General features: G+C 45.1%; 5 protein-coding genes, 2 long non-coding RNA genes and 1 pseudogene across 24 annotated transcripts in view; 5 read left to right on the top strand and 3 right to left on the bottom strand.

Moving 5' to 3' along the window:
• LOC129470212 (uncharacterized) overlaps positions 1-20,514 on the bottom strand; it is a 21,326-nt gene extending 812 nt beyond the window's left edge. Inside the window, exons 1-2 of the long non-coding RNA XR_008653179.2 lie at positions 20,431-20,514; positions 4,737-4,865 (exon numbers count right to left, since the gene is read on the bottom strand). This is a non-coding gene — a long non-coding RNA (uncharacterized lncRNA). The remainder of the gene's footprint in view (positions 1-4,736; positions 4,866-20,430) is intronic.
• Positions 3,138-21,295, top strand: GPR179 (G protein-coupled receptor 179). Its single transcript, XM_055257778.2, has 11 exons — positions 3,138-4,222; positions 6,360-6,468; positions 8,168-8,255; positions 8,675-8,910; positions 9,743-9,811; positions 10,191-10,300; positions 10,620-10,858; positions 11,049-11,187; positions 11,849-11,954; positions 12,490-12,636; positions 14,361-21,295. Exons 1-11 carry the CDS (start codon positions 3,450-3,452, stop codon positions 19,407-19,409), a joined length of 7,065 nt encoding a protein of 2,354 aa, XP_055113753.1. The 5' UTR covers positions 3,138-3,449; the 3' UTR covers positions 19,410-21,295.
• A 2,224-nt stretch (positions 21,296-23,519) lies between these two features.
• MRPL45 (mitochondrial ribosomal protein L45) lies at positions 23,520-50,236 on the bottom strand. 2 transcript variants are annotated; one of them, XM_055257353.2, is made up of 8 exons: positions 49,899-50,236; positions 48,226-48,403; positions 47,375-47,492; positions 39,916-40,014; positions 27,714-27,762; positions 25,725-25,874; positions 24,197-24,370; positions 23,520-23,989 (listed from the first exon to the last, which is right to left on the bottom strand). In XM_055257353.2, the coding sequence occupies exons 1-8, from the start codon at positions 50,031-50,033 to the stop codon at positions 23,903-23,905; spliced, it is 990 nt and encodes a 329-aa protein (XP_055113328.2). In that variant the 5' UTR covers positions 50,034-50,236; the 3' UTR covers positions 23,520-23,902. The 2 variants fall into 2 exon arrangements, with proteins under 2 accessions (XP_055113328.2, XP_055113329.2); XM_055257354.2 differs by lacking the exon at positions 25,725-25,874 and having other exon boundaries at positions 49,899-50,109.
• A 32,449-nt stretch (positions 50,237-82,685) lies between these two features.
• LOC129470003 (puromycin-sensitive aminopeptidase) lies at positions 82,686-197,627 on the top strand. 8 transcript variants are annotated; one of them, XM_055257289.2, is made up of 24 exons: positions 82,686-82,777; positions 92,345-92,516; positions 107,066-107,150; positions 136,699-136,776; positions 147,014-147,135; positions 150,384-150,491; positions 153,159-153,359; positions 153,806-153,902; positions 154,023-154,056; positions 154,904-155,018; positions 157,572-157,736; positions 158,811-158,915; positions 159,341-159,401; positions 162,846-162,955; positions 165,488-165,551; positions 175,576-175,715; positions 177,872-178,006; positions 179,599-179,818; positions 186,745-186,887; positions 188,272-188,328; positions 192,672-192,779; positions 193,329-193,484; positions 194,062-194,109; positions 196,100-197,627. In XM_055257289.2, the coding sequence occupies exons 1-24, from the start codon at positions 82,701-82,703 to the stop codon at positions 196,250-196,252; spliced, it is 2,754 nt and encodes a 917-aa protein (XP_055113264.1). In that variant the 5' UTR covers positions 82,686-82,700; the 3' UTR covers positions 196,253-197,627. The 8 variants fall into 8 exon arrangements, with proteins under 8 accessions (XP_055113264.1, XP_055113267.1, XP_055113263.1 ...); XM_055257287.2 differs by lacking the exon at positions 82,686-82,777 and adding an exon at positions 193,598-193,692 and having other exon boundaries at positions 92,011-92,516; XM_055257292.2 differs by lacking the exon at positions 92,345-92,516 and having other exon boundaries at positions 82,758-82,777.
• On the bottom strand, positions 195,585-221,848 carry LOC129470040 (uncharacterized). 4 transcript variants are annotated; one of them, XR_010118162.1, is made up of 8 exons: positions 221,116-221,848; positions 216,541-216,662; positions 213,226-213,340; positions 209,072-209,161; positions 206,653-206,727; positions 198,915-199,229; positions 198,097-198,227; positions 195,585-196,419 (listed from the first exon to the last, which is right to left on the bottom strand). It is a non-coding gene; the product is annotated as an uncharacterized lncRNA (long non-coding RNA). The 4 variants fall into 4 exon arrangements; XR_010118164.1 differs by lacking the exons at positions 198,915-199,229; positions 206,653-206,727; XR_010118161.1 differs by lacking the exons at positions 206,653-206,727; positions 213,226-213,340.
• A 952-nt stretch (positions 221,849-222,800) lies between these two features.
• LOC129470014 (importin subunit beta-1-like) lies at positions 222,801-243,909 on the top strand. The gene is made up of 12 exons (XM_063628945.1): positions 222,801-222,926; positions 223,028-223,086; positions 225,341-225,523; positions 229,557-229,757; positions 231,207-231,359; positions 233,832-233,891; positions 235,539-235,649; positions 236,430-236,531; positions 238,997-239,221; positions 240,785-240,976; positions 241,695-241,825; positions 243,844-243,909. Exons 1-12 carry the CDS (start codon positions 222,887-222,889, stop codon positions 243,848-243,850), a joined length of 1,464 nt encoding a protein of 487 aa, XP_063485015.1. The 5' UTR covers positions 222,801-222,886; the 3' UTR covers positions 243,851-243,909.
• An 8,653-nt stretch (positions 243,910-252,562) lies between these two features.
• LOC129470002 (leucine-rich repeat-containing protein 37B-like) lies at positions 252,563-285,795 on the top strand. Of its 7 annotated transcripts, none has more exons than XM_063628898.1 (12): positions 252,571-255,610; positions 257,491-257,562; positions 260,334-260,405; positions 263,471-263,542; positions 264,187-264,267; positions 267,736-267,807; positions 268,395-268,469; positions 278,055-278,173; positions 280,097-280,264; positions 281,451-281,734; positions 282,342-282,446; positions 285,586-285,795. In XM_063628898.1, exons 1-12 carry the CDS (start codon positions 252,768-252,770, stop codon positions 285,637-285,639), a joined length of 4,017 nt encoding a protein of 1,338 aa, XP_063484968.1. In that variant the 5' UTR covers positions 252,571-252,767; the 3' UTR covers positions 285,640-285,795. The 7 variants fall into 7 exon arrangements, 6 of the variants coding, with proteins under 6 accessions (XP_063484971.1, XP_063484974.1, XP_063484968.1 ...); XM_063628899.1 differs by having other exon boundaries at positions 252,572-255,610; positions 280,097-280,237; XR_010118110.1 differs by lacking the exons at positions 282,342-282,446; positions 285,586-285,795 and adding an exon at positions 281,133-281,276 and having other exon boundaries at positions 252,566-255,610; positions 281,451-281,590.
• LOC134735232 (endophilin-A2-like) lies at positions 272,466-278,037 on the top strand (annotated as a pseudogene).
• Positions 285,796-286,036: the final 241 nt, after the last annotated feature.

Below are 286,036 nucleotides of genomic sequence, written 5' to 3'. Positions count from 1 at the left end.
GTGAGCCACTGCGCCTGGCCAGCCAGGCTGATCTTGAACTCCTGACCTCGTGATCCACCCACCTCGGCCTCCCAAGTGCTGGGATTATAGGCGTGGGCCACCATGCTCAGCTTTTTTTTTTTTTTTTTTTAATTAGCCAGGTGTGGTGGCACATGCCTGTAGTCCCAGCTACTCAGGAGGCTGAGGTGGGAGGCTCACTTGAGCCTGGGAGGCCGAGGCTGTAGGAAGCCATGATCTCACCACTGCACTCCAGCCTGGCAATAGAGCGAGACCTTGCCTCAAAACAAAAAAATGATAAAGAATCTAAAGAAGTTCTGAGATTCATTTGGTCATTCAACAATGGGCTAGGTTTGGGGATGCAGTGATAAATGAGACAGACATAATCCTTGCCCCTCTGGACTTTGTGGTTGATCTAGTTAGTCTTAATCATGCCACTTTCTGAATATATGAGCAAACGCAAATAATTAAACATCTCCGAACCTGTGTTTCATTTGTAGAAATGGGTCAGTAATAATCCCCCCTTGACATGGCTATTGTGGGGAATTAAATGAAAACTTACACGTAAAGGTACTTAATAAATTCTACAGTGCTATACAAATGTTAGTTAATACATTTTTTCCCAAGAGGTTTTTCATGATAATAAGTTACTATTGTCTTCACCCAGTGTGTTTTGTTGACCTTCAACTAACAGTAACCAGTAATAAATAACAAGAAATTGAATAAGTCACTCAGAAAGGCCAAGGAAAGAGCCATGGATGTGCAATACAGGTTTCTGCTCCCAGCAGTACCACTAACTGGCTGGGTGACCTCGTGAATGTCACTTTCCTTACAGTGTTTTAGTTTCCTAATTTGTTAAAAAAAAAAAAAAAAAAAGTCTGGGTTATGGGCCCTGCTAGTTTTGCCATCATAGAGATTCCCCTGGGGGCTTGTCCTCTAGCCCCCCTATCCCCACAGCCTGGGCACTCCCACTTAGGTTGCACGGCACAATTGTTCTTTGCAAGGCCGGGCACAGTGGCTCACGCCTGTAATCCCCACACTTTGGGAGGTCAAGGCAGGCAGATCACCTGAGGTCAAGGTTTCAAGATCAGCCTGGCCAACGTGGTGAAACACCATCTCTACCAAAAATACAAAAAGTAGCCAGGCATGGTGGCACATGCCTGTACTCCCAGCTACTTGGGAGGCTGAGGCAGGAGAATCACTTGAACCTGGGAGGCAGAGGTTTCAGTGAGCCGAGATTGTGCCACTGCACTCCAGCCTGGGCAACAAGACTCTGTCTAAAAAAAAAGAATTGTTGTTTGCAGAGGTCAACTGGAAAGCAAGGGACATGTTTAGCAACCACCACCCATCCTTTCCGACATACACTCAATGATCTTGGACATCAAATGTTCCAGACATTGGGGGTTTGGAGGGGGGTTGAAGGGAAGAAGCCAAGAGACAGCCTGCGCTTGCAGGGCCAGATTGCCTGGTGAAGCAGGAAGCCCATCATCGAGGGAAAAGTGATGGGTGGGCAGGCAGGAGCTTTGTTCTGTGGCTTCCCCAAGAATCCATGCCCTTCCAGATCCAAGGAGGCCGGCTCAGACAGCACTGACTCAGGGCCCCCCAGTTACTGTGCCTAGCAGCAGGAAGGAGGTGAGGGGTAAGAAAACGGGGAAAAGCAAGAGAGAGTAGCCACAGTTTTCATGAAGAAAAGGAGAAGGGGCCAGGTGCGGTGGCTCACACCTGTAATCCCAGCACTTTGGGAGGCTGAGGCAGGTAGACCACTTGTCAGGAGTTCGAGACCAGCCTGGCCAACATGGTGAAACCCCCGTCTCTACTAAAAAATACAAAAAAAAAAAAAAAAAAAAAAAATGTGCTGAGCATGGTGGCACACGCCTGTAGTCCCAGCTACTCAGGAAGCTGAAGCAGGAGAATCGCTTGAACCCAGAAGGCAGAGGTTGCAGTGAGCCGAGATCACACCGCTGCACTCCAGCTGGGTGGACAAAGAAAGAATCTATCTCAAAAAAAAAAAAAAAAAAAAAAAAAAAAGAAGGTATAGAACTTAGGATGACAAAGGCCGGGCGCGGTGGCTCAAGCCTGTAATCCCAGCACTTTGGGAGGCCGAGGCGGGTGGATCACGAGGTCAGGAGATCGAGACCATCCTGGCTAACACGGTGAAACCCCGTCTCTACTAAAAAATACAAAAAAATTAGCCGGGCGTGCTGGCGGGCGCCTGTGGTCCCAGCTACTCGGGAGGCTGAGGCAGGAGAATGGCGTGAACCCAGGAGGTGGAGGTTGCGGTGAGCCGAGATCGCGCCACTGCACTCCAGCCTGGGGGACAGAGAAAGACTCCGTCTCAAAAAAAAAAAAAAAAAAAGAACTTAGGATGACAAAATGAAGGTGTAAGAAGTGGAGGCAAAACTGTGTTCACTGTCTTCTCCTTGCCCACCTCTCTCCCGCCAGCATTGCCGCTGTGCTTGTCGACTTTGTGGTTCAGAAGGAGGCCTGGATGGTGGGGACGGACACCTGTCACAAACAACACTGTGGTTCTAGGGAAGTCCCTTGACCCCTCTGCGAGGAGGCTTTGTTATAGACCCTGAGGCTGAGTAACGGTGATGGCTCTGGATGTAAATCTCGGAGTGAGCTGCTTTGTGACCTTGGGTGAGTCTCAGTGTCTGCATCTGTGAAATGGGGATAAGAACATTCACTATACATGGCTGTGGGGAAGATTCATTCAGATAAGGCACACGAAAAGCACTTTATAATCTGCCTCAGTCTGTACAAAGACCGATTACGGTACTATTAGGCTGGCTTTCCTACCCTCGACATCCCCATTCTCAAATCCCAGCTCAGCAGCACGGGGTCAGGGGGGTGCAGGCAGCCAGAGTAGACTGCCAGGAGATGCAGCTTGGCCCCTTAGTGTGCCTGCTGCAATTGCTGCCAGGAGCCTGAGTGGAGCAGAGGGGTGGAGAGAGGGGCATAAGCTCATCTGTGGTTGCTATGGTGCCCCATCCTGGATTTGCCCATCTCTCCTAATGGAGCAAAGGGCAGGCAGAGGGAGGGAGGGAGAAAGAGCACAACTGGTGCCTTCGTCTCCCCTTCCCTCCCATCTCTCTCTCTCGGGAGCAGATGTGGGTGGGGGATGGAGGGAGCCTGGATACTGGATAGGAGGGGAGGAAAGAGTGGGGTGCCGGGATTAAGAGGTTTGAGATAGGGGGCTGCACTGAGAGAGGAGGGGGCAGGGCCCTCATACCTACATCCAGAAGCCAGCTGGTGACGTTAGAGAAAAGAAAAAAGCAGGCAAGCCGGCACCAGCATGAGAGGGAGAGGGAAAGAGGAAGAAGGAACGCCAGCATAGGAGGCGTGGAGACAGACAGCCCGCAGATTGCAGCCAGTCTCTGCCTGGGCTCTCCTGAGCCTGGACCCCAGGGTCCTGAGAGCTGCCCCCAAGGGTGGGCACCAGGGGAGCGGTCATGCCCCCTCCTATGTGGGGGCTGCTGGGCTGCTGTTTTGTCTGTGGCTGGGCTCTGGGGGGTCCGCGGCCCATCCGCTCTCTGCCCCCTCTGTCTTCCCAAGTCAAGCCAGGATCTGTGTCCATGCAGGTGCTCCCAGAGGGGGCCGAGGCTGCCCTTGCTTATCTCTACTCTGGAGATGCCCAGCAGCTATTGCAGGTGAATTGCAGTGAGCGCTATGAAGTGCGTGGGGCAGGAGCCATGCCAGGGCTCCCCTCAAGCCTACAGGGGGCAGCGGGCACCCTTGCCCAAGCTGCCAATTTTCTCAACATGCTGCTGCAAGCCAACGACATCCGTGAGTCCAGTGTGGAGGAGGATGTGGAATGGTACCAGGCACTGGTCCGCAGTGTGGCCGAGGGGGACCCAAGAGTGTACAGGGCTTTGCTGACCTTTAACCCTCCACCAGGGGCCAGCCACCTGCAGCTGGCCCTGCAGGCCACACGGATTGGGGAGGAAACCATCCTTCAGGACTTGTCTGGGAACTGGGTGCAGGAGGAGAACCCACCTGGGGACCTGGACACCCCTGCCCTGAAGAAGCGGGTGTTGACCAATGACCTAGGGAGCCTCGGCAGCCCCAAGTGGCCACAGGCAGATGGATATGTGGGGGACACGCAGCAGGTGAGGCTGTCTCCTCCTTTCCTGGAATGCCAGGAGGGACGGCTCCGACCTGGATGGCTGATCACACTCTCTGCCACCTTCTATGGACTCAAGCCAGACCTCAGCCCAGAAGTCAGGTAAGTGGGTTTGTGCAGAATTTGATGCATTTGTGGGGATGTAGGGGAAGGAAGTACAGGTCCCCTCAGCTGTGCCTGGGCCATTTGGCATGAACATGTGCATGCCTGGGGGGCACACAGATGTGGGTATTTGTACTCAGCTGTGTGTACTCACAGTCGGCTCTGGGAATCTGTAACTATCTGTTAACACATAACAGGTGTGAGTGTACATGTGTATAAATCAATCCATATTTATCTGGGTTTATGTGCTTGAGCACATGCAGGAATGTCTGTGAGCCTGTGCATATACAAATAGGTATACATACGTAGCATACATCTATATGCAGGTGTACACATGTGTGTAGAGATATGTCAGTATAGCCGGGTGCGGTGGCTCACGCCTGTAATCCCAACACTTTGGGAGGCCGAGGCAGGTGGATCACCTGAGGTCAGGAGTTCGAGACCAGACTGACCAACATGGAGAAACCCCATCTCTACCAAAAATAGAAAATTAGCCGGATGTGGTGGCACGTACCTGTAAACCCAGCTACTCAGGAGGCTGAGGCAGGAGAATCGCTTGAACCTGAACCCTGGAGGCAGACGTTGTGGTGACCTGAGATCATGCCATTGCACTCCAGCCTGGGCAACAAGAGCAAAGCTCTGTCTGGAAAAAAAAAAAAAAAAAAAAAAAAAAAAAAAAGATGTGTCAGTATAGACAGGCAGAGATCTTGGCCCCCAGGCCTGAGGAGGGAGTACAAGAGGCAGGAGAGGTCTTGGTGTGGATGACAGTGACAATCTATGCACCAGGCTTGTCAGTGGAGAGCTGAGTGGGCACTCCAGGGGTTCAGCCTGCTGCTCTCTAGCAATTGAGAGCTGTAAAATGAGGCTTCCCAGGAGAAGGAAAACTTTTTTTTTTTTTTGAGACAGAGTCTCGCTGTGTCACCCAGGCTACAGTACAGTGGTGCAACCTCGGCTCACAGCAGCCGCAGCCTCCCAGGTTCAGATGATTCTCCTGCCTCAGCCTCCTGAGTAGCTGGGATTACAGGTGCGCACCATCACACCTGGCTACTTTTTGTATTTTTAGTAGAGACAGGGTTTCACCATGTTGGCCAGGCTGGTCTCGAACTCCTGACCTCAAGTGATCTGCCCGCCTCGGCCTCCCAAAGTGCTGGGATTACAGGCGTGAGCCACTGCACGCCGCCTATTTAGCCAAAGTTTTACATGACACAGGAGCCTTCGGAAATGAAGACCCAGTGGCAGAGGCTCAGTGGCTTACACATATAATCCCAGCACTTTAGGAGGCCCAGGTGGGAGGATGGCTTGAGTCCAGGAGTTCAAGACCAGCCTGAACAATATAACCAAAGCTCGTCTCCACTAAAAATAATTTTTAAAAACTAGCCAGGCATGGTGGCATATGTTTGTAGTCCCAGCTACTTGGGAGACTGAGATGGGAGAATCACTTGAGCCAAGGAGGTGGAGGTGGCAGTGAGCTATGATCATGCCACTGCACTCCAGCCTGGGCAACAGAGCAAGACCGTGTGTCTAAGAAAAAAAAAGAAAAAATAGACTCAGGGAAAACTGTTCATTGTTATGCTTAGATTCTATGAAGCATGGTCAGCCCTGTAGAACTGTGATTGGACAAAAAACGCTATGATCTAATGGTAGTAGACCAAGTAGGGAAACTCAGCCAGGCCTCTGTTCAGCTTCCTCTTTGCCTGTCTATGTAGCATCCTTCCTCCCAGGTACAGGGCAGGATCCCTCTGGAATGAGGATCATGTGACCTACTTACTATCAGTCAAGGCAGGTCAGAGAATTTCTTTATGACCAGCTCCTACACAGACAGGCAGGGGAAGATGAGAGTAATAGTTCTTGGTTTTATATCTTGCTCTGGGGGAGGGGAATTCTAGTTTCTATGACCTGCTTTGGGGAAGGGGAATTCTGGTTTCTAGAACTCACTTCAGCGTGGGGGAAGAGGGGCGGGAGACAAGAGAGAAGGAGAAGGTCGGAGAGACCTCTTAATCTCCTTTAGTTCAAAGTCCTCAGCATGCCAAAGTGCCATAATTCGGAGCATCATTTTCTGGGCCCCAAGAACGCCCAGGGACACACGTCCACTTTGGCATCCATCACTGTGCCCCTAATTGCCAATTCACTGCCGCAGGGGGCAGGTGCAGATGGACGTAGATCTCCAGAGTGTGGACATCAATCAGTGTGCAAGTGGCCCAGGCTGGTACTCTAATACACACCTGTGTGATCTCAACAGTACCCAGGTAAGGATGAGGAGGATGGGGGGCTCTACTAGAGTCCTGCCTCCCTCCCCTTTTCCCATCACTGCCACCACGCACCTCCCAGGAGCAGCAGACAAAGCTACCCCAGCATCTCAGGGCTTCAGGGGAGTTCCTAGTGATTGGCAGAGGTAAGATACCAGGCTTTTAAAAAGTCAGGTCACCTACAGCCTGCCCTCCCACCCCCTATTCCCCCTACTCCTGCCCTCATTCTTTTGAAAGTTTAGTGTTCTTCCTGTCTGCTCTCCTTTCTGGTACTCAGTGCTCCAGGACCCCTCCCCAGGGCGACTTCCTGAGCCTCAGTTACTTATCTCCTTTCCTTCCCCCGGGAACACATTCTTCATGTAACACAGCTCTGGGCTCCTCTTGGCCTACAAAGGATGTTCCATTGGTCTATCTACAAAAGGATATTCCATATTGCTGAAATAAATGGAATTGCTGGTTGGGGTATGGGAGGAATCTAACCAACCAAGGAGCTCGAAGAGGCCTGGGACCAGTGAATGTGATGGAACCTGGGCCAGATGCAGGTAGATTCAAAGCTACGGGTGCAGGTGACTCACAATGATGGAGAGCACTGGCTGGTAATCATGCAAACCCAGTACTGGGAAACTGGGAGGCCAGTGAATTCACCTGCTCCATGGTTACAATCACTGCGTGCTTGTTCCCGAGCTGAGCCAAAGCCAGGGAGAGCCCTGTGGCCTGTTGGGGCTGGTGGGCATATTGTTCTGTGTGCACAGGTGGTCCTACTGCTCTTCAGGGCACATGTGTCTGCAGCTAGAGGTGGAGGGATGGAAAAGGGCTCCCACCACCCAGGTCACTGTTTAACCCAGACACATTCACTTCTCTGGGTGCGTGTTTGTCTAATTGTGCAGACTGTGGCAGGAACAGAGTGTAGTCCAGTGGTCCAAGCAAGAGGGGAACTTGGGCCACAGCTTCACAAGCACCACACACTAACCTTACTAGGTGAGGACAGGGGCTCGATATAGAATCTTCCAAGGTTAACCCCTTCATTTGCATCACTGATGTCTGTTCCCAGCCACTCCCCACAATAGATCTGACCTCATTTGCTCATATTCCCTGCCTGGCTCTGAGGTCTGCTCTGTCCCCTGCCGGGCAAACATCAATAGGAGGAGGTGGAATAAAGGCTGGCCTTGGCATCCCACCAGCCTGGCATTAGCCTGGCATTAAGGCTGGGAAAAACAGTCCTGTGCCAAAGCCAGATGGTCCCTGATGAAGGAAGCTGCTCCTCCCTGGGGGGCCTTTCCAGTCCATTTGTGTGCCAAAGACGGAAGCTGATGGGGACCCTTTGAAGTAGGATGTAGGCACACAAGGTATGGCTGGGCTCAGAACTTTCCCTACTTCCATCTCCCCCAGTACCTTGCCCTAGCAAGAGCTGGCCACTAGGAAATGGGTCCTATGAGGCTCCTGTCACTGCCAGTCTGAACTAAAGGGTGATTTCTTTGCTTAGGGTCTCTTTGGGAAGAGAGACAACAGCAGGGGTCAGGTAGGGTTTCCACAGAGGGAAGGCTTCCCAAGGACTAGAGAGGGCTTCTGGAGGGATTCCCTAATGTGGACCCAAGTCACATGGATAGGGAGGTAGATGGACCCTCCGTCTCTCCCAGGAGGGAAAGTTCTTCCAGAGAAAGCTCCACATAAACATATACTGTGTTTGTCGTCCCCATAGTGTGTCCCCCTGGAGAGTCAGGGCTTTGTTCTTGGCCGCTACCTCTGCCGCTGCCGACCTGGATTCTACGGGGCAAGCCCCTCTGGGGGTATGTAAGTGTGGTGGGGGCCAGGCATGCGTTTTACAGGAGAGGCTGGTTGGGAGGGTACATCTGGGGAAGAAAGCCAGATTGGGGTGAGACACTGGGAGGGAACTTGTGGGGCAAGGGCAAAAGGTTGAGAGAGGCAGGAGAGGCAAGCAGGTTGCAGTGTGGGGGTGTCTACACCTTCTGAGTATGAGCCTATAACATGCAAATATGATGCAAGTTGGCCTCTCAAGGAGCCCTAGCCTGGTGTCACCTCTTCCTGGTACTCTGCCCTCCTGAGGAAGTACCCATTCCCACTTGTCCCTGGAGCCCCAGATCACAGGAGAACAGGGAGAGGGCTGTGGTGACTATCAGGGAAAAGCCTGGGATGTCAGGATGCTCTAGCTGGGCCCCTCTCCATGCACCCATCTTGTTCTTTATAGGGTTAGAGGAGAGTGACTTCCAGACTACCGGGCAATTTGGGTCCCCAGAAGGCAGATCTGGGAGACTGCTGCAGTGCCTGCCATGTCCTGAGGGCTGCACCAGCTGCATGGATGCCACACCGTGCCTGGTGGAAGAGGCCGTGGCGCTGCGGACCGCTGTGCTGGCCTGCCAGGCCTGCTGCATGCTGGCCATCTTCCTGAGCATGCTGGTCTCCTACCGCTGCCGCCGGAACAAGGCAAGGAAGGCCCCACATCTCCTACACACATGTCCGACCCATCTCAGCTGGAGGCCTGAGACTACCTAAGACCAGAATTTAGGAGAAATTGGTTCTAATCTTGATTCTAAATCTAACTCACTATGTAGCATGATGCAAGTGATTTCTCCGCCTTGGACCTGCTTCCTCATCTGTAAAATAAGGGCATTGAACTTGATTCAATAAATGCTAGTTGAGTATCTACTCTAAGCAAAACACTGCGTAGGCTTGAGTGGAAGTGATCTGGCCTGCATGGAGCTCCCAGTTTAATGGAGGAAGCAGACATGTAAATAAAATGACAGCACGGTGAGATGGCGGCAAGGATGGAGGTGTCTGTCAGGTGCTGTGGGAGCTTATAGAAAGTCATCCTGCCTGAGATGGCATGGGAAAGATTTTCTGGATGTGACATGAGCCAGGCTTGAAGGTTAACTGGATACTTACTGGGCCAAGAAGGGGTACCCTATTCTAGACAAGGGAGCAGCCTGACCCAACGCTTGAGGAATGCATGAGATCCCTTCCAGCTCCAGCAGCCTCTGATTTGAGCCTCGGTCTGCAGCAAGGCCCTGAGTGAGACTGGGAGGAACACAGGGATGTGTGTGTGGGAATGATGTGAAGCCTTGGCCTAAGCCATGTTTAGTGCCAGTTGAATTAAGCCTGGGGTAACAGGGGGCATGGCTGTGGGCAGCGAGGGCAGAGCCAGTGTTACAGGGTGAAGCCTTAGCTCAGGGTCACTGAGTGACCCTTCACATAGGCCTGAGAGCCTCTAGAACCATCGTCCAGACTCTGCTCACATGCCTCTCTCCTTGCTTCACAGAGGATCTGGGCATCTGGGGTGGTCCTGCTGGAAACTGTCCTTTTTGGATTCCTGCTGCTTTACTTTCCTGTGAGTCTGTGGCCAGAGGCCGGCCCCACCTTCCAGCATCCCCCACAGCCAAAACCTGGCACCCTCCAAGCCCCAGAACCTTTCTTCTTCTCTGCCCTCTGGAGGGGATTCAGAGACCACAGATTTCCCCTACTCTTACCCACAAATGGCAAGCTGGTCTGTGAGCTCTGGAGCCCCAGGCTTAAAGGAGCTCTGTGACTTGCAGTGTAATTTAGGGCAAGTTACCTAACCTCTTTGACACTTCAGCTGCTCCTCTGCAGAATGAAGGTGGTGATGGCTCTGTTGCAGGGCTGTGGGAGGATCCACAGTGTGCTTAGCATAGGCCTGGCCCACAGCAGAAGCACAGTGGAAAGCAGAGATTTTTGCCTCTTTCCACCAGGTCTTCATCCTATACTTCAAGCCCAGTGTATTCCGCTGCATCGCTCTTCGTTGGGTGCGGCTGCTGGGTTTTGCCATCGTCTATGGCACCATCATACTCAAGCTTTACAGGTACGGCCTGGGGCAGACTTTGCTCTCATGCTGCTCATCCCAGACCACCCTAGCTCACTCATGGAATGGTGTTTCTCAAAGCCAGACCCTTGCCAGCCCCACTCCCCTGTACCCCCAAGGCCAACCCCCATCACCATAGCCTTGTCCTCCATGTTACTTTGTGGGGGGGTAGCAAGAGGCAGCAAATCACAAAAAGGATGGAAGCACAAGTACCTGTGTGGAGGAGAGGGCAGCAATGGACAGAGACCAGGGCGCTGGCACCCTCTTTGTGATCCACCCAGGTCCCTGCCACCCACCCTGTGTATTCTAACCGTCGCAGAGTGCTGCAGCTGTTTCTGTCTCGAACGACCCAGCGGAGCGCCCTTCTGAGCAGCAGGCGGTTGCTGCGGCACCTGGGGCTGCTCCTGCTACCTGTGCTGGGCTTCCTGGCTGTGTGGACCGTGGGCGCCCTGGAGCGAGGCATCCAGCATGCACCTCTGGTGATCCGAGGCCACACTCCCAGTGGCCACCATTTCTACCTCTGTCACCACGACCGCTGGGACTACATCATGGTTGTGGGTGAGCTGCTTCTGCTGAGCCCAGCCTTATGCTGGTCCCTGACTCTGTGCCTCCAGGGGTCCTCTTGTTCTGGTTCTCCTGTCTTGTCCCCAGACCCCTAGCCCAGGCTCTCCCCAGCACATCCTTCAGAGAAAGGGGTGGGACGGCTGCTGAGGTGGTGCCGGCTCTCTCCCTCCCCGCCTCCCCGCAGCTGAGCTGCTGCTGCTGTGCTGGGGCAGCTTCCTCTGCTACGCCACGCGGGCTGTGCTCTCGGCCTTCCACGAGCCACGCTACATGGGCATCGCCCTGCACAATGAGCTGCTGCTTTCCACTGCCTTCCACACGGCCAGGTGAGGACGGACTCACCTACCCATACCCCCTTCCACTCTAACACCACTCCTCACCTCTCCCAGGTGAGGTGCCCCCATCCCATGCCATCCTGGCAACACTGCTATGCCTCAGCACATTGGGAAGGCCCCCACTTCTGGCTCTCTCCCTACCCCCCAGATGCCCCTTCTGTACTCCATGCCTGGCCCAGGTGAGGAGGCCCCCAACACACAAGAGGAAGAGGACCTTCCTCCTAACTCCTCACCCCTCCCAAAGCACCTCTCCAGCACCCCAACATACCCCTTTCCACACATGCTCAGTCCTCCCTGCCTTCTCCCCTCACTCCTCAGCCATAAAAGCAGCAGGCTGCTGTTTGTCCATAAGGACCAGGCCCTGTGGTGGAGGCAGAGTTAACCCACAGAGTGGGCCTAAGAGTCTGGAGCACAGGTCTGTGCTATACACAGCCAAAGAAAGTGAGCTGGAGTACTCTGGGAGGGCTTCTTGGAGGTCCGGATTAACAGGATTGCAGTGGTACCTAAATCCTGGAGAGGGCAGGAGAGGGCAGAATGCCCCCTCGTCCTAAGGGTATCAGGGCTGGGGCTGCGGTGAAACGCTAGTGAGAAGGCAAAGCAGAAGAGGCAACTCCTGCCTGCAGTAATGACCTGTGCCCCCATCCCACCCCAGGTTTGTGCTGGTTCCCTCCCTGCACCCGGACTGGACCCTGCTCCTCTTCTTCTTCCACACCCACAGCACAGTCACCGCCACGCTGGCTCTGATCTTCATCCCTAAGGTGAGGCCCTCCCCTCCTGCCTGTGAGGTGGACCCCAGCCCCTCTGTCAGGGGCACTGTGGAGCTGTTGTCCCGCAGCGCCCTCTGCAGGCCAGGGTGAGGACGACAGAAGGTGCTGGGTGAGTGAGCACAGTGCCAGGGGCCCTAAGCTAGGAGCTGACTTGAGTGGGGACACTCTCTGCTTCCAGTTCCTGGGCAAGGGAAAGAAAAGCCAGGGCTGGAGGGGCTCCCTCCTGCAGCTGGAAGGTTGGCACACTCTGAAAATCTACTCAGAAGCAGGTATACAGGGAGAGCTGGGAGAGCTGAAGGACTCGGCTAGGAATTGCAGGGTCAGGGGCTTGGAACCACCCTGCTCTCTGAGCTAGAGAAGGTCAGGGAGGATGAGGGGAGTAAAACTCTAAAGATCCCCAGAATTCCAAATCAGAGAAGGGGGTGAAGTGTCACAAAGTAAGGACGCATTCCACAGGGCAGGTGAGTGCAGGAGTGGACAGGGAGCCAGGGCGAGTCTTTTTCCCACTCATATGTGCCCCTGCCAGTTCTGGAAGCTGGGGGCTCCTCCCCGGGAGGAGATGGTGGATGAGGTGTGTGAGGATGAGCTGGACCTGCAGCACTCAGGCTCCTACCTTGGCAGCAGCATCGCCTCAGCCTGGAGTGAGCACAGCCTGGACCCTGGAGACATTCGGGTATGTGCCACCCTCCCTGCCTCCTTTCAATGCTAGCTTTTAGGAACTGGGCAGAAGGAGGATTGGGCCCTGCCACCTGGGCTATGTGCCACTGCAAGTCCTCTTCCCTCCAAGACCTGACCTCTCCCTTCTCCACTGGCCTAAACTGATTCCCCTGACTCTGTTCAAAGGAGGCCACACACACCCAAGTGGGAAGACCCCGAAGCCCCAGAACCAGATCCTGGAGGCTCAGGCCATGTGGCAAGCTAGAGGCAGGGCCAAGAGTGGAGCCCTACTCTTTTGCATCCTCCACTCTCACTCAGCAGGGGCATCAGGTCGGGGGCAGACTAAGAAACGCCTCAGCTGGCCGGGCACAGTGATTCATGCCTGTAATCCCAGCATTTGGGGAGGCTGAGGCAGGCGGATTACTTGAGGCCAGGAGTTTGACCAGCCTTGCCAAATGGTGAAATCTCGTCTCTACTAGAAATACAAAAATTAGCCAGGCATGGTGGTATATGTCTGTGGTCCCAGCTACTCAGGAGGCTGAGGTGGGAGGAGGATCACTGGAGCCTGGTAAGTTGAGGTTGCAGTGAGCTGAGATCGCACCACTGCACTCCAGCCTGGGTGAAAGAGTAAGATTCTGTCACACACACACAAAATAAACCTCAGCCCCCAGCAAAGCAGGATGGTTGGTGCCTAGGGCACCTAGGGCCAGCCTAGGGCCAGCTGTGGGGTTGGGTAGTTCAGGCGGTGAGTAGCCACTAGGATCCCCTTTCCCTGGACCTGGCAGGTCTTAGAGAGAGGCAGTTCTTCCTGGGTCTATACTGGAAGAGCATGCTTATTCTCATTTCTGTGCTCAAGGGTATCATTATAGTCACCAGAACCCTAACAAGAGGCTCAGTGGGTAAGATACAAGGAGAGCTGATAATCTAAGCCCATTGTTTTATACAATCCAGAGTCTAGGAACCATCGTGGGAAGCCATTCTGTCCACCCCCTCCACCTCTACTGGGGCCCTCTTCACACCTGACTTGTTTACAGTCTCACAAAGCAGAGTCCTCCGCATCTCCCGAGTCCTTCCTTGTCCCAACTGCCTCTGCCTGTTTCTCCCTTGTGTCCTCACCCTCTGAGCTCTGCCTGCCCTGCCTCCTGAGACCCTAATCCAGCTGAAGGGCCAGGGAGTATGGAGGGGCAGCTCCACCCCGACCCTCCACTTTCTGGAACACAAGCCAATCTGCGGCCCCTATGCTGGGTCTGGGGAGAAACCCAGAACAGAAGACTTTTAAAGCCCCGTTCGATCATTTACACCTGAACACTGCACATTTCATATCCACTAGTCTCATCAATCTCATATAATGCTCTTAAGAAAGTTAACACTGGTCACCCAGGTAACATTGCTTTACAGAAGATCCAGAGGCTCAGAGGGAGGGGTCATGAAAACAGCCCCCAGGGACACAGCACATTGAGTGTCCCCAAGCTACTAACTTCCCACTAGACCACAATGCCCCAGAGAAGGGGGTACACCTGAGTCCTCCAAGCTGACTGGATCTGGCTGGGACTCAGGTTGGCAACTGGTCTCACAGGAACAAAGAGGTGAATTCTGAGAGTTTTAGAAGTAGGGAAGAGATACAGCTTGATGGAAAGAGATCCCTAAGGGAAAAAGGTCTAAGCAAGGATGGAGGAACAGACGGCCAGGGGATGGAGAGAGCTCACCTGCAGCCCTGCTTTCCTTCCTGCTGCCCCACAGGACGAGCTGAAGAAGCTCTATGCCCAGCTAGAGGTCCACAAAACCAAGGAAATGGCTGCGAACAACCCCCACCTGCCCAAGAAGCGAGGCAGCTCACGCCAGGGGCTGGGCCGCTCCTTCATGAGGTACCTGGCAGAATTCCCCGAGGCCCTGGCCAGGCAGCACTCCCGGGACTCAGGCTCCCTGGGCCACGGCAGCCTGCCCGGCTCCTCCCGCCGCCGGCTCCTCAGCTCCAGCCTCCAGGAACCCGAGGGGACACCGGCTCTACGCAAGTCCCGCAGCACCTATGACCAGCGCAGGGAGCAGGACCCGCCTCTTCTTGACTCACTGCTGAGGAGGAAGCTGGCCAAGAAGGCCTCTCGAACAGAGAGCCGGGAGTCGGTGGAGGGGCCCCCTGCCCTGGGCTTCAGGTCAGCCAGCGCCCACAACCTGACGGTGGGAGAGAGGCTACCCAGAGCCCGGCCCACCTCTCTGCAGAAGTCGCTCAGTGTGGCCGGCTCCAGGGAAAAGGCCTTGCTCATGGCCAGCCAGGCCTACCTGGAGGAGACCTACCGGCAAGCAAAGGAGCGGGAGGAGCGGAAGAAGGCTGAGGCGGCCATGGCCAGCCTGGTGCGGAGGCCATCAGCCAGGAGGCTGGAGCGGCCTCGAGGGCCCCCCCTGTCAGCTCCACCTTCCCCTGCCAAGAGCAGCAGCATGGACAGCTCTCACACCTCTGGGAGGCTTCATGAGGAGGCTGGGAGAAGGCTGCCTCATCCACCCATCCGGCACCAGGTCTCTACCCCCATCTTGGCCCTGTCTGGGGGCCTGGGAGAGCCAAGGATGCTATCTCCCACCTCCACCTTGGCTCCAGCTCTGCTGCCAGCTCTAGCTCCAACCCCAGCCCCTGCCATGGCACCAGTCCCAGTATCCCCCCAAAGCCCCAACTTACTCACCTACATCTGTCCCTGGGAGAACGCAGAACTGCCAGTCAAGCAAGAAAATGTGCCCCAGGAAGGCCCCTCAGGGCCAGAGCAAGGCCACCACTCCCCTGCCCCAGCTCGAGCCAGGCTCTGGAGGGCCCTCTCTGTTGCAGCAGAGAAAAGCAGGGCTGGGGAGAATGAGATGGACGCAGAGGATGCACATCACCAGAGGGAAGCTAACGATGTGGACGAAGACAGGCCCAAGATCTTCCCTAAATCCCACAGCCTCAAGACCCCTGTTCAGCAGGGTTCCATGCGCAGCCTGGGGCTGGCGATTAAAGCTCTGACTCGTTCTCGGAGCACCTACAGAGAGAAGGAGAGTGTGGAGGAGAGTCCTGAGGGGCAGAACAGCAGGACCGCGGGAGACAGTGTGGGGGCACCCTCCCGATCGCCCAGGCTAGGCCGGCCCAAGGCGGTGAGTAAGCAGGCCGCTCTTGTCCCCTCCGATGACGAGGAGTCCCTCCAGAACCAACAGAATGCTCACACCAGCAGGATGCTCCAAGTCTGTCAACGGGAGGGCAGCAGGGAACAAGAAGACAGAGGCAGGAGGACGACCCAGGGTCTAGGGGAGCGGAAAGCTGAGAGAGCAGGTAAAACAGGGCTTGCCACGCTGAGGCAAGCTTCCAGGGACAAAAATATTGAGCAATCAAAAGAAGCCCCTGTCGGGTGGCAGGAACTGCCCAAAGCTGGCCTCCAGTCCCTGGGCAGCGCTGACCACAGGGTGGCAGAGGTATGCCCCTGGGAGTTCACTGAATCAGAAACGCGTCAGCCAGACAGTGGCAACAAGGCCGAAATCTGCCCCTGGGAGACGAGTGAAGGAGCCCCTGAGTCGAGGGCACTAAGACAAGACCCAGGTGACTCCCAAGAAAAGAGGGGGGAGGCCCGGGGAAAATCGGAGCCCACAGATGTGGTTCCCATGATGTGGAAAAAGCCAGTGAGGGAGCAGGAAGCAGTGTGTCCCTGGGAGAGTGCCGATCGAGGAGGTCTGTCCCCTGGGTCAGCTCCTCAGGACCCTGGCAGAATCAGAGACAAATCTGAGGCAGGGGGCAGTGTGGAGGCCAGGAAGGTGGAGAAGCCTCGGTGGGAAGCTGCTGGCCCAGAAGCTCACACCCCTGACATCAGCAAGGCAGAGCTGTGTCCCTGGGAGGCAAGTGAAGGAGGCAAAGATGGGAAACCAGCCCAAGAGGTAGTGAAGGATCTCCCTCAGGAAAAGCAGAAAACCAGGAAAGCAACCTTTTGGAAAGAACAGAAACCGGGAGGAGACTTGGAGTCTCTTTGTCCATGGGAGAGTACAGATTTCCGGGGCCCCTCAGCAGTCTCAATTCAGGCCCCAGGAAGCTCAGAGTGTTCAGGGAGTTTGGGCAGTGGCATTGCTGAAGTGTGTCCGTGGGAGGCAGGAGGTGCTCCTGCTATCCAGAAAGCAGAGATCTGTCCCTGGGAGCTGGATGATAACATGATGGGGCAGGAAATGGTGAGTCTGCGGACAGGTGGAGAATCTCTTCAAGAAAAGGAAAAAGCCTCCAGAAAAGGAAGCTTTGGAGAGATGGGGGAACAAACTGTGAAAGCAGTGCAGAAATTAAGTCAACAGCAGGGGTCAGTTAGTCCCAGGGACAGCACGGTCCCTGGGCACTCCAGCCCATGTCTAGATAATTCCTCATCCAAAGGTGGTGGCCAATTCCTATGCAATGGAGGAAGCAGAGCAATGCAGGTGTGTCCACAGGAAGATCTCAGGCCGGAGGCACAGGAAGCAACACCTGCCAAAACAGAAATCTGTCCCTGGGAGGTAAATAAAAGAACAAGAGAGGAATGGACATCCGCACAGGCGCCAAGAGGAGGAGAATCTCAAAAGAACAAGGAGAAAATGCCTGGAAAATCAGAAATCAAAGATGTCACAGCTTGGGAAAAGTGTGAGGCGCAGATCCAAAAGCAAGAAGTGGTCGGCCCCTGGGAGAGTGTGGACCCTGGCAGCTTCTCCCCACAACCACGTCCTCAAGACACAGAGAGACCCCAAACCCTTCTCCAGATGTCAGGCAGTGTGGGAAGCAAAGCTGCCGACATTTGCCCTTTGGATGTGGAGGAAACTCTGACAGCTGGGAAGGCAGAAATCTGTCCCTGGGAGGTGGGTGCTGGAGCAGGGGAGGAAAGGGCTTTGGGAGCTGAGGCCATTAGGAAATCTCCAAATGATACAGGAAAGGCTTCTGCAGATCTTAGACCCAGGGAGACAGCTGTTACTGCTCCAGAGAAGCCAACCCCAGAGTGGGAGGTGGCTTGTCACTGGGGGAGTGTGGGTCCAGGGGCCTGTTCTCAGCGTTCAGGTACTCTAGATGCTGATGGACCAAAAGCTGGGTTCCAGGAACTGGATCATATGGGGTGCAGGCCAGGTGAAGTGTGTCCCTGGGAAGCACAGGAAGCTGCTACCAGAGGAAAAGCCAAGATCTGTCCCTGGGAGGTAAATGAAGGAACTACTGGGAAGGGATTGGACCAAGAGACAGGGAGTCAATCAGCAGAGCAGAGGGAGAAAGCTCTAGAAAAGGGGAGACTCACTTCCCTGGGAGAAGATGTATCAAAAGGGATGACAAAACTGTGTCAAGAACAGGAAGCTATTTGTATTTGGAAGAACAAGGACTTGAGGGAATCCCCTGCTCAGGCCCTCAAGATCTCAGACTTGCCCAGCAGCATGAGTAGTGAAGTGGCAGAGGGACATTCCTTGGAAGCAACAGAGAAGGGGGACCTGAGACAAGACCCAAAGACAGGTTCCTTCCCAGAACACATAACCCAAGAAAAAGCTCCAGCTGCAGACACAGAAGAATTTACTACTGAAGATGGGGAAAAAACAAACCATGAGCTACAATCCGTCTGTCCATGGGAGACCACTGCCCCAGCAGGTTCCTTCTCTCACCTAGACAGACAGCGCCCTGACCAACCTAAAGCCAGCTCCCAGAGACTGGTCAGCACTGGGGGCAGGGCCACTGACATGTGCCCCTGGGATGTTCCTGATGCAGGTGTGTATAAACCTGACAGCAGTGCCAAGGCCAAGACCTGTCCTTGGGAAGTGACTGAAAGAATCCCTGTCAAAGGGGTGTCAAGGCAGGATGGAAAAGGGGACTCTCAAGAGGAGAAAGGCAGAGCCCCAGAAAAATCAGAGCCCGAAGGTATGCCAGTTCAGAAAAAGCCAGAGATGGCAGACTTCAGGCAGCAGGAGGCTGTGTGTCCCTGGGAGAGTCAAGATGGGAAGGGTCTGTCCCCACAGCCAGCCCCAGATGCTTCTGACAGAAGCAGAGGCAGTTCTGAGGCAGCAGGCAGTGTGGAGACCAGGGTAGCGGAAGTGTGTCCGTGGGAAGTGGTAGAGGCTCCCTCTGCCAAGAAAGCAGAGATCTGCTCTTGGGAGGCGGGTGGAGGAGCAGCAGAGGAAGGGGAACTGGAACGAGAATCACAACAGCAAGGAGAGATGTTCCTTCAGAAGGCAGGACCTGGAGGGATGGAAGAACACTTCTCAAAAGCAGCAGCAAAGCCCAGAGAGCAGGAGGCAGTCTGCCCTGGGGAAGGCACAGGCTCAGGAGGGCTCTTGCCCCAGTCAGGTGCCCTGGACCCAGAACTCAAAGTCAGCCCCGAGGAAGCAGGCAGCATGGGGAGCAGGATGGCAGAGCTGTGCCAATGGGAAATCACAGATCCAGAAGGAAATAAAATAAAGGGTACCATGGCAGACATCTGTCCTGGAGAGGAAACTGGAGTCCCATCTGAGGAATCTGGCCTCCTGGCTTTAACAGCAACTCGGAGAGAATTTTTCCCCACAGCTCCTGAAAAACCACTATGCCTTTTAGTCCATGGGCCTCTGGATCACTTCTTGCCAGAAAGCAAAATGCCCTGCCCCAAGGTAAGCAGGCCAGCCAGTACTTTCACTCTAGAAGGTGTCAGAGAACTACAAGGACCTTCAGGGCTTGAGCCAAGGACCAGCTTAGCCCCAGAGCCAAGTCTCCAGGAAGCTGAGGCTCAGTCTTCGTCCTTAACTGAAGACTCAGGCCAAGTGGCTTTTGAAGCTCAGTATGAAGAATTCACCCCTCCAACTGTCTATCCTTGGGATTGGGAGTAATAGCCTTATTAGGTGAGGTCAAACACAGACCTAGCTTTCAGGAGCCAAGGCCCTTTCCAAGTCCAAGTGTTCCCAAAGAGCTGGATCAAAGACAGCTTGGCCACTTCCCCTCCTTGAGAAGACCAGAAGTCAACTCATCCCAAAGACAAATTGTATGAAAAGGGTACAGCTTGGGCCCCAGTGGGAAGGCCCACCCTCTCTTTACTTCTAACTTTCCTTCCTGTTCGAGGAAACAAAGACTGGACATTCTGCTTCTAAGGACTCCTCCCATCCACCTACAGTATTCACAACACAAACCACCCAAGTCTGGACACTCACCCACAAAGCCAGTGTTAGCGATGAAAAAAGTCAGTTGTGCCCAGCCTACCTTCTCTCACAGGGAGACCCAATTCTCTGAAGTCTACGATGGCGCATTTTTTGAGAAGAAACTAAACCATACGAAGTGTTGGCAACAGAGGGATGGTGGACCATAGAAGGCTATAAAGGCCACCATAGGAAGCTGAAGAGCCATTTAATTGAAGCTGAAAGATAAATTGGGGGAAAAGCTAAAATGACTCAAAATAGGGGCCTGAAAATGCTTTAAGGACCTTGTCATTTTGACTTTGAATCTCCTGTTTCTGCTTTATTGCTTCTCATACCTGCCCTGCTTGACTGCTGAAGCAGAAACAATCAGGCACACTGACACCCTTATTAGCATCTGGCATCCAAAGCAACATGAGAGAGAGAGAACACAGAAGAAAAGCAATTTCCCCAGGTCCTCCCCACAGTCAAGGGAGCTATTCCTTCCAGACATCCTTGTGTGCCTCTTGCTAGTTTTTTAGGGGGTCTCCCCCTCTTCCTGCCCTAGCTCTCACCAGTCTCCAGAGCTCGTCTCACTGGCTCATTTCCTTCCCCCTAGCTTTTCAACGCTGCCATCAACAGGACCTCTCTCTTTTGTCAATGCAACTGGAGTCAAGGGGAATCTCTGGTTCTGATGCAAGACCCACCCACCGTCCCCCACCCCTCCCTGCCCGCGAATCACTTGCTCAGTAACAAGAGGCCACATCAATCTCCTTCCAGAGCTCAAGAAAGGCGGTCCTGTACACAGCCAGCACTCTACTTCTTCTGCCCTCTGAAAGAGGAGTGCTACGGGGCAGGTTAGAAGCCTGAGGGCCGGGAAAAGGGCACTGTGTGAAGACAAAGCCTTCTTTCTTAGGGAGCTCTCTCTTTCTTGGCTCGACTCCCTTCTCTCATCAGTTCAGGCTACACTTGCTTAAGCAGTACTAGATTACAAATTGCTGGGATTAGATGATAATACCAGAGGGAAAGGAAGAAGGAGAAAAACATACAAAGAAGTCCCATGATTGGCAAAGGGAGGTGGGAGGGGGGGGAAGGGGCAGCTAGAGAAGGCAGAGCTGGACAGGGGCACTAAAGATGGCAGTAAGTCACACCCTCTAACAGTACAACAGTACAGACATTGACGTCATTCATGGGGAGAAAAAGATGAAACAGGGAGACCAAATACCCAAAGGGAAAAAGAGCCGTTAACATCTAGTCTGCATGTAAATATGCTGGGCGGTTATGGGACTTCACAGAGAAGTAACAAAGTACTCCATTTCCATAAGGGAACAATGGAATGGAGTAATCCACTCTCCTTTGGGGACCAGATGTCCTCATTCTCTTACCTAGGGCCCTTATTCTGGGCTTTTGGAGCAGTAATTGAAGTGTGTTGTTGTTCTGGGCTCTGGCTAGTTAGCCTTACAGCTTCTGAGCTAAAGTGGATTTCGCTGTGCACCCCAAAACAATCCCATTGGGTCTGGTCTAGCTGGAAACAGCAAAGCTGCCACCAAACACACTCTTGTGAAATAAACCATGGGGGGACGGAAATAAAGAATGCTTTTTCTTGACACTGCATTTGGCTCTAGCTTATTCATAATGATGATTATCTTTTTTAGCATTTTTAAACAGTAACAGTAGATAAGGAAAGAACAACGCCTGCTCCAAAGCTCACAGTGCACTGCAGTCTTGGGAATTTGGGTTATCTGGCTAATGCTCTGCTAGTGCCCAGGTCAGTGCTGACACTGCAGATGGTCTCTGCCTGGTCCTTCTAGCCAGCCCCTCACATCTGGAGGCCATTTGCTCAGCTGGATTTAAATCCCAAAGGGAAATGGAAATTGCACTCATCCTGTGGCTCTCTGGTGGCAGCTACTGCTTAGCTCCTATTTAGGATTATCTAGAGAAACCCGACATATCCAGGGGAGTGGGATGAAACAGCTTATTTGAAGCACTATTTTTACATATTCAAAGGAATCAATGTATCATTTGCCCACTAAGTGTTTTTTTTTTTTTTTTTTCATTTCTTTGCTTCCTTACCCTGCAAGGATTATTTCCCCTTCCTCCATACTCCCTGGCAGCGGGTCCTGCTCAAAGCACGTCCCTTCTCATTTTGCCTTAATCCATGGCTCAGGCAAATAGGATGTGACCAAACCTCGCTTGGGCAGTAATTAAAGTGATGTACACTTTAAGCCAAAAAGGTTGGGACTAAGTAGCATGATGAGAGTGGTTGATGAGAGACACCAGGGCTGTCTCTTCCCTAAGCATATATATCTTTGTTTCCATAGTTAACACTTAACAGGCCGGGCATGGTGACTCACACCTGTAATCCCAGCACTTTGGGAGGCCGAGGCAGGTGGATCACCTGAGGTCAGGAGTTCGTGACTACCCTGGCCAACAAGGTGAAACCCCATCTCTACTAAAAATACAAAATTAGCTGGGTGTGATGGCGCTGCCTGTAATCCCAGCTACTTGGGAGGCTGAGGCAGGAGAAGTGCTTGAACCTGGGAGGCAGAGGCTGCAGTGAGCTGAGATCGCACCATTGCACTCCAGCCTGGGCAACAAGAGCAAAACTCTGTCTCAAAAAAAAAAAAAAAAAAAAAAAAACCACTTAACAGCTGCTGTAAAAACATCAGTCTTCCCTAGTGAAGCCTGGTTTGCTGCTTTGCTGAGGTAGTAGCTTTATAGAGACTGGAGAGTTAGGTTATTTATCCTTGACCAGATTCCAGTTCCTTTGGACTCTACTCTCAGGACAAGGTCAGTATAGATTAATCTTTACTTTAAGTGACAGATTTCTTCAAAGAAAATTTTAAGCTTGAGAAAGAGAAGTATGAGAATTTAGGTCCTATTTTTCAAGAGGAGCCCACACTGGACTGATAGAAGCAACAGTACTATAAGCTAAGTTTATTGCTGGTACAAAGTAATTTATCTGGTCGGGCGGTATAGTGGCTCATGCCTGTAATCCCAGCACTTTGGGAGGATGAGGCAGACAGATCACCTGAGGTCAGGAGTTCAATACCAGACTGGCCAACACATAGTGAAACCTCATCTCTACTAAAAAAAAAAATTAAAAAATTAGCCAGGCATGGTGGCGCATGCCTGTAGTCCCAGCTACGTGGGAAGCTGAGGCAGGAGAATAGCTTGAATCCGGGAGGTGGAGCTTGCAGTGAGCCGAGATCATGCCACTGCATTCCAGCCTGGGCGACAGAGCAAGACTCCATCTCTAAAAAACAAAATAAAACAAAAACAAAGTGATTTCTCTTGTCACACTCAGATGAACTAGGATACATGGGCATGTGAGGTCCCACAACCTTTTAACAGCCCATCTGGAGCTAAGGAACAAGGAGGGGCTAGCCTATTTTCCTCTGCACAGGTTCATACTTTTGTATACTCACCTTCAATACTGGGCTGGAAAGAACAATCCCCATCTCCAAGTGGTGCTAGAAATCAGGGAACCAAGTACTGCAGATGAATTTTCCAAGTGTAACAACCTCTCCATGGCCCCTGCCTCCCTAACAGTTCCTGATACAGCTAATAATTAAGAACACAATCAAAGGATAAGGGATAAATTATTTCTTTGGATTTATATTTTTCCATAAAATGCAAATACTAATTCATCAGTGCGTCAGTGTATGAAAAAGGGTCCCTTAAATATCTTATAAACACTAATTATTCTTTCCCAGTCTGGATTTCCTTAAAGTCACATCACTCACAAGTAGGCTCATCTTCCACTTCTGCCATCTGAAGGCTGGTCTATGCCCAGCCTGAACCAGGGGAAATGTACAGAACTCACCAAAATTTTTCCAACACAATGACAGCATTTTATTTCAAACTCTGATCCCTGCCTTGTGATTACAAAGAGGATGCTGCTGGTTGTCTCTCACAGTCCCTGCTGTGGGAAAAACTGATATCCAATGTTCTCTGAAACATACTGTCTTTCATCTAGACTCAGAAGCTAGACACAAAATTTAAAAAAGAAGAGTGTCCATGGCCATGTTATACCTACCACCTGCTAGGGCCCAGTCATCAGTCGTGGTTGCTGAGGATGAGACTGCTGAAAAGACCTGAGCAGGATGGGAGAGAACAAAAGTGGTTCTTTCTATAGCATGATGGGAATGGGAGACTTCAAAGTTTCCAGCAGCCTCATCACCCAGGCTTCACCCTAGAAGTCATTTTTGTCATTAGGCTAGCTGAGGCTTCTGGGCCTCTCCTTGTGCCTCTTCATATTCTTCTTCTGGTTTCAGCTGAGGGCCAGGAATCATTACCGTCTGAAAGAGTAGGATGCCAAGTTACCCACCAACCAAGGCCATGGCTAACCCAGAAGAGCTTCACGCCTTGCTCCCACCCACCCAACCCACCCAGCCTTCCCTTCCCGGGTGGTGCATCACCCCCTCTCGCCACTAGGTGGAGCCCGACAGAGTGGCTTAGGAGACCACGAGTGCCTCAGCTCCCTTAAATCATGCAAGCCACCTTACCTTAAGGATGGGCTGCTTAGGGGGTGCCCATGGGGGAACGATCTTGGTATGCATTCTCCAGCTTCCATAGGGGTTTGTCAACTGCTTTTCGAATACAACATACTCCAGGACATCCTTGGGTACATCTTCCTGTCCATACATCAACCGGCCAAACCGGTCATAGATGGCCAGAGTCTGCAAGGATAAAAGCCAATCTGGCCTCTTAGATTTTTTGGTGTGTGAGCGTGAGTTGTTTGTTTTATTGCCACACAACCTTCTTTTTTTGAGACAGAGTCTCACTCTGTTGCCCTGGCTGGAGTGCAGTGGCATGATCTCAGCTCACTGCAACCTCCACCTCCTGGGTTCAAGCAATTCTCCTGCCTCAGCCTCCCAAGTAGCTGGGATTATAGGCACGTACCACCACTCCTGGATGATTTTTTTTTGTACTTTTTAGTAGAGACGAGGTGTCACCATGTTGACCAGGTTGGTTTCCAACTCCTGACCTCAGGTGATCCGCCTGCTTCGGCCTCTCAAAGTGCTGGGATTACAGGCATAAGCCACCACGCCCAGCCTGCCACACAACCATTTTTGAAACCACCATAAGAAAAATCTTTTTTTTTTAATTTTTTTTTTTTGGAGACAGAGTCTTGCTCTGTTGCCCAGGCTGGAGTGCAGTATCGTCTCACTGCAACCTCTGCCTCCCAGGTTCAAGTGATTCTCCTGCCTCAGCCTCCTGAGTGGGTGGGACTACAGGCACACACCATCATGCCCGGCCAATTTTTCTATTTTTAGTATACACAGTGTTTTGCCATGTTGGCCAGGTTGGTCTTAAACTCCTGACCTTGTGATCTGCCCGCCATGGCTTCCCAAAGTGCTGGGATTACAGGCATGAGTTATTGTGCCCAGCCAGAAAAAATCTTAATGGGTAGAAAAAAAATTATCTCAGAATTCTGAATCTCGGACTATCTGATCAACTACTGACACTTTATTCTTACAAGTTCTTTGACAGGGGGCAGAGAGAGGGGGAAGTCAAGACCAAGGAGTGGGGCACAATGGCTCATGCCTATAGTCCCAGCACTTTGGGAGGCTGAGGTGGGCAGATCACTTGAGCCCAGGAGTCTGAGACCAGCTTGGGCAAAATGACAAGACCGGTCTCTACAAAAAATACTAAAATTAGCCAGGCATGGTTGCGTGCCCCTGTAGTCCCAGCTACGTGGAGGCTGAGGTGGGAGGATTGCTTGAGCCCAGGTGGTTGAGGCTGCAGTGAGCCATAATCACATCACTGCACTCCAGCCTGGGTGACAGAATGAAACCCTTTCTTGGGGGGAAAAAAAAATCAGGAAGAGTGGGAGAGAATATCCTCACACATGTCTTAGTAGAGCCTACATGTAACAGTGGGAAGGGGACAGCGGCACAGCAAGGAAGACAGATCACAGTGTACCTTTTGTTACTGTCTACAGTCCTGGGCAACCATACCCAGCACTCCAGAGGGAGGTGCCCAAGCTCAGAGTGAAAAAAAGCTGGGAGGAAGGCAGACTAGTGCCTCTACCTGCCGGGTGTGCATGCGTACGGTGACCTGGCCATACATGTTGCCCTGGTTCATCATACTTGAACAGCGAACTTGAACAACATGGGAGGGCTCTAAAGATTCCACGAAGCTCCAGCGGACGGTCTTATATTTGATGTCCCAGGTCATGTCCTAAGGGCAGAGGAGAACAAGTTCAACTGCATTTTTCCCTCCCTTTAAGGAAGCTGGTGCTGCCACACTGCTCTCACTTCCTGCAAGACTACAGCCAACAGGCAGCACGTTTCCCACCACATGCTCTCTTGTGCCTATTTTCTCTCGCATCTTCCCAAGTTTCGATTAAGCTATTGGTCAAGCTCACCTGACAACTCTCTCTTCATCTAAATCACAACTTCAGACCCACCTTCCTCTTTGAGGACCCTTCTCCAAATCAATGAGAACCACATTCCAAACTGCCAGCATGCCCAATACACCATCATCCCTCCCATACACTTTCATAATGTGGCAATTATTGCATGTACTTGTATTGACGCATATATATATTTTTCCCACTCACCTATTAACAATGAAAAGTGGGAATTTTACAGGGCTATAAGGGCTAAACTGCTAGGACTTGGGAAGACTGATAGAAACTGAAGTTCTACTGATAGAAACCCAAGTTCTTTTTTTATTTATTTTTATTTTTGAGATGGGAATCTTGCTCTGTTGCCCAGGCTAGAGCACAGTGGCGCAGTCTCGGCTCACTGCAAGCTCCGCCTCCCGGGTTCACGCCATTCTCTTGCCTCAGCCTCCCGAGTAGCTGGGACTACAGGCGCCCGCCACGACGCCCGGCTAATTTTTCTGGATTTTCAGTAGAGACGGGGTTTCACCATGTTAGCCAGGATGGTCTTGATCTCCTGACCTCGTGATCTGCCCGCCTCGGCCTCCCAAAGTGCTGGGATTACAGGCGTGAGCCACCGCACCCAGCTCTAAGTTCTTATTCTTGGATCTCTAACTGAACCACAAAGTTCTTATCCTTGGGGGTCCCTCCAAGTGCCTCACACTCCTGTAACCACTCAATATAAGCCTCATGAACTCTTGTTAAATCCCTCATGATAGTGCAGGCATATGGAGGATGTGGCCTAGTATGGCCCATATCCAAGCCTCAGGACCTATGCTCCTGCCGTGTCATTACTGTTTGTTGAAGGACTTCTTTCATTTGCCAGGGCCCTTACCAGAGTCCGTGTGAAGACATTATCATTCAGCTACAAGCAATGAACCTTCAGCCTGTGCCTTAAACTTCCTACACTCTTAAAACTGATCCTTCTTAAGAAAAAACCAGGCAGGGTGCGGTGGGGCTCATGCCTGTAATCCCAGCACTCTGGGAGGCCGAGGCAGGTGGATCACCTGATGTCGGGAGTCTGAGACCAGCCTGACCAACGGTTGAGAAACCCTGTCTCTACTAAAAATACAAAATTAGGCCGGGTGCGGTAGCTCACACCTGTAATCCCAGCACTTTGGGAGGCCAAGGTGGGCGGATCACGAGGTCAGAAGATCGAGACCATCCTGGCTAACACTGTGAAACCCGGTCTCTACTAAAAATACAAAAAATTAGCCGGTGTGCTGGCGGGTGCCTGTAGTCCCAGCTACTCAAGAGGCTAAGGCAGGAGAATGGCGTGAACCCGGGAGGCGGAGCTTGCAGTGAGCCGAGATAGCGCCACTGGACTCCATCTCACAATAAATAAATACATACATAAATAAAAAATTAGCCGGGCATGGTGGTGCATGCCTGTAATCCCAGCTACTTGGGAGGCTCAGGCAGGAGAATTGCTTGAACCTGAGAGGTGGAGGTTGCGGTGAGCCAAGATCACACCATTGCACTCCAGCCTGGGCAACAAGAGTGAAACTCTGTCTCAAAAAAAAAAAAAAAAAAAAGAAAGAAAGAAAGAAAAGAAAAGAAAAGAAAAACCAGAGATGACATCTAGAATCTGCCCACTCAGTCACCCCACAGTTCTAAGGAGGATGAGAACTTACTGGAAAACAGTGTTCAGTTACCAAGGTATGAAGTCGGTCATGGTCTGAGCTAGAAAAGAAAGCAGTAAATATCATTTGACTACTGCTCTTATAATACTCTGTATGAAGATTGAAAATGGCCCTGAAAATGGAAAACAATTCATTTTTACAAATGTTTTCGGCACATCTAGTATAAGCCAGGTATAAAATATGCTAAATTCTAGGGGCACAAAGACGAACAATAATGTGATTTACCAGAAAACCCTGAGATCTAGTAGCAGAATAAAATTATATTACAAATAAAAAATAAATTTTAAAAAAATTATGTTTAAGCCGGGCGTGGTGGCTCATGCCTGTAATCCCAGCACTTTGGGAGGCTGAGGCGGGCGGATCACGAGGTCAGGAGATCGAGACCATCATGGCTAACAAGGTGAAACCCCATCGCTACTAAAAATACAAAAAAAATTAGCTGAGAATAGTGGCGGGCGCCTGTAGTCCCAGCTACTCGGGAGGCTGAGGCAGGAGAATGGCATGAACCTGGGAGGCAGAGGTTGCGGTGAGCTGAGATCACGCCACTGCACTCTAGCCTGGGTGACAGAGCGAGACTCCGTCTCAAAAACAAAACAAAACAAAACACAAAACAGACAACAAACCCTAGCTCCTATAGATACAAGATTTTAGGAGGGTTCCTAGCTGATGAGTCTCAAACCTAAGGCCATAGATTAGCTTCTTTCAGATACACAAGTGACTTTTCCAGTTTACTATGAGCAGTTTAACTCTTTGTCCCCTTTGAAAAATCTTGCTCTCTAAGCCCAGAATGGGTAAGGGATTAGTTCTAACATGTCTATCTGCTTCCCTTTCATCTCTATTCCTAATAGGAAAGATTCCAAGTCATTTTCTCTACTGTAGGAACAGACCAGACTAGACTGAGCTGTGGTGACAACTACCATGATGACCACCACTGGCACCTCTGAGTGAACTCTTCCTCCTCACTATCCTGGCATAGAAGTCTTCAGTGGAAATAAACTCCATTTTCCATGAGTTCACTTACTATTTTGCAAGAGAATTTACTCCGAAAAGGTAGACATCTGCTTCTGCAACATAACAGATTGAGTTAATGTAAAACTACTTCTACTATAAACATTTAGAAATGTTGGATAAAATGGGCCTGGTGCGGTGGCTCATGCCTGTAATCCCAGCACTTTGGGAGGCTGAGGCGGGCGGATCATGAGGTCAGGAGATCAAGACCATCCTGGCCAACATGGTGAAACCCTGTCGCTACTAAAAATACAAAAATTAGCCGGGTACAGTGGCACGCGCCTGTAGTCTCAGCTATTCAGGAGGCTGAGGCAGGAGAATCGCTTGAACCCGGGAGGTGGAGGTTGCAGTGGGCCAAGATCACGCCACTGCACTCCAGCCTGGCAACAGAGGGAGATCCCACCTCAAAAAAAAAAAGGAAACGTTGGATAAAATGTAAAACAGACAAATACACTTTTTTTTTGGACTGCACCACTGCCCTCCAGCCTGGGCTACAGAGTGAGACTCTGGGACTACAGGTGTGTGCCACCATACCCAGCTTATTTTTGTATTTTTAGTAGAGTTGGAGTTTCACCATGTTGGCCAGGCTGGTCTCGAACTCCTGGACTCAACTGATCTGCCCGCCTCGGCCTCCCAAAGTACTGGAATTATAGGCATGAGCCACCACACCTGACCAAAAAATAATTTGACAGAAACCACCCCTAAGGAAACCCAGACATTGTAATTATTAGTAAAGACACAAATCAATTGTCCTAAATATGCCCAATGAGCAAAGGAAACCATGGACAAAGAAGTAATGAAATCAGAAAAACAATGTGTGAACACATTGAGAATATCGCTAAAGAGACAGAAATTAAACAAGGGAACCAAACAGAAATTCTGGAGCTAAAAAGTACAATAAATTTTAAAATTCACTAGGGGGGTTCCACAGCAGATTTGAGCAGGCAAAGGATCAGTGAACTTGAGGATAAGGTAATTAAAATTACATAGTCTAAAATGCAAAGAGAAAAAATAATGAAGAAAAATGAACAGAACCTTGAGGGACCTGTGGGATATCATCAGGTATACCAAATACACATCATAGGAGTCCCAGAAAAAGAAGAAAGAAATGGATAGAAAAAAAATTTGAAGAAATAATGCGGCCAGGCACAGTGGCTCATACCTGTAATCCCAGCACTTTGGGAGGCCAAGGTGGGTGAATCACCTGAGGTCAGGAGTTCGAGACCAGCCTGGCCAACAGGGTAAAACCCTATCTCTACTAAAAAATATAAAAATTAGCCAGGTGTGGTGGCAAGCGCCTGTAATCTCAGCTACTTGGGAGACTGAGGCAGGAGAATCACTTGAACCTGGGAGGCGGAGGCTGCAATGAGCCGAGATTGGGCCACTGCACTCCAGCCTGGGCAATAAGAGTAAAGCTCCATCTCAAAAAATAAAATAAAATAAAAATAGCATGCAAAAAAAAAGAGAAAAAGAAATAATGGCTGCAGACATCCCAAATCTGATGAAAGACATTAATATGTACATTCAGGAAGCTCAAAAACCTCCTAGCAAGAGTAATATAAACTGAAAGAAATCCATATCAAGAAACATTAAAACCAAAGTGTCGCTGGGCGCAGTGGCTCACGCTTGTAATCCCAGCACTTTGGGAGGCTGAGGCGGGCAGATCACGAGGTCAGGAGATCGAGACCACGGTGAAACCCCATCTCTACTAAAAATACAAAAAATTAGCCGGGCGTGGTGGCAGGCACCTGTAGTCCCAGCTACTCAGAGAGGCTGAGGCAGGAGAATGGCGTGAACCCGGGAGGCGGAGCTTGCAGTGAGCTGAGATCGCGCCACTGCACTCCAGCCTGGGTGACAGAGCGAGACTCCATCTCAAAAAAAAAAAAAAACAAAAAAAAAAAAACAAAAAACCAAAGTGTCAAAACCCAAAGAATGAATCTTGAAAGTGGCAACAGGCTGGGCACAGCAGCTCATGCCTATAATCCCAACACATTGGGAGGCAGAGGCAAGAGGATCACTTGAGGCCAGGAGTTCGAGACCAGCCTGGGCAACAAAACGAGACCCCTGTCTCTACAAAAAATTAGAAAAAAAAAAAAATTAGCCAGGTGCACTGTGGCACACACCCGTAGTCCCAGCTACTCAGGGGCTGAGGTGGGAAGATCACTTGGGCCCAGCAGGTTGAGGCTGCAGTGCAGCTATCATTGCACCACTGTGCTCACTCCAGCCTGGCTGAAAAAGTGAGACCCTGACTCTTAAAAAAAAAAAAAAAAAAAAAAAGAAAGAAAGAAATAAGGAAAGAAAGAAACAAAGGCTAAAGGGGATCCTTCAGGCTAAAATGAAAGGACACCAGAAAGTAACTCAAAACCACAAGAACAAAACAAAAAACCCTAGTAAAAGTAACTACATAGGTAAATATAAAAGCCTGTATTACTGTACTTTTGGTTTATAATTCCTCATTTTTCATCCTATATGATTTAAAAGGCAAATGCATAAAACAATAATTATGAATTAATGTAATGGGCACCCAAAGTATAAAACTGTAATCTGTGACAATGAAGCAGGAGAGACATAATAAAGTGGGAGAGAGAGACATATAGGAGCAGAGTGTTTGTATATTATTGAAACTAAGTTGATATTATTCAAACTAGGTTGAACTAGCCACCGCGCCTGGCTGTGTTTCTCTATTTCTGCAAAAACCACTGTTGAGGATGGGCGGTGGCTCATGCCTGTAATCCCAACACTTTGGGAGGTCGAGGCGGGTGGATCATCTGAGGTCTGGAGTTTGAGACCAGCCTGGCCACTTAATGGGAAAGGACAATCTCTTCAATAAATGGTGCTAGAAAAATGAATATTCTCATGCAAAAAAAAGCAAAAACATCACATATTTTTCACTATATACAAAAACTAACTCAAAATGGAGCAAAGACCTAAATGTGAGAGCTAAAACTATAAAAATCTTAGAGAAAAAGGAAGGGGAAATACTTCATGACACTGGATTTGGCAACGATTTCTTGAATATGACACCAAAAGAAAAAACCCGATGTGGTAACAAAAGAAAAAAACTTGAAAAACTGGATTTCATCAAAATTTAAAACTTTTTTGCATCAAAGGATACTATCAAGAGTGAAAAGACAGCGGGCACAGTGGCTCACGCCTGTAATCCCAGCACTTTGGGAGGCCAAGGCAGGTGGATCACCCAAGGTCAGGAGTTCAAGACCAGCCTGGCCAACATGGTGAAACTCTGTCTCTACTAAAAATACAAAATTAGCCAGGCATGGTGGCGCATGCCTGTAATCCCAGCTACTCAGGAGGCTGAGGCAGGAGAATGGCTTGAACTCAGGAGGCAGAGGTTGCAGTGAGCCAAGGTCACGCCATTGCACTCCAGCCTGGGCTTCAAGAGCAAAACTCCATCTCAAAAAATAATAATAATAAAAGAGTGAAAAGACAAACCATAAAATGGGGGGAAATATTAGCACAGCATATATCTGATAAGGGATTAATATCCAAAATATATAAAGAACTCCTATAACTCAACAACAAAATAACAGCCTAATTTAAAAATAGACCTTTCTGGGCTGGGTGCAGTGGCTCATGCCTGTAATCCCAGCACTCTGGAAGGCTGAGGCAGGTGGATCATCTGAGGTCAGGAGTTCGAGACCAGCCTGGCCAACATGGTGAAACCCCGTCTCTACTAAAAATACAAAAATTAGCTGGGCATGGTGGTGCATGCCTGTAATCCCAGCTACTCGGGAGGCTGAGGCAGGAGAATCACTTGAACCCAGGAGGCAGAGGTTGCTATGAGCTGAGATCGTGCCACTGCAGTCCTGCCTGGGCGACAGAGCAAGACTTCATCTCAAAAAAAAAAAAAAAAAGACCTTTCTTCAAAGAAGACGTACAAAAGGCCAATAGCACATGAAAAGATGCTCAATGTCACTAGCTATTAGGGAAATACAAAGCAAAACCATAAGATACCACACTTCACACCCATGAGGATGCCTATTATGAAAAGAAAAAGGTTGGGCGTGGTGGCTCACACCTGTAGTCCTAGCATTTTGGGAGGCCAAGGCAAGAGGATTGCTTAAGCCCAGGAGTTTGAGACCAGCTTGGGCAATACAGTGAGACCCCATCTCATATATATATATATATATATATATATATATATATATTTTTTTTTTTTTTTTTTTTTTTTTTTTTTTTTTTTAAATAAAAAGGAAAGTGGCCGGGCACGATGGCTCACGCCTGTAATCCGAGCACTTTGGGAGGCCAAGGCAGGTGGATCACGAGGTCAGGAGATTGAGACCATTCTGGCTAACATATGAAACCCCATCTCTACTAAAAATACAAAAAATTAGCCAGACGTGGTGGCAGGTGCCTGTAGTTCCAGCTACCCGGGAGGCTGAGGCAGGAGAATGGCTTGAACCCGGCAGGCAGAGCTTGCAGTGAGCCAAGATCGTGCCACTGCACTCCAGCCTGGGCAATAGAGCAAGACTCCATCTCAAAAAAAAAAAAAAAAAAATATATATATATATATATATAAAGGAAAGCAATAGGTATCAGTGAGGATGTAGAGAAACTGCAATCCCTGTGCATTGGTCGTAGGAATGTAAAACAGTGTAGCTGCTAAGGAAAACCATATGGTGGTTCCTCAAAAAGTTTGAGTTTTTTTTTGAGACAGAGTCTCACTCTGTCACTGAGGCTGGAGTGTAATGACACAATCATAGCTCACCACAGCCTCAAAAATCCCTGAGCTCAAGCAATCCTTCTGCCTTAGCACCTTGAACAGCTGGGACTACAGGCATGCACCACCATGCCTGGATGATTTTTTAAATTTTTTATAGAGATGAGGCCTCACTCTGTTGCCCAGAACAATCCTCCCACTTCGGCCTCCAAAAGTGCTGGATTACAGGTATAAGCCACCACCCAGCCCCTCAAAAAGTTAAACACAGTGTTATCATGTGATCCAACAACTTCAGTTCTGAGTATATACCCAAATGAATTGAAAGCATGAACTCAAACAGATACACGTACACCAACAATCACAGGAGCATTATGCCACAATAAAAGGTGGAAACAACCTGAATGTCCGTCACTAGATGAATGGATAAACAAAATGTGGTGTATATACATAAATGAAGTATTATTCAGCCTTAATAAGGAGACATATGTGGCCGGGCACGGTGGCTCACACCTGTAATCCCTGCACTTATGGAGGCTGAGGCAGGCAGATCACCTGAGGTCAGGAGTTCGAGACCAGCCTGGCCAACATGGTGAACCCCGTCTCTACTAAAAATACAAAAATTAACCAGGTGTGATGGTGGGCGTTTGTAATCCCAGCTACTTGGGAGGCTGAGGCTGGAGAATCGCTTGAACCCAGGAGGCAGAGGTTGCAGTGACTGGAGATCAAGCCATCACACTCCAGCCTGGGTGACAAGAGCGAAACTCCATCTCAAAAAAAAAAAAAAATTAAAAAAATTAAAATAAAAATAAGAAGACACATGCTACAATATATATGAACATTGAAGACATCATGCTAAGTGAACTAAGCCAATCACAAAAGATCAAAAACTGTAAGATTCCACTTATGTGAGGTACCTAGATGCCTTCATCTGTTCAGGATGCTATAACGAAAATACCATAAACCAGGTGGCTTATAAACAACATTTATTTCTCACAGTTCTAGAGGCTGGGAAGTCCAAGATCAAGACACTGGCAAATTTGGTGTCTGGTGAGAGCCCGTTCCTCATAGATGTTGACTTCTTGCTGTGTCCTCAATGGGCGGAAGGGGTGCACAAGCTCCCTCAGGTCTCTTTTTTTTTTTTTTTTTTTGAGACGGAGTCTCACTCTGTCGCCAGGCTGGAGTGCAGTGGCGCGATCTCAGCTCACTGCAACCTCCACCTCCTGGGTTCAAGCAACTCTCTTGCCTCAGCCTCCCAAGTAACCGGGACTACAAGTGCATGCCACCACGCCCAGCTAATTTTTGTATTTTTAGTAGAGACGGGGTTTCACCATGTTGGCCAGGATGGTCTTGATCTCTCGACCTCGTGATCCACCTGCCTCAGCCTCCCAAAGTGCTGGGATTATAGGCATGAACCACCACACCTGGACCCCCGGGTCTCTTTTATAAGGGCACTATTCCCATTCATGAGGGCTCCACTCTCATGACCTCATCACCTCCCAGAGGTCCCCCCACAGCCTATACCATCACCTTGGGGGTTAGGATTTCGACAAATGAATTTTCAGGAGACACTAACATTCAGACCATAGTATCAGGATGGGTAAATTCACAGAGAAATAAAGTAGAATGGAGGTTACCAGGTGATAAGGGAAGAGGGCAATGGGGAATTACTGCTTAATGGGTATAAAATTTCTGTCTGGGATGAACAAAATCTGGAAATGGATAGTGGTAAGAATTGTACAACATTGTGAATGTACTTAATGCCACTGAATTATATACTTCAAAATGATTAAAATGGTAAATTGTATATTATGTGTATTTTACCATAAATATATAAAAGCTATTATTAATCTTATAATTTTTAAGATAAATGATTGTCTTAGATTTTTCTAAAATATCTATTTGTTAAAAAAAAATGCAGGAATACAAAATGACAAGAAAACTGTACCAACACTTTGGGAGGCCGAGGTGAGAGGACTGCTTGAGGCCAGAGTTCGAGACCAGCCTGGGCAACACAGCAAGACCCTGTCTCTACAAAAAATTTAAAAATTAGCCAGGTGTGGTGGCATGTACTAAGTCCCAGCTACTTGGGAGGCTGAAGTGGGAGGATCACTTGAGCCTGGGAGGTCAGGGCAGCAGTGAGCCGTGATCGAGCCACTGTACTCTAGCCTGAGTGACAGCACAAGAGCCTGTCTCAAAAACCAAAAACAAGGCCAGGTGCAGTGGCTCATGCCTGTAATCCCAGCACTTTGGGAGGCTGAGGCAGGTGAATCACCTGAAGTCAGGAGTTCAAGACCAGCCTGACCAATATGGTGAAATGCCGTCTCTACTAAAAATACAAAAATTAGCTGGACATCATGGCATGCACCTGTAGTCTCAGCTACTCCGGGGGCTGAGAAGGGAGAATTCCTTGAACCCGGGAGGCGGAAGATGCAGTGAGCGGAGATCGCACCACTGCACTCCAGCCAAGACGACAGAGCAAGACTCCATCTCAAAAAAAAAAACACAAAAACAAAAACAAAAATGACAAGAACTAACCAAAACCCAAAAGAAACAAATAAGACAAGAGAAAATGGACCTATTGAAGACATAGATTTTGAAGTTATCAGACACAGGTTTTAAAATAATTGTGATTAGTATGTTCAAGAAATTAGATGACAGAATGGAGAATTTTACCAGAGATCTGGACACACTAAAAAAAAAAAAAAGAAAATTCTAAAAGTGAAAAACAGAAAATAAATAAAATAAATATAAAATTAAGACCTCGATAGGTAGGTTAACAGCAGATTAGCTACAACTGAAAAGAGGACAGGAAGATAGATCAGAGAATATCCATACTAAAGCTGGAGGGGGAAAAAAAGGTTGGAAAAATATAGAAAAGAGCTGAAGACACATTTGGCACACAGTGAAAGATCTAACATATGTGTATTCAGAACTACACAAGGAGACGAGAAAGTGGAGCAGAAGCAACATCTGAAGAGATGAGTTCTGACTGAGAATTTTCTAACACTGACAAAAAAAGCACCTAAAGATTTAAGAAGCAATATGAACCCAGAGCAGGATAAAAGACACACACATGGCCCAGTGTGGTGGCACATGCCTATAATCCCAGCACTTTGGGAGTTTGAGGTGGAAGGATCGCTTGAAGCCAGGGATTCAAGACCAGCCTGAGCAACAAGGCCAGACCCTGTCTCTACAAAAAAACTAAAAGGGCCGGGCACGGTGGCTCATGCCTGTAATCCCAGCACTTTGGGAGGCCGAGGCGGGCAGATTATGAGGTCAGGAGATCGAGACCATCCTGGCTAACATGGTGAAACGCTGTCTCTACTAAAAATACAAAAAATTAGCCGGGCATGGTGGCAGGCGCCTGTAGTCCCAGCTACTCAGGAGGCTGAGGCAGGAGAATGGCATGAACCCGGGAGGCAGAGCTTGCAGTGAGCCGAAATTGTGCCACTGCACTCCAGCCTGGGTGACAGAGCGAGACTCCGTCTCAAAAATAAATAAATAAATAAATAAAAATTTAAGAAGACAGAGATACCCATAGATAAATCACAGTAAATTACTGAATACTAAAGAGAAAGAAAAAAAATCTTTTTTTTTTTTTTTTTCTGAGACGGAGTTTTGCTCTGTTGCTGAGGATGGAGTGCAGCGGCACGATCTCGGCTCAAAGCAACCTCTGACTCCCGGGTTCAAACGAGTCTCCTGCTTCAGCCCCTCCCAAGTAGCTGAGATTACATGCATGTGCCACCACACCTGGCTAATTTTTTTTTTTTGTATTTTTAGTAGAGACAGGGTTTCACCATATTGGCCAGGCTGGTTTCGAACTCCTGACCTTGTGATCCGCCAGTCTCGGCCTCTCAAAGCGCTGGGATTACAGGCGAGAGCCACCACGCCCAGCCCAAGAGAAAATCTTCAAAGCACACAAAGTCAGCTGGGCATGGTGGCTCACACCTGTAATCCCAGCACTTTGGGAGGCCAAGGTGGGCAGATCACAAGGTCAGGAGTTCGAGACCAGCCTGGCCAACATGGCGAAACCCTGTCTCTACTAAAAGTACAGAAATTAGCTGGGCGTGGTGGCAGGCACCTGTAGTTCCAGCTACTCAAGAGGCTGAGGCAGAAGAATCGTTTCAAACTGGGAGGTGGAGGTTGCAGTGAGTCAAGATTGCGCTACTGCAGTCCAGCCTGGGCGACAGAGTGAGACTCTGTCTCAAAAAAAAAAGATAAATAAAAGCACACAAAGTAAAAATAAATTTTAACAAAATGAAAAAAAAAAGTTAATTTCTCAACAGAAACAACAGTAACGCTGAGGAGGGCGGATCACCTGAGGTCAGCAGTTTGAGACCAGCCTAGCCAACATGGCAAAACCCCGTCTCTACTAAAAATACAAAAATTAGGTGGCTCACGCCTGTAATCCCAGCACTTCGGGAGGCCAAGGTGGGCGGATCACTTGAGGTCAGGAGTTCAAGACCAGCCTGGCCAACATGGTGAAATCCGTCTCTATTAAAAATACAGAAAATAGTCAGGTGTGGTGGTGCGTGCCTGTAATCCCAGTTACTTGGGAGGTTAAGGCAGGAGAATTGCTTGAATCTGGGAGGCAGAGGTTGCAGTGAGCCAAGATCACGTCACTGCACTCCAGCCTGGGCAACAGAGCAAGAGTCCATCTCAAAAAAAACAAACAACAAAAAAAAACCAATGTTTTGAGAAATAAAACAAGGCTGGGCATAGTGGCTCACATCTGTAATCCCAGCACTTTGGGAGGCTGAGGCAGGCAGATCAGATCACCTGAGGTCAGGAGTTTCAGACCACCTGGCCAACATGGTAAAACCCCATCTGTACTAAACATACAAAAATTAGCTGGGTGTGGTGTCATGTGCCTGAAATCCCAGTTACTTGGGAGGCTAAGGCAGGAGAATTGCTTGAACCCAGGAGGCAGAGGCTGCAGTGAGCCAAGATTGCACCACTGCACTCCAGCCTGGGTGACAGAGCTAGACTCCGTCTCAAAAAGGGAGAAAAAAAAAATGACCGGCTTACGTAGCCTGGGCAACATGGTGAAATCCCATCTCTACAAAAATATGAAAACTAGCAGGGTGTGGTGGTACACCCCTAGAGTTCCAGCTACTCAAGGGGCTGAGATGGGAGGATCGCTTGAGCCCCGAAGCTGAGGCTGCAATGAGCTGTGATTGCACCACTGCACTCCAGCCTGGGCAACAGAACGAGACCGTCTCAAAACAAAAAACAAAAACAAGAACAGCCTGGGCAACATCGCGACATCCCATCTCTATTCAAAATAAATAAATTTTTTTTAAAGAAATAAAAGTAAAATTAAATAATTAATGGATTTTAGACTACAGGTTTTTGGTCCCACCTGAAGCCTAGCCATAGCAGCCACAGATCAAAGAATGCCAGCAACAGTCCACGGCTAGTACTTAAGATATTCTAGCCTCCTAATGTTGATTCTTCATCTTCCTAGCAGCCCTAACTTGGATGAATCAAGAAAAAGCTGGGTGGCCAGGTATGGTGGCTCATGCCTATAATTTCTTCACTTTGGGAGGCCAAGGCAGGAGGATTGCTTGAGCCCAGGAATTTGAGACCAGTCTAGGCAACATAGCAAAACCTTGTCTCTACAAAAAAAAGTTTATTTTAATTAGCTCGGTGTGGTGGCAGATGCTGGTGGCCCCAGCTCTACTTGAAGGACTAAGTAGAGTCCTTGAGAGAGCCACTTGAGTCCAGGAGGTCAAGGCTGCAGTGAGCCATGATCATGCCACTGCATTCCAGACTGTGCAACAGTGAGACTCCATCTCAAAAAACAAATGGGGCCGGGCGTGGTGGCTCACGCCTGTAATCCTAGCACTTTGGGAGGCCGAGGCAGGTGGATTGCCTGAGGTCAGGAGTTCGGGACCAGTCTGGCCAACATGATGAAACCCCGTCTCTACTAAAAATACAAAAAAATTAGCTGGATGTGGTGGCGTGTGCCTGTAATCCCAGCTACTTGGGAGGCTGAGGCAGGGGAGTTGCTTGAACCAGGGAGGTGGAGGTTGCAGAGAGCCAAGATTGTGCCATTGCACTCCAGCCTGGGCGACAGAGTGAGACTCCATCTCAAAATAAAAAATAAAAAAATAAAATAAAAGTGGAGGGAGAGCTGGAAATTTTCACAAGAAATATATTCAAAATAACCAAGGAAAGGGAAATGAAGATACGCAAGACAAACACACAAAAAAGATCAGGACGAATTCAGGGGTGAAAAAGGCAGCTATTCGCACAAGGTCCCAACACTTGCAGGTGGAACTGAGACAGACCAAATGGTAGAAATTCCCAGAAGCAGAGAGGGGAGTGAAAGACAGCTTCAGTCACTAATTACTTCCAATATAGGAAGTTCTCTCACTCTAGATCTCTTACCTGAAGGCAGAAAACAAATTCATGCAAAGCAAAAACAAACAAACAAAAAAACTATGCCTAAAATAATAGCTAACTGCTGAGAACAGAATGGGTAAAGATAGTGAGTTCACTTACTTGTTTAGACAAAGGTGAGCTTCAATAAAGATATCCTTAGCTTTTTCAGGGAAGTCCTTTATTTTAAAGTTGGCATCATAGTCTTTTATCCTCCGGATTCTGTAAAATTAAGCCTGAGTATTACTTCTAAAGGTCTTACAATTCAATAATTCACAGCCTACACTGACCTCCATTCATGTCCATCCACTTAATAATTGTTTTGCTTTTTTTTTTTTTTCTTTTTTTGAGTCTCGCTCTGTCACCCAGGCTGGAGTGCAGTGGCATGATCTCGGCTCACTGCAAGCTCCGCCTCCTCGGTTCACGCCATTCTGCCTCAGCCTCCTGAGTAGCCGGGACTACAGGCGCCAGCGACCACACGCGGCTAAATTTTTGTATTTTTAGTAGAGACGGGGTTTCACCGTGTTAGCCAGGATGGTCTCGATCTCCTGACCTCAGGATCCACCCACCTCAGGCTCCCAAAGTCCTGGGATTACAGGCATGAGCTACCATGCCCAGCCAATAATTGATTTTTTAATGTGTCAAGTCCTGGAAATTCAACCTTCTCCCTCTTAAATTAAGCACTCTAAAGAAAGACTAAGACTTCTCATAGTGAAATTTCAGAATTCTAGAATCAAAGATAACATATGCACTAAAAACAGAAAAAACGGGTTTCATACAAGTGCTCGAGTCAAAATAGGCCAGGCGCAGTGGCTCATGCCTGTAATCCCAGCACTTTGGGAGGCCGAGGCAGGTAGATGACTTGAGGTCAGGAGTTTGAGACCAGCCTAGCCAACACGGTGAAACACCATCTCTACCAAAAATCCAAAAATAAGCTGGGCGTGGTGGTGCGCACCTGTAATCCCAGCTACTTTGGAGGCTGAGGCACAAGAATCACTTGAATCCAGGAGGCAGAGGTTGCAGTGAGCAGAGATCGCACCACTGCATTCCAGCCTGGGTCACAGAGCGAGACTCCATCTCAAAAAAAAAAAAAAAAATTAGCTGGGCATGGTGGTGCTGTCTGTAATCCCAGCTACTCAGGAGGCTGAGGCAGGAGAATACTTGAACTTAGGAGGCAGAGGTTGTAGTGATCACACCACTGCACTCCAGCCTGGGCAACAGAGAGAGACTCCATCTCAAAAAAAAAAGAGTCAGAATAACACTGGGCTTCTTTTTTTTTTTTTTTTTGAGACAGTCTCGCACTCCATCGCACAGGCTAGAGTACAGTGGCACAATCTCGGCTCACTGCAACCTCCGCCTCCTGGGTTCAAGTGATTCTCCTGCCTCATCCTCCCCGAGTAGCTGGGACCACAGGCACACATCACCCCGCCCCACTAATTTTTGTATTTTTAGTAGAGATGGGGTTTCACCATGCTGACCAGGCTGGTCTCGAATTCCTGACCTTGTGATCCACCTGCCTCAGCCTCCCAAAGTGCTGGGATTATAGGCCTGAGCCATGGCACCTGGCAACACTGGGCTTCCTAACAGCAACATTAGAAGTTACAAAGACAGGCTGGGTGCGGTGGCTCACGCCTGTAATCCCAGCACTTTGGGAGGCCGAAGCAGGCAAATCATGAGGTCAGGAGATCGAGACCATCCTGGCCAACATGGTGAAACCCCGTCTCCACTAAAATACAAAAAATTAGCCAGGCGTGATGGCATGCACCTGTAGTTCCAGCTACTTGGGAGACTGAGGCAGAAGAATCGCTTGAACCCAGGAGGCAGAGGTTGCAGTGAGCTGAGATCCTGCCACTGCACTCCAGCCTGGGTGACAGAGCGAGACTTCGTCTCAAAAAAAAAAAAGAAGTTATGGCTGGGCACGGTGACTCAGGTCGGTAATCCCAGCACTTTGGGAGGCCGAGGTGGGCGGATCACAAGGTCAGGAGTTCGAGACCGGCCTGGCCAATATGGTGAAACCCTGTCTCTACTAAAAACACAAAAATTAGCCAGGCATGGTGGCGAGCACCTGTAGTCCCAGCTACTCAGGAGACTGAGGCAGGAGAATTGCTTGAACCCAAGAGGCAGAGGTTGTAGTGAGTCAAGATCGCGCCACTGCACTCCAGCCTGGGCGAAAGAGTGAGATTCCGTCTCAAAAAAAAAAAATAAATAAAAAGAAATTACAAAGACAACAGAGCAGTGCTTTTATTATTCATTCACTCATTCATTCATTCATTCATTCACTGAGACAGGGTCTCACTCTGTCACCCAGGCTAGAGTACAGTGATGCCATCAGGGCTCACTGCAGCCTTGACCTCCAGGACTCAAGCAATCCTCCCACTTCAGACTCCCAAATAACTGGAACTACAGGTGTGCACTACCACGCTTGGCTAATTTTCACTTTTTTTTAGTTTTTGTAGAGACAAGGTCTCACTGTGTTGCCCAGCTGGTATTCAACTCCTGCTCAAGTGATCCTCCTGCCTCAGCCTCCCAAAGTGTTGAGATTACAGGCATGACCCACCACGCCCAGACTTCAAGCAGTACTTTTAATTGAGGAAAAAATTATTTCTATCGCAGAATTAAATACCTGGGCAAATTATAAACGAAGTGGGAGAAAAAAAGAAAGACTTCTTTTTAGACTTGCAAGATCTTATTTATCCACCATGCAGCCTTTCTCAGGAAGCTGCTAGAAAATGTGCTCCACCAAAGTAACGAAATAAACTATGAAACCATAAAGACATAGGATCCAAGCAACAGGGAATACAATGTAAGAGGGAGGCAATCAGTCTGACCAACATGGTGAGACCCCGTTTCTACTAAAAATACAAAAATGAGCTGGGTGTGGTGGCGTGCGCCTATAATCCCAGCTACTCAGGAGGCTGAGGCAGGAGAATCGCTTGAACCCGGGAGGCAGGGGTTGCAGTGAGCTGAGATCGTGCCACTGCACTCCAGCCTGGGCAACAGAGTGAGACTCAGTCTCGAAAAGAAAAAGAAAAGAAAAAAGAGGGAGGTAAGAGGAATATTAGATCCTAAGATGTACAGTTGGCCTTAAGAAACTAGTCCAGATTAAAACAGGTAAGAAGACTCCAGGAGGGATTTCTTGAAAAAAATGAAATAAAATATTTAATGTTGCAGGGCGTGGTGGCTCACGCCTGTAATCCCAGCACTTTGGGAGGCTGAGGCGGGTAGATAATGAGGTCAGGAGTTCGAGACCAGCCTGGCCAATATGGTGAAACCCCGTCTGTACTAAAAATACAAAACAATTAGCCAGGTGTGGTGGCGCACACCTGTAGTCCCACCTACTGGGGAGGCTAACGCAGAAGAATTGCTTGAATCTGGGAGGCAGAGGTTGCAGTGAGCCAAGATCACACCATCGCACTCCAGCCTGGGCAACAGAGTGAGACTCCCTCTCAAAAAAAAAAAAAAAAATTGGCTGGGCGCGGTGGCTCACGCTTGTAATCCTAGCACTTTGGGAGGCCGAGGCGGGCAGATCACGAGGTCAGGAGATCGAGACCACGGTGAAACCCTGTCTCTACTAAAACAATACAAAAAATTAGCTGGGCGTGGTGGCGGGCGCCTGTAGTCCCAGCTACTTGGAGAGGCTGAGGCAGGAGAATGGTGTGAACCCGGGAGGCGGAGCTTGCAGTGAGCCAAGATTGCGCCACTGCACTCCAGCCTGGGCAACAGAGCGAGACTCCAGTCTCAAAAAAAAAAAAAAAAAATTAATGTTTTGAATGCACAGAGAGGAAATTACATAACCCATAGTTCCATAAGCAAATGAGCAAATTAAGACACTTCACTTCAGAAAAAAAAAAATATATTATGCAGGAAAGAAAAAGTATTCATAATGTACTATATAACTCAGCTGTCAACAGCATTTTCCAAGTTATAACAATATAAATAGAGAATTTGATTTAATCAAAGTGTTAATTTAAGTGTGTTAAAGGAATTTATCCCAGGGATGTGAGGTTGGTTTAATATTTGAAAATCAATTAATAAGGCTGGGCACAGTGCCTCACGCCTGTAATGCCAGCACTTTGGGAGGTCAGGGAGGTGGATGACCTGAGGTCAGGAGTCCAGGCTGCCTAACATGGTGAAACCCTGTCTCTACTAAAAATACAAAAATCAGTGGGGCATGGTGGCGCGCACCTGTAGTCTCAGCTACTCAGGAGGCTGAGGCAGGACAATCACTTGCAGAGGCTGCAGTGGGCTGAGATGGAGCCACTGACTCCAGCCTGGGCAACAGAGCAAGACTCCATCTCAAAAAAAAAAAAAAAAAGAAAGAAAAAAAAGAAAATCAACTAATATGTCATCATATCAACAGAATAAAGAACAAATATCACATGATCATCTCAATAGACACAAAAAAGCATTTGACAAAATCTGACACCCCTTTATACTCTTTTAACCTCAAAGCCTTGCTTGTACTGTTCTGTTTCCCTAGAATGCTATTCCTCACCACACTTCTCAACCTGGCTAACTCTAAAAAAACACCAACTTTTTTTTTTTTTTTTTTTGAGATAGAGTCTCACTCTGTTGCCCAGGCTGGAGTGCAGTGGTGCAATCTGGGCTCACTGCAACCTCCACCTCCTGGGTTCAAGCGATTCTCCTGCCTCAGCCTTCCGAGTAGCTGAGATTACAGGTATGTGCCACCATGCTTGGCTAAATTTTGTATCTTTAGTAGAGATGGGATCTCACCATGTTGGCCAGGCTGGTCTCGAACTCCCGACCTCAGGTGATCTGCCAGCCTTGGCTTCTCAAAGTGCTAGGATTACAGTTGTGAGCCACTGCATCCAGCCACAATCCCAACTTTAAATATCATTTCCTCAGGCAAGTCTTCTCTGATCTCCCAGACCAAGTTATCTTTTTTTTTTTTTTTGAGACAGAGTCTTGCTCTGTCACCCAGGCTGGAGTGCAGTGGCGCAATCTCGGCTCACTGCAAGCTCTGCCTCCTGAGTTCACGCCATTCTCCTGCCTCAGCCTCCTGAGTAGCTGGGACTACAGGCGCCTGCCACCGCGCCTGGCTAATTTTTTGTATTTTTAGTAGAAACGGGGTTTCCCTGTTAGCCACGATGGTCTCTATCTCCTGACCCCATGATCCACCTGCCTCGGCATCCCAAAGTGCTGGGATTACAGGCATGAGCCACCGTGCCCGGCCATTATCTTTCCCTGTCATATGCTCCACGGCACTCCTACTTCACTACACCTATAATTATTTAATTGTGTGCTATCAGTATTTAATGACTGTTTTCCTCCCCTAGAAGAGAACTGCATGGTAAAACCGTATGTGCTTTGTTCATCATCACCATGGACCCTGCTCACAGTCCAGGAGAGAAATACGTAAGAGGAAACATTGCAGTACAGAGTTATCAGGAGAAATAAATACAAGTGTGCAATTATGATCACAGCAAAGGCAGCACCAAAAATAGTCATGGAGGCCTTAGAAACAAACGTGATAGCCAGGCGTGGTGGCTCACGCCTGTAATCCCAGCACTTTGGGAGGCCTGAGGCTGGTGGATCACCTGATGTCGGGTGTTCAAGACCAGCCTGACCAACATGGAGAAACCCCGTCTCTATTAAAAATACAAAATTAGCCGGACGTGGTGGCACATGCTTGTAATCCCAGCTACTCGGGAGCTGAGGCAGGAGAATTGCTTGAACCCAGAAGGCAGAGGTTGGGGTGAGCCGAGATCCACCACTGCACTCCAGCCTCGCAACAAGAGTGAAACTCCATCTCAAAAAAAGAAGAAAAAAAAAAGTAGGAGGGGAAAAAGACATTTCAGGCAAAGGAAAGGATGTGCAAAGACAAAGAGGAATGGTACAGTACTGGCAAGGAACTGGCAATTAGTTTGGAAATGCTAAAATTTAGGATGAGAAAAATGGAATAAGGACAAAGAATGATGGTGGAGAAAAAGGCAAGGACCAGATTATAAAAGCTTTGTATACCACTGAAGATATCTGGATTTTATTCTTTGGTTAACAGGAAGCCATAAAAGAGTTCTAAGCAGGGAGGTGATATGATAAAATCTTTTTTACTATTATTTTTTTTTGAGACAGAGTTTCGCCCTTGTTGCCCAGGCTGGAGTGCAATGGCACGCTCTCAGCTCACCGCAACCTCCGCCTCCCGGGTTCAAGCGATTCTCCTGCCTCAGCCTCCTGAGTAGCTGGGATTACAGGCATGTGCCACGACGCCCGGCTAATTTTGCATTTTTAGTAGAGACGAGGTTTCTCCATGTTGGTCAGGCTGGTTTTCAATTCCCGACCTCAGGTGATCTGCCCACCTCAGCCTCCCAAAGTGCTGAGATTACAGGCGAGAGCCACCGTACCCAGCCAATAAAATCTATATGTAGAGAAATAAGTCATGGCCATGTGAAGAATTCATACTGACTCAACATACTTATGCACATAAACCTATACATGATTTAGATATAGTCAGAACAGCTACTCTGGGCACACTGTCCTATGGGGTGGCCCTGCTCTGCAATGAACAGTACAAATTTTAAAAAAAGAATAAATACAGTCAGAGCTAGACTGGCCGGGTGTGATGGATCACACCTGTAATCCCAGAATTTTGGGAGGCTGAGGTGGCAGGACTGCTTGAGCCCAGGAGTTCGAGACCAGCCTGGGCAACATAGTGAGACCCCTGTCTCTACAAAAAAAATTTCTTTTAAAAATTAGCCAGGTCGGCTGGGTGCAGTGGCTCACGCCTGTAATCCCAGCACTTTGGGAGGCCGAAGTGGGTGGATCACGAGGTCAAGAGATCGAGACCATCTTGGCCAACATGGCAAAACCCCGTCTCTACTAAAAATACAAAAATTAGCTGGGCGTGGTGGCATGCGTCTGCAGTCCAGCTACTCGGGAGGCTGAGGCAGGAGAATCGCTTGAACCCAGGAGGCAGAGGTTGTGGTGAGCTAAGATATCACGCCACTGCTCTCCAACCTGGGCAACAAGAGTGAAACTCTGTCTCAAAAAAAAAAGGGGCCAGGCGTGGTGGCTTTTGCCTGTGATCCCAGCACTTTGGGAGGCCGAGGCGAGCCTCCTGAGGTCAGGAGTTCAAGACCAGCCTGACCAACATGGAGAAACCGTGTCTCTACTAAAAATACAAACTTAGCCAGGCGTGGTGGCATATGCCTGTAATCCTAGCTACTCAGGAGGCTGAGGCAGGAGAATCACTTGAACCTGGGAGGCGGAGGTTGCGGTGAGCCAAGATCACGCCATTGCACTCTAGTCTGGGCAACAAGAGCGAAACTCCATCTCAAAAAAAAAAAAAGAAATTAAATATATGATTAAAAAAGGATCCTATACACTCCAAAGTCAACTACCTAACTGATGTGACAAAAATTACCAATAAAGGCAGGGATGCTGAGAATCAGAAAGCTCACATTATTTTGCATTAAATACAAACTCTAGTACAAAGGAGAAAATACCATCATGTTATTAAGAGAATGATATCCAACCCAATTAACCCAAAAAGGTCTCTTTGGGATAAGGTAGCAACAAGAAATTGTTATTCTAATACCAACATCGAATTGTCTCAGACACCTACGACACTTGTGATGCCATAGTCTTCTTCATTCGTTCAGTTCTCTCTATCAGTCCCTCCTTTGAAAGAGATGATATGCGTGCATCACCCTCAGGAGGAACATAGGCATCAAATATACCAGCTGCAATAAGGGAAGAAAAAAATTAAGAAAGTGTTGAAAAACTGAGAAAAACTCATAAAATTGAAGTAATGTAAAATTGGGAAGGATTGTGGATATGAAGTAGACTAATGAAACAGACTTCCATGTAGAGAGAACTATGTTACACTAGAAAAAAACAGAACAAGGCCGGGCACGGTGGCTCATGCCTGTAATCCCAGCACTTTGGGAGGCCGAGGCGGGCGGATCACAAGGTCAGGAATTCAAGACCAGCCTGCCCAAGATGGTGAAACCCCATCTCTACTAAAAATACAAAAATTAGCTGGACACAGTGGCAGGTGCCTGTAATCCCAGCTACTTGGAATGCTGAAGTAGGAGAATCGCTTGAACGCAGGGGGGCAGAGGTTGCAGTGAACCGAGATCGTGCCACTGGGTGACAGAACGAGACTCTGTCTCAAAAAAAAAAACAAAAAACAAAAAACAAAACCAAAAAAGCCAGAAAGATTTAAGTCTTCTCTCAGAGCCTCAGTTTCTACTTCCACAAAATGGAGAAATTTCACTCTTGCCTTCTAGGGACAGTGTGAAAGTAAGTTCAAAGAACAGCTTCATGACATACAGTGTGTATAAGGTTAATCATTATTGAGGTTGAACTGACTTCGTGCTTAATTACATATTATCAATCATAGTCTAAGTCATCCCAAGTTCCAAAAGATCTCTGACAGAAGGATCCCAGGTCGGGGTCCCAGAAATACCTCACCTGTACAGGCCAGATGTATGGAACGGTCCGATTTTTCTGGAGGAATAACCAATCCTGCTTTCCGGGCATGTTGCATAAACTCCTTTTCTGTTTTAAATTTAGGTTGATAAATAGGAGGTGTGAAACGTTTTTTAGTTCTTACTGGAACTATAGCTGCGGACTGAGTCACCAGAACTGGCTGGAAGGTAGAGGAAAGGTTAGGAACCTAGAAAAAAGATCTACTACCTTTTACAAACTCTAAGCAAAGCACTATAGAGAGGGAATATCCAAAGAATGCTTCAGGAACAATTATAAAACAATATCACAGGGAAAAATGCATTAGGACCTTAATACTTACGGGTGTCTCTAAATACAAGACAGTTAGCAACCTTTATTAACATCACATTTACTAAAGGCTTTCCTTTAGAACTTTCCACAGTACAGGACTATGCTAACTCCTACGGATACTGAGTTGATTAAAGCAAGTTTCAAAAACTGATGGTGATGGGGAAACGCCAACTCAACACTGAAATGGGCAGAATACTATTCTTTATTATTTTTTGAGGCAGATCGCTAGCCTGGAGTGCGGTGGCACGATCACGGCTCACTGCAGCCTTGACCTCCTGGGCTCTAGCTATCCTCCCACCGCAGCCTCCCAAGTAGCTGGGACTAAGGAGTGCGCCATCACACCCGGCTAATTTTAAATTTTTTTTGTAAAGACCAGGTCTTGGCCGGGCGCGGTGGCTCAAGCCTGTAATCCTAGCACTTTGGGAGGCCGAGGTGGGTGGATCACGAGGTCAGGAGTTCGAGACCATTCTGGCCAAAATAGTGAAACCCTGTCTCTACTAAAAATACAAAAAAAATTAGCAGGGCGTGGTGGCAGGCGCCTGTAGTCCAGGCAGGAGAATGGCGTGAACCCGGGAGGCGGAGCTTGCAGTGAGCCGAAATGGTGCCACTACACTCCAGCCTGGGGGACAGAGCCAGACTCTGTCTCCAAAAAAAAAAAAAAAAAAGACCAGGTCTTACATGTTGCCCAGGCTCATTTCGAACTGCTGGGCTCAAGCCATCCTTCCGCCTCGGACTTCCAGAGTGCTGGGATTACAAGTGTGAACCACCACATCTGGCCCTGAATGCTATTCTTAAAGCATAAGCAAAGTCCTCTTGTAGGCATCTGCTCCATATTTACTCGTGACATTTTGCTCATTCTATCCGGAGTCTCGCTGTAAACTTTATTCTGTCGTTTTAGCACCCAACTGACCAATAAACCCTCGAAAGACCAGGAGACCTTTTCTCTCTGATCATGAGGTTTGCTCAGACAAGGGCAGTGACAGTATGGGACGCCCTCATTTTCGGCTACTCTTCAACGTAGTTCATTTACAAGAATCGAAGATTTGGGAGTCCACCTTCCAACCCATTACTTGTCTCCCCTTTAATATCTCCTCGCCAGACAGACCCAAACCAATTCGGAAAAACGTAATCGCCGTTAATTCACTCGCTCTCACGGCCCTGTCTAGCCTATCCCCATTCGACCACTGAGCTCAGTAGCTAGGTCCTGTCCACCTAAGCCTCTTCCCCGGCCTAGGTATGACTCGTATTGTCCCAGCTCACCAAGGACAATTGCACAGAGAGTATTTCCCTCGACTCTGTCCTCCTCCTCTAGGCCCTAGGGTCCTATCGGCCCCGTCTCTACCCACCTGCCGAGACCACCAGCCCAAAACCCTCGATAAAAGAGACAACACTTGAGGCATGGGGGCTGCCATCTTGTTCCCGCAAAGGCCGCCGGGAAGGGAGCTGAGAGTGAAGAGTGTCGGGTTGGAGAAAAGCCGCATAGGGTGGAGCTAGCACAGGAGTGGAATTTTCCAGGGAGCGCGCCCTCCGCCGAAATGTGAGCAGCGAGGACGCGCACGTGCTCGCGGGACTGGGGGAGGGTGGAGTAGGGAGGGCGGCGTACGGCCGCGCGTGCGCAGGGAGACAACGTTTGGCGTAGGGTGGAACGCACTGTTGTCACGCGCCTGCGAGAGCGCCTGAACGCGAGCTGCGCCTGCGCGCGAGGCTTTCTGAAGGCCGGGGAATGGGCTTTGCTGTATGCTTGGCACGTTGACGTTTATTCCATTAGTTAAAAAAGGAGAAGTAGGCCGTACGCGGTGGCTCACGCCTGTAATCCCAGCACTTTGGGAGGCCGAGACCGGTGGATCACCTGAAGTCAGGAGTTCGAGACTAGCCTCGCCAACATGACGAAACCCCGTCTCTACTAAAAATACAAAAATTAGCCGGGCGTGGTGGCACGCGCCTGTAGTCGCAGCTGCCTGTAGTCGCAGCTGCTGAGGCAGGAGAATCGCTTGAACCCAGGAGGTAGAGGTTGCAGTGAGCCGAGATCGCGCCACTGACTCCAGCCAGAGCTAGACTCCGTCTAAAAAAAAAAAAAAAATTGGGCGTAGAGTGGAACGCACGGTTGTCATGCGCCAGCAAGAGAGCGCCGGGCTTGGTGGCAGGCGGCTGTAGTCTGAGCTACTTGGGAGGCTAAGGCAGGAGAATCCTTCGAACACAGGAGGCAGAGGCTGCAGTGATCTGAGATCCCGCCACTGCACTCCAGCCTGGGTCTCAGAGAAAGACTTTGTCTCAAAAAAAAAAGAGATTGACTACTATGTTCTACTATGTTTACTAAAGCAGAAGATACGTGAATTGACAAAAATATTTGTGATTTGTCATTTCGGAAAAGAGTCACAGAGCAATTACGTAATTTACTTAAGGTTAGATAGATAATAACTGGTAGAACCGAGATTCGAATCTAAGCAGCCTAATTCCAGAACTCATGCAGGTAACTGCTACGTGCTGCTTCACGTTAAGTTGTTAAAGGATTCGTGATGTTGGGATCACCCTGGTAAATTCAGTAGTGTAAACGTTGCTGAAAGGCAGACACTTTCCACACTTAGCCGTTGGTTATTATTCGGCCAATTACAGCTTACAGAGCTCTTATCTACAATATTTTGCAATAAGTTAGGAGCTACAGGCTGTACATACAAGAAATTTCAGGCTGAAGTAGAATTGCTACAAAGGTCGAAGCAAAGTGCTGGGGACTATCAGAGGAAATGAAAGATTACTTTTGAGTTTGGAGGTCACGTGTTGTTGTTGTTGTTTTTGGAGACGGAGTCTCGCTCTGTCACCCAGGCTGGAGTGCAGTGGCACAATCTCGGCTCACTGCAACCTCCGCCTCCCAGGTTCAAGCGATTCTCCTGCCTCAGCCTCCAGAGTAACTGGGATTACAGGTGCACGCTGCCATGCCCGGCTAATTTTTTCTATTTTAGTAGAGACGAGGTTTCACCTGTTGCCCAGGCTGGTCTCCAACTCCTGAGCTCAGGCAATCCGCCCACCTCGGCCTCCCAAAGTGCAGGGATTACAGGCGTTTTTTAAAGCTTGACTTCTCAGCTATGTTGTACATTCTTCCATGGTAAGAATTTCCCTACAAGTTCTAGCCACAGTATTGAACCTATAGCACAGCACATTAATAGTGACATGAAATTAGGTGCTGTATGTATGTGTTGAAGAGTATGTGGGGCCGTGTGGGGTGGCTCACACTTGTAATCCCAGCACTTTGAGAGGCGGAAGTGGGTTAGATCCCTTGAGCCCAGGAGTTCGAGACCAGCCTGCCCAACATGGCAAAACCCCATCTCTACAAAAAATAAAAAAATTAGGCCGGGTGCGGTGGCTCACACCTGTAATCCCAGTACTTTGGGAGGCCGAGGCGGGCTAATCACGAGGTCAGGAGATTGAGACCATCCTGGCTAACACGGTGAAACCCCGTCTGTACTAAAAATACAAAAAAAAATTAGCCGGGCGTGGTGGCAGGCGCCTGTAGTCCCAGCTACTCGGGAGGCTGAGACAGGAGAATGGAGTGAACCCTGGAGGCAGAGCTTGCAGTGAGCCGAGATCGTGCCACTCAACTCCAGCCTGAGCGACAGAGCAAGACTCCGTCTAAAAAAAAAAACCAAAAAAATAGCTGGGCATGGTGGCCCCAGCTACTGGGGAGGCTGAGGTGGTAGGATGGCTTAAGTCTAGGAGGCAGAGGTTGCAGTAAGCCAAGATCCCACCACTGCACTCCAGCCTGGGCAACAGAGCTATTCAGTGCCTATAGAAGCATAGGGAAACAAGAAAAAAGAAAAAAATAGAATATATATTATTAAGCATTTAAATAAGCTATGTCTGATTATTTAACAGACTCCTGTCCATCTACTCTAATCCCTAGAAAATAAAACATGAATTTTTTTTTTCTTTTGAGACACAGTTTCACTCGTTGCCCAAGATGGAGTGCAGTAGCACAATCTTGGCTTGCTGCAACCTCCACCTCTCGGCTTCAAGCAATTCTCCTGCCTCAGCCTCCCAAGTAACTGGGATTACAGGTGCCCGCCACCATGCCTGGCTAATTTTTTGTATTTTTAGTAGAGATGGGGTTTCACCATGTTGGCCGGGATGGTCTCAAACTCCTGACCTCAGGTGATCCGCCTGCCTCGGCCTCTCAAATTGCTGGGATTACAGGGGTGAGCCACCGTGCCCGGCCAAAACATGAATAATTTTTACTGGTATTCCCAACCAAAGTGAGGAAACCTTACTCCATGGATGAGAGGTTTTTTTTTGTTTTGTTTTTTCTTTTTTTTTTAGATGGAGTTTCACTCTTGTCATCCAGGCTGGAGTGCAATAGCTTGATCTCGGCTCACTGCGACCTCTGCCCCCTGGGTTCAAGCGATTCTCCTGCCTCAGTCTCCCGAGTAGCTGGGATTACAGGTACCTGCCACTATGCCTGGCTAATTTTTGTATTTTTAGTAGAGATGGGGTTTCACCACATCGCCAGGCTGATCTCTAATTCCTGACCTCAGGTGATCCATCTGCTTCGGCCTCCCAGAGTTCTGGGATTACAGGCGTGAGCCACCGTGCCTGGCCGAGATTATTGATTAATGCAGAACATTAATATAATTTATCTTAGATTACTTCCTCCACCATTGAGTTTTATGTTAGCCTCACACGGTAGCCAGCACATCCCAGATCATCTCTGCCCACCCTCTGATCAGTTTCTCAGTTAATACAAACTTGTTCCATATCAGTCTGGATGAAATAATGATAGGGGAGTCAATATCATTTAATTGCTTAGAGATGAGCTATAAGTGAGTTTTGTTGTTGTTTGATGAGCTACTGTTTTGGAAAATTCATATCTTCCTACCTCATCAGCTTCATGGAAAATTGAGAGCTGGCCAGGCGCAGTGGCTCACGCCTGTAACCCCAGCACTTTGAGAGGCTGAGGCAGGCAGATCACCTGAGGTGAGGAGCTCACGACCAACCTGACCAACATGGAGAAACCCCGTCTCTACTAAAAATACAAGAAATTAGCCGGGCGTGGTGGTGGATGCCTGTAGTCCCAGCTCCTCGGGAGGCTGAGGCAGGAGAATTGCTTGAACCCAGGAGGTGGAGGTTGCGGTGAGCCGAGATCATGCCATTGCACTCTAGCCTGGGCAACAAGAGCAAAACTCTGTCTCAAAAAAAAAAAAAAAAAAGCAAGAAAGAGAAGAAAATTGGGAGCTGTCTGCTAGAGAAGTAACACCAAAAGGATATTTCTTTTTTCTTTTCTTTTTTTTTTTTTTTTTTTTTTTGAGACGGAGTCTCACTCTGTCGCCCAGGCTGGAGTGCAGTGGCGCAATCTCGGCTCACTGCAAGCTCCACCTCCCGGGTTCACGCCATTCTCCTGCCTCAGCCTCTCCGAGTAGCTGGGACTACAGGCGCCTGCCACCACGCCCGGCTAATTTTTTGTATTTTTAGTAGAGACGGGGTTTCACCGTGGTCTCGATCTCCTGACCTCGTGATCCGCCCACCTCGGCCTCCCAAAGTGCTGGGATTACAAGCGTGAGCCACCGCGCCCGGCGCTTTTTTTTTTTTTTTGAGATGAAGTTTCATTTTGTTGCCCAGGCTGGCGTACAGTGGGACGATCTCGGCTCACTGCCACGTCGGCCTCCAGGTTCAAGTGATTCTCCTACCTCAGCCTCCAAAGTAGCTGGGATTACAGGTGCCCACCACCAAGCCTGGCTAATTTTTTCTATTTTTAGTAAAGATGGGGTTTCACCATGTTGGTCAGGCTGGTCTTGAACTCCTGACCTCAGGTGATCCACCTGCCTCGTCTTCCTAAAGTGCTGGGATTACAGGCGTGAGCCACCGTGCCCAGCCAAAAAGGGTATTTCTTAATCCTACAATCTTAGTAGTTCACATTTCAGAAAAAGCAAGATAAAAAGATCTTGTCATGATGATGGGAGCAAGAGAAGAGAACTCATTGTACAAGTAGAGGAAGGAATCAATTGTTAGGGGCTCAGTCTTGCAAAGAACAGTCTTGCACATAGTAGACACTCCAATATTTATTTATACAATAAGTATATGTGAAGAATCCCAGTTGAAATATGATGAGGCAGGCTGGGCGCGGTGGCTCACGCCTGTAATCCCAGCACTTTGGAAGGCCAAGGTGGGTGGATCACAAGGTCAGGAGATCGAGACCATCCTGGCTAACACAGTGAAACCCCATCTCTACTGAAAATACAAAAAATTAGCCGGGCGCGGTGGCGGGCACCTGTAGTCCCAGCTACTCGGGAGGCTGAGGCAGGAGAATGTCATGAACCCAGGAGGCGGAGCTTGCAGTGAGCGGAGATCCGGCCACTGCACTCCAGCCTGGGCGACAAAGCGAGACTCCATCTCAAAAAACAAAACAAAACAAAACAAAACAAAACAGAAATGTGATGAGGCAGAAGGAAAAGTTGATTTTCTCTTTTTCCTAGTAAAGTGGGTTACTGTTGTCCTATTGAAATTTCTAAATGGAGTCCAAAGAGGGCTGGGTGTGGTGGCTCACGTCTCTAATCCCAGCACTTTTGGAGGCTGAGGCAGGTGGATTGTTTGAGGCCAGGAGTTCGAGACCAGCTTAGCCAACATGGTGAAACCCCATCTCTAGTAAAATTACAAAAATTAGCCAGGCATGGTGGCATGAGCCTGTAGTCCCAGCTTCTTGGGAGGCGGAGACATGAGAATCATTTGAACCTGGGAGGCAGAGGCTGCAGTGAGCCAAGATTGTGCCACTGCATTCCAGCCTGGGTGACAGAGTGAGACTCTGTCTCAAAAAATAAATAAATAAAATAGATGGAGCCCAAAGAGAATGAGACTCTTCCTATGTAAGCAGTGGAGCACACACTTATGTTTTTTCCCCTCCCAGTGGCAGATGACATCAGAGATGGAAACTTCTGAAATTCTGCATAGTGACCTACTTTCTAGGAGAAGCACAGCTGATTTGAACCAGGAAAATTCTTCTGGAGAACTGGGAAGAATCCAATTCTAAACAATATGATACTAGAATTGAAGCAAGTACTAGGCTTGCCATGCATTTATATTGTACTTCCCTTCCCTAAAGTGAGACTATGGAGAGCAAAATAAGTGAATTGTCCAAAATAAGATGCCGTAGAAGAAACAAGGATCCTGACTTTCTAAGAAATATTCTCAACTGAGCTTTAGTTAATTAGTTAGTTAGAGATGGGGTCTCGCTTTGTCACCCAGGCTGGAGTGCAGTGGGATGCAGTGGTACCATCATAGCTCACTGCTGCCTCAAATTCCTGGGCTCAAGGGATCCTCTTGCTTCAGTCTCCCTAGTAGCTGGGACTACAAGAGCATGCCACCATATCCAGCTTTTTTTTTTTTTTTTGTAGAGACAAGGTCTTGCCATTTTGCCCAGGCTGGTCTTAAACTCCTGGGCTCAAGCAATCCTCACCTCTCAGTATCCCAAAGTGTTGGGATTACAGGCGTGAGCCACCACACTCGGCTTCACCTGATCTTTAGCTAGCAATATTAGTAGAGCTTGTTTGTCACTCGAGTTGACTGTATATGGCTTTCACATAGTGAAAGTGGTTAAGAATGCTATAGTGCCTGAGTTTACTTACATCTTAGCTTCACCTTTTTTCCTCACCTATAGAAAGGGGGTTATTGCCCGGGCGCGGTGGCTCACGCCTGTAATCCCAGCACTTTGGGAGTCCAAGGTGGGCAGATCACGAGGTCAAGAGATTGAGACTATCCTGGACAACATGGTGAAACCCTGTCTCTACTAAAATTAGCTGGGCGTGGTGGTGCATGCCTGTAGCCCCAGCTACTCAGGAGGCTGAGGCAGGAGAATCGCTTGAACCTGGGAGTTGGAGGTTGCAGTGAGCTGAGATTGCGCCACTGCACTCCAGCCTGGGCGACAGAGCAAGACTCCGTCTCAAAAAAAAGGTGGGGGTGCTGGGCGCGGTGGCTCACACCTGTAATCCCAGCATTTTGGGAGGCTGAGGCGGGCGGGTCACAAGGTCAAGAGTTCAAGAACAGCCTGGCCCACATGGTGAAACCCCATCTCTACTAAGAATACAAAAATTAGCCAGGTGTGGTGGCGCGTGTCTGTAGTCCCAGCTACTCGGGAGGTTGAGGCAGGAGAATCCCTTGAACCCAGGAGGCAGAGGTTGCAGTGAGCCGAGATTGCACCATTGCGCTCTAGTCTGGGCAACCGAGCAAGAGTCTGTATCAAAGAAAAAAAAGGTAAGAAAGGAAGGACGTTATTAAGTAGAATTTAAGTAGAATCATTATTAACTCATAAAGTGAATTCATATATGGTCCCACTCTGGTTAGTTATAATTACTGCTTCCGAGCCCCATCATAGCCCTGAAAGGGATATAAGGAGCCTAGCAGAAACCTGGTAAGTGTAACTGCCCTTTGTGCTGGACACAGATAACATCCCTGCCCCCAGAGTCCACCCCAGTGCAGTGTGCCTAAAGCAAGAGAGTTCCTGTTGGATGGATGAACAAGAAGTCCACAGGAAGCCCTGAGCGTTAGCTCTCTTCCCCTAGAGAGTAGTTCTCACCTTTGTTGAAGCTAAGACCACTGAAATGCAGGTAGCTTCCAAGCCCAAAAGTCATTCCTTATTCCTGTGCTGAAGGTCTTTCTTCTCTTAGCTGCTGTTCTTTCCCATCTATCCTTCCACTCACCCCTGCTGCTGGGGACAAATCCTTTTCCTTTACCTCTTTCTGCTTGCTTGCCCTAGATTCCTTATTCTAAAGACAGGTTTCAGAAGAGATGTTGCTTACTCACCTTGGCTGAGCCAGAAAAGAAGCCCATGCATCCCATTGCTCAAGCTAGGTCTAGAATTAATCCCTCACCTCTTCTTGCTCCACTTTCACCCCAGATGGCTAAATCAAGCAATAATCCTAAAAGGGAATTTCAGGCTATTTTCAACTCCCCACATCCACCACCTCCCACACCATGTTTAGGGAGGAGAGAGCAAAGCCCCTGGATCAGAGTAATCTGTTTCTAACCCACTTCCATTCCCAGGGATTACCTCTCCAGGGGGAGGGAGACAGAAATAAACCTAACAATTTAGTGCTAGAAACTTGGGAAAGAAGCTCCAGGAGTGCCTTAGAGGGCTGTAGGCATGGGGTTCCAGTAGCCTGGGAACTTCTTCTCATATGCTGGAGTACCCTGTAACAGGGTCCACAAACTTGAAAAGCAATGCCTAGTGTGGCAAGAATAGGCACTCTATAAATGTGCCTATTGGATGAAAGAATGAAAAATGTATGGATTGTGGGCAGAGGAAGGCAGAAATAATTTCCTGGTTATACCTACAACCTTTATGTCCTTGTATGCACACGAATTTATGGCTAAAATCAATCAACCAACAAATAAGGAAGGGTGATAGAGTGGAAAGACCTCTGGATTGGGAGACAGGAGACATGGATTCTAGTACCACGATTGCGGACACTGATTTGCCCTTTGGCCTTTGGCAAATTGTTTTGCCCAAAGTCACTTTGTTCTCTGATCACTAATTTTCTCCATTAAAAAAAAAAAAAAGTCTTAGCCGGGCACAGTGGCTCACGCCTGTAATCCCAGCACTTTGGGAGGCCAAGGCGGGCGGATCACGAGGTCAGGAGTTTGAGACCAGCCTGGCAAAGATGGTGAAACCCCGTCTCTACTAAAAATACAGCTGGGCGTGGTGGCGTGTGCCTGTAGTCCCAGCTACTCAGGAGGCTGAGGCAGGAGAATCACTTGAACCCGGGAGGTGGAGGTTTCAGTGAGCCGAGATCACGCCACTGCACTCCAACCTGGGCGACAGAGTGATACTCCGTCTCAAAAAAAGTCTCCCTCTAGAGCCCTAAAGGCCTACAGCCCTGTGTTATGTATATTGAGCCCCTATTAATAATGTACAAAGGCCTAAGCTCATTTATATACTGACAGTGACTCATTTTGGGGGTCCCTTGTGAACCAAGTGCTTGGCACACATTTTCTCTAGTCTGTATTCCTTCCTCTACCCTGCATGACCCTGCTATACAAAAATCTACGTTCCGGGTGGGCGCAGTGGCTCACGCCTGTAATCCCAGCACTTTGGGAGGCCGAGGCAGGTGGATTGCCTGAGCTCAGGAGTTCAAGACCAGCCTGGGCAACATGGTGAAACCGTATCTCTACTAAAATACAAAAAATTAGCCAGGCATGGCGGCGTGCGTCTGTAGTCCCAGCTATTTGGAAGGTTGAGGCAGGAGAATTGCTTGAACCCGGGAGGCAGAGGTTGCAGTGAGCCAAGATCGTGCCACTGCACAGCCTGGGCAACAGAGCAAGACTCCATCTCAAAAAAAAAAAAAAAGTCTATCTTCCAGCTGACCATTCTTTTGGGATGCTATCCTGTGGCTGGGTGAAGGCTTCCTTCTTAGCTCTTTGGGATTGGAAACAGGGAAGCTGTGCAAATGCAGGAAACTTCCACTAGAGGGTACCAAGGCTGCACCGGATCTCAGACTGCAGGGAGGCCTGTGTAAACCCAACAATTCCTGGATGTTTAAATACCTATGTTGAGAGATTCAGGGATATCCATTAATTCCTCACTACCGGTGGGAGGTAGGCAAGAGATAAAAACTATATATTGGGTACAGTGTACACTACTTGAGTGACTGGTGTATTAAAATCGCAGACTTTATCACTGTACAAATCATCCATGTAACCAAAACCACTTGTACCCCAAAAGCTATTGAAATAAAAAAAATTAATTTAAAAAAATTGCTCAGCCAGGTGCGGTGGCTCACGCCTGTAATACCAGCACTTTGGGAGGCCAAGGCGGGCGGATCACGAGGTCAGGAGATAGAGACCATCCTGGCTAATATGGTGAATCCCCGTCTCTACTAAAAATACAAAAACAAAAAATTAGCCGGGCATGGAGGTGGGCGCCTGTAGTCCCAGCTACTTGGGAAGCTGAGGCGAGAGAATGGCGTGAACCTGGGAGGCGGAGCTTGCAGTGAGCCGAGATCGCGCCACTGCACTCCAGCCTGGGCGACAGAGCGAGACATCTTCTCAAAAAAGGCTATTTTTTTTTTTTTTTTTTTAAGATGGAGTTTCGCTCTTGTTGCCCAGGCTGGAGTGCAATGGCTCGATCTCGGCTCACTGCAACCTCTGCCTCCCAGGCTCAAGCAATTCTCCTGCCTCAGCCTCCTGAGTAGCTGAGATTACAGGCATGCACCACTACGCCCGGCTAATTTTGTATTTTTAGTAGAGACGGGGTTTCCCCATGTTGAGGCTGGTCTCGAACTCCTGAACTCAGGTGATACGCCCGCCTCAGCCTCCCTAAGTGCTGGGATTACAGGCGTGAGCCACCTCACCCAGCCCCTTGAAAAGCTTTTAAGAAGTCTCTACTATTTGGACATCATTTTGCTTTCTTCATTTTGATTACTTCAAATCAAAGAAAGCTCGACATAATGAAATTCGTGGGGGCTCTGGCAACTGATGTAGATCTTGCTCCACTATTTCCAAACTTTATTAGCCAACTACTTAAGTCACCTGCATTTCAGTGCAAACCCATCTGTGGAATGGAGATAATTTCACAGATGGCTACACTGAAATGCAGAGAACTTACCGCATAGAGGGGTTGTGAACGTAAGTGAAATCACATATGGAAACATGTAACTCGGTAGATTGTAGGTGCCTAAAACCGTTTTTGCACTGGCCTATTATAAACTGGGAATTGAGATGTTGAGGAGAGAAAGATGGATTTGCAGGCACTGAGTACCTCCAAACAAGAGACGTGACCTTTTGTCATTTTGCTCTTAAGGCTTGAAGGTTTCCAGGCTAGCGCTGCAGGGCACGCCCCAGCCTTATCCTTCAGCTGTGTTCTATCATCTGCAGCAGCCCAGCCATGTTGTTCTGCCCTTTTCCCATCCTGATTTCTCTGGAGGTGAGTTTAGTTTCTACTTCCTACTCGCCTCCTGGATGAAAGTCTTATGTATGGTGTTTTGCCCTGTGCTTTCTGAAGTGTCACATCTCCACCTAGCTCTGCTCTGCCCTTTTCCTCTCATCTCTCCAACAGTCACTTCTGGGGTGGAATGTGCCATCTGTTTCTGAAACTGAGCAGAAGTTTGGGAAAGGGGGAGGGACAGCCGTGTCCAGGGCTTGCGTGTCAGCAGACATGTTACGGCTGCTGCAGGGCAAACCAGGGTGAAACCACAAGCCAGAGGACCCAGGGCAGGCAGCGTGAGGCCCGCCCCTCGGCTTCTCTCTCATCTGTCTCACCCAGAGGTTTCCTGGCAGGAGTGGGAGAGGTTGGTATCGAGTCCTTGAGCCCTGACTCATTCCCTGACCTAGTTGGGTGTTACCCAGTTATCTCCTAAATCTCTCTCCACGGCCCTCTGTTAGCAACACGACAGTATCATCCTAGACAGAAGACACAGGAGGAAAGCGGACTACCTATTTATCTCATTCCCTTCTGAGGGTCCCAACAACAACCAGGAGGTTTACAGATTACATTGCTTATAAAATGACCAAAATCATCTCATAGAGCTACACTAAGAGACTGGCTACTTTCCAGATTTCTCTATAGAAACAATCATGCTTAACTTTCTCAAAAAAAAAAAAAAAAAAATCATTATTTTATTTTACTTGGGCAGGGGAAGGGACTGAAACACTGAGCAGGGAAGTGACTAGTGATTATCACACAGTGAATCAGGGGCCTATCTAGGGACATAACTCAGGTTTCCTAACCCCACCCCAAATTCCATTCTTTCCCTTAGTTTAGTTACTTATGGACTACAGTAATGTCCTGGGCTTTCTGGACTTTACCAAAGTTCTTGTAATTGTCAAATTCCTGAGGGTTGGATAGGAAACCGATTCTGTGATGCTTCTGGGCTTCACATGTATCTCTTTCACAGTTTGTCCTGTAGAAAACGTGAGATATATATTTGTTGCCTCCTAGACAGGTCGCCAAAAACACTTTAGATGTTATTCTTAGATTCAAAGAAGACCAATGTAGTATGTGATCCTAAGGTTAGATCTCAGAGACAGAATATTCCATTTTTAAATCATTTGTTGCTGTTCAAGATCCTCATATCTTTATGAGTCACTGTACCAGTAGATGCTGAAAATTATTTTCTTACCCTCCCTTTATTCGGAGGTCCCCATCTGGGCTGGGTGTAGTGGCTCGCACCTGTAATCCCAGGGCTTTGGGAGGCCAAGGCAGGTGGATTGCTTGAGGCCAGGAGTTCGAGACTGGCCTGGCCAACATGGTGAAACCCTGTCTTTACTAAAAATACAAAAATTAGCCAGGCATGATGTCAAACGCCTGTAATTCCAGCTACTCAGGAAGCTGAAGCATGAGAATCACTTGAATTTGGGAGTTGGAGGTTGCAGTAAACCGAGATCATGCCACTGCACTCTGTGTAATAGAGACTCTGTCTCAAAACAAAGGTCCCAGTCTCAGCTGGGCACGGTGGCTCACGCCTATGATCTCAGCACTTTGGGAGTCTGAGGCGGGCAGATCACCTAAAGTCGGGAGTTCGAAACCAGCCTGACCAACATGGTGAAACCCCGTCTCTACTAAAAGTACAAAAATTAGCCGTGTGTGGTGGCCGGCACCTGTAGTCCCAGCTACACGGGAGGCTGAGGCAGGAGAATTGCTTGAACATGGGAGGCGGAGGTTGCAGTGAGCCGAGATCGCGCCACTACACTCCAGCCTGGGCGACAGAGCGAGACTCCATCTCAAAAAAAAAAAAAAAAAAGGTCCCAGTCTCTCCTTAACTAGGGTCATGCTTCCTAAAGACATTAGCTGGTTTCCAAGAAAGCAGATTTTAGCTTTATCCCTTGGCAGAGAAAACAGAGTCATTGCACACAGGCCAGAACATTCTTTCTGCCAGAGCTCCCCATCTGGAAGAAAAGAGAAAGAGTTTCAGAGTTTCCATAAGGGCTGCCTAAAGGGGAGGAAGAGAGAGGGAGCCATAGGGAGGGAAGAAGAAAGTTACAGGGCTGCAATCCCAAGCCTAATAGTCTGAAAAGAAAATCAGATACAGCAGGCCTGAAAACCTGGGTCAGCATTGCCACACCTCTGTCCTCTACATAACCCTTAGTCGGGATTTCTTTTGTTCTTCACTCTTCAATTTTTCACATGTACTTATCTATCCTACCTGTCTCACCTCAAAATTTTCTTTCCATTCTTTGTTCTTTATGTAGCTCCCCTCCAAATTTGTGCTCTCCATATAGATGATTAATAGAGGTTTGAGGTTCCAAGACTAGGTCTTTTTTGGGGTTTTTTTGAGATGGACTTTCTCTCTGTCGCCCAGGCTGGAGTGCAGTGGAGTGATCTTGGCTCACTGCAACCTCCACCTCCTGGGTTCATGCAATTCTCCTGCTTCAGCCTCCCCAGTAGCTGGGATTACAGACATGTTACCACGCCCAGCTAATTTTTGTATTTTTAACAGCGGTAATTGTATATTTTTAGTAGAGGTGGGGTTTCAGCATGTTGGTCAGGCTGCTCTCAAACTCCTGACCTCAAGTGATCCACCCACCTTGGCCTCCCAAAGTGCAGGGATTACAGGTGTGAACTGCCGCACCCAGCCCCAAGACTACTTCTTAATACTTTTTGTTTTGTTTTGTTTTAGAGACAAAGTCTTGCTATATTGCCTAGGCTGGTCTCATATTCCTGGGGTTCAAAAGATCTTCCTACCTCAGCCTCCCGAGTAGCTGGAACTACGGGTACTCACCACCATGCCCACCTCCCAGCTACCTAATTTTTTTTTTGTTTGTTTTTTTTTTTTGAGACAGGATCTTGCTCTGTTTCCCAAGCTGAAGTGCAGTGGCACAATCATAGCACACTGTCTCACTGCAGCCTTGACCTCGAGCTCAAGCAATTCTCCTGCCTCATCCTCCCAAGTAGCTGGAACCCCAGGCACATGCCACCACGCCTGGCTAATCTTTTATTTTTTGTAGAGGCAGGGTCTCACTAGGTTGTCCAGGCAGGCCCAACTACTTTTTAATACTTCTCAGAAAAACAGGATCATAGAGTTAGAAGGAACTTTCTCATAACCTGTGATTCTCAGAAGGAGTTTGGTGGGTCCAAGGAGCCCCTGAAATTGAATGTCAATTTTAGTACACATATGCATCTTTCTGGCAAGAAGGCCCATAGCTTCCATTGGGTTCTCAAAGCGTTCCATGATCATACCTTCCATTCAAATCCCTGCTGTGGGCCGGGCGCGGTGGCTCACGCTTGTAATCCCAGCACTTTGGGAGGCCGAGGCGGGCGGATCACGAGGTCAGGAGATCGAGACCACGGTGAAACCCCGTCTCTACTAAAAATACAAAAAATTAGCCGGGCGTGGTGGCGGGCGCCTGTAGTCCCAGCTACTCGGAGAGGCTGAGGCAGGAGAATGGCGTGAACCCAGGAGGCGGAGCTTGCAGTGAGCCGAGATTGAGCCACTGCACTCCAGCCTGGGTGAAAAAGCGAGACTCCGTCTCAAAAAAAAAAAAAAAAAAAAACAAATCCCTGCTGTGGACCATACAGTTCAGTGTTTTTCAGAATAAGGCTGGGAACCCAAGTTAATTTTGGAATCTAGGTCATGACTTACATTTTAAAAAAATGAATAATGTAGAATAGAAAATATCATTGTGCATCACACATAGTAAAGACATTTTTTATTAACTAATATTTGATTCAAAATTCATATTTATAACTTTTTGATTTTACATATATATAAAATCAAAATATCGAACCTCATTCATTTAATGAATTTTTAATTGAGTATTTGCCATGCAGCAGATATTGCTGAAATCACTGGGGAATATAAGAATGAAAGAAATGTTTCTGGTCCACAAGCAGCTTATATTTGGTAGGAAAGAGAAAAATACACCAAAAATAACAAAAGAACCATAACAGCCACTACAGAAGTAAGCACAAGGTACAAGGTGGTGCAGAGGAGAGCATGAAAGACCGCTTTGAGAATTCAGGTGGGGCCACACTGGAGTTGAGTCACACTTGAAATGAGCAGGAATTTGCAGGGAGACATAAAATTCTAGCCAAGGGGCTGAGCATGGTGGCTTGCGCCTGTAATCCCAGCACTTTGGGAGGCTGAGGCAGGTGGGTCACTTGAGTCCAGGAGTTCAAGACCAACTTGGGCAGCATGGCAAAATCCCATCTCTACAAAAAATACAAAAATTAGCCAGGCATGGTGGCACATGCCTGTAGTCTCAGCTACTCTGGAGGCTGAGGGGAAAGAATGGCTTGAGCTTGAGAGGTAGAGGTTGCAATGAGCCAAGATCATGCCACTGCACTCCAGTCTGGGTGACAGAGCTAGACCCTGTCTCAAAAAATAAAGATAAAAATTTGGCTGGGCACGGTGGCTCACACCTGTAATCCCAGCACTTTGGGAGGCCGAGGTGGGTGGATCACGAGGTCAAGAGATCGAGACCACCCTGGCCAACATGTGAAACCCCATCTCTACTAAAAATAGAAAAATTAGCAGGGCATGGTGGCACGTGCCTGTAATCCCAGCTACTTGGGAGGCTGAGGCAGGAGAATCGCTTGAACCCAAGAGGCGGAGGTTGCAGTGAGCAGAGATCGCACCATTGCACTCCAGCCTGGGCAACAGGGCGAGACTGTGTCTCAAAAATAAATAAATAAATAAATAAAATAAATAAAAATAAAAATTTGGCCAGGTGCAGTAGCTCACTCCTGTAATCCCAGCACTTTGGGAGGCCAAGGCAGGCGGATCACAAGGTCAAGAGATCGAGACCATCCTGGCCAACATGGTGAAACCTCGTCTCTACTAAAAATACAAAAATTAGTGGGGTGTGGTGGCATGCACCTGTAGTCCCAGCTACTCACGAGGCTAAGGCAGGAGAATCTCTTGAACCCAGGAGGCAGAGGTTGCAGGGAGCCAAGATCGTGCCACTGCACTCCAGCCTAGCGACAGAGCGAGATTCCGTCTCAAAAAATATATATATATATATAAAAATAAATATTCTAGGCAAAGGGATTGACATGCATGAAGACACAGCAGTGTAAAACAACTTGGGAACTTGGGATGGCCAGGGTGCCCTAAGTGGTCTGGTATGTTGTCCCTGTACTGTGGGGTCCAGTTGGCCAGGGTGCAAATGCAGGCTGGATCATGGAGAGTCTCCCACTGAATGCAGAATATTTTAAATATCCCCAACACATTGTCACCCAGCTCTGCCTGGGCTATCTCAGACAAAGAACCTAGATCTTTGTAAAGTACTTAATTCTGTTCCTGAGCATCCGATTGTGACAAATTCCTTCCTATATTGATGTAACATTTGCTTCCCTCTTTCACCAGATGATTCTGGTTTGCCCTCTGCAGCATTAAAAGTCTACATCCTCTTCTATTAGGTTGAACCGCATGAAATTGCTATTTTTATAGATCAAAACAGTTGAACATTGACAGTTTTATATTGTCAGCCTTATACCTGTTTGAAGACATTAGTCTTCTCTTCCCCATCAATAATATCTCCAAACTCCATCAAATTCTTTCTCACCTGGTAAAGTTATGAGGTCTTTTTCAAATATGATTTCTCATTAGGCATATTCTAGTTTCTCAATATTTTTCTTTCTTTTTTTTTTATGTTTGATTTTTGTTTGTTTGTTTGTTTTGAGATGGGGAGTCTCACTCTGTCACCCAGGCTGGAGTGCACTGGTGTAATCTCGGCTCACTGCAACCTCTGCCTCCTGGGTTCAAGTGATTCTCCTGCCTCAGCCTCTCGCATAGCTGGGATTACAGGCACCCACCACCAGACCCAGCTAATTTTTGTACTTTTAGTAGAGATGGGGTTTCAGCACGCTGGTCAGGCTGGTCTCGAACTCCTGACCCCAAGCGATCCACCCGCCTTAATCTCCCAAAGTGCTGGGATTACAGATGTGAGCCACCACACCTGGCCTGTTTTTTTTTAGATGGTGCCTCATTATGTCACAAAGGCTGGAATGGCGCAATCTCGGCTCACTGCAATCTCTGCTTTTTGGGTTCGAGTGATTCTTGTGCCTCAGCCTCTCGAGTAGCTTGGATTACAGGTGTATGCCACCACGCCCGGCTAAATTTTGTAGTTTTAGTAGAGATGGGGTTTCGCCATGTTGGCTAGGCTGGTCTCCAACTCCTGACCTCAGGTGATCCACCCACCTCAACCTCTCAAAGTGCTAGGATTATAGGCTGCACCCAGCCCTCAATATCTTTCTTAATATGGGACAGTCAGAACCAGTCAGTTTAAAATGCAGGGAGACTGTTGTCTCTCTGGATCTGACAGTGTGTCTTTTCATGAAACTCTGACTGCATTGGGTTTTGTGAGACCTGAACCTTTTTCACACAAGATATTGTCAAACCAGTCCTACGCCTACCTGTGCAATTAATTTTTTTTTTTTTTTTTTTTTAGTAGAGATGGGGTCTCTCCATGTTGGTCAGGCTGGTCTGGAACTCCTGACCTCAAGTGTGCCCACCTCGGCCTCCCAAAGTGCTGGGATTACAGGGGTGAGCCACCATGCCCAGCCCATTTAGTTTTTTTTTTTTTAATCAACTGCGCCGGGCACAGTGACTCACACCTGTAATCCCAGCACTTTGGGAGGCCGAGGTGGGCAGATCACCTGAGGTTGGGAGTTTGAGACCCGCCTGACTAACATGGTGAAACCTGGTCTCTACTAAAAATACAAAAAGCAGCTGGGTGTGGTGGCGCCCGCCTGTAATCCCAGCTACTTAGGAGGCTGAGGCAGGAGAATCAGTTGAACCCAGGAGGTGGAGGTTGCAGTGAGCTGAGATTGTGCCACTGCATTCCAGCCTGGGCGACAGAGCAAGACTCCATCTCAAAGAAAAAGAAAAGAAAAGAAAAAGAAATACAAACCTCAGCCAGGTACAGTGGTTTACGTCTGTAATCCCACTACTTTGAGAGGCCGAGGCAGGTGCATCACCTGAGGTCAGGAGTTCAAGACCAGCCTGGCCAACATGGGGAAACCCCACCTCTACTAAAAACACAAAAATTAGGCCGGGTGTGGTGGTTCATGCTTGTAATCCCACCACTTTGGGAGGCCGAGGTGGGCAGATCACCTGAGGTCAGGAGTTCAAGACCAGCCTTGAACCAGCAAAACCCTGTCTCCACTGAAAAAATACAAAAATTAGCTAGGCGTGGTGGCAGGCGCCTGTAATCCCAGCTACTCGGGAAGGCTGAGGCAGGAGAATCGCTTCAACCCCAGAGGTGGAGGTTGCAGTGAGCCAAGATCACACCACTGCACTTCAGCCTGGGCGACAGAGCAGGAGTCCATCTCAGAAAAAAAAAAAAAAAAAAGAGCCGGGCACGGTGGCTCAGGTCTGTAATTTCAGCACTTTGGGACACCGAGGCGGGCGGATCCCAAGGTCAATAGATAGAGACCATCCTGGCCAACATGCTGAAACCCCATCTCTACTAAAAATACAAAAAAAGTAGCTGGGCTTGGTGGTGTGCGCCTGTAATCCCAGCTACTCAGAAGGCAGAGGCAGGAGAATTGCTTGAACCTGAGGGGCGGAGGTTGCAGTGAGCCAAGATCACGCCACTGCACTCCAGCCTGGGTGATAGAGCAAGACTGCATCTCAAAAAATAAAATAAGGGGCTGGGCGCGGTGGCTCATGCCTGTAATCCCAGCACTTTGGGAGGCCAAGGTGGGTGGATCACCTTAGGTCAGGAGTTCGAGACCAGCCCGGCCAACATGGTGAAACCCCATCTCTACTAAAAATACAAAAATTAGCAGGGCATGGTGGGGGGAGGAGCCTGTAATCCCAGCTACTTGGGAGGCTGAGGCAGGAGAATTGCTTGAACCCAGGAGGCGGAGGTTGCAGTGAGCCGAGATCGTGCCACTGCACTCCAGCCTGGCAACAGAGCAAGACTCCATCTCAAAATAATAATAATGATAATAATAAAAAAATTAAAAGAGCCAGGCACGGTGGCTCATGTCTGTAATTTCAGCACTTTGGGACACTAAGGTGGGTGGATCACAAGGTTAAGAGATAGAGACCATCCTGGTCAACATGGTGAAACCCCATCTCTACTAAAAATACAAACAAATTAGCTGGGTGTGGTGGCGTGCGCCTGTAATCCCAGCTACTTGGAGGCTGACGCAGGAGAATCAGTTGAATCTGGGAGGCGGAGTCTGCAGTGAGCCGAGATCCCGCCACTGCACTCCAGCCTAGGCGACAGAGCGAGACTCTGTCTCAAAAAAAAAAAAAAGAAATACAAACTTCAACATAGTAAACTTGCTCTTGCAATTCAACAGCCATTCTCCTCAGTAATAATATTGGGCATTAACATGGTTTTATCCTTATTTTTAAATTAAATTATTTTTAGTGTATTTTATTTTATTTTTGAGACAAAGTCTTTTGTTGTTGTTGTTGTTGTTGTTGTTGTTGAGATGCAGTCTCACTCCGTCGCCCAGGATGGAGTGCAGTGGCGCCATCTCAGCTCACTGCAAGCTCTGCCTCCCGGGTTCACGCCATTCTCCTGCCTCAGCCTCCTAAGCATCTGGGACTACAAGCTCCCGCCACCACGCCCGGCTAATTTTTTGTATTTTTAGTAGAGACAGGGTTCCACCATGTTAGCCAGGATGGTCGCGATCTCCTGACCTCGTGATCTGCCCTCCTTGGCCTCCCAAAGTACTGGCATTACAGGTGTGAGCCACTGCACCTGGCCGACAAAGTCTTACTTTGTCACCCAGGCTGGAGTGCAGTGGTGCAATCATGGCTCACTGCAGCCTTGACCACCTGGGCCCAAGCAATCCTCCCACTTCAACCCCCTGAGTAGCTGGGACTACAGACCCATGCCACCATGACTAGTTAATTTTGTAAAAATTTTTTGTGGATACAGAGTCTCACCATGTTGCCCAGACTGGTCTGGAACTCCCGGACTCAAGGAAACCTTCTCCCTCAGCATCCCAAATCGCTGGGATTGTAGGCGTGAGCCACAATACCCAGCCCTAGCACTAACATGTTTTAACTCATTTAATCCTTTGGACAACCTTGTGATACAGGTACTGTTATTATCCCTATTTCTTTTTCTTCTTTTTTGAGATGGAGTTTCACTCCTGTTGCCCAGGCTGGAGTGTAATGGTGTGATCTTGGCTCATTGTAACCTCCGCCTCCCAGGGTCATGCTATTGCCTCAGCCTCTCAAGTAGCTGGGATTACAGATGCCCCACGACCCTGACCATGCCCAGCTAATTTTTGTATTTTTAGTAGAGATGGGGTTTCACCATGTTGGCCAGGCTGGTCTCGAACTCCTGACCTCAGGCGATCCACCCACCTTGGCCTCCCAAAGTGTTGGGATTACAGGTGTGAGCCACCACGTCCAGCCTATTATCCCTATTTAATGAGTGAAGAAACTGAGGTATAGGGCAGTTAAGTAACTTGTGTAAGGTCAAATGGTTAAAAAGTTGCACCAACACTATTTGAACCTAGACATTAGGTCTCTAGAACTCACACTCTCAATCCCTACAGACACCTCTCAGATTAGTCTACTTAGGTTCATATCAAATTCTAATCTAACGCCAGGCACAGTAGCTTATGCCTGTAATCCCAACACTTTGGGAGGCTGAGGTGGGCAGATCACCTGAAGTCAGGAGTTCAAGACCAGCCTGGTCAACATGGTGAAACCCCGCCTCTACTAAAAATACAAAAATTAGCCAGGTGTGGTGGCACACACCTGTAGTCTCAGCTACTTGGGAGGCTGAGGCAGGAGAATCACTTGAACCTGGGAGGTGGAGGTTGCAGTGAGCCGAGATCGTGCCACTGCACTCCAGCCTGGGGACAGAGCGAGATTCCATCTCAAAAAAAAAACAAAACAAAACAGAAGCACAAACTAATCTAACTTTCTTAGTGATCCCTACGATAAAATTCAGGCTCTGATCTCTACCCTGAACCCTATCTAATACACAGCCTGTTCTATTAGCAGCTCTGCCACGTAAAATGGCCTGGATCAGTCTGGGGGGTTGGGGTGGGGGGAGGCGTTCCAGGACTGCCTTAGCCTGAGACAGAGGAGAAAGAATGGGGTGGGATCACAGGCGGAGGAGGGACATCAGTCAAACCCTCTCCGTCTGCAGAGGTGCAGCTTCCCCTTTCTGCTCTGTGGGTGGGTCCTCCCAGACAGGAAGGGAGCAGTTGGCTTAGTTGGTCTAGTTTTCCCTGGAGCTCAGCATACTGTGAAATTTAGGAGGTGCTTGAGGCCAATTTAGGCAAGTTCTATTCAACAAACATTTGTTGAGTCCCAACAATGGTGCAGACACTGTGCTGTGCTGGGCTGGAATAGAAGATAAACATGTCACATGTTGTAAAAGTAAAGATAAGCTCTTCAATGGCCAGTTACCTCCTAAGTGTGATAAGAGCCTGGATCGCTACAGACCTGAGTGTATTGTTTGGAATGAGGGATGGCAAGAGGAGAAAGGAAAAAGGGGAAGTAGGGATAAGGTGCCTATTACTGGGGTTTTTGGTTTCAAGGAAACAATCCAGATTAGGGAAGGAAAGAGTAACTGAGTAAGGATTGCTGGCAGAAGGGAGGCGCCTTCAAGAGTACTGAGTTATTCAGCTGCAGGTGAGTCAAGTACCTTACCTGTTTATCTGGAATGCTTGAGGGAAGGAAGATATGAGGGCAAAGAGCAGTCAGGAAACGTTCCATTCCAAGATCCACAGTGTGTGTGTGTGTGTGTGTGTGTGTGTTTAGGGTTGTGTGAAATGCGAATTCCTGCTTTTTCGTGGCAGCTTTTCTGGAAATTGTGATGACAGCTGGTGGTGGGAAAAATCACTGAAATACTGAAATTACTAGTGACCACAGCTTTTTCTCTGCTCCAGGTGACTGGCTATCACCTGAGCCATTCCAGATGGCGCCTACTGTGGATTTTTTTTTTTTTTTTTGAAACAGGGTCTCGCTCTGTTGCCCAGGCTGGAGTGCAGTGGTGCAGTCTCGGCTCACTGCAGCCTCCGCCTCCCAGATTCAAGTGATTTTCCTGCCTCAGCCTCCCGAATAGCTGGGATTACAGGTGTGTGCCACCACGCTCAGCTAATTTTTGCATTTTTAGTAGAGACAGAGTTTCACCAGTTGGCCAGGCTTGTCTTGAACCCCTGACCTCAAGTGATCTGCCTGCCTCAGCCTCCAAAGTACTGGGATTACAGGCATGAGCCACCGCACCTGGCCGGATTCATTTTTTTTTCCTCTTGCTCATTTAGTAAAATGAGGGTATTGTTTTTCTGTGTTTTTGTGTGTGTGTTTTTTTGAAGTAGGAAGGGAGGAAGAGACAGGTTCATTTTCCAAGAGCAATTAATGAGCATTCCACATTCTCTACATTAACCAGAAAGCTTATTGTGGATAAAAATCCTGGACAGGGCCAGGCGCGGTGGCTCACGCCTGTAATCCCAGCACTTTGGGAGGCCGAGGTGGGCGGATCATGAGGTCAGGAGATCGAGACCATCCTGGCTAACACGGTGAAACCCCGTCTCTACTAAAAATACAAAAAATTAGCCCGGCATGGTGGCGGGCGCCTGTTGTCCCAGCTACTCGGGAGGCTGAGGCAGGAGAATGGCGAGAACCCAGGAGGCGGAGCTTGCAGTGAGCCGAGATGGCGCCACTGCACTCCAGCCTGGGCGACAGAGCGAGACTACGTCTCAAAAAAAAAAAAAAGCCTGGACAAGAGACCCAGTCAGCAGAGAGATCCACTTTCTCATTTTAGATCTACTCCCACTTACTGTGAGTTTTAGAAGTGCATGACCTAGGCGGGGCGTGGTGGCTCACTCCTGTAATCCCAGCACTTTCGGAGGCCGAGGTGGGCGGATCACGAGGTCAGGAGTTTGAGACCAGCCTGGCCAACTTGTGAAACCCCGTCTCTACTAAAAATACAAAAAATTAGCCGGGTGTGGTGGCATGCACCTGTAGTCCCAGCTACTCAGGAGACTGAGGCAGGAGAGTCGCTTGAACCCAGGAGGCGGAGGATGCAGTGAGCGGACATCCGCGCCATTGTACTGCTACCTAGGTGACAGAGCAAGACTCCATTTCAAAAAAAAAAAGTGCACGACCTATCTGTATGTCCGGTTTCTCATTTTTGGAGGATGAATAATACATTCTTGTCTGTCAATGACATTGTGAGAAAGGAAAACATTCAAAGTAATTAGGAAAGAGTACTCTGTAGAGATGTTATTGTTATTAATAATTTCCCAGGCTGTGTTGGAAAAGTAAAAAGGCCGTGGATGATATGCCATTTTTACCTTTTTATTAGAAACAGGGTCTTGCCACGTTGCCCAGGCTGGTCTCGAACTTGAGGGCAAAAGTAATCTGCATGCCTTGGCCTCTGGAAGTACTGGGATTACAAGCATGAGCCACCACACCAGGCCGGGAATTTCCTAAACCTTTCAAACTGTGGAGTGCAGCCCTCATTAGACAAAGCTGATGGATCTGAGCATAATAATTTTTTTCCACAGAAAATTAGTAGAATAAAATAATTTAAGAGCTAGAAAGAACTTTGAAGATGATCTAATCCATTACCTAATTTTACAGATGAAGAAACTGAAACACCAAGGGGTTCTAAACAGATAAAGGATTTGGGTGGCACTGTTGGAAAGCCAGAAGATTCTGATAACCATCAAGGGAAAATAATGTCTTTTAATAGTTCTTAATATTTAAACAAAACAGGTGATGGAAACTCATCTGCTCTTGAATGGGCTAAGTTATGTACCACCTGTTAATGAAGAGCTAAATGGAAACTCAAGCTTTATTTCTCTTTGTCTTGTTCCAGTTTATTCTTTGGAATATATTACATCAGCCCTGGGGGTTCCAGAAAGAGATCATGGGAAGACCAACTATTAGGAAAGAGTGCCTGTTCTGAGTCAAGGTAACCTGCCTTCTGCCACTGGCTCCGCCACTTACAAGCCACTGAGTGGCACACACTAGGTACTCAATAATTGCTTGATAAACAAGTGAAGGCTGGGCATCATGGCACATCCCTGTAGTCCCAACTACTCAGGAGGCTGAGGTAGGAGGATCACTTGAGCCCAGGAGTTTGAGGCCAGCCTGGCCAACATCATGAGACCACGTCTAAAACAAGAAAAATCACATGAAGAGGAAATGATTTTTCTAAAGAACCAAATTATTAATGATTATGGAAAAGATTTCCCTCCTGTGGGTTATGGTAAAACGTGAAACTCTGTTGGGATACTTTTTTTTTTTTAGACAGAGTCTTGATCTGTCACCCAGGCTGGAGTGTAGTGCAATGGTGCAATCTCAGGCCGGGCGCGGTGGCTCACGCTTGTAATCCCAGCACTTTGGGAGGCCGAGGCGGGTGGATCACGAGGTCAGGAGATCCAGACCACGGTGAAACCCCGTCTCTACTAAAAATACAAAAAAAAATAGCCGGGCGTGGTGGCGGGCGCCTGTAGTCCCAGCTACTCGGAGAGGCTGAGGCAGAAGAATGGCGTGAACCCGGGAGGCGGAGCTTGCAGTGAGCCGAGATTGCGCCACTGCACTCCAGCCTGGGCAACAGAGCGAGACTCCGTCTCAAAAAAAAAAAAAAAAAAAAAATGGTGCAATCTCGGCTCAGTGCAATCTCGGCTCACTGCAACCTCTGCCTAGCAGTTTCAAGCCATTCTCCTGCCTCAGCCTCAGCTTCCTGAATAGCTGGGATTATAGGCATGCGCCACCACGCCCGGCTAATTTTTGTATTTTTAGTAGAGACGGGGTTTCACCATGTTGGTCAGGCTGGTCTTGAACTCCTGACCTCGTGATCCTCCTGCCTTGGCCTCCCAAAGTGCTGATTACAAACGCGAGCCACTGCACCTGGCCGGGATACTTTTTTTTTTTTTGAGACAGAGTTTCACTCTGTCACCCAGGATAGAGTGCTGTGGCGCAATCTTGGCTCACTGCAACCTCCACCTCCTGGGTTCAAGCGATTCTCCTGCCTCAGCTTCCCCAGTAGCTGAGATTATAGGTGCCTGCCACCACGTCCAGCTAATTTTTTTTTTTTTGAGATGGTGTCTTGCTCTGTTGCCCAGGCTGGAGTGCAGTGGCGCGATCTCAGCTCACTGCAAGCTCCACCTTCCAGGTTTGCCATTCTCTTGCCTCAGCCTCCCAAGTAGCTGGGATTACAGGCGCCCGCCACCACGCCCGGCTAATTTTTGTATTTTTAGTAGAGGCGGGATTTCACCATGTTAGCCAGAATGGTCTCTATCTCCTGACCTCGTGATCTGCCCGCCTCGGCCTCCCAAAGTGCTGGGATTACAGGCATGAGCCACTGTGTCCAGCCAACGCCCAGCTAATTTTTATATTTTTAGTAGAGGCGGGGGTTTCACCATGTTGGCCAGGCTGGTCTCAAACTCCTGACCTCAGGTGAACTGCCCGCCTCGGCCTCCCAAAGTGCTGGGATTACAGGCATGAGCCACTGCGCCTGTTGGGATACTTCTAGATTAAAATCCTATGAATATTTATTCTTCACTGTGTTTTTTTCCTCCCCATTAAAATGTTTAAGCTTTGATATTTGCAGGAGTGGCAGAATCAGGTTTATAATATCTGCCTGCATCATTTTCAGGTGAATGGAAATACTAAAGTATATTAATATAGTAACAGTGGCAAAAGAAAGAAAGAAAAATAATCATTGGTTTGACAGTGTGGTATATCAGCCCTTGGCTGCTACTTGACATAATCTTGCCAACATCACTCTCAAAGTAATTTCTCTTATTAAATATAGCATAATCACCACCATATTCTGAACATGGATATTTAATATTTGAAAAAGTATTTAAAGTATTTGATATATTTAAAGGGACAAGTTGATTTTTATGGAGCCAGTTGATGTTAACCTATGCTGTTTTCCACTAAAGTGAATACCCTAGGGAATAAGAAAAGGAGAAGAGAGTTAGATAACCCTTTTAGCAGTCTCATAGCCTAAAAAATTAAACATGACAGAATGTCATTCAACTCTCCAGATAAAGATATTTGCCAGCACACAAAGCTATTTTAAAATCCCTATTTACCCCGGTTATGACGGCTCATGCCTGTAATCCCAGCACTTTGGGAGGCCAAGGCAGGTGGATCACCTGAGGTTAGGAGTTCGAGACCAGCCTGGACAACATGGTGAAACCCCATCTCTACTAAAAATACAAAAACTAGCCAGGTATGGGCCTGGTGCAGTGGCTCATGCCTGTAATCCCCGCACTTTGGGAGGCCAAGCTGGGCGGATCAGGTCAGGAGATCGAGACCATCCTGGCTAACATAGTGAAACCCCATCTCTAGTAAAAATAAAAAAAATAAAAAAACCCCACAAAATTAGCCACAAGTGGTGGCCGGTACCTGTAGTCCCAACTACTGGGGAGGCTGAGGCAGGAGAATGGCGTGAACCCAGGAGGCGGAGCTTGCAGTGAGCCAAGATTGCACCACTGCACTCCAGAGCCTGGGCGACAGAGTGAGACTCCATCTCAAAAAAAAAAAAAAAACTAGCCAGGTATGGTGGCACGTGCCTGTAATCCCAGCTACTCAGGAGGCTGAGGCAGGAGAATGGCGTGAACCTGGGAGGCGGAGCTTGCAGTGAGCCGAGATCGTGCCACTGTACTCCAGCCTGGGTGACAGAGCAAGACTCTGTCTCAAAAAAAAAAAAAACCCCGAAAGCAGGCCAGGCGAAGGTGGCTCACGCCTGTAATCTCAGCACTTTGGGAGGCTGAGGTGGGTGGATCACCTGAGGTCAGGAGTTCACGACCAGTCTGGCCAACATGGTGAAACCCCGTCTCTACGAAAAATACAAAAAATATATATATATAGCTGGGCGTGGTAGCGGGCGCCTGTACTCTCAGCTACTCAGGAGGCTGAGGCAGGAGAGTCACTTGAACCCAGGAGGTGGAGGTTGCAGTGAGCCGAGATCATGCCATTGCAATCTAGCCTGGGAAATGAGCAAAACTCCATCTCAAAAAAAAAAAAAAATATCTGAAAGCAGAGTACTGGTAGGGTTACTATATTTAGCAAATAAAAATACAGCATGCCCAATTGCATTTGAATTTCGGGCCAGGCTCAGTGGCTTACACTTGTAATTCCAGCACTTTGAGAGGCTGAGGTAGGCAGATCATTTGAGCCCAGAGTTTGAGACGAGTCTGGCCAACATGGCAAAGTCCCGTCTCTAAAAAAAAGAAAATACAAAAATTAGCTGAAAGGCTGGGCGTGGTGGCTCACAGCTGTAATCCTAGCATTTTGGGAGGCTGAGGCAGGTGGATCACCTGAGGTCAGGAGTTCAAGACCAGGCTGGCCAACATGATGAAACCCTGTCTCTAATAAAAATACAAAAATTAGCTGGGCATGATGATGGGTGCCTCTATTCCCAGCTACTCGGGAGGCTGAGACGGGAGAATCGCTTGAATTTGGGAGAGGGTGGTTGCAGTGAGCCAAGATTGTGCCATTGCACTCCAGCCTGGGCAGCTGAGCGAGACTCTGTCTCAAAAAAAAAAAAAAAAAAAAAAAAAATTAGCCAAATGTTGTAGTGCATCCCTGTAGCACCAGCTATTTGGGAGGCTGAGGTGGAAGGATCACCTGAGTCCAGGAGGTCAAGGCTTCAGTAAGCTGTAATCATCTGTAATCATGCCACTGCACTCCAGTCTGGACCACAGAGTGAGGCCTTATCTCAATAAAAAAAAAAGAAGAAGAAAGAAAAAAAGAAAACTTGTAATCCCAGCACTTTGGGAAGCCAAGGCGGGCGGATCACGAGGTCAGGATCGAGACCATCCTGGCTAACATGGTGAAACCCCATCTCCACTAAAAAATACAAAACAAAACAAAACAAAACAAAAAACAAACCAAAAAAACCCCCCAGCACTTGGCCGGGCGCGGTGGCTCACGCTTGTAATCCCAGCACTTTGGGAGGCCGAGGCGGGCGGATCACGAGGTCAGGAGATCGAGACCATGTTGAAACCCTGTCTCTACTAAAAATACAAAAAATTAGCCGGGCGTGGTGGCGGGCGCCTGTAGTCCCAGCTACTCGGAGAGGCTGAGGCAGGAGAATGGCGTGAACCCAGGAGGCGGAGCTTGCAGTGAGCCGAGATCGCGCCACTGCACACCAGCCTGGGTGACAGAGCGAGACTCCGTCTCAAAAAAAAAAAAAAAAACCCAGCACTTTAGGAGGCCGAGGTGGGTGGATCACTGGAGGTTGGGAGTTCGAGACCAGCTTGACCAACATGGAGAAACCCTGTCTCTACTAAAAATACAAAATTAGCCGGGCGTGATGGCACATGCCTGTAATCCCAGCTACTCGGGAGGCTGAGGCAGAAGAATCGCTTGAACCCGGGAGGCGGAGGCAGAGGTTGCGGTGAGCTGAGATCACGCCATTGCACTCCAGCCTGGGCAATAAGAGTGAAACTCTGTCTCAAAAAAAATAATAATAATTGAATTTCAGATAAACAATGAATAGTTTTTAGTATTTAGTAGCCTAACTTGTAACTATTGCTTTTTTTTTTTTTTTTTTTTGAGATGGAGTCTTGCTCTGTTGCCCAGGCTGGAGTGCAATGGCGCAATCTCGGCTCACTGCAAGCTCCGCCTCCCGGGTTCACGCCATTCTCCTGCCTCAGCCTCCCGAGTTGCTGGAACTACAGGCGCCGGCCACCTTGCCCGGCTAATTTTTAGTATTTTTAGTAGAGACGGGGTTTCACCGTGTTAGCCAGGATGGCCTCCATCTCCTTGAACTTGTGATCCGCCCGCCTCGGCCTCCCAGAGTGTTGGGATTACAGGCGTGAGCCACCGCGCCCGGCAAACTATTGCATATTTTTAGTCTAAGCATGTGTCTAAGCATGTCCCGTGAAATATTTGAGACTATTTACACTAAAAAACTATTCATTTTATCTGAAATTCTAATTTAACTAGGTGTCCTGTTTTTTTTATCTGGCCACCCTATTACTGGGGAAAGGTACTTGGTCTAACCCCTTCACTATTCTGTAGAACAAGGGGCTGCAACCTGGCTGATGAGAACGTGCCCTTAGGGTTTACTACATGGAATTATAAAGTTATCATGATCATGGTAAAAGGAGAACTGAGCCTTTCTTCTGCTGCATGGATTTCCATTCTGTCTCTCACACTATGAAAAGCATTTAAATATATTTCCAATTATTCAGAGTGGTAATGGATTAATTGTACTAAATAAAGAGAATATTTCATTTAGATCTCTAGGGTTAGGATTTGTTTTGAGTAGGGGCTAAGAGCCTAGGATTAACCATATAGATTTATAAACCTAGAGAACTTGTTTCTCTTGCTAGGTCTGCTCTTCCTAGAGAGGAATGAACAGACTTGATTTTGTAAAGCAGTTTGAGGACTTGAAAAATGCTGAATGAACATATTTTTTCCTGATGAAGTTATCACCCACAATGAAGTAACCTACAAAGGATGACCTCATTGTTTGGCTTTGTAGGACTTGTCATACTATGTCAGATCTCCAGGGTGGAAGCCTGACTAGTGGAGGCTGGAGTACTAGTACTCCAGAGGTGGGTTGAAAACAGCAACTTTTCTCTGAGTTTGCTTTAAGCACTCATGGAAAGAGCATTTTTTTTTTAGCATCAGCTGATGCTCTGCTGCACAAGATTCTATTACCCTCATTTGAGCTGCCTGGTTATTCTAGCAATCAGATCTTTCTGTCTCCTTCCTGTTACCTGGCCTTGACAACAACTATCATGTGCCCTTTTTGCCTTGACTCCCAGGCATGCAGTTCTTCTTTCATTTTCTTTAACCCAAAATGCTAGAATATTGGAATTTCTAGGACATTTATTTACATGGCTTCTGATGACAGTGGAGAATATTTGCCATCAGGACTGTCCTGGAAAATCTAGGGTATGTGTGGTCCCCCTTGTCAACACTTGTCAACACATATCAACACTTGTCCTCTGACAGTTTTCTAGGACTGCTAGGATATTCAGAAAGAAGAGAGGCCTGGGAGTCAGAAATTCTTCTCATCATGGCTTTCAGTCATTGCTTTGCAGTTAACTCTGGGCAAATGATGCATCTACCTTTGCCCTATGTCAGTTTTTGACCCCTTGCATTTGAAGCCCCCTAAAACATTATAAAGAACAAAACAATAGGAAGTAACTTTCAACTTACTTTGGCTATCCTTAAAATGTAAGTTATGAATCCTAGCGTTAGTAACATAACATGCTGGACTTCTTTACCATGAAGGGGAGGAAAAATTAGGGAAAACAAGGGCCTTAAAGATTTTACCATTTTAGGGCAGACACAGTGGCTCACATCTATAATCCCAGTACTCTGGGGAGGCGGGAGGATCCCTTGAGCCCAGGAGTTTGAGACCAGCCTGGGCAATATGGTGAAATCCCATCTCTACCAAAAAACTCCATACAAACTAGATGGACCTAGTGGTGCATGCCTGTAGTCCCAGCTACATGGGAGGCTGAGGTAAAGGATCATTAAGCCTGGGAGGCAGATGTTGCAGCGAGCTGAGGTCACATCACCACACTCCAGCCTGGGTGACAGAATGGGACCCTGGTATTAGCTCTAAGAACTGCAACTTGTACATTTCAAGTCTGAACCAAACCTGGATAGAACTAGTGTTCTAATTTCTGGAAAAAATAAAAGGAAGTAGGGCTTATAAACTAAAGAAAACGATTTACCTTGTCAGACACCAATAATGGAACTTTTTCTGTAAAATAGTGGCGCCTTTTTCTCTTCTTCCACCTCCTCCACTCCTTTGATTCTGTCACCCTCTCCTGCATCTACTGATATCCTCTTACATTGAGATAAGACAGTAATGAATCACTTTAGCAAAAGTGTATAGAGCTAAACAAAGATGACATCGTTTGGCATCTCTTGGCACTGAGACACATCAGGATAGGGCACAACAAGAGTTCAGGGTTTCCTGATGTAGAGTTGCTAAAACTGTGGCCTCCACAACAGCTAATGTAGGTTTGGGGCAACAGGAATATAAATCTCTCTCGAATGGTTTAAATTGTGCCTTTTTGCCTAAAGAGTTTTGTCTTGGCCGGGCACAGTGGCTCATGCCTGTAATCTCAGCACTTTGGGAGGCCGAGGGGGCGCGGATCACCTGAGGATGGGAGTTCGAGACCAGTCTGACCAACATGGAGAAACCTCGTCTCTACTAAAAGTACAAAATTAGCCAGGCGTGGTGGTGCATGCCTGTAATCTCAGCTACTTGGGAGGCTGAGGCAGGAGAATCGCTTGAACCCATGAGGCAGAGGTTGCAGTGAGCCGAGATTGTGCCATTGCACTCCAGCCTGGGCAACAAGAGTGAAGCTCTGAGTTTTGTCTTTTTCTTTTGTGACCTGCCCTAATTCCTGATGTCAGGTCCCTAGGGTATTTGTGCTATGCCTCATTCTTAGTGACTTTATATTTTATAAAGTGTGATTGCACTTTGAACTAAAATAGACCATATCCAGAAACCTGCCGGTGCAGGCTTCCCAGGGCTAAAGAGTATGAGCAGTTTGAATTGCTTTTTGTCTCTCTACCTTGTTCTTGAATCAATTTACCAAAATAGAGATGTTACCATCAGATTTTTTTTTAAAAGGCACTAGATCCCAAAGGCTAGTCTCCATGCCAAGACAATTTTTCTAAAACATGTATATCTGAAAATGAAAGGGTCTTAGATGCTTACCTTATGGTTTCTCTTTAGCTCTAGCATTATTTGTTTACTGGGAACACTATGACTTTTGGTTCAGTCCTATGAATAAGCAGGTCACAAGCCAATTTTTAGCTTCCCTTACACTTTTTAAGTATTTATTAATCTTGACTCCTATGCAAACTGTAGGGAGCCTGGCAGCAGAAGATTCTTATCCTTAGTTATTTATGTGGCTAAGACTCCAAGGCAAATTGCTCTCATAAAATCACACCCCATGAGTTGTGATTCTGCCAGATTAGCAGGCCTTAATGTCTTGGGTCTCTTCTCTTCACCCCACCCTTAACCTGGGTTAAGCTTATTCTCTTTGCTAGGCCTTGGATAGCACATTGGGTGAGGACTATTCTGATGTCAGTTCTTCTTGTCAAGGATTTAAGAAGCAAACAGAAATAGAGCCAAGGGTAGAGAAACTGAGGCCCCCTGACTTGCCAAGCTGCGACTTCTAATCCTCTTGGCTACCCCACTGGTCTGGTTCAACCTGAGCTCACACTGATTTTTTTGGATTTGACATCAAGGCAAACATCATTGCAAACTCAATTCCAGCATGCCAGCTCCAGAGCACTGTAACCTTTAAAAACTTGGGATTTCGCCGGGCGCGGTGGCTCACGCTTGTAATCCCAGCACTTCGGGAGGCCAAGGCGGGTGGATCACCTGAGGTCAGGAGTTTGAGATCAGCCTGGACAACATGGTGAAACCCCGTCTCTACTAATAATAAAAAAAAGCCGGGCGTGGTGGCATGCGCCTGTAGTCCCAGCAACTCAGGAGGCTGTGGCAGGAGAATTGCTGGAACCCGGAAGGTGGAGGTTGCAGTGAGCTAAGATCGCACCACTGCGACAGAGAGAGACTCTGTCTCAAAAAAAGAAAAAAAAAAAGACTTGGGATTTCAGGAGAAATGTTATAGTAGCATTCCAGAGGCCTACGCATTAGACATAGACATATGCACTCTTTGCAGCAGAGGGTATTGGCTTCACCCTATCATATAAGTTGGCTCCCTAACTTATATTCTGCAAAGCCCTGGTGGCTAACCCTTTACAATAAGACACAGCCAAACAGGTCATCTCAGTTTGAAGATCATCAACAAAGGGGTTAGGTTTGCTCTTGTAGTTGTCACTCCCTTGGGATTGGTAAACAGACCTGCAGAAGTAGTTGTGAAAAAGGAAGCAGAAGTACTGAAAAAAAAAAAAAAAGAGGAGGGCTAGAAAGGAAGTGAGAAAGGTGGAAATGTATGACTTTTTCAACTTCCTGATGGAAAGATACCAAGAGAAATAAAACTCTGACCAGATGGGACCTTCCTTTGGCCACATTTTTATGTGCATAATGTTATATTGCTATCCCCAAATAAATAAAACTATGTATCTATCCATCAATCTGTCTAATCTATAGCTCACATATTATTATGACAAATTAAGTTATCCATCAGTATAGCAAACATTTTAAAGCATGTGAAATTAATCTACTTTCCTTTCATGAAGAACACAGGATGGGTAGGCAGCATTCCATCTACTCACATTTCCAACTGTCATTTCAACAGCCATTTTAAGTTACGGAAGAGTCAAGGCTGGGACCTCATGGCATCACTTTCCATGGATTGCTCTCCGAGTTTTTGTGTTCCTGGCCTTTGGAACCCCTTCATCATATTCCGCAGGTAAGCCACATATTAGTGGAATTCGAGTTATAATTTGTATGCTTGAAATTGACATTGAAGGCCATAATTTGTAAGTCAGAGAGGTTAAATAGTAACTGTAATGCTTTGTTTTGATCTAACTTGGTGGTTTTGTAATGGTTCTCTCAAATGCTCCACATCTTTCTCTTTCTGTGTTCCACAGCTGGGGTTTCTCTCCTTCCTGCCTGAATATTTTGCCTCCCTAATCCAATTCCTTTACATTATCTTTGCTCTGAAATACTTCTTTCGATGACTTACATTTGCTGTCTATAATTTTACTTCAACTTTTTACTAGTCCTGCTACAAAGACCATTCTCACATTAAGAAAATAATAGGTTTTTTTTTTTTTTTTTTTTTTGAGACGGGGTCTCGTTTTGTCACCCAGGCTGGAGTACAATGGCGTGACCTTGACTCATTGCAAACTCCACCTCCTGGGTTCAAGCAATTCTCCTGCCTCAGCCTCCCGAGTAGCTGCGATTACAGGCGCCCACCACCACGCCCGGCTAATTTTTTTGCATTTCTAGTAGAAACAGGGTTTCACCATGTTCGCCAGGCTAGTCTTGAACTCCTGACCTCAAGTGATCTGCCCACCTCGGCCTCCCAAAGTGCTGGGATTACAAGGGTGAACCACCATGCCCAGCCCAATGATAGGCTTTTTAAGAAATTCTCAAACCACTGGAGAAATCATACTTTTCTTTGAGATAAGCATGCATTATGCCCATATCTGCTTTACAGATGGGGAAACTGAGGCACAGAATTGATAGGACTTGTTTTAGATCATAAAGTCAGTGATGATATTGAAACTATTTCTTGGCCGGGCACGGTGGCTCAAGCCTGTAATCCCAGCACTTTGGGAGGCCGAGGCGGGTGGATCATGAGGTCAGGAGATCGAGACCATCCTGGCTAACACGGTGAAACCCCGCCTCTACTAAAAAAATACAAAAAAATTAGCCGGGCATGTTGGCGGGCGCCTGTGGTCCCAGCTACTCGGGAGGCTGAGGCAGGAGAATGGCGTGAACCCGGGAGGTGGAGGTTGCGGTGAGCCGAGATTGCGCCACCGCACTCCAGCCTGGGGGACAGAGAAAGACTCCGTCTCAAAAAAAAAAACTATTTCTTTTTGTGTCCTCATATTCGTCAGGCTAGTACTTGAAAACTGAAAACAATAGTGGCTCTGGCTAGAATGACTGATTTTTTTTTTCTTTTCTTTTCTTTCTTTTTTTTTTTTTTTTTTTTTTTTGAGACGGAGTCTTTCTCTGTCGCCCAGGCTGGAGTGCGGTGGCGCGATCTCGGTTCACTGCAAGCTCCGCCTCCCGGGTTCACGCCATTCTCCTGCCTCAGCCTCCCGAGTAGCTGGGACTACAGGCGCCCGCCAACACGCCCGGCTAATTTTTTGTATTTTTTAGTAGAGACGGGGTTTCACCGTGTTAGCCAGGATGGTCTCGATCTCCTGACCTCGTGATCCGCCCGCCTCGGCCTCCCAAAGTGCTGGGATTACAGGCTTGAGCCACCGCGCCCGGCCTTCTTTTCTTTATTAAGCTTTTTTTTTTTTTTTTTTAAGAGACAGGATTTCGGCCGGGCACACTGGCTCACGCCTGTAATCCCTGCACTTTGGGAGGCCGAGGCGGGTGGATCACCTGAGGTCAGGAGTTTGAGACCAGCCTGGCCAACATGGTGAAACCCCCTCTCTACTGAAAATACAAAAAATTAGCTGGGCGTGGTGGCAGTCATCTGTAATCCCAGCTACTTGGGAGGCTGAGGCAGGAAAATTGCTTGAACCCCCGGGAGGCGGAGGTTGCAGTGAGCCGAGATTGTGCCACTGCACTCCAGCCTGGGCAACAAGAGCAAAACTTTGTCTCAAAAAAAACCAAACCAAACCAAAACAAATAGAGACAGGATTTCACTCTGTTGCCCAGGCTGGACTGCAGTGATGCAGTCATAGCTTACTGCAGCCTCAAACTCCTGGGTTCAAGGAATCCTCCCACTTTAGCCTCCCAAGTAGCTAGGACTACAGGCATAGGCCACCACAACCAGCTAATTAAAAACATTTTTTTTTTTTTTTTTTTTTAGAGACGGAGTCTCGCTCTGTTGTGCAGGCTGGAGTGCAGTGGTGCCATCTTGGCTCACTGCAAGCTCCGCCTCCCGGGTTCACACCATTCTCCTGCCTCAGCCTCCCGAGTAGCTGGCACCCGCCACCACGCCCGGCGAATTTTTTTTTTTTTTTGTATTTTTAGTAGAGACGGGGTCTCACCGTGTTGGCCAGGATAGTCTTGATCTCCTGACCTCGTGATCCACCTGCCTCGGCCTCCCAAAGTGCTGGGATTACAGGTGTGAGCCACTCCGCCTGGCCAATTTTTTTTTTTTTTTGTAGAGATGGGAGTATCACTATGATGCCCAGAGTGGTCTTGAACTCCTGGCCTCAAGTCATCCTCCTGCCTCAGTCTCCCAAATCTTTGTTAACTTTTTATTGATATATATGGACTTCCATAGGTTTTTCATTTGCAGATTTTTAAATGTGTGGTAAACAGAGAAGCCTAGAAGCCTGTTAAAAGTAGGGCTAAGGATCTTGGGACATTACTGACTTTCCCATTCCTTCTGAAGCACCATGGATAGAAATGAATTTCCAAGGGCCCTTGTGTTCTAATTTCTGTTATTTCAGAGAAGCCTGTATGGAGCATATGTTAGGTGGTCATCCAGTCATATTTAAGGGAACTGTGTGTTATCTTCCATTCCTCTAGCCCAAGTTCTAAGTGTGGTTTATTCTTGACTTGCTGCATTGGAATCTCTTGGATCATGGGACCAAGTATGGGGCCAAGTAAGGTTCTCTTCTTTCTCCTCAGGAGGATCAAAAATTACTGCTGCCATGAAGTCTGTGGCCCTAGTGTTTTGTTTTTGTTTTTGTTTTTGTTTGAGATGGACTTTCACTCTTGTTGCCCAGGCTGAAATGCAATGGCATGATCTTGGCTCACTGCAACGTCCGCCTCCTGGGTTCAAGCAATTCTCCTGCCTCAGCCTCCCGAGTAGCTGGGATTACAGGCATGCAACACCACGACCGGCTAATTTTGTATTTTTAGTAAAGATGGGGTTTCTCCATGTTGGTCAGGCTGGTCTTGAACTCCCAACCTCAGGTGATCCGCCCACCTTGGCCTCCCATAGTGCTGGGATTACAGGCGTGAGGCACGGTGCCTAGCCTAGTGTTTTGTTTTTTTTTTGTTTTTTGTTTTTTGTTTTTTTTTTTTGAGGCGGAGTCTCGCTCTGTCGCCCAGGCTGGAGTGCAGTGGCGCAATGTCGGCTCACTGCAAGCTCCGCCTCCCGGGTTCACGCCATTCTCCTGCCTCAGCCTCTCCGAGTAGCTGGGACTACAGGCGCCCGCCACCACGCCCGGCTAATTTTTTGTATTTTTAGTAGAGACGGGGTTTCACCATGTTAGCCAGGATGGTCTCGATCTCCTGACCTCGTGATCCGCCCACCTCGGGCTCCCAAAGTGCTGGGATTACAAGCGTGAGCCACCACGCCCGGCCTTAGTGTTTTGTTTTTAATCTTTTCTGTGATTTTATAAAAGAAAGTTGCCTCTAGTCTTAGGTTCACGTAGTTTCTCTATGGGGCACACATCTTGTACATACAGGAAAGGCTACAGACTGGGTAAAATATTCTCTCTTGGTTAATTGGCTAGTCAGCTCAATAATAATTGAGATGTACTTTGTGCAGGGTCTGGTACTGACAGTAATAAAGGAATTAGAAAACAAGCTCTTACTAGTAGTACATCTTGCAAAGATACACATATAAAATAAATTTAAACACAATTATAGGCCGGGCGCGGTGGCTCACGCCTGTAATCCTAGCACTTTGGGAGGCCGAGGCGGGCAGATCACCTGAGGTCGGGAGTTCGAGATCAGCCTGACAAACATGGAGAAACCCCGTCTCTACTAAAAATACAAAAAATTAGCCGGATGTGGTGGCACATGCCTGTAATTCCAGCTACTCATGAGGCTGAGGCAGGAGAATCATTTGGACCCGGGAGGCGGAGGTTGCGGTGAGCCGAGATTGTGCCATTGCACTCCAGCCTGGGCAATAAAAGCAAAACTCCGTCTCAAAAAAAAACCAGAATAAAACAAAAACAACAACACAATTACAGAGTGACAGAACAAGTACAAATAAATCAGCAAAAGCCAGTACTTGTGAACTGATGGGAAAAGAGAGTTGGGTGGAGTTAGTCAATGAGGACTTCCTGGAAAAGGTGAGTTTTGAAGAAAGGGAGGGGCCCCATTTGTCGAAAAAGATGAGGAGGTCATTCCAGCAATAACGCATGAGCAATGGTAGAGAAGAGAAGAATGAGCAAGCTGTAAGGGCCAATCATTAAACTGGTTAGCTTGTTAAGACTGGAGAATATATGTTAAAGGATAAGAAAAAACAAGTCTGGGAAAATGATAACGACAGTTCATGGAGAGCCTTAAATGGTTATGAATGAAATTTGCTTTAACAGACATAATGAAAATAACATTTTGAGAAGCTGAGAAACAGATGAACTATAATAAAATAAAACTGGTTAGGGCTGGGCGCGGTGGCTCACGCCTGTAATCCCAGCACTCTGGGAGGCCAAGGCAGGCAGATCACGAGGTCAGGAGATCGAGACCATCCTGGCTAACACAGTGAAACCCTGTCTCTACTAAAAATACAAAAAATTAGCTGGGCCTGGTGGCAGGTGCCTGTAGTCCCAGCTACTTGCGAGGCTGAGGAAGGAGAATGGCTTGAACCTGGGAGGCGGAGCTTGCAGTGAGCTGAGATCGCGCCACTGCACTCCAGCCTGGGTGGCAGAGCGAGACTCTGTCTCAAAAACAAAACAAAACAAAATAAAACAAAACAAAACAAAACTGGAGAGTTAGAACAACTGGGAATCTGCTGCAAGATTCTCAGGAGAGAAAAAAAATGCCTAGGTCCTAATTGTGGCTCTGCCAATTATTAGTGTATGACCTTAGGCAAGTCCTTGAATTTCTGTGTGCCTGTTTCCTCAAATGTGAAATGGGGATAATGGTGTCTGCCTCACAGAGTTGTTGAGAATAATTAAATGAATTAATATATGAAAAGTGTTGGCCAGGCATGGTGGCTCACACTTGTAATCCCAGCACTTTGGGAGGCCGAGGTGGGCGGATCACTTGAGGACAGGAATTCGAGACCAGCCTGGCCAACATGGTGAAATCCCGTCTCTACTGAAAATACAAAAAAATTAACCAGGTGTGGTGGTGGGCAGCTGTAATCCCAGCTACTTGGGTGGCTGAGGCAGGAGAATTGCTTGAACCCAGGAGGTGGAGGTTGCAGTGAGCTGAGCTCACACCATTGCAATCCAGCCTGGGCAACAAGAGTGAAACTCCATCTCAAAAAAAACCCAAAACAAAAGAAAAAAAAAAACAAAGTGTTTAGTAAGCACTTGATAAACATTCAGTTACAGTTAATTAAATTATTATTATATGGGCTGGGCTCGGTGGTTCATGCCTGTAATCCCAGCCCTTAGGGAGGCCTAGGCAGGTGGATCACCTGAGGTCAGGAGTTTGAGACCAGCCTGGCCAACATGGTGAAACCCAGCCTCTACTAAAAATAAAAAAATTAAAAAATGAAAAAGAAATAAAAAGAAAAAAGAAAAAATAAACAAGAAAAACAAAACAAAACAAACAAATAAAACTAAAAATACGAAAATTAGCCGGGCATGGTGGTGGGCACCTGTAATCCCAGCTACTTAGGAGGCTGGGGCAGAAGAGTTGCTTGAACCTAGGGGGCAGAGGTTGCATGAGCCAAGATCATTCCATTGCAATCCAGCCTAGGCAACAAGAGCGAAACTCCATCTCAAAAAAAAAAAAGTGTTTAGTAAGCACTCGATAAACATTCAATTAAAACAGTTAATTAAATTATTATTATATGGGCTGGGCACGGTGGTTCATGTCTGTAATCCCAGCCCTTTGGGAGGTCTAGGTGGGCAGATCACCTGAGGTCAGGAGTTTGAAACCAGCCTGGCTAATACGGTGAAACCCCATCTTTACTAAAAATACAAAAATTAGTCAGGTATGGTGGTGGGCGCCTGTAATCCCAGCTACTGAGGAGGCTGGGGCAGGAGAATTGCTTGAACCCATGAGGTGGAGGTTGCAGTGAGCTGAGATCATGCCACTGCACTCCAGCCTGGGTGACAGAGGAGTCTCCAGCTCAAAAAAAAAAATTATTATATGTTATTTAAATTATTATTTCTCTGACCAGTAAGTGGTCATAGAACTACGTATATATAACAAAAGGCCCCATCTCACACCTTAGTTTGAAAGGATTGCAGGTTTTCAATCTGCCTTTCTGAAAAGTATGTAGGATTCAGAGGCTAAGAAGCCAGGCCCAGAGTCCAAAACTGTGCTGCCCAGTACGAGAGCCACTAACCACACGTGACTACTGATCATGTGAAATGTGGATAGTCAGAATTTAGATGTGCTATAAATATAAAATAAGTTGGTGTGAACAAAATAAGTAAAATATCTCATTAATTTTTTTTTTTTTTTTTTTGAGATGGAGTTTTGCTCTTTTTGCCCAGGCTGGAGTGCAGTGCTGTGATCTCCTCTGCCTTCTGGGTTCAAGTGATTCTTCTGCCTCAGCCTCCAGAGTAGCTGGCTAGGATTACAGACATGCTCCACCATGCCTGGCTAATTTTTATATTTTTAGTAGAGACGGGATTTCACCATGTTGGTCAGGCTGGTCTTGAACTCCTGACCTCAGGTGATTCACCTGTCTTGGCCTCCCAAAGTGCTGGGATTACAGGCGTGAGCCACAGTGCCCGGCCTCATTAATATTTTTTATATTGATTACGTGTTGAAATGATAATATTCTGGATATGTTGGGTTAAATAAGGTGTATTTTCATTTGTTTCCTTTTTACTTTTTTCTGATGTGGCTACTGTAAGATTTAATACTACCTAGTGGTTCACACTATGTTTCTGCTGGACAGTACTGGTCCATTACAACATACTACATTCAGTTTTGGAAATTACAGGGTTCTATCTGAGAAATTTCTATAAAGAAATATGAAGATTATGGATAAATCTCATTGCCTTTGACACTTTAAAGAATATTTTTAAAATTGTTATTTCATTTTTATTTTTTTAGAGACAGGGCCTCACTCTGTCACCTGGAGTGCAGTGGCACCATTACAGCTCACTGCAGCCTCCACCTCCTGGGCTCAAGTGATCCTCCCGTCTCAGCCTCCCGAGTAGCTGGGATCATAGGCACATGTCACCACAACTGGGCCCACCTTTTTTTTTTTTTTTTTTTGAGATGGAGTCTCGCTGTTGCCCAGGCTGGAGTGTAGTGGCGTGATCTCAGCTCACTGCAACCTCCGCCTCCTGGGTTCAAGCGATTCTCCTGCCTCAGCCTCCCTAGTAGCTGGGACTACAGGTGCATGACACTATGCCAGGCTAATTTTTGTATTTTTGTTTTTTTTTTGAGACGGAGTCTCGCTCTGTCACCCAGGCTGGCGTGCAGTGGCGTGATCTCGGCTCACTGCAAGCTCCGCCTCCTGGGTTCATGCCATTCTCCTGCCTCAGCCTCTCCGAGTAGCTGGGACTACAGGCGCCCGCCACCACGCCCGGCTAATTTTTTGTATTTTTAGTAGAGACGGGGTTTCACTGTGGTCTCGATCTCCTGACCTCGTGATCCGCCCGCCTCGGCCTCCCAAAGTGCTGGGATTACAAGCGTGAGCCACCGCGCCCGGCCTAATTTTTGTATTTTTAGTAGAGATAGGGTTTCACCATATTGGCCAGGCTGGTCTCGAACTCCTGACCTCGTGATCCACCTGCCTCAGCCTCCCAAAGTGCTGGGATTACAGGTGTGAGCCACCGTGCCTGGCCCTGGCCCCCCTTTTAAAGATAACTTCAGTGACTATATATATATATATATATATTCTCAATTTGCAAGGTATCTACAGAACTGAGAGAGCCACAGATAGTTCACCATTAAAGAGGCCATGATTGCTGAAGGATCTTTTAGTTTAAAAAGAAACAAAGATGAAAATGGGGAAAAGGTGAAACATCCCATTTTATTTTATTTTTTATTTATTTTTTTGAGACAGAGTCTCACTCTGTAGCCCAGGCTGGAACGCAGTGGCGCAATCTCGGCTCACTGCAACCTCCACCTCCCGAGTTCAAGCGATTCTCCTACCTCAGCCTCCTGAATAGCTGGGACAACAGGCGCCACCAAGCCTGGCTATTTTTTTTTTGTATTGTTAGTAGAGATGGGGTTTCACCATATTGGCCAGGCTGGTCTTGAACTCCTAACCTTGTGATCCGCCTGCCTTGGCCTCCCAACGTGCTGGGATTACAGGCGTGAGCCATCGCGACCGGCCGAAACATCCAATTTTAAACATTAAATCAGGGAAACAAAAATATAGTTTTTGAAATCACTCCCTCGAAAGTCCAAATCTCATTGGTTGAAGTAACCTAGATTATTAAGAATTTTTTTTTTTTTTTTTTTTTTGAGACGGAGTCTTGCTCTGTCGCCCAGACTGGAGTGCAGTGGCGCGATCTCGGCTCACTGCAAGCTCTGCCTCTCGGGTTCACGCCATTCTCCTGCTTCAGCCTCCCGAGTAGCTGGGACTACAGGCGCCCGCCACCGCGCCCGGCTAATTTTTTGTACTTTTAGTAGAGACGGGGTTTCACCATGTTAGCCAGGATGGTCTCGATCTCCTGACCTCGTGATCCGCCCTCCTCGGCCTCCCGAAGTGCTAGGATTACAGGCGTGAGCCACCGCGCCCGGCTATTAAAGGTTTTATAACAAAACATTTTCAAATCATCGTTTGAATTTGCTGGTTAACAGGAATTGAGGCCAAAGAGCCTCAAGTCAGGGCTTTTCGCTGACCTGGAGGCAGAATCCAGTTTGGGGTTTTGCTTGTAACTGGTATTTTATGCATGCGACCCTGGCTGAACTGACCAACTGCGTAGGCTCCAACTTCCCGAGGGCCCCTTATGCCTTTCCTTCCTCTGATCAAGCCCTTCCCGGCTCTTTCCAGTTGGAAGGCCGCCCCCACTCCTGAGCGGCGCCGACAGGTGCAGCGCCCGCCTCCTGCCCTGCGCTAGCGCCGGCAACCCGGCGCCCTCCCGCTCCGCCGGCCGCGCCCTCGCCCTCGCCCTCGCCGCTCCGCCGGCCGCGCCCTAGCCCTCGCCCTCGCCGCTCCGCCCTCTGCCCTGGCGTGCGCGCGCACTCCACGGGGGCGCGTCCGGCCGGTGGGGCCGCGCACGCAGCCGCCGCCACCGCCTCCCCTTCTCCCTCCCTCCTTGCAGGCCCTCCTCCCCTTCCCTCCCCTCCGCCCCCTTCCCCGTAGGCAGCCCGCCCGCCAGTCCGCCCGCACCGCCTCCTTCCCAGCCCCTAGTGCTCCGGCTGGGTCTCTCCCCCGCCCCCCAGGCTCCCCCGGTAGCTCTCCTCCGGCGGTCGCCCGCGCTCGGTGGATGTGGCTGGCAGCTGCCGCCCCCTCCCTCGCTCGCCGCCTACTCTTCCTCGGCCCTCCGCCTCCTCCCCTCCTCCTTCTCCTCTTCAGCCGCTCCTTTCGCCGCCGCCGCCGCCTCCACAGCCTGGGCCTCGCCGCGATGCCGGAGAAGAGGCCCTTCGAGCGGCTGCCTGCCGATGTCTCCCCCATCAACTACAGCCTTTGCCTCAAGCCCGACTTGCTGGACTTCACCTTCGAGGGCAAGCTGGAGGCCGTCGCCCAGGTACAGCGACCCTCGGGCGCCGGGGCAAGCTGCGGGGCGAGCAGTTAGGCCGCGCCCGCGAGCTGGACTCGGGGCCCGGCCGGGAGGGCGGGCAGGCCTCGGGTCGGTGCTGGGCGGCCGCAGGGCGCCGGGGTCGGCGTGCTCTGCGTTGCTCAGTTGGGGCTGAGGCTGGGGCTGGGGCCGGGGCAGGGACCGGGGCCGGAGCTGAGGCTGGGGCTTGGGCTGGGGCCGCGCTGCGGGAGCTCTGTGGAGCCGGCGGCCCGGCCATTGCGCCCCTCCCCGGCGAGCACACCTGTGTGGGGCTTTCCCCCCCGCCCCGGACCCTTCTGGGCTTGATAGTGTTCCGGGGGAGGCTGGAGGGTGTTGGGGGAGGACGGAGAGGTCATGGGAGTCCCGGCTCTGCCTCAACCGCCTGACTCAGTTCTTTCTTTGGTTTCTCTCTACACCTCTCGGGTGATAGATTGGAGGGGGTGGTCGTTTGGGACTCTGGCCGCAGCGTTGGAGCGAGGAGGGGAGCTTCTAGAAGGGAGGGAGAGGGTGAGAACGAGAATGTTAATCCCAGGCAGCCTCGCTGACTTCTCCCCGCCTGCTCCAGGCCAGGGGCTGGGTTTCCAAGATGATCCGCCCCCTCCCCCTTTCCCTCAAGTGACAGTGCAGCAGTGACTTTGTTCTCTCCTAACCTCTAGAGAAGCTGCGGGAGGACCCCATCTCTGCTTTTCCTCCTATCTTCCTAGCTTTGCGGCCTTCGAAGCTGGTGGATTTATTGCTACCGTGATGGTTGCTTAGCAGTACCTTTCTCTAAGAAGCTGGCTGGGCGCGGTGGCTCATGCCTGTAATCCCAGCACTTTGGGAGGCTGAGGCGGGCGCACTTGAGGTCAGGAGTTCGAGACCAGCCTGACCAACATGGTGAAACCCCTGTCTCTACTAAAAATACAAAAACCAGCGGGGCGTGGTGGCGGGCCCCTGTAATCTCAGCTACTCGGGAGGCTAAGGCAGGAGAATCCCTTGAACCCGGGGGCAGAGGTTGCAGAGTCGAGATTGCCCTGCTGCACTCCAGCCTGGGCGACAGAGTGAGACTCCGTCAAAAAAAAAAAGGAAAGAAAGAAAGAAGCTATTAGTTATAACATACCACTGGTGAAAATATTCCATTACTCTTCACTGCAGTTTTTGGTGAATCATACTCCCCTCCCTCCTCTTGCAGCATTATCTGAAGTATTGTTTGATTTTGGAGACCATCAGTATAGATGCCCGACAAACATCCTGCACAATAGGCATTTATGATACTATGTAATGGGAAGCCTGTAATAAAAATGGGAACTGTTTGATAGTTATCTGTAAATAGAATGTTAGTAAATATATTTTGTTTCATTTCTCTTCCTACTGCAGTCTGGGATGGGGGGAAATCAGTAGGCTCCAACCTTAAAGAACATGGTGTATATAGCAATGAAATGAAATGAAGACTGGTACTCGAATGAATTGAATGTTGGTAGTTGTCTTTGAAAACCAAGAGGGTACGGTACTCAGATTAAAAATATGCCTAAAAGTACAGAATTTAAAAGTGTAGTTATCTATACTTTATACTTATCTCTGATAGATAACTATAGCTGTTACATTTGGGGCACTGGTGTGAAAGCAAGAGGGCTCTAGGATTTGGCAGCATCAAAAGGCAGAACTTAGTGAAAATCAGGTGATTTAAAATTTTTCCATTAAGAATATGAATCAGAACGAATGCATCTTGGGTCTAAATTAGAATTTGAGAAGGTTATTTGGGAAAGTGTGGTTTAAGCCAAGTGACTAGAGTGTTTGATATATATTGGCAAGGGGCAGATGGGAGGGATTGTAAACAGTAGTGTGTCTTGTGACTTGGCAAACCTTTGGGAAAGAGAACCTAGTGATGAATGAGTTCGCATTATGTGAAAAGACTAACATTAAAAAAAAATTTGTTTCTTTACCCTATTAGTTGTCAAAATGGGTTCATAATTTTTGGAGGCAAACATATTTTGGGAAAAGTCTAGAAAAAAGTACAGATTTTTAAATGATTACTTATTAAAGAAGTGAGTTTGATTTAAGTATTGGGATAGAACAACAAGCAGTGACATGTTTCTCTTTACCTCTTTTCTACTTTTGTGGAAGACTGGTTTGTGCCATTGAGGGAGCATATGGTAATATACTAGATATTAGCAGGGACTTGTTAATTTCATGCAAGGAAATAAATAAAAAATAAATAAATTTTTTAAGTAACATGAACTTCTCAAAAACACTTTTTTTCCAGAAATTCTTTTCAGGCTAGATGGCAACACAAAGATGACACAATAGTGAATTCCAACAGGTTTTATTAAAGGATGATTGGACTTTCAAATTGTACTAATTGACATGTTTGGAAGGGTAAAAGAGGAATTAACATTGGTAAGAAGTAAAAAGCATATATTAATGTTTTTGAAATCCATGAATTAGAGCAATACGTTTAAATTATGGGATTAGGTGGTATCTTGTGGGAATTTTAAAATATTGACAAAATTCTTTTTTTTTTTTTTTTTTGAGATGCAGTCTCGCTCTGTCGCCCAGGCTGGAGTGCAGTGGCATGATCTTGCCTCACTGCAAGCTCTGCCTCCTGGGTTCACGCCATTCTCCTGCCTCAGCCTCCCAAGTAGCTGGGACTATAGGTGCCCGCCACTGCACCCAGCTAATTTTTTGTATTTTTAGTAGAGACAGGGTTTCACTGTGGTCTCCATCTCCTGACCTCGTGATCCGCCCGCCTCAGCCTCCCAAAGAGCTGGGATTACAGGCGTGAGCCACTGTGCCCGGCAACAAAATTCTTATCTGTAGAAACTTATATTTATAACTGATATTGGGTCAGTTTCCTAACAGTTGGAATCACATAACACAAAACATGCAAGTTGCTTAGTTGCTTTAGTTACAAAATTTTATGATAAGCCCAGAGTATTTGTACAGGTTACATATGAGAAACTTAGTGGATTTATTTTATTTTTTATTTTTATTTTTTTTGAGACGGAGTTTCGCTCTTTCACCCAGGCTGGAGTGAAGTGGTGTGATCTCAACTCACTGCAACCTCCACCCTGCCCCTCCGCCAGGTTCTAGCGAGTCTCCCTGCCTCAGCCTCCCGGGTAGCTGGGACTACAGGTGTGTGCCACCACGCCCAGCTAATTTTTGTATTTTTAGTAGAGATGGGGTTTTGCCATGTTGGCCAGGCTGGTCTCGAACTCCTGACCTCAGGTGATCCCCTTCCCTTGGCCTCCCAAAGGGCTGGGATTATAGGCATGAGCCACCATGCCCGGCCAACTTAGTGGATTTTTAACCTGGCCTGGGGTGTGGACTGCTGGAGAAGGTGAAGAAATAGTCCATGTTCAGTGATTCAAAAATTAGTTGTCTTGGCCAGGCGCGGTGGCTCATGCCTGTAATCCCAGCACTCTGGGAGACCGAGGCGGGCGGATCACGAGGTCAGGAGATCGAGACCATCCTGGCTAACACAGTGAAACCCCATCTCTACTAAAATATAAAAAATTAGCCGGGCGTGGTGGTGGGCGCCTATAGTCCCAGCTACTCAGGAGCCTGAGGCAGGAGAATGGCGTGAACCTGGGAGGCGGAGTTTGCAGTGAGCTGAGATCGCACCACTGCACTCCAGCCTGGGCGACAGAGCGAGACTCTGTCTCAAAAAAAAAAAAAAAAATTAGTTGTCTTTCACATTAGTGTGGTCTAGCTGGTTTTGAAAATTTGTTATTATACAGAAGTTTCTCTACGCCCAAAATTTATTTCATTCACTGTCCCCTCCCTTTACACTGGATACTTGAGAGCAGTGGACTTTTGTAGATATTTCATATTTTGATCCTCTCCGTTTGTGGATAATTAATTAAAATGAATTATAAGTTTATGTATGTGACTACTATTTATGATTATGAGTGTGTAGTGGTTGGTACAATAATTGGATATTCTCCTTTTTTTTTTTTGAGATGGAGTCTTGCTGTCACCCAGGCTGGAATGCAGTGGCGCGATCTTGGCTCACTGCAGCCTCTGCCTCCCGGGTTCAAGCAATTCTCCTGCCTCAGCCTCCTGAGTAGCTGGGACTACAGGCACACGCCGCCATGCCTGGCTGATTTTTTTGTATTTTTAGTAGAGATGGGGTTTCACCATATTGGCCAGGATGGCCTTGATCTCCTGACCTCGTTCCATCTTCCTTGGCCTCCCAAAGTGTTGGGATTACAGGCGTGAGCCACCGTGCCCAGCTGGGCTTTCTCTTATGGAAATATTTTACCTGTGCCAGAGAAACTAAGTATCATTCAAGGCCAGAAATCAGGATATCCTAGCTAACCCCTGGCCTCTACTAACAAAATATTCATGTTGGAGATAACTAAATTGGCACTAAGAGTTGCCAATATAGTAGTTTGGCAGATTAAAAATTTGGCACCTAAATGGTTATTGTCAATTCTATGTTAGAAATTTTTTGCCCAAATTCTGCATATTTTCTCTTTTTTTTTTTGAGACGGAGTTTAGCCCTTGTTGTCCAGGCTGGAGTGCAGTGGCGCGATCTCGGCTCACGGCAACCTCCGCCTCCCAGGTTCAAGCAATTCTCCTCCCTCAGACTCCCAAATAGCTGGGATTACAGGCATGCGCCACCACACCCAGCTAATTTTTTTTATTTTTAGTGGAGATGGGGTTTCTCCTTGTTGGTCATGCTGGTCTCAAACTCCTGACCTCAGGTGATCCACCTGCCTCAGCCTCCCAAAGTGCTGGGATTATGGGTGTAAGCCACTGAGCCACCGTGCCCGGCTTCTTTGTTGAGACGGAGTTTTGCTCTTGTTGCCCAGGCTGGAGGGCAATGGCGCGATCTCGGCTCACTGCAACCTCTGCCTGCCAGTCTCAAGCGTTTCTCCTGCCTCAGCCTCCAGAGTAGCTGGGATTACAGGCGGGCACCACCAAGCCCAGCTAATTTTTTGTATTTTTAGTAGAGAGGGGGTTTCATCATGTTGTCTAGGCTGGTCTCAAACTCCTGACCTCAGGTGATCCACCCGCCTTGGCCTCCCAAAATGCCGGGATCATAGGCATGAGCCACTGTGCCTGGCCATTTTCTGTGTAATCATTTTGGCCGACACTGTGGCTACTGCTGTAATCTTAGCACTTTGGGAGGTGGAGGTGGGAGAATTACTTGAGCACAGGAGTCAACATAGCAAGACCCTGTCTCCAGGAAAAAAAAAAAAAAAGGAAGAAATTGTCTTACAAAAAATTCATATATATAAAATTAAATTCAAAATATTGGTGATAAGGAATTGAATTTGTTCAGATTTTCTGTTTTTTGAAATGTATCTATGAGGAAAGAAGTATAACAAACAGTTTTGTATGCTAAGCTTTGTCTAATTCATCTGGCAATGAATTCTGCAGTGAATTTTCCAGATAACTGAAGTTTACCCTTTGAGGCCCTTAGACATTTTAAAAAAAGTTTACTAGGCTGGGTGTGGTGGCTCACGCCTGTAATCCCAGCACTTTGGGAGGCTGAGGTGGGTGGATCATGAGGTCAGAAGTTTGAGACCAGCCTGGACAACGTGGTGAAACCCCGTCTCTACAAAAAAATACAAAAATTAGCCGGGCGTGGTGGCACATGCCTGTAATCTCAGCTATTCGGGAGGCTGAGACAGAAGAATTGCTTGAACTCGGGACGCGGAGAAGCGGAGGTTGCGGTGAGCTGAGATCATGCCGTTGTACACCAGCCTGGGTGACAACAGTGGGACCCTGTCTCAAAAAAAAAAAGTTTACTAATCTGAATGGAGATACTTCTAAAATACATTATCTTTTTATGCTTTGCGATTCCTCATAGTGTAGGTTTGTTTCATTGTTTTTTTTTTGTAAATATTGAACTTTATTCTGAACATCTCTCATTGACCCCAAACTTTGTACTATAATTTATCAGTTTCATATCTGTTTTTTGTTTTTTTTTTTTTTCTTTTTGAGACGGAATTTTCGCTCTGTTGCCCAGGCTGGAGTGCAGTGGCACAATCTCGGCTCACTGCAACCTCCACCTCCCGGGTTCAGGCAATTCTCCTGCCTCAGCCTCTCTAGTAGCTGGGATTACAGGCATTCACCACCACGCCTGGCTAATTTTGTATTTTTAGTAGAGACAGGGTTTCACCATGTTGGCCAGGCTGGTCTTGAACTCCTGACCTCAGGTGATCTGCCTGCCTCCACCTGCCAAAGTGCTGGGATTAACAAGTATGAGCCACTGTGCCCAGCCATATCTATTCTTTTTTTTTTTTTTTTTTTTTTTGAGACAGAGTCTCACTCTGTTGCCTAGGCCAGGCTGGAGTGTGCAGTGGTGCGATCCCGGCTCGCTGCAACCTCCACTTCCCGGTTCAAGGGATTCTCCTGCCTCAGCCTCCCGAGTAGCTGGGATTACAGGTGCATGCCACCACGCCTGGCTAATTTTTGTTTTTTTGTAGAGACCAGGTTTCACCATGTTAGCTAGGCTGGTCTCAAACACCCGACCTCAGGTGATCCGCCCGCCTCTGCCTCCCAAAGTGCTGGGATTACAGGCGTGAACCACGGCGCCTAGTCCATATCTGTTCTTTTTCTTTTTTTTTTTTTTTTGTTTTTTTTTTGTTTTTGCGACAGGGTCTTGCTCTGTCGCCTAGGCTGGAGTGCAGTGGCGTAATCTCAGTTCACTGCAACCTCTGCCTCCTGGGTTCAAGTGATTCTCCTGCTTCATCCTCCCAAGTAGCTGGGACTACAGGCACCTGCCATCATGCCAGGCTAATTTTTGAATTTTTAGTAGAGAAGGGGTTTCACCATATTGGCCAGGCTGGTCTCGAACTCCTGACCTTGTGATCCACCTGTCTCGGCCTCCCAAAGTGCTTGGATTACAGGCCTAAGCCACCGCACCCGGCCAGCCTGTATCTGTTCTTTAAAGTTGTTTTGTTTTCCTTACTCTCATATTCTTCTTGCTGCTTATTGTGCCTTGTTGCTGCCTGTTGTGCAATTTCTTCCCTCTTGTATTTTACTGAACATATCTGAAGAAGCCCTAGTAGCTAGACAAACAAGCTTGTTTGGGCTAAAAAATCAATTTCCGTGTGAGAGTTTGTTGGATTCTCTTCTGAGTAAAGGGTATGCGTTTTATTGTACGGACTTTGTATCACCTATTTTGGCTTTTCATCCAGGCCTTTTTTTTTTTTAGCTTCCTGGTTCTGGATATAACTGATACTCTGATACAACCTGGGTAAATGTGGTCTTGAGTAGTAAATTATCTGTGAAGCTTCTCTGAACTTTGCCACATAAATGAGCCTGCTCTTATTGTAAAGTAAATCTTACTCTAATCTGTATGCGAGTCAGTGGGAAATAACTGAGCCTTCTAATGGCTTTTGTTGTTAACTGAGATTAGTTCTCTAGATTTTAGTGATTTCGTTTTGAACACCATGCAAGTATGTGGTTCTTGGTTTATTTGGTCACTTGTAATCTCTTTAAAATTTTATTTTAAATTAGGAAATATTTTAGAAATACAAGAAAGTCACACACTTTGAGATAAAAGAGATGTTAATGTTTTGCCCCATTTTCATCAGACTGTGCATGCTTTTTTTGGGGGGGAATAAAATGTCACAGATACCACTAAAGCCCATTTCCATCTCGTCCCACACCGCCCCTAGAAGTAACTTCTTTCTTCAGGTTGGTGCGTATTATTCCTTTTTATTCCTATGTATAGTTTAAAACTTTAATTGCATATTAGTAGCCACAAACATCACATACCAATATTCTGTGCCTTTTGCATTTTTACATTAATGGTAATTATTTTTGACGTTCTGCAAGTGGCTCTTTTCAGTGTCTCTTGTTAGAAAACTTGGCTCAACTTGAGTTTACTAATTATTTGCTTCTTCTTGTCTTTAGCTGTTATAGAATTGTTCCACCAAGGCAACAATTATTGCTATTTTAATGGTGAAATCAGTTTTATTAGGCAAATTGACTAAGCTTCAGACTGATTGGCATTTGGAATTGTCACACTGGAGATTTTCTTTTACTGAAATCTCAGGACATTGACAATCAGAAAAAAACCCTCTTGAGTCTTACTATAGTACATGTAAGGTATGTTCCTGAGTGACTGTAGTAAAGACTCATTCAGGAAAAAGTTATCTCCGATTTCTGCCTCCCTAGCTCATAGGAAACTTCCATTGTAAAGTTGTTACCAGGCGTCAAGCTGCCTCTTTGGTATAGCCCTTACTTAGTATTTGGCTAAGTTGAAGTGCAGTCTATATAGGAGGCCAAGAAGACTTAATCCTGGGTTTGAAACAAAGCAAGGATACATTAACATTCTATCCTTTAATAACATCAAGTAGAAAAATTGAAAATGAGCTTGTTATCAGTGCACTTTTATATGCCAACCTTGTTTCACTTGTGTTTTAAACTTGGAAACTGAAGATTTTAATGCTGAAATTTCTTTGAATTATTACCTGTTTTTTCAATAGTGGAACACACAGCTAATATTTACTAACATGAAGGTGTCAAAGGTGAGAAATCATGTGCTACACCATCAGGTCAGCACTACTGTTGGGAAGAGCAGCATCACAAAGAGCAGTGTTACACTGTGTTGTAGTCAGCACATACACTTATGTCCAAACAGATATTTTAAATTACCTTCTTGGGGTAGTACATATATGCTGATATCCAAAGTGCCATGTAATATAATACATAGTTTTTAAACTTCATATCATTCTGATCAGAAGCTTTATAAACTGTTAGGTGAATGCTGTTAGATGATATGAGAGCACAATTTAACCTGTGTGTGTGTATGTGTATGTCTTAACATCTATTAAGTGATGACTACATATGAGGCACTAAGTGCTAAAACAGACACTTTCCATAGATTATCCCATTATTGGTCAACTTTTTAAATCAGTGCATCACTAATATGAGACAGGATACTGACCAATTTTTAAAATTTGAATGGATTTCTATTTTTAAGATAAGTACCTTTGTTCCTTTGGTTCCTCCCTCCCACCCTTCCAGAAATGGTAGTATCCTGGAAAAAAAAAAATTAGTAGCAATTCAAGAAACAGCTTAATTCATTAGTATAAATAGATGAGTTTCCCTTAAACACAGGAGGAGTTGGAAGTTACTTGTAATTGGATGTTGTGCATGGTGCCTTTCCAAAATGCACAAATACTTTCTCTCAAATGGTTGCAGTAGTAATGTGCTGTGTGATTTGGCATGTATAATATTGTACAGGTATCTTGACATTGGTGGATTAACTGCTTGGCTACTGCGAAATTCACTGTAGATGTTGATGGATGAAAATGTGGTTGCCTAGATAATGATTAAGACCAGTAACTAAACCACGGTTATTATTTGGCTGGCATAAACTTCAAATTCAGAAAGGTTTTTATTCATTTTACCCATTGGAGCATACCCCAGTAAGTGCTTCATTTCTTTGTGTTTCTGATTGTTTGTTTGTTTGTTTAAGATGGAGTCTTGCTTTTGTCGCCCAGGTTGGAGTGCAATGACGTGATTTCGGCTCACTGCAACCTCCGCCTCCTGGGTTCAAGTGATTCTCCTGCCTCAGCCTCCCGAGTAGCTGGGATTACAGGCACCTGCCTATTACAGGCCCAGCTAATCTTTGTATTTTTAGTAGAGATGGGGTTTCACCATGTTAGTCAGGCTGGTCTCGAACCCCTGACCTCGTGATCCACCCACCTTGGCCTCCCAAAGTGCTGGGATCATAGGCATGAGCCGCCGTGCCCAGCTATGTTTCTGAATTTTTAAGTCAGCTTCTGAATAGGCAAAGAATTCTTTTTGTTTTTTGTTCAACTTTAGTGCTATAAATCGCCAGTTGGACACAAAGGTTTTAGTGCTGTTTAGGTATGTTTTGGTGAAATAAACAGTGTGAAGGAATATTGCCGCTTAAAAGATAAGCCATTCATTAAATGACATCTTTGTTTTGAAACATGAAGATTTATGAGAAGCATTTTTTTTGTGAGCCAAAGTAGTTTCACTTTATGTGTTAGAGATTTTGAATAGCTCGTTATAGACTTTGTAACTTACTGTCTCTCATTTAGATCAGGTAATTTTAGTTGCCAGCTAATCATGTTTAAATATGTATTGGTTATTAATAAATGATTACCCATATACCGGTTTTTCATGCAGATATCATATTACTCTGATGTTCTTACCTAGTTTTGTGGTATGTTCAGTTGTCTAAGAGCATTGTTGATCTGCACACAGATTTTGTTTGGTCTATACAGTGTTTCTGAAAACTTGAATTAGTTACCGTTAATAAAAAATTGAGAGATTGCACATGAAATCTGAATTTGTAGCTTTTTTTTTTTTTAAATTGGAAGATCAGGCCAGGTGCGGTGGCTCATGCCTGCAATCCCAGCACTTTGGGAGGCCGAGGCGGGCAGATCACCTGAGGTCGGGAGTTCGAGACCAGCCTGACCAACATGGAGAAACCCTGTCTCTACTAAAAATATAAAATTAACCGAGCGTGGTGGCACATGCCCGTAATCCCAGCTACTAGGGAGGCTGAGGCAGGAAAATCGCTTGAACCTGGGAGGTGGAGGTTGCGGTGAGCCGAGATCGTGCCATTGCACTCTAGCCTGGGCAACAAGAGCGAAACTCTGTCTCAAAAAAAAAAAAAGAATTGGAAGATCTGTCAGCGCTAAAACTGCCAGTCACCATAGTGATAATTCATTGGCTCCAAGAACTGGCTACCATCTCCTCCTTTTAAGGGGTTGTGCACAGCTTCCACATGGCTTGCTACACTTAGCTGCCCCTGGAAGCATTTCTTTGTGATTTAGGGCATCTGTGTTTTTGTTATTTTAGATTTAGAACCTTCAAATGTCTGGAAATGAATTTGAAGTTTTGTTTAAAACAACAAAATAAATGCATATAATCAAGGTTATGACTAAATTGAAAAATGCACAAGAGGCCAGGCGTGGTGGCTCACGTCTGTAATCTCAACACTTTGGGAGGCTGAGACGGGCGGATCACGAGGTCAGGAGTTTGAGACCAGCCTGACCAACAAGGTGAAACCCCATCTCTACTAAAAATACAAAAATTAGATGGGCGTGGTGGTGCACACCTGTAATCCCAGCTACTCAGGAGGCTGAGGCAGGAGAATCGCTTGAACCTAGGAGACGGAGGTTGCAGTGAGCCAAGATCGCATCATTGCACTCCAGCCTGGGCGAGAGAGCGAGACTAATCCTAAATGACAAGTTAATGGGTGCAGGAAATCAACGTGGCACATGGATACATATGTAACAAACCTGCACATTGTGCACATGTACCCTAAAACCTAAATTATAATAAAAAAAAAAAGAAAAATGCACAAGAGTGTTAAGCAATTCACAGTAGAAAAACTTAATGGCACACACACACACACACACACACGAGAAAAGATGTATAGTAACCAATGTTATTAGTAATCAAGGAAATTCTGATTAAACCAATGGATTATCATTAAAAATTTTTTTTTTTTTAAATTTTTGAGACAGAGTTTTGCTCTTGTTGCCCAGGCTGGAGTGCAATGGCTCAATCTAGCTCACTGCGACCTCCACTGCCGGGGTTCAAGTGATTATCCTGCTTCAGCCTTCCAAGTAGCTGGGATTACAGGCACGCACCACATGCCTGGCTAATTTTGTATTTTTTTTTTTTTTTTTTTAGTAGAAATGGGGTTTCACCATGTTGGTCAGGCTGGTGTTGAACTCCTGACCTCAAGTGATCCACCCACCTCAGCCTCCCAAAGTGCTGGGATTACAGGCGTGAGCCACTGTGCCTGGCCAGGACTATCATTTAATTACCCATTAGATTGTCAAAAATATTAAAGTTTTTCAGAACATGCTGAAAGTGGGATTTCTTTACTCTTTGCTCATGGGAATGTCAGTTGACACCACTCTAGAGGATAATTTGGCAGTTCTTGGTAAAGTTGAAGATTTATGTCCAACAATCCAGAAAGTCCACTATTAGGTTCCTTTCCGTGGAAACATTTTCTCATGTGTGCACAGGAAAACATGGACCAAGATGCTAGTTTGTTTGTTTGTTTGTTTATTTATTTATTTATTTATTTATTTTTGAGACAGAGTCTTGCTCTGTCACTCAGGCTGGAGTGCAGTGGCACAATCTCCACTCACTGCAAGCTCCGCCTCCCAGGTTCACGTAATTCTCCTGCCTCAGCCTCCTGAGTAGCTGGGACTACAGGCGCCCACCACCACGCCCGGCTAATTTTTTGTATTTTTAGTAGAGATGGGGTTTCACTGTGTTAGCCAGGATGGTCTCGATTTCCTGACCTCATGATCTGCCCACCTCGGCCTCCCAAAGTGCTGGGATTACAGGCGTGAGCCACTGTGCCCGGCCTTAATTTTTGTATTTTTAGTAGAGACAGGGTCTCTACTCTCTATGTCAGCCAGGCTGGTCTTGAATTCCTGGCCTCAAGTGATCTGCCTGCCTGACCCTCCAAAAGTGCTAGGATTACAGGTGTGAGCCACCACACTCGGTGGTAAGAGTTATTGTATAAAGTTTTGACGTAATTTATAGTGTCAGCCTTCTTCTTCTATCCTCACAGAAGGCCTCATGGTGAGTTTGATGTGCAGGTTAAAATATATGATTATTGCAATATGTTGTAAGAAATGTTTCCTAATTAAGATTTTTATGAAATTAAAATTATTTATTATTATTTTTTTTTGAGATAGAGTCTCACTCTGTTATCCAGGCTGGAGTGTAGTGGCACGATTTCATCCCACTGCAATCTCCGCCTTCCGGGTTTAAGCAATTGTCATGCCTCAGCCCCCTGAGTAGCTAGAATTACGGGCCTATGCTACCTTGCCTGGCTGATTTTTGTATTCTTTTTTTTTTGAGACGTAGCCTCACTCTGTCGCCCAGGCTGCAGTGCAATGGTACGATCTCGGCCCATTGCAAGCTCACCTCCTGGGTTCAAGTGATTCTCCTGCCCCTGCATCCTGAGTAGCTGGGATTACAGGTGTGTGCCACCAGACCTGGCTAATTTTTAGTAGAGATGGGGTTTCACCGTGTTGGCCAGGCTGATCTCAAACTCCTGACCTCAAGTGATCTGCCTGCCTCGGCCTCCCAAGGTGCCAAGATTACAGGTGTGAGCCGATGCCTCCAGCCTATTTTTATTTTTTGAGACAGAGTCTCACTCTGTTGTTCAGGCTGGAGGTCAGTGGTGTAATCATAGCTCACTGCAGCCTCGCTTGACCTCCTGGGCTTAAGGGATCCTCCTCCCTCAGCCTCTCCAGTAGTTAGGACTATAGGTGGGTACCATCACACCCATCTAATTTAAAAATTTTTTTTGTGTCACTATGTTGCCTAAGCTAGTCTTGAATTTTTTTTTTTTTTTTACTCATCCATGTTTCTGTTTATATATAGGATAACAAATTCAGGAACAATGGGAAAGTAATATATGAGACCTTAATAGGAAATACAGTAGAGATTACAAAACACCACCATTTGATTTTTTATGCAAATACATCAGTATCCCAATATTTTTACTCACTTGCTAAATAAAGCACACGACTCGAAATGCTAAATGATTGTTAGTCTAAATCTTTTAAAGAATAAAATGTTGGTGAAAAACCAAAATTGTTTAGTAACGTATGTATGACCTTGTTTATTATCTATGATAGACATCAAGATGATCATAGTTAATACCAATTTAAGCTTTACAGAATACTGTTTTAGGCCCAATACTGATATATTAAATGAAGGTATCAGAGAATCTTGTATTTATTGCATCAGGTTATAAAGATCTATTCAAAACCATTTTTGTCAAAGTTTAAACACTGGAACAAAAGTCAGATTGTTTCTAAATGAGACACAAAATTATTCTTGCTAATAGTACAGGTTTTGTCCCTAGTCTTGAATTTTTGACCTCAAGTAATCCTCCTGCCTCAGCCTCCCAAAGTGTTGGGATTACAGGCATGAGCCACTGTGCCCAGCCCTTTAATAGTTTAAAATCAAGGTTTAAGTAGAAAACATTATTTTATTTGGCTCATTGGTTAGATGTAAGTGATATGAAGTACTTAAACATCCATTGTTGTTTTTAATATAATTTGGAAAATATGAGTTGCTTTGGATTATTAAGACTTCATTTATTTGTACCATTGATGCATAAATTCTCAGTCTAGGTTTTAGCGAAGTCTGGATTTTAAAAAATTGACTGTGATATTAGTCCAAGTCTTACTAACATCATTGTTATTATTTGAGAGGCACAGAGTCTTGCTCAGTTGCCCAGGATGGAGTGCAGCTGCACAATCACAGCTTATTGCAGCCTCAACCTCCTGGGCTCAAGCAGTCCTCCCACTTCAACCTCCCGAGTAGCTGGGACTATAGGCACACACCACAACTGCTGGCCAATTTTTGTATTTTTTTAGAGATGGGGTTTCACCATGTTGTCCAGGCTGGTCTCAAACTCCTGGGCTCAAGTGATCCTCTTTGCTTGGCGTCCCAAAGTGCTGGGATTACAGGTGTGCACCAACACACCTGGCCAAGTTGTATATACTATTAATCTAGGCTATTTCTGACACTGTTGGTTTTTCTTTTCCCCTTAGGTGAGGCAGGCGACTAATCAGATTGTGATGAATTGTGCTGATATTGATATTATTACAGCTTCATATGCACCAGAAGGAGATGAAGGTAAGAGCTGTTTTCCATTTTAATTTGCTGTCTGCATGTGCATATGTGGGGTGTGTGGTGTGTGTGTGTGTGTGTGTGTATGTGTGTGTGTGTGTGTGTGACATTTTCAGGTTAAGACTTCAATGTTTGTTACTTTAGAAATGGGTAAATTCAGCTGGGTGAAGTGGCTCACGCCTATAATCCCAGCACTTTGGGAGGCTGAGGTGAGCAGATCCCTGAGCCCATGAGTTTGAGACCAGCCTGGGCCACATGGTGAAACAAAAACAAACAAACAAACAAAAATATTAGCTAGGCATAGTGGTGCATGCCTGTCGTCCCAGCTATTTGGGAGGCTGAGGTGGGAGGATCTATTGAGCCCAGGTGGCCGAGGCTGCAGTGAGCCATGATTGCGTACTGCACTCCAGCCTGTGCGACAGAGTGAGACCCTGACTCAAAAAAAGAAAAAGAAAAAGGCAAAATGTTTATGGGAACTATTGAATAGTATAACCTAACAGTATTGTGAAACAAAGTAAATGTCACAATTTATTTTATTTTTAAATTTATTTTTATTTTTATTTTTTTTGAGACAGAGTCTTGCTCTGTCGCCCAGGCTGGAGTGCAGTGGCGTGATCTCATCTCACTGCTATCTCTGCCTCCTGGGTTCAAGCAGTTCTCCCCGCCTCAGCCTCCTGAGTGGCTGAGATTACAGGTGCCCACCACCATACCTAGCTAATTTTTGTATTTTTAGTAGAGACAGGGTTTTGCTATGTTGGCCAGGCTGGTCTTGAACTCCTGACCTCAGGTGATCTGCCTGCCTCCCAAAGTGCTGGGATTACAGGTGTGAGCCACCACACCTGGCCAAATGTCACAATTTAAATTCTACTTCCAAAATTAACTTATTTTGTGATACTAGGGGAATCACATTTTCATAAGTATAAAATGAATGTAATCTGCATAATAAAGCTGGTGAGTTATTTGAAAAATTAAGTACTTTGAACATGAAAGTCTCCTCAAAGAGGCTTCGTTTTTATGTTTTTCTTTAAATTTTTTTTCTTTTTGTACTATAGTTTAAAATTGAAATAAGTCATACTCCTAATTCAGAGAAAAACATTTGCTTTATGAGACAATGTGAAGATTAGAAGCTAAATAATGGAGTTAGTTATAGGGGAAGAACATGTTAAAAAGAAACATGGTATAGAATGTAGAACTCCATCAGTGTCTATAAAATGAGAACTATTTTAGACCTTACAATTTTAGTATGAAAGTAGTCCATTTTGACTGGAAATCTTATTCCCATATAAGTTGCTTTTTAAATAGATACCAAGTTTGGCATAAACTCTTACAAGTACATCAGTATTGGAGCTGGATTGCTTTTTACTTTTTTTTTTTGATTGAGTCTCGCTCTGTCACCCAGGCTGGGGGGCAGTGGCATGATCTCAACTGCCACAACCTATCTCCTGGTCTCAAGCCATCTTCCCACCTCACCCTCCCAAGTAGCTGATATTACAGGCATGTACCACCATGCCTGGCTAATATTCGTATTTGTATTTTTGTGTAGGTAAGGGGTCTCACTATATTGCCCAGGCTGCTCTTGAACTCCTGGGCTCAAGGGATCTGACCACTTCAGCCTCCCAGGTTGCTGGGATTACAGGCAAGAGCCACCACACCTGGTTGCCTTTTTACTTTTGATTTCACCTAGACATTTCTTGTCAAAATGGTTATTGGTTACTCTGAGACTTCTTTAAAATAATTTGTGGCCGGGCGCGGTGGCTCACGCCTGTAATCCAGCACTTTGGGAGGCTGAGGCAGACGGATCACAAGGTCAGGAGATCAAGACCATCCTGGCTAACTTGGTGAAACCCCGTCTCTACTAAAAATACAAAAAATTAGCTGGGTGTGGTGGCGGGCGCCTGTGGTCCCAGCTACTCGGGAGGTTGAGGCAGGAGAATGGCGTGAACCCGGGAGGCGGAGCTTGCAGTGAGCTGAGATCGCGCCACTGCACTCCAGCCTGGGTGACAGAGCGAGACTCCGTCTCAAAAAAAAAAAAAGTACACATTTGATCTTTTAACTTACATTTTATATTTTGATTTCCTCTCTCCTTTACATTATACTGAAAAGAAGTTTCATTTTAAGGCCTCATAACATTTATGATTTTTTCTTAAACTATTTTGTCTATAGAAAGTCAAAGTAGTAGCAGTTGAACATACTGTTCCCAAGAAGTACTTAAGTTCAATTGATTGTAAATTAGATCAAACTGCCGGAAGAACAGATTCTTCAAATGGACTTGAGTGAGTGCCAGCTTTTAAAAAATTGTCTGGTAAATGAAAGAGTGATTATTTAATTTCTTTAACTGTGGAGAAAAATAAAAGTACTTTCGCCAGGTATATCAAAGCAACAAGGCTTTCTTTGTTGCAGGTAGAGAGTGTTTAAATTCGATGTGTGGTTTTAAAGTGGTATGTAGATAGGTAGATCTAGTAATATAAATGTGTACCTTCCAGCTGGCATGGTTTCAGCTCAAGTTTGTTTTTTTGTCTTCCTGTACTAAAAATGTCAGAATAGAATTCAGGTGACTGAAAAGTTCTTTTTTTTTTTGAGATGGAGTCTCACTCTGTCGCCCAATGACCTCAGCTTGCTGCAACCTCCGCCTCTTGGGTTCAAGTAATTCTCCTGCCTCAGCCTCCTGAGTAGCTGGGATTATAGTCATGTGCCACCACACCGGGCTAATTTTTGTATTTTTAGTAGAGATGGGGTTTCACCATGTTTGTTAGGCCGGTCTTGAACTCCTGGCCTTGTGATGTGATCCACCCGCCTCAGCCTCCCAAAGTGTTGGGATTACAGGCGTGAGCCACCACGCCCGACATAACTGAAAAGTTTTGAATATGCATAACCGAATGGTGCTAAACTCATAATGATCTGTATCTCACGGAAACCCAGTTAGTGTTCTTACTAAGAGAGTTAGGAGAGAAATGAAAACTTAATGGAAAAGAAGATTTGGAGAGAGATTCTGATAAAACATTAAATTATTTTAGATACATAATATATATTCAATGCTGGGTGTGGTGGCTCACGCTGTTATCCCAGCACTTTGGGAGGCTGTGGCGGGTGGATCATGAGGTCAGAAGTTCAAGACTAGCCTGGCCAAGATGGTGAAACCCCATCTCTACTAAAAATAAAAAAATTAGCTGGGTGTGGTGGCGGGTGCCTGTAATCCCAGCTACTTGGGAGGCTGAGGCAGAGAATTGCTTGAACCGGGAGGCAGAGTTTGCAGTGAGCTGGGATCGTGCCACTGCACTCCAGCCTGGGTGACAGAGACTCTGTCTCAAAAAAAAAATGTTTTCCTTCAGAACTAGCTAAGGTACATTTCTCAACGCTTTCTACCACAGCAACAGGAAAAAACTTGAAGTCATGTGTAAGCCCATGGAATTTTAGAGTTTAAGAGAATGGGAGGTTGTATGAATTGTTAAAGTTTGAATTGGGGGCAGCCAGGTGTGGTGGCTCACACCTATAATCCCAGCATTTTGGGAGGGCTAGGTGGGTGGATCACCTGTGGTCAGGAGTTCGAGAACAGCCTGGCCAACATGGTGAAACCCCATCTCTACTAAAAACACAAAAATTAGCTGGGCGTGGTGGCAGACGCCTATAATTCCAGCTACTTGGGAGGCTGAAGGCGGGAGAATTGCCTGAACCCGGGAGGCGGAAGTTGCAGTGAGCAGAGATTGTGCCACTGCACTCCAGCCTGGGCGACAGAGCAAGACTCTCTCAAAAAAAAAAAAAAAAAAAAAAAAAAAGTTTGGATTGGGAACAGGGATAGTTTTGGCCTTACACAAACACACACACACACACACACACACACACACACACACATACAGACACACATACATATATATATACACAGAGCTTAATTTTGCCCTTGGACATGGTAGCATTTCATTATTTTTACCTTATGTGAGGTTATAACATGTTTCTTTAGAAACTGGGAGTTATGAATTTGCTAGCTCTTTCCAGGGCTGTATGCTGGTGACAGGAATAAATGAGTCAATAGGAGAGGTCATTTTTAAACCCAGCTAATCTCATCTAGTGCCTGTTGATACTTATGATTGTCTTCTGCAAGAGTGATTTAGTTATCTGTAGCCACTAAATCTTAGCACTTTAAAAGTAAAATCACAGCCAGGCATGGTGGCTCACGCCTGTAATCCCAGCACTTTGGGAGGCCGAGGCAGGCGGATCACGAGGTCAGGAGATCGAGACCATCCTGGCTAACACGGTGAAAGCCCGTCTACTAAAAATACAAAAAATTAGCTGAGCATGGTGGCAGGTGCCTGTAGTCCCAGCTACTCGGGAGGCTGAGGCAGGAGAATGGTGTGAACCTGGGAGGTGGAGCTTGCAGTGAGCCGAGATCGTGCCACTGCACTCCAGCCTGGGCAACAGAGCGAGACTCCATCTCAAAAAAAAAAAAAAAAAAAAAAAAATCAGAAAATTACTTTTAAGGCATGCAATTGTTGCTTCTTTTAATTTTTTTTTTTTTTTTTGAGACAGAGTTTCACTCTTGTTGCCCAGGCTGGAGTACAATGGCATGATCTTGCTCACTGCAACCTCTGCCTCCCAGGTTCAAGCAATTCTCCTGCCTCAGCCTCCCGAGTAGCTGGGATCACAGGTCTGCACCACCACGCCCAGCTAATTTTTGTATTTTTAGTAGAGACAGGGTTTCACCATGTTGGCCAGCCTGGTCTCGAACTCGAGACCTCAGGTGATCCACCTATCTTGGCCTCCCAAAGTGCTGGGATTACAGGCATGAGCCACCACGCCTGCCCCAGTTATACCAGATATAAGCAAATTTGCTAGTAGTTTAGATTTCTGTAATTGTGCCAACTACACATCAAGAGACTATTTAGCTTTATTACAGAAGTCAGCATCAGTTTCTTTTTATAAGACGAGACCTGTTTTTACAGACTTTTGTATTTCTCAATGGAACTTTACTCTGAAGATACACTCTTCCATTTAAATACTAGTTCCAAAACCTACATTATATGGTGGCTGCTTAATAAACATTTAACATTTTGGTTAATTTAAATCTTGTTGATGTGTATACATGAATAATTGGGCTAAAAGCAGATACCTTTGATTATTGTGGAACTTCAAGTAAATATTGTGTGAAAAGGACCCCTTCTGTCTCACAAATTCTGGCCCCTCAGCTCACTGTCTGAACAGTGATTCCCTTGCATATAATAAATTCCCTTGCCTTATCTATAATAATAAATGAAGTTTATTATTTTTTGAACTTTTTACCCTTGTAAATATCAAGGTTCTTTTTGCCTAAGTGGTAATTTGTGTCATTCAAGGAGTTTTTATTAAATATTATTATTTGAGACAGAGTCTCACTCTTATTGCCCAGGCTGGAGTGCAGTGGCGCGATCTCGGCTCACTACAGCCTCCATCTCCTGGGTTGAAGTGATTCTTGTGCCTCAGCCTCCCAAGTAGCTGGGATTACAGGTGTGTGCCACCAAACCTGGCTAATTTTTAAATTTTTGTAGAGATGGGGTTTCCCCATTTTGGCCAGGCTGCTCTCAAACTGTTGACCTCAGGTGATCCACCCACCTTGGCCTCCCAAAGTGCTGGGATTACAGGTGTGAGCCACTGCACCAAACCTTAAATACTCCTGTTTAAGTGATAGTTTGATAAGTGTGAACGCAAGTCTGAAATAGGTTTCTTTGCTTGCGAGAAACTATAACGAATTGCCAAGACAATAGTGACAGAGGGCATATTTTTCAAAGAGGAAGAGTTACGTAGTGTTAACATTAAGACAAAAATCTTAAGTTTCTGATTTCTGATCTTGTTTGTTGGGATTTCTTTCTTTTTCTTTTTCTTTCTTTCTTTTTTTTTTTTTTTGAGACAGGTCTTTCTCTGTCATCCAGGCTGGAATGCAGTGGCACAATCATGGCTTACTGCAGCCTCCTGGGCTCAAGTTACTCTCCCACCACAGCCTCCCGAAGAGCTGGGATGGTGGGCATGTGCCACCACACCTGGCTAATTTTTAAATTTTTGTAGAGATGGGGTTTTGCAGTGTTCCCCAGGCTAGTCTCAAACTCCAAGACTCAAGCAGCCCTCCTACCTCAGCTTCCCAAAGTGCTGGGATTGCAGATGTGAGCCACTGTACCTGGCCCTTGTTTGGATTTCTATGCTTATCTGTGAAATATATTCTGGTTTCTCTGCAGGGTAGATCCATTTTCAAATAAACAACCGCTAAGTATCATTAGTTCAAACTGGAGCCAAATAAAGAAATGTCAGCATTAGAAGGAGCAAGTGATAGTTAGCCAGCCCCTTTATTCCTTTTTAGTGCAAATCAGAGATAAAGAACATGAAGTTTGCAGTGTATTTGCATTCTTTCACTTTTACATTTGTTGGTTTTGAATAATATTGAGGGGCTGTCTGATAAAGAACCTGTGTAGGTTTCCATATGGCTGTATACAAAGTATATGAGTGTAGAATAGTTGTAAATTTTGTCTTAGTTATATTTGGTAAGTTTTAAAACATTATTTAAATAGCCTTAAGGTGATATGGATTGCTTTAGTGACTGCTGTTTTAGGAATTTAGTTGGCTTATTGCTGATTATAGAGGGAATGTTTTATCTTCTTTTTAACCTCCAGTTCAGGTTAGGTGCCTAACCAGTGAAACATTTTTCATAATATAATGTTTAATAGTGATAATTATAAAAATAATGATGAGTTTAGTGTTTACTCTATACCAGGCACTAAGTGCATTACATATTCATATAGAGAACAACTCTAGGCACAGAGAGAGTATCTACTTTAGGTAATAAAGCTGATAAATGTTAGAGCCAGGATTCAAACCCAGGCGGTTTGGATCTAGGGTCCATGTACTTGCTACTCTATTGCCTGTCATTAATGTAACCACATCATATCGCAATTATTTGTTTGTGTCATGTCTGTACTACTTTTCAGTGGAATCTTAAGATCCTTGAGGGGCCGGGCACGGTAGCTCACAGCTGTAATCCCAGCACTTTGGGAGGCTGAGGTGAGCGGCTCACCTGAGGCCAGGAGTTTGAGACCAGCCTGGCAAACATGGTGAAACCCCATCTCTACTAAAAAAAAAAAGCACAAAAATTAGCTGGGCGTAGTGGTAGGCGCCTGTAATCCTAGCTACTCGCGAGGCTGAGGCGGGAGAATTGCTTGAACCTGGGAGGCAGAGGTTGCAGTGAGCCAAGATCGCACCATCGCACTCCAGCCTGGGGGAAAAGAGACTTCTTCTCAAAAAAAAAAAAAAAAAAAAAAAAAAAGATCCTTGAGGACCAGTAATCCCTGGTATCTGACATATAGTAGGGATTTAATAAATATACATTGAATGAAACGAAGAAAATCTAGATAAATGGAGTAAGTCTCATACAGTAGTTCCTCCTTATCTATGGCGGATGTGTTCTAAGACCCCCAATGGTATGCCTGAAACCACAGATAGTAGCAAAACTTATATACGCTATGTTTTTCCCTATACATATGTACTATGATAAAGTTTAATTTTTACATTAGAAATAGTAAGAAATTAACAATAGCTAATAAAAAATAGAACCATTATAACAATATACTGTAATAAAAGTTAATGAATGTTGTGTGTGTCTCTCTCTCTCTTTTTTTTTTGAGACGTTGCTCTGTCGCCCAGGCTGGAGTGCAGTGGTGCGATTTCAGCTCACTGCAACCTTTGCCTCTGGTTCAAGCGATTCTCCTGCCTCAGCCTCCTGAGTAGCTGGGACTACAGGCGCATGCCACCACACCCAGCTAATTTTTTGTGTTTTCAGTAGAGACGAGGTTTCACGGTGTTAGCCAGGATGGTCTCCATCTTCTGACCTCGTGATCTGCCCGCCTTGGCCTCCCAAAGTGCTGGGATTACAGGTGTGAGCCACCACGCCCAGCCACAATATCTTTTTTTTTTTTTTTTGAGATGGAGTTTCACTCTTGTTGCCTAGGCTGGAGTGTGATGGTGTGATCTCGGCTCACTGCAATCTCTGCCTCCCGGGTTTAAGCAAGTCTCCTGCCTCAGCCTTCCAAGTAGCTGGGATTACAGGCTTGCGCCACCACGCCTGGCTAATTTTGTATTTTTAGTAGGGACGGGGTTTCTCCATGTTGGTCAGGCTGGTCTCAAACTCCTGACCTCAGGTGATCCTCCCCCCTCAGCCTTGTAAAGTGTTAGGATTACAGGCGTGAGCCACCATGCCCAGCCAATATCTTCTTTTTAAAAAAATTTATTTCATTTATTTATTTTTAGAGGCAGAGTCTCACTCTGTTGCCCAGGTTGGAGTGCAGTGGTACCATCATATCTCACTGCAGCCTCAAACTGCTAGGCTCAAGTGATCCTCCTGCTTCAGCCTCCCAGTTAGCTAGGACTATAGGTATGCACCAACACACCCAGCTAATTTGTAAAAATTTTTTGTGAGTCAGGTCTGGCTTTATTGCTGAAGTTGGTCTTGAACTCCTGGCTTCAACAATCCTCCTGCCTCAGCCTCCCAAAGTGCTAGGATTATAGGCATGAGCCACTGTGCCCAGCCTCTCTTATAGTATCTTATTGTATTATACTCACCCGTCTTCTTTGACATTTCCAAACTGCTAGCATCACTACTCTTGTGCTTTGAGGCCATTATTAAGTACAGTAAAGGTTACTTGAACACAAGCCTTGTGATACATTGACAGTCAATCTGATAACTGAGATGGCTACTAGGTGACTAATGGGCTGGGTAGCGTATACAGCATGGATAGGTCGGAGAAAGGGATGATTCATGTTCTGGGCAGAATGGAATGCGAGGGCACAAGATTTCATCACACTACTCAGAACAGTACAGTTTAAAACTTATGAATTGTTTGTTTCTGGAATTTTCCATTTAATATTTTCAGACTGGTTGACTCTAGGTAATTGAAACTGTGGAAAGTGAAACTGCGGATAAGGGGGGACTTGTCAGGTCTGCGTTTCTTCATGTGCTCTATCCTATTAACTTTAAGGGTAACAAAATTATTTTGTATTTGAGATTATTTTGTTGCCAGCTTTAACGTGTATTTTACTTCTCTTTGAGGACTACCATCAAGACATTTACTAATTGTAAAGATTCTTTACGGTGTTTTAAATATTAAGAAAATGGAGAGCATAAAAAACTGCTGTAAATTATGTAGTTTTGCATTAAATGTAGAGAAAACACTGACTGCATAATGTTAGTAACATTGTAGTGTATGCTGTTCTGTTTTTTTTTTTTTTTTTTTGAGATGGAGTTTTGCTCTTATTGCCCAGGCTGGAGTGCAATGGCATGATTTCGGCTCACCGTAACCTCAGCCTCCCGGGTTCAAGTGATTCTCCTGCCTCAGCCTCCTGAGTAGCTGGGATTACAGGCATGCACCACCACACCCGGCTAATTTTGTATTTTTAGTAGAGATGGGGTTTATCCATGTTGGTCAGGCTGGTCTTGAACCCCCGGCCACAGGTGATCCGCCTGCCTCAGCCTCCCGCAGTGCTGGGATTACAGGCGCAAGCCACAGCACCCGGCCATGTATGCTGTTCTTAAGTGTGAAGCTGGAAGAGTTAGTTGTTCTCCAAATCAATGCTTCCTTACTTTTTTTCAAGGCATTAGTAGAAACTGATGTTTTCCTGGTACATAAGGAAGAGGTGGCTCACAACTGGAGGGTATCAGAGATCTTTCATTGCTCTAGACTCTACCAGGCTGATCCACGGGCCAAGGGAATTATTATCTTGATAAACCTGTAATCCATGTTTGGATCTGCCGCAGTTAGGGAAGCTCTGCTATAGTTTCAAGTTAATAGAATTAGAAGGGAAGTTAGGTAGTAGTCAGGGCTCATTTTATTTATTTGTGCCTTCTGTTTTACTTTTTTTTTTTTTTTGAGATGGAGTCTTGCACTGGCGCGACCTCGGCGCACTACAACCTCTGCCTCCCGGGTTCAAGCAATTCTCTTGCCTCTGCCTCCCAAGTAGCTGGGACTACAGACACAGGCCACCACGCCCGGCTAATTTTTGTATTTTTAGTAGAGATAGGGTTTCCCCATGTTGGCCAGGCTGGTCTCGAACTCCTGACCTTGTGATCCACCTGCCGTGGCCTCCCAAAGTGCTGGGATTACAGGTGTGAGCCACCGCACCCAGCCTGTTTTACTTTTTTCTTGATCCCAGATCTTTTTCAGTTTTCTTGCTTTTTTTTTTTTTTTCAAAGAACTAACCATTGCTTTGTAGACCTCAGTTGACTATTATTTCCTTACTAACTTCTACTTCCTTTGGGTTTACTTTGCAAGGTTTTTTTTTTTTTTTTGAGACGGAGTCTCGCTCTGTCGCCCAGGCTGGAGTGCAGTGGCGTGATCTTGGCTCACTGCAATCCCTGCCTTCTGGTTTCAAGTGATTCTTATGCCTCAGCCTCCTGATAGCTAGGATTACAGGCATGTGCCACCACACCCAGCTAATTTTTGTATTTTTAGTGGAGGCGGGGTTTTACCATGTTGGTCAGGCTGGTCTCAAACAAACTCTTGACCTCAAGTGATCCGTTCGCCTTGGCCTCCCAAAGTGTTGGGATTACAGGTGTGAGCCACCGCCACCGTGCCTGGTCTACTTTGCAGATTTTAAAAAACTTCTTTAGGCTGGTCCCAGTGCAGTGGTGTTTATAACTCATCAATCATAGCCAGTTACAGATTTCTTTGTTCCTTCTCCACTCCCACTGCTTCACTTGACTACCCTTAAAAAAAAAAACAAAAAACAAACAGAAGTCTTGAGATGGATGTTTGGCTTATTACTTTTCAGTCCTTCTTTCTAGTATATTCATTTAAATTATAAATTTTCATCCTAAAAATGTACTGCTTTTAGCTGCAGCCCACACTTTTTTTGGTTTGTTTGTTTTGGGGGAAATTCTCCAGGCAGTAGTTATGGCTGTTGTTGCTTGCTGCTGCTTCTTTCCTATTTTTGTTGATAGCTTTGTGAGAGTACCTGTAATGTTGACATACTATAAAGGGTACATCTTAAAATATGTAATTTGATAAGTTTTCTCATGAATGTAACCAGGTAATGAACATATTCATCACCCCAGAACATTTCCTCATGCCCCTTTATAATCCTTTTCTCCCCTTTTCCCTGCTCCTTCCCCAGGCAATTATGATTTGATTCCATGTTTTTTTGTTTTTTTTTTTTTTGGACAGAGTCTCTGTCGCCCAGGCTGGGGTACAGTGGCTCTGTCTCAACCTACTGCTACCTCCACCTCCCGGGTTCAAGCAATTCTTGTGCCTCAGCCTCCGGAGTAGCTGGGACTTCAGGTGTATGCCACCACACCTGGGTCATTTTTGTGGGGTTTTATTTGTATTAATTAATTAATTTTTATTTATTTATTTAGAGATGGAGTCTCGCTCTGCTGCCCAGGCTGGGGTGTAGTGGTGTGATCTCAGCTCACTGCAACCTCTGCCTCCCAGGTTCAAGCAGTTCTCCTGCCTCAGCCTCCCAAATAGCTGGGATTACAGGCTTGTGCCACCGTTCTTTTCTATTTTTAGTAGAGATGGGGTTTCACCATGTTGGCCAGGCTGGTCTTGAGCTCCTGACCTCAAGTGATCCACCTGCCTCAGCCTTCAAAGTGCTAGGATTACAGGCATGAGCCATCACACCTGGCCCACCCCCTACTTTTTTTTTTTGAGACGGAGTCTCGCTCTGTCACCCATGCTGGAGTGCAGTGGCTAGGTCTCGGCTCACTGCAATCTCTGCCTCCTGGGTTCAAGCGATTCTCCTGTTTCAGCCTCCCAAGTAGCTGGGATTACATGCGCCTGCCACCACGCCTGGCTAATTTTTGTGTTTTTGTAGAGACGGGGTTTCACCATGTTGGCCAGGCTGGTCTTGAACTCCTGTCCTCAGGTGATCTGCCTGCTTTGGCCTCCCAAAGTGTTGGGATTACAGGCGTGAGCCACCACACACGGCGATTCCATGTTTTTTAACATGTAGTGTTTTTGTTGTTTGTTGTTTTGAGACAGGGTCTCACTCTGTCGCTCAGACTAGAGTGCAGTGGTACAATCACAGCTCACTACAGCCCTGACCTCCTGGGTGCAAGTGATCCTCCAACCTCAGCCTCCTGAGTACCTGGGACTACAGATGTGTGCCACCATGCCTGGCTAATTTAAAAAAATTTTTGTAGAGACAGGGTCTTACTATGTTGCCCTGGCTGGTCTTGATCTCCAAGGTTCAAACAATCCTCCAGCCTGTCTCCCAAAGCACTGGGATTACAGGTGTGAGACACTGTGTCCAACTGTAATTATCATTACTATTATTGTTATTATTTTTTTGAGACACAGTCTTGCTCTGTCGCCCAGGCTGGAGTACAGTGGCACCATCTTGTCTCACTGCAACCTCCGCCTCCCGGTTCAAGTGATTCTCCTGCCTCAGCCTCCTGAGTAGCTGGGATTACAGGTGCGCGCCACCATGCCAGGCTAATTTTTGTATTTTTAATAGAGACGGGGTTTCACCATGTTGGCCAGGCAGGCTGGTCTCGAATTCCTGACCTTGTGATCTGCCCGCCTCGGCCTCCCAAAGTGCTGGGATAACAGGTGTGAGCCAACGTGCCCTGCCATAATTTTTTTTACATGCTTTTTAAAAATTTGCTTGGCTTTCTAACAGTATCCTGCATCTTCTTTTCCTCCTTTGTGTTTTTAATCTTTTTTTGCCACTGTGTGTTTTATTTTGGATCTTCATTCTGATTTATCTTTCAACTCATGAATCCTTTCTTTAGCTGTATCTAATGTGCTTTTAAGATTGTCTGTGAAGGGGAGGTCTGTGTCAAGTCATCTCTGTTCTTTAGGATGGGGTTTGTTAAAGTTGTCAAGAATGTGGCCTACTTTAAGAGACACCAAGTGAAATTTAGAAGATGACGAGAGGGTAAAGCTGATTGCTATGCTTGGAAATGCTTGGTGATACAGGATAAAGATAAATACAACACACCCAACTACAGGATGATAGTTTGTGTAACAAACAGATACCATTTGTCAAGTTGCTTATACCTGTATAGAAGGGGATATGATAATCTGCACAGTGAATGCACACAAACTGCCAAAATGTGGTATGAAGGTTGGCCTGACAAATTATGCTGCAGCATGTTGAACCAGCCTATGCTGGCCTGCAGGCTTCTCAGTAGGGTTGGCATGGAAAAGATCTATGAAGGCCAAGTGGAGGTGATTAGAGATGCATTACAATGAGGAAAGCATTGATGGTCAGCCTGGTGCATCTGGATGCAGGCCTTGCCAGAACTACCACTGGCTAAAAGTTTTTGGGGCCCTGAAGGGAGCTGTAGATGGAGGCTTGTCTGTCCCTCACAGTACGAAATGATTCCCTGGTTATGATTCTGAAACCAAGGAATTTAATGCAGAAGTGCATCGAAGTACTTCATGGTCAGAGTGTTGTAGATTACATGCGTTACCTAATGGAAGAAGATGAAGATGCTTACAAGAAACAGTTCTCTCAGTACCTAGAGAACAGCATAAGCCGGGTGCGGTGGCTCACGCTTGTAATCCCAGCACTTTGGGAGGCCGAGGCGGGCGGATCACGAGGTCAGGAGATGGAGACCACGGTGAAACCTTGTCTCTACTAAAAATACAAAAAAATTAGCCGGGTGCCGTGGCGGGCGCCTGTAGTCCCAGCTACTCGGGAGGCTGAGGCAGGAGAATGGCGTGAACCCGGGAGGCGGAGCTTGCAGTGAGCCGAGATCGCGCCACTGCACTCCAGTCTGGGTGACAGAGCAAGACTCCGTCTCAAAAAAGAGGAAAAAAAAAAAAAAGATAGGGTCTTGCTCTGTCACCCAGGCCAGAGTGCAGTGACAGGATCACAGCTTACTGCAACCTCAAACTCCTGGACTCAAGTGATCTTCCCACCTCAGCCTTCTGAGTAGCTGGAGCTATAGATATACACCACCATGGTGCCTGGCTAATTTTTTTTAGTAGAGGTGGGGGTCTTGCTTTGTTGCCTAGGCTGGTCTGGAACTCGTGGCTTCAAGGGATTCTCTCACCTCAGCCTCCCAAAGTGTTGGGATTACAGGCATGAGACACCATGCCTGGCCTGTTTTTTCTTATTCCATATTTTTGTTCTAGAATTTATTTTTCCAAGTTTGCTTGTTTTCTTTGTTTTGCTTGGTTTTGGGTGTTTTTTTGGGGTTTTTTTGTTTGTTTTTTTAAAGTAACTTCGCGTTACTTGCCAAATTTTTCAGGATTGGGATTTTATATTTTTGAACATAGTAAGCAGGTATATGAATAGTTTGCTAATCTCTAGGGGAGCTTTGTTTTGTTCCCCATTGGTTACTAATACTTAAGGTTCATCTTTTTCCAATGTCTGGGCTTCAGATGTTCAGAAGTTTAATCACATTCCACTTGTGGACTGCTTTTCTTCTTGTTCATCTTTCCTGGTAGGATATCACTTTTTTGGTTTCAAGCCCAAAGAAGGGGATCATTTACTCAAGCCTCTTGTCTTGTCTTGTCTTGTCTTGTCTTGTCTTTTCTAATAGAGATAGAGTCTCACTGTGTTACCTAGATAGACTGTTTTACTCGAACTCCTGGGCTTAAGCAGTCCTTCCACCTCGCCTCCCAAAATGCTGGGATTACAGACACTGTGCCCACCCAGCCACAAAGCCCCCAGTGTTGGTGGGCCCTGGATTCCCACTTTTGTTCCTGGGGCCTATAGCCTCTGCTACATCTCTGCTAGATCAGCAAATGACCCCAGAGCAAAAGTGGCCTAGAATGCAAAGCTTCCTCTTTATGGAATTTCATCCTCTTATTCATCTTGATCACCTTATCTTGCGCTATGATTCTTTTAAGGAGAGGTTTTCCCTTCCTTCCAGCTTTTTTAGTTTTGTGGGTGTCAAGTAGGAGAGAGATAATTAGTTCGAATTATATACTCCTCTATTACCTGAAATAAACTCCTTAAAAAAAAAAAAAAAAGATAAACTGAGACCTAGACAAATTAAGTAACCATGTAAGACCATAGACCACATAATCAATGGAAATCCTGGTCCAGAATCCTGAGTGATTTTAACAAAATAGTTCACAGTCATTTATTAAGAGCAGGGGCACCCTAGAAGGAATTTTTTGGTTCTGTTGAACCAGATTTATATTTGGCACGTGCTCATTCTTTTTAGACTTTTTAGATTGCCTAATAAGATAGGACCATCACTATGTTATATAAATATGAAATCCATTTGAAAATATGGGACTGTCAGTATAGGTACTGCTTGAACTATAACTATGCATATATCTGATTGACTTTTATGCCCTAGGGTGAGAAGGAGGTCACCTTGAAGCTTTGCAAAGTAAGTTCTTGGTTCCATTTTTCACTTGAATCCCCCTTGGATATCCTCCAGAATGATGTGTTTTCTTTCCCATTGCAACATTATTTTCAGCTTTGTGGAGAAACAAAGTATGTTCCAAGTAGCAGGTGGTCACTGTAGGCCTTCTTTGAACTGTGAACTTTATTTTTTTGCACCATGAACTGCTTTCTAAAACCACATAAACAATATGATAGGAAAGTTGCCATCTGAATAAAAAAACAAAACAAAACCTCACGATGTGTTTGATCTAGTACTGAGCTACACTGGTATATGTGGGCTATATAGAATTATGCGGTTTAGGTTACTTGTTTAAGTATAGCAGTGGCTTGGAGGAAAATACATTCTGAGTTTCAAATAGATAATTTGTAAAGGAAAATTTGAAGTACAGTTGACTTGGCACTTCTGATATTGGAATTTTAGAAGATTTTATTTCTGTATCTCAATGTAATGCCTAGGCAGAATCCACTAGATACTTGTATAGATGGTATAAGCAATAACAATTTCGGCTATTTTTAAAAATTTCAATCTTTTTTTAATGTGGCCTCTTGAGAATACCATCTTGTACTTCTCATTTTCCCTATACCTCCTTTTATGTGATTAAGTTTTATTATGTATAGATATAAAGGGGGCCTGGCACAGTGGCTCATGCCTGCAATCCCAGCATTTTGGGAGGCTGAGGCACGAGGATTGCTTGAGCCCAGGAGTTCAAGACAAGCCTAGGCAATGCAGTGAGACCCTGTCTCAAAAAAAAAAAAAAAAAGTTTGGAGGGGGAGTGTTATGGTATATATGTTGGTTTTCGTCCACAGTTTCTGTTATAGAACACCCGTAGTCCCTGTTATTTCCTAAATGACTAAAACAATAAACATATATTTTATTGAAATATTTGGCCTTTTATTCTTGGTTTTTGAAGTGGCTTCGGAACAGCTTCAGATCAATAAAAGTGAAAGATGGTCTTTTGTAATAATGTTGGGGCACTTTAGACCTCAGAAGCGGGCTTCAGAAAACAGAATCTCTCTCTGACCTTTTCTTGCCTTCCTTTTACCTGCTCCTTTTTCTCCCCAAGCAGGCCGTAGAAACTAAAAACATACCCTAATCATCCCCCAACATTCTGTCTTGGAGCTGACCACAAAGAAATTATCTGACATACCTTGTCTGATTGGAGGTCATAAGACCCCTATTTCAGAAGGCGTCCTGCCCCGTACTTGGGAGGAAAGAAGTTGCACAGAGAGGCCAAGAAGACTCTGAACAGAGAGGCCTTGCTAGATTTCCCCACTCAGTCTGTTAGCATTAGATCCTACTTTTGTCCAATCATATTTCTACACGGTTGTCCGTGCTTCAGTCGTGACTGTCCGGTGAAGTCCTGTACCGGGTACAGAGAGCTTCCAGATAGCTGAACACGTGGAGGGTCCTGGAGGGTGGTGCACCCAGGGAGGGTATGAAAGCTCTGCACTCCTTCCCACATGCCTTGTTCTGTGCACCTCTTCATCTGCATTCTTTGTACTATTCTTTATAATAAACCAGTACACGTGTTTTCCTGAGTTCTGGGCACAGCTTTAGCAAATTAATCAAACCTAAGAAGGAGGTCATGGGAACACTGACTTGAAGCTGGTTGGTCAGAAGTTCTGGATGAGGCCTGGCTTTACCACTAGTGTCTGAAGTGGGGGCAGTCTTGTGAGACTGAGCCCTCTCTCAGCCTGTGGGATCTAATGCTATCTCCAGGTAGATAGCATGAGAATTGAATTGGATTAGAAGGTGCTCATCTGGTGGTATCTTCTGCAGAACTGATTGCTTGCTTGTTGGTGGGGAGAAATCCCCACACATTTGGTCACAGAAGCCTACTGTGTTGATGATTGTGGTGCAAGAGCAGAAGAAAAGCAATTTGATTTTTCTCCACAAGGGGAAGAAAATGTTTCATGATTCAACTAATGATTTACCTTTCATTGTAAGGTTATCATGCTCAAGTATTAATGTAGGAAGGCTTTTTTGATGCAGAGTGTATGTGTGTGTATATATATATGTGTGTGTTTGTAGAGGGCTAACATTAAAAGGGGAAAGGTAATAAGGAAGAAGAAATGGTGTTCTAAACTTAAAACCCATTTCATCTGCTAAATCGTCCTAGTGAAATACCGACTTTAGTTAATTTTAAAAAAAGTTTAGTTAATTGTAAAAAAAAAAAAAGAATCTCTTCATTATATTTTAAAAACCATTTGTTTCCTTTTTCTGTAATTTATTCATATTTGTCCATTTTTAATTGCAGTGTTATTCTTGTTATTGATTTTTTAAAACGAGGTCTTTATATTTGAGTGAAATTAACCTTCCATCATGAGTTGGAGCATTTTTTTCCCCAAGATATACTTCTCTTTTGATTTTGCTTATGGTCGTTTTATAATGCCATCTTTTTGTTGTTGTTGTTGTTTTTTTTTGAGATGGAGTCTCGCTCTGTCGGCCAGGCTGGAGTGCAATGGCGTGATCTCGGCTCACTGCAACTTCCACCTCCCCGTTTCAAGCGATTCTCCTGCCTCAGCCTTCTGAGTAGCTGGGATTACAGGTGTGCACCACCACGGCTGGCTAATTTTTGTATTTTTAGTAGTGACGGGGTTTCACCACGTTGGACAGGCTGGTCTCAGACTCCTGACCTCAGGTGATCTGCCCACCTCGACCTCCCAAAGTCCTGGGATTACAGGCGTGAGCCACCATGCCCAGCCTGGTCATGGTTTTATACATGCTATGTTTGTAATCAAATTTTACTTCTATTTAATAGATGACTAACACACTTACACATAGATGCTTATACCCAAATATGTATGTTTATAGATTTTAAAATGCTAATTATATTTAACAGGCCTAATAAGTAGTTTCAGCAAAAGCTGTTATATATATGTATATAATGGACCAATTGCAGTTGGATCAATAAAGAACTTGTAAGGTGTGTTATGATCTAGAAAAGTGTTTCTTTTTTTTTTTTTGAGATGGAGTCTCGCTCTGTTGCCCAGGCTGGAGTGCAGTGGCACGATCTCGGCTCACTGCAAGCTCCACCTCCCGGGTTCACGCCATTCTCCTGCCTCACCCTCCCGAGTAGCTGGGACTACAGGCACGTGCCACCACACCCAGCTAATTTTTTGTATTTTTAGTAGAGACGGGGTTTCACCATGTTGGCCAGGATGGTCTCGATTTCTTGACCTCGTGATCCGCCCATCTTGGCCTCCAAAAGTGCTGGTATTACAGGCGTGAGCCACTGTGCCCAGCCCCGAAAAGTGTTTCTTAACAATAACTAGGAACTGTGCTGTGTGTTTTACCTAAGAGTATATTATATAATTTTTTTTTTCTTTGAGACGGAGTCTCACTCTGTTGCCCAGACTGAGTGCAGTGGTGCGATCTTAGCTCACTGCAACCTCTACCTCCCAGGTTCAAGCGATTCTCCTGCCTCAGCCTCCCAAGTAGTTGGGATTACAGGCACACACCACCATGCCCTGCTAATTTTTGTATGTTTAGTTTTACCATGTTGGCCAGGCTGGACTCAAACTCCTGACCTCAAGTGATCCTCCCACCTCAGTCTCCCAAAGTGCTGGGATTATAGGTGTGAGCCACCGTGCCTGGCCCCCAATCTCTAATTAAGAAGCAGGTGCCAGGCACAATGGTATACTCCTATAATCTCAGCTACTCAGGAGGCTGAGGTGGGAGGATTGCCAGTGCTTGAGCCCAGGAGTTTGAGACCAGCCTGGACAACATAGTGAGACCCTTATCTCAATTTTAAAAAGAAAGAATTAGGTAATGATATGATTTTAATTTTATGGGTGTGGAAACAGAGGCTTAGAGAATTGAATAATCATATATACCTTATAAGATTCTCTCATACTCCATTTTAAAAAGTTTTTGATCAAGTTTAAGTTGTATTGACACACGATATATAGTAAAGTGTCTATGTACAATGCTTAATTTACATATATATTTCCAAATATGAATATATTGCAAACTGTATTAGTTATTAGTGAATGAATTATTCATTTATCATATCAGTATTATATATTACTATAATATATAAATATACTAATTATATATTAGTATTAATGTAAACATTAAGTTAGAAATACGTTTTTCTCCAGTGAAGCCTCCTCAGACTTCTCATATGCATTTTCAATATTTATGGGTTTCTACACTTTGAACAATCTAACAGTTCCAGAGCAAATATTATCTTCTTTTTTTTTTTTTTTTTTTTTTTTTTTTTTTGAGACGCAGTCTCTCTCTGTCACCCAGGCTGGAGTGCAGTGGCGCGATCTCGGCTCACTGCAAGCTCCACCTCCCGGGTTCACGCCATTCTCCTGCCTCAGCCTCTCCAAGTAGCTGGGACTACAGGCGCCTGCCACCACGCCCGGCTAATTTTTTTTTTTTGTATTTTTAGTAGAGACAGGGTTTCACCGTGGTCTCGATCTCCTGACCTCGTGATCCGCCCGCCTCGGCCTCCCAGAGTGCTGGGATTACAAGCGTGAGCCACCGCGCCCGGCCGCAAATATTATCTTCTAAGGGGTTTGAGATAGATCCTTATTTGAATCAATATATTATGTTGTGACTGGAAATTTTATCCCTAGCCATGTCTCTATTCACATAACATTAGTAAATGTAATTTTTCATTAATATATTTCATATGAGTAGCATTAATGATCTCCATGACATAATTACTTAGTCTGTTGCTTTTGAAGTGATTCATTCATTCTACAGATATTTACTGAACACACACTATGTGCCAGAAACTGCTAGCATTGGAAGTAGAGCTGTGAACAAAACCAAGCATCAACAACATTTCTGATATTTGAGAAGATAGGCAACAAGCAAATATGTGACGTAAAGTAGTGATAAGTGCTGTAAAATCACAAGAGGGGATTGTTCTTCAAGTTGATAGAACAGATCTTTAAAGAAGTGATTTGAGGCTGGGTGTGGTGGCTCACACCTGTAATCCCAGCACTTTGGGAGTCCGAGGCGGGTGGATCATGAGGTCAAGAGACCGAGACCATCCTGGCCAACGTGCTGAAACTCCATCTCTACTAAAAATACAAAAATTAGCCAGGCGTGGTGGTGCGTGCCTGTAGTCCCAGCTACTCGGGAGGCTGAGGCAGAAGTGCTTGAACCCGGGGGGCGGAGGTTGCAGTGAGCCGAGATCATGCCACTGCATACCAGCCTGGGCAACACAGCGAGATTCCATCTCAAAAAAAAAAAAAAAAAAAAAAAAAAAGTGATTTGAGGCTTCGTGTGGTGGTTCATGCCTGGCCTGTAATCCCTGCACTTTGGGAGGCTGAGGCAGGAGGATCGCTTGAGATTGGGAGTTTGAGGCCAGCCTGGGCAACATGGTGAAACCCCATGTCTATAAAAAATACAAAAATTAGGCCAGGCGCGGTGGCTCACGCCTGTAATCCCAGCACTTTGGGAGGCCGAGGCGGGCGGATCACGAGGTCAGGAGATCGAGACCATCCTGGCTAATATGGTGAAACCCTGTCTCTACTAAAAATACAAAAAATTAGCCGGGCGAGGTGGGGTGCCTGTAGTCCCAGCTACGCGGGAGGCTGAGGCAGGAGAGTGGCGTGAACCCCGGGGGAGCGGGGCCTGCAGTGAGCCGAGATCGCGCCACTGCACTCCAGCCTGGGTGAAAGAGCGAGACTCCTTCTCAAAAAAAAAAAAAAAAAAATACAAAAATTAGTCGGGTGTGGTGGTGGGCGCCTGTAGTCCCAGCTATTTGGGAGGCTGAGGTGGGAGGAACACTTGAACCTGAGAGGTCAAGGTTGCAGTGAGCCAAGATGTCAGCACTGTACTCCAGGTTGGGCAACAGAGTGAGACCCTGTCTCAAAAAAAAAAAAAAAGTGATTTGAGCAGAGGCTTGAATGACATAAAGTGTTTAGATATCTGGAGAAAGACTTTGCAAGCAGATGCAGAAACCCTGGGGTTGGAAAACGCTTACAATCTTTGAATAGTAAAAGAGGCACCACCAGCATGACTTCTAGTTATTGTGCTACACCCTGCACATTTTTTTTTTTTCTTTTTTGAGACAGAGTCTCACTCTGTCACCTAGATGGGAGTGCAGTGGCACGATCGTGGCTCACTCTAGCTTCAAACTCCTAGGCTCCAGCAATGCTCTTGCCTCAGCCTTTGGAGTAGCTGGGACCACAGGTTTGTGTCACCACGTGTGACTAATTTTTTTTTTATTTTTCCTGTGTTGCCCAGGTTGGTTTTGAACTCCCGGGTTCAAGCGATCCTCCTGCCTTGGCCTCCCAAAGTGCTGGGATTCCAGGCAAGAGCCACCATGCCTGGCCCTGGGCAACATTTTTATTGTCAGTCGTTTAATAGCCTAGTCTAATGGATGTGTAGTGATATGTCATCGTGATTTTAATTTGCCTTTCCTTAATGACTAATGATGTTGAACACTTTTATGTGCTTTTTTTTTTTTTTGCCATTTATAAATTTTCCTTTGTGAAGTTTAAGTCTTGCCATTTTTAAATTGGGTTGTTTACCTTTTTAACTCAAAAGCTGTAGGTTTTTTTGTTTGTTTGTTTGTTTGTTTTTGATACGGAGTCTCACTCTGTCTCCCAGACTGGAGTGCAGTGGCGCATCTCGGCTCACTGCAACCTCCACTCCCAGGTTCAAGTGATTCTCCTGCCTCAGCCTCCCAAATAGCTGAGATAGCAGGCATGCACCACCACGCATGGTCCACCCACCTCGGCCTCCCAAAGTGCTGGGATTACAGGCGTGAGCCACTGCGCCCAGCCTAGAAAGGAACATTCTTAAGCATTGAAGTGATTCTTGTCAGTTTTGATTTCTATTCAAATTTAGGAGCTGGGCCAGGCACGGTGGCTCACCCCTGTAATCTCAGCACTTTGGGAGGCTGAGGTGGGTAGATTGCCTGAGTCCAGGAGTTTGAGACCAGGCTGGACAACATGGTGAAACCCCTGTCTCTACTAAAAATACAAAAGATTAGATGGGCCTAGTGGCGCCTCACGCCTGTAGTTCCCAGCTACCCCGGAGGCTGAGGTGGGAGAATCTCCCAAACCTGATGGGAAAGGTAGCAGTGAGTTGAGATAGCACCACTGTACTCTAGCCTGGGCAACAAAGTGAGATCCTGTCTCAAACAAAACAAAACCAAACAAATTTAGGAACTAGCTTATGGTTGTAGAAATAATTTTGGCAATAGAAGTGAGGGAACTGAGTTGTAGTCTAGCTAGTTAACATTTGACAAACCATTTACTTTATACGTCTCATTTTCTTCATCTGTAAAATGAGGAAGATTTGATTAGAGGATTTATTAAAGTTCTTTTAAAATCTGAAATTATAGTTTCTTAATTGGTTTTGTAGAGATTTTGGCTTTATAAAAATGTGTGAACCATAGTGACAGTAGAAACATTTGAAATCCTATATTTGGGTGATTCATAAAAGAAAGGAAGAATTGCCTTTCCTTCCTTCCTTCCTTCCTTCCTTCCTTCCTTCCTTCCTTCCTTCCTTCCTTCCTTCCCTCCCTCCCTCCCTCCCTCCCTCTGGGGCCCCTCCCTCTGGGGCCCCGGCTCCAATCTACTCGGCTCCCTGCTGCCCGCGCCGCGGACTACCTGGGACTGCCGGCGCACACCACCGCTGCCTGCCTTTTCTCCTTTAGCTACAGGCACGCGTTCGCCATCTTGGCCACGCTGGTCGCCAGCTCCTGACGCCGACTGCTCTGCCCGCCTCAGCCTCCCGAGATACTGGGACTGCAGATGGAGTCTCGCTCACCCCGTGCTCGGTGTTACCCGGGCTGGAGTGCGGTGGCGTGGTCTGGCCTCGCGGCAGCCTCCGCCTCCCAGCCGCCTGCCTTGGCCTACCAGGGTGCTGGGATTGCAGCCCCTGCCCGGCCGCTGCCCCGTCTGGGAAGTGAGGAGCGCCTCTGCCCGGCCACCCCGTCTGGGAAGTGAGGAGCGCCTCTGCCCGGCCACCCCGTCTGGGAAGTGAGGAGCGCCTCTGCCCGGCCACCCATCGTCTGGGAAATGAGGAGCGCCTCTGCCCGGCCGCCCCGTCTGGGAAGTGAGGAGCGCCTCTGCCCGGCCACCCATCGTCTGGGAAGTGAGGAGCGCCTCTGCCCGGCCGCCCCGTCCGGGAGGAAGTGAGGAGGGCCTCTGCCCGGCCGCCCCGTCCGGGAGGAAGTGAGGAGCGCCTCTGCCCGGCCGCCCCGTCCGGGAGGAAGTGAGGAGCGCCTCTGCCCGGCCGCCCCGTCCGGGAGGAAGTGAGGAGCGCCTCTGCCCGGCCGCCCCGTCCGGGAGGAAGTGAGGAGCGCCACTGCCCGGCCGCCCCGTCCGGGAGGAAGTGAGGAGCGCCTCTGCCCGGCCGCCCCGTCCGGGAGGAAGTGAGGAGCGCCTCTGCCCGGCCGCCCCGTCCGGGAGGAAGTGAGGAGCGCCTCTGCCCGGCCGCCCCGTCCGGGAAGAAGTGAGGAGCGCCTCTGCCCGGCCACCCATCGTCTGGGAAGTGAGGAGCGCCTCGGCCCGGCCACCCATCGTCTGGGAAGTTAGGAGCGCCTCGGCCCGGCCGCCCCGTCTGGGAAGTGAGGAGCGCCTCTGCCCGGCCGCCCCGTCTGGGAAGTGAGGAGCCCCTCTGCCCGGACACCCACCGTCTGGGAAGTGAGGAGCGCCTCTGCCCGACCACCCATCGTCTGGGAAGTGAGGAGCGCCTCTGCCCGGCCGCCCCATCTGGGAAGTGAGGAGCGCCTCTGCCTGGCCGCCCCATCCGGGAAGAAGTGAGGAGCGCCTCTGCCCGGCCGCCCCGTCTGGGAAGTGAGGAGCGCCTCTGCCTGGCCGCCCCGTCTGGGAAGTGAGGAGCGCCTCTGCCCGGCCACCCACCGTCTGGGAAGTGAGGAGCACCTCTGCCCGGCTGCCCCGTCCGGGAAGAAGTGAGTAGCGCCTCTGCCCGGCCGCCCCGTCCGGGAAGAAGTGAGGAGTGCCTCTGCCCGGCCGCCCCGTCCGGGAAGAAGTGAGGAGCGCCTCTGCCCGGCCGCCCCGTCTGGGAAGTGAGGAGCGCCTCTGCCCGGCCACCCATCGTCTGGGAGGTGAGGAGCGCCTCTGCCCGGCCACCCATCGTCTGGGAGGTGAGGAGCGCCTCGGCCCGGCCACCCATCGTCTGGGAAGTGAGGAGCGCCTCGGCCCGGCCGCCCCGTCTGGGAAGTGAGGAGCGCCTCTGCCCGGCCGCCCCGTCTGGGAAGTGAGGAGCCCCTCTGCCCGGCCTCCCCGTCCGGGAAGAAGTGAGGAGCGCCTCTGCCCGGCCACCCATCGTCTGGGAAGTGAGGAGCGCCTCTGCCCGGCCGCCCCGTCTGGGAAGTGAGGAGCCCCTCTGCCCGGCCACCCACCGTCTGGGAAGTGAGGAGCGCCTCTGCCCGGCCGCCCTGTCTGGGAAGTGAGGAGCGCCTCTGCCCGGCCGCCCCATCCGGGAAGAAGTGAGGAGCGCCTCTGCCCGGCCACCCATCGTCTGGGAGGTGAGGAGCGCCTCTGCCCGGCCACCCATCGTCTGGGAGGTGAGGAGCGCCTCTGCCCGGCCACCCATCGTCTGGGAGGTGAGGAGCGCCTCTGCCCGGCCACCCATCGTCTGGGAAGTGAGGAGCGCCTCTGCCCGGCCGCCCCGTCTGGGAAGTGAGGAGCCCCTCTGCCCGGCCACCCACCGTCTGGGAAGTGAGGAGCGCCTCTGCCCGACCACCCACCGTCTGGGAAGTGAGGAGCGCCTCTGCCCGGCCGCCCCATCCGGGAAGAAGTGAGGAGCGCCTCTGCCCGGCCGCCCCGTCCGGGAAGAAGTGAGGAGCGCCTCTGCCCGGCCGCCCCGTCCGGGAGGAAGTGAGGAGCGCCTCTGCCCGGCCGCCCTGTCCGGGAGGAAGTGAGGAGCGCCTCTGCCCGGCCGCCCCGTCCGGGAAGAAGTGAGGAGCGCCTCTGCCCGGCCGCCCCATCTGGGAAGTGAGGAGCGCCTCTGCCCGGCCGCCCCGTCTGGGAGGTGAGGAGCACCTCTGCCCGGCCACCCATCCTCTGGGAGGTGAGGAGCGCCTCTGCCCGGCCACCCATCGTCTGGGAAGTGAGGAGCGCCTCGGCCCGGCCGCCCCGTCTGGGAACTGAGGAGCGCCTCTGCCCGGCCGCCCCGTCTGGGAAGTGAGGAGCACCTCTGCCCGGCCACCCACCGTCTGGGAAGTGAGGAGCGCCTCTGCCCGACCACCCATCGTCTGGGAAGTGAGGAGCGCCTCGGCCCGGCCGCCCCGTCTGGGAAGTGAGGAGCGCCTCTGCCCGGCCGCCCCGTCTGGGAAGTGAGGAGCCCCTCTGCCCGGCCTCCCCGTCCGGGAAGAAGTGAGGAGCGCCTCTGCCCGGCCACCCATCGTCTGGGAAGTGAGGAGCGCCTCTGCCCGGCCGCCCCGTCTGGGAAGTGAGGAGCCCCTCTGCCCGGCCACCCACCGTCTGGGAAGTGAGGAGCGCCTCTGCCCGACCACCCATCGTCTGGGAAGTGAGGAGCGCCTCTGCCCGGCCGCCCTGTCTGGGAAGTGAGGAGCGCCTCTGCCCGGCCGCCCCATCCGGGAAGAAGTGAGGAGCGCCTCTGCCCGGCCACCCATCGTCTGGGAGGTGAGGAGCGCCTCTGCCCGGCCACCCATCGTCTGGGAGGTGAGGAGCGCCTCTGCCCGGCCACCCATCGTCTGGGAGGTGAGGAGCGCCTCTGCCCGGCCACCCATCGTCTGGGAAGTGAGGAGCGCCTCTGCCCGGCCGCCCCGTCTGGGAAGTGAGGAGCCCCTCTGCCCGGCCACCCACCGTCTGGGAAGTGAGGAGCGCCTCTGCCCGACCACCCACCGTCTGGGAAGTGAGGAGCGCCTCTGCCCGGCCGCCCCATCCGGGAAGAAGTGAGGAGCGCCTCTGCCCGGCCGCCCCATCCGGGAAGAAGTGAGGAGCGCCTCTGCCCGGCCGCCCCGTCCGGGAGGAAGTGAGGAGCGCCTCTGCCCGGCCGCCCTGTCCGGGAGGAAGTGAGGAGCGCCTCTGCCCGGCCGCCCCGTCCGGGAAGAAGTGAGGAGCGCCTCTGCCCGGCCGCCCCATCTGGGAAGTGAGGAGCGCCTCTGCCCGGCCGCCCCGTCTGGGAGGTGAGGAGCACCTCTGCCCGGCCACCCATCCTCTGGGAGGTGAGGAGCGCCTCTGCCCGGCCACCCATCGTCTGGGAAGTGAGGAGCGCCTCGGCCCGGCCGCCCCGTCTGGGAACTGAGGAGCGCCTCTGCCCGGCCGCCCCGTCTGGGAAGTGAGGAGCACCTCTGCCCGGCCACCCACCGTCTGGGAAGTGAGGAGCGCCTCTGCCCGACCACCCACCGTCTGGGAAGTGAGGAGCGCCTCTGCCCGGCCGCCCCATCCAGGAAGAAGTGAGGAGCACCTCTGCCCGGCCGCCCCTTCCAGGAAGAAGTGAGGAGCGCCTCTCCCCGGCCGCCCCGTCGGGGAAGAAGTGAGGAGCGCCTCTGCCCGGCCGCCCCATCCGGGAAGAAGTGAGGAGCGCCTCTGCCCGGCCGCCCCGGCCGGGAAGAAGTGAGGAGCGCCTCTGCCTGGCTGCCCCATGCGGGAAGAAGTGAGGAGCGCCTCTGCCCGGCCGCCCCGTCCAGGAAGAAGTGAGGAGCGCCTCTGCCCGGCCACCCCATCTGGGAAGTGAGGAGCGCCTCTGCCCGGCCACCCATCGTCTAGGAAGTGAGGAGCGCCTCTGCCCGGCCACCTATGGTCTGGGAAGAAGTGAGGAGCATCTCTGCCTGGCCGCCCCGTCTGGGAGGTCTACCACGGAGGCCAGAAGCAATGTGGGGGCTGGTTGTGGTGGCTCACGCCTGTGGTCCCGGCACTCTGGGGGGCGAGGCGGGTTGATCACTTCGGGCTAGGAGTTCGAGACCAGTCTGGCCAACTTGGCGAAACATGAAAAATACAACAGACAAACCAACCAACCAACTCAGTGACAACAAACCAGGTCTACCCTGGAGTCATACTCTAATTTTTTCTATTTTCCTCCCTTTCTGATCCTTTATCCCACTTTCTTTTTCTTCCTCTTCCTTCTCCCTCTTGTCAAATAGGGGATTGAGTTATTATCACTGATCCACATAAAGTCCCTCTCTCATTTATTTTAACTCCCACCCCCCATTTTTATTCCCCGACTTCCCATGTGCAACCTTCCTAATATATTTGATACGCATCAAAAAAATTAAAAAAAAAAATAAAAAAAAAAAGAAAGGAAAAATTATGGGCATCTTGCCTGTAAAATGTTATGTAATTTGAATCGTTGTTACCCATAGCATCCTGTAACTGATAAAGGTACTCATGCCCACCTCTCCTCCCTTGTCTTTCTGTAGTACTTTCCCTTCTCCCCACCTCAATAATATCTTTATTGATGTATAATTCACATACCATGCATGTCATCTATTAATATTTAAAGCATACAATTCAGCGGTTTTTAGTCTATTTACAGAGTTGTACAGCCATCATCACAATCAATTTTAGAACACTTTCTGAACTCCAGAAAGAAAGTACCCTGCCTATTTCCCCTCTATCACCTAGCCCTAGGCAACTATGAATCTACTTTCAGCCTCCATAGATTACCCTGTTATGGACAAATATGTGGCTGGTTTCTTAGTATAATGTTTTCAAGGTTATTCAAGTTGTAGCATGTGTCAGCTATTTCATTTCTTTGTATTGTCAAATAACATTCAGTTGTATGGATATACCACATTTTATCTATTCCATCAGTTGATGGACATTTGAGTTGTTTTCATTTTGGGGTTATTATAAATAATGCTACTATGAACATTTGTATACAAACATTATGTGGACATGTGTTTTCATTTCTCTTGGATATATACTTAGGAACGGGATTGCTGTTATCACATGATACCTCTATATTTAACCTTTTGAGGAACTGCCAAACTGTTTTCCAAAAGTGGCTGCACCATTTTACATTCCCACTAGCAATATATGCTCCAGTTTCTCTACACCCTCCCTTATACTTTTTTTTTTCTTTTCTTTTTTTGAGACAGAGTCTCTCTCTCTGTCGCCCAGGCTGGAGTACAGTGGCACAATTTCGGCTCACTGCAACCTCCGCCTCCTGGGTTCAAGCGATTCTAAATTATCATGCCTCAGCCTCCCACATAGCTGGGATTAGAGGCGTTTGCCACCATGCCTGGCTAAGTTTTGTATTTTTAGTAAAAATGGGGTTTTGCCATGTTGGCCAGGCTGTTCTTGAACTCTTGACCTCAGGTGATCCACACGCCTCGGCCTCCCAAAATGCTGGGATTATAGGTGTGAGCCACCGTGTCTGGCCTGATTGGCCAGCTTTTCATTTGGAATGGGGATAGGACATGGTTGGAAGTTGGTCTCTTTGGGTATTTCCCTAACAAGTCCAAGCATCCTAAAGTATCAGTCAAATAAGCAGTCTCTTCTCATTCCTGGCAGAGAGTAAGTCAAAGCCTAATTCAATTTGCATACCTGTTTTCATGTAACAACAAAGAATTTTTTTTTTTGAGACAGAGTTTCTCTGTTGTTGTTTAGGCTGGAGTGCAATGATGCGATCTTGGCTCACTGCAACCTCCGCCCCCCGGGTTCAAGCGATTCTCCTGCCTCAGCCTCCCAAGTAGCTGGGATTACAGGCATGCACCACCACAGCAGGCTAGTTTTGTATTTTTAGTAGACATGGGGTTTCTCCATATTGGTCAGGCTGGTCTTGAATTCCTGACCCCAGGTGACCCGCCTGTCTCGGCCTCCCAAAGTGCTGGGCTTACAGGCGTGAGCCACCACGCCTGGCCACAACAAAGAATTTTACCAGAAGTGGGTATGATTTATATCTTAGTTTGAATTGCTACTTATCTTTGGGGGAACAGACCTTTCCTTTATGTATGTTTAACACTGAAATCTTGGCAAGTTGCCAAGTCTCAAATGTTCATGAGTAAGACTGCAATATCACAATATCAGAGTCACACAGGAATCTGATAGAAAAGCATCACATTTATAAAGCCTTGTTTCCTGTACATCACTGACGTTTTGTGAATTTTAAAGAATTTGTAGTTATTTTTAAGGAGCATATTTAATGTAGATAATGTAGCCTAGAATAGGCTAATTTGAAATGAAACTCTTGCTAATAGGAACTTAATTCACCAAATTAAGAATATTTAGTTTTTGTAGAGATTTTGCTCTTGAAAATGTTGCGTCTTGATTTCGTCTTGTCAGTCCAGTCAGAATTGTGAAGTAATTTTTTTTTTCTCATTCCAGAAATACATGCTACAGGATTTAACTATCAGAATGAAGATGAAAAAGTCACCTTGTCTTTCCCTAGTACTCTGCAAACAGGTAAGAGACATAGCTTTTGTAAAATCTCGTGATGAATATAGTGACATCTGACTTCTTCCAGAGAAATTTATTGTATGCCATTTTTTTCCCTTGTTGTTATTAGCAGATTAAGTATTAAGAGCTTTTTTTTTTTTCCTTTGAGACGGAGTCTTACTCTTGCCCAGGCTGGAGAGTAGTGGCGTGATCTTGGCTCACTACAACCTCCACCTTCTGGGTTCGAGCGATTCTCCTGCCTCGGCCTCCCGAGTAGCTGAGATTACAGGCGCCTACCACCACATGGGCTAATTTTTTTGTATTTTTAGTAGAGACAAGGTTTTGCCATGTTGGCCAGGCTGGTCTTGAACTCCTGATCTCAAGCGATCTGCCCGCCCTGGCCTCCCAAAGTGGTAGGATTACAGGTGTGAGCCACCGCGCCCAGCCCTATTAAGAGTTTTTTAAAGAGGTTTGTTGCAACTTTTGGACCACCAGCATTTCCTTCTGCGGAAGCTGGGCTACGAAAAGCAGGGTTTCCACCTCCTGTCACTTTATATTCTCTTTAAACAAACAAGCCAAGAGAAACAGGACAAAAACTAAAGATGTTTTCCAGTTTTACCTTTTTAAAAATACCTTTACCTAGGCCGGGCATGGTGGCTCACACCTGTAATCCTAGCGCTTCGGGAGGCCAAGGTGGGCTGATCACTTGAGGCCAGGAGTTAGAGACCAGCCTGGCCAACATGGCAAAACCCCATCTCTACCAAAAAATACAAAAATTACCCAGCGTGGTGGCTCATCCCTATAATCCCAGCTACTCAGAAGGCTGAGGCAAGAAAATCGCCAGAGCCCAGGAAGTGGAGGTTGCAGTGAACCGAGATCGTGCCACTGCACTCCAGCCTGGGTGATAGAGTGGGACTCTGTCTAAAACAAACAAACAAAATACCTTTACCTAGCTGCATCTTCTGTTAATTGAATCCAAATCCCCGAAGTGAATGGTCACAGATGATTTTGATATACTACCAGAGATCAGATAGGTATTGTGTTACTGAGGGCACGGAAAGATACATTGATATGTTACTATTGTTAGGTATAAAAGCACAAAGAAATAGACTTTCTGAGCTTAGTATATGTGGAAGAAATTAGATACAAATCAATTGGTGAAGTACTAAGACTTTGATGAATGAACAAATGAAAAGGAACAGATAATTCAAAAGGAAGAAAATGTAAATGACTAATAAACATGTGAAAAGATACTGAGCCGCCTAGTAATGAGAAATTTTTGCTTCTCATATGAGCTGAAATTTAAAAAATCCCCAATGATATGGCTGCCTTGATATCGCTGGGGGGAGTATAAATCCATGTAATTTTTTTGAAAAGCATTCTGGCAATATATCAAGAGCCTAAATATGTTCATGTCCTTTGACCCAGCAATTCTGCTAATAGGAATATATCCCAAGGAAAAGTCATAAATACAGAAAATACTTTATGCCCAGAAGTGTCTGAGATACAACTTATGGTAGTAAAAAATTATAATTAATATATTTGTTCAACACTAAAGAAATGATTAAGCCAGGAATGATGTATCTATATAGTGAAATATACTTAGCAATTAAAAGTGAGGTTTGTGAATTCTTAACCTTGTAAAGTGCTTATTATAATGTAAAATTGAAAAGCAGAATATAAAATTACATATTTAGGGTGATGAATCATGTCTCTAAATGGCACAAATAAAATGATAATTATGTCTGGGTTATGTCTGGGTGTTGACATAATTGGTGATTTTTATTCTTATTTATATCTTTTGTCTGATTTTCACAATTTTCCTACTGAGAATCTATTGAATTAATATAAAATTATTTTTAGAAAAAATTTAAATCAGAGATGTTTAGTCTTTTATTTCAGTGCTCTTGGAGGCCCTTTATGTGTAATTATTATAAAAATAAATGGGCCAGGCGTGGTGGCTCACACCTGTAATTCCAGCACTTTGGGAGGCCGAGGCAGGCAGATCACGAGGTCAGGAGATCGAGACCATCCTGACTATCATGGTGAAACCCCGTCTCTACTAAAAATACAAAAAATTAGCCGAGCGTGGTGGCGGGCGCCTGTAGTCCCAGCTACTCGGGAGGCTGAGGCAGGAGAATGGCGTGAACCCGGGAGGTGGAGCTTGCAGTGAGCCGAGATCATACCACTGCACTCCAGTCTGGGTGACAGAGCAAGACTCCGTCCCAAAAAACAAAACAAAACAAAAAAATGCTTTGCCATGAACATGTATTAAAAGCTATTGAAGAATATAATGTGAAAAGGAAAGAGATTGTTTCGCTGATTTCTTCTACTTCCATTGTCTAGCGAATCTGTCTAGAAGTATTCCTATATATATATAAATTTATGTATATAATTTAACCCACAAATAGGATCACAAATCTCAGTGGCTTATAACCACTGAGATTTCTTTCTTTTTCACACATGGGCCATGAGGACTGCTGATCATATGCAGCCATATCACCAACTCTACTGGCTCCACTTGGCTCCCAACTGTCTTTCCAGGACCGGTAGTGAGCGAGCAGCCACTCTCTGTATCATGCATGGCAGAGGGCAGAGGCTCAGGGATGAGGAGAAAGCTAGACCACAAAGACATGTTTAAAACTTCTGCATGGCCTGGTGTGGTGACTCACACCTATAATCCCACCATTTTTGTAGGCTGAGGTGGGAGGATTGCTTGAGCCCAGGAGTTCGAGACCAGCCTGGGCAATGTAGTGAGACCCTGTCTCTATAAAAAATAAAATAAAAAATAAAATTTCTGTATGATGGTGGTATACTTGATGTCTACTCACATTTCATTGACCAAAGCAAGTAGCATGACCAAGCCCAAAGTCACTGGGATAGCATTTAACAGACATTTGAGAAAAGTTTCTAATGAAAGATAGGGCAAAAAGCAAAATTATAAGTATAATAGAAATAAAGGAAGTTGGAAGAAGCAAAGACAAATCTAAAGAAAGTTAAAAAAAAAAAAAAACCCAAAGCTAATTACTATCCTATGAGAGTTAAGAGAAAGCATTGCGTTCATTAAACAAGGACAGGACAGAATGCCATCAGATAGGAAGAATTACAGCAGGAAAACTTGGAAATTATGATAGGTATAAAAAACCCAGTAGAAGTTTTAAAGATGAAGTTGAGGAAACTTCTAAGCAGTAGAAAAAGCGGATAGAAAACAGAAAAATAGATTTGAGAACCAGTCCAGCAGAACCAACATCCATCTAGTAAAACAGAAAGCAGAGAAAATGGGAAGAGGATTTTTTTATTTTTATTTTTGAAACAGAATCTTGCTGTGTCACCCAGGCTGGAGTGCAATGATGCGATCTCGGCCCACCACAGCCTCCACCTCATGGGTTCCAGTGATTCCCCTGCGTCAGCCTCCTGGGTAGCTGAGATTACAGGCACGCACCACCACACCCAGCTGATTTTTGTATTTTTAGTAGAATTGGGGTTTCACCATGTTGGCCAGGCTGGTCTTGAACTCCAGACCTTAGGTGATCTGCCCACTTCGGCCTCTCAAAGTGCTAGGATTACAGGTGTGTGCTGCTGTGCCTGGCCAGAAGAGAAACTTTCAAAAAGACAGGAAAATTTACTTGAACTGATAGAGCAGGAGCCTTCAGTTTGCAAAGGTACACCATTGAGAGAGACTAGCTTAAAAAATGTAAAAAGTCCCACACTGACTGAAATTTTAGAACTTTTGTGATAAAGTAAAACTCTCAGAAAGTTCCTGTCTGGGGTAGGGGGCAATAGGAGGCAAGCAGGTAGCATACTACCTTAAAAATTTAGGAATCAGAATAGTCCTAGACTTACCATTAGGAACAGTGGAAACTTAGACTCTAATGAAGCTGTTCATTCAAAATACAAAGTGAATCTGATTTTCAACCTAAGATTGCACGCTTAGCCCAACTTTGAATTTCAGAGTAAAATAAAGATATTTTCAGATTTGCAAGGTCATAGAAAATTTGATCTTTGTAAAAGATATTGGAGTGGGGGATGGTTTAGCTAAAGCATGACTTTCTACAGTAAAGAGAAAATGTGTAAAGTTGAAAAATGAAGAAATAGGCCGTGGTGGTGGCTCACGCCCGTAATCCCAACACTTTGGGAGGCTGAGGTGGGAGGATTGCTTGCCCAGGAATTCAAGGCTGCAGTGAGCCATGATTGTACCACTGCCCTCGAGCCTGGGCGACAGAGCAAGACTATCTCAAAGAAAGGAAAAGAAAAAAATAGCTGTGTAAGCAAGACATTTAGAAGTCACAGAGTTTGAAATTGGTTGCTTCTAGGGGCAGGGTGTGGGGAGTAGGGTAGTGTTGAGCAGGGCCTGGAGCTTATGTATTTTAAACTATGAACTATTACTTTGATAGAAATTTAAAAAATTTTAGTTTTAAATCTATATCATTACAGACTATATATATTCTGTGTTTACACTGAAAAAATTAGAAGTCAATAGAAAAAGAGAAATGAAAAAAATCTGTTTTTATATATTTGGAAAAATTATACCTCTGAATAATTGAGTCAAAGAAGACTTGTTATGGAAATTAGAAAATATTTAGAACTGAATAATGAAATTACCACATATGAAACATTAGGGAGAAACATGTTTCATATGCAGATAAAATGTTAGGATATTTAGTTAAGAAGAAAGACTGAAAATTAATTAGCTAAGCATTAAACTCATAAAAAGAAAAGGTAACTTGGAGAAAGTAGAAGAAAGGTTTAAGAGCAGAAACAAATGAAATAAGGGAAGTGAGGGGCAGAAATATTAAAAAACTGATATTTAAAAATAGTCCCAAAAGATATATAAACCTAGCCAGTATAGAAAATAAAAGCGTAGATTGAATGGTTGTTCAGCAGTAGGAAATATGGTAACCATTTTTCATTAAATTTAAAAAGTTAAACATTCTGTATTTATCAAAAGGAATCAGTTTATTTGTTAGAATTGACCCGGGAAGAGTAGACAGAAACTTCTAACATGATAGAAGATATGTATTACAAACACACACACACACACACACACACACACACACACGACATAATCTGTGCCAAGTACTGTTTTAAGTGCCTCAAAAATATTAATTTATTTAATCCTTTCAACAACCTTTTGAGGTAGATTTGTTTTGTGACAAAGTCTCTCTGTCACCCAGGCTAGAGTGTAGTAGTGCAGTCCCGGCTCACTGCAGCCTCAAACTCCAGGGCTTAAGTGATTCTCCCACTTCAGCCTCCCATGTAGCTAGGACTGCCTGCACGTGACACTGCATCTGGTTAATTTTTAAATTTTTTTGTAGAGACAGGGTCTTGTTATGTTGCCTAGGCTGGTCTCAAATGCCTGGCCTCAGGTGATCTTCCTACCTCAGAGAGAGGATCTTGCCATCCTCCCAAATGTTGAGATTACAGGCATGAGCCACTACGCCAGCCAGATTCTGTTACTTCTATTTTATAGATAAACTAAGGCAGATAAATGATTTCATTAACTTAAATAATTTGTCCAAGGTAACATAGCTAGTAAGTAGCACAGCCGGGATTTAAACCCAAGCAGTTTAACTCAAAAGTCTGCACTTTTAACCACCATATTGTGCTATCTTTATTTTTCAAATTAAATATTTCAAAAACATAGTACATTTACATAATTTGAAATTCAAATGCTATGCAATGAAATTTTGTTTGCCAGTCTACCCTGTCTTCTTTCTCAGCTCCATTCCTCAACAGAATGAAATGAAATTTTCCTTTCAAAACTATACCCTGCTTTTTTTTTTTTTTTTTTTTTTTTTTTTTTTTTTTTTTTTTTGAGACGGAGTCTCGCTCTGTCGCCCAGGCTGGAGTGCAGTGGCTCAGTCTTGGCTCACTGCAAGCTCCGCCTCCTGGGTTCATGCCATTCTCCTGCCTCAGCCTCTCCGAGTAGCTGGGACTACAGGCGCCCGCCACCACGCCCGGCTAATTTTTTTGTATTTTTAGTAGAGACGGGGTTTCACCGTGGTCTCGATCTCCTGACCTCGTGATCCGCCCGCCTCGGCCTCCCAAAGTGCTGGGATTACAAGCGTGAGCCACCGCGCCCGGCTATACCCTGCTTTTGTAAGCATTTATGTATATACTTTTTAAGAACACAGAAATCACCATGTCATACATAATGTTCTGCACCTTTCTTCTTTTCCCCTTAACTGTAAATATTGGAGGCCATTTATTATTAGTATATAAGGGATGTATCATTCTTGATACATCTTGATAAGGTCTGTTTACAGCAGACATGCTAAATGGTGAAGCTATTTCAAATAATAACAGAAACAAGTCAGAGAAGGTTATGACCGTTAATATAGTATAATTTCACATAATTTTTGATATTTTTGGCCAATATAACAATTTTGAGCTAATATAGCAACGGATACAAATATTAGAACAGAAAAATTATCTTGCAGGTGTGACAATATTGAATTATTATTATTATTATTATTTTTTTTTGAGATGGAGTCTTGCTCAGTCGCCCAGGCTGGAGTGCAGTGGCGCGATCTCAGCTCACTGCAAGCTCTGCCTCCCGGGTTCGTGCCATTCTCCTGTCTCAGCCTCCCGAGTAGCTGGGACTACAGGTGCCCACCACCACGCCGGGCTAATTTTGTTTTTGTATTTTTAGTAGAGATGGGGTTTCACCGTGTTAGCCAGTATGGTCTCGATCTCCTGACCTCGTAATCTGCCCGCCTCGGCCTCCCAAAGTGCTGGGATTACAAGTGTGAGCCACCACGCCCAGCTGACAATATTAAATTATTGAATATCTGTTTGAAATCATTGGCTTTCACATTTTCCCAAGGTTTGCTTTAAGAATGAAGTTAATCTTTTTCAGGACAGATTGCACAAGTGATCTATCTGATAATGAAGCAAATACTGAACTTATCTTAGGAGGACATTAATAACCTTTGTGTTTAGCCTCATCAAATTTAACAGTAATGCAAGCTATTATACAGCTAAGTAAAACCTACTTTTCTGAAATTGGCACCATTCTGGAATAGTGATTAAATTACCATAATGATTGTAAGGTCTAACAACCTTAGAATTAGTGGCTGAGGGTCCTGAGAGTGGCATTTATATGGAGAAACACTGGTAGTTGTCAGCATTTTGAAGAGTCAAAAACAAGATAATAAAAAGTGGTGACACATGGCAAAACCCTGTTTCTACTAAAAACAAAAATTAGTCAGGCCTGGTGGCACATGCCTGTAGTTCCAGCTACTCAGGAGGCTGAGGCAGGGGAATTGCTTGAATCTCGGAGCCGAAGGTTGCAGTGAGCCGAGATTGCACCACTGCACTTTAGCCTGGGTGACAGACTGGGACTCCATTTCCAAAAGAAAAAAGGAAGTGGTGACACAAAGGCAAAGACCTTTATTCCCTTTTTGTATAAATTAATCTCTTTATTTTTGTAGCATTTAGTAGGCTCATTAAATTTCTTATTATTAAAGTATTTCAAGATTTACTCCAGGTTTTACAATTGTTATACTCTCCTAAGCTTTAAACATTTAAGGTTTTTGATGGAAGTCCCAATTTTTCAGTTGTTTACTTTATAAACGAGCTTGATGTATGTTTCAGAAGGTTTACAACCCCAAACAGATAAATATTTCATACATTGGATATGAAATAAGGTACCTAATTTGAGGAAGTGTTGTAAATTATGTGTGTTGATAGGTATAAAATTAGACAATTTGGCAATCCGTTCATTAATATGGTGTAAATTTGATAAATGAAATTTATTAAAAAGTCATTTTTTCTCCTACTTGCCCTAAAATTCTTCTATATGAATAGTAAGTAAATACTTTGTAATTGGTATCATATAATGTGACACTAATTAAATTTATTAATGATTTTTAAATACTTTAACTTGTGTTTTGTTTGAATTTCAGGTAATAACTCTTTCCAATACTTTGTATTTTGTTTAGTATGCCACTTTTTGGAAGTGGTCACTGTCAATATCTTGTTATGGTTTGATGGCCTTGGAGATTTAAAACCGAGTAAAAGTGTAAGCAGCCTTTCTTATTTAGTTATGAGTTTTAAAACCACTTTTGTTCCAACTAGGAAAAAATGCAAGTAGATTTACCATGAAATATGAATTATATTTAAAAAATATCTTAACAGTTGATTGACTTAGTGAAACAGACTGGGCAATTCCACTTATGGAATTGTAACATAAAATTCCATCATATAGTTTCTATTAAAGGTAGTGGGTTTTTATAATCTGTTAGACGTTCTTTGCAAACTTTGTTAATGTGAATACATTTGCTTTTTTAAAAAAATTAAGTGAATTTCTAAAGAAAATAGAAATTAAAAATTTTTAATTTAAATTTTGCTTTATAGTTTAATTTTTTAGTATCATTTAGAATTATCGATTATTTTACTATATTCATATATACTGTCCCAGTAACCTGTTATTCTCTTTAAAGAAAAAAGTATTCATTGTCTTCTTTAGATATTTACAAATATCTGATTTTTAAAAAATAAACATCACAAATGTCTATTCAATTAAGCTTCAGTTGAGTTGTTTTTTTCTCAGAATGATTAAGAATGTAGCACTTTCATTAGTGATGACTTTGGTCTAAAGGTCTGAAATTTTCACTTAAATTACTTTCAGAACCAGTTTGAGGCATCAGGCTAGAAACAGTTTGTAGTTTGTCATTCACTTATTCTGTAGACTCGCACTCCCCGTAACTTTTGGTCCTTTCCAAAAGCAAATTCAATTTTATAAGATGAAGATTTGACTTTGAGATCATTCAAAAGAATGTCAGAGGGGCCGGGCACAGTGGCTCATGCCTGTAATCCCAGAACTTCAGGAGGCCAAGGTGGGTGGATCACTTGAGGCCAGGAGTTTGAGACCAGCTGGCCAACATGGCAAACCCCTGTCTCTACTAAAAATACAAAAATTAGCCAGGTGTGGTGGTGCCCGCCTGTAGTCCTAGCTACTCAGGAGGCTGAGGCACAACAATTGCTTGAACCCAGGAGGCGGAGGCTGCAGTGAGCCGAGGTCGCACCACTGTTCTCCAGCCTGGGCAACAGAGTGAGCCTCTGTCTCCAAAAAAAAAAAAAAAAAAATAGAGAAAGTCACAACATTTTGAACAATGTCAAATGTCATTGCTCTTCAGCATTCCAAAATGACAATTTGAAACATTAGGATATAAAAGTTTGGTATGATTGGTTAATTACTTTATAGTCATGCCCTATATTTGATTTGTTAGACTTCCCATGCTTTAAATCTTGATATAAGTAGGGCCTTTAAAATGGTCAACTAAAAAGTCACCATTCCTCTACATTTTTTCGTGACTTGATTTGTAAAACACAGAATGGGATTATTGTTTTGCCATGCGTCTGTATTTAGCAGATGATTACTAGATAATAATTATAATTTCTTATGTTATAAAAAAGAAAGTACATAAACAAAAAAGCTCACTTTTTTGTCTAAATTGTTTTTGCTCTTATACAACAATAGAATACATATTTAAGTTGTATTTTTATTTGCATTTAATAATTTATTAATTAAATGTATTTCTTTGTCAGATTTCAAATGACTGAGGTGACTTGTAAGAATTTGTTTTATGCCCTGTTGCTGATCAAATCATTGGTCTTCCCTATAGCTCCTTACAAAATTACGCAATCAGTGTTCCATTTGGAGTAAACATTTAGTGTCTTATCTTGATGATAGAGTAATTGGCTACATTTCTGTTTCTATGCATGAAGTTGTGTAAAAGGACCAATTGACACGTATAATTGGCAGAGAGCATGAATTCTGGACTTAAACATTTTATCCCATTTTCACTACTTACTAATTGTATGACATTGGGCAAGTTATTTAGCTTCTCAGCCTCAGTTTCCTCATCTGAAAAAAATGAGGACAATATCTACTTCCAGGTTTATAAATAGTTATATATATTTTAAAAGCACTATGCACAATAGCACATGTCAATCATTTAAGAATAAATGTTTGTTTCCTTTCCTGTTCTTATTTTCACATATTGGTAGTTTGAGACTAAGTTAATAACTTTTTAGGCAGTCACCCTAAACATGACTTTCAAGAGTTATTTTAGGATTAGTCTGCCTTTCACTTTAGTAAGTACTGTATTCTCTCCATTGCCAGGAGGAATATTTGAAAAAGGAAGGAATGATTTGAATGTTGTAAATAGCTAACCGAATATAGTGTCTTGAGGACATATTTTTGATAACTGTGTTTAACATCTTCATAAAAGTGTTTTTTATTTATCTTCAATCACAGGTACGGGAACCTTAAAGATAGATTTTGTTGGAGAGCTGAATGACAAAATGAAAGGTTTCTATAGAAGTAAATATACTACCCCTTCTGGAGAGGTGCGCTATGCTGCTGTAACACAGTTTGAGGTATGGGTTATTCTTCTCTAAAATATTATTATCCTTAAATTAGGCATTCTGACAAAGCTGTGTTTTATTATGTGGGGTGATTATTTGAGGCTAGGTGCCCTTGGCCATGATTGTATTCACAATTTTAGAATTTTTATTTTATATTTAGCCATTATCTCTATAGAAAGGAGGGAATTAAGGGTATGGGTTGGGGAATGATTATATACAGTTATACACACACATACTCAAACACACGACACATTTTGATACCTGAATTGCCTGTATACTGTGTACCTTTCTTAAAATCATTCTCTTAGTATTTGACACCTATGGCTTTGCCTACAGCATTATGACCTGTTTTCTAGCATTCCTTTCCTTCTTTGACATCTTTTGTTTATCTTACTGTAGTATCTGTGCTGTCTTTGATTTTTTTTTCTCCGTGTGTGTGTGTGTGTGTGTGTGTGTGTGTGTGTGTGTGTACATATATATATATATATATATATTTGCTGTCCTATGTAGGCCAGGATGATTTTTATTTATCAAGTATTTGCAAATTATATAAATTGTTTTGAATCTGCTAGTCATATTTTTAAGTGTTAAATCTAATTAAATTTATTTCTATAAATTTCAATATGGATAAAGAAACAATTCATGATATCCATTCTTATGTTTCTGCCCGTATCCCTACATTGTTTGCTTGTTTGGGATAACCTAAAATTTTTTATCCAGTTTACTACTAATTTGTTTTACCTGATGTATCTTCTCTTTCAATAATTTTATGTTACCTTCTGTTTGGAATAATATTTGCCACAGATATTTAGGTTTAATTCTGTGTTTGAATGATTCCAATGCCTTTCTCTACCTGCTTTGAACACTTCATCCTGGAATGGTTGGCTGATATATGTCTCTAAACAATTTTTTTTTAGGAGAAAATATGTGGGTAATGTAATTCCTGAGCCTTTGCTTTTCTGAAAAATCTTTCATTTGCCTTTATACATGACCAGATTTATTGGGTATATAGATTTGTTGATGAAAAAAGGTAAAAAGAGCAACTTTTGACATCCAGGAGTTGTCTGGCACTCACAGCTAGCCCATGTTATTCTCCCTATTAGACATAATATTACAGAATACTAACGTTAGACAAGGCTACTTGAGACCATAATAAAGTGAGACAAAACAAGGGCATCCATAATTTTGCCTAGGTACAGTACATACAGGATCACTATGCTACCCACAAAATATCAAACATCTCCATCTCTCAGTTAAAATGAGTGACTACTGCTTCTTTACCAATTACAGTTTTAGATTTGCTCTAGTCTGGCCTCCGTATAGATAAGATTTATTGAGATACCTACCTATAGAATTGCGTCATAGGACTTCTTGCAGCACTCAATCTAGAGTGAATCCCTGCTTACTTAGACCCTCTTCCAAATCATGTAAACCAAATCCCAAATCGTATAGTGGGTTCTTTCTTACATTCTTATGGAGACACCATTGGTTCCCTATGGTGTGAGTTCTCTCTTGCCACGAGTAATAGGCCCAGCTCATTCAATTGTAAGAGTGGTACAATCAGCTTACAATTTTTCACTTTCAAAAGTCTGTGAATATTGTTTCCAAAGTCTTCTACATCTCACTTTTTCAAGAGGAGGGGTCACAGACTAAAATGTTTCCTCTTCCTTTGTAGGTAAGATGTTGTTTTGTTTTGCTTTGTTTGCTTCCTGCTTGCTTGTTAAATTACATCTTGATCTTGAAAATTAAACTGTTTTTTAAACCATGTGTTCACTTTTCATTGATTTTTGCATAGTACTTGGTGAACCTTATTGATTTTTAGATTCAGATATTTTTTCAGTGTGAAAGAGTTTTTCTGTTATATCTTCACTGTGATATCCATTCCATTCCCTTCTCAGTTAATACTCAGTTTAGCTCTAGTATCTGTCTCTCAAATGTATGTTTAATTGCTTTTATCACTTTGTCCTTTAGATATTTTCAAACTTACATCTTGTTATCTATGTCATTAATTTCCTTTAGTATAAATTCATTTCTCTACTGCTGCTGCTTCTAATTTAGATGCTTCTGTGCTGCCATTTCTTTCCTTATACTCTGCCTTCTTTTCAGATGTCTTATTTATTCATTGATAGAATTCATTGTTTATTTAATGTTTTTGAGAATGTAGTCAGCCATCTAAAATTTTTTCCCTGCTTTTCCGTAAGTTTCTTCTACCTCTTTGGTTTTTTTTTTTTTTTTTAAGTCGAATTCTTGCTCTGTCTCCCAGGCTGGAGTGCAGTGGTGCAATCTCGGCTCACTGCAGCATCCGCCTCCCAGGTTCGAGTCATTCTCCTGCCTCATCCTCCCGAGTAGCTGGGATTACAGGCACGTGTCACCATGCCTGGCTTATTTTTGTATTTTTAGTAGAGACAGGGTTTCACCATGTTGACCAGGCTGGTCTCAAACTCCTGACCTCAGGTGATCCATCCACCTCGGCCTCCCAAAGTGCTGGAATTACAAGTATGAGCCACTGCACCCGGCCTGTTGTTTCTTTTCATGATACAGAATCTTGTCATTGGTTCCATTTTACTTACTAAATAAATGGAACATTCTGTTTACTAAAGTTTCTTTCTTTTATAACTGATACCCTGCAGAATCCCTAAGTTTTATTTTGCTTTCATAAGTTTGCTCTTTTTTAAATTTTTAATGAAAGAGCAAGGACTCAAGTAGGTCAAGTGGTGACAGTTTTATGTGTAGCATATGGAAGTGCCATTAAATGAATGACCTGTTTTGAATTGATAGAGCATCTGTCTTTATTCCCATTGCTGCCATTCCAGATAAAGACAAGCACATCAAAGATTGAGAATATTTTTATTTTTAATTCAAAAGTAAAAGCCAGAGAGGCAACTTACCATGTTTTCCCAACTTTGAATTCTTGTAGCATACTCTTTACTGTTCTGTGCTCTATGTTGTGTTAACATTATTGATTTGAAGGCATTTGCATTAAATTTGAAATGTTAAAATGTAAACAAAAATTTAATTGTAAATAATTATATTGTTAAAATCCATAGCAGACACAGTGCCTGGATAATTGCTGGAATGGCAGTGGTAGCAAGTGTTGTCTTTTCTTTCTAGTTAACGCCTAGCTTGTTGCCTGGCACTGAAGAGAAAGTAAATATTTGAACAAGGGAATGAATGAATGACAGAGGGAAATGGCGACTGCTTTATGAAATAACTTGTTAGGTTAATTCTAAGGTATTTATATTTCGTCTTCTTTTCTTAAGGCTACTGATGCCCGAAGGGCTTTTCCTTGCTGGGATGAGCCTGCTATCAAAGCAACTTTTGATATCTCATTGGTTGTTCCTAAAGACAGAGTAGCTTTATCAAACATGGTATGTATGTGTTTATAAGTTTATCTAAAATTTTAATAAGCTTTAGCAGATTTAGTTTGCTGATTAGATGGGATAATGTGAAACCACCTACTACAGTGCTGGTATATTATAGGAACATAAATATTAGTTTTCTTTATTTTCAATAAGCCTCTTTTTCTTTCTTTTTTTTTTTTTTCTGTAGAGTTGGGGTCTCACTATGTTGCCCAGGCTGGTCTCAAACTCCTGGGCTCAATCTGTCTTCCTGCCTCAGCCTCCCAAAGTGCTGGGATTACAGGCATGAGCCACCATGCCCAGCCAAGACCTCTTTTTCTTGATAGCTTTATTTTTGGAGGATTTTCTCTTTGTCAAATTCCTTGTTAAATACATTTATAAGATTATCTACTTCTTTTAATTTAGAGAGGTAAATTAAGTGACAAGTTTAATAGATTTATAGTAACTAAAAGCAAAAGGTCTTGGGCTGGATATGGTGGCTTACACCTGTCATCCCAGCACTTTGGGAAGTCAAGGTAGGCAGATCGCTTGAGGTCAGGAGTTGAAGACCAGCCTGGCCAACATGGTGAAATCCCGTCTTTACTAAAAATACAAAAATTATCTGGGTGTGGTTGCATACACCTGTAGTCCCAGCTAGTTGGGAGGCTGAGGTGGGAGGATCACTTGAACCCAGGAAGCGGAGGTTGTAGTGAGCTGAGATCACACCACTGCACTCCAGCCTGGGTGACAGAGCCAGACCGTATCTCAAAAAAAAGAAAAAAGAAAAGAAAAGAAAAGAAAAAGGTCTTGACTTATTAAATGTCAAAAGAAAGCCAGGTGTAGTAACTCTTGCTTGTAATCTCAGTGCTTTGGGAGGCTAAGGCAGGAGGATTGCTTGAGGCCAGGAGTTTGACACTAGCCTGGGCAACATAGTGAGACATCATTTCTACAAAAGATTTAAAACTTAAAAATTAGTCATGTATGGTGGCACGTGCCTGTAATCCTAACTACTTGGGAGGCTAATGTGGGAGGATCTCTCGAACTTAGGAGTTTGAGGCTACAGGGAGCCATGATTGCACCACTGTATTCTAGCCTGGGTGACAGAACAAGACCCCATCTCTTAAAAAAAAATAGGCCAGGCATGGTGGCTCATGCCTGTAATCCCAGCACTTCAAGAGGCTGAGGCAGTTGGATCATTTGAGGCCAGGAGTTCGAGACCAGCCTGGCCAACATGGTGAAACCCCATCTCTACTAAAAATACAAAAATTAGCCAGATATGGTGGCAGGCACCTGTAACCCCAGCTACTTGGGAGACTGAGGCAGGAGAATTGCTTGAACCTGGGAGGTGGAGGCTGCAGTGAGTTGAGATTGCGCCACTCCACTCCAGCCTGGGTGACAGAGGAAGACTCCATCTTGGGTGAAAAAAAAAAGATTGCAACAGAGCAAAACCCTGTCTCTATGTTTTTAAAAAGTTAAAAAAATTCAAAAGATATAGCTGCATAATGAAGTATATTTAGGTTTCTGGCTGTTTGTATTCTTGGAATGTATTCTCTTCACCAGTGTTATTGATCTCATTCATGAACAGGGTAAGCATTCCCCACTTGAAGTGTATTGTCTAGGACTGTCTTGTGTGGGGAACTTGGAAAAACCTGCTGCACCTGAAAATAACTGTCTTTTATGTATTTATTGGGGAAGAGAATCCCATAAATAGAATGTCATTCTCTTCTCACATATTCTTAGAAGAGGAGGCTAATATATTAAACGGAAATATTCATTCACACTTCAGTATGAGTGAATTTATCAGTGTGTTCTTGAATAAGTCTTCCTTGGAAGGAAGAATAGAGAGAGCTTGAGGAAACAGCCTGAATAGGAAAAAGGGGGGGAACACCAAAGGAAATTAGGGACTCCAAAGGTAAAGTTGAAATTTCTTCACAAATAAGCTTAGAGCCAACTTTGGTAGAGAATGTCCTCAATCCAGAAGTTTGTATCCTTTGAAATGGGAGATTCTACAGTTATATTATATTTTATTTATTTGTTTTTGAGAATGAGTCTCACTCTGTCGCCCAGGCTGGAGTGCAGTGGTGTGATCTCAGCTCACTGAAGCTGAAGCTCCGCCTCCCTGGTTCATGCCATTCTCCTGCCTCAGCCTCCCAAGTAGCTGGGACTACAGGCACCCGCCACCACGCCTGGCTGATGTTTTGTATTTTTAGTAGAGACGGGGTTTCACCATGTTAGCCAGGATGGTCTTGATCTCCTGACCTTGTGATTCGCCCGCCTCAGCCTCCCAAAGTGCTGGGATTACAGGCGTAAGCCACCGCGCCTGGCCCCTATTTTATTTTTGTTAATAGTCATTTTCTCGTAAACTTATGTCAGTTGAAAAGTATGAAGCCCTTACTTAAATCATCCCAATGCCTGGCTTATAATAAGTATTCGAGAAAAGTCCATTCCTCTTTTCTCTCACAGGTCCTTGGTAGTTTTAACACTTCAGCCTCCAGCTTCTTGGTATGAGTGTTTTATCAGACCACTTTCCTTCTTAAAGACAGCATAAAAGCACTGGATGAATTGGGGTAGAGAAATAAGCCATGCTAGAATAGAAAGGGGGAAGAGATGCAATAAAGCCTACAGTTTTTGGCAGGTATTTGCTCTGTGGTATTAATGTAAACCTATTTAAATTTTTCGTTTTTTTCTTTCTTAAAGAATGTAATTGACCGGAAACCATACCCTGATGATGAAAATTTAGTGGAAGTGAAGTTTGCCCGCACACCTGTTATGTCTACATATCTGGTGGCATTTGTTGTGGGTGAATATGACTTTGTAGAAACAAGGTCAAAAGATGGTGTGTGTGTCCGTGTTTACACTCCTGTTGGCAAAGCAGAGCAAGGAAAATTTGCGTTAGAGGTAAATGTACTTGAAGAGGATTGTTCCAACAGTCCATAACTCCAGGTTGGGGAATTTACATTTCTGGTCAATTATTAGTACAGTTATTTATAATTTAATCTGAAAGTTGTGCTACTTGGTTTATTTTTAATAGAATTTTGGAAATGCCAACCTTGGTGTTTCGTTATTTTACGAAATAATAATTAAGAGAATATAAGAGTGGAATTTCTCTAGGGAATGGGTCAGAAAATATGTAGTTATATGTTTCATATCAAGTTATAAATAGATTAAAGTTTGGCCATTGTATTCAAAGTTTGGAGCTAAGGCAGTCTTCAGAGGTAGGGCTCCCTGGGATTCATTTCTAGTAATTTAAGATACATTGGCTTGCAACAGGATTCCTTTGTGGGTTTCAATATGAATTATAATAAAATATTTATTAGATGGTTATTTTGTTTATACTTTTATAGGTTGCTGCTAAAACCTTACCTTTTTATAAGGACTACTTCAGTGTTCCTTATCCTCTACCTAAAATTGATCTCATTGCTATTGCAGACTTTGCAGCTGGTAAAGTAAATTTCATTTTATTGCTGAATTGTAATAACTTTTTAAAATTTTGTGACTTTTGATGCAAGAGTATATATATATATATATATATCAATAAATGTTTATATTTATTTTATGAAGGTGCCATGGAGAACTGGGGCCTTGTTACTTACAGGTATGTTAATGATGTATTACCCTGCCATATCTTTTCAATCACTGATTTCAAAAGGGCTTCCCTCCTAATCACAGTTCAGTAGCTTCTGCTTTACAATTTGGTGTAAATTTTTCTACCTTCCCCCACTTCCATGCACATTTCAAGAATGCAGATAGACACCCCTCCCTTTGGTGTTACTGTCTGAGGGTATAAGATTTTAAAGTGAGCATCTGGCGGTAGTAGCATTTTTAGATATATTCTTGGCTAAGTTTCTCATTGCAGTGCCTTTCTTTCCTGCCAGTAGTTTCATAGCTATTTATCCAGCTTGGAGAACCTTCCCTAATTTCATATCTGCTAGCCAAGTTTTTACATGTCTGTCACCACAACATAAACATGTGAGCTGAATAACTTTTAAAAGCAGAGTCTGTCTGTGAACAAGTTTTTGCCTTCTACTTTCAATTGCCTTCTTAGATGAGCTAAGTGTTGGACAGCCGGCTCACTGCTGTTTTTGGGACTATGGAATGCATCTTCCTCCACCACTCCCCTCATGTAATGGAAGGACTTTCTTCTCTCTCCATCTAGCACAGTAATCCGTAATCCCTTAGACAATGTTTTCCCAAAATTTCAGGCAGCTATTCTATCAACAAACTGATAATATCACATCTTTGATATTCTGTTGTATTAATTCTGTTGGGATAGTTTTTAATCTTCCTGAAACTTTTTCTTTCCATATTAGGAAATATTTTCCTAATATCTCTAAAGCCTAACTTGTCCATCTCACTTACTGTCTGAATCTTCCCAACTTATGCATGCCCACTTTTATTGTTTAAATTTGTTTCTTTCTTTTTTTTTTTTTTTTAAAACACAGGGAGACTGCATTGCTTATTGATCCAAAAAATTCCTGTTCTTCATCCCGCCAGTGGGTTGCACTGGTTGTGGGACATGAACTCGCCCATCAATGGTTTGGAAATCTTGTTACTATGGTATTTAATATTTTTAAGTGCTCAAATATATTTATCTTCATCCTACTCCACATTATTTTGGCTACATAGTATTTCAAGTTTGGCTGCAACACTGTGCCAAAAAATAATTGAGTGATAGAAAAGTATTATTTTAAAAAGTCCACTTTGAAAGGGCTTATCAGAATCTCTGCATTGAACAAGGGCATATGGACAGTCTTTATTCAACAGACACTTCCTAAACTGTTCTACAATTTGTCTGCAAATGGAAAAAGTCAAGATACTAATTTGGGTGAGAGAAAAAGATTCCTCTTAGGTGTAGATGAATGAATCATGCAGTGAGATTCCAGGCTAACCGTAGTTTCTTGAATCTTATTTGTTAATCTGATTCACAGCTGAAAAGTAACCTGATGAATAACAAACTGATCTTTAATTAGAGAGAAATGTTTTTAGGAGTCAGTTTTTTCATTGCCTAAAATGTTAAGTTGAAATTGAATGAAATAAAAGTTAACAAACTGCAGAGTAACTGCAGAATAAAGCTGTATTAAAATTCCAGCTGTTCTGTTGAAATCCTTATAATGCTTGCAGTAATGATCTCTGTCCTTCAGTCCTGATTTTTCACTCTTACTCTAAATAAATACTATTTATGAATGCCAACTGTGTTAGAGCTTGGGAGCACAGGATTTAATAAGTGAACTAGATGTACCTCTGCAATTAAATAACTGGATATTCTGGAGCCAGCTAGATTCCCTGACAACATTTTAGGCTGCCAAAGAGCAGAACCTGATTTGAATGTAGATTGAGCCCATACGTCATATAAATAAGAATGTAAGACATTTATCCACTATTATGTGTCTCAGAGAGTTTCTACAGAAAGTCAACCCTTGAAGATAAATCTTTTCCTTTTATTTTGGATATTTAAAATTTTACAGGTGAAAAAAATTGTTTGAAATATAATTTCAGGCTGGGCACGGTGGCTTACGCCAGTAATCCCAGCACTTTGGGAGGCCGAGGCGGGTGGATCACTTGAGGTCACGTGTTCAAGACCACCCTGACCAATGTGGCGAAACCCCATCTCCAGTAAAAAAAAAAAAATAGAAAATTAGCTGGGCGTGGTGGTGTGTGCCTGTAATCCTAGCTACTCTGGAGGTTGAGGCAGAAGAATCGCTTGAACCTGGGAGGGAGAGGTTGCAGTGAGCCGAGATCACGCCACTGCACTCCAGCCTGGGCAACAAGAGCGAAACTCCATCTCAAAAAAAAAAAAAAAAAAAAAAAAAGAAATATAATTTCATGTGGAACTATGTGTTGGTGCCTGTATTCAAATATGTGAAGAAATGGCCTTTTCTTCTAATGCAGCGAGTTTGCTACTTTGTACCAAATAGTTTTTTTGCTTGGCTTTGAGAGAACTTTATGATTTTATTTTGAAACTACAAGCAATAAATTTTAGTAGGGGAAATGTGTACATTCTTATTAAACAACTTTTTACTGGTTTTATGTAACTATTCTAGTTATTAGAACTGAAATTCCAAGGGCTTAGGGATAGGTTGGAAAATAAGTTTCATTTTATACTGGTTTATTTTAGAAAGCTACTAGGCAAATAGCCACTTATCACTTAATATCAAAATAATTTTTTTTTTTTAAAGACAGAGTCTCACTCTGTCACTGAAGCTGGAGTGCAGTGGCACAATCATGGTTCATTACAGTCTTGACCTCTGGGCTCAAGCAATCCTCCTGTCTCTGCCTCCTGAGTAGCTGCAATTACAGGTGTGTGGCACCATGCCCAGCTAATTTTTGCACTTTTTGTAGAGACAAGGTTTCACTGTGTTGCCTTTTGTAGAGACAAGGTTTCACTTTGTTGCCTAAACTGGTCTCAACCTAACCAGTCCCCCCAGAAAAGGCCAGGTGTGGTAGCTCATGCCTGTAATCCCAGCACTTTGGGAGGCTGAGGTGGGAGGATTGCTTGAGCCCAGGAGGCTGCAGTGAGCTACGATGGTGCCAGTGCCACTCCAGCCTGGGCAACAGAATGAGACCCTGTCTGAGTTTGGGGGAGAAGTTATTTACAATGTTTTGAAAATATCCTTTGGCTCAGGCATGGTGGCTCACACCTGTAATCCCAGCACTTTGGGAGGCCGAGGCAGGTGGATCACTTGAGGTCAGAAGTTCGAGACCAGCCTGGCCAACATGGCAAAACCCTGTCTCTACTAAAAATACAAAAATTAGCCAGGCATAGTGATGCATGCCTGTAATCCCAGCTACTGGTGAACACTCCAGCCTGGTGACAAAACAAGACTTTGTCTCAAAAAAAAAAAAAAAAAAAAAAAAAACAAGAAAGGAAAAGAAAATGATGAAAATGACCCTCAGATATAATTCTAATATCACCAGTTGGCCTTTCTTGACATCTCTTTTAGTCTTCTCTCTTTTTCAGAAATGTGAGTTCCTTGCCAAATGTTTTGAACTGAATTTTAAGTCATTAAATTGTGAGTTTTGGAGTATAGTGGAAGGGACGTGTGAGTGTTTTAGATTAGTAGAATGACAATCATTTCATTTTCTTTAAGTATTTTCATCTTTTGTTTTTAGGAATGGTGGACTCATCTTTGGTTAAATGAAGGTTTTGCATCCTGGATTGAATATCTGTGTGTAGACCACTGCTTCCCAGAGTATGATATTTGGACTCAGTTTGTTTCTGCTGATTATACCCGTGCCCAGGAGCTTGACGCCTTAGATAACAGCCATCCTATTGAAGTGAGCCATACTTTCTAACCATTAGCCTATGACTGCTCTCATTTACAATGAAATACGTAATTTGTTACATAGATACCTTGGACTTTGAAAAGAAGAGAAAATAGCATGGGTGATTTTACTGGTTCATATTTCTAGTCTTGAAAAGCTAGTAAGTCTAAGTTCTAATTAACATTTCTTTTTAAGGTAGGCAGTAAAAAAAAATTGGTCTGGCCAGGCGCAGTGGCTCACGCCTGTAATCCTAGCATTCTGGGAGGCTGAGGCGGGCGGATCACCTGAGGTCGGGAGTTTGAGACCAGCCTGACCAACATGGAGAAACCCCGTCTCTACTAAAAATACAAAATTAGCCAGGCATGGTGGCGCATGCCTGTAATCCCAGCTACTCGGGAGGCTGAGGCAGGAGAATCGCTTGAACCTGGGAGGCAGAGGTTGCGGTGAGCTGAGATCGTGCCATTGCACTCCAGCCTGGGCAACAAGAGCAAAAAACTCTGCCAAAAAAAAAGAAAAAGAATAGTATGGGAGAAATCATACCTATTGGGTAACACTATGGTTCCATTGTTTATGTCAAGGAAAATTCTGGACATATTTTATTGTCAGGGTCTGTTTTATGAATACTTTAATTCTGTTGACTTAGCCTGTCCCTACTTCAGTTTATATATATAAATTTTGTATCTGAAGAACTAGAGTTATAATCCTACTTCAACATATTTAATTAGGCTCCCATATAATTGTAATTCATTACAATTAGTGCAAGAAATCTAATGTTCTTCACCTCCATGTCTTCCTCATCACTCTTCTGCAACTACCCCAAAAATAAACAGAACCATAGTGGCTTCTCTCTCAGCAGAAAAAAGCCAGGAATGGAACCCAGGCTCTAAGGGATGACAGGAATCATGTTCTATTCAACTTTATTATTATTAGTTACTACATTTTTCTGAGGACCATCATTATACATTATGAGTGAGTTAAAGGCAGAAAAATGTAAGTTAGAAGGGTTTTCCTAGAAAGCGTTTGATGTAATTCAGTATTACAGGCTATCTGCTTCTTGTCATAACCCTGAATCACACTGTCTGCCAGGTCAGTGTGGGCCATCCATCTGAGGTTGATGAGATATTTGATGCTATATCATATAGCAAAGGTGCATCTGTCATCCGAATGCTGCATGACTACATTGGGGATAAGGTAAAAAAAAAAAAATTAAATATTTCATTCTTTTATGGTAAATCATAGAGTTTTGCATGAAAAAAATGTATCACTTTATTTGGATTAAGTTCCCAAATAGTTTCTGGCTTGTCATTTTTTTTTAATGACCAAAAAGAATGAGAATTCAGTTATTTGAAGTTGACTACTGTGGTCTCTTAGATGAGTGATGTGCAAGTATGTTTGGGAATGGGAATGGGAGGCTGGTATAAAATTTAAGAGCAAGAATAGAAGGCATAGAGTATGCATTATGAAATAAAAGGCAGTAGGCATCAGAAAGATATATGTGTTTCAGTGTATCTGATACTTGAGTATTTGAGTAAATTTGTTTTTGATTACTAATAAACAAGTATATTATAAATTCTGAGATATGACTTCCCTGGATTTTAAAAATTGTGTTTTCTCAGGACTTTAAGAAAGGAATGAACATGTATTTAACCAAGTTCCAACAAAAGAATGCTGCCACAGGTAATCTTTAATAGCTTGAGATAGAAATGGAGAGAAAGTATTGTCACTCTATCCAGGCTGGGACATTTTATTTTTGTTCTGAATACTTAACTCAAGGTCAGGATCCATGTAATAAATAAATTAACCTTATTTGAAGCTGTGTTCAGGTTGAATATCTCTAATCTGAAAATCTGAAATTTGAAATGCTCCAGAATCTGAAACTTTTTCTTTTTTTAATTAAAGTTCTAGGGTGCATGTGCACAACGTGCAGGTTTGTTACATCAGTATACATGTGCCATGTGAGTTTGCTGCACCCATTAACTCGTCATTTACATTAGGTATTTCTCCTAATGCTATCCCTCCCCCAGCCCCCTACCCCATGACAGGCCCCGGTGTGTGATGTTCCCCGCCCTGTGTTCAAGTGTTCTCATTGTTCAATTCCCACCCAAAATCTGAAACTTTTTGAGGGCCAACATGATGCTCAAAGGAAGTGCTCATTGGAACATTTCAGATTTTGGATATTCCAATTATAGATGCTCAGCTAGTAAGTATAATGCAAATATTCCAAAATCCAAAAAAAATATGAAATTCAAAACACTTCTGGTCCCAAGCATTTTGGATAAGGGATACTCAACCTGCAGTAAGTCATTGGGTCAACATGAATCAGGACTCATTATCCCTTTGGTCATCCTCCAGCATTCTGCTTTCCATAACTGAATATTTTGCCAATTTAAAGAGTCTGGGCTGGGTGTGGTGGCTCACGCCTGTAATCCTAGCACTTTGGGAGGCCAGGATGTGAGGACTGATTGAGCCCAGGAGTTCAAGACCAGCTTGCAACATAGCGAGACCCCACCTCTACAAAAAATACAAAAATATTAGCCGGGTGTGGTGGTATGTGCCTGTAGTCCCAGCTACTCAGGAGGCTGAAGTGGGAAGGGTCACTTGAGCCCAGGAATTTGAGGTTACAGTGAGCAATCATGGCACCACTTCACTCCAGCCTGGGCAACAGAACAAGATCCTGTCTCTGAAAAAATAAAAAATAAAGGGAATACAGTCTTGTGTTGCTTAACAACAGGGATATGTTCTGAGAAATACGTTGTCAGGCAATTTCATCAATATGTGAACATCATAGAATGTACTTACATAAACTTACACAGTATGTTCTAGGCTATATACACCTAGCCTACATGGTATATCCTGTTGCTTCTAGGCTACAAAATACCTATACAGCACGTTACTGTACCGAATACCATAGGCAATTACAACACAATGGTATTTGTATACCTGAACATTTCTAAATATAGAAAAGGTACAGTAAAAATACGATATTAAAGATGCTCCACCAGCTGGCTGATATGCCTGTAATCCCAGCGCTTTGGGAGGCTGAGGCAGGTAGATTGCTTGAGCCCAGGAGTTTGAGACCAGCCGGGGCACCATGCCAAAACCTCATCTCTATAAAAAGTACAAAAATTAGCTGGGTGTGGTGGCATGTGCCTGTAGACCCAGCTACTTGGGAGGCTGAGGTAGGAGGATCACTTGAGCCTGGGAGGTCAAAGCTGCAGTGAGCTGTGATTGGGCCACTGCACTCCAGCCTAGGCAACAGCAAAACTCAGTCTCAAAAGAAAATAAGGTGCTACACCTGAATGCAGCTTATAGGACAACTTATAGAAGTTGTTCTAGTTGAGTTGAATGGTGAGTGAATATGAAGGCCTAAGACATTACTGTACACTACTATAGATGTTATAAATACTTTACACTTAGGCTACACTAAATTTATAAAAATAATTTTTCTTTCTTGAATCATAAATTAACCCTAGCTTACTGTAACATTTTAAATTTACTTTTTAATTTTTTTAACTTTTTGATTCTTTTCAGTTCTTTTTTTTTTTTTGAGACGGAGTTTCGCTGTTGTTGCCCAGGCTGGAGTGCAATGGCGCAGTCTTGGCTCACCACAACCTCCGCCCTCACGGATTCAAGTGATTCTCCTGCCTCAACCTCCTGAGTAGCTGGGATTACAGGCATGTGCCACCACGGCCGGATAATTTTGTTTTTTTTTTTTTTTTTTTTTTTAAAGACAGGGTCTTGCTCTGTCGCCCAGGCTGGAGTGCAGTGGTGCAATCTTGGCTTCACTGCAACCTCTGCCTCCTGGGTTCAAGTGATTCTCCTGTCTCAGCGTCCCAAGTAGCTGGGAACAGGTGTGTGCCACCATGCCTAGCTAATTTTTGTATTTTTAGTAGAGAAAGGGTTTCACCATGTTGGCCAGGCTGGTTTCGAACTCCTGACCTCAGCTGACGTGCCCACCTCGGCCTCTCAAAGTGCTGGGATTACAGGTGTGAGCCACCGCACCCAGCCTAATTTTGTATTTTTAGTAGAGATGGGGTTTCTCCATGTTGGTCAGGCCGGTCTTGAACTCCAGACCTCAGGTGATCTGCCCGCCTTGGCTTCCCAAAGTGCTGGGATTACAGGCGTGAGCCACCGCACCCAGCCTGGATATTTTTAAAGTGAGGTTAATTGAATGGGTATAACGGCCTTAAGTTTGTCAGTGATTGTTTAGTAGTGATCTTGAACATGTTTCAATTTCTTTGTTTCTCCTTAACTCATCTGTTTTTCTTTTATTATAATTCGTAATTTTTCTTATAAATTAGAATGATTAAGTATATCTCAGAATAAAAGACCAGTTTTGGCCAGGTGTGATGACTCACACCTGTAATTCCAGCACCTTGGGAGGCTGAGGCAGGCGGATTGCTTGAGCCTGGGATTTTGAGACCAGCCTGGGCAACATGGTGAAACCCCATCTCTACAAAAATTGCAAGAAATTATGGGCCGGGTGCGGTGGCTCACGCCTATAATCCCAGCACTTTAGGAGGCCGAGGCAGTGAATCACCTGAGGTCAGGAGTTCAAGACCAACCTGGTCAACATGGTGAAACTCCATCTCTACTAAAAATACAAAAATTAGCTGGGTGTAGTGGCACATGCCTGTAATCCCAGCTACTCAGGTGCCTGAAGCAAGAGAATTGCTTGAACCTGGGAGGCAGAGGTTGCAGTGAGCTTAGATCATGCCACTGCACTCCAGCCTGGGCAACAGAGCAAGACTCCATCTCAAAAAAAAAAAAAAAAAGCCAGGTGTTGTGATGTGCACCTGTAGTCCCAGCTACTCAGGAGGCTGAGGAGGGAAGATCACCTGAGTCTGGGAGGTCGAGGCTGCAGTGAGCTGTGATTATGCCACTGCACTCTAGTCTGTGTGACAAAGTAAGACCCTATCTCAAAAAATACCAGTTTTTATGATAGAATTTACTTAGTTGCAGAAGAGGGGTGGCAAGGGGAATATTAATTTGGCTCACTGTTTCCTCAACCTGAAAGAACCAAAGAATTAGCAGTGTAGTGTCAAAAGTTAAATAAAATTTCTTTTTTGTTTAGGAAAATAAAAATATAAACATTTTAGATGATCATTGTTTATCTTCTAGAGGATCTCTGGGAAAGTTTAGAAAATGCTAGTGGTAAACCTATAGCAGCTGTGATGAATACCTGGACCAAACAAATGGGATTTCCCCTCATTTATGTGGAAGCTGAACAGGTAAACATATAAAGTCTTTCCATTTGTCTGATACTGTATTAAATGAAATTCAGTACAGTGTATCAAGTTTGCTTTTCTGTACTTCAAGTTTTCTAGTGACATTTAAACCAGCCCTGTTACTCTTTTATCAGTAATTTTACAGCTTGCATCATTAAAATTATACATACTTAAGAGAGAAAACAAAATGTTACCTGCTTGTCTTGTCTCCAGTTTCATTAAATGAAATTGTTCTCTTCAATTTATTTGCCATGGTTCTGTGAGCTGCATGGGGATTTAATTCCTGTTCATTTTTAGGGAAGTGGATTCATAGTTCTTTTTTAGTATGTGTTTTTTCTTGTGGTCCTACATTGTCCACAAAGCTAAGTATTTTTTTATTATTGTTTTTATATTTTAAAAAATTGAGATGAGGTCTCACTGTATTGCCCAGCCTGTTCTGGAACCCCTGGGCTTAAGTGATCCTTCCACCCCTGCCTCCCAAAAGTGCTGGGAATGCAGGTGTGAGCCACTGCACACCCGGCCAAAGCTAAGTATGTTTTACAAATAATTTCTCAATGTGGCAATCTAAGTTATAAATTTGCTTTTCTGCACTTTTGTATTCTAGGTGACATTTAAACCAATTCTTGCACTCTCAAAATGCTCCCAAATTTACATGGAACATTTTCATGTGTAAGCTTGCAGATTACCCTTTCAGAGCCAAATCTTAACTTTCAACATGACTGGATTTTACACTAAAGTGTGCACATTGGAGGACCTCTCAGTTAGATTGGCTGCAATAACTTGGAAAGGCAATTTAGGGAATGCAATTGATCATGTTTGGTGGAAAAGAATACCTGTAAGTTTAGTGACCTACCACTGTGACCATTCTATTTCTTTGCAGTCTTTTTTCTGCACTTGGGACTAGTCTTGTTATAGGAGATGACTAATTGAATTTGATGTTGACACTGCATATAGACTGACTCTTTTAAGAATATTAACATACAAAAATTGTTGTTACTTTTCACCTGGGCATTTCATTCCCTCAAAACTACTGAACTATTGGCTGGGCCAGGCACAGTGGCTCACGCCTGTACTTACAATACTGGGAGGCCAAGGTGGGAGGATTGCTTGAGCTCAGGAGTTCAAGACAAGCCTGGGCAACATAGTGAGACCTCGTCTCTACTAAAAGTAAGAAAAACTAGCTGGGCATGGTGGCACGTGCCTGTAGTCCCAGCTACTTGGGAGGCTTAGTTGGAAGGATCGCTTGAGCACAGGAGGTGTTAAGGCTGCAGTGAGCTGTGATGGCAGCACTGCAGTTGATCCTGGGCAACAGAGCAAGACCATGTATTAAAAAACAAACAATTGGACAGGCACAGTGGCTCACATTTGTAATCCCAGCACTTTGGGAGGATCACTTGTGTTCTGGAGTTTGAGACCAGCCTGGGTAACATGGCAAGACGCTGCCTCTACCAAATCAAAAAAACAAACCCAAAACTATTGAAATGTTAATGATTACACATAAAGCAGATTATTAAGCCGTAATTTTTTTCTTAAAGCAGAACACACTTTTAAGAGATAATAGTTTCAGTTAGAACAGAGAACAGTAATGCCACACTTCTCAGTGTTGCTGAAACTCTTTCCATCCAGGGGCTTTCAAGTTCTTGCTTTCTTTGTTTTCTTTTTTGTCTACAGGCACAGCCAAACTCATCCTCCATTTTGCGTTGTAATAAAAGGCCAATGGCCTGGTGCAGTGGCTCAAACTTATAATCCTAGCACTTTAGGAGGCTGAGGCAGGAGGATTGCTTGAACCTAGGAGTTCGAGATCATCCTGGGCAATATTATAGTGAGACCCTGTCTCTAAAAAAACTAAAAATAAATTTAAAATATATTAATGAAATTAAAGGCCTGTCTGTCGCTCTTAATTCTTTTAGGAATAGGAGAGCTGTGTAACATATCTTGATTATGATCTGTTTCTCACTTGACATTCCCCAAATTTAAATATTTTTGCTCTAATTCTGAATCAATGTAAAAGCTTTCAACTTTCTCAGGGAAATCTGTGTGATATATAACTGAGTATATATATAATTAATATCTACTGTTAATGTTCATTAATAGTTTCCCTATGGCATCAGAGTGGCCATTGCTTTCTCACTTAAATTTTTTCTTAGTTTTTCAATTCTATTTCTTGCAGTAAGTTTATCTGTGAAGCTCATTAGCCCAATTTTACATTTGATTTAGGTGATCTAAAGTCTGTTTTATCTTGTGTTACTTGAAATCCAGGATGTGGTGACTACTAAATGACACAAATGACTGCATATTGTTGAAGTATTTTGTAAACATATGTACTTCATTGTTGCCTCTGGCTTTTTAGTTATTTGGACTTTTCTCTTTATTATTACTGTCTTCATCACAATTGCATTTTGTATACTCATGAGGCATTTGGTTGTGCTCGTTCCAGCATTTGTCACAGAAATATTGTCTCCCTCCTTTTCAAAAACAAAAACAAAAACCCCAAATGGTGTCAGTACTATTATAGCCTTTGTTTTGCTTCTTTAGGTAGAAGATGACAGATTATTGAGGTTGTCCCAAAAGAAGTTCTGTGCCGGTGGATCATATGTTGGTAAGTAAATGGCTGTAAGTGGGATATGATTGATGAATTTGGATATTAACTAATACGAGTAGTATTCCAACTAATAGGAAATTTTTCTTTTTTTTTTTTTTTTTTTTTTTTGTGACGGAGTCTCACTCTGTCACCCAGGCTGGAGTGCCACAGCGTGATCTCAGCTCACTGCAACCTCCACCTCCTGGGTTCAAGCAATTCTCCTGCCTCAGCCTCCCTAGTAGCTGGGATTACAGGCGTCTGCCACCACGCCTGGGAAATTTTTGTATTTTAGTAGAGACAGGGTTTCACCATGTTGGTCAGGCTGGTCTTGAACTCCTGACCTGAAGTGATCCACCCACCTCAGGTGGCATGAGCCCAGTTGAAAATTTTTAAGTTTTAATATAATTTAATAAAAGCAAGAAGATAAAAATAGAACAAAAAATGAAATTCAGGGCCAGGCACGGTGGCTCACGCCTGTAATCCCAGCACTTTGGGAGGCAAGGCGGGCGGATCACTGGAGGTCAGGGTGATCAGCCTGGCCAACATGGTGAAACCGTGTCTCTACTAAAAATACGAAACAGCCGGGCATGGTGGCCGGCACCTGTAGTCCCAGCTACTCAGGAGGCTGAGGCAGGAGAATCTCTTGAACCTGGGAGGCGGAGGTTGCAGTGAGCTGAGGTTACACCACTGCACTCCAGCCTGGGCAATGGAGCAAGACTCTGTCTCAAAATAAATAAATAAAAAGATAAAAATAAAAATAAATTTAGGGGCTGAGAGCAGGCTGGGCAAAATGGCAAAACCCCGTCTCTTAAAAAAAAAAAAGGCCGAGCGCAGTGGCTCACACCGGTAATCCCACACTTTGGGAGGCCGAGGTGGGCGGATCATCCGAGGTCAGGAGTTCAAGACCAGCCTGGCCAACATGGTGAAACCCTGTCTCTATTAAAAATACAAAATTAGCCGGGCGTGGTGGCACATGCCTGTCATACTCAGGAGGCTGAGGGAGAATCGCTTGAACCCAGGAGGCAGAGGTTGCAGTGAGTCAGGATCGAGCCATTGCACTCCAGCCTGGGAAACAAGAGTGAAACTCTGTCTCAAAAAAAAAAAAAATAGGAAACTTAGCTGGGCACAGTGGTGCACACCTGTAGTCCTAGGTATTTGGGAGGCTGAGGGAAGCAGATTACTGGAGTCCAGGAGTTCAAGGCTGCAGTGAGCCATGATTGTGGCACTACACTCCAGCCTGGGTGATAGAGTGAGACCTTGTCTCAAAATAAACATAAGAAAAAAATTTAGGAAATAAAAAAGGAGATTCACAAGGTATTTGTAGTATTTAGTCACTTTCTTAGTTTTTGAAATTCCATGTTTCTGTGTGTTATTGGAGGCTATGATGAATGAAGAAAGCTAGTAATACCCAGGAAGTGACGTCTCTAGCCTTAATCTCCTAAAAGAGGACTTACTGTGTGTGTCAGGGGTGAGGGGGTAGGTGGGGGGAGTAGGTAATTCTTTTTTTTAATGCTTGGGCATAGTAAGTAAATAAGTGAGTAAAGTCCAGTGATTATTTAGATTTATTATGTACCAGTCATTGTGCTAAGTACTGTAACTGGCTCTTATACTCTCAGCTTCCTTATAAGGTAGGTCACATTATTTCTACTTTACAGATGAGGAAGCTGCAGCATAGCTAAGTTAGTTAAATTGCTCAAGGTCACCTATCTAAGAAGGTAAAGAGTGGGAATTCAAAATAGTTGGACTCCATGAATTTATGCTCTTAATTACCATTTTCATATATTTCCATATGTCATTAGATTATTTTTACCCATAAAATTTTACCCAGGAAATTGAGATTAGTTGAAAAAATCAAGAAGTAAAGTGTTTATCTATACCTTTCTTGCTTCCCTTAAAACAACAGTTTTCAACAAAGGGGAGGTATATATGAGAATCATCAATGCCTTGTCATGTTCCACCCACTAAAAATCTGATACATTCAACTCAGTTAAGATGTATGGCCTTCTGCCCTTAACCTTCCCTAGCAGTTGGAATTAGTCTTTTTTTTTTTTTTTTTTTGAGACACAGTCTCGCTCTGTCATTCAGGCTGGAGTGCAGTGGCACGATCTCAGCTCACTGCAACCCCTGCCTCCCAGGTTCAAGCGATTCTCTGCCTCAGCCTTCTGAGTAGCTGGGATTACAGGCGCCCACCACCACACCCAGCTAATTTTTGTATCTTTAGTAGAGATGGGGTTTCACCATCTTGGCCAGGCTGATCTTGAACTCCTGACCTCATGATCCACCCGCCTCGGCCTCCCAAAGTGCTGAGATTACAGGCATGAGCCACCGTGCCCGGCCTGATTTTTTTTTTGTTTGTTTGTGAGACAGCTACTCATGTCTCGCTTTGTCGCCCTGGCTTGAGTCTGGAGTACAGTGGTACAACCTCGGCTCGCTACAACCTCCGCCTCCCAGGTTCAAGCGATTCTCCTGCCTTAGCCTCCTGAGTAGCCGGGATTACAGGCGCATGCCACACCGCCCAGCTCATTTTTGTATTTTTAATAGAGACAGGGTTTCGCCACATTGGCCAGGCTGGTCTTGAACTCCTGACCTCTGGTGATCCGCCTGCCTTGGCCTCCTCCCAAAGTGCTGGGATTATAGGCGTGAGCCACCACGCCCAGCCTAGAATTACTTTTTTTTTTTTTTTTGAGACTGAGTCTTTCCCTGTCGCCTAGGCTGGAGTGCAATGGCATGATCTCGGCTCACTGCAACCTCCGCCTCCTGGGTTCAAGCAATTCTGTCTCAGCCTCCCAAGTAGCTGGGATTAACAGGAACATGCCACCATGCTCGGCTGATTTTTTGTATCTTTAGTAGAGACAGTGTTTCACCATGTTGCCCAGGCTGGTCTTGAACTCCTGACCTCGAGATCCGCCCGCCTCAGCCTCCCAAAGTGTTGGTATTACAGGTGTGAGTCACTGTGCCTAGCCATAGAATTACTCTTTTAATGAATATATCTAACAAAGCTGGGCACAGTGGTTCACACCTGTAGTCCCAGTACATTGGGAGGCCAAGGTGGGCAGATTGCTTGAGCCCAGGGGTTCGAGACCAGCCTGGGCAACATGGCAAAACCTCATCTCAAAAAAATAAATAAAATTAGCCTGGCATGGTGGCATGCATCTGCAGTCCCTGCTACTTGGGAGCCTGAGTTGGAGAATCTCTTGAGCCCATGAGATCGAGGCTGCAGTGAGCCGTGATCGTGCCATTGCATTCTAGCCTGGGTGTCATGGCGAGACCCTGTCTGGGGGAAAAAAATTATCTAACAAGTCAGGTGACAGTTTTATTATCCAAATAAATCTGTACGTGTCAAAGTTGCGGTTTTCTGCCTCTTACCTGTAATCTACATTGTAGTACTGACAGGTTTTTCTAATACTCTGTGACCAATAGAGGTAACATTAAAACTTGCAGTATCCCAGTATTGGAGAAATTTTACTTTGTGGTTTAACCTGGTAGCATAAAGCTATGTAATTTATTTATTTATTTATTTTTTTTTTATTGTTATCTTTTTTTTTCTTTTGTATTTTTTTATTAATTTTTTTTGCATACAAAAACAATAAACATTTTCTAAAAATACATACAAACAAAAAGATGCGTATCAAACATATTAGGAAGGTTGCACATGGGAAGTCGGGGAATAGAAATGGGGGTGGGAGTTAAAATAAATGAGAGAGGGACTTTATATGGATCAGTGATAATAACTCAATCCTCTATTTGACAAAGAAGAGGGAGAAGGAAGAGGAAGAAAAAGAAAGTGGGATAAAGGATCAGAAAGGGAGGAAAATAGAAAAAATTAGAGTATGACTCCAGGGTAGACCTGTTTTGTTGTCATTGAGTTGGTTGGTTGGTTTGTCTGTTGTATTCTTCATGTTTCGCCAAGTTGGCCAGACTGGTCTCGAACTCCTAGTCCGAAGTGATCAACCCGCCTCGCCCCCCAGAGTGCCGGGACCACAGGCGTGAGCCACCACGTCCAGCCCCCACATTGCTTCTGGCCTCCATGGTAGACCTCCCAGACGGAGCGGCCAGGCAGAGGAGCTCCTCACTTCTACCCAGACACGGGGCGGCCGGGCAGAGGGGCTCCTCACTTCCCAGACGGGGCGGCCAGGCAGAGACGCTCCTCACTTCTTCCCAGACGATAGGTGGCCGGGCAGAGGCGCTCCTCACTTCCCAGACGATGGGTGGTCGGGCAGAGGCGCTCCCCACTTCCCAGACGATGGGTGGCCGGGCAGAGGCGCTCCTCACTTCCCAGACGATGGGCGGCCGGGCAGAGGTGCTCCTTATCTCCCAGACGATGGGTGTCCGGGCAGAGGCACTCCTCACTTCCCAGATGGGGCAGCCGGGCAGAGGCGCTCCTCACTTTCCAGACGATGGGTGGCCGGGCAGAGGCGCTCCTCACCTCCCAGACGATGGGTGGCCTGGCAGAGGCGCTCCTCACCTCCCAGACGATGGGTGGCCGGGCAGAGGCGCTCCTCACCTCCCAGACGGGGCGGCCGGGCAGAGGCGCTCCTCACTTCTTCCCGGACGGGGCGGCCGGGCAGAGGCGCTCTTCACTTCTTCCCTGACGGGGCAGCCGGGCAGAGGCGCTCCTCACTTCCCAGACGGTGGGTGGCCGGGCAGAGGCGCTCCTCACTTCTTCCCGGACGGGGCGGCCGGGCAGAGGCGCTCCTCACTTCTTCCCTGACGGGGCAGCCGGGCAGAGGCGCTCCTCACTTCCCAGACGGGGCGGCCGGGCAGAGGCGCTCCTCACTTCTTCCCGGACGGGGCGGCCAGGCAGAGGCGCTCCTCACCTCCCAGACGATGGGAGGCCGGGCAGAGGCGCTCCTCACTTCCCAGACGAGGCGGCCGGGCAGAGGCGCTTCTCACTTCCCAGACAGGGTGGCGGGGCAGAGGCGCTCCTCACTTCCCAGATGATGGGTGGCTGTGCAGAGGCGCTCCTCACTTCTTCCCGGATGGGGCGCCCGGGCAGAGGCGCTCCTCATTTCTTCCCGGACAGGGCGGCCGGGCAGAGGCGCTCCTCACTTCCCAGACGGGGCGGCCGGGCAGAGGCGCTCCTCACTTCTTCCCGGACGGGGCGGCCAGGCAGAGGCGCTCCTCACCTCCCAGACGATGGGAGGCCGGGCAGAGGCGCTCCTCACTTCCCAGACGGGGCAGCCGGGCAGAGGCGCTTCTCACTTCCCAGACAGGGTGGCGGGGCAGAGGCGCTCCTCACTTCCCAGACGATGGGTGGCCGGGCAGAGGCACTCCTCACTTCCCAGACGGGGCGGCCGGGCAGAGGCGCTCCTCACTTCCCAGACGGTGGGTGGCCGAGCAGAGGCGCTCCTCACTTCCCACACGGGGCGGCCGGGCAGAGGCGCTCCTCACTTCTTCCCGGACGGGGCGGCTGGGCAGAGGCGCTCCTCACTTCTTCCCGGACGGGGCGGCCGGGCAGAGGCGCTCCTCACTTCCCAGACGGGGCGGCCGGGCAGAGGCGCTCCTCACTTCTTCCCGGACGGGGCGGCTGGGCAGAGGCGCTCCTCACTTCTTCCCGGGCGGGGCGGCCGGGCAGAGGCGCTCCTCACTTCTTCCCGGACGGGGCGCCCGGGCAGAGGCGCTCCTCATTTCTTCCCGGACGGGGCGGCCGGGCAGAGGCGCTCCTCACTTCCCAGACGGGGCGGCCGGGCAGAGGCGCTCCTCACTTCTTCCCGGACGGGGCGCCCGGGCAGAGGCGCTCCTCACTTCTTCCCGGACGGGGCGCCCGGGCAGAGGCGCTCCTCATTTCTTCCCGGATGGAGCGGCCGGGCAGAGGCGCTCCTCACTTCCCAGACGGGGCGGCCGGGCAGAGGCGCTCCTCACTTCTTCCCGGACGGGGCGGCCGGGCAGAGGCGCTCCTCACTTCTTCCCGGGTGGGGCGGCCGGGCAGAGGCGCTCCTCACTTCTTCCCGGACGGGGCGCCCGGGCAGAGGCGCTCCTCACTTCCCAGACGATGGGCGGCCGGGCAGAGGCGCTCCTTATCTCCCAGACGATGGGTGTCCGGGCAGAGGCACTCCTCACTTCCCAGATGGGGCAGCCGGGCAGAGGCGCTCCTCACTTTCCAGACGATGGGTGGCCGGGCAGAGGCGCTCCTCACCTCCCAGACGATGGGTGGCCTGGCAGAGGCGCTCCTCACCTCCCAGACGATGGGTGGCCGGGCAGAGGCGCTCCTCACCTCCCAGACGGGGCGGCCGGGCAGAGGCGCTCCTCACTTCTTCCCGGACGGGGCGGCCGGGCAGAGGCGCTCCTCACTTCCCAGACGGGGCGGCCGGGCAGAGGCGCTCCTCACTTCTTCCCGGACGGGGCGCCCGGGCAGAGGCGCTCCTCACTTCTTCCCGGACGGGGCGCCCGGGCAGAGGCGCTCCTCATTTCTTCCCGGATGGAGCGGCCGGGCAGAGGCGCTCCTCACTTCCCAGACGGGGCGGCCGGGCAGAGGCGCTCCTCACTTCTTCCCGGACGGGGTGGCCGGGCAGAGGCGCTCCTCACTTCTTCCCGGGTGGGGCGGCCGGGCAGAGGCGCTCCTCACTTCTTCCCTGACGGGGCGGCCGGGCAGAGGCGCTGCTCACTTCCCAGACTGGGCGGCCGGGTAGAGGCACTCCTCACTTCCCAGACGGGGCGGCCGGGCAGAGGCGCTCCTCACTTCCCAGACGGTGGGTGGCCGGGCAGAGGCGCTCCTCACTTCCCAGACGATGGGTGGCCGGGCAGAGGCGCTCCTTACTTCTTCCCGGATGGGGCGGCCGGGCAGAGGCGCTCCTCACTTCTTCCCGGATGGGGCGGCCGGGCAGAGGCGCTCCTCACTTCTTCCCGGATGGGGCGCCCGGGCAGAGGCGCTCCTCACTTCTTCCCGGATGGGGCGCCCGGGCAGAGGCGCTCCTCATTTCTTCCCGGACGGGGGCGCCCGGGCAGAGGCGCTCCTCACTTCTTCCCGGACGGGGCGCCCGGGCAGAGGCGCTCCTCACTTCTTCCCGGACGGGGCGCCCGGGCAGAGGCGCTCCTCATTTCTTCCTGGACGGGGCGGCCGGGCAGAGGCGCTCCTCACTTCCCAGACGGGGCGGCCGGGCAGAGGCGCTCCTCACTTCTTCCCGGACGGGGCGCCCGGGCAGAGGCGCTCCTCACTTCTTCCCGGACGGGGCGCCCGGGCAGAGGCGCTCCTCATTTCTTCCCGGATGGAGCGGCCGGGCAGAGGCGCTCCTCACTTCCCAGACGGGGCGGCCGGGCAGAGGCGCTCCTCACTTCTTCCCGGACGGGGCGGCCGGGCAGAGGCGCTCCTCACTTCTTCCCTGACGGGGCGGCCGGGCAGAGGCGCTCCTCACTTCTTCCCGGACGGGGCGCCCGGGCAGAGGCGCTCCTCACTTCTTCCCTGACGGGACGGCCGGGCAGAGGCGCTGCTCACTTCCCAGACGGGGCGGCCGGGTAGAGGCGCTCCTCACTTCCCAGACGGTGGGTGGCCGGGCAGAGGCGCTCCTCACTTCCCAGACGATGGGTGGCCGGGCAGAGGCGCTCCTTACTTCTTCCCGGATGGGGCGGCCGGGCAGAGGCGCTCCTCACTTCTTCCCGGATGGGGCGGCCGGGCAGAGGCGCTCCTCACTTCTTCCCGGATGGGGCGGCCGGGCAGAGGCGCTCCTCACTTCTTCCCGGATGGGGCGCCCGGGCAGAGGCGCTCCTCACTTCTTCCCGGATGGGGCGCCCGGGCAGAGGCGCTCCTCACTTCTTCCCGGACGGGGGCGCCCGGGCAGAGGCGCTCCTCACTTCTTCCCGGACGGGGCGGCCGGGCAGAGGCGCTCCTCACTTCTTTCCGGGCGGGGCGGCCGGGCAGAGGCGCTCCTCACTTCTTCCCGGACGGGGCGGCCGGGCAGAGGCGCTCCTCACTTCCCAGACGGGGCGGCCGGGCAGAGGCGCTCCTCACTTCCCAGACGGTGGGTGGCCGGGCAGAGGCGCTCCTCACTTCCCAGACGGTGGGTGGCCCGGCAGAGGCGCTCCTCACTTCCCAGACGGTTGGTGGCCGGGCAGAGGGGCTCCTCACTTCCCAGACGGTGGGTGGCCGGGCAGAGGCGCTCCTCACTTCCCAGACGGTGGGTGGCCGGGCAGAGGCGCTCCTCACTTCCCAGACGGTGGGTGGCCGGGCAGAGGCGCTCCTCACTTCCCAGACGGTGGGTGGCCGGGCAGAGGCGCTCCTCACTTCCCAGACGGTGGGTGGCCGGGCAGAGGCGCTCCTCACTTCCCAGACGGTGGGTGGCCGGGCAGAGGCGCTCCTCACTTCCCAGACGGGGCGGCCAGGCAGAGGTGCTCCTCACCTCCCAGACGGGGCGGCCGGGCAGAGGCGCTCCCCACCTTCCAGATGGGGCGGCGGCCGGGCAGGGGCTGCAATCCCAGCACCCTGGCAGGCCAAGGCAGGCGGCCGGGGGGTAGAGGCTGCCGCGAGGCCAGACCACGCCACCGCACTCCAGCCCGGGCAACACCGAGCACTGGGTGAGCGAGACTCCGTCTGTATTCCCAGTACCTCGGGAGGCTGAGGCGGGCAGAGCACTCGGCGTCAGGAGCTGGCGACCAGCGTGGCCAAGATGGCGAACGCATGCCTGCATCCAAAGGAGAAAAGACAGGCAGCGGTGGCGGGCGCCAGCAGTCCCAGGCAGTCCGCGGCGCGGGCAGCAGCAAGCCGAGTAGATTGTAGCCTGGGCCAGAGAGGGGAAAGAAAAAAAGAAAGAAAGAAAGAAAGAGAGAGAGAGAGAGAGAGAGAGGAAGGAAGGAAGGAAGGAAGGAAGCTAATTTATTTATTTTATTTATTTTATTTTTTTCGAGATGGAGTCTCGCTCTGTCGCCCAGGCTGGAGTGCAGTGGTGCAATCTCGGCTCACTGCAAGCTCCGCCTCCCAGGTTCACGCCATTCTTCTGCCTCAGCCTCTCCGAGTAGCTGGGACTACAGGCGCCCGCCACTACGCCCGGCTAATTTTTTTAAATATTTTTAGTAGAGATGGGGTTTCACCGTGGTCTTGATCTCCTGACCTCGTGATCCGCCCGCCTCGGCCTCCCAAAGTGCTGGGATTACAAGCGTGAGCCACCGCGCCCGGCCTAAAGCTATGTAATTTATTAAAGTAGCTCCATTTCCATGAATGTACTGGGCAAGGACTCTTTTTGTTTGGCATCTTAATGCCAAATCTGTTTTGCTGTCTGATATATAAGACAGTGTTTCTGCCTTACAAAAGCTTTGGCTTATAGATATGACTCCTCTGTGACGGAACATAACAGCTTCCAGGTTGTATCCTGTCTATCACAACAATAAAAAGTAACCCTTCGATATTTCAGCAGTGTGTATACCTGTTAAGGACTGCACCTTAGAATTTGTTTTTAAATGATATATGAAGGCTAGGCGCAGCGGCTCATACCTGTAATCCCAGCACTTTGGGAGGCCGAGGCAGGTGGATCCCTTGAGGCCAGGAGTTCGAGACCAGCCTGGCCAATATGGCAAAACCCCATCTCTACTAATAAAGTACGAAAAAAAATTGTGTATTTTTGGGTATGGTGGCACACACCTGTAGTCCCAGCTACTGAGGAAGCTGAGGCACAAGAACTTCTTGAACCCGGGAGGTGGAGGTTGCAGTGAGCTGAGATCCCGCCACCACACTCCAGCCTGGGCGACAGAGCAAAACTCTGTCTCCAAAAAAAAAAAAAAAATATATATATATATATATTTTAATTTAACAGTAAAATTGCTGTCTTTGCTCTGTAAGGGGAAAATGATAATTAAGTTTAAGTCATTGCATTTGTGATTCTACAAGTGAGTTAACTGCTTTCTTTTTTTAGACAACATGTGATTTTGTTCATAAATTATCCCTTCCTTTGCACTGATACTATTCAGGTTATCTGGAAGAGTTCATGTACCACTAAGAATGAAATATTGACTTAACAGTTAGGCTTAGGCTCCTGGTTAGAATACCACCACTCCTCTCTCCACCTTACCTTCTATTTGTCCCAGTGCAAAATTTGTTTGTTCTTCTCTTGCTTAGGTGAAGATTGTCCCCAGTGGATGGTCCCTATCACAATCTCTACTAGCGAAGACCCCAACCAGGCCAAACTAAAAATTCTAATGGACAAGCCAGAGATGAATGTGGTTTTGAAAAATGTCAAACCAGACCAATGGGTGAAGGTGAGTTCGGAATCTTACCTAAACAGATTTCTCTCACTTATACATTTTGTGGCCGGCTTTAAGTTCTGCTTCAGTTTAGTAGTTTCAAAGAAAAAAAAAAAACCTAAACTTTTCTTTGTGAGATTTAGGATGAATTTTCATATAGTATTGTCCAGACATTTGTCCTTATGTTAGGGAAGGTAGTGGTAGAGAAGCAGATCCAAAGTCATAGGACTAAGGAGGAGAAGAAAAAAAAAAAAGTAGATTGAGTGTAAGCTTATATGAACCAAAATATTTGTAGTCTCACACTTTCAAACTCCCCTGTTATTGTAATGAAAGGTTAACTTCAATGATGTGTTGTCACCATATGTGTACTGCTGTAATCTAGTGAGAGCAGACATATATAATAATCGGTTTGTGTCACTGAAATGTAAAATTCCTTAACTGGTATTTCAAAACCATTTCACAAAAATACCAGTAGGTAAGAATTATTTTTCATTATTCTGTACTCTGTGCCTTTCATAATGAAAGAATTTACTACAAACTCTTAATTGTATGTTCCTAATAGTAATTACACATTTTATCAGACACTTGTGCTTTTTAAAAAAGAAAGCCCGCTGGGCGCCACGGTAGCACTTTGGGAGTAATCCCAGCACTTTGGGAGGCCGAGGCAGGCAGGTCACTTTGGGAGGCCGAGGCAGGCAGATCACAAGGTCAGGAGTTCAAGAACAGTCCGACCAACATGGTGAAACCCTGTCTCTACTAAAGATATGAAAAAAAAAAAAATTAGTCGTGATGGCGTGCACCTATAATCCCAGCTACGCAGGAGAATCGCTTGAACCCAGAAGGCGGAGGTTGCAGTGAGCCAAGATCGCGCCATTGCACTCCAGCCTGGGTGACAGGGTGAGACTCCATCTGAAAAAAAAAAAAAAAAAAAAAAAAAGAAGCCATTTTTCTGTTTATCAACTTTTTTTTTTTTTCGTGTTGGGGGTCTCACTATGTTGCTTAGGCTGGATTCAAACTCCTAGGCTCATGTGATCCTCCCACCTCAGGCTCCAGAGTAGCTAGGATTATAGTCATGAGCCACCATGCCTGGCATTGTTTTACTTTTTTAAATATGTATTTAAAATATACTCACTGGAATATTACCATTTAAAATTATCTGGAAGATTATGTTGTAGCAATATGAAAAATTTCTTATAAATGAGAAAAAAGTTATGTACACTACAATTTTGATTAGGTTAAATAAAGGGAATCAATAAAGTGATAATTGCGTTAAAATTGTAGGGGTGGTTTTAAAAATATTTACATATAAATAGTAAAATATTTATATCTTACTGTTTTACCATTAAACTATTTTGAATATAAATGTTCTCAAAAATATTTTTTGGCTATTGGTAAATAGCCTATAGAGAATAATGCAGTTGCCAGGAGCTGTGGCTCATGCCTGTAATCCCAGGGAGGCTGAGGCGTGGCGGATCACCTGAGGTCAGGAGTTCGAGACCAGCCTGGCCAACATGGTGAAACCCTGTCTCTCCTAAAAATACAAAATTAGCTGGGTGTGGTGGCGGGTGCCTGTAATCCCAGCTGCCTGGGAGGGTGAGGCAGGGGAATCACTTGAACCTGGGAGGTGGAAGTTGCAGTGAGCTGAGATCATGCCACTCCCCTCCGGCCTGGGCGACAGAGCGAGACTCCGTCTCAAAAAAAAAAAAAAAAAAGAATAATGCAGTCAGTAATTAGGTCCATGTAATTCTTTAAAATTGGGATCTGAAAATTGTTATTCCGTTCAGTCTCTGTGCTTATAAGATCAATGTTTGTAAAGGCCTAAGCTTTCTTAGAGATTCTACTGTCCAGGTGTTTTCATATATGTTAAGTATTTTCTGTAAACCTAAAATTGAGGTTAGAAATAGAAACTTACCCCACATTATTTTGTCCCTTCCATGTTCTTTCTACTGTCCCTCACTTTGGCCCCCACAATTTCAAGTTTCCCTTTTCTTTTGTCTGTGCATTCATTCTATCTTGATGTGTTGTCTTGTTTTAATCCATTAGTTGGCATAGATGGTCTTAATTGTTTTTCATCCAGATATATCTAAAACCAGAACTCCTTTTAAACATGCAAAAGGTTGATTTAAAAAATTAATGGAGCTGTTTAATATACTTACTGGATATCTTTGCAGTTAAACTTAGGAACAGTGGGGTTTTATCGGACCCAGTACAGCTCTGCCATGCTGGAAAGTTTATTACCAGGCATTCGTGACCTTTCTCTGCCCCCTGTGGATCGACTTGGATTACAGAATGACCTCTTCTCCTTGGTGAGCATCTGTGACTTAAGTAATATGATGGATTTTGCTGATTAAAAGATTTTATTTTTCCTGGAGTGTCTGAAACATAATTAGAAGAATATGGGTCTTCTTGATGGTTAAAAACACCTTTGGGACTAGAGCAAATGACTATTTTTAATATGACAAGATTGAGGCTATATAATTTAAATCCCATTTCACTACTCCTAAGCCAGCTTTCTGAAACTCTTAATTAAACTATCCTTTGCAAGGCAAAAAATTCCTTTCTTTTCAGTAGAAATAAATATGAGCCTTGAAGAAATGACCCTACTGATAGGTTTTTAAAATAATTAAGTCAGAGTGATTTTTTTTTTTTTTTTTTTTTTTTTTTGAGACGGAGTCTTGCTCTGTCACCCAGGCTGGAGTGCAGTGACGCAATCTTGGCTCACTGCAAGCTCTGCCTCCCAGGTTCACGCCATTCTCCTGCCTCAGCCTCCTGAGTAGCTGGGACTACAGGCGCCTGCCACCATGCCCGGCTAATTTTTCGTATTTTTTAGTAGAGACGGAGTTTCACCATGTTGGCCAGGATGGTCTCGATCTCCTGACCTCGTGATCCGCCCAGCTCGGCCTCCCAGAGTGCTGGGATTACAGGCGTGAGCCACCATGCCCGGCCGATTTTATGTTTTTCTAAATAGTGGTTGTACTTTGCTGGGAAAGCCAGAATTTTTAAACATCGTGTTCTTATTTCAAATTATATCCCATTAGCTTTAGAAGTATATTTATATTTGGCTTTCTTCCAGAAAGGATTTAAAGCAGAAATTAGTATTATTTTCTTTATGACTTCAGCATAGGTTAGGTAATTTCCAGATGTCTTTATGATAAAATTGTCGTATTCCTCCTAGTATTCCTTTAAATTGGACTGGAAATTTTCCCTCCCCTCTGCAGTCCTTGGTTTTGGATTCCGCCTTTGTATAAACACAGATTAGCATTGATGCACAAAACCTCACATCTGCTGATCTAATTGCTGAGAGAGACCTGTCCCAGGAGAGTGAGCTGTTTGTGCAGTTGGCTGCTATAACAGAAGTTCTTTTTCCTCACTCTGTTAGTTCTGAAAGGACTTTGAATTTGTAGTGCCTTCTAGTTTATGTTCTTTTAGAAATGAGTAAAGGAGAGGCTTAAGTTGACACAGTTTGCAGGTCCGGCTCTGAAAGAATGTCTGTCAAAAACCAAAGCTCAAACTATTTTTGCAATTTTTCTGAAAGTATGAAAAATTTCAAAACAGTAACAAAGCCAAGTCCCCAGAAACGGAGTAGAAATAGAAGTTAACTGGTTTGTTGTTGTTCTCAAATTGTTGGGACTTTTAGTGTAATTTTTAAAAGTAGTTCTTGTGTAAATAGCAAATAATTCATTCTAATTTTTCTGTAAAAAGAGAGAAAAAAATAACAAAGGAGTAAAAAAGGAATGTTATCTGAATAGGATTTTTATTCTAACAGTGTTCTGAGCTTATACAGTCCCATTTCCTTAAACCAAAGAAATTGCTAGCAGCAGATAATGCCAAAAATGCATGCTTATGTTTTTTGGTTTTGTTTGAAGACTGGGTTAATTTATGTTTTTTCCTATCCCAGGCTCGAGCTGGAATCATTAGCACTGTAGAGGTTCTAAAAGTCATGGAGGCTTTTGTGAATGAGCCCAATTATACTGTATGGAGCGACCTGAGCTGTAACCTGGGGATTCTCTCAACTCTCTTGTCCCACACAGACTTCTATGAGGAAATCCAGGAGTTTGTGAAAGATGTCTTTTCACCTATAGGGGAGAGACTGGGCTGGGATCCCAAACCTGGAGAAGGTAATGGATATACTAAATGGAGAAAGAATTAGGCAGAAGTTGGTACTTTTTTATGTGGTTAACAATGTAATTAATATCATCTTTGTATTTACTGGATGTTACTATATATTCAGCAAGCCAGAAATTAAGACTTGAGTCTTTTAAGTCTGCTGGTGAAGTTACATGGGTCAACAACATAGAAACAGTAGTGGTTATGTGTGTTCGATGCTAAATATAATTTGTGCACATGGTGGAAATAAAAGTATTTTGCAGAATTCCAAAGGCCTATTTTTAGTCAAGAAAAGCTAAAGGGAATTTCAGGTTGTTTTGTTTTATTTATTTATTTATTTAATTTTATTTTTTTGAGACGGAGTTTCACTCTTGTTGCCTAGGCTGGAGTGCAATGGTGCGATCTCGGCTCACCGCAACCTCCGCTTCCCGGGTTCCAGTGATTCTCCTGCCTTAGCCTCCCGAGTAGCTGGGATTACAGGCATGTGCCGCCACGCCTGGCTACTTTTATATTTATAGTAGAGACGTGGTTTCACCATGCTGGTCAGGCTGGTCTCGAACCCCGACCTCAGGTGTTCCGCCTGTCTCGGCCTCCCAAGTTTTATTTATTGTTACCATAAATACCAGGCACCTTTATGTATAACTTGTAAAGGTGCTGAGAGACACAGGGGTCAGCTTTTTTAATTAAGAAAATTATTTGCTTTCTACATGTGTTCTCTGCTCTGTGATTATTTCTATAAGCATATATTTACTCTTTTTGCTCCCATTTAAATATTGGGAATGATTAAAGCTTTTACATATCATTATTTTTTATCATCTGCTAATAACTAAAGGTGGTGTTTCCTCCTGACCAGTCTTGATCCAGAAGTCTTTTGTAATAAAAATAGTAGCAATACCTAGAGCTCTATGTCTTGTCTTTTTTTTTTTTTTTTTTTTTTTTTAAGATGGAATTTCACTCTTGTCACCCAGGCTGGAACACAATGGCGCCATCTTGGCTCACTGCAACCTCTGCCTCTCGGGTTCAAGCGATTCTCCTGCCTCAGCCTCCCAAATAGCATACCACCACGCCTGGCTAATTTTTGTATTTTTAGTAGAGACGAGGTTTCGCCATGTTGGCCAGGCTGGTCTTGAACTCTGGGCCTCAAGCAATCTTCCCGTCTCAGCCGCCCAAAGTGCTGTATTACAGGCATGAGCCACTACAGCTGGTCCCAGCTTCTATGTCTTTTCTTCATTGATTCAACAAATATTTATGTAGCTAGTAAATGCCATATACTATTCTAAGAGCTGGTGATACAGCAGCAACCCAAATATTGCCTTATATGGCTTACATTCTAATGGGAGACATAGCAAATAATTAAATGTATAATGGTCTAGGTGGCAGGAAGTATCATTAAGAAAAATAAAGTTGCCAGGGGTGGTGGCTCACGCCTGTAATCCCAGCACTTTGGGAGGCTGAGGCGGGTGGATCACAAGGTCAAGAGTTCACGACCAGCCTGGCCAAGAAGGTGAAACCCTGTCTCTATTAAAAATACAAAAATTAGCCAGGCGTGGTGGCGGATGCCTCTAATCTCAGCTACTCGGGAGGCTGAGGCAGAGAATTGCTTGAACCCAGGAGGCAGAGGTTGCAGTGAGCTGAGATTGGGCCACTGCACTCCAGCCTGGGTGACAGGGCAAGACTCTGTCTCAAAAAAAAAAAAAAAAAAAGAGAAAAGAAAAATAAAGTCGTCGGATAATAAGGAGTGCTGGGTCACTATTTTCTAGAGAGTGTTTGGGGAAACTGTCTCTAATAAGGTGATACTGAGCATAAACTGAGACATGGAGAGAGTTATGAGGATATCTAGAAGAAAAATGGTTCAGAGGAAACAGCAAGTACAAAAGACCTGAGATGGGAGCATGCTTAGGGTATTCGAGGAATAACAAGAAAGCTGCTGAGTTCAGGACAGGAATGAGTGGGAGAGGGCAATGGGAGATCTTTCTGATCCTATAGAACCTGTTTGCTACAGTGAGAAGTTTTTTGACTTTCACATTTAGTGATATGACATGCTAATTAGAGAGTTTTGGGCAGGGGAACTTGATTTGATTTACTTGGCTTTCTGAAGAACAGACTAAAAGAAGACGAGAGGAGGCAGGGAGACCATTCAGAAGGCTATTTTAGCAATCCAACTGAGATGCTGGTTGCAACTAGAACTTACAGGTGGTAAAGTCTGTGTATATTTCAAAGGTGGAACTGAAACTATTTGGTGAAGGATGGACTGTGAGGTGGAAAGAAAGAGAAGTGTCATCAAATTTTGGCCTGCAGAACTGGAAGAATGAAGTTGCCATGTACAGGGATAGGGAAGACTGCTGTAGAAACATTTTTTTCTTTTAAAGATACAGAGTCTTGCTCTGTTGCCGAGGCTGAAGTGCAGTGGTGCAGTCATAGCTCACTGCAGCCTCGAATTCTGGGTTCAAGCTATCCTCCCACCTCAGCCTCCTGAGTATTTGGGACTACAGGCATGCACCATACCCAGCTATGTTTTTTTTGTTTGTTTTGTTTTTGTTTTGTAGAGACAGGATTTCACTATGTTGCCTAGGCTGGTCTTGAACTCCTGGACTCCAGAAATTCTCCCACCTCAGCATCCCAAAGTGCTGGAATTGCAGCCATGAGCTACTGTCTGGCATAGAAGCATATTTGGGTGTAAAAGGGAATCGGGCCAGGCGTGGTAGCTCACACCTGTAATCCCAGCACTTTGGGAGGCTGATGTGGGTGGAACACCCGAGGTCAGGAATTTGAGACAAGCCTGGCCAACATGGTGAAACCCCATCTCTACCAAAAATACAAAATCAGCTGGGCATGGTGGCACAGGCCTGTAGTTCCAGCTACTCAGGAGGCTGAGGCAGGAAACTCACTTGAACTGGGAAGCAGAGGTTGCAGTGAGCCGAGATCACGCCATTGCACTCCAGCCTGGGCAACAGAGCAAGACTCCGTCTCAAAAAAAAAAAAAAAAAAAAAAAAGTGAGGGGGGTGGGAATCATGTCACGCATGTGGCTCACACCCGTAATCCAGCTACTCAGGAGGCTCAGACAGGAGAATTGGTTGAGTCCTGGAGTTCAAGCCCAGCATGGGCAACATAGTGAGACCTCATGTCTTTAAAAAACAAAACAAAACTGGATGAGATCAACCAGTGACTGAGTGTAAGTGGAAAAAAGAGGTCTGAGTTCAGGATTTAGAGATTGTGTGGAAGAGGAAGAATCAGCAAAAGAGACAGACTGGCCAGTGAGGTAGAAGGAGAGCCAGGAGAGAGAGGGGGTATCCCAGAATTTAAATAAACAGCAGATGAAAAGAAACAGTAGATGAAGGCAGAGGGAATGTGATCAGCTGCGTCAGATGCTACCACACTAAGTCAAACAGAATGATGAAGGCTAATTCAATATTACATTTAACAAGTTTTGTGGAGTAGTGGGGAACAATAATGAATTCTCCACTTTTGGAGCAGGTTCTTTAGAATAGGAGGAGAGGAAATGGAGACAACACACTTAGACAACTTTTTAAAGGAGTTTTGCTGAGAAGATCAGAGAAAAGGGGTAGACGAGAGAGAGGTGGGGTAAAGGAAGGAATTTTTAAGTTGGGAGATTTTATATTACATTTTCTGCAACTATTTGAACATATGCAGTAATAATGGAAAAATTCATGTTTTGTGAGAGAGAGGGGTTATTGCTGAATAATCAAGAGGAGTTGAGATCCAGTGCGAAGTTAAGGAGTTAGTTTTAGATAGGAGCACAGATGAATAGTGACAGGATAGGAGTACATGGACACAGATGCATGTAAATTAATGGATGTTGCACTTTTCTTTCATGATGATAACGTGACACTTTTTGACTTCAAAACCATCTTTACAATATAGGGAAAGTGCCTTCAATTTCCTAGCTATACAGATGGGAGAATGAAACACGGCAAAATAATAAAATGTTACCTTGCATCACACAGCGTGTTAGTACCAGAGCCAGAATTATAAATTACTTCTTGTAAGAATCATCACAATAATGTGTAGTTATCTATTGATCTCTGATGGTTTTCTTAAAATTATTTTTGGTTAAATTATGATTTAAATATAGCAAAATGAATAATGTAAATGTTACAGTTCATGACTTTCGGCAAACACATACCACATTTCCATCACCCAGAAAGCTGCTTGGGCTCCCTCCTAATTGGTCCCTGCTACTTGAGCCTCCCCTGCCTACCCCACACAGGCACATGCTATTCTGATTTCTTTCACCTAGATTAATATTTATCTCTTCTATTTTATATACATAGGATCATATAATGTGTGTTCTGTTCTTATACCTGGCCTCTCTCACTAAGCATAATGTTTCTGAGATAATCCGGGTTGTTCATTGCTTTTTATTGCTGAATAGTATTTCATCATATGAATATACTACATTTTATTTGTCCATTGTACTGCTGCAGTTCATCAGATTTGTGTGCCGTTAACTGTTTTTTTTCTCAATCATTTGTTTCCTGGATGTTAACTTTTTTTGAGATATAATTCACATACCATAAAATTCACCTTTTTAAAGTATACAATTCAGTATTTGTTAGTATGTTCACAAGATTGTGCAACTATCACCTCCATATTTCCAGAACAATTTCTTCACCGTCCCCACTCTCAGTCCCCCACCCCCCCCAAAAAAGCCTTGTATCCACTGGCAGTCACTCTCCATTTCCTGGCAACCACAAATTTACTTTCTATTTCATGGATTTACCTATTCTGAACATTTCATATACATAGCATCATAAAATACTTGGCCTTTTATATCTGCTTCTTTCACTTAGCATGATATTTTCAAGGTTCATCTATGTTGTAGCATGTATCAGTCCTTCCTTTTATTTTTTTTTTGGTAACGGAGTCTCACTCTGTTGCCAGGTTGGAGTGCAGTGGTGTGATCTCGGCTCACTGCAACCTCCGCCTCCTGGGTTCAAGCAATTCTCCTGCCTCAGCCTCCCCAGTAGCTGGGGCTACAGGTGCAGGCCACCATGCCCAGCTAATTTTTGTATTATTAGTAGAGATGGGGTTTCACCATGTTGGCCAGGATGGTCTCGAGCTCTTGACCTCGTGATCCTCCTGCCTCAGCCTCCCAAAGTGCTGGGATTACAGGCGTGAACCACCACACCCGGACCCCCGGGTCTCTTTTATAAGGGCACTATTCCCATTCATGAGGGCTCCAGTTTTCGGCTATTATGAAATCTGTTATGCACATTTGTATACAAGTTTTTGTGTAGACATGCTTTCATTTATTTTCGAGATACCTAAGAGTGAAATTGCTGAGTCACATGATGACTCTTTTTTTTTGTTGTTTTTTTTGCGATGGAGTCTCACTCTGTCTCCAGGCTGGTGCAGTGGGCATGATCTCAGCTCACTGCAACCTCCACCTCCTGGGTTGAAGTGATTCCCCCGCCTCAGCCTTCTGAGTAGCTGGGATTACAGGTCCGTGCCACTACACCTGGCTAATTTTTTGTATTTTAGTAGAGACAGGGTTTCACCATGTTGGCCAGGATGGTCTCGATCTCCTGACCTCATGATCCGCCTGCCTCAGCCTCCTAAAGTGCTGAGATTACAGGCGTGAGCCACCGCGCCCATCCTTTTGTTTTTTTAAGAGACAGGGTCGGCTGGGTGGCAGTGGCTCACGCTTGTAATCCCAGCACTTTGGGAGGCCAAGGCAGGTGGATCACCTGAGGTCAGGAGTTCGAGACCAGCCTGGCCAACATGGCGAAACCCTGTCTCTACTAAAAATGCAAAAATTAGCCAGGTGTGGTGGTGCAACCCTGTATTCCCAGCTACTCAGAAGACTGAGGTGGAGAATTGCTTGAACCTGGGAGGCGGAGGCTGCAGTGAGCTGAGGTCATGCCACTGCACTCCAGCTTGGGCAACAGAGCGAGACCACATCTCAAAAAAAAAAAAAAAAAAAAAAAAAAAAAAAAAAAAAAAAAAAGACAAGGTCTTGCTCTGTGCCCAGGCTGGAGTACAGTAGTGTGATCATAGCTCACCACAGCTTCAACTTCCTGGGCTCAAGCGATCCTCCCTCTCCAGCCTCCTGTGTAACTGGGCCTACAGACATATGCTACCATGCTTGGTTAATTATTAAGTTTTTTTGTAGAAACAGGGTCTTGCTGTGTTGCTCAGGCTGGTCTTGAACTCCTGGGCTCAAGCAATCCTCTTGCCTTGGCATCCCAAAGTGCTGGGATTATAGGCATGAGCTACTGTGCCTGGCCATAACTGTATGTTTAACCTTTTGAGGGACTGCCAGACTGATTTTCTAAGTGGCTTCACCATATTGTGTTCCCACCAGCAGTGTTTGAGGGTTTCAATTTCTCCACATCCTTGCCAACACTTGCTATTATCTTTTTTATTATAGCCATCATAGTGGGTATGAATTGGTATCTCATTGTGGTTTTGATTTGCATTTTCCTAATGAGCAATTATGTTAAACATCTTTTTATGTGCTTATTGGCTATTTGTGTGTCTTGGAGGAATGGACCCATCAGATTTTGATTTTTAAAATCTAAGATTTCAGTTTATTATACATAGAGCATACTAGTTCCATATGTGATCTTTCTTTGAACCTTGGGTCGAAACTGCATGATGTAAGCCTGTTCTTTTCACACATAATCCTTAGCAGAGTAGTTAACTAGACTGAGTAAACATTTAGTAAATTCAGATAGTTGGCATTCGTGACTGTAGATAAAGTCAGCAGGTTTATTTGCTTGTCTAATCTGTTTAGCATATCACTCTTATGATTTGATAAATGTAAAACAAGTATTCTATCAGGTATTAAGTTAATTGAGTGTGTTTGTTCAAGACCATAGAATTGGTATAGCACAATTATAAGATATCCAGATGGTAAACTTACAAAAATAGGCTTTTTAAGTAGTCTTGTGTCTCTTTTACTTCTCAAATCAGGTCATCTCGATGCACTCCTGAGGGGCTTGGTTCTAGGAAAACTAGGAAAAGCAGGACATAAGGCAACGTTAGAAGAAGCCCGTCGTCGGTTTAAGGACCACGTGGAAGGAAAACAGATTCTCTCCGCTGATCTGAGGAGTCCTGTAGGTTTTCATGATAAATTCCCTTGACATATAGGTAACTACATCATTTTGTGAAGCAGGGAACTTTTTTTTTTTTTTTGAGACGGAGTCTTGCTCTGTCGCCCAGGCTGGAGTGCAGTGGCGTGATCTCGGCTCATTGCAGCCTCTGTCCCCTGAGTTCCAGTGATTCTCCTGCCTCAGCCTCCTGGCTAGCTGGGATTACAGGCGCTGCCACCACACCCAGCTAATTTTTGTATTTTCTTTTTTTATTATTATTTTTTTTTTATTTTTTATTTTTTATTTTTTTTGAGACGAAGTCTGGTTCTGTCCCCCAGGCTAGAGTGCGGTGGCGCGATCTCAGCTCACTGCAAGCTCCGCCTCCCGGGTTCACGCCATTCTCCTGCCTCAGCCTCCCGAGTAGCTGGGACTACAGGCGACCGCCAACACGCCTGGCTAATTTTTTTGTATTTTTAGTAGAGACGGGGTTTCACCGTGTTAGCCAGGATGGTCTCGATCTCCTGACCTCGTGATCCGCCCGCCTCGGCCTCCCAAAGTGCTGGGATTACAGGCTTGAGCCACCACGCCCGGCCTTGTATTTTCATTAGAGACGAGGTTTCGCCATGTTGGCCAGGCTGGTCTCGAACTCCTGACCTCAGGTGACCCACCTGCCTTGGCCTCCCAAAGTTCTGGGATTACAGGCGTGAGCTACCATGCCCAGCCTGGAACTTTTTTTAATAGCCAAAACTGACCTAAGAACTGACCCACAAACCACTTCTACCTCTATTTTAATATATACTATTTAAGTGGTTTATAGTCATCTTATTTGTTTAAAGTTTCTCAGTCAGTGTTGCAGTGCTGAAAGGTGATTAGCTGTGCACATTCCCCTGAAAGCTGCTGTGCTTTGCTGGTACAACATGCCATTTACCTTTGTGGTTGCTCACAGGCACTGCTAGCTCCTTAACTACAGTTTGTAATATCCACATTTATAATATTTACTTTTTTTTTTTTTTTGAGATGGAGTCTCACTCTGTTACCTAGGCTGGACTGCAGTGGTGTGATCTCGGCTCACTGTAGCCCCCGCCTCCTGGGTTCAAGCAGTTCTCTGTGCCTCGGCCTCCTGAGTAGCTGGGATTACAGGCACCTGCTACCACGCCCAGCTAATTTTTGTATTTTTAGTAGAGACAGGGTTTTGCCATGTTGACCAGGCTGGCCTGGAACTGCTGACCTCCGGTGATCCGCCTGCCTCGGCCTCCCAAAGTGCAGGGATTACAGGCGTGAGTCACCACAGCTGGCCAACATTTACAATATTGTTTACTTGCTTTCTGTCTTTTCTTAGTATTAGAATACTTGAAACAAGGTACATTTAATCAAATGACTTATTTTTTGTCCCTGTATTCTCTTGTAGGTCTATCTGACTGTTTTGAAGCATGGTGATGGCACTACTTTAGACATTATGTTAAAAGTAAGTATATTTGAGAAGGCTCCCATTTCCTGCTTTTGAGCTTGGATAGACACACAGTACACCTCTAAATGGTTAAAAAAAAAAAAGTCCTAGAAAAGAAAGATGCATATTGTAGACATGCAAGTAGTTTAAAACTGTGAGAGAATTATATGTCTATCCATATATGTTATTATATCAGTATTATCACTATGATGCCAAAGACGTCTTACTTCTCCCCACCTTTTTTTACTCACATTATGCATTTGAAATCTTTTTTTTTTGAGACAAGGTCTCACTCTGTCACCTAGGCTAAAGTGACATAATCATGGATCACTGCAGCATCAACCTCCCAGGCTGAAGTGATCCTCCTGCGTCAGCCTTCCAAGTAGCTGGAATTATAGGAGTGTGATAACCGCACCCAGCTAATTTTTGTGTTTTTTGTAGAGACAAGGTTTCACCATGCCCAGGCTGGTCTCAAACTCCTGGGGTCAAGTGATACACCCACCTCAGCCTCCCAAAGTGCTGGGGTTACAGGCATGAGCTACTGTGCCCAGCTGAAATTTTAACACTGAAATAAATGTTTGTTTTGATTAACAAGTCACTTTCTTTAAATTTTATCTTCAGTGTAAACTTACTTGGGGTTCTGCCCATTTTAAGCAAAACGTTTGTTACTGTGCTTAGGTTCTGTGCTTAGAAGGTTTGTTTTTGTGCTTAGAAAAGGGATAGACAGATGATGATCAAGTGTCTCAAGCATTTGAGCTATGGCAGGGTCCTTTATTAATAGACAGGAAATTAATTCACCTGCCTTCATAGTCTCTCTAGTTTTCCCAGGGTAATTGGCATATAATTAAGCTCTGACTTAGACAAAATATAGATAAAACTTTCCATGTCCTCATAATGGCAGCAATGTTTGAAATTTTCAATCAATAGTAGTACTGTGAAGCAAATGCTATCTCCAGTCCCTATTCATACAGTTCCAGTCTATAAGGAAATGGCTTGAGTGCACTGGCTACATTAGAGGTGGACGTAGCCAAATCTACTTTTTAATCATTAATTAAAATGTGCAAAATGTGCCTAAAAACCCATTCGTTATAAGATCCACGCTTAGGACAGGAGTGGAATGTGCTCTACTGTCTCTACCTTTCATGGATTAACAACACTCTTCTGACTTCAAGGGAGTTCATGATAATCAGCTTCACTGTAGAAATAGCTCTAATGATCATAATTGCAGATCTAAATTCTGATATTTTGGTTTTAAACAAATCCTCTGAAAAATGATTAGGATGTCTGAAAATAGAAACTTTAAGAAACTGTACCTCAAAATGTACTGCTTTACTCATGTTGTAATAGGTTTACTTTTTTTTTTTTTTTTTTGAGACAGAATCTTACTCTGTCACCCAGGCTGGAGTGTAGTGCCACGATCTTGGCTCACTGCAACCTCTGCCTCCCGGGTTCACGTGATTCTCCTGCATCAGCCTCCCAAGTAGCTGGGACTACAGGCGCCTGCCACCACACCCAGCTAATTTTTGCGTTTTTAGTAGAGACGGGGTTTCACCATATTGGCCAGGCAGGCCTCGAACTCCTGACCTTGTGATCTGCCCACCTCGGCTTCCCAAAGTGCTGGGATTATAGGCATGCGCCACCATGCCTGGCCTGCTTTCTAAGAATATAAAAGTTATATTTGGGAGAGCTGGGCATGGTGGCATTCACCTGTAGTTCCAGCTTCTCAGGAGGCTGAGGCAGGAGGAGCGCTTGAGCCCAGGAGTTGAAGCCTGCAGTGAGCTATGATTGTGCCACTGCACTCCAGCCTGGGTGACAGAGCAAGACCCTATCTGAAAGAAGACCCTAAAAAAAGTGAAATTTGGGTTTACCTTCCACCTAAACATTAAGGTCCCTTCTCAGTCTTAATATTCTGTGAACCTATATACTATAAATGCTATGTATGAAATGGGATATTTGATTTTTTTTCATCTAGTCCGTGATGATATGGAAAAAAATAGGGATTCTGAAAATTTCATGGCAGATACATTGACATTTTCATGTCATGGCACTTTTAAGATTTTCCACAAGTATGTGTATTTATTAAGAGTTTGCACTTATTTAACCCAAGGGAGTTCACGATAATCAGCTTCACTATGGAAATAGCTCTAATGAAGGCGGAATCATGGTTCTTCAAGAAGCCATTTGGTAAGAGATGAAGAAGGTTGTCTTATGATGGTAATTTAGGAGTAATGTGCCAGGGTTAAAAAACATTAATTCATAGTATATTTGAAATGTGGTGTTAGAGTGCCATCTAGTGGACTAGAATAGCAGGTTCTCTTTGGAGGAAAATGCTTCCTGAAAGCCAGAGGTTCAGACCTTGAATATTGGAGCTGAAAAGGGCCTTAGAAATTATCTATCCACCCATCTCATTTTACACATGGGGAAACTGAGACCCAGAGGGATGAAGGACTTAGTCAAGATCATACAGCTAGTTAGAGGCAAAACTGGGACTAGAAGCCAGATCTCCCAAGGTCCTATCTATTTTACTGCACTGCTGCTCAGAGTCCAAAGGGGCCAGGCGTGGTGGTTCATGCCTGTAATCCCAGCCCTTTGGGATTACAAGTGATGGGAGGATCACTTGAGGCCAGGAGTTCGAGACCAGCCTGGGCAACATGGAGAAACTCCGGCTCTACTAAAAATAGAAAAATTAGCTAGGCGTGGTTTTAGTGAGCTAACACCATTGCACTCCAGCATGGGCAACAGAGCGAGACTCTATCTCAAAAAAAAAAAAAAAAAAAAGAAAAGAGAGACCAGCCTGGTCAACATAGCGAGACCCTATCTCTGCTTCTTATAAATTAAAACTGTTTATTGAAAAAAAAAAAAAGTGTCGAAAGGAAGAGGAAACTGAGAGCTTTGATGAGGTCTCCAGACACTCTGGTCAGTGTTAAATCTTAAGGGGTAGAAAAGATCAAAAGAGTCTTGGAGACATAGCTCTTATACATTTATAGTTCTAATTTTTAAGAATTACAACATTTTGTTTCTGATTATGAAAAAAAGATTTTATATATATATATACTATGGAAGATTTAGAGACTAGAAAAGTATAAAGAGGAAAATAAAACTTACCTATAGTTTAAAAAGCAGGTAGCAAAAACAGCATGTATAACATGCTCTCTTTCCAGATTTGACAATGTACATATAGTAGTAATTTTATTTTTTTCTTTATGCTTCTCTGTCTTTCAGATATTCTGCATTCAGTATGTGCTGCTTTTGCAGTTAAAAAGTGTGAAGATGCATAATCCCACTGATCAGAAACCATCATTAATTAACACTACCATTTTGATGTATTTCCAGGGATTCTCCCCCACCCCTTTTTTTTGGAAACACAGTCTTGCTCTGTTGTCCAGACTGGAGTGCAGTGGTACGATATGGGCTCACTGCAACCTCCACCTCAGCCTTCCAAAGTGCTAGGATTGCAGGCGTGAACCACTGTGCCCAGCCATGTATATATATATGTATATATATATTTTTTTTAATTTAGGATCATTCTGCTTCATCTACTTTCTTCACTTAAATACAAGAACATGTTTATGAGATATTTTTAAAATATAACTTTCAATAATGCATTTTTATAAGTAATTACAGTATTCATTTTCAATTTTTCACTATTATAAATTAATTTGATGATTTGGTATAAGATTACTAATGATTAGTTTGTTCTTCTAACACAGAACATTAGCCAGATATCAATAATGTAAAGAATTTGGCTACGATAGATTTTACCTCTTAGATCTTGATGTTAAATTGGTCTAAACTAATGACAGGCTGTTCATCTGGTAGCATTTACATCTAGTGATTTACTTACTGTAACAGCAGATGACAAATTTAGTGCCAAAGCATATTTTTTTTCTTTTTTTTTTTGAGACAGAGTCTCGCTCTCTTGCCCAGGCTGGAGTGTAGTGGCACGATCTCGGCTCACTGCAACCTCCCAGGTTCAAGCGATTCTCCTGCCTTGGCCTCCCAAGTAGCTGGGATTACAGGTGGGCACCACCACACCTGGCTAATTTTTTTTTTTTTTTTTTTTTTGTATTTTTAGTAGAAACGGGGTTTCACCATGTTGGCCAGGCTGATCTCGAACTCTTGACCTCAGGTGATCCATCCGCCTCGGCCTCCCAAAGTGCTGGGATTACAGGTGTAAACCACCGCACCCGGCCCAAAGCATCTTGAAAAGTATTCTCTTTCGTTAATATAATGCCCTGCCATTCTCACCTAGTGAGAATATAGAACTTAAGTTTTACCTTATTGGGGAAGAAAGCATATAATCATATGCAGAACATCCAAGGGAGAGTTAACTCTTCCTATCTTTATCTTTTTTCCTGTAGCTTCATAAACAAGCAGATATGCAAGAAGAGAAAAACCGAATCGAAAGAGTCCTTGGCGCTACTCTCTTGCCTGACCTGATTCAGAAAGTCCTCACGTTTGCACTTTCAGTAAGTTACAGTGAAAACTGCATTTAGAAGTGAATCGTTGCCCATCTGTGACAAGTGTCTCTGATTCAGCTCTGATCCTCTTGAGCTGCCTTAACCCTAACTAAAGCTTCCTTTTCCAGAGAAACTGGCTTGAGTTTTTGTTACTGACTTCTGTTTTTCTCCCACTAGTGGCGAGAATCATAATAGTTGGGAGAGTAAACAAATTGTCTCTCCAGAATGGAAACTATGAGGACAGGGACTCTTGAAAACTGGGAAACTGGCTTATGCCTTTGCTTACTTTGTGTCTCTTCCTTTCTTAAACCTATAGGCTCCTAAGCAAGTATCTGTTGAGCAGTCTGTCTGAACCTGTCTCAGTACCTCGTTCTCATTTTGGTTGATCTTTCGGTTAAACATTATCTTCTTTGCTGAGAACTGCTGGTTCCAGTTATTCCTAAAACAAGGAATAAGTGTCTTCAGTGTGATTACTTCAGTGTCAACAGCATGTTGCACTTTCTGGTACCAGAATATGTTTTTGATACACTAGACTTTTAGCTCTCTTTGGTTTTTTAGGAAGAGGTACGTCCACAGGACACTGTATCAGTAATTGGTGGAGTAGCTGGAGGCAGCAAGCATGGAAGGAAAGCTGCTTGGAAATTCATAAAGGACAACTGGGAAGAACTTTATAACCGATACCAGGGAGGATTCTTAATATCTAGACTAATAAAGGTATGTGAAAATTTTTGAGTAGCTTGCTAATCATGGATATTATTGAGTGACATCCATGATTCACTACACCCATACATTGTGGTCTTTGCTCTTTAAATGTTTCCTGTGGCCAGGCGCAGTGGCTCACGCCTGTAATCCCAGCACTTTGGGAGGCCGAGGTGGGCAGATCACCTGAGGTCGGGAGTTTGAGACTATCCTGGCCAACATGGTGAAACCCTGTCCCTACTAAAAATACAAAAATTAGCTGAGCGTGGTGGTGTGTGCCTGTAATCCCAGCTACTTGGGAGGCTGAGGCAGGAGAATCGCTTGAACCCGGGAGGCGGAGGTTGTGGTGAGCCGAGATGAGGCCATTGCACTCCAGCCTGGGCAACAAGTGTGAAACTCCGTCTCAAAAAAAAAAAAAAAGTTTCCTTAAATAGTTACTGGCTTTGTTTAAGGACTTCTCCATCTCCCATCACAAATCCTTTATAACAGACTGAAGTTGGCAGAGAACAGAATGATTTGTTTTTAGGGTAAATGGAAGTTTGTTCCCAGCCTCTTTTAGTTTCACTTACTGTTTAAAACCATTGTTTTGCAGCTATCAGTTGAGGGATTTGCAGTTGACAAAATGGCTGGAGAGGTTAAGGTAAGGAAAATACTGTTTACTCTTCACTTTTCAATCTAGTAAGTAAAAATAATAACCTGGTTATAATTATAGTATTGGGATAATGTACTGTAGCATCTCTTGTGTTTTTGTTTAGAGAAAGACATCATGCAGGGCTGTAGAGGCCATATTAAGAATTTCCTAAAAATGGCCGGGCATGGTAGCTCACATCTGTAATCTCAGCACTTTGGGAGGCCGAGGCAGGTGGATCACCTGAGGTCAGGAGTTCAAGACCAGCCTGGGCAACATGGTGAAACCCCAAATTAGCTGGACACGGTGGTGCACGCCTCTAATCCCAGCTACTCGGGAGGCTGAGGCAGGAGAATTGCTTGAGCCCGGGAGGTGGAGGTTGCAGTGAGCTGAGATCGTGCCATTGCACTCCAGCCTGGGTGACAGAGCAAGACTCCGTCTCCAAAAAAAAAAAAAAAAAAATTTCCTAAAAATGGAAAGCCTTCGAATGGTTTATAAACAAGGCGGTGCCTTGATCTGATTTGTGTTATAAAAATTTCAGTCTGGCTGCAATGTGGATAATTGTTTGGAATGGGCAAGAGAAGATGTTGGGAAGCTAACTCTCCCAGCAAGAATGATAGAATAGCTTACAGTAGGGTAGTGGCAGTAGTGGAGGAGACGGAGTAATGGAGATTCAGGGGCTTGAATTTGTTAACCATTAGTTCAACAATATTTATTGATTGGCTTCTCTGTTGTGTGAGCGTATCTGGGAGAGGAAGAAAAACAAGCCAGGATACTCCCCAGGTTTCTGGTGTGTAAATGTTGGTACTACTTACTGAGATGGAATGGAAAAAGACTTGAGGCCCTGAGAACTGAACCATGATTAGGAGCCTTGGAACAGTAGCAGTTGTCATCTGTGTAAATAAGGTTATTGATTTCTAAAAGGTCTCTGTTTAATCAGATGGATTAGTCATTCTGTCTTTCACACCTGCAGTGACTGAAGGAAAAGCCCTATCATTTTGCCAGCTGGTGTTTAAGAGTTGCTTTGTTTTCTGTGAAACCAGGTGTACTCCATTAGAAAAGTTTATTCAACTTTTAATCATTAATTAAGCATTGTGATAAATTATAAACTTAGAAATTGTTTGTTTTACTGTATTAAAAATGTTGGATTCCTGTAATTCCAGCATTTTGGGAGGCTGAGGTGGGAGGATCGCTTGAGCTCAAGAGTTCAAGACCAGTCTGGGCAACATGGTAGGACCCCATCTCTACAAAAAGGAAAAGACAATTAGGCCTGGGAGTGCACGCTTGTGGTCCCAGCTACCCAGGAAGTTAAGGTGGGAGGTTTACTTGAGCCCAGGAGGTTGAGGCTGCAATGAGTCATGATCGTTTCATTGCACTCTAGCCTGGGCAACAGAGTGAGATCCTGTCTCAAAAAAAAAAAAAAAAAAAGACCATGGGGTGTTAAATTATTAGGGCACAGCAGCAATTTAAACTTCTTTGTATTATCATCCCTTACAAATTAATCTTTATTTGAAGCAGCCAAAATGTGTTGAATCCTTAAGTACTCTGTGCTAGGTATTTTGTGAAATGTTTATATGGATTGTCTCTTTAATCTTCTGGAGTGAATATTTTCTCATAGTTGAGAAAACTGAGACTTACAGCAGTTAATTTTCTCACAGTCACAAGCTAGTACATGACCAAGCCTAGATTCAAGTTCCAAGTCTTCAGTCCAAAGACTGTATTTACCACTATACAATTAGCCTAAAAGAAAGGCAATAGGTTCTGTCTCTTTATTAACTTTCGATTAGTTTGTTAAGCATATAATATTTAAGGGGAGAATTCCTATATGCAGGTGCAAGGAGTTGCTTGTTTTCTTTTAGCCTGAGGGTGGCAGTGGTAAATTCTCATGCCTCATGAAGGATTATGCATCCTTCATATAGACCAGTGGGTATTTTTTCGTAACCTGTAATATTAACTTCTTACTGCTAGTAATGATCCTGCATTCTGGGTTGTTTTATACCAGGCTTTCTTCGAGAGTCACCCAGCTCCTTCAGCTGAGCGTACCATCCAGCAGTGTTGTGAAAATATTCTGCTGAATGCTGCTTGGCTAAAGCGAGATGCCGAGAGCATCCACCAGTACCTCCTTCAGCGGAAGGTCTCACCACCCACAGTGTGAATCCTGAGGTGCCGCCGTTGGCGGTTCTGCTGCTTCGCTGCAGGGATAAGGTGGAGCTACCGAACAGCTGATTCGTATGCCAAGAATTTGGAGTCTTCTTTCAAACCAGTGGGAGTTGGACAATGAATGTAGTTAACTGGTTCCTGCTCACACTCCAGAATTAAATTCTATTGAAAAAGGAAAATCAGCAATTCAGCAAAAAATAAATAAAAAATAAAAATGTAAATACGATAGTAATAAAATAGAGCATAATGAAACTGTGAAACTTTCTGAAGCCTTGTCAGTGGTTAAAAGTATTTAACACCCTACTGTTAATGACAGATGTTCTGTTTTTATAACCTACCAAAAGGAAACTAGAGGCTTCTTGGTAAAGAGGATTTTTGTGAAGTGGGTTCTGCAAGCAGCCTATAAGCCAAGGGTGGTGTCCATTTCTGGGAATGGTTAAACACAAAAGGCTGATAGCTGGTATAACATAGTTGGAGTCAGTGCATAATTCCAAGTGGCTTTTTTTTTTTTTTTTTGGCACGGGGACTGATCAGGAAGATATATTCCTGTATAACTCAATCTGAACCAAGGATTGTAGTTTAATTTTCCTCCTTGCCTTCCCTTCTGTGTGACCCCTTCGCCAAAAAAAAAAAAAAAAAAAAAACAACAAAAAAAAACAAAAAACAAAAAAAAACAAAACCTACCCTGTTCTGGTTTTTTTCCTCCCTTTAGTTCCACCCCCAACCCCCGTTCCCCGGTGTCCTTCTTAGAGATAAATAATAAGGAAACATCTTTCATAGCCACATTAAATAAAGAGAAACTGATATACATTATTTTTTTTCTTTTTAAAGATGACTTATAAGAACCCTGAAATTCATATAGGTGAGACAATAGAAATAAAAAGATCTTCCGCCAGGCCTTTCTGAAGGTTACTCTGCTAAAAATGGTCTTAGTTGTCTGACAAGCCAGGTATTGAACCTCTTCATAACAGTATCACCACTGGCTTCTCCTGGTTCATTTTATGCATGCGAGAAGTCAGTGGTAACTGCTGCAGGGCTTATACATTAGTGGTAACTGGTTTAAAAAACAAAGACTGTAAGCCTGTGTGTGCCACTGTTTGCTTCAACAGTATATCCTACTAACAAGCCTCACCTATTTAATCCAATGAGTTTTAAATCTAAATCTCATTCCCTTCTTCTTTCCCTTTTTTTTCTTTTTTTCTTAAAAAATTTTTTTGTGTTAACAGAAATTCATATTTGGTGTGGCTTAACTATTTCAGAAGGTCATCAGATTGTGAGACTGCTTCCTTGAAACATTTTTGTGCTATTGTTTTAAAAAAATAACAATTAAAAAACAGTTGGCGTTAATAAAAATGTCAATGTGAAACTGATGTGCTGATTCACTTTATTCTCTTTGATAAGAAACTAAAAACTTTCCTATCATTCAGTAGGCTTATGCAAAGTTATACTATCATAGGATTTTTCAAATTCAAAAAAATCCAGTTCCTTAATTCCTAATTTATAGATCTTAACAGAAAAATCCTGAGATTCATTCTAAATCAGTTCTACATTCTCAAAACTCTCTCAGAGACTCTTACAGTCAGCATTCAGGAATGAACTTGAGACTTCCTCAGTCCCTAGTTTTGAGGTACCCTAGTTCAGGCACCATGCTCAGGGCTGCCCTCAGGCTCTCCAAACGTGCTTAAGGCACCAGTGAAGCAGGGGCACCAAAAAGACTGAGAAAAATGCAGTTTTAATTGAAGAACTCAGAATTTTGCAACCAGAAATTCTGGAAACAGGTTATTTTACTTTCAGCATACATGTGATTTTTGTCTGTAATAGGTAAGTAGTTTGAATTACGTTCAGGGAGAGGTTATACTGGATGTCTTCCATTTGCCTTTCAGAACCCGTCTTCATCCCACTGTGGACCCCAGCGGGTGCTGACCCACATGGACTGCATGAATGGCTCCCTTGCCCTCTGACTTCAGCTTCTGTTTATCCAATTAGTAATATCCAAAGAAGATAAGAAGATACAAGGAAAAGATGGTCAGAGTACTCTGGCTTTCTCATTGCCAGGTCACATGGGTTGTCTGTGTCCCTTTAGCAAAGACCACAGCTTTCACCAAGCAGCCCCCTCTAGCTTCTGGCTCCTCCTCTTTGCTCCTTCACATCTAGGAATAGAAAGGAGAACTCGAGAGCTGGGCGCAGTGGCTCACGCCTGTATTCCCAGCACTTTGGGAGGCTCAGGTGGACAGTTCAGCTGAGGTCGGGAGTTCGAGACTAGCCTGACCAACATGGAGAAACCCTGTCTCTACTAAAAACAAAAAATACAAAATTAGCCGGGTGTGGTGGCGTATGCCTGTAATCCCAGCTACTTGGGAGGCTGAGGCAGGAGAATTGCTTGAACCCAGGAGGCAGAGGTTGCGGTGAGCCGAGATTGCGCCATTGCACTCCAGCCTGGGCAACGAGAGTGAAATTCCATCTCAAAATGAATAAATAAAAATCCAAGCTTTTGGTAATATGTTTATACTGCTGAATCTATACTTAGAGCGTCATTCTTGACTGAAAAATATATTGCTTGATAGAACTGAATCTCTTCCTTTACTAGATACTAGTTTTAGGGTTTTGGAGTTGGTTTTCTCTAAATAAGAGTATTTGTGACAATGTAAAATACTCACCCAAGAAGGACCATGCCTCTTTGTACCAACCCTGGTGCAAGCAAAATGATTGAGGTGTTTGGTTTCAAATGCAAGAATAAGAGCCTTGATGTTAACAAAACATTGAGCTGAACAACTGCCTTCTCTAGGAAACCAAATCAGAGGACTGGTGGTTCTACCAGTTTGATGGCCAATGTTGTGATAGGTGACAGTGTCAGGTGAAGGAAAGTCAAGTGAGTTGTTACTGCCATTTATAAAGAACTCCGATTGCTCCTGTGATTCCACTGCAAGTATCTGGCAGCTGTAGCTTTCACTACTGGGCTTCTGTTTCCAACACTGGGGAGGAATTGGCAGAGAATGAACATAGTTTACTATCATGATCTGTGCTTTCTCAGGGAGGTTGTAGCAGCTAATAGCAGATATACATCAATTAAGATGACTACCAGGAAGAAAAAAATAATCCTTGTCATGGTTTGGCTGACAGTACCAGTATGGTCCTCTGAGACATCCCCTACCCTTACTCTAATCAACTTTAACCTTCATCACCAATTTGACAAATTTTACAGGTGTATTACGTTACACTGCAATTCTGGGCAACTCTTAATAAGGCACTGATTACCTTGCATTATTTGTACTCATCTGGACATTCTCTTCCTTAATGTTTATTAGCTTGTACTTTTAAAATTGAGGGGGCCAGGCATAGTGGCTCACGCCTGTAATCCCAGCACTTTGGGAAGCTGAGGCAGGCGGATCACTTGAGAACAGGAGTTTGAGACCAGCCTGGGTAACATAGTGAAACCCCATCTCTACAAAAAATACAAAAATTAGCTGGGTGTGGTGGCACGCTCCTGTAGTCCCAGCTACTTGGGAGGCCGAGGCAGGAGAGTCGCTTGAGCCCAGCAGGAGGAGGTTGCAGTGAGCCGAGATCACGCCACTGCACTGCAGCCTGGGTGACAAGGCAAGACCCTATCTCAAAAAAAAAAAAAAAAAAAAATAGTTAAGGAGGTGCAGGCATGGTAGCTCACACCTGTAATCCTGGCACTTTGGGAGGCCAAGGCGGGAGGATCACTTGAGCTCAGGAGATTGAGACAGCCTTGGCCACATGGTAAAACTCCGTCTCCAGTAAAAGTAAAAAAATTAGCTGGGCATGTTGGCGTGTGCCTGTAGTCCCAGCTACTCAGGAGGCTGAGGCTGCACTGACCTATGATCGCACCACTGCACTCCAGGCTGGGTGACAGTGAGACCCTGTCTCAATAGGGCCAGGGGTGATGGCTCATGCCTGTAATCCCAGCACTTTGGGAAGCCAAGGTGGGTGGATTGCTTGAGCTCAGGAGTTCAAGACCAGCCTGGGCAACATAACGAAACCCCGTCTCGTTATACAAAATACAAAAGAATTAGGCATAGTGGTATATGCCTGTGGTCCCAGCTACTCAGGAGGCTGAGGTGGGAGGAGGATCGCTGGAGCCCAGTAAGTTGAGGCTACAGTGAGTCATTATGGCACCACTGCACTCCATCCTGGGTGAGAGAGCAAAACCCTGTCTCAAACAAACAAAAATAATAGTAATAAAAATAAGGAGAAGAAAAAATCAGTATGTGGAATGGCTATTAGGTTAGTGGGAGAAGTCTCAAGAACACCATACAAAATAATAGAAGGGAGATGGAGGGAAACAACTTACAAGAAAAACTACAAAGCACTTAAAATATTTGAGATGAATGAAAATGGATGTGATTGCTGTTGCTTTTCTAACAGGTCAATTTCCTCTTCTATCAGCAGAATACTTGTAAGTCAGAATGTGAAGGGATGGGATAGGATGAAGTTAATACTGTGCCCCCTACAAGTGTAAAGAAGTTCTTTGTTTTCTTCTTTTTTGTCTTGAGATGATCTCTTTGTCACCCAGGCTGGAGTGCAGTGGCGCGATCCCGGCTCACTGCAGCCTTGAACTTCTGGGCTCGAGGGATCCTCCCACCTCAGCCTCCTGAGTAGCTGGGACTACAGGTGTGTGCCACCACACCCACTAATTTAATTTGTTAATTTTGTGGAGGTGGGTTTTCACCATGTTGCCCAGGCTTGTCTTGAACTCCTAGGCTCAAGTGATCCCAAGTTGCTGGGAGTACAGGCATGAGCCATCTTGCCCGGCCTTAGTTCATTTTTTTTTTTTTTTTTTGAGATGGAGTCTTGCTCTGTTGCCCAGGCTGGAGTGCAATGGCGTGATCTCGGCTCACTGCAACCTCCTCCTCCCAGGTTCAAGCGATTCTCCCACCTTCAGCCTCCCGAGTAGCTGGGATTACAGGCATGCACCACCTATCTGGCTAATTTTTGTATTTTTAGTAGACACGAGGTTTCGCCATGCTGGCCAGGGTGGTCTTGAACTCCTGACCCCCCACCTGGGCCTCCCAAAGTGCTGGGATTACAGGTGTGAGCCACCGCACCTGGCTTCTTAGTTCATTCTTATAACAGTAACAGAGTAGATAGACTATTGGATAAACAACGAAATAGTACATGATTTAGATCTCTTGGCTACCAAACCTGGCCTTCTCTTAATTGCTTATTCTCAGCAAATGGAAGACCTGTGTGACCAATATAGTACCTACTAGCCATACGCAGCTATTTAAATTAATTAGAATTAAATAAAAAGTTGCTTGGGGCTGGCTCACGCCTGTAATCCCAGCGCTTTGGGAGGCCAAGGCAGGTGGATCGCTTGAGTTCAAGACCAGCCTGGAAAACATGGTGAAACCCTGTCTCTACTAAAAATACAAAAATTAACCAGGCGCATGCCTGTAATCCCAACTACTAGGGAGGATGAGGCAGAGGAATTGCTTGAGCCCAGGAGGCGGAGATTGCACTCCGCGCCACTGCACTCCAGCCTGGGTAACAGGGCAAGACTCTGTCTCAAGAAAAAATTTGCTTGGTTGCACTAGCCACATATCAACTGCACAGCAGCCACATAAGGGTAGTGGCTACTGTATTGGACAGCACAGATATAAATCATATTCATCACTCAGGAAAGTTCTATTGGATCACCCTGAGCTACACCTCGTATATCCAAGTGTATTTTTTTGTGTATCATTGAAAGTAATAGCCTGGGCAACATGGTGTGAGACTCTGTCTCTACAAAAAATTGAAAAAATTAACTGGGTGTGGTAGCACACACCTGTAGCCCCAACTGCTCAGAAGGCTGAGGTTGGGGGATCGCTTGAGTCCAGGAGGTGGAGGCAGCAGTGAGCCGTGTTTGTGCCACTGCACTACAGAGCCTGGGCAACAGAGTGAGACCCTCTCTCCAAAAAACAAAAAAGTTACATTTTTACTAATCTTGTAACAAATTGCTCTTCATCTAAGAACATTATATCACTAACCCCTATTCATTTAAAATGTTTTCATGAATGTAATATATGTCGTATTCATTTTCCAAAAATTGAAGGAAAAAAAGTGACTCTTCTTACAAACTCCTCTACCTTTTTATACTCTATGCATTTTGAATATTTTTAGTAATGAAGATAGGCTGTGCCTCCTTCACTTGTCTGACCATGTAACCACTGCCACGTGTTTTCAGTCTTTGCTGTATGAAACTAAATGTGCCATGCTCAGAGCTGCCACCCGTGTCCTAAGTCATGAAGCTAATCACCAAAGACTACTTGTGAAAAAAGTAACAGCTGGCAAATGCACACCTTGAGAAGTGTTTCTTCCTTGTTTAGAGTCACTGGTTCATGAATGTTTTCCAGCCTGACTTACTGATGTTAAATGCCAGTTTTGTGGAGTGCACACATTTGAAGAATGTGACTTTAAGTTCCTGGCTCAATCAGTTTAAGTGGCTCATGTAATGAATTCACTCAATGTTCTTCCCTCACTGGAGATGTGAAGTGCACTATATTTGGAACTAACACTTGCAATCCTATACGCTGTTGCCTGGGTGTTGAGCTATAAATTTTGGTTAGTATCACCATTAACTAGATTCAGGAAGTTATATGATGATGAATTTCACAAAGATTTTGGTGAAGAGAGATGTGACTGGTTTGGAAAAAAGGGGGGTGAGGGTGCTCTTCTCACAGGTTCCCAATGTGCAGGGACTTCAGCTTGCTGACAGTGTTGAATGAGGCCACGCGTTCCTCCCACTGGGGCTTGCTTACCTGCTGACGCCTGCCACGCCAGCCTGAGCAACTGTGTTGCCCTGACTCCTAGGCTTGCTCCCATTAACTTGGTGACTACACCTCACTGCTTCCAACAAATAAAACAAATGTGCCATCCATCCGGTAATGACCCAAGTGTGCACTAAACCCAAGAAAGACCTGAGATAGGAATAATCTAGGTAGCTTTAAATGTTCCTGTTCTCTAGGATCCAACCTTAGCCATCCCCAGTAAGATGCTGGGCAAAGGTTCTCATTGGTATGTTGGCATCACAGAAGGCTGCTGAGAAGAGGACCGGCCTTTTCTAGTCATTATCAAATAATACAGCAGCACTGTGCTCTAGCCTCACAGGCTGCTATTTGATTTGACAGGTGTGCATTTTGGCCACTGATCAAAAGACCTTGGTTACCACAAGAACCTTGTCAGAAAAGCCCCACAGCATTAAACCTGAGTGCAGTATTCAAGGCAAGGTTCCGATGGATTTGTTCAATGGCTATGGGATTCAGATGGCAGACAGTAGTTGCAAAAGCTTTTACTGCAGAAGGAAATGCCTATTATACTAGATATTGAGGCTACAGTATCAAATAAGGTAGACTTGGTCTCTGCCCTAATGGAGCTTATGATCTAGCAGTGACAAGATATATCGAATGAGTAATTTTAAGTGTGCCGACTCTGGAGTGGAAGTTCAGTGTGCTATACCAGACAGTTCAAAGTAGCCTGAAGGGTCAGGAAAGTCTCCCTGGAGAAATGTTAAACTGAAACCTGAAAGATGAGTAGTTGCCAGGCAAAGAGGAGAGAAAAAGTGTTATTAGCAGAAGAAACAGCATGTGCAATGGGCCTGTAGTTAGAAGGAAGCAGACCTATTTAAGAAAGCAAAAGAGGGCTGGGCATGGTGGCTCACGCCTGTAATCCCAGCACTTTGGGAGGCCAAGTCAGGCAGATCACCTGAGGTCAGGAGTTCGAGACCAGCCTGGCCAACATGGTGAAACCCCCATCTTTACTAAAAATACAAAAAAATTAGACGGGCATGGTGGCGGGCGCCTGTAATCCCAGCTACTCGGGAGGCTGAGGCAGGAGAATCCCTTGTACCTGGGAGGTGGAGGTTGCAGTGAGCCGAGGAGGTGCTATTGCACTCCAGCCTGGGCAACAAGAGCAAAAGTCCGTCTCAAAGAAAAAAAAAAAAAGCAAAAGAAATCCAAGATGGGCCGGGTGCAGTAACTCACACCTGTGATCCCAGCGCTTTGTGAGGCTGAGGTGGGAGGATCGCTTAAGCCCAGGAGTTCAAGACCAACCAAGGTAACATAGTGAGACCCAGTATCTACTTAAAAAAAAAAATTAGCTAGGCGTGGTGGCATGCGCCCATAGTCCCAACTACTTGGGAGGCTGAGGTGGGAGGATCGCATGAGCCCAGGAAGTTGAGGTACATGAGATGTGGTCCAGCCACTGCACTCCAGCCTGGGTGACTGAGCAAGACCCTGTCTCAAAAAAAAAAAAAAAAAAGGATACTTGGCCGAGCGCAGTGGCTCACACCTGTAATCCCAGCACATTGGGAGGCTGAGGCGAGCAGATCACAAGGTCAAGAGATCGAGACCATCCCGGCCAACATGGTGAAACCCCGTCTCTACTAAAAATATAAAAATTAGCTCGGCATGGTGGTGCACGCCTGTAGTCCCAGCTACTCGGGAGGCTGAGCCAGGAGAATTGCTTGAACCCAGGAGGCAGAGGTTGCAGTGAGCTGAGATCGCACCACTGCACTCCAGCCTGGCGACAGAGTGAGACTCCATTTAAAAAAATGAAATAAAATAAAATAAGTGTTATTAGCAGAAGAAACAGCATGGTGCAGTGGCTCACGCCTGTAATCTCGGCACTTTAGGAGGCCAAGGTGGACAGATCACCCGAGGTCAGGAGTTTTGAGACTAGCTTGGCCAAAATGGCAAAACCCCGACTCTACTAAAAATACAAAAAAATTAGCCAGGTGTGGTGGTGCACATCTGTAATTCCACCTACTCGAGAGGCTGAAGCACAAGAATCGCTTGAATCCGGGAGGTGGAGGTTGCAGTGAGCCAAGATAGTACAAGAGCGAGACTCTGTCTCAAAAAAAAAAAAAAAAAAAAGATACTGGGAAAAAAAAGAGAAACCCAGGAGAACAGAAAGCTCTCAGGAAAGTGGTACAAGAGGGGTCTGGAGAGACAGACTAGAGCCAGGCTGGCAAGAACTTGGGCCTTGTTAAAGATTCAGAACTCAGCCAGGCATGGTGGCTCACATCTGTAATCCCAGCACTTAGGGAGGCAACGGTGGAAGGATCACTTGAGGCCAGGAGTTCAGGACCAGCCTAGGAAACACAACGTGACTCCATTGTCCTAAAAAAGTAAAAATATTCAGGACTCTAAGGAACAATCGGAGAACATCAGATTCCTCACCTGTAAAGTGGAAATAATAAGTTATCTCATAGTTATCAGGGAGCAAAATGAGAATAATACAAATAAAAGGCCTTTTTAAGTTATAAAGCATTATAGGAATACTACTAAGATTATATTATTAGTAATAATAAGTTGTGCTGCTTTCTTAATAGAACCCAAGAGTTCAAATCTCCTCATAATGGGAATATGAAATACCCTCTAAAACCCTGACCTACTCCAGGGAACTGATGGAAAGGTCATAAGTTTATTTCAGTTGAAACTTCCAGTGTGAGGCTTATGAAGCCTGGGGGTGAATGCAGCTCTTTGGAGCAGGATCACACCATTTATGGCAATGTGGATTTTTCAGCTCTACACCAACTCCCTGATACAGCTTCCAGAAAAGATCATTCTGCCTCCTCAAACCCACCAGAGCAGAATCACCAAAGCATTCTTGCCTCTTGATTTCTTTTTCTTTTTTTTTGAGACAGAGTCTCACTCTGTCGCACAGGTTGGAGTGCAGTGGTGCGATCTCAGCTCACTCCAACCTCCGCCTCCTGGGTTTAAGCAATTCTCCTGCCTCAGCCTCCCAAGTAGCTGTGACTACATGCGCATGCCACCACGCCTGGCTTATTTTTTCTATTTTTAGTAGAGACGGGGTTTCACTGTGTCAGTCAGGATGGTCTCGATCTCCTGACCTCGTGATCCACCCGCCTTGGCCTCCCAAAGTGCCGGGATTACAGGTGTGAGCCACTGCATCCGGCTACCTCTTGATTTCTTATAGCCAAAGCTTAAGCCCAGCATCTTCTTTTTTCTTTTTTTTGACAGAGTCTCACTCTATTACCCAGGCTGGAGTGCAGTGGTGCGATCTCTACTCGCTGCAACCTCCGCCTCCTGGGTTCAAGCAATTCTTTTGCCTCAGCCTCCTGAGTAGCTGGGACTACAGGCATGTGCCACCACATCCAGCTAATTTTTGTATTTTTAGTAGAGACGGAGTTTCACCATGTTAGCCAGGCTGGTCCCAGCTCAGCTTTTATAGCAGCTGCCATCATTCCAGAAATGTTATACTCTGAGCTGTTCATGGCAAAATCATTATCCCAATTGGTACCTGCTTTATTACACTTTAGGAAAAATTCCACCTATTTCCAAATATGTGATACTTTATTCTTACAATGGTTCCGAGTAGTAGGCACAACCAGTAGTCAAATTTCACAGAATGGATGAGAAACCTGGAGTTTACCTCTCCAATCTGACCAGCCCTGACATGCCACCATGGAGAAACATAATGGTTCATTTTGGGCCATGTCTTCTCTGCCTGCAAAATATGAAACATTACCCAAGTATAGGAGGGCAGAGCTTCTGCCCAGATAGGCATGTGATTTACCATTACCACAACCCTCTTGCTAGCTGTGAGTAGAACAAACTAGACACAATTCTTCCCCAGAGAAGTCACTGACTACTCTAAATGTTCTATAGTACTACACCCCAGAGGTTGCAAACTTGCATTTCTTTTTCTTGACCTACACAATGCTTTCAAAGTATTTTTGAAATTTTATTTACTTATTTTATTTTCTCATGTGGCCAGTGGGTGGGAAGACCAAAAATCCTCAATCTGCTTGAAAATTTCCATTCCAGCTTTAAAAAACCGAGGTATTTTAAATAAAAATCCAGACTACCAGCTTTTCTTGAAAAATCACCACCGAGCACAGCAGCTCATGCCTGTGATCCCAGCACTTTGGGAGGTCAAGGCGGGATGATTCCTTGCTTGAGCCCAGAAGTTCGAGCCCAATCTGGGCAACAAAGCACAACCTTGTCTCTACAGATAATTTAAAAATTAGCCACAGGTTGGCTGGGCGCGGTGGCTCAGCCTGTAATCCCAGCAATGGGGAGGTGGAGGTGGGTGGATCATCTGAGGTCAGGAGTTTAAGGCCAGCCTGGCCAACATGGTGAAACCCTGTCTCTACTAAAAATACAAAAACTTAGCCAGGAGTGGTAGCGCGCACCTGTAGTCCCAGCTACTTGGGAGGCAGAGGCCGGAGAACTGCTTGAACCCAGGAGGTGGAGGTTGCAGTGAGCCGAGATCATGCCACTGCACTCCAGCCTGGGTGACAGAGTGAGACTTTGTTTCAAAAAAAATTAGGCGGGCATGGTGGTGCGTGTCTGTGGTACCAGCTACTCAGGAGGCTGAGCTGGTTACATAGCATTCAGTCACTTACACAGCACTGCCACATCCTTGTGATCTGCACTGTGGTTGATGTTTTTATTATCATCTCTTCCACCCTCCCATTTTTCAGAAGAGGACCTGAGTTCCAGAGGGTGCTTTACCCAAGGTCACACAAGTCATCACTGGAACCTCTGTCAAAACCCAGCTGTTCTGAGCACTCAGTGATGCATTTATTTTATCTTTTTGAGACAGAGTCTTGCTCTTGTCACCCAGGCTGGAGTGCAACGGCACAACCTCGGCTCACTGCAACCTCTGCCTCCCAGGTTCAAGCGATTCTCCTGCCTCAGCCTCCTGAATAGCTGGGATTACAGGCACCCACCAGCACATCTGGCTCATTTTTGTATTTTTAGTGGAGACAGGGTTTCACCATGTTGGCCTGGCTGTTCTGGAACTCCGCCCGAGACAGGGTCTCTCTGTTTTTTTTTTTTTGAGATGGAGCCTAGCTCCGTCACCCAGGCTGGAATGTGGTGGTGAGATCTCGGCTCACTGCAGCCTCTGCCTCTCAGGTTCAAGAGATTCTCCTGCCTCAGCCTCCTGAGTAGCTGGGACTACAGGGGTGTACCACCATGCCCAGCTAATTTTTGTATTTTTAGTAGAGACAGGGTTTCACCATCTTGGCCAGGCTGGTCTCAAACTCCTGACCTCAAAGGATCTGCCCACCTCAGCCTCCCAAAATGCCGGGATTACAGGAGTGAGCCACTGTGCCTGGCTTTTTTTTTTTTTTGGAGACAGGGTCTCCCACTGTCATGTAGGCTGGAGTGCAGTGGCACAATAATCACTCACTGCAGCCTCTACCTCTCGGGCTTAATTGATCCTCCCACCTCAGCCTCCGAAGTATCTGGGACTAGAGGTATGAGTCATCATGCCCAGACTAATATTTTAATTCAAACATTTATTAATGCTTTAATTTACTAATTGAATTTCATTAATTCCTAGTTAACCAAAAGAAACCCAGGATAGCTGGAACAAAGAGGACTCATGCTGGCTGGAGTGCAGGCAGGATGGCTGGAAAGGAAGTAGCCATCTTGGACCATAAAGAGGAAAGCCCACGTTACGCTGGGCTTGGTGGAAATCGACACACTCTGTTTATGCCTCTGGATATATTATTCGCCGCTGGGCAATTTAGCCTACTATGATTATGTTTTGTTTCTTTGTTAGTTAAAAACAATTTCATGGAGTCAATTATACCTAAAAACAAAATTGGGATTTATTTGCTTAGTTTTCTATGTTCCAATCATGAATTTATTCTCCATCGTTCACTAAAAGTGTAGATTTTTCCTGTATTCATTTCATCTTATTTCTTGGGTACCTCCCTCCTGGAGGCTTTTGTCCCCTGGCTCCAGCCTTACTGATTGCTCCCTATGCCTGTGGCCAGGCCAGCTATCACCCTAGGATTTCCCTTCATTATCATCTTGGAGACTTTCTTATTTCTCACCTATACTGGAATACCCTGTTGCCTGGATCACGTCTTCCTGTTTCTTGGTTTATTCTCTTATTCTGGTGCACCACATCCTCCAGTAGTTTCCTGAGAAAGGGTACATGGATAGGAAATAAGATTTTATGTATCTGAAAATATGCTTTTTGTATTTTTTATTTTTTTGAGACAGGGTCTCACTCTGTTGCCCATGCTGGAGTGCAGTGGCATGATCATGGCTCACTGTAGGCTCTATCTCCCTGGGCTCAGGTGATCCTCCACGTGCAGCTTCCCAAGTAGCTGGGACTCCAAGCACAAACCATTTCTTTTTTTTTTTTTTTTTTTGTAGAGATAGGGTTTCACCATGTTGCCCAAGCTGCTCTTGAACTCCTGAGGCTCAAGTGATCCATCAGCCTCGGCTTGCCAAAGGCTTGGGATTACAGGCATACTTGGCCCTGAAAATATGCTTACTCTACTGAATTCACAATTTAAATAATTTATAAAATTATATATCATAAATCATTGGAAAACATTCCTACATTATCCTTCAGCATGGCTAATAAGAAGCATGATGCCATTCTCATCGCTGTTCCTTTGAATGTGACCTGCTTTTTCTATGTTTTAGGATCCTCTATGAACTCATTGATCAGAAACTGCATGATAATATGTCTTTGAATGAACGTTTTCATCCATTACATTGTGTACTCAGTGGGCCTTTCATTTTGGAAATCTAGGCCATTCAGATCTGAGATGACTTCTTGAATTTGTCCTTTGATGATTGTTTTCTCTCCATTTCTCTATGTTCCATATCACTATAATGCTGCTTTTTTTTTTGAGACGGAGCCTCACTCTGTCGCCCAGGCTGCAGTGTCAGTACACTCCAGCAATCTCAACTCACTGTGACCTCCGCCTTGCAGGTTCAAGCAATTCTCCTGCCTCAGCTTCCCGCGTAGTTGGGATTACAGGCATGCGCCACCATGCCCGGCTAATTCTTGTATTTTTAGTAGAGATGGGGCTTTACCATGTTGGTCAGGCTGCTATCAAACTCCTGACCTTGTGATCTGCCCACCTCGGCTTCCCAAAGTGCTGGGATTACAGGCGTGAGCCACCACACCCAGCCCTCTGTAATGCTTCTTAATTGAATATTAGTCTTACTGGGCTGCCTTTAGTTTTTTAAAAATTTTTCCAGATTTTAGGGTTTTTTAAAAAGCTATTTCCTCAATTTTATCTTCCAACTCATTGATTAAAGTTAATGGTTATCATATTTTTTAGATGTTTTATTCTCCAATGTTCTTTTTTAAAAACAACCTGTTCTTATTTCATTGATACAACATTGTTATATCTCTGAGAATATGTATCCTCTGCTTAAAGTTTAGATTTTGTTTTGTCCTGTTCTAGGCATCATAGCTGGGATTACAGGCACACACCACCACCCCAGGCTAATTTTTGTATTTTCAATAGATACGGGGTTTCGCCATGTTGGCCAGGCTGGTCTCGAACTCCTTACCTCAGGTGATCCACCCCACTTGGACTTCCAAAGTGCTAGGATTATAGGTGTGAGCCACTGCACCCAGCCTAGATCAATTTTTTTTTAATGGGCAAAATATTTAAACAGATATTTCACAAAATAAGATATATGAATGGCCAGTAGACTGGTAAAAAATGTTCAACATCATTGGCCGGACGCGGTGGCTCACGCCTGTAACCCCAGCACTTTGGGAGGCCGAGGCAGGCAGATCACGAGGTCAGGAGATCAAGACCATCCTGGCTAACACAGTGAAACCCTGTCTCTACTAGAAATACAAAAAATTAGCCGGGCGTGGTGGCGGGCACCTGTAGTCCCAGCTACTAGGGAGGCTGAGGCAGGAAAATGGCGTGAACCCAGGAGGCGGAGCTTGCAGTGAGCTGAGATCGTGCCACTGTACTTCAGCCTGGGCGACAGAGCGAGACTGCATCTAAAAAAAAAAAAAAAAAAAAGTTCAACATCATTAGGTCATCATAGAAATGCAAATTTAAACCATAATGAAATACTATGACTAGAATGGCTAAAATTAAAAAGACTGACAATATCAAGTGTTCATGAAAATGTGGAGCAACTAAAACTCTCAAACATTTGTGGTAGAAATGTACCGTAATACAGCAACTTTGGAAAAGAGTTAGGCAGTTTCTTATAAATATATGCACACCATATGACCTAGCATTTCCACTCCTAGGTAGAAATAAGATAAAAGCACATGTCCAAGCTGGGCACGGTGGCTCATGCCTGTAATCCCAGCACTTTGGGAGGCTGAGGCGGGTGGATCACTTGAGGTCAGGAGTTCAAGACCAGCTGGGCCAACATGGTGAAACCCCATCTCTGCAAAAAATTACAAAAAAAATTAGCTAGGCATGGTGGCACATGCCTGTAATCCCAACTACTCGGGAGGCTGAGGCAGAAGAATTGTTTGAACCTGGAAGGCGGAGGTTGCAGTGAGCCGAGATCACCCTATTGCACTCCAGCCTGGATGACAGAGTGAGACTTTGTCTCAAAAAACAAACAAACAAACAAACACAGGTCCACACACAGACTTACACAAAAACGTTCAAAACAGCATTAATTCATAGTAGCCCCAGACACAATCCAAATGTCCATAAACAGAAGAATGACTAAGCCAATTCTGGCAAATTCCTACAAGAGAATATTACTCAGCAAGAAAAAGGAACAAACTATTGATACATGGAACAATTGGATGAATCTCACACTAAGCAAATGACAACAGACATAAAAATAGTACGTTTTATGATTCTATTTATACAAAAGTCTAAAAAAGACAAATCTGGCCAGGCGTGGTGGCTCATGTCTGTAATTCCGGCACTTTGGGGAGGCTGAGGCAGAAGATCACTTCAGTCCAGGGTCTGAAACCAGCCTGGGCAATATAGCAAAACCCTGTCTCTACAAAAAATACAAAAATTAGCCAGGTATGGTGGCACATTCCTGTAGTTTCAGCTACTCAGGAGGCTGAGGTGGGAGGACTGCTTGACCCAGGAAGTGGAGGTTGCAGTGAGTTGAGATTGCATCACTGCACTCCAGCCTGGGTGACAGAGTGAGACCCTGCCTCAAAAAAAAAAAAAAAAGAAAAAAAGACAAATCCAATCTATAATGACAGAGGACAGATTGGTGGTTGCCTGGAGATAGAGGTGGAGGAGGAAAGTCGTTTGGAAGTGACACAAGAACTTTTGGTGGTGATAGAAATGTTCACTATCTTGATTGTGATGGTGATCAGATTAGCATAGAAACCTAAAACCTACATTTTAAAAAATATGTTATACCACAATAAAGGCAATTTAAAAATAAACACAATGAGATAACACTATACATCCACCCACTAGAATGTCTACGACTAAAAGGACAAGACTGACTGGGTGCATTGGCTCACACCTGTATTCCCAGCACCTTGGGAGGCCAAGATGAGAGGATCACTTGAGCCCAGGAGTTCGAGATCAGCCTGAGCAACACAGTGAGACCCTGTCTCTACAAAAAATAAAAGTAGCCAGGAGTGGTGGCACGCACCAGTGGTCCCAGTTACTTGCGGTGTTGAGGTGAGAAGATCGGCTGGGCAGGTTGAGGCTGTAGGTCACTGCACTCCAGGCTGGGCAACACAGCAAAATCCTGTCTCAAACCACTTTGGAAAACAGGTTAGCAGCTCTTTATATAAAAATATAAGCTTAACATATGACCCAGCAACTCTACTCCTAGCTATTTTTCCAAGAATAATTCAAACTTGTCCACCCAATGACTGGCACATAAATATTTATGACAAGTTTATTTATAGTAGTCCCAAATGGAAGCAACCCAAATGTCCATCACCAGATGAATGAATAAATGTGTGGTACATCCATGCAATGGAAAACGATAAAAAGGGATGAACTACTGCTGTGCGCAACAACGTGATTAATTTCAAAACCACACTGAGCAAAAGAAGCACCAAAGAGCACATATGGCACGATTTTACTTATATAAAATTCTAGAGAACACAAAATAAAATAATGTCCACAAGTAGACTGTGGCTGTAGGATGTAGGAGGATGATTGCAAAGGAGTGTAAGTCATGGTGCTGGTAAATTGGGAAAGAAAAGAAAAAAAAGAAAAGAAAAGAAAAGAAAAGAAAAGAAAGAGCCCGGATTTGTGGTACTTACTGTTTTCTGTGGTGTAAATACTCCCACCATGACCAACTTTGAGCTACTAATACGATGTTACTAATGTAGATTTGGGAAGAGATGTACATATTTGGCTCTCCTGCGCTGGTACTAGCTAGCACATTACCACAGAAAGGAACAAAGGTGATCAGATGGTCAGTATCTTGACTGTGGTAGTGGTAGCACAGGTTTATACATTTGTCAAAACTTACCAAACTGTACTCTTAAAATTGGTGCACTTTACCGCATGTAAATTATATTTCGAAAACAGTTATGTTTCAAATAAATACCAGCAACAACCCATATGCCCAATAACAAGGGACTGGTTACATTAGTTTATTGTCTATCCTCTTGATAGACTAGGATGCAGCCATTCAAACAACTTAGAAAATTTCAGCAACACAGCAACATGCTTTGCTATACTGTATCATGTTTTGTGGCAGAATAGGAAATTTTATTTATTTATTTTTATTTTTTATTTTTTTTGAGATGGAGTTTCACTCTTGTTGCCCAGGCTGGAAGCAATGGCACACTCTTGGTTCACTGCAACCTCCACCTCCCAGGTTCAAGTGATTTTTCTGCCTCAGCCTCCCAAGTAGCTGGGATTACAGGCATGCGCCACCACACCCAGTTAATTTTGTATTTTTAGTAGAGTCGAAGTTTTTCCATGTTGGTCAGGATGGTCTTGAATTCCCCACCTCAGGTGATCCGCCCCCCTCAGCCTCCCAAAGTGCTAGGATTACAGGCGTGAGCCACTGCGCCTGGCCGGGAAATTTTATTTTTACCATATGTTTGTCTATGCAAATTTTGTGGGCACATGGATAACATGAGGCTTTTTGAAAGCACTGTCATGAGTTAATTCTTTTCTTTGTATTTAGAAGCAGTATACAGCAAAATGGTTGACAGCCCAGAATCTGTAGCCAGACTACCTGGGCTAGCGTTCAGATCCCAGGTGTCACTTCTCTCAGCTGGGCGACCTTAAGCAACTAACCTAAACTCTTTGAGCCTTAGTTTCCTTTCTCGGTTTTTTTTTTTTTTTTGTCTTTTTTTTGAGATGGAGTCTCGCTCTGTCGCCCAGGCTGGAGTGCTGTGGCGCGATCTCGACCCACTGCAATCTCCACCTCCCTGGTTCAAGCAATTCTCCTGCCTCGGCCTCCGGAGTAGCTGGGATTACAGGTGTCCGCCACCACGCCCGGCTACATTTTTGTATTTTCTAGTAGAGACGGGGTTTCATCATCTTGGCCAGGCTGGTCTTGAACTTCTGACCTCATGATCCACCTGCCTCGCCGCCTCGGCCTCCCAAAGTGCTGGGATTACAGGCATGAGCCACCGCACCCAGCCAAGCCTTAGTTTCTTGACTGTAAAAAAGGCACAATAGGAGTACCTATTTCGGAGGGTTTCTGGGAGGATTAAATGAGTTACTATATGTAAAGAGCATTGAACAATACAAAGAATAAGTGTTTTAAAGACATCAGGCTGGGTGCAGTGGCTCACACCTATAATACTAGCACTTTGGGAGGTGGGAGGTTCACTTAAGCCCAGGAGTTTGAGACCAGCCCGGGCAACATGACAAAACCCCATTTCTACAAAAAATACCCCCCAACATACCCAAAAAATTTAGCCAGGTGTGGTGGCACACACCTGCAGTCCCAGCTACTGAGGAGGCTGAGGTGGGAGGATCACTTGAGCGGGAAGTTCAAGGCTACAGTGGGATCACATCACTGCACTCCAGCCTGGGTGACAGAGAAAGACGCTGTCTTAAAAAAAAAAAAAAAAAAAAAAAGGGCCATGTGCGGTGGCTCACGCCTGTAATCCCAGCACTTTGGGTGGCCGAGGCAGGTGGATCACCTGAGGTCAGGAGTTCGAGACCAGCCTGACCAACATGGAGAAACCGCATCTCTACTAAAAATACAAAAAAATTAGCTGGGGCATGGTGGCACATGCCTGTAATCTCAGCTACAAGGGAGGCTGAGGCAGGAGAACCGCTTGAATGCACGAGGCGGAGGTTGCCGTGAGCCAAGATTGCGCCATTGCACTCCAGCCTGGGCAACAAGAGCGAAACTCGGTCTCAAGAAAAAAAAAAAAAAGCTATCATTTTCATGAAGCAATGATATTGTTTGGACAATAAAAATGCTTACTATGTGCTAGGCAGGAAACACGGGAATTTATATGACATGGCTTCTGACCTCGAGGAGCTATAAATGTGGTTCTCAATTGTGGGGAGTGTTTGGGATGGATTCACTCCCTTCCTAGGAGTTATTCTGCAACATCTGGAGACATTTTTGATTGTCCCACCATGACTTGGTGGGAGAGGAGCTAGTGGAACTTAGTAGGCAGGAGCCAGAAATGCTGCTAAACATTCTGAAATGCACACGACAGCTTCCCCACAAGTAATTATGTGAGGGCAGGCACAGTGGCTCATGCCTGTAATCCCAGCATTTTGGGAAACCGAGGCGGGTGGATCACTTGAGGCCAGGAGTTTGAGACAAGCCTGGGCAACACAGCAAAACCCCATCTCTACAAAAAATACAAAAATTAGCCAGGTGTGGTGGTGCATGCCTGTAATCCCAGCTACTCAGGAGGTTACCCGGCTACCAGGAGGCAGAGGTCACAGTGAGCCAAGATCACGCCACGGCACTCCAGTCTGAACAAGAGTGAGACTCTGCTCTCTGCCACCACCCACCCCCAACACCACCCGCAAAAAAAAAGAATTATGTTGTCCAAAATAATCAAGGTTGAGAAACCCTGAGTCATAGTCTAACTCAGGACAAAAGATACATGCATACACACAAATTGTACAAGGCAAATAATCAAAATAGAGCATTATGCAATTATACATATAAAAAAATAAAAACAGAAAAGATAGAAGAGCCCTGGGCCAGAGTACAGGATTCCCTGTGACACCTGGCCAGGAAGACAGGCCTCAGAGAACTTTCAGTTTTGGGACCCAGTGGACATACTTCAACGATTTGCAACTTTTAGCTTATTCTATCAGTAGGTACCTTTTCTAAAGGTTAAGTCAAAGTTAAAAGGCTTCACTTCTGCATTGCACCACCGGTGTGAAAATGTACTGGGGCCAGTTCACGTATGTTTAATTCATATTATCTTTTCAATGCAACTTGATAAAGAGTTGAGTCAATTTAAAATTCTTAAAAGGGCGGAGCAAGGTAGCTCATGTCTATAATCCCAGCATCTTGGGAGGCGGAGGGGGGAGGATCACTTGAGTCCAGGAGTTTAAGACCTGTCTGGGCAACATAGGGAGACCCTGTCTCCACAAAAAAATGAACAAAATTAGCCAGGTGCAGTGGCTCATACCTGTAGTACCAGCTTTTTGGGAGGCTAAGCGAGGAGGATTGTTTGAGCCCGGGAGGTTGAGGCTGCAGTGAGCCAAGATCATGCCATTGCATTTCAGCCTGGGCAACACAGCAAGATCCTGTCTCAATAAATAAATAAATAAATAAAATTATTAAAAGTACATTTTTTGGAGTCAACAAGAAATGATACATAAGAATATTTTGGTTTCCATTTAAAATAGAACTATTTTGGATAAAATATGCCAATATTTTAATGGTGGATATAATTTGAGGTTGCAGGTGGTTTCTGCGGAATTCCTTTTCAAAATTTCTACAGTGAGGAACATGTATTTCTTTGATAATCTGAGAAAGAAGAAAGCATCCGGGTGCAGTAACTCATGCCTGTTACCTCAGCACTTTAGGAGGCTGAGTCAGACGGACTGCTTGAGCTCAGGAGTTCGAGACAGCCTGGACAATGTGGTGAGACCATGTCTCTACAAAAAATATAAAAATTAGCTGGGTGTGGTGGCATGTGCCTGTAGTCCCAGCTTGAATAGAGGTGGTGGAGGCTGCAGTGAGCCGAGATTGCGCCACTGCACTCCGGCTTGGGTGACACTGTAAGACCCTGTCTAAAAAAAAGCCTGATGCAATCCATACATAGTTCAAGGAAATGCAACTTGAAGTCTCGGTGTAATCCTCCCCATCCTACTAAACCATGTGGCCACCAACTCCTCCCACTTGGGAAACACTGCAAAGTGGCATCACCACCCATCCCACAGTGCAAGCCAGAAATCTAGTAGGGACCAGTGGACACTTCCCTCTTCTTTCAATCAATCGCAAAGTTCTTCATGCCACTGCATTCTAGCCTGGGAGACAAAGCGAGATCCTGTCTCAAAAAAAAAAAAAAAAAAAAAAAAAAAAAATCACCAAGCTCAATTAATTTCGCTATCTCTTTGTGTTTCTACCATTACTTCCACCCTTCTCCTTTTCACAAGTATCATGTCCTATGTGATTACTGCAACGGCCTCCTAACTGCTCTCCCTGCATCTACTCTTTCCCCTTCTCATCCAATCTCGACATTGTAATGACCATCCTTCCTAAAACCTTTCAATAGCTCTCCTTTGCTCTTAGGATACAGACAAAACCACTTGCATGGCAAGGAAGGTCTTATATGGTCTTGCCTCCACTCAACACTAGCTCAACTCAATCCCTTGTTCTCTGTTTTGGGGACATTGGCATTCCTGCAGTAACTTGTAATCCCCAAGCTCCTTCCCACCAGAGCCTCCATACACACTATTCCTCTCTTCTTCACCTGAGTAACTCTCTTCCCTTCCTCAGCTAAGCTTTCCCTGAAGTCCCCTGACTGGAACCTTCCTTGACATGTTTCACTTTTACAACTTTACATGCTTGAGAGATTAAATGATTAAAGTCTATCTTCCCTAATAGACCAAGGACCACTCACTTAGCACAAAATACATGGTAAGGAGATAACAGCCAATGCATACATAACATGCTAGACTGGTATTCACCATGTCTTTTATTTATTTTTTAATTAAAATGAAAGCTGCCATATTTTTCTTTTCTTTTTTGAGACGGGGTCTCGCTGCGTTACCCAGGCTGGAGTGCAATGGCGTGATCTCGGCTCACTGCAACCTCCACCCCCTGGGTTCAAGTGATTCTCCTGCCTCAGCCTCCCGAGTAGCTGGGATTATAGGCTCCTGCCACCACGCCCGGCTAATTTGTGTATTAAGTACAGATGGGGTTTCACCATGTTGGCCAGGCTGGCCTCAAACTCCTGGGCTCAAGTGATCCTCCAGCCTCGGCCTCCCAAAGTGCTGTGATTATAGGCATGAGCCACTGCACTCAGCCCATTCACCATGTCTTAACTCACTTAGGACCTCCCTATTTGTCCCTACATAGTAAGGACAATTAACAGTCCCATTTTACATTGAGGAAAGTTAACTCACAAACTAAGAAGTGGTAGAGCTGGGATAGGAACTCAGGCACCCAATTTCTGGAGTCTGTGCTCATCACTCAAGCTCTGGTACCTCACCAGCATTTACTGAATGTGAGTACTTTTCATAGGAACTAAACAGCACCATCAGTAACTTTAGTTCAACTAAAGTCAGTTCATTTTGATTTTGGTAAGGATTTTATGTTTGATTGGAACTTTGCTGGAAAACTTTTATTTTCCCAGCATTTTACTTCAGCCACAGGGTCTCGCTGTCACCCAGGCTGGAGTGCAGGATCACAGGTCACTGCAGCCTTGAACTCCTGGCCTCAAGTAATCCTCCTGCCTCACCCTCCTGAAGTACATGCCACCATGCCCGGCTTTTTCAAAATTGTATAGGTTGGGCATGGTGGCTCACGCCTGTAATCCCAGCACTTTGGGAGGCCGAGGGGCGTGGATAACTTGAGGTCAGGAGTTGGAAACCAGCCCGGCCAACATGGTGAAACCCCATCTGAAATACAAAAAAACTGAGCTGGGCGTGGTGGTGGGTACCTGTAATCCCAGCTACTTGGGAAAACAAGGGACTGAGAACAAGGGATTGAGTCGAGCTAGTGTTGAGTGGAGGCAAGACCATACAAGACCTTGCCTGCCATGCAAGTGGTTTTGTCTATATCCTAAGAACAGAGGAGAACTGCTTGAACCCGGGAGGCGGAGGTTGCAGTGAGCCGAGATGGCGCCACCGCACTCCAGCCCGGGTGAGAGCGAGACTCTGTCTCAAAAAAAAAAGAAAGAAAATTGTATAGAGACAGGGTTTTGCTCTTATTTCAGTTGCTTCCATTTGCCCTCACTGGTATCATCATGACTGATGTTGAGACAGAGGTAGCCCAGCAAGCTGCTGGAGAGCAGGGGACAGTTAGCTTGAGTGAAATAAATTATGGATAATTTGTAGTGTAGGTAACTCAGGTAAGGACAATTCCAGGATTTTCACAGACGTCATCTCACCTAATCTTCATTGACTTTTTTGGGGGGGCGGGGGCGGGAGGGTGACAGTCTCACTGTCGCCCAGGCTGGAGTGCAGTGGCGCAATCTCGGCTCACTGCAACCTCTGACTTTTGAGTTCAAGTGATTCTCCTGCTTCAGCCTCCCAAGTAGCTAGGATTACAGGCTCCCACCACCACACCTGGCTAATTTTTGTATTTTTAGTACAGACAGGGTTTCACCATGTTGGCCAGGCTGGCCTCAAACTCCTGGGCTCAAGAGATCCTCCAGCCTCAGCCTCCCAAAGTACTGCGATGACAGGCGTGAGCCACCACGCATGGCCAATCTTCATTGATTTTTTTTTTTTTGAAATGGAGTCTTGCTGTGGCACCCAGGCTGAATGCAGTTTTTGGTTTTGTTTTGTTTTTTTGTTTTTTTGAGATGGAGTCTTGCTGTCACCCAGGCTGGAGTACAGTGGGTTTTTGAGATGGAGTCTTGCTCTGTCACCCAGGCTGGAGTGCAGTGGTGCAATCTTGGCTCACTACAACCTCTGCCTCACGGGTTCAAGCAATTCTCCTGCTTCAGCCTACTGAGTAGTTGGGATTGATTGCAGGTGCCCACCACCACGCCCGGCTAATTTTGTATCTTAGTAGAGACAGGGTTTCACTGTGTTGGCCAAGCTGGTCTCTAACTCCTTACCTCAGTTGATCCGCCCACCTCAGCCTCCCAACGTGCTGGGATTACAGGCGTGACCCACCATGCCCTGGCCCAATCTTCACTGATTTATAACAAAGTTACACACACAGGGCAGTTCTTCCAGTTAATAGATGAAGCAAAAGGCTGGGGTTAAGGAACTGCTAAGCCATGGGAAATCCACTAGTCACAGTATGGTGTGAGGAATGGTGTCCCTACATTTCTAGCTTCAAAACTGCAAAGATATCTCTAGCAGAGAAAGACCATTTCTTCCTCTTTTAACGAAGAGTTGGCCAAGCTTTCCTAATTCTTTGTGAAACCCTTCAGCAAAGTCAGACTTCCTCCTAAGTTTTCCCAGTGTGGCTAGTGCAGGGCAATTACCTCACCAGCTCAAGTCACATGGTAAAAACCTCTATGAACCAGCTACATCCAATTACCCTTACATCAGTACTGTGAAAATGAAGCAATTCAAGAAATTTTGTTATCATTTATTTTTTCTTTTTTTGAGAGTCTTACTCTGTCGCCCAGGCTGGAGTGCAGTGGTGAAGTCTTGGCTCACTGCAACCTCTGCCTCCCGGGTTCAAGAGATTCTCCTGTCTCAGCCTCCCGAGGAGCTGAGATTATAGGCGTGCGCCACCACGCTCCGCTAGTTTTTTTTTTTTGTGTATTTTTAGTAGAGACACGGTTTCACCATGTTGGCCAGACTACTCTTGAACTCCTCATCTCAAGTGATCCGCCCGCCTCGGCCTCCCAAAGTGCTGGGATTACAGGCATGAGCCACCGCACCCGGCCCTATTATTACACTTTTCCTTTATCATTTTAAAAATCTTCATTTTTTAAAAGAGACAGGATCTCGCTAAGTTGTCCAGGTTAGTCTTGAACTCCTGGGCTCAAGAGATCCTCCCAAAGTCCTGGGATTACAGGCCTGAGCCACTGCTCCCAGCCTAGGAAATTCTTAACCTGGAGCCCACTTACCAATGTCAAAGGAAGTCAACATACTGTATGCACATTTTTTTTCTTTGAGATGGAGTCTCGCTCTGTTGCCAGGCTGGACTGCAGTGGCGCGATATCGGCTGGCTGCAACCTCTGCCTCCAGGGTTCAAGCGATTCTCCTGCCTCAGCCTCAGGAATAGCTGGGACTACAGGTACGCGCCACCACACCGGGCTAATTTTTTGTATTTTAGTAGAGTCGGGGTTTCACCATGTTGGCCAGGATGGTCTCGATCTCTTGACTCGTCATCCGCCCCCCTCGGCCTCCCAAAGTGCTGGGATTACAGGCATGAGCCACAGCGCCCGGCCCACATTTTCTTTACATGCATTTTGCTAAGAAAAGGCATTCATGAGTTTCTTTCGGGCTTGAGAACTGAAACAGGTTAAGAACCACAATCCTTTATGCCTGTACACACATTCTGGTTGGAGGTTGGGCCTTTACAGGGTACTTTTGGAGGGTGAAACATTTCCATTCTGTCAAGCACCTGGTAGCTATGGATGGGGGGTCTAGGAGGAGGAATCCCTTAGCTCACCCCTAAGCAAATCAGATTTATCACAGCACAGGTCTCAAGCCCCATATAAGCAGGCCTAGGGGACTCCTTGGAGAGGAAGCTGCTTGTAGGGACAAGGGCAGTCAGGAGAGCTTGAGCTTATCAAGCCACTAACCAACCAGTTGTGTGACCTTGGACAAGTTCCATGCCCTCTCTGGGCTTCAGTTTCCACATCTACACATTGGAAGTGGAGCCACATGGCCTTACAGATCCGTCCCAGCCGAAAGCAGGGCACCAAGTCGACCTAGCCATTAAAGCAGCTTCCTGTGGGCGCGGCGCAGGACTTCAACGGCCCCCCCCTCCCCCGCTCAGGCCCGCGAAAGCCTCGCTCAACACGCCCCTCGGAGCAACGGCGCTTACCCAACCGCAGCCCCAGAGTTCGAACTGAGCTCCGCCTCTTCCCGGGGGCGTCCCATCGTGCCCCGCGCCGGGCTCCTAGGGTAGCCGGGCGCCTCCCGCCTTCCCGCGCCCCGACCCCGAACTCCTCTCAGTTCTCTCGGGCACCCTATCCTATCAACGCCTACTATCCTAGCCAATCGCGCAAGCTCCGAGTCGTGCCTTCGGTCCATCCTCCTCCCAGCGCTCAGCCGGTCTGAGCTCAAGGCCTTTACCAAGCCCACCCAATCAACGGCGGGCTCTCTCCTGCCCCATCCCAATCTCCCTCCCCCCGGCCAATCCGCGCGCTCCATTCCGCTGCCCGCCCAGCCAACCCGGGCCTTGAAACCTGCAGGCGAATGGGCACGAGTGGCCCTTCGACGCCGAGCGCCTGGCCAATTGGGGATTCCGCGTGGCCAGGGCAGCGGCCAATCGCCGTGGAGCGCGGCGCCTCCGCGGGAAGGTCCGGCCCGAATATCCCTCCGCCTTCCTCCCTCCCTTGCTCCCTCCCTGCGCGCCGCCTCTCACTCACCGCCTCCCTTCCTTCTTTCTCCCTCCGCCTCCCGAGCACCAGCGCGCTCTGAGCTGCCCCCGGGGTCCCTCCCCCGCCGCCAGCAGCCCATTTGGAGGGAGGAAGTAAGGGAAGAGGAGAGGAAGGGGAGCCGGAGCGACTACCCAGAAAGAGCCGGTGAATGGGCTTGTGGTGATCCCCGCCCCCCACCCCACCCTCCCTTCCCACCCGACCCCCAACCCCCATCCCCAGTTCGAGCCTCCGCCCGAAAGACCGGGCCGTCGTCTTAAGAGGAGTCGCCGTCGCCGCCACCTCCGCCATGGAGCTGATCACCATCCTCGAGAAGACCGTGTCTCCTGGTAGGACGCAGGAACCGGGGGTTGGGCTGAGGTGATTGGGGTGGGGGAGGGGAGGCCCGGCCCCTCTGACCCCGCTCCGTCTCCCACTTTCCTCCCCCTAGATCGGCTGGAGCTGGAAGCGGCGCAGAAGTTCCTGGAGCGTGCGGCCGTGGAGAACCTGGTGCGTGCTACTCCGCCGCGCCCATCCCGCCGCGTCCCCATCCCCTGCGTGCGGGGCCTTCCGGCCCTCCCGGAAGCCCAGGCCTCGGGAACCTACCGCGCCCCATCCCGTCCCCCTCCCCCCAACCCGGTCCAACCTAACCCCGCCATCGCGAGGCCGGTGGGTGTGTCCCGCCCCGGGCCCCGCGACTGGCCAATGGCGGGGCGCGTCGGGCTGCCTGCCGCCCAATCGTCGCGCGGCCTGAGGGCGGCGGTGCAGCGGGAGGGAGAAAGAGGGAGGGAAGGGAAGTTAGGTTGCGCGGCGCTGCGTGTTCAGCAGGGGTGGGGGTGGGGGAGTCGGGCCTAGGGGCCATGTGGAAGCTCTGGGCCCGGCCGCCCGCCCTGTCTGACCCCAGCCGGCTTCTCCTTCCTGTCCCTTGGCCCCTGTGGCTCTCCCCACCTATTTCCTAGAGCTCTGCCCTTTCCTGGCTACCTTGGTCCGTGCTCCTGGCCAGGCCTGGCATCCGACTGCCTCTTAACCCATTTCCACTAATATTTTTCCCTCTTCTGCCCGGTTATTCCTCTCTAGGGGTTTTTTCTTTTTCTTTCTTTCTTTTTTTTTTCTTTCTTTCTGACCTGGATGAGTAGAGACCTAATCACTAGGGATCTGCACCCAGAAAACAGACTGAGGCTCATCTTTGAGATGGGGCCTGTTTGCTGATGAAATCACAGGGGAAAGTTCCTCGTTTTTCATGGTTTAAAATTTAAGGGGTCCGGAGAAAATGAAGCTAACTCCGCTAGAGACTGGTCTTTTGTATAAAAATGTGGGATGGATTGGTTGAAACAGCCTAGATGCCAGTTAAGTTTCTCTTTGGTGTCCATCTCCTGTTGGGGGATGGGGTCAGAGGGAAGGATTGGATGATGCTTGACATCTTTGAGAAAGGTAACAGGAGTTAAGTCTGAATAACACTGTAACCATATGTGTTCCTTTGTGTTATATAGGCAAAATGTCAACATCAACAAAGTGACAAGACTTATTTTATACAGACTGCCTTTGAATGATTTTTTTGTTGTTGTTCTTCATATGTGCCAATTTTTACAACTAACCTGTTTATCCTTTCCCAGAAGAGTTTTTTCCACTAGTATAGGCTGATAATTCCATTTAGGGTATTATTCCTGTTTCTGCTTCTGCAAATTTTGCAAGAAGCTTTTTATCTTATTCCTAACATTCTTAACATTCTTTAGTGGTACATAATTAATAAAACTTTTACGAATTATCTTCTGCTGTGATTGCAGAACTTGTTAGCACTAAGAAAAATGTGTCTGCTTTTGGCTTTTCCTGCTAACTTTGCTGTTTGGGCACGGGTTTTTTTGGCGGAGAGAGGGGTGTGTGTGCTAAATTTTTAAACAAAGGAAGTAGTTTTTGAGGCCTGTGGATTACAAAAGGTTACAAAAGGACATGCTTTTCAGGGATCCACTGTATTCCTCAACTAAAGTCCAAATGTATAGGAGCAAGTAATTGTTGATCATTAGATACAAAGTTATTTTGCTTGAACAGCTTGCCTGAAGATTTTTTCTTTCACTTTTTCCCTGTTTCTAAATATCTTATCACTTTTCCTTATAAATCCGCTTTTTTCATTGTTTCCTTTTTGCTGAGTGCCCACAAATAAAACAGAGGATGAGGCTCGTAAGTTTGTTTTAGGCTTATCTGTATTTCCCCCTCTCATAAAAGATCACCTCCTTCCATGGGGTGAAAAGCTACCCTGCTGCTGCCATGAGATGGAAAGTTGGATCATTCTTTTGGGACCAAGGTTTTTGAAATGTAGATAAACAGTTTTATTTTCTGCCCCCCATCATAACAGGTATTCGTTCAACAAACATTGAGTACCAGACATTATTAAAAGTTCTTGGGACACCTCAGTATACATAGAAGACTGACTACTACTACCATACTCTGAAACCTTGCAATTCAGGGGGTCTAACGTGACAATTTGGGCACTAAGAATGATTTTGATAGGAAAATCTGTAATTCCTCATTAAGTGCTAGGCTCCATGAGAAAAGTGGAAGACTTCCTGTTATACTAAGTAACATTTATAAGAAGTCAGTGAAGTAAATATTTTGTGGTTTCCTGAGATGCTTATGATATATCAAAAAAAAAATTAGACATTAGTTCCCCTCCTCTCCCCTCCTCTGGTGGTTCAGTGCTCTATAAATTATCCTGAGTTCTGGAAATTCCTAAGATATTTTTATTTACAGATTTATCTTCCCTTAACAGCCCACTTTCCTTGTGGAACTGTCCAGAGTGCTGGCAAATCCAGGAAACAGTCAGGTTGCCAGAGTTGCAGCTGGTCTACAAATCAAGAACTCTTTGACATCTAAAGATCCAGATATCAAGGCACAGTATCAGCAGAGGTGGCTTGCTATTGATGCTAATGCTCGACGAGAAGTCAAGAACTATGTGAGTAACGCTTATCTGTTTGGTTATATTGCCCAGAGAACAAGAAATCGCTTTCTCAGATCTTTTGCTATTTGCATGGGATAGAGCTGACAGTGTGATAGGTTTCTGGGACCTGAACTTCACCTAAAGATAAAAATTGTCTTTGTCTTAAATCTTTCTCAACACAGCTTGTCCATTCCCATTGATGGATTGGAATTCTTTTTAGATGACTGAGGTAGGCTGCAGCCGTTTGGGAAACTTTAATTATGTGCCGTAATTTGTAAAATCTGTTTGGCTAATGGGAGTAGTGTAGAAATTGGTGCTAAATTTGTATAAAAATTAGGGAATTTGTTAATACGTATTTCCAAGCTCTCCAGAAATTCCGATTTGGTACTTCTGGGGTACAGCTCAGGGAATTTTTTTTTTTTTTTTTGGAGACAGTCTTGCTCTGTTGCCCAGGCTGGAGTGCAATGGCATGATCTCAGCTCACTGCAGCCTCTGCCTCCCAGGTTCAAGCAATTCTCTGCCTCAGCCTCCCAAGTAGCTGGGATTACAGGCACCCACCACCATGCCCAGCTAATTTTTGTGCTTTCAGTAGAGGCGGGGTTTCACCATGTTGTCCAGGCTGGTCTTGAACTCCTGACCTCAGGTGATGTGCCTGCCTTGGCTTCCCAAAGTGCTGGGATTACAGGCGTGAGCCACCTCTCCTGGCTGTTGTTGTTTTTAAATTAAGTTCTTTAGTGATCTGTCTTACGTGGGTAAGGCACAAAGAGAAGTGAGTTAAATATCTGTGCAGTCATCATTTTGTCCTTGGTGTCTGAGTGGAAACTAGTGGGGAATTCCTACATATGTACTTGTGCGGGACATGGTTATGCACATCATACTTGCCATTTCCTGGTTCTAGATATCAGCATTAGGTAAAGTAGTGCCCTGTAAGGCAATCACTTCTCTATCTGGTTGTGTACCTCCTTCTGTCACCGATCTTGCATACCCATGATAAGGAGCCAGGTTATTAAATCTAACTTGGTTTCAAATCTTTTTGGAATATGTAGAGCTGTTTCTATTCATGTTGGGTCTGCTTGTGTAATAACAACATTTTAATTCCTTCTCCCTCAGCTAAGTGACATCAATGGAAGTATATTCTATCACTGGAAATCTCGATACTGATAGTGCCCATTCAGTTTCTCATCTTCCTTAAATTACACACTAGTAAATGGGATAAGATGTAATTGGAATTGTAATTGACTTATTTTTTGGCACATCACTCTTAACACCATCCTTTTAAAAAAAAAAATTAGACAATAATGGCTGGGCGCAGTGGCTCATGCCTGTCATCCCAGCACTTTGAGAGGCCGTGGTGGGTGGATCACCTGAGGTCAGGAGTTCGAGACCAGCCTGGCCAACATGGCGAAACCCTGTCTCTACTAAAAATACAAAAATTAGCTGGCTGTGGCGGTGGATACCTGTAGTCCCAGCTACTCGGGAGGCTTAGGCAGGAGAATTGCTTGAACCTGGGAGGCAGAGATTGTGGTGAGCCAAGATTGCGCATTGCACTCCAGCCTGGGTGACAGAGTGACACTCCATTTCTTAAAAAAAAAAATAAAAATTAGATAATTTATATAGGCATGGTTAAGCCCTCTGGCATGAAAAAAAAGCTAACAGTTACCTCGGCCTTTTTCCCTTTCATAGCACAACTGATAATTAATACTAAATTTCACTGTTGATCTTTTTTGAAATCTGGATATTGGGGCACAATTGAGAGCTAGTTTCTCTTTTCTGATAATTGAATATTACTATTAAGGTTACCTCTAGTTTAAACAGAAAACTTTTAGTACTCAGGAGGTGGACATCTGTAGTTTCTAAATCACCTCAAGTAATATGGAGTCTTCAGAAAGCAATCTAAAGGAAAAAGGTAAAGGTAGAATGGGATTCAGTGCACTCCACATATGTACTAGGAGACGATGTAGTGTGGTGTGAAGGCACCCTGGACTTGGGTTGATAATACCCATTCAGCCCCTGACATTCTGGACAATTCACCTTGTTTTTCCCCCTCATTCCCTCATGTCTTTGACATACAGTTTTTGTCCATTTTAGCTCTGCTAGTCCTTGAGAGCAAAGCCTTTCATTTAACATCAATCCGAACTGTTTGTAGTTGGGTAGAGCTGATGGGGGTGGGGGCCGGGGATGGTGATATACCATATAAGAAGGAAAGGAGGAGTTCATTATTGGTTCTAGCCGCAAAGCAGGATACTAAGTGATCCGACCCAGTCAGCAGAGCTGGCCTGAATATCTGGCAGCTATTCTTTGTCCTGTGTTCATGCCAGAACAGTTAACTGTTTGCCTTTGAGTGGACTAGTGATTCTTAGTGAGTTCATTGACTGAATTAGCTGATCACGGTAATAATTAACCCTAGGTCAATTGTGGCTTCGTCTTTTATCATACCTGCGCCTTTACTCTTTACATAAATGGTGGTGTGGTTACCATGTCAAGCGAGACATGTTTAATGACAAGTGGATCTTGTTTTGACATCTGGCTAGATTTTGGTATCTGTCAGTGGTAGAGAGAACAGTTCTTTGATTCTTGGGCAAACAGAACAAATCCTTTCAGATTGGAAGTTATATAAAGATTAGTTCATAGGTGTTATTAACATCAGCAACTTTGTTTTTGTATTTAGTGATGTTGTTACTTGACCAAGGCCTTTCTATGTAAGTCACCCAGAGTGCTGGGTTGTCAATGATTAGAAGGAAAAAGTTTTGTTTCAGCCCACGTCTCATGAGTGAGATCTCCTTGGATCAGATTAGACAGTGATCTACTGTGAATAAGACCCACCCGAATGCCCCAGAACTAGCTTCATTCTAGTGTCCACGTCTGTCCACAAAACGAGGTTGTGAACCATCCTTTCCTTATTAATGGCAACAATGAGCCTGGAAGATGAGTTTTGTCCCCATCTCGCTCCTTTGCCATTTACTGCTACCTCCGATTGTAACTTCTGGTTGCCCACCTCATGTCGAAGGTTGAAGTGAGGTGGGATGACTGGTTTTGTTTCTAGGTTCTAGGGCAGTGTTGATTATGCTGATGTTGCTACTGAGGCTGGCTTTTTCTGACAGCCTTTTCTACTTCTCCGTATTATAGATAAGAATTCTGAGGCCAGGCACGGTGGCTCACGCCTGTCATCCCAGTACTTTGTTAGGCCGAGGCGAGTGGATCACCTGAGGTCAGGAGTTCGAGACTGTCCTGGCCAACATGGTGAAATCCCACCTCTACTAAAAATACAAAAACTAGCCGGGCATGGTGGAAGGCACCTGTAATCCCAGCTACTTGCTGGGGGGAGCTAAGGCAGGAGAATCACTTGAACCTGGAAGGCGGAGGTTGCAGTGAGCCGAGATCGCACCATCATGCTCCAGCCTGGGGGACACGAGCGAGACTTTGTCTCAAAAAAAAAAAAAAAAAAAGAATTCTGAGACAGCTGCCTGGGCACAGTGGTCCACACCTGTAATCCTAGCACTTTGGGAGGCCAGGAATTTGAGACCAGCCTGGGCAACATAGGGAGACCCCTATCTCTACAAAAAATCCAAAAAAGTTAGCTGGGTGTGATGGCATGTGCTTGTAGTCTAAGCTACTCGGGGAGGCTTGGGAGGTCGAGGCTGCAATATCGTTGTGCCGCTGCACTATCGTTTTGCTACTGCACTCCACCCAGGACAACTGACTGAGGCCTTGTATGTTCCTTTTTTTTTTTTTTTTTTTTTTTTTTTTTTTGAGCCTGGGCAATATGGTGATGCCCTGTCTCAACAAAAGATAGCTGGGCGTGTCAGCATATCCACCCCTGTAGTTCAGGTACTCAGGAGCCTGAGGCGGGAGGATAGATTGCACCATAGAGATTGAGGCTGCAGTGAGCTGTGATCGTGCCACTGCCCTCCAGTCTGGGCAACAGAGTGAGACCCTGTCTTAAGAAAGAAAAAAAAAAGAATTCAGAGACACTAATATAAGTATGGTGGTGAGCAAAATGTGGTCAAATAGTGTTAGAAATTTGTATCTTTTGTCTTTTTTGGTGCAGGTTTTGCAGACGTTGGGCACAGAAACTTACCGGCCTAGTTCTGCCTCACAGTGTGTGGCTGGTATTGCTTGTGCAGAGATCCCAGTAAACCAGTGGCCAGAACTCATTCCTCAGCTGGTGGCCAATGTCACAAACCCCAACAGCACAGAGCACATGAAGGAGTCGACATTGGAAGCCATCGGTTATATTTGCCAAGATATAGTAAGTGCTTGCCTAATGTATCTGGTTTATATACCTCTGATTGCCTCTAGCTGTGACATGAATGATATTAGTACTACCTTACTGAATCACGAAGAAAGCCAAGCTAAATTACACAGTGTTTTGAAAGTGAGACTGATTTATTTCCCTTAGGCCTCTGTCTTCACATTGCTAATCATGCCCTAAAGTAAAGAAACTTGAGGATTGCAAACTGAAAACAGAAGTCTGTGTCTGAAGAGTCTTAGATTCTAGACTTACAAAATGAGGATATTCTCATTTGGAGCATCCCTGACCCAATCCTTTTTCTTAAGATCCTGAATGTACCATGGATGTTGTGGCGCATTTTCTTTTACTACATTACGGAAAGTTTTGCCAACATTCGATGTAGTTGGTTTAGCCACTGGAGACACAGTATTAGATGTAGCCCTCCCAGCACTGTTGTTCCTGATGAGGTTACCACTCTTGGTGTGTATTTTAATATATAGACTTTATGAAGCAAAGGAGCCCACAGCACTTGACCCGGACTTAGACTCCCTAGATGTGCCCAGGTGTTGATCCTTGGCCTTGGCCCTTAAATATCCTGAAGCTTTACTTTAGAGTACAGATGGCCTGGAAAACACCAACAGACTGCCATCTCCATTTGCACAGAAGCGGGGAAGAAAGCTAATATTACCTCATACCCAGAGTCATTATGTTAAGAAGTCAAAGATGAAGTTGATGAGTTTGACTTGCTTTTGTTCAGTTTTGGACTGCCAGTACCATGAGATGATTTTGCAGGTGGTTTGCAGTACTACTCCCAAATGGAAATGGGTGGGGAAAGATCACCAAGTCATGATACTTTCTTGAGTGAACTTTACAGTTAAAAGGACTGCTGATTAAGCCAGGCACAGTAGCTTACACCTGTAGTCCCAGCTGCTTGGGAAGCTGAGGTGGGAGGATCACTTGAACCCAGGAATTTGAGGGTGCAGTGCACTGTGGTAGTGCCTGTGAATAGCCACTGCACTTCAGTCTGGGCAGTATAGACCCTGTCTCTTAAGAACAGAAAAAGGACTGCTGATTAGTCGTGAGCTCCTTATGGCAGTTATCTGGAGGGGATTGATTCCAGCACCCTCCTCAGGTACCAAAATCCTCAGATGTTCAAGTGTGTTACATAAAATGGTGTAGTATTTGCATATAACCTATGCAGATCCTCCCATATACTTTAAATCATCTCTAGAATACTTACAATACCTAATTCAATGTAAATGCTATATTAATAGTTGGTATACTGTATTAAGGGAATGACGACAAGAAAAAAAGGTGTACATGCACCTTTTGGTGCAGTACAAATGCAACCATCCATTTTTTTTCCTCTAAATATTTTCAATCCATAATTGCTTGAATCCACAGATGTGGAACCCATGGCTGCAGAGGGCTGACTGCATGTTCATTGCACTTCTCTGCTTGTTACAGGACCCAGAGCAGCTACAAGATAAATCCAATGAGATTCTGACTGCCATAATCCAGGGGATGAGGAAAGAAGAGCCTAGTAATAATGTGAAGCTAGCTGCTACTAATGCACTCCTGAACTCATTGGAGTTCACCAAAGCAAACTTTGATAAAGAGGTAAGTTTTTTGACAATAAGGTGTAGATTCAGACAGTAAGGGATGAAAGTTAAATGAAAGTTTTTTGTTTTGTTTTCTTAAGTTTGTGATTTAGAAAGTACCACCTACTTAAAAGTATTTGTTTGTAGTTTAGTTGAGTTCGTGTTGTATGAGATATCCCCATGGAGTGTTTGCCGTTTCTCATCGTGCTTTTGGAAATAAAGTGTTTCTAAGCTTAGGTTTTTCCTTTTGCAGTCCAAAGTGTGGAATGTCGTTGGGTTTTTTAAAATTATAGGGCGTGGTGGTGCATACTTGTACTCCAGCTACTTCAGAGGCTGAGGCGGGAGGATTGCTTGAGGCCAGTTGTTCAAGGCCAGCCTGGGCAACAAAATCAGATATCGTCCCTTAAAAAAAAAGAAAGGAATAGGCTGGGCGCTGTGGCTCAAGCCTGTAATCCTAGCACTTTGGGAGGCTGAGGCGGGTGGATCATCAGGTCAGGAGTTTGAGACCAGCCTGACGAACATGGTGAAACCCTGTCTCTACTAAAAATACAAAAAAATTAGCCGGGTGTGGTGGCGTGCACCTGTAATCCCAGCTACTCAGGAGGCTGAGGCAGGAGAATCACTTGAACCTGGGAGGCAGAGGTTGCAGTGAGCCGAGATTGCACCACTGTATTCCAGCCTGGGCGACAGAGCGAGACTGTCTCAAAAAAAAAAAAAAAAAAAAAAGAAAAGGAAAGAAATTATGGTATGTACTATATACTTTGGTATACTTTGGTTTCTTTTAAGATTGTGTGAATCTTTTGCCTTGTACTAAAGATTTTGTGGAGGCCGGGTGCTGGGGCTCACATCCAGTAATCCCAACACTTTGGGCCACCAAGGCAAGAGGATCACTTGAAGTCAGGAGTTTGAGACTAGCCTGCACAACATAACAAAACCCTGTCTCTAAAAAAAAAGATTTCTGTGGAGAGGAACAACTGAGTTGTTAACCAGTTTTGTGAGCTCTTGTGTTTACAGGGCTTATAATGGAAAAAAAAGAATGAAAAATGAAATAAATAAAAATTATAGCAATTGGTGTGTTTCATACTACCTTAGGAAGGTGTTTTTAAGAAAAAGGATATATAGGCAGGTGCTCTGGCACATGCCTGTAATCCCAGCTACTTAGGAAGCTGAGGTGGGAGGATCACTTGAGCCTGGGAGTTCAAGGCTCAAGATTTCAACACCGTACTTCAGCCTGGGCAACAGTGCAAGACTCTGTCTCCAAAACATATATATATGTATATATGTATATGTATGTGTATGTATAATATATATGTAAACATTTTGGCTGAAAATGCAATGAATAACATAAAATTGACCATCTTAAATCATTTTTAAATGTATAGTTAAGTAGATTCACATTGCTGTGGAAACAATCTCCAGAACTTTTTCATCTTGCAAAATTGAAACTGTACATACAGAACAACAACTCCTCATTTCCCCTTTTCTCAGCCACTGGTAACCACCATTTTACTTTCAGTTTCTATGTATTTTACTACTCTAACGAAATACCTTACGTAAGTGGAATCATATAATATTTGTCTTTTTGCGACCGGTTTGTTTTACTTAGTATGATGTCCTCGAGATTGATCTAAGGGGTAGCATTTGTCAAAATTTGCTTTTTAAGGGTGATTAATATTCCATTACATGTATATGCCACATTTTGTTTATCTAGTCGTCCGTCCATGGCCATTTGGTTTGCGCCCGCGTTTTGGCTATTGTGGGTAATGCTGCTATGAACATGGGCATGCATGTGTATCTTTGAGACTCTGCTTTCAGTCCTTTTGGGTAAATACCGACAAGTAAAATTGCCGGGGTCATGGTCTGAAAGTATTTCTGTATGTATGTTTGTTGACACTTTAGCTGGCTTTTTACCATTTCTTGACTTTGGAAAGGTCTGAAACCCCAGAGCAAATGGCAATTCTAAGTGATTAGAAAACTGGATTTTTGTTTAATAGATTTTGGAAGATTTAGGAGGGTAGCACATAAAGCTCATTCTCCGTTTTCTCACCACATTTGATGTGAATTTGCTACCTCAGAAAACAAATTTGGTCTCTGAAATAAAGCAGATATTTTGAATTCTCTTATTTTAGCTATAAGGAAATTGATTTTCCTACATGTAAATTTTTATCTTTTAACCAACCATTTTTATTTAAACCTTGTGACCTACATTTTTCTGTTTCCTCCCTGAAGTCTTTGTTAGTGAGGGGTCATTTTGGAGATTAAAAGATTAGGGACCTCATTGGAGGGCAAGTCACATAGCAGACACCGAAGGTAAACTCTTTATAGCCTTTATAGTGCTGTACCATCTCAAGGGAGAGTGGCTTGATTGTACCAGGCAGGGCTGTGTGGGGCCCTGAGGGAGCGAGAGGTTTTCCTTGTGGAGGGAGGCTGGAAATCTTCCTATGTACAGGTTATGCTCTCCTAATTCTCTTTATTTTTATTCCTCCTACAGTCTGAAAGGCACTTTATTATGCAGGTGGTCTGTGAAGCCACACAGTGTCCAGATACGAGGGTAAGTGTTAGGTTATATGAAAAATCTGTCTCGTATCTTTCCTAGGAAATGTCAAATCTAATATAAGTTTAAAATACTGGGAATCAGTTGACTTGAGCAATAAGGTTTGATTAATATTGTTACTAATAATTAATATTCTGGCTGGGCATGGTGGCTCACACCTGTAATCCCAGCACTTAGGGAGGCCATGGCAGGCAGTTCACCTGAGGTTAGGAGTTTCATACCTGTCTGGCCAACATGGTGAAACCCTGTCTCTACTAAAAATACAAAAAAATTAGCTGGGTGTGGTGGCACGTGCCTGTAATCCCAGCTGCTGGGGAGGCTGAGGTACAAGAATCGCTTGAACCTGGGAGGCGGAGGTTGCAGTGAGCCGAGATCATGCCAGTGCAAACAGACTCCATCTCAAAAAGTAATAATGATAATTAATAAAAACATTGGAGAAGAGGGAAGAATTGTAACGGAGGTTGCCATCCTCTTAAAAAAGGTTTAAGGGGCCAGTGTGGTGGCTCACTATAATCCCAGCAATTTGGGAGGCCAAAGCAGGAGGATCACTGAGGTCAGGAGTTGGAGACCAACCTGGGCAACATGGTGACACCATCTCTACTAAAAAATATGTATACACAAATAAACAGTTAAGGGAGAAAAGGTTTTCGATCAGCTTCGCTACTTCATTGCCATAGGTTATTCAAGCCATTTCTACTAAAAAATATATATACACAAACAGTTAAGGGAGAAAAGGTTTTTGATCAGCTTTGCTACTTTATTGCCATAGGTTATTCAAGTGATTGTTTTCCCCTGTAGCCATTAAAGCAGCTTTGCTATTGCTATACCCAAAACCTGACCCTTCAAGAAGATAGAAGTAACATCTTCAGTCTGAATAGTATTAGTGAATTTAGCCCTACCATGGGTTCCACACGCACCTTTAATGCAAAAAAAAAAAAAAAGGACTGAGGCCAGCCGCGGTGGCTTACGCCTGTAATCCCAACACTTTACAGGCGCATGTCTGTAATCCCAGCTACTCAGGAGGCTGAGGCGGGAGAATCGCTTGAACCCAGGAGGCGGAGGGTGCAGTGAGCCAAGATCACGCCATTACACTCGAATCTGGGCCACAAAGCGAGACTCTGTCTCAAAAAGAAAAAAAAAAACCTGCATTTTGAAAATCTGAGGCTAGGCATGGTGGCTCACGCCTGTAATCCCAGCACTTTGGGAGGCTGAGACTGACAGATCACTTGAGTCCAGGAGTTTGAGACCAGCCTAGGCAATATGGTGAAACCCGCCTCTACAAAATATACAAAAATAAGCCAGGTGAGGTGGCATGCACCTGTGGTCCCACCTACGCAGGAGGCTGGGGTGGGAGCCCGGGGGGTGGAGGTTGTTTGAGCCCGGCAGGTGGAGGTTGCAGTGAGCTGAGATTGTGCTACTGTACTCCAGCCTGGGTGACAGAGTGAGACCCCATCACCAAAAAAAAAAAAAAAAAAAAAAAAGAAACAAAGAAAATCTTTCTTTTTCTATCTTTTCTTTCAAGCCTAGCTTGCTTTTTATAAGTTACATTTCTGAAATTTGCATGTCTGTGGTTAAAGCTGGGTTGGAGCGGGGACTCACTTGAATCAGTACTTATTTGGGGCCTGGGGTGTTTTTCTTCTTAAGATCACAATCGAAGCAATGAAAAGTGACATTGATGAGGTGGCTCTACAAGGGATAGAATTCTGGTCCAATGTCTGTGATGAGGAAATGGATTTGGCCATTGAGGCTTCAGAGGTGAGCTGGGGAGAACTATTATTCTGAATAGGCTTTGGGACATATCTCATTTGTGGATGATACTCCCCTTCTAGGGGAACTTTATTCTGTCTGGGTTTAGAGGGTATCTCCATTGGCAGAGATTTTGATTTTTCTGCTAGCCAGAGCCCTTCATGAAGGAGGCACATCAGTAATGAGGGCTCTCACGTTTTTGCCAAGCAGTCAGGCATGATTGATCGTAAATAGTGGTATTATCACAGTGAACACAAGGGGGCAGCAGGCTGTCGCAGTTTACCAAGGTGATACCTGATGCTGAATTATTTCCTTTTGGAAGTCCTGATGCAAGCCTGGGATGTATAATTGATACTTTACTAGCTCTGGTGAAAGAGTCAGATATGGAGGAGAAGGGGGAGTTCTCTACTTGGGATCTTTGAATTCACGTTTTGTTTCTAGCTTGGTCTTTACACACTTTATTTCAGGACAAGAATAAGTTTCTTTTTGGCATCTTTAGGCAAACTGGATGTGTGTGTTGATCCAAGGAACACTGAAATATCAGGTTGTCCATATGAATTGAACTTACGAAAAAAAGTTATACTTAATGTTGCCTTGGACCTATAATTTATGGCCTAAAAGATTCTCACTGAAGTAGACCAAAAAGTTAGCACTTTCCAAGATCACATTGTATGTTACCATTTGTTCCTGTACGTTTCTGTTAAGAGACCCCTGGTCAGCTGTCATTGTATGCCTTTAGTATACAGAGTTTGGTTGCTTTTGTCTAGAATTTGCTTTGTTTCTCCTCAGGCAGCAGAACAAGGACGGCCCCCTGAGCACACCAGCAAGTTTTATGCCAAGGGAGCACTACAGTATCTGGTTCCAATCCTCACACAGACACTAACTAAACAGGTGAGTTACCTTCCAAATATAGGTAGGTAAGCTGTGAAACCTTACTAACAGTAAACTGTTTGTGGAACAGTTTCCATGGAAGGAACTTCGCAACCCATCAACTATTTGATGTTCTGTTGTTGATGACTCAGGAACAGCTAAGCTGGATCTACAAGATCCCCTGGGCTCTGACTTCTTTGTGAAGGAGAACTGAGTCTTAACATCTCAGATGCGTCTCGCTCAGGAATGAGCCACATGCTGCTCTGATTTCCTGAGTGCTCCGTTGTCCAAACTCCTAAAAGAGAGGTGCTCTATCAAAGCTTCAGTGAAGCAAGGTTGGGAGCAAAGATGTGCTGGTTTTAGGCCACTTGTGTATCTGTTCTAATATCTAGGATACTTTCGTGATTTCACAGGGTGTATGTTTTTAAAATGCTAAGGAAGTTGGATATGAGTTATTCAGATCCTAATGAAGGACCCCAACCCAAGAAAGAAACCCTGCTACTGATCCTTTAAGATAATTAACTTCAATTATTAAGATTCAGGATGAAAGTAAAGTGACAAGACTTCATAAAGATTGGGATCTAATGAGTAAATATGGAAGTTCTTTTATGAGGACCGTGTCCTGGTTGCTTTTGTTCTCCTGACTTTATGCAACACAGTGTTTCTTGATACGGTGTTTGGGAAGGTTCTTCTGGTGCATGTGAAGTATTACCAAAGAGCTGCTAGTACTCTGAGGAAACAATGCTGGTAACTGAGCACTGCGTCATTTCTTTGTATACAGGAATGTAATTGTTTTTAGGGATGTGTATGATTCTCAATATAGCAGTTTCAAAAGCTAAGTAGGGATGTATTTGGATTAAAATGAACTGGGTGTTCCCTTAAATTTTCATCTCTCCTTTCAGGGTTTTTTTGTTTTTGTTTTTTCTTTTGTTTTGAGACGGAGTCATACTCTGTCTCCCAGGCTGGAGTGTAATGGCATGATCTTGGCTCAGTGTACCCTCTGCCTCCTGGGTTGAAGCAATGTCCCACTCCAGCCTCCCCAGTAGCTGGAAATACAGGCGTGCACCACCACGCCCAGCTAATTTTTGTATTTTCAGTAGAAACGGGGTTTTGCCATGTTAGCCAGGCTGGTCTCTGAACTCCTGACTTCAAGTGATCCACCTGCCTCAGCCTCCCAAAGTGCTGGGATTACAGGCGTGAGCCACTGCACCCGGCCTACTTTCTTATATTTTTATTGTGCTTTTCCTATTTGAGAACAAATTATTCTTTGTGTGATTTTCTGAAACTGCATAGGCAACGTGCCTTAAGTTTACTATGTGGTGTGAATGGCCACAATTAGGAAGCTATACCTTGGATTCTAACTTAAGAGGAGATATTAGTGGAATCTTTTCTTCTTTGAACTTTTGTGTTTTTGGTTTTTGGTTTTTTGTTGAGGGTTGGGGGGTACAGAGTCTTGCTCTATCACGCAGGCTGGAGTGCAGTGGGGCTGTCTTGACTCACTACAACCTTCATCTCCCAGGTTCATGTCATTCTCTTGCCTCGGCCTCCCGAATAGCTGGGATTAACAGGCGTGTGCCACTATACCCAGCTAGTCTTTGTATTTTTAGTAGAAACGAGGTTTCACCACGTTTACCAGGCTGGTCTCGAAGTCCTGACCTCAAGTGATCTGCCTGCCTTGGACTCCTAAAGTGCTGGGATTACAGGCATGAGCCACTGCACCTCGCCTCTTTTTTGAACTTTTGATTGAATCATGTCTTCCTCCCAGTCATGAAACTCCCTCACTTTCCTGGTCTTTTATTCCATAGGTTAATTTTTGTTGATTTTGGACTTTATTTATTATTTTTTTTAATACTATGTCTTTTGTTTTTTTTTTTCTGAGACAGAGTCTCACTCTGTTACACAGGCTGGAGCACAGTGGCACAATCTCGGCTCACTGCAACCTCCGCCTTCCAGGTTCAAGCAATTCTCCTGCCTTGGCCTCCTGAGTAGCTGGGACTACAGGCACGTGCCACCACACCCAGTTAATTTTTGTATTTTTGGTAGAGATGGGGTTTCACCATGTTGGCCAGGCTGGTCTCAAACTCCTGACCTCAGGTGATCCACCCACCTTAGCCTCCCAAAGTGCTGGGATTACAGGCATGAGCCACCGCGCCTGGCCGATTTTGGACTTTACATAACTGGAATCATACAGCATACACTCTAGTTCTGTATTTTGTTCTAAATGTTTGGAATTCATTCTTTTTGGATGTAGTTGAAATTTTTTCATTCTTGTTGTGTAGTACTAAAGGGAATCTTCTTCCATCTGAATCTCGTTTAACAAAGGCTATGCTGTGATGAATGTTTGTGGAAGAGACAAAATACAGAGGTCTTATATTTTATTTCCTTGGAGTTTTAGTTCTAAAGACATTCAAGAGTAGTCGGAGGACCTTTAGAGTTAAAATGATTCTTTGGACAAAATCTTAACTAGTGCCATATTCTTTCACCAGGACGAAAATGATGATGACGATGACTGGAACCCCTGCAAAGCAGCAGGGGTGTGCCTCATGCTTCTGGCCACCTGCTGTGAAGATGACATTGTCCCACATGTCCTCCCCTTCATTAAAGAACACATCAAGAACCCAGATTGGCGGTACCGGGATGCAGCAGTGATGGCTTTTGGTTGTATCTTGGAAGGACCAGAGCCCAGTCAGCTCAAACCACTAGTTATACAGGTGAAGCTGAGGGATTTTTGGAGTAGAAAGTAGGATATTTATTGTTTAAACTTAAAGCATATCTTTATTTTTCAAAACAAAACTGTAAATTGTCATCTACAAAGATTATTTCTAGATACTTGTTTACTTTTAATGAGGGTAAAATACATTCCTTAGGTTTTTAATTACATAAGTCAGCATGATCCAGAGACGTTTGAAAAAAGCCAAAAGAGAAAAGTCACCTTTAATTTCATTGCCCAGAAATACCACTCTTAACTCTGTATTTATTCTTGAACCTTTTTCCTGTGTGCATGTCTGTGCAACAGGCTCTTCCTGTGCAGATTGTTTTATAACTTGTTTCTTCATTTAATACTATGTTGTAAACATTTCCCGATAATTTTTTTTTTGCACCTAGCGCTGATTCCCCATAATTTTTTTTTTTTTGAGACGGAGTCTTGCTGTCGCCCAGGCTGGAGTGCAGTGGTGCCATCTCGGCTTACTGCAAGCTCTGCCCCTCGGGTTCACGCCATTCTCCTGCCTCAGCCTCCCGAGTAGCTGGGACTACAGGTGCCCGCCACCACACCCGGCTAATTTTTTTGTATTTTTAGTAGAGATGGGGTTTCACCATGTTAGCCAGGATGGTCTTGATCTCCTGACTTCGTTATCCGCCCGCCTCGGCCTCCCAAAGTGCTGGGATTACAAGCGTGAGCCACTGCACCCAGCGATTCCCCATAATTTTTAATAATGGCATTATTATTCTATTCTTTGGACAAAATGTCTTTTATGTAATGAAAATGTTCTTACGGAAATGTTGTGCTTGTTTTGCTATTATAAGTCGTGCCATCGCACTCCAGCCTGGGCAACAAGAGCGAAACTCTAACTCAAAAAAAAAAAAAGAGTTACAGTTGAGTTTAGTGCTTAAAGAATTCAGTCTTTCAGTCTCCTGGATATAGCCAGATGCCATCATAGCTGCATCCTGAGAATTCTGAGTATCTGAGTAATTCTTTTTTTTTGAGGTGGGGAGGCGGGGGGATGGAGTCTTACTCTGTCACCCATGCTGGAGTGCTGAAGTGCAGTGGTGCAATCTAGGCTCACTGCAACCTCCAGCTCCCCAGCTCAAGCAATTCTCGTGCCTCAGCCCCCTGAGTAGTTGGGACTATGTGCCACCATGCCGAGCTGATTTTTGTGTTCTTAGTAGAGAGACCGGGTTTCATCATGTTGGCCCGGCTGGTCTTGAACTCCTGACCTCAAGTGACTCCTGACCTCAAGTGATGTGCCTGCCTCAGCCTCCCAGAGTGCTGGGATTACAGGCATGAGCCATCATCATGCCTGGCCTCTGAGTAATTTATTGCAAACTACTAAAAGCATTTACACCAAATTCTTAATATAAAACTCTAAACTGGAGTTTTGAAAGATATTTTCAAATATTTTGAAAGATGTTTCACACCATGTCCTGTAAAATTACAAAAGTATCTTGGTGACTTTTTTGAGTTAAGCCATCCATCAGTATTTCTTTTTCTGGGGTAGTAGTTAACATGAATTTTAATCATTGTTTTGCTTTGCTAATAACTGTTATATTTTCAGGCAATGCCCACCCTAATAGAATTAATGAAAGACCCCAGTGTAGTTGTTCGAGATACAGCTGCATGGACTGTAGGCAGAATTTGTGAGCTGCTTCCTGAAGCTGCCATCAATGATGTCTACTTGGCTCCCCTGCTACAGTGTCTGATTGAGGGTCTCAGTGCTGAACCCAGAGTGGCTTCAAATGTGTGCTGGGTAAGGGATTTTCTTCCTGGTGAGAAAAAGAGCTTGCCTGCGCCACTGGCAAGAAAGTAGAAGGTGTGGGAGAGAAATCAATCTGCCTCACTGGAAAGCTTTTTCTGAGTAGCATTGTCTTTCTAATTTATTCAGTTAAAATGTGGGGGAGATTCCAACTGCAAGAGCCAGTGGGAACAGTTGACTTATGGTTACTGGTTCCTGAACCACTTAGAACAGTCATGGTAACCCAGTGGGCAAACTGGACTTGGGTTGCTTTCTTGAATTGCTTGGGGACAAGAAGTTTTGATTAAGGTAGAGAGTTTTCGGCTACAAGAAGTATCATTGCTGAGAAGAGAGCAAGAGGGAAGGAAGGTAGGCGGCCTAAATGCTGAGTCAGTATAGGCTAATGTAATTGGTTAAGGGGAGGAAGTTCAAATAAGGAAGGAATGGGGCTAAAAGTCTTTCTGTGAAAGGAAACAAATGAAATGGCAGGTATTGTTGAAAGTACTCTGCTGCTTAGAGAGTTGTCAGATTATCAGACAGGGTGAACAGAAAGTACAAATAAAATAAATAAATAGTTAGTTTAAAAGATACCTGTAAAATGCTGTCTTGAGATGACCTTGGCAGAAAAAGTTGGAAGTTCACTGACACAGCCCAAAGTATCTTAATGAAAAATGAGATAATCCTAAGGTATGGGATTCTTTCAGGATTAACATTGAACCTATCTGCATTTCAGGCTTTCTCTAGTCTGGCTGAAGCTGCTTATGAAGCTGCAGACGTTGCTGATGATCAGGAAGAACCAGCTACTTACTGCTTATCTTCTTCATTTGAACTCATAGTTCAGAAGCTCCTAGAGACTACAGACAGGTAACTGATATTTTACAGAAATGAGTGACGTCTTTGCATCCAAGTTCTATTGCCTTCTGTGTGGAGGATATCTAGCTTAATCATAGAAGCATAGTGAGACAGGACAAGACTCTACCTTCTCTAGAGGAATTAAAAGAAACCCGCTGGGCATGGTGGCTCACGCCTATATTCCCAGCACTTTGGGAGGCCAAGGCGGCTGGATCACCTGAGGTCAGGAGTTCGAAAGCAGTCTGGCCAACATGGTGAAACCCCGTCTCTACTAAAAATACAAAAAATTAGCCGGCTGTGTTGGCGCATGCCTGTAGTCCTAGCTACTCGGGAGGCTGAGGCAGGGGAATTGCTTCAACCTGGGAGACGGAGGTTGCAGTGAGCTGAGACTGTGCCATTGCACTCCAGCCTGGACAACAAGAGTGAAACTCGTCTCAAAAAAAAAAAAAAAGGAATCCCATGATTGATTGATTGGTTTGTTTAAACATGGAGGAAGAAATGCAGATTCCACCTACCTTAGAGTTGTTCAGTTTACAGCTGAAATCTGAATATCGTGTAATTTCTCTACTTTCTTTGTAGAGAGTAATTGATCTAGAGAGGTTCCTTCATTTTGCAGCATTGACAGTTAACAGGAGTATTTGGTTACAAGAGAAATGATAGTACTCATTATGAATTTGATTGCCACACCAAATCAGTAACTACCATTTTTATTTTATTTATTTATTTATTTATTATTATTATTTTTGAGACGGAGTATTGTTCTGTCACCCAGGCTGGAGTGCAGTGGCACAATCTTGGCTCACTGCAACCTCCTCAAGCGATTCTCCTGCCTCAGCTTCCTGAGTAGCTGGGACTACAGATGCATGCCACCATGCCCGGCTAATTTTTGTATTTTTAGTAGAGACGGGGTTTCACCGTGTTGGGCATGATGGCCTCGATCTCCTGACCCTTGTGATCCACCTGCCTTGGCCCCCCAAAATGCTGGGATTACAGGCATGAGCCACCATGCCCAGCCAACTACCATATTTTTATATAGGATGAAGAACTTGGGGTAAATACAGTTGACTTAGAAACAAGCTTTTGAAATGTTGTTTAAAGGGATTATAAGTTGGAGACAACCTTTAATGATTTATGTTTTGTATGAGCTATACCTAAAGTCATGAGCAAAGTAAACCTTCAGGAAGAGAGCTGAGCATAAAATCTGTTTTTTTTTGTTTTTGGAGACAGTCTTCTCTTGACACCCAGGCTAGAGTGCAATTGTGCAATCTTGGCACACTGCAACCTCCCGGGTTCAAGTGATTCTCGTACTTCAGCCTCCCGAGTAGCTGGTACTAAAAGTGCCCACCGACATGCCTGGCTAATTTTTATATTTTTAGTAGAGATGGGGTTTCGCCATGTTGGCCAGGCTGGTGACAAACTCCTGACACCTCAGGTGATCTGCCCGCCTCGGCCTCCCAAAGTGCTGGGATTACAGGCGTGAGCCACTGCGCCTGGCCCTGTTTTTGTTTTTTGAGACCGAGTTTCGCTCTTGTCACCCAGGTGGAAGTGCAGTGGTGTGGTCTTGGCTCACTGCAACCTCTGCCTGCCGGGTTCAAGCTATTCTCCTGTTTCCGCCTCCTGAGTAGCTGGGATTGCAGGTGCCCACCACCATGCCCTGCTAATTTTTTATATTTTTAATTAGAGACGGGGTTTTGCTATGTTGGGCAGGCTGGTCTCTAACTCCTGACCTCGTGATCCTCCTGCCTTGGCCTCCCAATGTGCTGGGATTACAGGCGTGAGCCACCACGCCCAGCCAGAGGTGCTTTTTAAGGAAACAAAAATGTCCTGCCAATAGACCTTAATATCAGATTAGGGATGCTGATTATGGGTATTGTGCCCTCAATCATCATTTGAGGGAGATAACAGAAATGTATTTAAGTACCACAAGTAGGATTCTGTGAAACCTTTAATATTTAATAGTTTTTGTGAGGTATGTTATTTTGCTTTTCAAAAGCAATGTTTTTATTGAATATAAAAGTGTATGTTTTCAGCTGTTAAAGAATCATTGACTACAGATCTACAAACAAAAGGATACTCCAAATTGAAACCGACAAAAATTAAGAATATTTTATCAGGTAAACATAGCTAACCCTTCTTCTTAAAGTAATTATGAAACGTATTTGTTTTTTGTATGTCAAACATGAAAATTTTTTGTTCATTTTTATTTTATTTATTTATTTGAGACAGGATCTCACTTTGTTGCCCAGGCTGGAGTGCAGTGGTGCAGTCTTGGCTCACTGCAACCTCTGCCTCCTGGGTTCAACCGGATTCTCACGCCTCAGCCTCCCGAGTAACTAATTATAAGCACACACCACCACTCCCGGCTAATTTTTGTAGTTTTTGTGTAGATGAGGTTTTACCATGTTGCCCAGGCTTGTCTTGAGCTCCAAGCGATACATTTGACAGTGTCTGCCTTGGCCTTCCAAAATGCTGGGATTAACAGGCATGAGTAACCTCGCCCCGCTGGGCATATTTAATGAGAATATCTCTAATTTGATTTTCCTTTTAAATTTTTTAAACTGGCCGGGCGCGGTGGCTCACGCTTGTAATCCCAGCACTTTGGGAGGCCGAGGCGGGCAAATAACGAGGTCAGGAGATCGAGACCACGGTGAAACTCCGTCTCTACTAAAAAAATACAAAAAATTAGCCGGGCGTGGTGGCGGGCGCCTGTAGTCCCAGCTACTCGGAGAGGCTGAGGCAGGAGAATGGCATGAACCCGGGAGGCGGAGCTTACAGTGAGCCGAGATCGCGCCACTGCACTCCAGCCTGGGCGGCAGAGCGAGACTCCGTCTCAAAAAAAAAAAAAAAAAAAAAAATTTTTTTAAACTATTTTTAGAAGTGATATTTAAACAAAATATCTTGTTAAGTGTAAATTGGAGATTTGCTTTTTTTTTTTATTGTTTTTGGTTTCTCTATAACAACAGTACAAGGCAACAAACTGAAGCAAGAGATGACCTGCATTGCCCTTGTTGTACTCTGAACTGCCGCAAACTTTATAGTTTACTCAAGCATCTTAAACTCTGCCATAGCAAATTTATCTTCAACTATGTTGTAATTTTTCATATTTTCTCAATTTGTGTTAAGAAATCTCTTGTACCCCATAAATACATACACCTATGTACCCACAAAAATTTTTTTGAATTAAAAAAGGGAAAAAATATGCATTAAGTACAAGATAGCGTGACTTTCAAAAATTGTACTTTGTATAAAAATAACACATTTCTGTATTTGATAGGTTGCTGTATATATGGATTACAGTGAATGATTCAGTTGATATGTATTTGGAATTATAATTAATGTTTGTGTAGTGTCTCTAATAGACTCACAAAATCCTCAACCAACTCTTTCAATTAAGTGATAATTTTCTTATTCTTGCTCAACCAAGAAATAATTTGTACAAAGTCACCAAGCAATAAATGACATAGTTAAGATTTTAACACATTTTGTTGACCCCAGGTCTTCTGATAGCCTGTTTACCTTGCTGGTGTGCCTGGCCTATTTTCGTTTTCTAAATATTAAGAGCCCACAAATTCTTTAATTAAATTGGAGGGATATTTAGGATAGGATAATTAATTTTTTTTGGACATTTTTGTTGCAGTATCATCCAAAAGGTACTAGGATAGATGTTTCTATCAATGAGTGTTATGATGGCTCCTATGCAGGAAATCCTCAGGATATTCATCGCCAACCTAGATTTGCTTTTAGTCGCAACGGACCAGTTAAGAGAACACCTATCACACACATTCTTGCGTGCAGGTAGGTAAAAAGGGCATATAACAAAAGTTTAAGCTCTAATTTTTACTGATGTTGGAGGAACAAAGGAGCCAGACGAAGCTACTAGTTAGTTAGGTGGAAATTATTATTTTTCAGTATTATGTGTCTATGGGGTTGTTAACTGCTTTATAACACTTGATAGCTCCTATTTCTACAGAGAAGTTTTCTCACTTTTTCTTTGAACTTTATACTTAAGTTTTAATGATGTCAATGTCACTACTGCTGCAGTGGTTATTGGGATTAAAGAATTCTGTCAGTAGAAGTTTCTGGATAATTGCTTGAACCCGGGAGGTCGAGGTTGCCGTGAGCCGAGGTCGTGCCATTGCACTCTGGCCTGGGCAACAAGAGCGAAACTTCGTCTCAAATAATAATAATAGTAATAAATAAAATTACAAAGAGGGAATTTTAAATCTTAGTAAAACTGAAAAAAATTTTAAGGCAGGTGTATGCGTATGTAACCAGTGTTACAGCTTTTCTGCTTTGTGAATATACATGAGTTAGAATACACAGTTTTGACATGTAGGATTTTATATGCATATTCTTATCTGAGTGTGCCCTAACTAGCACTTCATTTCTTTTTTTTTTTTTGAGACAGAGTCTCGCTCTGTCGCCCAGGCTGGAGTGCAGTGGCACAATCTCGGCTCACTGCAAGCTCCGCCTCCCGTGTTCACGCCATTCTCCTGCCTCAGCCTCTCCGAGTAGCTGGGACTACAGGCGCCCGCCACCACGCCCGGCTAATTTTTGTATTTTTAGTAGAGACGGGGTTTCATCGTGGTCTCAATCTCCTGACCTGGTGATCCGCCCGCCTCGGCCTCCCAAAGTGCTGGGATTACAAGCGTGAGCCACCGTGCCCGGCCAGCACTTCATTTCTTTTTCCTCCTTTTTAACTGTAACTTTTCACAGCCAGAAAGACAGTTTTAAAACTGTGTTTGAATTAATATGTAATAGGTTGGATTTACATTATGTACCGAAAGAAAATAACTAGTGGGGGTGTGCCTCTAATACTGTTGTTTTATGGTTAGTTTTATAAAATGGTGATGCAGATTATCACAGATCTCAACTCCTAGTCGTGAGGTTAGGTGGTATACATGTAGAGGCCATAAATCAACATTTATTTCTTTTCATTAGGCCAAAACGAACGAAAGCAAGCATGTCTGAATTTCTTGAATCTGAAGATGGGGAGGTAGAACAGCAAAGAACATATAGTAGTGGCCACAATCGTCTGTATTTCCATGATGATACCTGCTTACCTCTCCGCCCACAAGAAATGGAAGTAGTGAAGATGAAAAGGATCCTGAATGGCTAAGAGAAAAAACCATTACAGTAATTATTATTATCTTTATTGGCAGTTATCTTGGAATATTATTAATTTGTTTTGAAAATTGCTTACTATGAACTAGACTTTTAGTGTAAAGGAAGTTTTTTTTAAAAAAAGTTAAGGAATCCAGAAATGTATGGTTTTTAAAATTATGTCACTTTAAAACTTAACCAAGTTAGGCTGGTGGCGGTCGCTCACATCTGTAATCCCAGCACTTTGCGAGGCAGGAGCATTGCCTGAGTTCAGGAGTTCAAGACCAGTCTGGACAGCATGGCGAAACCTGGTCTCTACTAAAAATACAAAAAATTAGCCGCGCATGGTGGCACGCACTTGTAGTCCCAGCTATTCAGTTGGCTGAGGCAGGAGAGTCGCTTAACCCCCAGAGATGGAGGTTGCAGTGAGCCAAGATTGCACCACTGCACTCCAGCCTGGGTGACCGAGAGCCTGTATCAAAACAAACAAAAATGTTACTAAGTTAAAGGGAAGATGGATTTTCTTTAAGTAAACTTGTATTGTGTGTTTTCATTTTTATATTTATAGGTAATCGTAATTTAGGCTTTCCCTTTTTAAGTGACGGCAGGTGTGCTGGCTCACGCCTGTAATCCCAACACTTTGGTAGGGCGAGTTGGGCTGATCACCTGAGGTTGGGAGTTTGAGGCCAGCCTGGCCAACATGGCAAAACCTCATCTCTACTAAAAGAAAATACAAGAGTTAACTGGGCATGGTAGCACATGCTTGAGATCCCAGCTACTCGGGAGGCTGAGACAGGAGAATCACTTGAACCCGGGAGGTCAAGGTTTCAGTGAGCTGAGATCGTGCCACTGTGCTTCAGCCGGGGCGATAGAGCAAGACTCTGTCTCTAAATAAATAAATTAATTAAATTAAATGACTGCTTAAATAGAAGTTAATTTTAAGAAATGTTGCAACTTTGCTGTATAAATATGTTGTGGTATTTTTAGTTCCATTCTGTTTTGATATTCTCACAAATTTTTCTTAAAATATGTGTTTAATAGGTGTTTTTCTTTCTTTTTCCCAGCAAATTGAAGAATTTTCTGATGTTAATGAAGGAGAGAAAGAAGTGATGAAACTCTGGAATCTCCATGTCATAAAGCATCGGTAGGGTATTTCTAAATTAATTTAAATATTTTATTATCTTTATGGTCTTTTGCTGTTTCACATCCTAGAAATCTGCGTGTGTTAGAATCTTATTTAAAATTCCATTAATGTATATTTGTCCCAAATTTTATTCTAGTCCAATGTTTTTTTGGTTTGGCAGGTTTCTTTTGGGTACAAAGACATTCCTTTTGGTATTATTTATAACAATGAATTAATATTATATTCATTAGTATTAATAAAATCAGGGCAAAAACCGGACCTTGTCTTTAGAACTTGTTGCAGAGATGTGAGTCATTGCAGCATTATATATCAGGTTGTGATTCCGTGAGCTTTCAAGAGGAAATAGGCTGCTGCAACCCTGGCGTCCGTAGGAAAGGGTGTCATCATCATAGACCCTCCTCAGAAATCACTGGTGCCCATCCTAACTCTCGTAGTAGTGTTTCTCCCATGCTTGCAAACTCTATCAGGGTTGACTCGTTCACACTCAAAACATTTTATAGAGGTGGGCACAGTGTCTCATGCCTGTAATCCCAGCACTTTGGGAGGCCAAGGCGGGTGGATCACTTGAGGTCAGAAGTTCGAGACCAGCCTGGCCAACATGGTGAAACCCTGTCTCCACTAAACGTACAAAACTTAGCCGGGTGCAGTGTCACACACCTGTAATCCCAGTTACTCGGGAGGCTGAGGCACTAGAATCACTTGAAGAACCTGGGAAATGGAAATTGCAGTGAGCCAAGATTGCACCACTGCACTCCAGCCTGGGCAACAGAATGAGACCCTATCTCCAAAAAAAAAAAAAAAGCCACCTTGGTGGGACCACGACCAGGGAGCAGCAGAAGGCAAGACAGAGCTGTAGGTTCATTTAATGACCCAATTTTCATGCCTTTTATTGCCACGTGTTACATGTCTGGAAATCCTGAAAATTACCACAGTTATTACCACAATTGTTAACAATTGGTTAATTTTTCAGAATAAAACGTGGCTTTTTGGATTTGTTTACCATTTCATAGAGGTGAAAGGGGAACAATTTTGTTTCTTATTACTTTGTGGCTAAAAGTATGTTCCCGGCTTGGTGTGGTGGCTCACACTTATAATGCTGGCACTTTAGGATGCCAAGGTAGGAGGACCACTTGAGCTGAGGAATTCAAGACCAACCTGGGCAATACAGTGAGACTTGTCTGTACTACATTTTTTTTTTTTTTTTTTTTGAGATGGAGTCTCCCTCTGTCGCCCAGGCTGGAGTGCAGCGGTGCGATCTTGACTCACTGCAAGCTCCGCCTCCCAGGTTCACGCCATTCTCCTGCCTCAGTCTCCCAAGCAGCTGGGACTATAGGCACCCGCCACCACGCCCAGCTAATTTTTTGCATTTTTAGTAGAGACAGGGTTTCACCGTGTTAGCCAGGATGGTCTCGATCTCCTGACCTTGTGATCCACCTGCCTCAGCCTCCCAAAGCACTGGAATTACAGGCATAATTACCTGGCCCAAATATTTTATGCTTTTAAGACTGTTTATGAAATTGAAGAATAGAAATTATATCTACTGTTCTAATGGCACCTGTTTAAGCTTAAATTAGATTAAATCTCTTGAAATTTCTAAAATGGTAAGCTCATTCAGATGATTGAATCTCAGTTTCTCTATAGTTTTATCACTTCTTTAATCTTTTATTTACTGGAGTTGGATATAGTCTTATAATGGTTATCACTATTGCATTTGACAAAAATGCTTTGTATTGCTATTGATATTCTGTTTTTATTAAATAGGTTTATTGCTGACAATCAAATGAATCATGCCTGTATGCTTTTTGTAGAAAATTATGGACAGAAAATAATTAAGAAGAATTTTTGTCGAAACTTTATGCTTCACCTAGTCAGCATGCATAACTTTAATCTTATTAGCATAATGTCAATAGATAAAGCTGTTACCAAGCTCCGTGAAATGCAGCAAAAATTAGAAAAGGGGGAATCTGCCGGGCGCGGTGGCTCACGCTTGTAATCCCAGCACTTTGGGAGGCTGAGGCGGGCGGATCACGAGGTCAGGAGATCGAGACCACGGTGAAACCCCGTCTCTACTAAAAATACCAAAAATTAGCCGGGCGTGGTGGCGGGCGCCTGTAGTCCCAGCTACTCAGAGAGGCTGAGGCAGGAGAATGGCGTGAACCCGGGAGGCGGAGCTTGCAGTGAGCCGAGATTGCGCCACTGCACTCCAGCCTGGGCGACAGAGCAAGACTCTGTCTCAAAAAAAAAAAAACAAAAGAAAGAAAGAAAAGGGGGAATCTGCTTCCCCTGCAAACGGAGAAATAACTGAAGAACAAAATGGGACAGCAAATGGATTTAGTGAAATTAACTCCAAAGAGAAAGCTTTGGAAACAGATAGCGTCTCAGGGGTTTCGAAACAGATAGCGTCTCAGGGGTTTCAAAACAGAGCAAAAAACAAAAACTCTGAAAAGATCTAACCCCGTGTTATGGACAAACACTGAAATTACATTTTAGGGAATTCATCCTCTAAGAAGAATTATGTTTTTGTTTTTAATCATAGGTTCCAAACAGGCACTGTTAGATGAAGTAAATGATTTCAACAAGGATATTTGTATCAGCGTTCTACTTCACTTCATTATGCAGCATTACATGTATATCACTTTTATTGACATCATTAAAACATTCTGTACTTTAAGCATGAAAAGCAATATTTCAAAGTATTTTTAAACTCAACAATTGCCATCAAATATGTTGAATTGATAATCTAGAAGTTATTTCATATATAAATTAGAATTTTTTTGCATTTATGACTGGCTGTTTTTCTACTTTGTAATTGTGAGACATTTTCTTGAGGAGAGAAAATTGGAATGGTTCCCTTTTTTAGAAATTGAAGTGGTCTTCATATATCAACTACAGAAAAGGGAAAAAATAGAAATTGAAGGATTTTTATGAAATTATATTGCATTACTATTTGCAGTCAAACTTTGATCCTTGTTTTTGAAATCATTTATCAATTTGGAATGAAAAATTATAATGTGAGATATTTTACATTACATAAGTTCATTTTACAGTTAAAAAATAGCACTTCTTCATCTTACGCCTGTTTGAGATGATGTTAAATTTTCACACTGTTGACAGTGAAATGCTATGTTGCTTTATAAGATTACTGACCATTTGTTTTCATGTGGATAATTTTAGTGCATTGCTCACCGAGTATGTTTTTTTTTAACTTGAACATTTTGCTTGTTTTTGTTTTTCTTTTTTAATTAGATAATCACATGAAAAATTAAGCTGTTCATATCTTTAAATTAGGATTGCAAACCAAGGGAAGAACACGTTTGAGATTTTAAGATGTCACTTTTAAGGGGAGAAGTGTTCTTAAAAAGTCAACTAGAAAACTGTTAAGCCTTTTATTTCTTTGCAAGGATGTCTTTGTAATGTGTTTCATGAACAGAATATCCAATACGGATAAGCTGACTTGAATCATTTTGAGCAATTTTGCCCTGTGTTATATGTGTTTCACGCACATATTTGCAGTTGGATTTTCTCCAACAGAAAGTGGATTCACTACTGGCACATTAACAAGCACCAATAGGCTTTTATTCCAACTCCGAGCACTGTGGTTGAGTAACATCACCTCAATTTGTTATTATACTTAAAGATATTGCATTTTCATATTCTTTGTTTAGAAAGGATCAATGCTGCTGTAAATACAGGTATTTTTAATTTTAAAATTTCATTCCACCACCATCAGATGCAGTTTCCTATTTTGTTTAATGAAGGGATATATAAGCTTTCTAATGATGTCTTCAGAAATTTATAAAATGTAAATACTGATTTGATTGGTCTTTAAGATGTGTTTAACTGTGAGGCTATTTAACGAATAGTGTGGATGTGATTTGTCATCCAGTATTAAGTTCTTAGTCATTGATTTTTGTGTTTAAAACAAAAAATAGGAAAGAGGAAAACTGCAGCTTTCATTACAGATTCCTTGATTGGTAAGCTCTCCAAATGATGAGTTATAGTAAACTCTGATTTTGCCTCTGGATAGTAGATCTCGAGCGTTTATCTTGGGCTTTAATTTGCTAAAGCTGTGCACATACGTCTCGCTCTGTCGCCCAGGCTGGAGTGTAGTGGCGCAATCTCGGCTCACTGCAAGCTCCGCCTCCCGGGTTCACGCCATTCTCCTGCCTCAGCCTCTCCGAGTAGCTGGCACTACAGGCGCCCGCCACCAAGCCTGGCTAATTTTTTGTATTTTTAGTAGAGATGGGGTTTCACTGTGGTCTCGATCTCCTGACTTCGTGATCCGCCCGCCTCGGCCTCCCAAAGTGCTGGGATTACAAGCGTGAGCCACTGCGCCCGGCCTGTGAACTAGCACTTCTGAAGATCCCAAGGCGAGGTCCCGTGACTTACTTGGGAAGCTCTGCCGCGCCCCCACCCGACCCCACCCCACCCCAACCCACCCCACCACACCACACCACAGCAGGCCACTGGAGTCCTGGGACCACCCCGGCCTGCGGCCCAAATCCTTCCTCACTAAGGGGAGGGGAGAGGTGTTCTGGCCGGGCAGGGTGGGAAGGGGTGCTTGGGTGGGATTGTGACATAAGATTGCCCTGGTAGCATGGAGCAGATCTGGACCTCAGCCTAATAAAGGTGACATAACTAAAGGTGTCATAAAGACAGGGCGGGGCGCACGCTCATAAAGGGCATGAGCATCTCCGGGCTGCCAGAATGGCTCCCATCGAGTGCGCAGCACCAGCCTGTGTCATGTCTTGGCTGTGTTTCTGGGGCCCGTGGCCCCTCGTTACGTGGCAACTATTGGGTCTGCTAGTCAAGGATGCTCAGCCTCTGGTGTGGGTCAAGGACCCTCTCCAGCTGACCTCTAACCCCATGGGGCCACCTGAGCCCTGGTCTTCCCGCTCCTCCCATCTCCCGTGGGAATCTCCCCATGCACTTGCTCCCCCAGCAGCCCCGGGGGACTTTGATTACCTGGGGCCCTCTGCTTCTTCGCAGATGTCAGCCCTGCCCCAGGAATCGACTGAACATTTGCCTCCATTCCTGGACACGGATTCAGCTGGAGAGCTGCCTCTGGGGCCCGAGCAGTTCTTGGCTGCACAGCAGGATTTAAATGACAAGCTGACTCCGCAAGAAAGGCGCCCAGAGGTGCTTCCACTGCTGGATGGGGATCAGAACCAGGCCACAGTTCAGCTTCCTCGCCTCAAAAATAAGGTTCAAACTGCAGATCTAGATCGGGCTGCAGGTCATCAGGCAGATGATATACTTGTTCCACTACACAGTAAGGTTTCAAAACCAACCAAATTTGTTGTTTCGCCCAAGAACCTGAAGAAAAATCTAGCTGAGCATTGGAGCCTTGCTGAGATTATTGGGATTCCACACCAATTATCCAAACCTCAGCGTCAGAAACAGACTTTGCAGGATGAATATTTGAGTATGGACACACTGTATCCCAGCAGCCTGCCTCCAGAACTCCGGGTGAACGCAGATGAGCCTCCAGGGCCACCTGAGCAAGTTGGACTTTCTCAATTCCATCTAGAGCCCAAAACTCAAAATGCAGAGACCCTGGAAGACATTCAGTCCTCTTCACTCCAGGAAGAAGCCTCAGTACAGCTTCCACAGCTCCCTCAGGAGGTAGAACCTTCAACCCAGCAGGAGTCCCCAGCTCTGCCTCCAGAGTCCTCTATAGAGAGTCTAGCTCAAACTCCACTGAATCATGAAGTGACAGTTCAACCTCCAGGTGAGGATCAAGCTCATTACAACTTGCCCAACATTACCATTAAACCTACCATGACTTCAGAGCCCCAAAATGAGGCAGAATCTGCCCAAGCCCAGAAGGAGGCCAAAATTCAGGCTCCAGAGGAGGTGGAACCTTCTGCAACCCAACAGGAGGCCCCAACTGAGCCACCAGGTCCTCCCATGGAGGCTGAACTTTCCCCCAGTGAGCAGGAGCAGCCAGCTCAGCCTTCTGAGTCTTCTGGGGAGGTTGAATCTTCTCCAGCCCAGCGGGAGGCCCCAGCTCAGCCCTTAATGTCCCCTGAGCAGTTTCAACGTTTGAAAGACCAGCAAGACATAATTCAGCAGCTAAGTAGACCTGAAAATTATGAACTTCCTCCAGTCCGTAAAGAGACCACAACTCAGCCTCCATCTCAGCTCTCCCCAGACTTTGGAAGTTCACTGAATGATGAAGCAATAGGTTCACCTCTAGATGTGTCATATCTAGATCTAGATAGGGAGCTTACCAAACCTACAGCAGTCACTATGGGGGTAGAACCTTCTCCAGCCCAGCAGGACAACCCTCCTATTCTCGTTGAACAGGCTGACTTTTCTCTAGCCCAGCCTGATCTCCCTTCCCTGCCTCTGCATTCTCCTGAAAAGATTGAATCTCCAGTCCACCAAGAGGCCACAGCTCAGACTCTAGATCCCCCTAAGGAGGCAGACCCTTCTCCAGTCCAGCAAGGGCTCCCAGCTGAGCCACCAGAGCCCCATAAGGAGGTTGAACCATCTGCAACCCAGCAGGAAGCCTCGGGTCATCCTCGCAAGTCCACTGTAGAGGTCAGTCCACCACAGTGGGAGATAGCAGCTCAGCCATCAGAGCCACCTGAGAAGGTCAAACCATCTCCAGTCCTACAGCAGGCCCCAACTCGGCTTTTAAAGCCACCTAAAGAGGTAGAATCCTCTCCAGTCCAGCAGGCAGTCCCTGCTCAGTCTTCAGACCCTGCTATGGTGACAGAACCCTCTCTGACCCAGCAGATGGCCCCATCTTTGCCTCCAGAGTTCCCTCAGGAGGTAGAACCATCTGTAACTCAGCAGGAGGTTCCAGCTCAGATTCCAGAGCCCCCTATGGAGGCAGAACCTTCTCTGACCAAGCAGGAGGCCACAGTTCAGGCTCCAGAGTCCCCTAAGGAGGTAGAACCTTCAAGGCAGCAAATGGTCCCAGTTCAGCTTCCAGAGCCACCTAAGGAAGTTGCTGCTCAACCTCCAGCTCATTATGAGGTGACAGTCCCAACACCAGGCCAGGATCCAGCTCAGCACTCAACATTGCCCAGTGTCACTGTTCAACCTTTGGGCCTGGGACTTTTCATCATTCCAGAATCCATGATAGAGGTTGAACTTTCTCCAACCATGCAGGAGACCCCAACTCAGCCTCCTAAGAAAGTTCTACCCCAACTTGAGGTTAAACCATCTCCAACCACGGAGGAAACCTCAGCTCAGCCTCCAGACCCGGGGCTTGCCATAACTCCAGAACCCACTCCAGAGATTGGACATTCCACAGTCCTGGAGAAGACTACAGCTCCTCGTCCAGACCAGGTTCAGACTCTGCATCGAAGCCTGACGGAGGTCACAGGTCCACCTACAAAGTTAGAATCTTCGCAGGATTCATTGGTGCAGTCTGAAACTGCACTAGAGGAACAGAAGGCCTCCACAAGCACCAACATGTGTGAGCTCTGTACCTGCGGAGATGAGACTCTGTCATGTGTTGATCTCAGCCCAAAGCAGAGGCTCTACCAAGTGCCTGTGCCAGAGCCCAACACCTACAATGGCATCTTGACCACCTTGTAAGAATCACCTTTCCTCAATCATCCTCTGTGTCTTGCCTGACATGGCAGCCTTTTCCTGGAGGCCTTCCTGGGCCGCCTTTATCTCCCCAAGCCATACTGACAACTGACTTTCTGCTTTCACCTTTGCTCGTCAACTCTCCCTTCTCCTCATTCTCCTTTAATATTAGACCCATTCTCCAGTCTTTTACTTTTACCCCAGTCTTTTACTCTTACTCATTTTCTTATCCATTCTTATTTAGCCCCATCACATCATTGCTTAACCGCTGCTCTGCTCCTATTTTCACTTCACCCTCTTTTTTTTTTTGAGACAGAGTTTCACTCTTGTTGCACAGGCTGGAGTGCAATGGCACAATCTTGGCTCACCGCAACCTCCATCTCCTGGGTTCAAGTGATTCTCCTGCCTCAGCCTCCTGAGTTGCTGGGATTACAGGCATGCGCCACCACACCTGGCTAATTTTTTGTGTTTTTAGTAGAGATGGGGTTTCTCCATGTTGGTCAGGCTGGTCTTGAACTCCTGACCTCAGGTGATCCACCCACCTTAGCCTCCCAAAGTGCTGGGATTACAGGCGTGAGCCACCGCGCCCGTCCCGCTTCACCCTCTTTACAGCAGCCTGTCACTCTCCCGATCTCAGTGATGATGCTCTAAGTGGTTAAGAGTTGATTCTGGAGCCAGGCTGCCTGGATTTGAATCCAGGTCTGTTTATTAGCTTGGTGATCCAGAGCAAGTTATTCTGCTCTGTGACTCAATTTCCTCACATTTAAGCTGAGGATTATGCTAGTTACCATTTCATAGGATTGTTGTGAAATTTAGGTGAGGGAATATATGAAACACTTCATCATTCCCTAGCATATGTAGGAGTGTTGGCTGTTAACATGATTACTCAGTCCTTTAGTTAGGTCCAGAACTCATCTTTGTCCCTGGCTTTTTATATGTAGCACTCATTTTGTGTCAAACCCAGGAGCAAGTATGCTATTGTCTGTCATAACAGGAAAATGATAGGAGGGAAGAAAGAGAATAGGCCTAAAAAGGGAGGTATATGGAATTAATTACTAAAAGATAATGCATACCATCGGTGCTAGAATTTACCAGAGTCTGTGGTCCTCGAGGTGTGAAGATCAGGGAAAGCTACATGGATAAGCTAAAATTTTACTTGGGTCTTAAAGAGTACACAATGGGGTATGGAGAGCCATTGAAAGTTTCCAAGCAAGAGAGATTAAATGACGAAAACAGGAAGATTATTTTATTTTGTTTTGTTTTTTTGCTTTATGTTCAAGTGTAGACATGCAAAGGATTATTTTAGAATCCGTATGTAGAGTGCCCAAAAGGAAACGCTTATTTCAGGGAGACAAAATAGAAAAGTCTAGCAAAATGTAGGAGTAAAGTGTGAAGGGGCTAAATCAGATCAGTTGTAATGAGAGTGGAAAGAAAAAGCCTAGGATGTTTCAACAGAGGGCAAAGCTTTGGTGTTACCTGACATAGGGTTTCTTTCTACTTATTTATCGATAAAGATAAGCTTATGCCCATTTTTCTGTTGAATTATTTACCATTTTTGTGTTGATTTGTAGGAGTTTGTTTAGACACATAAGTGCTTTCGGATAAAATACTTACATTCAAAGTAATTAACTGGCATCGTCTGTCCAAGAGATGGGACGGATAGGAAGTTAAGCTTCCGGGAGATGCCTCATCATTTGTGCCAGTGGCCCCGCATTATTTCTTGATGAATTGTGCAAACTGGGAAGCTGATAGCTCTGGAAATGAGAAAGCAGGTGTTATTTTCTGTTTCTGAATATCCCCGACAAGGTTGCCATGATTCTTTTATTTATTCTGTTCATTCTTTTCCTGCCTATTCAAAGATATAAACTGTCTTTCTTCACAGAAATTTCCAAGGAAACTATATTTCATACATTGATGGAAATGTATGGAAAGCATACAGTTGGACCAAGAAACTGTGAGTATATTCTCTCCAAATATGACAAAAAACTAACTGCATTGTAAGATCCTTCTTGGTCCAGAATTTTGAGGTCCATACCTCTGAGAAAAGATATTTTCCCTCCATACCCCAAATCAACCTCTGTGGATTGCAATCCTATGGTTATTTTAAAATTAAATTTGATAGGCTCTCTCTAAAATAAGAGGCAATTTAAATTTTTTTATCATACAAATAATACATGGTTATATTCTTTTTTTTTCCTCTTTTTTTTTTTCAGAGACAGGGTCTTATTTTGTGCCCTGGGCTGGAGTGCAGTGGCACAATCACATCTCACTGCAGCCTTCACCTCCCAGGCACAAGTGATCCTCCCACCTCAGCCTCCCAAGTAGCTGGGACCAGAGGTGCATACCACCACGCCCACCTAATTTTGTATTTTTTGTAGAGACAGGGTCTTCCTATGCTGCTTAGGCTGGTCTTGAGCTCCTGGGCTCAAGTGATCCTCCCACCTTGGCCTCCTAAAGTGCTCATATTATAGGCATGAGCCACCACCCCCAGCCCATGATTCTATTTTTAATGTATAAAAATGCAATAACAGGTATAACAAAAACCCTCCTTGTGCCCTACTGCCTCATCCCTGAGGTAATGCTACTCTGTGTTTAGTATACATGCTTCCAGACTTTTCCCCATTTGCCTACATACGTATTTACATAAAGCAAAATAGATTTGGTGTGTGGTTTTTAAAATCTTTTTTCTCTACATAAAGGGTAACATCTTGCAACTTGATTCTTTCACTTCATGGTGTCACATGTCATATGATATTCGCATAATCCATAGTATGGATGCATCATAGTTTATTTAATAATTTCCCCATTGATGAATGTTTAGATTATGCTTAGTGGGCAAGTATTCCTGTAGCATAGATATCTAGAAATGGAAGAGTTGGGGTGAAGACTATGTAGATACAAAATTTTAATTGTCCTCAAAAATGTGCCGACTGACTCTATTGTCAGCAGAATATGACAGCATTCATTTCCCCACACCTTTTCACTGCTGGGTATTCGCCAACTTTTTGTTGAAGTTATGGATGAATAAAAGGGATTCCATCCAAATTTGAATTTTCCTGATCACTCATGAATTTAATTAAATATCTTTATATGCTTATTGAACATTTGTGTTTCTTCTCTGAATTTTCTGTCCTTTGTTCATTTTCCTGTTGAATTGTTTTATCGTTTTCTTCCTGATTTATAGAAGGAATCAGTTTAGACACGTAAATTATTTTGGAAAAAATGCTTACATTCAAAGTAACATTTTTCACAACAGTTTGTGTCACATCAGTAGTTTGACTTATATAGACAAGACATACATGAGTTCTAAATTAAAAATAAAACACATGCTAGGTGCAGTGGCTCACACCTGTAACCCCAGCACCTCAGGAGGTCGAGGCAGGCGGATCACCTGAGGTCAGGAGTTTGAGACAAGCCTGGCCAATATGGCGAAACCCCATCTGTACTGAAAATACAAAAATTAGCCAGACATGGTGGTGGGTGCCTATAATCCCATCTACTTGGGAAGCTGAGGCAGGAGAATTGCTTTATTTATTTTTTGAGACGGAGTTTTGTTCTTGTTGCCCAGGCTGGAGTTCAGTGGTGTGATCTTGGCTCACTGCAAGTTCCACGTCCCGGGTTCCAGGGATTCTCCTGCCTCAGCCTCCTGGGTAGCTGGAATTACAGGTGCCCGCCACCATGTCCAGCTAATTTTTATATTTTTAGTAGAGACAGAGTTTCGCCATGTTGGACAGGCTGGTCTCGAGCTCATGACCTCAGGTGATTCATGTGCCTTGGCTTTCCAGAATGCTGGGATTACAGGCATGAGCCACCATGCCAGGCCAGGACTACATTTTAAAAGCAAGAAAATCATTACAAAAGTCAGGGTAGTGGTTACCTATTAGGGTTAGAGAGAGGAATATGATTGGAAAGGGGCACACTGGGGCTTCTGGGATACTAGCAATAATCTTTGGTAACAATGTTTACATGGGTATCTGCTTTACAATTATTAAACTGAATATTTGGCCAGGTGAGGTGGCTCATGTCTGCAATCCCAAGACTTTGGGATGCAGAGACAGGAGGATCACTTGAGCCAGGAGTCTGAGACCAGTGTGGGTAACAGAATGAGACCCTGTCTCAGAAATTAAATTAAATATAAACAACATTTATGTTATGTGCACTTTATGCACATTGTAGTTCTCACATTTTTTTGATGGGAGAAAAAAGTTGAATGGCTTCACTTGCAGCCCTGACATGGTCCCATGTGGGGCTTTCATAATAAGGTTTGGGAAAAGAGAGGAGGAAATGGAGATTCTGCTGATCTTGGTGCCACCCAGAGTTGGATTCTGAAAGATATATTATGATCTAGAGAGGAGTCATTAAAGATACAATTTGGTGGGAAGAGTGGAGCGGTGTGCTTGTGTGTGTGTGTGCTTGCTTGTGTGTGTGTGCTTGCATGTGTGTATGCTTGCGTGTGTGTGTGTGCTTGCGTGTGTGTGTGTGCTTGCGTGTGTGTGTGTGTGCTTGCATGTGTGTGTGTGTGCTTGCCTGTGTGTGTGGTGGTGATGGTGGAGAGAGATGGAGACAAAACGGAAAATGGAAGAAAAGGTTGGAATGAAAGCAGAGCAGATACCACCATCTAGAAATGACCATGACCCAGCTTTCCTCCACATGCATGAGATAGTCCTGTGTAGCAAATAGTTGTAGTTTGCATTTTAATCTAGAAATAACTTTTTCATTTTCCAGAATTCTCAGTGAAAATTATTTGACTGAATTACATAACGATTCATTTGAAGGCCTGCTATACCTCCAGTATTTGTAAGTTGGTTAATCATATTTTTGAGTTTTTAGTCATATTATTTTTAAAATGAATAAGGGATTCAAATTAGATAATCTCTAAGATTTCTTCCAGCAATAAAATTCTGCAATTCTGTAAGTTTGTATAGGGTCTCAGCCCATCTCTAGCATTAGCTACGTCCTATGCATTTTCAGTTTTTAAATTGTATAGACAAAATACAGACAGAAAAAATTTCACATGGTAAGAAGATCTGAGCAGTGACTGACACCCATATGAACCTTGTTTTATAAGGATTTACATACCATCTTCTTCTATTCAATCTACAGCCAATAGATCAAATCTAACTTAGGGTCTATTTTTTAATAGCCTATTAAGTTAAGAATGGTTTTTGCATTTTTAAAGGACTGTGAAAGAAAAAAAGAGAAATATGCGAGAGAGATCATATGTGGCCCACAAAGCCTTAAAATATTTACTGTGTGAGCTTCACAAAAAAAGATTTGAAAAAGTTGGTTTAGTAGGATGAAAGGAATTAAAGTTAACTTCAGATTGTTGCCTAAAGGAGAAGAAAATATGGACCACCTACATTCATTTGAACATCATTAATCCCCAAATTTTTAGTAATTTAATCGGAATTAAATTAACATTTAAATATTTGAAATCAGCTGAATTATAGAAATAATAATTATCAAGAATATTAAGCTACCAAGAAAATAGACTAGTATTAAGGATTTCATTTTGGGAATTGTTATATTAAAACAGATGTTTAAAATGATGGTTAAGTGGTAGAGCTAGAAATGTTTACACTAAGAAGCATATCAGAAATGCCCCTAACCCTTCACTAATTACACAGGAACTATCTCCCCAGCCCTGTTACCAAGAAAGGGATACCTGCATAGTATTTCTGTCTGTTAAGAGACAAGAAGATACTATGTTCAATTGCTGTGAAAGCTTGATTCTTATCCTCTGTCCATAGAGGTGTGTATGTCATTAATCCTTATTAGTGATGCTCTTTTGCAAACAGATTATTTCAAACGTGAAAGGCTTAAGAAAAGTGGGTGAAAAGACCCTGAAGTGGATGCCAAAGTGCTACAGAGGCCATGAAGTAATAAAACTACATTTGCTTTAAAATAGTCATTTTCCTTCTACTCGCTCCCCCAGCTATTTATTTATTTATGTATTTATTTGAGACGGCGTCTCACTCTGTCGCCCAGGCTGCAGTGCTGTGGCGCGATCTCGGCTCACCACAAGCTCTGCCTCCCGGGTTCACTCCATTCTCCTGCCTCAGCCTCCTGAGTAGCTGGGACTACAGGCCCATGCCGCCACGCCCAGCTAATTTATTGTGTTTTTAGTAGAGACGGGGTTTCACCTAGTTAGCCAGGATGGTCTCGATATCCTGACCTTGTAATCCACCCGCCTCAGCCTCCCAAAGTGCTGGGATTACAGGCATGAGCCACCGCGCCCGGCCAGCTATTCATTTGTTTTACAAATATTTGAATTTACTTTATTTCCATGTGTCAGTTTTAAACATGGTGGGCAATGCAGATGAGCATTGCCGTAGTTCATGCGTTCAAGGAGTTTATGCTCAGAAAAAATGGGATGAAAAATAACTACATTCTCACGCTTGTAATCCCAGCACTTTGGGAGGCCGAGGCGGGCGGATCACGAGGTCAGGAGATCGAGACCACAGTGAAACCCCGTCTCTACTAAAAATACAAAAAATTAGCCGGGCGTGGTGGCGGGCGCCTGTAGTCCCAGCTACTCGGAGAGGCTGAGGCAGGAGACTGGCGTGAACCCGGGAGGCGGAGCTTGCAGTGAGCCGAGACTGCGCCGCTGCACTCCAGCCTGGGCGACAGGGCGAGACTCCGTCTAAAAAAAAAAAAAAAAAAAAAAGAAGAAATGGATGTGGGCACTAGGAGGGATAAATTGTTTCTGAAGCATAGAAGAGGGGAAAATGACTTCAGTTTGGACCCAGGAAGATGTTACGAGAACAATCCCATTTGAATAGGACTTTGAAGGGCCATTGTGTAGCATCGGACAGACATCTTGGGGACAATATTCTAAACTTGCAAAAGGGAAATGGGAGAAGGGCAAAACGCAGGAAAGTATTCGAGGAATGCCATGAGTACCTGTAGATTACAAGGAGGGGAAGTAGGAAATTGGAGCCAGATCTTCTAGGGCTTTGAATGCCAAGCTGAGGAGCCATCATGGGGAACCGTGTTATCACAGCAGTGCTGTAAGATGGATCTGCATCACAGTCATTGAGAGGGCACATTAGAACTCGGTTCTGGACTCCACCCTCATAGTTATTGATTCAGTTGGTCTAGAGTGGGACCAAGAATTTGCATCCTCAATAATTTCCCAGGAGGTGCTGGTCTTTGCAAGCCACTTCTAGAGCATTTATATGATGACTGTGTGCAGGATAGTTTAGGAATGGAGAGGCTAGAGATGGAGACATCAGCCAGACAATGTTACACCATCCAGGTAAAGAGGGAGGGAAAAGCCCCATCACTGTATAACTGAAGGAATTGCTTTCATGAAATATTAAAGCAATATAAAACCAAAAATCAATTTCTATTAATACAATAGAAATTAGTTGTATTAATATGATTCGAATATTAGTTCAAAGTTATGTATTAAGTAACTTCCTTTCAAATGCTGTGAAAGGATGTCTTTTATTTCTTCTGATACTGAAGTGGCTTAGGAAAACAAACCTAAACTAGGAAGGTGTATAAATGTGAGGCTATTCGTTTTAATATTAGAAACTATATATAGAGATAAGAGCTTTGAGCTTATAATCTAGGATTTGATGAGACTACAAAAGGGCATCTAATCAAGTCTACTGCTCTCAGGAAAAATTAATTCCAAGTCTATTAAGTTGTATATTTTATTTATTAAAAGTATGAAGGTGAGACTCTAGGAGAGGTACGGGCAGGGTTAGGGGCTCTGGAAAGTTCAAATACAGGTCCAAACGTTTAGAGTCAAGATGAAAGATGTGTATTCAATATTATTCTAAACTCTTGCTATTATTCATACTAGTCAACACTGATAACTTATCAAGGCAATATTTTCCTTTTATTTTTCCTAGAGATTTATCCTGCAATACAATACAACATATTGAAAGACGTACATTTGAATCACTACCATTTTTGCAGTATATGTAAGTTACAAATATAACTTTATTACATTTGGAATTTTTATAAAAATTATAAACCTCTTTGCTATTCATTTTGAAATATGATTAAAATTTGACCAGTAGAAAGGTACTAAAATGATATTGCAAGTCCTTTTTGTCTCTAGCAAAGATGAGTGTGAGAATTACTACACATTTCATAGTGAATCATCAGAGAACAGTGGTTCTCAACTGGTGTGATTTTGTACTCAGGTGACATTTGGTAAAGTCCAGAGACAGTTTTGGTTGACAAAACTGTGGTTGTGGCTCCTGGCATCTGGTGGGCAGAGGCCAGAGATGCTGCTAAACATCCTGCAAAGTATAAGACAAACCCCCACGGCAGAGTTATATAGTCCAAAATGTCGATGGTACTGAAGTTGTGAAATCCTGTTCTAGAGAAATAAAGATCACTTAACACAGGTACTTACTGAGCGTTCACTGTTTTGTAGCTCATGCACCGCATGTGCAATGTTAAAGTATAAATCATAAGCCAGTATCTTCCACAGTGAGATTTCCTTAGTGCACAGAGAAAGGATTGAGGTTATGTTCCATCGTATATAAATTAGACTCACAGCAAATGATAAATGTTCTGAAATAATTTTTTTTCCTTTGGCTTATGTCTTTTTTTGTAGAGATCTGGGCTGCAATTTAATTACGGAACTGAGGCATGGAGCATTTCAGGCCTGGCACGGAATGCAGTTTTTACACAACTTGTAAGTGAAATAGAAGATGACTACATGGAAACAACTATTTTGTATAAAAACTCATACAATTATTGGTTAGCTGGATATAAGCCCATTGTGAACTCTGAAAAGCGTGTCTTAAGATCCATTCATTTTTCTCAAATGGGGAAACTAAGGTACAAAGAGGCCAAGAGACTTACACAGCTTATATATGACCTGCTCTGCTTGTCCTAGTTCTGACCTATGGCATGGGCAAGAAAAGGCATCAAACAAGTGACCCTCAAATTAGCCTTGTTGCTGGGCGGGGTGGCTCAGGCCTGTAATCCCAGAACTTTAGGAGCCGAGGGGGATGGATCACCTGAGGTCAGGAGTTCAACACCAGCTTGGCCAACATGGTGAATCCCCATCCCTACTAAAAATACAAAAAAATTAGCTGGGCGTAGTGGTGCAGTTTTTTGCTCCCTGGAGGACTTTGTGTTAAGCTTTCTTCCTTGCAGCTAAATGTTGCAGACATTTAAGCAGTTTGAAACTCTGCATATGAGCAGGAATCAAAGTTAAATCCAAAGTGTAGGGCTGGGCATAGTGGCTCATGCCTATAATCCCAACACCTTGGGAGGCCGGGGTGGGAGGATCACTTGAGGTCAAGAGTTTGAGACCAGCCTGGCCAACATGGTGAAACCCTATCTCTACTAAAGATACAAAAATTAACAGGTCGTGGTGGCAGGCGCCTGTGATCCCAGCTATCGGGAGGCTGAGGGTCGAGAATGGCTTGAACTCGGGAGGTGGAAGTTGCAGTGAGCCGAGATTGTGCCACTGCACTCCAACCTCCCCTCCAGGCTGGTCTCAAACTCCTGTGACCTCAGGTGATCTGCCCACCTTAGCCTCCCAAAGTGCTGGGGTTACAGGTGTGAGCCACCATGCCTGGCCAAAATGGTGTTTATGTTAAGCTATTGTGCAAAGAAAAAATTTTGTAAAGAAAATACGTCACTCTATTTTAATTCCGTATACTTTCCTGACTACTCTTCTGCCGTAAGTGAAAAAATTCTATGATTTCTCTGTATAACATACCCAGCAAATCAGAGTGGGTATATTCAATGGCCTGAAGGGGACTTTAGACTCAAGGTGAAGATTCTCCTCTACATCTGACTTTAGAAAATACTTTCCACCTTTCTGGTGGTTCAGAAATCTAGTTTCACACAGTTCATTTTGAGGTAGAGGGAGGTGTTGAGGATGTGTCTGGATTAGAGCAGCAGTTTCTGCAGATGCTCCTCTCTGTCTTCATTAATTTGCTGATGCTTAACTTAGGGAAGAGACACTGAGGGTCTGTTTTTCTTTTGCCCTCACACCAGCGAACAGGCTCATTAGGTCCCTCCACCCAAGAGTTTTGGGTAGCATCAATACAAATGTCTTAAACTCACCACCTTTACTAAGCACTTTATAACAGTAGGAGTCCCACATAAGAATCTGGCAGCCGGGAGCGGTGGCTCATGCCTGTAATTCCAGCACTTCTGAAGGCTGAGGTGGGTGTATCACCTGAAGTCAGGAGTTCGAGACCAGCCTGACCAACATGGTGAAACCCCGTCTGTACTAAAAATACAAAAATTAGCTGGGTGTGGTGGTGGGCACATGTAATCCTAGCTACTCAGGAGGCTGAGGCAGGAGAATCACTTGAACCCAGGAGGCGGAGGTTGCAGTGAGCCAAGGTCATGCCATTGCACTCAAGCCTGGGCGGCAGAGCTAGGCTCCGACAGAGATGGGGTTTTACCACATTGGTCAGGCTGGTCTGGAACTCCTGACCTCAGATGATCCACCTGCCTGGCTTCCCAAAGTGCTGGGATTATAGGCCTAAGCCACCAGGCCCAGCCAATAAATGGAAACTTTAACTCAAAAGAAGGAAGGAAGGAAGGGATGAAGGGAGGGAGGGGAGGGAAGGAAGGGAGGGAAGGGAAAGAAGGAAGGGAGGGTGGGAAGTGAAGAAAGAGAAAGAGAGAGAAAGAAAGAAAGAAAGAAAAGAAAAAATTGTAAAACCATAAGGTTAAAGTAAACCTTTTTTCTTCATACAGATTAAATACATGAGTTCAGATTACAGCTTTGCTTCTTCATAGCTTGGTGACCTAGGACAAGTTATGTAACCTCTCTGTGCCTCAGTTTCCTCATTTATAAAATAGGGCAATAATAATATCTACCACATAAGGTTATTGTGAGGATGAAATGTGAAATTCTGATCACAAATACATAGCAACCTAATAGATACTCACTGTAATAATTATTATTTTTATAATTTCTGCAAAAGTACAGTGATGATTCTTGGGTTAACCTAAAGGGTGATTTTTATTTCTTCCTGTTTCTTTTCTTTTTCTTGTTCACTTTAAAGAATTAAAAAGAAAATAGATTCCAGCATTTTGGAATAGAAATTCACATCAAAATGAATTTATTCTTTTTATTGACACATAAACAAAATGTCATTTGTTTATTCAATAAACATTTATTAAATCCCTAGTAAATTTCAGACATCATGCCAGGCACAGGGATGACAATGACAATAAGATGTGGTCTTTGCCCTCAAGGAGCTGATAGCCCAGGAGACTGACAAGTAGATAGGTGGTTACATGCATGTAACAAAAGCTGTGATGACATACAAGAAGACAAGTGGGAGTATGTGATGGGAGTATGGTTTTGACCAGTTCCTCCTCTTAGATTTATCCCTTTTTCTTTGACTATAAAGCAAAAGAATTGGTCCTTTTTTTTTCCTTAACTGTGCAAATTAAACCATAAATTTAAAAAACTTTATAAAGATGAAAGGCAAGCAGTCAGGCGCAGTGTCTCACGCCTGTAATCCTAACACTTTGGTAGGCCGAGGGGGGTGGATCACCCGAGGTTAGGAGTTGGAGACCAGCCTGTCCAACATGATGAAACCCTGTCTCTACTAAAAATCCAAAAATTAGCTGGGGTGGTGGCGGGCACCTGTAATTCCAGCTACTCAGGAGGCTGAGGCAGGAGAATTGCTTGAACCCAGGAGGTGGAGGTTGCAGTGAGCCAAGATGGAGCCATTGCTGTGCAGCCTGGGCAACAGAGCAAGACTCCATCTCAAAAGAAAAAAAAAAAAAGGAATTTGAATTATGGACGAACAACTTGAATTATGGAGGACACTAGAAATAGTGTTTCCTACAGAGTCAGGGCTTCCTACCAACATAGTCATTTCTAGGGTTTTTGACCTGAAAGGTTCTGTGGCATATTTTTTCTGTGCTATCCACTTCTTGTTTTTTTTTTTTTTTTTCTATTTCTTCCCTGCTTTCTCTCCTCTACTTTATCTTCTAGAGACCTAGGTAGTTCCCAAAGGAATAGTGCTTTACGGAATCTAATGGTGATTTATTATGTAAAAGCAGAAAATTATTATTTTTTTACCTAAAAGTTCCATACCAAAAAGTGAATATAGACTTTTTATGCAGTTTCACACATTGAAAATGCAGGTAATTTTAATTTCATTGCATTTTTCAGAATTCTCAATCGCAATCCTCTGACTGCTGTCGAAGATCCATATCTCTTTGAACTGCCGGCATTAAAATATCTGTAAGTACTATAGTACTCATGAGTCATGAGATGATTTATGCTTTTTAAATTTGTCATCAAAGATGACAAAGTATTTTGCATTAGGCTAAAAAGTCATAATTTAAATTTTAACTGAGTTATTGAAAAAAGTTATTGGCAAAGAAAAGGATTAAGAAAGGATGTATAATGGTCAAGACAGCCAGCGAGGGAAGGAATAGTGTTGAAGAAGCTGTATAGATTTGGAACATGTAGACATATGGAGGAATATTACTTAACCAAGAAAGCAAAGAGGAATAGGTGTTCATTATTCTAAAAAGGAAGAAAAGAGTAAATCAAGATGGGTGAATGCAATATGAAATGAGAAGTAAGATAATGGTAAAAAAAAAAAAAAAGTGTAAGTTCTCTTAAATATTATTAATTTGATGATGTAGATCAACTTAAATTTCTTTAATAAGATCTCTCTGGAATTTTACGGCAAATAAACTGTTGAAGTGGCTTGTTTTATAGAGAAGCCAAAATTGAAGTAATCACATGTCCTTGAATTATCTTTTGAAGTACAGAATTTTGTAATGGGTTCATATCATGAATGTTTCGGCTTTCTTCTTCAGAGACATGGGAACAACGCACATCACACTTACAACACTCAAGAACATTCTCACGATGACTGTTGAACTGGAAAAACTGTAAGTTATTTTTTTCTTAGATTTATTTTTACTTAGTTGGTTTTTTAGGTTTGTTTTATTATTTTCTTAAGTCAGGTTTATTGAGATATAATTTTCATATAACATTCACCCTTTATAAGTGTATAGTTGATGAGTTTTGACAAATGTATAGTTACATAACCACCACCACATTCCCAATATAAAGCATTTCGGTCACCTCAGAAAGCCCCCTCGTTTCCCTTCGTAGGCAATCCCTTCCTCCCACCATCAGCCCCTGTTAGCTACTAATCTGATTTCTGTTCCTATAGTTTTGTCTTTTTCAGAATGTCTTATAAATGAAATCATGTAGGATGCAGCCTCTTGTGTTTGACTTCTTTCACTTAGTATTGTTTTTAATTTTTTTTTGAGACGGGAGTCTCACTGTCGCTCAGGCTGCAGTGCAGAGGCATGACCTCAGCTCACTACAACCTCCGCCTCCCACGTTCAAGTGATTCTCCTGCCTCAGCCTCCCAAGTAGCTGGGATTACAGGCGTGTGCCACCATGCCCAGCCAATTTTTGTATTTTTAGTAGAAATGAAGTTTCACCATGCTGGCCAAACTGGTTTCGAACTCCTGACCTCAAGTGATCTGCCCATTTCAGCCTCCCAAAGTGCTAGGTGTGAGCCACCTTGCCCGGCCTCACTCAGCATAATTTTTTTGAGATTATGCGACCATCCATGTTGTTGCACCTATCAGTACAGCTGGTCCTCCATATCTGCAGGTTCCTCATCCATGGATTCAACTAACCATGGATGGAGAATATTTGGAAAAAATAAAATATATAAAATAATACAACAATAAAAATAGTAGAAAATTTAAAACATGGTATAATTATGTACATGCCATTTACACTGTATTAGGTATTTAAAGTATACCCGAGGCTTATGTCATTTATTATATCAAGTATTATGTCATTCCATATAAAATACTTCAGCATCTGTGGACTTTGGTATCTGCAGGGGGTCCTGGAGCCAATCCCCTGCAGACACCGAGGGACAACTCTTCACTCCTTTCTATTGCTCAGTAATATTCCAGTTGTGTGGATGTATCAATTTGTTTATCCATTCATCAATGTATGGACATTTGGGTAGCTTCCAGTTTTTTGCAATTATGAATAAAACTGCTAGAAACACTCATATACAGGTCTTTGTGTGAACCTATGTTTTCATTTCTTTGGGTAAATACCTGGGAGTCGGATTGTTCACATGCTTAATGTATATTTAACTTTTTAAGAAACTGCTAAACTGTTCCTAAAGTGGCTGTGCCATTTTACATTTCCACCAGCATTGTGTGAGAGTCACAGTTGTTTCACATCTTCAGCATTTTTTTTTTTTTTTTTTTTTTTTTTTTTGCAACACAGTCTTGCTCTATCCCCAGGCTAGAGTACAGTGGTGCCATCTCGGCTCACTGCAACCTCTACCTCACGAGTTCAAAGAGTTCTCCTGCCTCAGCCTCCCAAGTAGCTGTAGGCACCCGCCACCACACCCAGCTAATTTTTATATTTTTAGTAGAGACAGGGTTTCACCATGTTGGCCAGGCTGGTCTTGAACTCCTGACCTCAATTGATCCACACCCCCTGGCCTCCCAAAGTGCTGTGGTTACAGGCGTGAGCCACCATGTCCGGCCCAGCAGATGTTTTTTTGAGACGGAGTTGTTGCTGGAGTGCAGCAGCAAGGTCTCAGCTCACTGCAACCTCGGCCTCCCAGGTTCAAGCGATTCTCCTCCCTCAGCCTCCTGAGTAACTGGGATTATAGCCACACACCACCATGCCCAGCTAATTTTTATATTTTTAGTAGAGATGGGGTTTCGTCTTGTCAGCCAGTCTGGTCTCAAACTCCTGGCCTCACTTGATCCACCTGCCTTGGCTTCCCAAAGTGCTGGGATTACAGGCATGAGCCACCATGCATGGCCCAGCCCAGCAGATTCTTATATTTGAGTTTTTAAAAAAATGTTCACCTTTCTACTGCTAGATGTGTAGTGGAATCTCATTGTGGCTTTAATTTGCATTTCTTTAACAGCTAGTGATGTTGAATGTTCATATGCAAATATCTTCTTCACTGTACTGTTCAAATCTATTCCCATATTTTAATTGGATATTAACATTTTTATTGGGTTTTTTTCCCCCTGTAATCCCATTGGAGATTCGTTATTATTGAGTTTTAAGAGTGCTTTAGGCCAGGCGTGGTGGCTCACGCCTGTAATCCCAGCACTTTGGGAGGCCAAGGCGGGTGGATCACGAGGTCAGGAGATCGAGACCATCCTGGCTAACAGGGTGAAACCCAGTCTCTACTAAATACACACACACACACACACACAAAATTAGCGGGGCGTAGTGGCAGGCACCTTTAGTCCCAGCTACTCGGGAGGCTGAAGCAGGAGAATGGCGTTAACCCAGGGGGTGGAGCTTGCAGTGAGCAGAGATCACGCCACTGCACTCCAGCCTGGGCGACACAGTGAGACTCCGTCTCAAACAACAAAAAAAAGAGTGCTTTATAGATTCTGGATACAAGTCTTTTCAGGGACCGGGTACAGTGGCTCATGCCTATAATCCCAGCACATTGGAAGGCTGAGGCAGGAGGATTGCTTGAGGCCAGGAGTTTTAGACCACCTGGGCAATATGGTGAAACCATGTCTCTACCAAAAACATAAAAATTAGGCAGGTGTGGTGGTGCTCACCTGTGGTCCCAGCTACTCGGGAAGCTGAGGTGGGAGGATTGCTTGAGCCTGGGAGGTCGAGGCTGCAGTGAGCAGTGATCGCCGCTGTAGTGAGCAGTGATCGCCACTGCACTCCAGCCTGGGTCACAGAGTGAGATACTATCTCAAAAATTAAATAGGTAAATAAATAAAAACAAAAAACAAGGCCTTACAGATATGTGTTTCGTAAACATCTTCTCTCAGGTTGTGGTTTGTCCTTTTATTCTGTTCAAAGTGTTCTCTGGCTGGGCATAGTGACTCACACCTGTAATCACAGCACTTTGGGAGGCCGAGGCAGGTGGATCACTTGAAGTCAGGAGTTCGAGACCATCCTGGCCGACGTGGCAAAACCCCAGTCTCTACTAAAAATACACAAATTAGCCACGTGTGGTGGCCCATGCCTGTAATCCCAGCTACTCAGGAGGCTGAGGCACAAGAAGTGCTTGAACCTGGGAGGTGGAGGTTGCAATGAGCCAAGATTGCACCACTGCACTCCAGCCTGGGCAACAGAGTGACTCTGTCTCAAAATAAATAAATAAATAAATAAATAAATAAATAAAATAAATAAGTAAAGTTTTCTGAAGAACAGAAGTTTTTAATTTTGATCAGCTTTAAGTCAGCAATTTTTTCTTATATGGCTTGTGCTTTTTTGTTTCTTACCTAAGAAATCTTTAAGAACCTATTGTTTAATCCAAAGTGGAAAAGATTTACTATGTCTTCTCCAGAAATTATATAGTTACATTTAGATCTATGATCCATTTTGAGTTAATTTGCATATATGGTGTGAGGTTTATTTTTTTTTGTTTTTTTGCAATTTTATTTATATTTTTTGGAGAAATGAGGTCTCACTGTGTTGCCCAGGCTGGTTTCCAACTCCTGGCCTCAAGTGATCCTCCTGCCTCATTCTCCCAGAGTACTGGAATTATAGGCATGAGGCATCATGCCTGGCCTTCTTTGTAGATATAGGTCTGTCCATCTATCTATCTATCTATCTATCTATCTATCTATCTATCTATCTATCTTCACTAGGTGTAATGGCACATGCCTGTAGTCCCCGCCACTAGGGAGGCTGAGGCAGGGGTATCGCTTGAACCCAGGAGGTAGAGGTTGCAGTGAGCCAAGATGACACCACTGCACTCCGGCCTGGGTGACAGAGCAAGACCCCGCCGAAAAAAATATATACATATATTTTATATATATATGTGTATATATACATATATTTTATATATATATGTATATATACACATATTTTATATATATATGTGTATATATATACATATATATATATTTCTGCAGGGCCCTATTGTGAGTTTGTTACACAACTTACTGCAACTTAAATTGTGCCACCACCACCCCCCACAATATGGCAAGCTAAATAGAAACTCAGTTATGCTAAGGCTGGTTGAGGGCATTATGCAAGATTAGCATGGAAAGGGCCCTTCATTTAGCACTCTGCTCCGTTCATTTTCGTCAGGTCACTTATCTTCACCAGGTTGTCAGATCTGTTTTACTGCTCTAGCCTCACTTTCCTCAGCCTCCTGCAGCATCTTCCCTGTGAGCTAGATCCCTTCCTCTCTGGATGAAGTCCTCTTCGTCGACCAACTTTCTCACTTAGTTCTCTCAGATAGTGAGGATCTGTCTGCTTTTTTCTTGACCATTAGTGGATAGGAAAAATGCTCTGATTATCTGTAACCATTTGTCACCAAGGACATAAAGACATTGAACTAATTTCCTCATTGGAGTTCATTATTGGAAGTCTTGAGGAGTTCACACATTTATATACAAAGTAAGTAGGCCAGCTCATTTGTCTTGGCTCATGTGTGATGATCTTTCATGCGTATTGAAAAATTACTATTCTCAAATAAGGATAATGTATATCTCAGGTCATTTACAGTCTCAAAAGTTTGTCGGTATACTTTGAAACAATCCTGTGAACAGATCCAGATCGAAGGAGACTTAAGAATCATGAACTGGAGGCGGCACCGGGGCAGGCACAGAGCTGGCAAGCACGTGGTGGGGCCCCTGAGGCACGCAAAGGGTCGCACGCCTGGGAGCCTGTCGCTGGCGCAGTCCGGGAGGGAGGTTTGGCGGCGGGAGGCTGCATGTCGGTTGCAGGTCTGAAGAAGTTCTACAAGGTCACTGAGAAGGGCGGAGGGGCTGAGGGGACCAAGCTGGACGATGACTTCAAAGAGATGGAGGTGTCATCAGCAAGGCAGTGATGGAAATGCTGGCAAAGACCATCAAGTACCTGCAGCCCAACCCAGCCTCGCAGGCTAAGCTGACCATGCTCAACACGGTGTGCAAGATCCGGGGCCAGGTGAAGAACCCCGGCTACCCGCAGTCGGAGGGGCTCCTGAGCCAGTGCCTGATCTGCCACCAGAAGGAGCTGGGCAACGAATCCAACTTCAGTGACGCACTGCTGGATGCCGGCGAGTCCATGAAGCACCTGGCAGAGGTGAAGAACTCCCTGGACATAGAGGTCAAGCAGAACTTCATTGACTTCCTCCAGAACCTGTGTGAGAAAGACCTGAAGGGGATCCAGCACCACGTGCAGAAGCTGGAGGGCCGCCGCCTGGACTTTGACTAAAAGAAGCGGCAGGGCAAGATCCCCGATGAGGAGCTGCGCCAGGCGCTGGAGAAGTTTGAGGACTCCAAGGAGGTAGCAGAAACCAGCATGCACAACCTCCTGGAGACTGACACTGAGCAGGTGAGTCAACTCCCGCCCCTGGTGGAGGTGCAGCCCGACTACCACTGGCAGGCCATTCAGATCCTCGACGAGCTGGCAGAGAAGCTCCAGCACAGATGCGGGAAGCCTCCTCACACCTCAAGCGGGAGTATAAGCCCAAGTCCCGGGAGCCCTTTGACCTCAGAGAGCCTGAGCAGTCCAACGGGGGCTTCCCCTGCACCACACTCCCCAAAATCGCAGCTTCATCCTCTTTCGATCTTCCGACAAGCCCATCCGGACTCCTAGCAGGAGCGTGCCGCCCCTAGAACAGCCAAGCTGCAAGGTGCTGTACGACTTCCAGCCTGAGAACGATGGGGAGCTGGGCTTCCATGAGGGCGATGTCTTCATGCTGATTAACCAGATCAACGAGAACTGGTACCAGGGCATACTGGACGACCAGTCAGGCTTCTTCCTGCTCAGCTACGTGGACGTGCTTGTGCCTCTGCCCAGTGACTCACTGGTGCCCCCGCCCCACCCCTCCATCGACACTGGGTGGCACCCCCTGTCAGGTCTCCTGCCTTCCGTGGGCTCCTGCTGCCAGGGCGGTGTCCAAGCCTGCCGGCGCCACCCAGGCCCCGGCCCTTGAGGTACTCCTTCAGCAGGGAGCCACACTTGGGTGGGAGGCTTATCTGGGTGGGTGAGGACGCTTGTTTACACTAGCGCTGACCTCCAACAGTGACGGCTCCCTTCCCCACTCCATGGTGCCGGCCTCCTCCTCGCTCCCCAACTCCTCACCCAGCTGGCCCAGGCAGGGCAACACTAAGGTGCTCGCAGAAACACTAATGTTCCTCCAGGGCAGCCCCCACCTCCGTACTGACCCCACGGGGACCCAGCCCACAGCCTACCCTCGAGTTCCACGGCCTTAACAGGCTTGGATCGACTGTCCCTGTGGGGTGGCTCAGAGACGACCCTGGTTTTAAATCCCCCCACAAGCCTGCTGCTGGCGATGAACCCTAGCCCCACTCCAGGGCCACAGTACCCCAGCCTCACACATGCACTCCGTCTCCCCAGGGTCAGGGCAGAGGGCCTCACTGTTTCCCTGGCCTGCTGTCAGCTTGCAGCCAGGAGACAGAGGCCAGCTGGGATCTGCCCCACCTTCCCCCTGTACCGCCCCCCCACAACCAGGACAGAGAACATGGCCTCCTGTAGGGCCCTGCCTCCCAAGCCTTACCCTCACAAAGCCAAGTACCTTTTCAGCTTTTTAACTGCCCCCAGCCAGGCCCACAGAAGCCTGTGTCACTCTGGCACAAGCTGCCACCACCAGCCACCTACACCCCCCCCCAGCACACCTCGTACGGGACCGTGCTGCTAAGGGCCAAGAACAAAGGCTCCATTGAGCCCAGGCCAGCATGTCTGCATCCCTGACATCTGCTTCCTCTGTCGCCCAATCCAAAGTCGACGAAATGGAGGGTCCTCTGGGCTGGGCCACATTCACATTCCCCTCCCGCTGAGGCCCAGCGAAGCCTCCGGACCCCAGGCTCTGCTCTGCACCCTCGTGGTCAGCAGTACATGAAGGGCACAGACATCCTGGCAGAGATGAGCACACAGCCTTGGGCACGGTTCGGGACAAACTGAAATGTATGCCTGAATTTTGTAAACAGAAGTATTAAAGGTCTTTCTACAGAAAAAGAAAATCATGAACACTAAATGCAATATCTGATGTTTGATTGGATTCTGAATTTTTTAAGCCATGTTATGATTGGGACAATTGTGAAAATGTCCCAATGGGACATTTGGGCTCATGCTTGTAATCCCAGCACTTTGGGAGGCCAAGGAGAGGGGGTTGCTTGAGCCCAGGAGTTTGAGACCAGCCTGGGCAACATGGTGAAACCCCATCTCTACAAAAAATACAAAAATGAGCCAGGCGTGGTGGCACGCACCTGTAGTTCTAGCTACTCATGAGGCTGAGGCGGGAGGATCACTTGAGCCCAGGAGACAGAGGCTGCAGTGAGCCGAGATTGCACCACTGCACTCAGCCTGTGTAACAGAGTGAGGCTCAGCCTCAAAATAAAAGAAACATCTTTGTGTCAGAGTTATGGTTGCTATATAAGTAAAATGCTAGGTTATGGTTCTGGATACATTCAATCTATATGAAGATCAGAGGCTTCTATTGGACCCAAAGGAATACTAGTCACTTGTGATTATTCCTCTATAGGCTTGAAAGATGTATCAGGCCAACTTATTGGATACAGTTTTAATCTAAAACTCTATACATTGTATCCTCAACTCACAGACTTCATGTATCCATTGAATACTCTTCTGTTTCCACAGTCTTAATGTGGCCCTAACAAAGTCATCCTTTTAGAGGACTCAGAAAAGACCCCCCTAGGACTTCTGCAATGTAATAATTACAGTAGTTAACATTTATTGATCACTCACTGTGTGCCAGACATTTTTCAGGTATAGATTCATTTAATCCTCAAAACTCATTCAAGGTAGGTACTATTATAATGACAAGGCCAAGGAACAGAGATTAAGCGATTTGCCCAAATTTACATTATTCACCGAGCTTGGATTTAAGCCTAGTCTGGCTGTGGAATCTGTATTCTTAACGATCATGCTATACTGCTTAAGATTAACCTTGAAAATTTATTCCAGTTACAGAGATTGTTTTTATTTCTCTGAAACTGCCCCCAAGAAGCCATAACAATAAATTAATCAATTATCTTGGTTATCTCTTTTGCCCAAATTTATATTTTGAAAAAAATTCAAACATGCCAGAAAGATGAAAGAATACTACAGAATCCAGTCAGAGATCAAGCACTGCATGTCATGTCTTCATTTCCTTTAATCTAAAACATGCCTCTACTTTTTTTGATCTTTCATGACATTGGCATTTTTTAAGAGTCAAAGATAGTTGTCTTGTAAGTTGTCCCACAATCTGGATTTCTCTGTTTCCACATGAGATTCAAGATAAGCATCTTTGGGAAGAATACCGCATAGGTGACGTATCTTTCCTGCCTCGTGACCCCAGGTGGCTCATAATGCTAAGTTTGATCACTTGTTTAAGGTGATCTTTCAGATCTCTCCACTGTAGTTATTTTGCTGGGTGTGGTGGCTCACACTTGTAATCCCAGCACTTTGGAAGGCCGAGATGGGCAAATCACTTGAGTCCAGTTTTAGACCAGCCTGAACAACAAGGTGAAACCCTGTCTCTACTAAAAATAACAAAAATTTAAAAAAATAAAATTAGCTGGGGTGGTGGTGCAAGCCTATAGTCCCATCTACCTGGGGGGCTGAATTTGGAGGGTCACTCGAGCCCAGGGGGATCAAGGCTGCAATTAGCTATGATTTTGCCACTGTACTTCAGCCTAGGTGACAGAGTGAGACCTTGTCTCATAAAAAAATAAAAAATAACTTTTCCCTTTGGAAATTAATACAAAATTTGTGGGGTGGTACTTTGAGATCAGTGAAGATCCTGTTCTCAAATGTCTTTTCACCCAACTGTCCATCAGTGATAATCTTTGTCTGAACGAATTTTTATGACATTGGTTGTTGCAAAGTGACACTTTTTAAAATTCTGTCATTCCTTCTACATTTCTTAGCTAGCACTATTTCATTAAAGAACAACTCCCCCTTTTTTAATATCATTCTTCATGGATTTTTTATATATTATGTTGTAGCTTATTGTTGTTATTCTTTTGAATGCTCAAATTGTCCAGATTTAGCCAATGCAATCTCCATTATTTTTTTTAACCCCACAATCCAGGTTAAACTGAGCTATTTTTAATGCCCAGAGTAATTTCTAATATTTCCCACTCCCAACAGGAATTGAGAAAGGGCCTCCAGAAGTTGGGGGCTTATCCAGACTCTTCTTAAAAGTCTACCTTCTTCCTGTGTACTTTCAGCCCAAAGTGAGACTTTTGAGCCGGGAAGAGATACTTCTGAATTAAACTACTGATCAGTGTCACCCAATTCGAATCCCAACCACCTTTATTCTAGGCATACCATTCTCACTGCCATGCTTACCCTTCGGTTGGGCACCTGTGTCCTCCTTCCCATTGGCCTTCTGATTCCTACCCAACTGTCCAGTCCACAGGCCTCAGTAACACCTTTTTGCCCAGCCCTGTGGTAGCGTTGGCTGCCTCCTTTACCTACTCAAGTAACTGCTTTACCACTAATTTATTGTTTTGTGTTTTCATCTATAGGATCTTACCTAGCCATATGGCCTGCTGCCTCTGCCAATTTAAAAATAGCATTGAGGCTGTCTGCAAGACAGTCAAGCTGCATTGCAACACTGCATGTCTGACTAACACCGTACATTGTCGTGAGTCCAAATTGCCTGGTGATAAATTGTTACATTATTTTAAGTATTTGTTTTTAAATTTTTATTTTTAATTGATGAAATTTTAAGCTAATGATATAATTGTTTTATTTACTCAGTCAGATTTAAACTCCCTCCACTTCTGAACTACTCCCTTGCTGGGAGTCAGGTTCTCAGTTATTATTACAAAATTTAATAATGGAAGAGTTCCATATGCATACAGGACCAAGAGAAAGGAATGGGAAGGCTAGGGAATAACATTAACATCCACACACTGTGTACTGTGCTCTCTGCTTGGTGCTTTGCCCCCAGTGATAATTTGTTCATGTAGTGCAATGTAGTTTATAAGCTGGTTTTATATCCATGAGGTCTCAAGTACTCTCTGCCTTTTAGGACAGATGTAGATCCGGTTTTGTTTTTGTTTTTGTTTTTACAATTTTATAAGAGTAGAAGAGATGCTGTTTTATTTGAAGCCTGAGAGCTTCTGGTTCCATAACCAGAAATTGCTACCTGGCTCTTCTAATGGAACGGAGGGCTTTTCCATTCTTAGTCCATCCAACTCTGAACTTGCTCTGAATCTGAAACTTTTCTAGTCACAGAACAAATGCTCAAGTGCTTTCAAGAGTTTTTCTGTAGATTAGGTTTATTAGCACCAACTTCATGACTTCTAAAATGTGACTTCTTGAATACAGGTATCTACCAGTGATATGGGGTAGATAATTAATAATGCTTAGCTACTTCTATAAAGACAGTGTTGCTTATTTTTCAAAACTTTTTTTTTTTTTTTAACAGTTATATTCTTCCCTTCTCCCCAAGAGATGGGCAGAAAAGCATTGTTAATCTCCTTTTACAGATGAGGAAAAACAAGATCAGAGGTGCTGAGTGCTGTAGCCTAGTGCCAGGTCTTCTGTCCCCAATGCTGGGTTCTCCCCAAGCCCATGTTTCTCCTTTCTCGCAATCTTTACTTCTTCCGCTGGCCTTCAGCACCACTCAAAATACTTTTAGTTCTGGAAAAGAAGCCCAGCTGCACACTGGCACACTTGACCTTCATGCAGTCAGAAGCTTTGGATGATTCCCCATCCAAAATATTAGAGATGAAATGAAAGCAACGGAGGCATCTGACAAAAGTTGCTTTTTCCCTTCTGCATTTAGGACCTCAAGTAATGTTTATCCAGAAACTGCTATCATACCATAGATTCATTGTGTATTTAACAACATAGGCATACAGTCTGGCAAATTAAAAATCTCTTAACCTACACCCTGGATCCCTGCCCAAATTTAAGAAAAGAATTAAGGTGGACACAGTGTTTTTTTCCATGTCGCATCTTTTGTGATGGGGTTGTGATATGTGGGAGCAGAGAATGGGGTGGGTGGGTGGAGCACATGGCAGACGAGGATCTATCAGCAATGGGAGGGGGCATCCACTTTAGCATCTCCACCCAGCTCCTCTCAGAGGACCGCCTTTCATTGCATTCAGCTGTGATGGTAGCAAGAACCCGGGCACACTGAGGATGAGGAGAGCGGGAGCCTTGTGCTCTCTCTGCATATGAGACAGGACAGCACAGGGTACGGAGCAGTCTGCAGAGAGGCCAGCTCATCAGGGAAGCACTTGTCTTCCACCTTGGGCTTTGACCGAGCACTGGGCAATTGGCCCCTGGGGATCAACGGAATAATCTTAAGCAGATTGACTCTATGTCACACTATGGAATTTCCAAGTAGGTGGCCATGTTTTCAAAAGATGTCTTTTCCTCTTTTCATTGTTGCCATTTCATAGGTTTAGGTTTGGGTGTATGTTTCTCCTCTCTGAATGGCACTCGAATGTTTGCTGACTCTTACTCTGTGTGACTGGGGCGTACAGCTACGGACTGAGTATGAAAGATGATCAAAGATCTTTCATGATGAAAACAGTCTCTTCTTTTCTGACAGCTGAAGAAGCATCTGTAGGGAATCCAGAAGGAGCGTTCATGAAGGTGTTACAAGCCCGGAAGCAGCACACAAGCACTGAGCTGACTATTGAGTCGGAGGCGCCCTCAGACCGCAGCGGCATCAAGTTGTCAGGCTTTGGGAGTGAGCAGCAAGACATCAATGACGAGAGTGAGTGCACTAAGACACATCTTCCCTTATTTCTCAGAAGGAAATCTAGATGCAGAATCCATATTGTTACCATTCGCTAAACTGCTTTTTTCAAATGTACAAGGTGGGGATAGGCTCCTGAGTAGTTTGAAAAACAGTAGAAAGAGCCCCTCACAGTCCAACCTTCTAGGTAACAAATTTAAACATCAGATATTTCCAAATAAACTAGAAACTGTTGAACCACAGGAAAACAGCCTGGCAAAGATTCACAGTGTAGGCAAAAACCTGCAGAGAGTGAACAGAGTCCTCACAGGCCCGAGGAGCATCCAGAAAAGACACTTCAAAGAGGTGGGAAAGCACAGCACTAGGAAAGAACAGGATGCCCAGGCATTTGTGGACAATGCTGCCAAAGGAAAAAGGCTTGAGAGTCCAGCCCCAAGGGAGCTGGAACAGCCTCACGTAGTGCAGGGGCCTGAGAAGGTAGCGGGAAACACCATCTACACCAAGCCTTTGTTCACCCAGGAGCATAAGGCAGCAGTCTCCTCTATGCTGAAACCCTTCTCCATGGGCGTGCCTTCTGCCTCTAGCCCTGCAAAAGCCCTACCTCAGGTCAGAGACAGATCGAAAGACTTAGCCTACAGCATTTTAATGTTAGAAATTGCAATGGCTAGGGTTAAAAACATGGAGGCTGCTAAACCAATCGCACATTCCAGAAAAAAATACCGCTTTTATAAAACTCGCTCCCGTGTGGCCCACAGAACACCCAAGGCCAAAAAGATTAGAAAGTTTAGAAAGGGCAGTTATCTCAATAGACTGATGCTCGCAAAGAGGCCGCCGTTCTCTGCAGAGAAGAGCCTCATAAATTCACAAGGGGTTTTTTCATCCTTAGGAGACCTGAGTCCTCAAGAAAACCCTCTTCTGTAAGTATTTGCTCCTTCAGAACGTTTTAGAGAAAACACTCATGTAGAAGACACAGCTGCAAGAGATGCCTCTGAAGAAAACGTTTTTATGGAAAACACTGTTATGCCAGAAGGTAGCATCTCTGAAAACACAAACTACAATCATCCTGAGGCAGCTTCCCCTGGGACTGCATTCAGCTTAGAGCCAACTGTTACACACACTGAGACAAAATGGGAACACAACAACGTGGGCACTGACCTGTCCCCCGAGCCCGAAAGCTTCAATGACCCATTGCTCTCCTCCCCAGGTGATCAGTTTGAAATTCAGCTAACCCAGCAGCTACGGTCCCTCATCCCCAACGAGGATGTCAGAAGGTTCATGTCTCATGTTATCCGGATCCTGAAAATGGAATGTTCAGAAACGTATGTGCAAATGTCCTGTGCCAAGCTCGTGTCGCGAACAGGCCTCCTGATGAAGCTTCTCAGCAAGCAGCAGGAAGCAAAGGCATCCAAGGCAGAATGGGATATGGACCAATGGAAAACTGATAACCATATTAATGAGAGTGAACAGAAAGAGCAGAAGTCGAGTGAGGTGAGGACCACACAGAAACATGAGACCCAGATTTCCCATCATTTAGCATATCCCAGGAAAGTGCCCACATAGGAGAACCTGGGACTTCCAGGCCATGGCTTGTCTCGGCCATGTAACTTAGGCCATGACAGTGATCTCCCACTTTGCTCATGTAGACAGTGAAATAGATTACGGCACAAGATGAACTGTAGCTCGGGGGTGGTAGCTCACACCTGTAATCCCAGTACTTTGGGAAGCCGAGGTGGGTGGATCACTTGAGGTCAGGAGTTTGAGGCCAGCTTGGCCAACATAGTGAAACTCTGTCTTCACAAAAAATACAAAAATTAGCTGGGTGTGGTGACACATGCCTGTAGTCCCAGCTACTTGGGAGGCTGAGGTGGGAGGATCACCTGAGCCCAGGGAGGTCGAGTCTGTAGTGAACTGTGATTGCACCACTGTACTCCCACCTGGGTGACAGAGTGAGATCCTGTCTCAAAAAAAATAAAAAAGAACAAAAGAACCTGTAAGCTACTCAACTGGAATACTGGGGTTTTGAAAAGTTAGCTTCCATTCTCTCTCTCTCTTTTTTCAATTGTTCTTTCTTTTTTCTTTTTTCTTTTTTTTTAAGCTCATGAAAGAAGTTCCACGATACGGCCATAACAACAACGTCATCTTGACAATATTTGGGACTGTAACACTAACACTTTGGATTATAATGATTTGTCTGATTGAGGTAAGGACAATAATTAATTCAGGTTTTCAGAATACAATCCTGTCTTTGTGTGGATTCGGAACCAACAAACTGAAAACCAATGTCACTTTCCCACTTGACATTCTTCTTCTGTCGTTTAAGGCTGAGGTATGCTTTGTTCTTTTACTGCAATGTATATTCCAGGATTTTTAAAGGATCCCCACTCCCAGGAGATCTCTGTGAAATGAAACCAAGTTAATTCCACCAGACTATTTTAAGAAGTTGATATAATAGCAAACTTTCTCCCACCCAACACTATGTCAACAATTGGATGTACTCACCGAGTCGCCCCTCACTCTGCCACTAATTTATTTCCTTGTTGCTTAAATGATGAGAGACATATAATCTCCACCCTCACGGAGTTGTCATCACCCTGGAGAGGAAGAAGGCAGCCAAAAGAGAGAAGTATTGTCTTGTGGACTTATTAGATTCACATAGTATCGTCCTTCTCCAGTGTGTAAGGCGTTGTCTAAATAGGTCCAGTTAAAGCACTACACGGTAGCCGTTTAAAAAAAAAAATTTTGGCCATATCTTTAAATTCATGGGGGAGGGGGAATGTCTCATACTCCAGCCCTGCTGAGCTTAGACCCTCTGTGAGACGTGTCACCATTTCTTGGACACCATATGAGACATTCCCCCTCAGATTAGAGATGCTCAACCTGCATCAACATATCTAAAGCCTGCATCTGGCTACTCTGGGGCGAGTCTTGTTTACAGTGCCCATTCCTGGAGCTTGCCTCTTTTTGCCTTTTGTTTGATTACGTGATGTATTACTTTTCCCAACAGGCCAGTGCTAGCATATTGGAAGAGTGATTTAATAAGGTGGCAACCTTGATGCTATGCTCCTAATCCAACCTTATTTGCCTCATTTACCGTTTCCATTGTTGTGGTAGCCCTCCATTCCAGCCAGAGCAGCCCCTCACCATACTCCAGTCACACCATCCCCATTTCTGCTCTTGTCTGTGCCTTTGTCCATCTAAAATTCCCTTATTTCACTCTGCCTGTGGGAGTCCTGTGAATCTCTCCAAAGCCAACTCAGTTATCTTTCTGCTTGAAACCTTCCCTGAATAGACCAGGTGCAATGGCTCACGCCTGTAATCCCAGCACTCTGGGAGGCCAAGGCGGGCAGATCACGAGGTCAGGAGATTGAGACCATCCTGGCTAACACAGTGAAACCCCATCTCTACTAAAAATACAAAAAAAATTAGCTGGGTGTGGTGGCAGGCACGTGTAGTGACAGCTACTTGTGAGGCTGAGGCAGGAGAATGGCGTGAACCTGGGAGGTGGAGCATGCAGTGAGCCAAGATCAGGCTGCTGCACTCCAGCCTGGGGGACAGAGCGAGAGACTCTGCCTCAAAAAAAAAAAAGAAAGAAAGAAAAAGAAACTTCCCTGAATATTCCAGCCCTCCTGAGCCTAGTCCCTTTGTGAGATTTGTCCCCATTTCTTGGACACCATATGAAAGACTTCAGAGGCTGAAGTGGGAGGATTGCTTGAGCCTGGGAGGTCGAGGATACAGTGAGCTGTGGTCATACCTCTGCACTCTAGCCTGGGCAACAGAGTGAGACCCGGTCTCAAAAACAGCCACCACTGAAAACTATCTTGGGATTTGAATAGGATTACCTTAAATTTGTAGATTAATTTGAGAATTGACATCTGTACGACATTCTAGGAACATGGTATTTCATGTCATGTATTCATTTCTTGATAATGTCTTTCAGAAGAGTTTTAGGGTTTCCATCATATAGATCTCACACGTCTTTTGTTAGGTAACAGATCTTTGTATTTTTGTTCCTAAATACTTCAGACATTTGTATTGCCATTGTAAATGGGATCTTTCTTCCATTTTCTAGTTAGTTATTGGTGGCACATCTGAAAAGTATTTGAGGTTTGTGTGCTGCTCTCTTGATTTTGTATCTAGCCACCATACTGAATTCTCATTCCAGTAAAATCTTAGTTGATTCTCTTAGGCTTCTTTGGCTAACATTTATTATTTTATATGCAAATAATGATAGTTTTGTCTCTTCAATACTTACTGTCTTTCCTTCCTTTCCTTTCTTTTTTTTTTCTTTCTCAGGGCCTTGTTGTCACCCAGACTGGAGAGCAGTGGTGTGATCTAGCTCACTGTAACCTCAAACTCCTGGGCTTAAGGGATCCTCCTCCCTCAGCTTCCAGAGTGGCTGGGACTACAGACAGGCAGCGAATTTTAAAACTTTTGTTCTAGAGACAAGATCTCGCTATGTTGCCCAGGCTGGTTTTCCTGCCACTTTAGAGCAGGTTTCTTTTCTTTCATACTTTTAAAAGTTTTTTTAATTAGGAATTGTCCGTTGAATGTTAGCTAAAACAGTCAATAAAATGCATTAAGTGCCAGCTGCATGCAAGACCCTAAGTTAGATACAGTCAGCCCTCTTCATCAGCAAGTCCACATCCTCAGATTCAACTAGATGAGGCTGAATATTTGAAAAAAGAAACAATAAAAATACAAAGTACAGTATAACAACTGTCACCATTGTACAATATCTATACATTTTATTAGTGATGTCCTAAAGTACATGGGACCAGGCACGGTGACTCAGACTTGTAATCCCAACACTTTGAGAGAACAACGTGAGCAGCATAGTGAGACCTTGTCTTTAATAAAAATAAAAAAAATTAGCCAGGTGTATTGGTATGCACCTGTAGTCCCAGTTACTCAAGAGGCTGAGGTGGGCAGATCACTGGAGTCCAGGAGGTTGAGGCTGCAGTGAGCTGTGATTGTGACACTGCACTCCAGCCTGAGTGACAAAGGGTGATCCTGTCTCTAAGTAAGTAAGTAAATAAAGTATATGGGTGTGTGTGTGTTAGTTATATGCAAATACTGCACCATGATATGTAAGGGATTGAGCATCCACAGATTCTGGTACGGTGTGGGGGCGGTATCCTAGAACCAGTCCCCCACAAGGTAGCAAGGATGACTGAACTGTGGAAGAATCAAAGCACTGTTAAACAGCATACAATTCCTGTCTTCAAAAAAGTTATCTTATCAGGTAGATGAGACTTAAAATGAATAAAAGGAATGAGTACGTATTTGGAGATAGTGGTTGTTGTGATAGATAATCTTAATTGTGTTTTCTTCCAAAACAGATTCTTGCCCACAAAAGGGCATCAAAGGAACATGAAGAAGACTCATCAATGTGAGACCCCTGAGCCCAAGTTAAGGCATCTGGATGGCCTGGAGCCACATTTTTAAAATTTTATTATTAAGTATTTTTTTTTTACTGAAATCAATGATTACTTTGTGGTTGTGTTCCTCAAAACGAGGATTTTTAACAATAAAAATAGCTTGTCAAATCATTTTTAATGGTAATTAATTGGTTCCTGAAGATTTGACTAAAGAGAAAACTAGGCCAATCTAAGCAGAGTGCAAATGAAGTAGAAAGTCCATAGAGAATGGGCAAAAAGGAAGTTGTGGAACCACAGACACAGTAAAAGGAAAAAATTGGCCAGGCGCAATGGCTCACACCTGTAATCCCAGCACTTTGGGAGGCTGAGGTGGGTGGATCGCTTGAGCCCAGGAGTTCGGGCAACATGACAA

Source organism: Symphalangus syndactylus, chromosome 20 (assembly GCF_028878055.3).
Source record: "Symphalangus syndactylus isolate Jambi chromosome 20, NHGRI_mSymSyn1-v2.1_pri, whole genome shotgun sequence".
Taxonomy (NCBI): domain Eukaryota; kingdom Metazoa; phylum Chordata; class Mammalia; order Primates; family Hylobatidae; genus Symphalangus; species Symphalangus syndactylus.
This window is presented reverse-complemented; position numbering and strand designations above follow the sequence as displayed.

Excerpts from the sequence above, each read along its gene's own strand:
- GPR179 (XM_055257778.2), top strand. The coding sequence starts at position 3,450 with ATGCCCCCTCCTATGTGGGGGCTGCTGGGCTGCTGTTTTGTCTGTGGC. Across the intron at positions 10,859-11,048 it reads GGACTACATCATGGTTGTGG|CTGAGCTGCTGCTGCTGTGC; the intron begins GTGAGCTGCTTC and ends GCCTCCCCGCAG. Across the intron at positions 11,955-12,489 it reads CTCTGATCTTCATCCCTAAG|TTCTGGAAGCTGGGGGCTCC; the intron begins GTGAGGCCCTCC and ends TGCCCCTGCCAG.
- MRPL45 (XM_055257353.2), bottom strand. The coding sequence starts at position 50,033 with ATGCGGCTTTTCTCCAACCCGACACTCTTCACTCTCAGCTCCCTTCCC. Across the intron at positions 48,404-49,898 it reads TGGGCTGGTGGTCTCGGCAG|CCAGTTCTGGTGACTCAGTC; the intron begins GTGGGTAGAGAC and ends TCTACCTTCCAG. Across the intron at positions 47,493-48,225 it reads CATACATCTGGCCTGTACAG|CTGGTATATTTGATGCCTAT; the intron begins GTGAGGTATTTC and ends CCCTTATTGCAG.
- LOC129470003 (XM_055257287.2), top strand. The coding sequence starts at position 92,256 with ATGTGGCTGGCAGCTGCCGCCCCCTCCCTCGCTCGCCGCCTACTCTTC. Across the intron at positions 107,151-136,698 it reads TGCACCAGAAGGAGATGAAG|AAATACATGCTACAGGATTT; the intron begins GTAAGAGCTGTT and ends TTCTCATTCCAG. Across the intron at positions 155,019-157,571 it reads TTGGAAATCTTGTTACTATG|GAATGGTGGACTCATCTTTG; the intron begins GTATTTAATATT and ends TTTTGTTTTTAG.
- LOC129470014 (XM_063628945.1), top strand. The coding sequence starts at position 222,887 with ATGGAGCTGATCACCATCCTCGAGAAGACCGTGTCTCCTG. Across the intron at positions 229,758-231,206 it reads GTTATATTTGCCAAGATATA|GACCCAGAGCAGCTACAAGA; the intron begins GTAAGTGCTTGC and ends TGCTTGTTACAG. Across the intron at positions 231,360-233,831 it reads AAGCAAACTTTGATAAAGAG|TCTGAAAGGCACTTTATTAT; the intron begins GTAAGTTTTTTG and ends TTCCTCCTACAG.
- LOC129470002 (XM_063628898.1), top strand. The coding sequence starts at position 252,768 with ATGGCTCCCATCGAGTGCGCAGCACCAGCCTGTGTCATGTCTTGGCTG. Across the intron at positions 255,611-257,490 it reads AATGGCATCTTGACCACCTT|AAATTTCCAAGGAAACTATA; the intron begins GTAAGAATCACC and ends CTTTCTTCACAG. Across the intron at positions 267,808-268,394 it reads CTGCCGGCATTAAAATATCT|AGACATGGGAACAACGCACA; the intron begins GTAAGTACTATA and ends TTTCTTCTTCAG.